Source organism: Tyto alba, unplaced genomic scaffold (assembly GCF_018691265.1).
Source record: "Tyto alba isolate M040663 unplaced genomic scaffold, T.alba_DEE_v4.0 Super-Scaffold_41, whole genome shotgun sequence".
Taxonomy (NCBI): domain Eukaryota; kingdom Metazoa; phylum Chordata; class Aves; order Strigiformes; family Tytonidae; genus Tyto; species Tyto alba.
In genome coordinates this window covers 915,443-1,198,592 of record NW_024881317.1, presented here as the reverse complement: position 1 = coordinate 1,198,592, position 283,150 = coordinate 915,443, and the positions used below count along the sequence as shown (strand labels likewise).

Sequence of the window (283,150 nt, the reverse complement as noted above, 5' to 3'; positions counted from 1 at the left end):
CTGCTCCCAAGGATGTGTGTGAGAAATCTAGTTTGAAAAAGCAAAATGTCTTCCACGTCCAAGGAGGACTGCACGGTTTGTTGCCTATACCCTTTTCCATTGCTAAAAGTTGGCAATGTCATTGAAAACCAGTGGCATTTGCAAGAAAAAACAAAACAAAACAAAACAAAACAAACAAAAAAACCCCCCAAAAAAATAAAAAAAAAAAAAAAAAAAAACAAAACAAAAAAAACCAAAACAAAACCAATAGGCAGAATATCTTAGTCAAGCTTTAACACAACTAAGGCAGACTGACACATATTTTATGGTGATATTACATAAAAAACCTGTGATCACAAAGTCCCCAGTCCCCAGGTGAAGGTTGTGCTGTGCAGGTGAAGCAAGCGCCGGCCGCGGAGGTGCCGGGGAGCACGCCGCCAGCCTCGCCTTTCAGACAGAGCTGTATCTCAGCATGATTTCATCCTTTTCGAGAAGCTGTTGTAACCCCCCCCAACTCCCCCCCACCCCCCCCCCCATCAAAGAGGTGATCTCCAGCAGGGCCACAAGGAACACAACATCTACACGGGGGTGGCTCTCATTGATCTCTTCTTAACTAGAATTATTTTATTTTTTTTACCAATGGTCCTTAGAGCACGCTGAGGTCTCGCCCATCTCAAGGGGCACGGGTACCACCAGCGCGCCGGGGCTGCGGAGCTGGGAGAGACCCGGGACCGTGGGGACCCTCCGTGACCAGAGCTGATGCCACAGAGGGAGGGGTTTTCCATAGGGAAATTCCCCAACAGCTCCGGATTCAGCCGGACATGGCTGCTCGGCAGCGAGCCTTGGAGGAGAAGACAACTTCCAAGCCTGGAGCGGCTCTCGAGCAATCGCAAACCACCGCCGGCGGCGTGCGGAGGCAAAGCGAAGGGGGTTTGTTGTTTTTTTTTATTTTTTTTTTTCCTCTAAACACACTCCAGGAAACAGATATATTATTTCAGCTGGAGTTCCCCCCGCCTCCCGCTCCAAAACTCTAATAATTTCAGCCCAAGGCGAACGCTCAGCCTGCACCATCCGATTTTGGCGCAGCAATAATAAACCAAAAGCGGGGTCCGCCGTTAACCCCTGCATTGCCTGAGAGCTCGGGGAGCCCCGGTCCTTGGGGTAACAGGTACCGTGGGGTGTGTGTGGGGGGGGGGTTTTGCCACGAGAGCGGCGATGCTTGGGGTCTGCATCCAGCAAAGCAGGATAGCGGGCGCGCTGGAGGTGGGGGAAGGAGCTGCCAGCCCTGTGCTCCTCTCCGGAGCGATGCTCACCCCAGGGTGGAGAAACGCATTTGCATTTCCCTCTATTAATGCAGGCATCCAACTGGAAGATGTAGATGTCTTTTTAATGCACCTACGTTTGAAGCCTGAATACATAATCTCTCTATTACATGTATACTTTACACGCATAGAGTCATACAGAAACAGTGATTTATGCAGCCATATTATATATGCGGAGGCTTGGGATCCCGTTGCACAGTGGGCAACGATTTTGGTTTTCCATAGCTATTTATTTGCGTAGCAGCGACTGCAGATGATTAATAGAGAGCGCTGCGGTCAGGGCGAGCCCACTGCTGAAATACAGCCCCACTTCCAGAAGCCACGGCGGCATTAATTATTAACTCTGTACAGGAGATTTGCCACTCTCCCAGCACCAGACACTAAAATAGTTTCCTACATAAAAGAGCACTAAGTGAAAGCTTGGATAAAGCCGATCGCTCGGCAAAGTGACGTCCCGCTTTCAAGACCTATTGCTCGGCAGGAAAATTTACAATCCTTTAATTCCATTTACAAGGCGGCAACACAAAAGGGAGCTGGAGACCGAGGCTGGAAGCTGAGAGACCGAAGGGGAAGAATAAAATAAACAGGAGTCCGAGGCAGCCAGGATCAGGCCCCCCCTCTGAAATTCAGCCGCTCATTAAATTCCAGCCAGGATTAGAGGCAGGAAAGCGCCGGGTAGAGATTTCGCTATGGTACAATGGGAGGTATATTAAGTTATATAGGTTCCATCTTGTCCCTATTCATGACTAACTGTTGTATATATCCGAGCAGCTAAGCGTAATTTGCTTATAAATAATTGACTTCTTGGCGATTAAAATCTCTTGAGGGTCTCTCGGTTTATTCACAACAAGCCGCCTCGGCCTGCCGTGCAAATTAGGCCTTTCAAACCTGTCTCATCTCCAACAGAAATGTTATGAAGAGTGATTTTTTTATCCCCTGTAATAACCTTCAACTAACCTTTAAACTGAAGTGAATAATTTAAATCTTATTTTCATATCAATGGGGGAGTCAAGCCAAGCAATTATCTTTTATCTGTATACTCTGTCGTCAGAGCAAGGCATAATAAAGTTTTCCCAAGTGGGCAGAGCGGAGCAGCAAGAGGAGGAGAGAGCGGGAGCGCGATGGGATCTGAAGACATTAATGCAACGATGAATTATTCAGTAATGAGTACAAGATCTGCCATAAAAGATCCGCCAGCGCCCGGTGCATGCCACAAATTGCCGGATGGTCGGTGCAATTAGTGCCGGCGCGGGTGCAGCCCTGCCCGGTGGGTGGCCGGCACCTCCCTGCCCGGGGGGAGGCTGGACCGCGCACCCCCACGGGGGTGATGGGGAAAAAAAACTGGGAGGAAAGGGGGAAAAAAAAAAAAACCAACCTCCCCAGCAAAGCCGCTGGGGGAAAGTTGGGGCTGAAATTCCCCACCGTGCTCATTAAAATTCTGCCGTGCGCGTTTCTCCCCGAGTCCCATCGGACCGTCCATGATCTTTTCTTTTTTTTCATTAATTCATAAAATATCGCACCCATGATTGAGGCCGCTGATTACAAGGGCAGACAAACACGAGGGCTGGTGAAATATTGCATGTTTCCTACCCAGCCTCTGCGAGTGAGAACACGGCCGTCGCATGAAATATTAATCCCTTCCCTTGGCCGGGGGCAGAGAGGAGCGGGACAGACGGACAGCGTCAGCAGAGCAGGGCTGGCGAGTGGGGAGAAGCCAGGGAAAAAAGAAAATCATTATTAAACTATTGCATTGACTGTCCTTGCTGAATCGCCCGAAGACATATTCCTCTTTTCAGGCTTAAAGGTGGTTTTAAGCTGCAGGCGCAGCTGCAGCCGCAATTACCCATTTCTGCCCCTAAAGCTTAATGTCTCCGAATTCCCCTGACAGCGTCCGTAAAAAAAAGATGCCGGCGCCCATCTCCAGCTGCGCCGCTGCCTCCCAGGGGAACCGGCTTCATGCCACAAAATCCAGTGGTGGAAACACAGATGCTCCGGGGTGGGGACCCTCCCGTCCCAGCCGGGCGAGCTGCACCCAGCACAGCATCCCTGGTTCCCCGCCGCCGTCGGCGGCAGCCTGGGTGGGTTTTTCTCTCTGCTTTTGCCACCCACCGCGGGCGGAGGGCTGGGAAACGCCAGCCAACTCGGGAAAATCCCGGCGGGTGGGAGCCTGGGTGCTGGCTGCACAAAACAAGGACCCAGGGCAAGAAAAAGCGATATAAGGGAGCGTTGGATTAGATGTCAGGGCAGCTCTGGCACTAAGCGTTAAATATCTTCATGTAATCTTTCCACTTAAACCAATGATTAAACAGATTTAGCAGATGATTAAACAAATAAAGATTAATGAAACAAGCAAAGTAATCAAATCTTTATGGGGGAATAAATGCATGATTCAAAACAATATTAGGACAAATTGTCTAAAACTAATAGTGAATGTGTTGCTTTTGTCTAAACAGCATTTGTTATGTTCTCACTTAGTTGCAATCAAAATATTTGCTCAAACCAGGATGGATCTGAAAAGCGAAAACTCTATTGAGGATAGGAGAAAAAAAAAAAAAAAAAAATGTTTTGTTGCAGGATCCCGTGTCCTCCCCTGCCCACCCCCGGGGGTGCCCGGGGGGCTGCGGGACCCGACCCTGGGCACGTCCCGCCGGAGCAGCTCGGGGTGGCCCTGGGGACAACGAGGGATGGGACAGCCAGGGCAGGGCCACAGGGACCCTGGCACGGGCCCCAGCCCAGCAGCCGCCGGTGCCAGTCCCCCTTCACTACTTTGATGGGAAGTCAAGGCTTTGCTTTCGTACATAAGCAGCAGCGGTGGGTTTTAGAGCTGTAAGTCTTTTTCTTTCATCAATTTTGCATACAGGAAGATTGTGTTTGCTCTAAATACTTTTGTTTCTAAAGCTTCTTAAATTTTTGAAATGAAAATAACAAGGGGAGGGAGTTTAAAAAAAAAAAAAAAAAAGACTTTGCCAGACAAACTGTCAGAAAGCTGCAGCTGCCAAACAGACATAAACAGAGCTCCACCAGCAGAGCAGTTAATTAAGGGGGGAAGGAAACAAGGTGCCTAACGGAGGGATAATTGTGCATGTTCCTCGGGCCGCAGCACGTGCGTATCTGCATGCGTGCGCATGTATGTACCATGCACACATGTATGTACCGTGCACATGGGCCGTCCCGGCGTGGATGGCCTTGCCATTCGGATGATGCTCTCAGACAAAATAATCCCACTCGGTATCACAGGATAGAGCCGAATCCTTTAATTGATGCTCCCAAACCTTGGCTAGCTTGGAGAGAAACGGGGCAGCGCCACTTAGCACCAGTTCAAGCCCCCGTTTCCAAAAATGACGTAAGGATGCTCTGGGGAGGGACGTGGGGAATTCATCCCATCCCGGTGCGGGGTCGGATCCCTCCCTCGGGGCCAGACCTGCCGTGAAGCGCAGAAGCAGCTTCAGGTCAGGGCCCTTTGGCCTCGCGAGATGGAGGTGCCCACCCCCGCTTTTGGGGTGCCCCCCAGCCTGCCCGCCCCACCGCCCTGCCCTCAGCACCGCGGCGAAGGGCTGAAGTGGAAGGCACCCCCCGAAACCCTCCCTGGCCTCCGGTGGGGTGCTTGGCTCTGCTCCCCCAAATCTGCCACCTCTGGGCTGCCCCTCTCCTTCGCGTCAACCGCTGGATCTTCGCCACGGGCGCACGGTGTGAACAGGGAGCACAAACTCCCCCGGTGGCAGTTTCTCAGGTTTCTGCTCTAGGATGAGCTTCTGCCTCCTCCGCCACCCCCTCAAGCACCCCGAGGTGCAGGGATGGCAGCTGGGGAGCTGAGGCTGGAGCCGCAGCACCCGAGCATCTTCCCCTCCTGCCCCAGCCACCCCACGCACGCTCATCGGGAAGGGAGGCATTTTCTGCTGCAAAAAGCCCAGGACTATCGCGGCCGTCGCACGCGCTCTTGGGACAGCGCTGGAAACGCTGCTGCGATAACAGAGTTTATTATTGCCGTTAACCCGGAAAATTAACATCTCGCGCTCCTCGCCGCGTTTCCCTCCTGGCACCTGGCATTCATGGCAAGAGCAAAACCACCCCGCTATGAATTCAGCCCCTGGTGCGAGGGCGCAGGGCACAGCAATGGGGCCGTTCCTCTCTTTGGGGTGCTTTTAGCACCCAAGGGGATGCAGCTGAGCAGAGCCAAGAAGGGATGCGACTCTTCCAAACCGCAGGCGAGCCGGCTGCCCCACCACGCCTAGGGCTCGTGCTGCCAGGCCAACAGCCCCCCAGGGGCTTCGGGCCACCCCCCAGGACTCCCAGACAAGCCCGGAGGTGCAAGCCACGCTCCACATCAGCCGGTGCCACGCTCCTGTCCCTGCCCATCACCACTGGCTGCCTCCCACGGCGCAGCGAGCATCACCACCGCGCTCCGCGGGAGTGGCTGCCGAAGAGCCCCCCGAGCCCCCCGAGCTCCTCGGGGCCGTCCTCCTCTTCTCTTCCCAGCAGGAGCAAAGCGGCCGAAGGATGAGTTTCTCTTTTCTCCTGTCTCCAGCTGAAGGAGCCCCACGGAGCGGAGAGCTCTTGCTCCGCAGACACCTCTTCTCCATCACACCCTGCCCCGCCTCCGTGGCTGAGCCGGCGCGGGGGGTGCCAGGGACCCCCGAGCGCGGATGGTGGCCGTGCCATTCAGCTGCTACAGGTGGAGTAAACCCCCTCCTCAGTCAGCTGTAAATCTACACTCGAACTACAACCCCCCCACACACACACAACAGGGCCCTCTTGCAGAAGACGCCAGCGCAGGCGGCTGGACTTCACGCCCTCGGACCCTGCCAGCGGCCTTGACCTTGCCAAACCGGGAACGAAGAGCTGGAGAGCCGACGGGGAGGGCGAGGCGGCAGGGCGAGGGCACGGCCGGGTGCTGGATGGGGCAGCGGGGGGGAGGAAATAACGAGTTCAGCATCTGTGCTGCTCCCCGCAGCCCCTCCTCGGCCGAGCCCCCACCTCCGTCCCCGTGGGCGTCCCCACAGCCCCCCGTGCGCCCGGCGTCGGTTCCAACCTGGCATCGACCTTTCCCTTTGGCCGATTCCGTCGCTCTGCCTCGGCAGCAAGGGGAGATTTACATTCAGCAGCTGCAGCAAGAGAATCCGGCGAGTCCATGACATGAATTACAAGTCTCCCTCCCCCAAGGAAAGGCTGGAGCCAGCTCAGCATCCCTCCTCTCTTCCCCCCCCCCCCCCCCTTTTTTTTTTTTTTTTGGAGACTCATTACTATATTGTGGATATTCTCCACTAAAGGGCATCTCTTTGAATGCATTTGCTTTTTTATTAATGTGTGCTAAGACAAGTCAAGCCTGATTATCATGAAGACAATTGCTGAATTCCCTCCTGGAGAAATCTCATCTAGACTGTGTAGGCGTTTTAATTTCAGAGACCCATTAATTGGCACAATTGCTTAAGCAGCTGCTTTCCGTGTCATTTTAGGACCACTTTATGAAAAACAGAGCTAAGGAAAAAAAAAAAAAAAAAAAAAAAAAAGTATATGACAGGCCAGAGCTTTCTGCATGGTAACATAATTAATGCAAGGAGCTTCCTTTGAGCAGCAAAGCAACAAAAAGCCATCCTGCTACCAAAATACGGGCGCTCTGCTCTGGCTGCATGCAGGGAGCGCTCGGCTCCGGCGCACCCTTGCTGAGCACCCATGGCCCTGTGGAAATCGGGCCGGGTGAGGTGCTCAGCACCTTGCTGGTACCTCCACAAGCACCTCGGTGTCTCGGTGCTTTCCGGAAAATGAAAGAATAAGTAAAAGGGAAAGGGAAATCTCACCTGGCAGGAAGCAGCCCAACGCATCTCCTGCCGTGGGCTGCAAACTGTGGACACCCGGGGAGGCAGAGGGGGGTCGGGGGTCCCTCCCTGTGCTGGTGGCTTTGTCTGCACCTGGGGGGGGCGGGGGTGTGATGGGGAGGGGTTGGGGTGGGGGAGAGCACCCTCAGCACGCGGGAGGGGAAGGCGAGGGGTCCGGAGGGCTCAGCTAGCCCAGAGCCCACTCGGCGAGCAAACTGGGATGCTCGCGACGATGCATCAGCCCACCCTGGCTAATCCACCCGCCCTCAGCCTCGGGGGCTGCCCAGCAGCCCCCCGACTGCCCCGGGGGGCCGGGGTGGCACGGGGGCTGGTGGCCAGGCCTGGGGGGGGGGGGCTGGTTCTCCAGCACAATCACCGGCGTCGCAGCCGGCACACACACACACTTTCCAGGGCAGAGCTGAGTTCCCAGAATTAGGTTAATTATTGAATTAATAAATTCTTCGCTCCGGGAGAAGTGGCCAGACAGAGTTCTGTGCCAGTCTTTGCTACAGGCGAAAATATACATTCCCATTTATTAATAAATAAAGCCATATCAATGCCCTAAATTATCGGCGGAATATATTTGCTAACCCGAAGCAATAGTAGGAACAATTACTTATTAATAAAGCAATAGCTAAATCTAATTACATCCCCATCAGATCCTGCAAGTAATAAAACCACAGTTGCCTTCCAGAGCCAAGGGACCTCCTGACCTCAAATCAAAGTTTAAACCATCCATCAGCTTCCAATACATTCACAGCACATCCAGCAATTACCATCACCTCCGCTCCGCTCCCCGGCAGGGGCAGGGGTCACCCCATGCACTGCATGGCTGTAAGCTAGAACAGAGCCTTAGAAATCTCATTATCCTGTTAACCATACATTTATCTGACAAGATAAAAGAGACTAGGTGACCAAGCTATCATTAAAGATTAATAGAAAGTATAAAAAATTCAGCTGCAACCAGCATTACTGTTTAGTGCCTGTGATAGGCCTGACAGGATTATTAATCAGGCAGCCAAAAAGATTTAGGTCTTTGCTCTTGGTTTTTCGTTTTAAGTCTTTAGTTCCTCCCCCCCCCCCCCCCCCCCCCCCCGCCCCAGAAAGCCCAGGTCAGGGAGGACACTGGCTAATTGGTTCTGCGGGGTTTGGACAGTAACGACTCAGCGCAATTATAAAATCACCGGGCGTCGAGGTGACAACAACGCGAGGGACCCGCGGCAGCCGGGCTGCTCGGGCGCGGGCTCAGGCTGTTTATCGCGGCGGCTCCTCTCCCCGCGCCGGGCTATTAATAAATTGTACAGATCAATGCCTGGATTAATTTTAATAGAGGGCTACAAGGATCACGCGAGTCCCCGGGTGATTTTCCCCTCATTCTTAATTCCATTTAAGTTTAACATGAAAGATTCCCAGGTAACACCTACACAGCAAGAAACGAGATTTTCCCTGTTTTTAAGTCTTAAGGATTCTTTTTATTCTGCTTTGCTTTTTCCCTTTTGATCATAAATCAATGTCCTTCCGCCGCTTTCCCGGGAAGCCGGGCTGGCAGGCAGGCTGCACGGCGCTGCCCTCCATTTCTCCACCTGCGAGGAAGAAAAACCAATAAATTAGGAAAGGCGCTTTCCAAAATGCTGTGTGGAGAGGGGCAGCCCAGGCGGCTCGGGGGGTCCCGGGCACCCCCGCCGCCGGCGACTCTGCGGGCTCTCCTCATCCCTCTCCTGCAGGGACCCACAGCCTGCTTTGGTTTTCCTCCAAACGCACATTTTAAAAGAAGAAATATTCCTGAAAACATTATCAGCCTTTGTCGGTGCGGATCCTTTTGAAAACAACTTTTATTTTCTCGCATGAAAATATTCCACCATGAGCTCGGGATGGCTCAGACCAGCGCAAGAGCGCCCATCCTTTTCCAGAAAAATGGAACAAACCAGTGAACTGCACCGCGAACATCAGCCTCCCATGAGAACCATTTGCCTTAAAAACAATCCAAAAAATATTTTTTCCTTGAAAAAAGCACAAGGTGACCCGCAGAGGCCCTGGCTGGGGCATTGCCCCATCCCCTCTGTTCGTGGCTCCTCATCTCTGAGCAGTGCCGGGGGCAGCCCCCCCCCCCCCCGACGGTCCCCCCAGAGCTCAGCACCCCGGGGAAGGGTCCAAGCAAGAGGCAAATGCAGCAGGTAAACACGGAGGTGCCTGAGACACAGCCCAGAGCCTGGCTGGGAAACCCATCTGCATAACCACCGTGTTTTACATCCCGAGTATCACATGTAATCCTTTACAAGGAGCATTATCTGCTGCAAAATCACATTTAAAGGCATTCCCCCCCCCCCGCCCCCCCCTGCTGAATTACCATGCTTTCAATCAATTCAGTCCATTGTTTGAGATCCTGCAGTTGGGCAATTAATCATCAAACATAATTGGAATTATGCAAAGAACAAACTGGTCTCGTAGAGGTGCTCAGGGAGGTTTGCTGATGAGGAAGGGGGGTGACAGTGACCGGGAGGTACCGGAGGGACCTTCCACCCGCACGGCACGGGATGCGACACATGCCAGCTCCTCCGGCTGAGCACCCCCTCCCCAGCACCCGCTGCAGCACCAGAGTGAGCTCCCACTTTCCTGGTGAAGCAGAAACTCTGCAAATCTTCTTCTAATAAAGCACTGGGAAGGGAGCGAGGCTTCAGCTCCTGGTGAACTGGCGCGGCTGGCTTGCAAAGCTGCTGGCGATGCTCCCCAGCAAATGGAGATTTAGCAAAAGAAAAAAAAAAAAAAAAACCAACAAAAACCCTTTCTCCGTGCTCTTGCATCCTCCAGAGAAAGTGAAGGAAATCCCTGGCCAGGGGAGAGCCGGGTGTTGCCCCACGGAAGCTCCCCCCGCCAGCTCCATCCTGCCTCCCGGGGTGGGTGCCCGTCGGGGGCTGCCCCGGGTCAGCGATCCGGCGGAGGACAGCACGGAGCAGGGGAGCTGTACCCCGCGTCTTACAGCCCTTCTCGCTATCCCCGCGGGTAACCCCACCTTCGGCCCGCTCCACGCCGCCGGGCGCCCCGTTCGAAACCGCACACGGGGACAAAAATCACCCAGGGGAAAGCCAAGCGGCGCGTCCCGCCGGGCTGCGCTAACGCCAGCAGCCCCGCGTCCCGGTTCGCGCCGTTTGAACGAAAGGCAATAGGTGCTTCGGACACTTTGCTGCTGCTGTTCCGGGGCCGGCGTTTGGAGCCGACGCTCCGTCTGTTAACTTGACAGATCAGGCTGGCCGTCCAAGCAACACGAGCGTCGTCACCTTTCTCTTGCTTCCTCTTGCTTCTCTGCAACAGGACAACTGTCACCGTGCCGTTGCCTGCAGCATCTCCCCCCCCCCCCCCCCTCCAAGCACTCCCACCCTCTGAGCTGGCTCCCTCTGACCGATGCCAGGGGGGGCTTCTTGCCCCCGCCCCAGGCACAACCAACCTCCTCGGGGCGGGAGGCGGCTCGCCCAGCGAGAGGCTGGTGGGACCACTTGGGTAAGGCAGATAACCTGCATCTCCTTCCCCACGCAGCCCGGGTCCCACCGCCCGCGCCGCAGCACGGCTCCTTTGAGCAGCCTTGGTCGCGCACCCGCGCCGGAACCGCGCCGGGGCTGGCACGGGCTGATTTTCCAGAGTTTTCAGGAGGAACGGCTCCTGCAAACTTTCATGCCGCTTCCTGCCCTCAAGAACAGGCCACGCAAGCAAATGGGGAAGAGGGCTTTGATTTGCATAAACTTTTGCAATCAAAAGCCGAAGCTGGTGGCGTCAGCCTTCGAGCCAGGATGCTAAAAAGCCTCTGAGAAACCTGGTTTTGCATCCGTCCAGGAACTGCTGTGTAGCTGCTGCTGAAACCAAAGTAAATCAATTCCAGTTCTGCAGGACGAGTACGGAAAGCACGAGCTGGTTAATCCCCATCTGCAGGAAGGTAGAACTTGGCTTCACGGCGTCTTTGAAGCTCACAAGAGTGACATAAAAGAGAAATGCTAAAGCTTTGCAAAACCGAGCAGAAGGGGGATGGCGGGGAAGGCGGCCACGCAGCCAAGCCGGCACTTTGCCGGCTTCGTCGTACGGCAGAGCTCACATCTTCTCTGCCTCTGACAAGCCTGGGATGAAAGGCAAACCTCCAGCACCGCGCACGTCCCCTGTGCTTCAGCAAGCACAAAACAAGAGTTTCTCCTGACTCTGAGGTCACATGTCGATGCAATCAGGTTTGCTCAACAGTTTGGGGCAAAAAAACGGCGCGTCTTTGAAATAACGTTTCAGCTTTGTAACGTAGCGTGCAGCCAGGAAAGACTCGCACGAGTCTGAAGGGTTCGGCAGAGGAACTTCGTCTCACAGCAGAAGAAAAGCAAATCCAGATTGATAGAAAGCTCAATTCATCTCAGAGGGGTCCAAACCACAAGGAAACGGATCTAAATTTCAAACATTCCCAGGGTTTTGTGGTATCCCTACCCCAAGGGCTGGGCAGACCCACTATGCAGATGAAAACCAGGTGCAAAAATCTGTCATGAGGTGGGCTTGGGCTTGTGGGTTTTCAGATGGAAGGGTTTCGTTTCGGGGACATCTTATTCTAAGTAAATACGCGTGACTCTCGCTTAAAATATTCCCCCGCGCCCCGTGGAGCCAGCTTTGCCGGTCTGGATAGGAGACCAACGTCGTGGCTGCCACTAACACGTCTCCATTTACCACACGAGCTCCCCCGGCCTCGCCGCGGCGTTCCGTCGATGCTGCCGCTCTCCTCAGAGGCTCGATGCATCTGGCAGAAGCTCCTCGTACGGCGGCGACTCGAAACATTCAGAGGCAAAATCCATCCCTTTTCTGGTCAGGAGATGTCCAAAGTAGAGAGAAGATAAAGTCAGATTAATTATTTACTTACATTAGCTCATGGAAAGCTTCCCTGGGAGCCCGCCGAGACCAGCGGGCTCTGATCTTTTATCTGTTTAGCAGGCTAAGATGGGAGAAGAGGGTGGGGAGAGGGGAGAAAAGAGCTTAATGACGGTGTCTGTTGATCATCAACGCGAGAAAAATGAATTGCTTCCCTGAACCTGAAAAATATCAAACTGCATAAATAAATCTATTTAAATTATTAATAAACGAATTTACATTTGAAGCCTGAGCATGAGAATTAATTTCATTTCTCATGCTAAACTGGCCAGTACGGCTGATGACTCAAGAATTAAAAGATGCAGAAACGAAGGAAAAATGAAGGTGGGGTGGTTTTGTAAGGAAAAGGATGCAAAGTGGAAATTCGTGGGCCTAAACAAAGCCAGCTTCCAGCAGCTGTAAAGTAAAAGCAACAGGAACAAAAAGGGTCTTTGAGCCTGAAGGTGTTTTGGGAACGAGGGTCCCTCGCCATTCCCGCTGCCGGTGCGCGCCCAGCACATCTGCGACGGCGGCAGCTCCCAGGAGGACGCCCGGGCCAGGACGTTCAGCCACAGCTAATGCACGGTCATCATTATTAAAAAACCAAACCTAAGCAAAACTTCAGACTGAAACATCCTTCCCAGAAAACCCCGGCCATGCCCCCAACCCTCTGCCCTGGGGCTGCCGGTTGCTGCTGGCACCAAAGGGCCCCCGGCCGCGTCCCAGCGCCTGCTCATGTGCACCCCCAGCACATCACCTGGCTGCTCCCGGGGAAATTACTTAGAAAGTGTTGGTTTTAGGTAAAATATTGAGCTATTGAGCGGAGGCAGGGCGGAAATCCTCGTTATTTTTTGCCCTTTGCGAGTCCTCGCACCAGAAGCCACGTCAAGAAGCGGGCAGCGCCCTGGTGGCTGCCACACATGGGAAACTTTGGGCAGGCACGCGAGGGTTTTGGTGCACTCCCCCACCGTGCCAGTGCTCGTCAGACCGGCGGTGCTTCGAGAGAGGAGCCCCAGCCCCTCCACCAAACACCGTCCCCCCGTGTCGTCAGGGGACACGGGGACACGGGGACGCGGGGACGTGGCCACAGGTTCTGCTCCCTTCCAGCAGCACCGCTGCAAACACACATCCCAGATAGCACAGCCCTTTTTTTGTTGTTTATCCTGTTCTGCTGGGAACTGGCATTTGTGATAGATTGCATATAAAAACCTACTTATAAAGCAATCTTTTCCTCAGCTGCCCTTTCACTGGAGCCTGTCTGTAGTCTCTTCGCTGGGATGCATTGTTATTTCATGTGATGAGACATTCCAGAAAATGAAATAAAATAAAAATAGACATTTGGAGGGGCTTTTGTTTTGCTTTTTCACAGCTCCCCCCTGGTTTGACTCCTGTGAACACACTTGTCGAGTTGATTTGCTCACTCTGCCTCCTAAGCATGTCCTTGCACCGGAGACACTGCTCTTTTAAATTCAGCTTCTCAGAATTAGAAGAAAAACTTGGCAAAGCAACAATAGGGGGGGGAAAAAAAAATATGAATAATCTCAGAACAGAAGTTGCATTATGTGATGTGGTTGCCATGTGGTTAAGTCTGAGAGAGGATCATGCAAGCGCATTGTGGGAAAAATGATAACAGGCGAAACAATCCGGAGAAACGTTGAGGGTTTTGCAATAAGAGGTTATAATGCAAACCCAGCAATACCGTGCCACGGCCCGATGCCAAGTGATCTGAGAGAATCCATAATAGCTGGGTGGGTGAGTCGGGCTGGGGACGAAGGGGGTTGTCATTGTCCCCTGCGCTGGGCAGACTCTGTTCGGGTACCTTTGGCCACGTGGCTTCACAATGTGGGGGTTTGGGCTGGGGGATGCCACGCTGCTGGCAGTGCGTTCGCTTTGGGTACCGGTCCCAAACCTCACCGAGGGGAAAACCAGCACACAAGGACATGGCTTAAAATACAACAGAGCCACAGCAAAACCTCGAACTGCCAGAGGCCTTGATGGCTCCGGCACATCCAAGGCAGCAGCCAGGAGAAATCTGCTCATTCCTGCTGAGTGCAGCAGTGCTTTCCCTGAAAAGCCTGAATGTACCCCAAAACATCACTTTACATCATCAGACAGGTTTCCCTTCCACAGGTCACCCGCCAGAGCCGCAGCTGCGTGAGACGTTTTGAGTGCACACCAAAACAGCAGCCACCGGCGAAAGCCACCATCACAAGGAGATTCACCACCATCACAAGGAGATTCACCACCATCACATGGAGATTCACCACCATCACATGGAGATTCACCACCATCACAAGGAGATTCACCACCATCATGAGAAGATTCACCACTATCACAAGAAGATTCACCACCATCACAAGGAGATTCACCACCATCATGAGAAGATTCACCACCATCACAAGGAGATTCACCACCATCACAAGGAGATTCACCACCATCACAAGGAGATTCACCACCATCACATGGAGATTCACCACCATCACAAGGAGATTCACCACCATCATGAGAAGATTCACCACCATCACAAGAAGATTCACCACCATCATGAGAAGATTCACCACCATCACAAGAAGATTCACCACCATCACAAGGAGATTCACCACCATCATGAATAGATTCACCACCATCACAAGGAGATTCACCACCATCACAAGGAGATTCACCACCATCATGAATAGATTCACCACCATCACAAGGAGATTCACCACCATCACAAGGAGATTCACCACCATCACAAGGAGATTCACCACCATCACATGGAGATTCACCACCATCACATGGAGATTCACCACCATCACAAGGAGATTCACCACCATCATGAGAAGATTCACCACTATCACAAGGAGATTCACCACCATCACAAGGAGATTCACCACCATCATGAGAAGATTCACCACCATCACAAGGAGATTCACCACCATCACAAGGAGATTCACCACCATCACAAGGAGATTCACCACCATCACATGGAGATTCACCACCATCACAAGGAGATTCACCACCATCATGAGAAGATTCACCACCATCACAAGAAGATTCACCACCATCATGAGAAGATTCACCACCATCACAAGAAGATTCACCACCATCACAAGGAGATTCACCACCATCATGAATAGATTCACCACCATCACAAGGAGATTCACCACCATCACAAGGAGATTCACCACCATCATGAATAGATTCACCACCATCACAAGAAGATTCACCACCATCATGAGAAGATTCACCACCATCACAAGAAGATTCACCACCATCACAAGGAGATTCACCACCATCATGAATAGATTCACCACCATCACAAGGAGATTCACCACCATCACATGGAGATTCACCACCATCACAAGAAGATTCACCACCATCATGAGAAGATTCACCACCATCACAAGAAGATTCACCACCATCACAAGGAGATTCACCACCATCATGAATAGATTCACCACCATCACAAGGAGATTCACCACCATCACAAGGAGATTCACCACCATCATGAATAGATTCACCACCATCACAAGGAGATTCACCACCATCACAAGGAGATTCACCACCATCACAAGAAGATTCACCACCATCAAATGGAGATTCACCACCATCACAAGGAGATTCACCACCATCATGAATAGATTCACCACCATCAAATGGAGATTCACCACCATCACAAGGAGATTCACCACCATCACATGGAGATTCACCACCATCATGAGAAGATTCACCACCATCATGAGAAGATTCACCACCATCACAAGAAGATTCACCACCATCATGAGAAGATTCACCACCATCACAAGAAGATTCACCACCATCACAAGGAGATTCACCACCATCATGAATAGATTCACCACCATCACAAGGAGATTCACCACCATCACAAGGAGATTCACCACCATCACAAGGAGATTCACCACCATCATGAATAGATTCACCACCATCACAAGGAGATTCACCACCATCACATGGAGATTCACCACCATCACAAGAAGATTCACCACCATCATGAGAAGATTCACCACCATCACAAGAAGATTCACCACCATCACAAGGAGATTCACCACCATCATGAATAGATTCACCACCATCACAAGGAGATTCACCACCATCACAAGGAGATTCACCACCATCACAAGAAGATTCACCACCATCAAATGGAGATTCACCACCATCACAAGGAGATTCACCACCATCATGAATAGATTCACCACCATCAAATGGAGATTCACCACCATCACAAGGAGATTCACCACCATCACATGGAGATTCACCACCATCATGAGAAGATTCACCACCATCACAAGAAGATTCACCACCATCACAAGATTCACCACCATCACAAGGAGATTCACCACCATCACAAGGAGATTCTCCATCACCATCACAACGCTGCTGGCCATCACAGTTCTATGATCGAGCTACAGGAGTTGTCTCCAAAGCACCACCTCGGGGGGGCTGGCTGTAGAGAAAAGCCACGTTTCATATAAACTGAGATTCAGATGGTTTGGGGGAAGGACTTCGGATCTATAAAAACCCCGTATTTTGTTCCCCAAGCTGCATAAGCTGCACTGGGGAACCGTTATTGAGGCAAAACCGACCCATCCTCCTCTCACTTGTGTTGTCTTGGTATGAACGTGTGAGTGGGAGGAAAGTCAGCGCAGTCAGCTGAGCTACAGGAAATTCAGAAAGCGTGGGGAAATACATGCATAAAAAAAAAAAAAAAAAAAAAAAAGTAAAACCAGGGTAAATTCTGTGAAATTATATCAGCAATGTGAATTCTGCTCTTTTATTGCAACGGAATTACGCAGCTCGTGTTTAGCCCGGACGGTGTAACACTGGTCGGTGCAGCACAACGCAGAACGTGCCCTTCGGGGTGACAAGTCACCGTGTCACTGCGATTCAGGCAGGTGTCACCCAGTCGTGGCCCTGCCCGCAGGAATATTTGAGCAAAAGCGGAGCGAGGGGCAAGGGGAGGAGGCGGACAGTGCCGTGACTTCCCCGGGTGCTTTCTCCCCAGGGCCGGGGAGGTTTGGGGGTTCCCACTCCCAGCTAACGGCTGGCAGCTCCAGCCCTCGCGGGGCCCCCCCGTGGGGCAGCTCCGGGGTGCGGAGGGCAGGAGGGTGCTGCCGTCCCCCCCCCCAAACTGCTGAGCAGCACCCTCCCAAATCTGGAAGGCAAGGTTACTCTGCGGTAAATTAAACACGCCGTGAAGAATTGGCAAAGCAGCCCGCGCGCTGGCGCCGTGCTTTGTCTCGGAGTAATTTAGCGGGCTTTAATGAGAATTCATTCGCATTATATTGTGAATCGCTGCTTTTATGGGAGACAAGAGGTGATGAACTAGTCGGAGCGGAGACGACTGGCACAGATGCCACCATGCGTCACCGCTCCCCGCTCCCCCCCCTCGTGCCAGGGCTGCCGCAGAGGCGCCCGAGGAAGACGGCGGTGATGGAGCAGAGGTGGAGCAGGGCTCCGCTTCGGCGGGGACAAACCCAACCTCGCGACCCCCGCTCAGGGTCGGAGGGAAGGCAACGGGGTTGTTGGGGGCCGCCGGCGACCCTGGCACTGCCACGATGCTCCGGGGATGGGGGACCAGCCCTGGGACCACCCCTTCCCCCCCCCCCCCCTTTGCCTGAGGAAGGGACGAGCTCGTAGCAGCGAGAAGGATCGAAAGTGTCATTGTCACCGGAGCCGCGGGGTCCCGGCGTGGGGGATACTGGTGGCACCGTGCCCGCGGCTCTCCACCCGGCGAGGACAGAACCCCGGGACGGCTCTGCTCCCGGAGCGACTGGGTTCATACGGTTAGAGATCGATGCGAGGCGGCGGGATTCAAAACCCCTAATTTGGCCCGATTAAAGCTTAACGATTCCAGCTTAACGATTAAAGAAATGCCCCAATTTCCTCGTTCCAAACAGCCCTTGCTGCCAAAACTCAGGTGGAGCGGACACGCATGGGGCTGCAGCTTGTAGAGACGACACGGGGGGAAAAGAAAAAAAAAAAAAAAAAAAAAAATCAGGATTTCAATGGCTTGGGCACAGAGAGAAGGACTCATGCAAACAGATGAGCCGGTTAGCTAACGAAAGGGAGAAATTAAAGTGTTTTAATGAGGATTTCAGGATGAATAACAACCTGGCGGACTCTCAAGCAGAAGAGAACTGCTGTGAGCAATAATTTGAAGGGCAGCAAAGCCCAAGCTGGTGAGGGGGGGCTGCAGCCACCCCCCGCCCCGCGGCCCCCAGCCAGGGTCGCCAGCTGAGCATGGCGGGGCGGGGGGGCAGATGTGCGAGGGGGCCACACAACGCAGGAAAAAAAAACGCTCCGGCTCTTTCCAAAAAGCACTTGAGCGTCGCGCGAGGCGGCCTCCCCGGAGAAGCCCAGGCAGAAAATAAAACTACCCATCTGCGCGCGAGCTCTGGACCCCATTAAACCGGCGATCGGCGGGGGGAGAGGGGGCGGCCTCAATTCACACAAGGTGCTCTCTTCATGAAAGCATCTTTTGATTATGTTATTGCAGCTATCAAAATATTGCAGAGTTCAGAGCATTCCTCAGGGATCCCCGAGCTCTTCAAAGACCAGAGGACCGCGGCTGGGGAAAAAGAAGCCTTTAATTATGTCGGCTTCCATGCTTGTTTCTGCGGTGGAGTTCCTTAAAAAAAAAATTGGTTTTAATGAGAAGAAACACATATGGCTTCATTGTTCAAACACGGAAAAATAAAGCCGATTTTTTTTTTTTTTTTAATAGATGTGCAAGTTTCTTTTAGGCCCTACGGTATCACCCAGGACTGCATACCGAGGGGCTCTGGGGCACGGAGACTGCGCGCTGTGTAAATCAAAGCCGGGCTGCAGAGCTGCCCTCCCGCCTCCCTTCTGGGCAGAGGCTTTTCCTCTAAACCCCAGCCCAGACCCGGCCCACGCTCCCGCCAGTCCCCAGCGCTTGCGCATATTTCAGCAGCATTTTCCTCCTTCCCAGCTACTTCAGACTAGGCGAAACCCCACGGCAGGGTGGTAACATTTCAGTGGGGTAATCTGCCACGAACCCAGTCATTTTGTTCAGATGTTCATTTGAATTTAAATGTAAAGGCTCGTTTTTATCCCCAAACATAAATAGCAAATAGCAGGGCCGTGTATTACACAGCAGAAAGCATGGGCCAACCCTACATTTTAAAGAACATATTGAGTATATTCTTCTAATAAATTATCCTATCTAGCAAATTTAATTAATGGGCCAGCGTGTGGTGCAGCCTGCTGAATAAAGTATCTCTATCAGATCTGCAATGCTTTTGGAAGCTTTGAGCACTAATAAAGAGTGTTTTGTTCAGGAACTCACAGGGAACAATTACAAATAATTACCAAGAAGGGTGTGTGCCTCATTTAAGTGACTAAATATTAAAAATTACGAAGCAGAATTTTAAAAAAAAAAAAAAATCGTAATTGTTAACCACAGCAAGAGTGACTAGCTTTGACACAGCGGTTCCTGCCCTTCCCCACCCCGCTCCCCGCTCCCAGCGTTTTGCAGGATGAGCAGCCCGGATTCTCACGGGGCTGCTGAGGAGCGAGGAAGTTTCTGTCGCGATAAATCACAGCCAGGGCCTGGGATATAAATCCGGACGTCCCGACGCGCGGCCGCCCCAACGTCCACCCTGAACCCAGCCCCCCAGCCCACGCACCTGCATTTATTTGCGGGGAAAGAGCAAACGGGTGACGCTTAGGGCTGCGGTCGCACTAACGAGAGCTTGCTCGTTAACGCACCAGCCCCACCCACCCCCCCCCCCCCGTTACGTTTCACAGCCCGCGGGCAGGTGAAGAAGGGAAGGGGACCCCCTTGCCCCCCACCTCGTTCTCCAGCCCAGCAGTTTTAAACCCGCCGACTCGCTGCCTGGACGCGCACCCCGGAGCGGGGGGTCCCGGCACGGCACCGTGGGGGTTCAGGCTGTGCAGCCCCAGAGCAGAAGCGACCGTGGTTGAGGGGGTCACGGGCAGCAGCAGGAGGAAAAAGAGCCCCGGGGTTCTATAAACCATCTTAAAGCTTGGCCTAGAGCTTAACGGCAGCGCCGGCGGCCGTCCGTGCGTTCCGGAAAAAACTGGGATTGCAGGTGGATCCTTCCAGCTCGTGCCACGCGCCAGCTCGAGCGTTGATCGGGCTGGAGAGGTCGGGGGTGTGGGAGGTGCACCCCGTTCCCTCTCGGGGGGGCTGGGGGGGGCAGAGCTGAGCCTCCCCGTGCCGGCACCACGGCCACCGGCGCTGCGCCCGGGTCCCCAGCCCTCCCGCCCAGGCTTTGCCGCGCAGACCCCGCTGCGACCCGCTTTCCCAACCCGTAAGACAGCAGCGGGCAGAAAACTTATTGCTGGTGGAAAAAAACGAAGCCACAAACCAAGAAAACTCCAAGAAAAGTCACTCACTGTAAATAAAAGATTTTCTGGGAATGTTTCCCCGTCCTTCCTCCCTTGAAGCTACAAAGTAGAGTGGGATATTTCCACCCTATTCCTGAAAATCAGGATCTCTGTGCAGAGGTTGAGCTTCACGGGAGACCACATTCGTTACCAAAACATTTCATCCATGCAAACAATCACACTTGGGGGGAAAAAAAAAAAAAAGGCTTTTCCCAGAAAGCATTAAAATCTACCTGAACCCCGAGTTTTAGGCTTTCCCTATCCACATCATCAAAAAAACCCTCAAACCCCAGCGCTTTCCAGATCGTGCAGTTTTTCAGCCGGAGCTGCAAACAGAGCAAAAACGGGCAGCAGTTTGTGTATTTCTTTTGCAGCGCTCGATATTAATATATACCCTTTGGTAACCTGCCAGTGCCTGTCTTGGTCCTTTCAAACAGTAAGTACGATATCAAGTCAAGTAAAAGCAAAATCTCCTTTAAAATGACTTCTCATAGTAGAAGGACTTACAAAGAGCAACTTATTGAAAGGTTATAGCTGTGGCTATATAAATATATATAAAATGCAGGCATTTTAGCTGCCAATTTCTTTACATTCCTTGCTTTACATGACAATAGGGGAAAAAATCTTAAACACACAGCAATCCCCTTCCCCAGCCAGCAGGACACTGGCACGATAATGCACAAATTAAAGCTCTGGCAGTAATGAGCAGCGGAGATCAGAGACGTAGCCACTTATGCCAAAAAAGGCACATTTAAAACCACCATAAAGACGTAATTTTTCTGTGTGTTCACATGCAAATAATAAGCCAGGAGAGCAGCATCTCTGGCACAGAGAGCAAAGCAGGGTTGAAAACGTGCTGAGCCAAGTGCGTGGTTGATAAAGTTTAGTTTGAGAAAAGCTCAGGCTTAGCACGTACACCGTCGCGCTCCGGGCCTGGAGCTGAGCCCCCGCTGCCCGGGGCTGACCCCCCCCGACCCGAGCACCCCCTCCGCCTGCTCCCCCAGCACCCAGAGATCACCCGGGCCTGGGGACCGAGGGGTTTGTCCCTGAACCAGGGAGCACGGCTCCGGCTAAACCCCAGAGCTGCAACACCTCGTGGGTCAGGAGATGCTTCCAGCTGGCCTCTTCGGGGTCCAGCCCCGCTCTCCCCCCCCGAGCAGGCCAGAGCTGACCCCTGCAACGATGCAGGGGCTTGTGAATCCAAAATGAAAGGCCAGTTGTAACTGCAGCTCACCTACCCGCCAAGGCCAGGGCAGGCCACGGGGTGCAGGGGGGTTTAATGCCGTCTGCTGAAGGCAGCCCCACGCTCGCAGCCCACGCACGCTCCCCAGCCGGGGCCGACGGTGCGCTTCCACGGCAGCTTGTATGGCTGCAGGAGCAGCCCGCACGGGTGCAGGAGCAGCCTGCACGGACACGGGAACAACCTGCACAGATGCAGGAGCAGCCCACATGGCTGCAGGAGCAGCCCACACGGGTGCAGGAGCAGCCAACATGGATGCAGGAACAACCTGCACAGATGCAGGAGCAGCCCACATGGATGGAAGAGTAGCTCGCATGGATGCAGGAGCAGCTCGCATGGATGCAGGAGCAGCTCACACGGATGCAGGAACAATCTGCATGGATGCAGAAGCAGCTCGCATGGATGCAAGAGCAGCCAACATGGTTGCAGGAGTAGCTTGCATGGATGCAGAAGCAGCCCGCACGGATGCAGGGGCAGCTCACATGGCTGCAGGAGCAGCTCACACAGATGCGGGAGCAGCCCACACGGACACAGGAACAACCTGCACAGATGCAGAAGCAGCCCACATGGATGCAGGAGCAGCTAACATGGCTGCAGGAGCAGCCCACACGGGTGCAGGAGCAGCCCACACGGACACGGGAACAACCTGCACGGATGCAGGAGCAGCCCGCACGGATGCAGGAGCAGCTCGCACAGATGCAGGAACAACCTGCACGGATGCAGAAGCAGCCAACATGGATGCAGGAGCAGCCCACACGGACACGGGAACAACCTGCACAGATGCAGGAGCAGTTCACACGGACACGGGAACAACCTGCACAGATGCAGAAGCAGCCCACATGGATACAGGAGCAGCTTGCACGGATGCAAGAGCAGCCAACATGGATGCAGGAGTAGCTTGCATGGATGCAGAAGCAGCCCGCACGGATGCAGGAGCAGCTCACACGGATGCAGGAGCAGCTCGCACGGATGCAGGAGCAGCTCGCACGGATGCAGGAACAACCTGCACGGATGCCAGAGCAGCCCGCACATGCTCACCGCAGGGCCCTTGCTTTTTCAGAAGGAACCACTTCAAACCTGCCAGAGCTTTGTGTTACCTACCGCAGAACGCTTACCGACTCCTGCACCGGAGAAAAAAGCTCAAATTGGTGTCGTGGCAAGAGCCGAGGTGGCCCCCGCACCCCACCTGTGCAGGAGATGCTCCCGGCCGGCGCGTGGAACCACACAGGGATGCAGCGGCGGGTCCTGCGTGGCCGGGAGGAGGATTTACCCGAGTGGGCTGTGGTACCCTGGGACCAAAAGCAAAGTGCAGGCAGAGGCACGCAGTGCCACGGCCCGTTACTGCCTCTGCAATACGCGCGCGGGGTTTCGGCTACAAACATCTTGTCTTGATTTCATCGGGCAGGAATGTTGTGAACTTCGGTTTAAAGAACAATTTATTTCTTGCAATTTCTTCTCCTGGTAGAAGCGGCTCATTTTTCCTAGACTTGATTTTTTCCAAAATAAAATAAGAAGTTAACCATTGAAATGAAGTAACCCGCTGCCACATTTGTTTCCCCATTGCTGCGTCTCAGAACTTAGATTAAAAATGGAAAGGGGCACCTTTAAAACTTTAATACCATTTAAATGTTCCAGTCTCACTACTGCACCAGATCGTTCAGTAAAGTAGCTAATTAAAAAATGGCTGCTGTGATGACAGACTAGATTAATAGTTTTTGAAGAGCAGCCAGTGCACCAACTGCTCCTGTAGCCATGATGAAAGCTAATAATGTAGAAAATTCTGCCAATTCTTTTAATTCATGAATATTTAAGCCTGTGAAAAATCTGTCAGATTATAGCACTTTTCTGGTGATTTTCTGCTTAAGTACATTTATGGGCAAATGCCAGTTGCTCAAGAAACTTCAGTGGAATGTGGAGACTTTTTATTGTTTGCATCACCAGAGCCCTTTTCTCTCTCCTTTCGGCTGCTTTAACCCCTGCCAAGGGGGAGGCTGTGGGCAGGGGGGCACCCATCCGGCCACGGCCCTGTCACCCCCACGGGTGCCCCCTCACCCACCCCGTCCCCCGCGCCAGGGAATGGGATGAAGTTTTCCAGTTACACGTCAAGGATGGGAAGAAACCCACAGACGATTCCGTCGAGGGACGTCTTTGCTGCAAGAAGGAAAGAAAAACTACATTTCATTTTCTAGGAGCACGAGTTTCCTGGTGTCTCCTGGGCCAGGCTCTCCCCGAAGCGCGGGGGGGTTTTTGTGCTCTCCCCATTAGCCCCGTGTAATTAGCCAAAACCGGGGCTGGCGGCGGGCGCGGCGGGTCCCGGCGAGGGGGTCGGTGCTGGCACCGGCCGCGGGCTCGCCTCCCAGCTGGCTCCAGCGAGCCCCAAAATAAGAGACTGTCTGAGGCCACGAGTGGTTTATTGGCAGCAGATTCCCTGGCAGCTCCGCGGCACTCTCCTTGCTGGTGGGCTGCGTTCCGCTCCGGTGCCAGTGACTCATTTTACAGCTATTTAAAAAATAAAAATAAATACGCCCGGTGGAAACGTAACCAGCTTCTCTGCTCCTCGAAGTGCCGGAGGCTGACGCTTCCCGCGAGCGCGTGGCACAGTGGGCACAGGGTTATCCTCGAGACCGCCGCAGAAGGGATGCTCTTTTCCATCACTGCCAGCGGTTTTCCCACCAAACCTGCCCAGTTCTCGGTGCTGAACCGCAGACTTTTGCTCTGCCAGCTGGAACTGGAGCAGAATAAAGTCCAGCAGCCAAGCAACAGCGACGGGCCCATCTCCCCTTCTCCTTTCCCACCAGGGAAGTCCACCCGGGACGTGGTGGGATGTGAGCAGGGCCAGCGGCATGGCAGCGTGCCAGCGGGATGCGGCCACGGTTTGCTCCTTCGCTCTCCAGCCTGGATGCTCCCACGGGATAGATGGGTGGGCAGCAGACAGGAGGGCAGGGTTGGGGGGGACAGGCAGCAAAAAAGGGGTGGGAAAAAAAAAAAGGGATGCCCAGCAAGACTGAAGTGCCGGATGACCTCATTTCAGAATATTTCAGAATGTGAAACACAGAGCGACTTTGAAACAAGAATGAGGAAACGCCACCAAAATTCGGAACGTGTTGCCTAAAGCTGAAAATACGGTTTGTCCTCCCAACCTGGCTGGCAAAAGGAAAACCCACCACGGTGCGGCACGCCGGGGTAAATTCATTTCTCTGCTTCCTTCTTTCCCATCAATCCCATTTTAGGTCAAAATACTTGGCTCCAGACCAGAGATCCTGAGTTCAGCAGAAACGCCGTGTTCTTGAACGCAAAGGTAATACTGAAGACCTGTTGGTAGAAATTTTCATTCCGAGCAGTCACTAGACAAATCCTCTGAAGGCCAAATTACCCTAAACCCCAAGTTATTCAGGGATACGAGAAGCCCTGATGGGTTTCAGGTTGCACTGACAAAATCTAAAATAATTCGAAGAGTCGGAAAGGGGATGAGCCTGCCACGGGTTAAGGCTCCCGCTTCCAGACGTCGACTCCGCATCTCCTCCGTGCTGCCAGGCTACCTGAGCCCTTTTAAAAGCTCCATAAACATCGCTGTGTAATTAAGTGCTTCCAGGATCTGCGGTTGGGCGGCGGGGCCCGGCTCCTCTGAAGCTCCCCGGGTTGCCCCAAAGGTCCTCACCTCCAGGGAGAAACCCCTGTCGTGGTTTGCAGCCGGCTGGCAGCTCAAGCCCACGCAGCCGCTCGCCCACCCTCCCCGCCTGGGGAATGGGGGGAGGGAATCGGAGGGTGAAGGGAGACTCGCAGGTTGAGATAAAAACAGTTAAATAACGGGAAGAAAATAAAAGAATAATAGAAAGTATAAACGGGCAACGCGCAGCGCGACTGCTCACCGCCCGCGGAGCGATGCCCGGCCCGTTCCCGGCCAGCGGTCCCGAAATACCGAGACCCCACAGTCACAATCCTGGCAGTGAGAGAGAACCCCCCCCCCTTCCCGGCCACCCCTCCTCTCTACGCTGAGCAGGACGTTACACGCTATGGAATATTCCCCTGCCCAGTTCGGGTGCTCTGCCCGCGCTCTCCCCCAGCTCCGTGTGCACCCACCCACGGGCAGGACACGGGGAGGAGGCGGAGAGCCCCTGAAATCTCCGCAACCACCGAAACCATCAGCGGGTTATCGGCCTTCTCCTCCTACCACATCCCCTCCCGACCCCCAAACAGCGCTATCCCAGCTACCGGGAGGAAACGCCAACTCTTCCAGCCCAAAGCAGGGCGATGGCCAGCCTGGAGGGTGCGAGCCTGCCGCTGCTCGGGCACCTCTTGCTCCTGGCTCCCCGTCCCGCCGTGGCCAAAAACACGGCGCTTGCCGCAGCACCCATGGGTGCCACAGTCAAAATGGGGTTCACAGGCTCGGGGGGGGGGGGGGGGGGAGCATGACTTTCAAGCTCCACCGAGGGCCGGGGGTTCCGCTCGGCTGCCGCGGGGACGTGCAGAGCCGCAGCGGGACGGAGACGAACCCGGGGCACAGCAGAAAAGCCGAGACACCCCCCCCCCCCCTTCCTCTCCTCGTCACAGACCTTCAGCCACTTACAATGTCACTTCAGCTGAGTAATAAGCAATTATGATTTAATTACTCCAACGCTCTTCAGCAGAATTTTTCTGAATAATAATAACAGTCACTTTTATGGCTCCTCATTTATCCTCCCTCCTCTTCCTCTGGCTTTACCCTGCCCCACGGAGCCTCTCCCCTCGCCTCCCGGCCCCCCCGCGCCTTTGCTCTCCCCACCACCCCACCATTTGCCGCGGCACGACGGCGACGGCGGCTTCGCAGCCACACACACCCGTCCGGGAAACTCGCGGCTCAGAGAGAACGCGACAAGTGCTGCTAATTCATAAATATTTAACACCCAAATCTGCTGCCTCCTGATAGCTTTTTCCAGAGTTTCTATTCTAATACATATTCCACCCCCATCCCCTCCCCACCGGCCCTCCTCGTTTTGTTTTTTTGGGTTTTTTTTTTTGTTTTGTTTTGTTTTTTTTTTTTTCCTTCCTCTTTGCCGGGCACTAATCCAAGTGCTGAGATGACTGTTTCACTTCCCTGCTGTCATCAGTTGTTTTTATCTTATCTTGACCGTGGATGCCAGTCAGCAACCCGCTGCGGTCTTTCCAGTTGAGTCCTGACCTCCGCAATCAGCCTCAAGATGTCCTGTAACAAGCAGATACAGTTACTCAACTTGTCCATCAGCACTTCTGGAGGGGGAGGGATTAAAAAAAAAAAAAAAAAAAAAAAAAAAAAAAAAAAAAGAGAGAGAGAGAGAAAAGAAAGAGAATTTCCCCGCAGAAGCCGGAGTTGACAGCTCGGGGTGGGGAGCTGCCGGGAGCACGGCTGCTCGGGGAGGCTGGGCTGGGAGTTTTGTGCTGGATGGGGTTAATGGTGGTGCTGGTGCTGTGCAAGCCGGGGGGATGTGGGGGTCCCCATGGGTGGGGGTGTTGGCCCCACTCCAGGACCCCTCGTTAGCCCAGCACAGCACCTCCAAACCGGGGTGAGGGGGCACTGCAGGACAAACTTCCGAGTCTCCGGGGGGGGGGGGGGGGGGGGACTGGGAGCGGGTGGGAGGATTCTCTGCTGGGGGCTGGGGGGGTCCCTGCCGCTCCCCACCCTGCCCGAGCCGCCTCTGGCACGTCTGCTCCGTGGTGTTCATGCTCGGCCAGACCCCCCCAGCCCGCCTGGGCCTGGGGGTTATCAACTCCCCCACGGTGCCCCACTGTCAAGCAAATCCCCCTTTTTTCCTCCCAAAGCGCTGCTTCATCCCTCCTTCGCTGTGCTTCGTGGGGAGGGCCACCCACGTACGGTCTGGCTGCCAGGGGAGGGGAGGGAAATTCCTCTGGGAAAACAGGAGGACAGGGCTTTTTCCCAACCTCCAAGATGCTGGTGCAGCCGGATCGAGGGGATACCGGGCAGAGCCCAGCCCGCCCAGCAGGCAGCTCGGGGTGCCCAGGCTGGAGCCCGGCCGGGCGTGCGGGTGGACCTGGAGCGCGGCCAACGCTCGGCAGCTCCCAGCAGCAAAGGAGCATCGTGCAAAGGGCCCCAGAGAGCCACAGGCACCACCTCCCCGCCCTGGGACACCCTGCCTCCGCCGGACACTTCAAACGCTCGGAGGCAGGCTGAGGTTTCGTCCTTCGGAGCAGCAGCTTAGATCTGGGGGGCTAAAAGATTTGTTTTCGGGAGCTACCCCGCCCGAACCCGCGGGCACATTCAACGTGTCCTTCTCTCTTGTCGAGACCCCCGGGACCGAGGCGACTCTTTGAGCCCCACGGAGTGAGCCCCCCTCCCTCTCCCCCCCCGCCCCACTTTCTCCCATCTCCCACGGCAGCGGAGGGAGCGCCGGACGATGCTCCCTTGCTCCCCGCCCAGCCCCACCAGCGCCTGCAGCCAGACCATCGTCCTTCCCAGCTGCCTCGTCCCCTTCCCGACTCGTCGCCGGCAGCTCGCAGCACCCGTTTCCACAGCTAATTTATCAGTTTTAAAACGGCATCATCAAGAGGAGCGAAGCCAGGCTAGCGCTGAGACAGCGCAACTTTATATACATATCACCCAGAGTAAAAATGTCATGTAAGATTTACTCAACATGCATTTTATCAAAGTGCTCAAGCGCTGAAGTAAAAGGGCTTTTAGTTACAGCAGATTGAAGGGGGTGGCATGTGGGGAAGGAGGAGAGAACGGATGGATTTTAGCTCTGCCAGAAGCTCTTGTTGCTTTTGCATCAACATCTTTATTTTCTAAGAGAGGATTTAAGACCTTGTTGTGTATAAACAACCGAGACTAGAGTAACTCAAACGGTGAGTAACTGTGAAAGGTTATACTGAAAAATGCTATTAGTCTGCATGAAATAAGATTCTTCCTGGAAACATGACACTGAACATTTAAGGAGGGGGAGGAATAGCTGTAAAACGGCTATAGAAAAGGGGTTACAAATTAAATATAATAAAAAGAATCCTTTTGAATGAGATCTTAATTTAACCTCAACATCATGACCATATATTTCAGGAAATTAATCCCTCGGCCTCCAATAAATCCAAAGTATAACACAACCACTTACGGTTCAGCAATGAGCCATTAGTATGGGCTACAGATCCTGCAAAACCACCAGACCCATTATTTAGGAATGTGCGGCATTACCCGGGACTAGCACAGCTCATCAGCCATCCGGGCTGCCGGCAGCGCGGGCCACGCCGAGTACCTGCACCCCGGTCCCAGGGCTCTGCCGGCTTCTTTCTCTGCCCCATCCCAGCCCCACCACCCCCCCCCCCCCGCCCCCCAACCCCCGGACTTGGTTCCTGAGCCGTCACCGCGCTCCTGGTGTGCAGGAACAGCCCGGGAGAGGTGCCGGGGAGGGGGATCAGCCTCTGCCGGCGGCGGATCCCCGGGGGAAAGGCGCGGGGGGGGGTCGGTGGGTGCCGGCTGGGACTCCCAGCCTCCGCTAACCCGCCGATTCGTGCCGGGCTGGGCCCCTGCTGCTTTCAAAACAAAATAACGGGGGACAGAAGTGCAAGTGCAAACTTCCCGCGGAGCCTTTCCGAGCCCTCTCCGCTCCGCCGCGCGCCTTGCCAGCTTGGCACCACGTCCCTCTGCATATGCCCCAAAACGAGGAGCGGAACTTCTAATGAGTCAAGAGTGTAACCCTGCTCTGAGAGCGAACATATGCCCCCGCAGCTCCCTTGGCAAAGGCGCTTGGAGCCGGTTGCTGGCGTTTCAGCGAGAGCTCTTCCCATCCAGGCTGCAGACACTTTGGGGCTCTTGAGGAGGAATGCGTAGGCCAGGTGAAGAGCACTGAGGCTCTGCAGGCTTCCGAGGACCCGCTGGCAGAGCCTGCTGCGTCCCTGCCTCGTGTCGGAAGCAGCCGGCCGCGCGAGCCGCCGGGCTCCTCCGAGGGAAACGTCCCGGCAGAGCCTTGGGGATGTTGCGGAGCGAGCGGCGATTTGGGTGGTAAAAGGCATCGCTACAAACACCAGCCTGCCCGTGCGTTTATGGTACAGTCGAGAGGGGGCACGGACTGCTGCAAAGATTCAGCGTGGTGCTGGATCTTGAGAGCTTGAACCTTCTTCGTTTCCAGGCAGAAGGCAGCAGAAGGAAGGGGGAACATGTCCGTCCCGACGGGCAGCCCTGTGCGGGGCTGGCCCAGGGTAGTTCAAGCCGGAAAAAGCCTTTCTGAAGGGACAAAAAAAAAAAAAAAAAAAAAATTTCCCTACCTGAAAGGTTTTTGTCAAAAGCGTAAGTGTCGGGCAAAAACCAAAAGCCCAACCATCAGTGCAAAAGCATCACAGGAAGCCCTGCCATGGAAAAAAAAAAAAAAAAATAGTGCAATTTTTGATGGGGAATCACAAAGAGATGGTCAGGATCTTCCACCGTCACCTCTCCACACCCCAACAAACCCCTTTCGCCCGGTGCAACCCACCCCTGGGCCGGCTGACCCGCCGTGGGGCCGACGGGAGCCACTCCAACCACCTTCAAGCAGAAAGATTCCGACAATTTATACGGCGGGATCTCCTAAGCGTGGCCACACGAGGGGTTTCCCACCTGCAAAAGTTGCACGCAGTTGGAGAAGGCGCGAGGTGGGAACGAGGGGTGCTTTGCTTTCTCATCAACCACCAAAGTTCTCATTTATTGCACAGCCCTGTTCCCAAATCGCTCGCGTGGTTCTCGCTGAAGCGGATGCTGTGGTTTTCTCGTCTGAAGTAAAATTGCGCAACAAGCTCAGCCCGGCGTTTGAGAAGCATTAGCTAAAGCAGAGCAGCTCTAATAGTGCTGGTCCTGTACGTCCCGCTGGGAGACTTTCAATTGATGGAGTTACAAGAGATGAAATATTCAGTAGGATTAAGAATTTGGAGGAGGTGGAAACCAAAGTGGAAAAGAAAACAAGTGAAAACAGCTTAACCTAGCCCTTCTAGCACTAATTGTCGCTGGGATTCGGGCTAAAGCAAACACAACAACACGAGCTGCTGATTTGAAAGGGGAAGGAAGAGGGCGAAGACGATTCCCATCGCATCGAAAGCGACCTTCTTATCTCCGCGCCGCCGCAGCCGGGGACCACCCCGTCCCCCCCGCGGTCCCCGTGGGCAGCCTGCCCCGGCCACGGGAGCTCGGGCAGCGAGGCCCTTTAGCAGGGGTGCTGCCAGAAAATGTGCCCACACCCCCCCCCCTCCCCGGGGCTCCGCAGCCCCCTCTCACCCGCGCAGGAGCAGCAGAGCCCAGCGCGTTGCCCTGGAGCTGCCGGGGCTGAGTCGCAGGAGAGGCAGATTATCTTACAGCCGAAGCTGAGTTATCCAACACTGCAATTTAAGTTGACAATTACATGGTAACCGACTTGCACACAAAGAGAAGCTCTGGAAGTATTCCCAGAATACAGAAGTCTGACAGTATCCACCCAATTTGTTGCAACAACAAAGAATACTGGAATATGTCCTTTCATTTGGCAGAGGAGTATTTTATTTTTTAAGGCTAGGTGGAGAAATTTAGCCTGCTATTTAAGGAGCATGTTGTGCCTTGAGAGTGACAAGCCAAGAGTTTCACTAGAAAGCCAAACTCAAACACAAATTGCATCCTGCCACCCAAGAAACTGAATTGCACCAAGGAAAGAAATCAGCGGGGCCGCGTCTGCTGTTAGGGCCTGCGTTTTGGGGAGATAAAGGTGGGGGCCTTTTAGAGCTCCCCTAAACGTTCCCCTTCTCTGCACTAGCGCCGGCAAAAACATCTCAGCAAGCACTTGATTTTTAAACGCTCCCTTCGCAGCAAAGCCGGATCATTTGCAGGCGTCGGTGCCGCCGCAGCCGAGGGAACCGGCCCGCTTTGCCCTCCGGGGGTGCTCGGCACCCCCCCGGGGCCCCCAGCCGACGGGTTTCCAGGTTCCAGCTCAGGAACTGGGAGAGCCACGACTATTGACTATTTGCTCTGCAAGAGCCAAGAAACCACCGCGTCCAGCAGCACGGCGAGCCAGGGCTGACGGCACAGCAGCGACCGCGGTGAGGCAGGAGGAACCGCTCATTAACTTTCGCGTGTTTTCCTGGTAATTTTCTATCAGGTTCTTCTATTAAAGAGAAAACCACAAAAAAAAAAAAAAAACAAAAAACCAACAAACTCCCAAAACTCTGACAAGGGAGATTCCGCGTGCTAGAAGGTCAGGCTGCTGGGCTAGAAAATAAAGCACGTCAGAAAATCGACTTTGGAAAGTAAGACCGGTGGCCTCTGCACGCTGCGTCACGGAGCCAAGGGGTGAGGGTTGGGGTGCGCCCGGGCTCAGCTCTTTGGTGGGGGGAGGATTCACAGGGCCCCTGCGTTTTCCCCAGCAGGACCGGGGCCACGGGCAGCACGGGCTGGCTGGGGAAGAGGCGCTCGAGCACCCCGTTTATGCTCTGATAGAAGACAAACAAGGAGGAACAAAGACTTTATACCCCCAGCACGGCCGTCCCTAAGGAGACATCTCCACGTCACCCAGCGCCGGTGCTGGCTGCGTGGGGTGAAGCAGAGGTGCTGATGGCCCCGGGGCTCAGCCCCAGACACCCCCACATCACCAAGCCCCTTGGCCTCTGTCACAGCTGTGTCAAAAGGTTAGTGGCACCGGCGTTTCTTGGGATGTGTTGGTTTGGGGTTGTTTTTTTTTTTTTTTTTTCTCGCTTGTGGCCTTGCTTCTGGTGGAAATTAGTCAGCTTTCCAGAGCAGAAACCTCAAGCCATAGCCACATTTCTGAACCGGCTCATCACTGCCACCATTCCACAAACCACTTCCTTCCAGGTTACTGGCAGCCGGTCCCGGCGCGCGATTAGAGGGCAGGAGCACGGCAGCTCGAGGCAAAGGGGGGGGGGTTTCGCAAGACGTGGGTGCAAGGTGTGAGAGAGGAGGTGGTGGGGAGAGGTGCGAGGTCACAGCTCCACGGGGCACTGCGGGCAGAGATGGAGAAGCCCCAACCCAAACCCACAGGACTTGGATAACCAAGAGCTCGGCCACACCAAGCCCGGCCCAGCACCGGGGTCAGCCCCCACACCTGCTCTGTTAGCAGCCCGGGCAGAACCAGCTCACGCTTGGTCACAGCCCCACGTTGAGGAGGGACCTTTCTGGGGGGGGAAACGGGCTTTTATGGCTCTGCAGATCCGCCTGGGAAGCCTGGAGGAGCTCAGGGACAGCTGAGCCACCGAGGTGTCTGAGAGCAGCCCTGCCCCCTTCCCCTCCATCTCCCGGGGCTGGAGATGCTGATCCCCGGCACGGGGCCGGGCGCTGGCCGTGGGGCACGCTGCGGAGACCTTTCAGCAGCAAGCTCCAAGCCAGAGCTGCTGACACTAACCCCACACCGCTGTGCTCGCCCTCCTCACCTTCCCCGGCAGAAACAAACCCTCAGCTCGCACAAACGGGATTTGGGGTGCAGGAGGTGTGGGTGAGTCCAAGGGACGGCCCGGCGCTGTCAGAGGAGACACAGCCAGACGCTTGTGCTCAAAATCAGTGTTTTGCTGTGGACAGGAGAGTGCAGCACCTTGCTGGATCTGCCAGCGGGTGGTTTCGCAAACTGTCACCCCGCGGCTGCTCTCCTCTCTTCCCCTTCTTCCCCTGCCCCACTCCCTGCCTGCAAAACTTTTCCACCCGGAGAGGCAAAGCCCAAATCCCCGCCGCTCTGCCACGGGCACTTTGCAAAATCCAGGGTTGGGAAAATTCAATGCAGAGAAAGGGTAAAGGTGAAGAACTTGAGGGATGCTCGGAGGAAACGGAGAGCACAGAAACCCCGCGGGTTTGTGGAGCTCGCTGCTGTAGAAATGACACCCGGCTGAGGATGTGACCTGCCCACGCCGAGCACATCCCCGGAGCCGAGGTGAAAGCCCCGGGAGCCAGGAGCGGGGCCGCAGCACCGCGGTGCTGGCAAAGCCCTCCTCTCGCTTTCACGGGCACCGGGGGAGGCAGACACGGGCCCAGCGCTCCCGGGCTGATGCGACGGTGCAGCAAAACCCTGCGCAGAAGGGTGGGAGTGGAGTGAGAGAATTTCACCGTGTTAAACAACCACCTTTCCCCTCCAACCCCCGCACCGCAGGGACACGGGCAGAGCCTGCAGCCACCAGCCATCCCGCAGAGGCATCACCAGCAGCTCCAGCCCGGGAGCCAGCCCTGGGTGGGACACACGGGGCAGGATTTATCCGTGTCACCCACGAGCGGCAGGAGCGCAGACCCGGGCGGGTTGCTGGGCGTTTCAGCGCCCAGATGAGTTTCTCAAATTCCGCAACAGAAACCAGCTTTACCCCGGGGGTCCTGGGGGAGCGGAGCACCCTGTCCCCGTCCCCGGGTCCCTGAGCTGGGCACCTGGGGGCTGGCAGCAGAGGGGAGAAGCGGGACCTGCTGCGGCATCGATGCGGACCCCTTGCAGCCCACCTGCAGCCAGGGAGCGGGCAGCAGCGAGAGCATCGCCGGGGCCACCGCCAGCTGCCCGCCCGCAGAGATTTGTTTTCTTTAGAGAGGATCGCAGCTTGAAGGGGGGGGGAGAAAAAAAAAAAGAAAAAATAAAAGAAGAAAAAGAAAGACCCTCAAAAAAAAAAAAAAAAAAAGAAAAAGAAACCACGGCCACATCCTGCCTTAAACTGTCGCTCGTGATGTGTTATTTGCCGGTGAGGATGCACGGGGAGCGGCGCTGGGGGCGGGAGCTCTCCGCCACTTGCCAAGTAACACTTCAGCTATGAGTCAATCGGCTGAAGCCGCAAATCCATTTGCTTACGAGCACGAAACCACAGCAACCCACGCTGCTTCTCAGCACCACGTGTGCCTCCACCTGCCCGCCGCTTCGCCCCGCTGCGGGGCTGCTCCCTGCCCGGGGGGACACGCCGGGAGCTGCCCCTGATGCTCCCCCGGGGCCGGGACCTGCGCCCCATCCTGAGCTGGCTCCGATGGGTGCTGAGCCCTCCCCGCCCCCAGCTACAGGGAGGGGGTTCATTGCAATGCTGCAAGCAAGCCGGGAGGGGAAAGCAGTGCTGGGTGCCATCCCCCCTTCCCGGGATGTTTTGCGGGGGGGGGATGTCTCCCCGTGAAGCGATGTCTCTGAGGAGCATCAGCTGCGCCCTGGCCCTGGCAGGGACTCGGGGAGCCCACCTGCACCACGGAGCACCCCCACACCCCCCGCAGCCCCCCACCCCGCGCCCATCAGCAGGGAGGTGCTGCCACCCTCGCAGGGCAGATTTGGACCCTTTACCCGTCGGTGTGGGGCTGGGTGGGGTGGAGGCCGGGACCGGGTAAGTCTCCTGGTATGCAGCGTTTTGAAAGCCCGGTGCTTTTCCCTTGTGGGTTAATAAACACTCGACGTGGGTGGCTTGTGACTCACAAGCTCCGTTGCAGAGCACTACAGGTGCTGCTAGCGCGGAGAAAGCCGGCAATTAAGCGCTGGAAGAGGGGAAGAAAATCCCGAGCAATTAAGAGGCTGCAACTGTGGGGTGGCCGGGACCCCGCGGGAGGTGCCGAGTGCCGTGGGAAGGGCGCTGGGGCTTCCCCCCCACCCCACCCCCAGCTTCCTCCGTGAAACGCGCGTGGGACGGCGAAGAGCCACGGCACCACACACGCGCACCCCAGGGTCACCCCTCGTCACCCACGGGGCGATGCCGAGGGGCGCGGGGGGTGCCGGGGATCTGCAGGACGGATCCCCCCGGGGCTGCTCCCGGCGGGAACGCGGCGGTGGGAGCGCCACAGCCAAATCACCCCGGCTGCAAAGAGCCCTGCGCCGCAGCGGGGCTCGCTGGCTTGGCCCCGGGACATCGCCCGGCAGCCAAACAGAGCGGGGCAGCCCCAGAGGGGGTCTGGGTGACTTTGGGTATCACAGACACCCCCCCCCCCCACCCCGGGTCCAAGCACCAGCACGGCAAAGCATCCCCTAACGAACACGCGGGATTTGGGGGAAAGGCTCAGAGGCCACAGGTGCACCGCGCGCCCTCCCTCCAGGCTGCGCGAGGAGGGAAAATTAACCGAGTGCCAAGTGCCCCCCCGCTCACCCCCCCGGGCACGTGCCCGCTCCCCACCGTCAGCCAGGATGGTGCAACCTCCCCAAAACCAGGCCCCGGGTTCCCAGGACGCAGCATCTCCTCCCCGTGAGCCGGGGTTACGCTCTGCAGCGCAATTAGGAGGAGAAAAAACACAATTACGCGGTAGAAAAAAAAAAAAAAAAATGTGAGAGAAACAGCAAAGCGTGTTTATGGCGGGAGATGCTGTCTGTGAAGCAAAATTGTACTCTCAGGAGCTTTGACAGGTTTTGAATGTTTTACTGTGGCACTCCATCACCCGGAGGAAACCCACGCTGCCAGGCAAAGCCACGTCGCTGCCAGCAGAAACGCCGCTTCTCCCCACCGCCCGCTGTAAAACCAGAGCTGCTGGGCACGCTCAGCGCCTGCCCCATCCCCTGCTCCCCCCCCCCAGCCCCATCTCCCGGGACAAAACGAGGTTCAGCAGTTGCAGGTTGCTGGTGGGGAGAGAGGATTTCGAGAATCACCGGGGGAACACCTGCACCTGCCGGTGTTACCGTCCAAACTCTGAAGCTGTTGCCCCTGGTCGCTCCAGTCGCTCAGCCCTGCCCGCTCGAGCAAAGGCAAAGGCCTTGGCTTGGCCGTGTCAATTCCTCGTTAGGGCTCTTTCCCTAACGAGTGCTTGTGAGTGCCAGGGGTACCCGACCGGCGCTCACGAGGCTCGGCAGGACCCGGCACCGAGCAGGGGTTTGGGGAGAGCGCTGGGAACTCCCCGCGCGCCAGCATCCCCCAAAGCCGGGGCTGCGAGCGGCACCCCCCCGGGGCTCCTGAGCCAAGCGGGCGCGTGGTCAGCCAGGCCCGGGCTACCAAACGGGCTACAAACAGCAGGAGCAGCCCAGCTCGCCGGGGCCGGGGTGCTCGCTGACCGCCCCCCACCTTAAACCGAGGCTGGTGGGCTCAGGGGTCGGCTCCGGCCCCGCTGCAATCGGCGGGCGCAATGCAGGCACCCACCGCAGAGCCCAGCGGGACGCTCGCAGCACGGCTGGCTGCTCCCCCCCCCCCCCCCCCCCCCGGCCTTTTCCCACCCAAAAACCTCCAGGCAGCAGCAGCAGCAGCAGCAGCAGCGGCAGCCGAGGTCTCTCCGCGTAGACCAGCAGCAAACCAACCCATTTCAAACAGGCCACCAACACCTCCAGGGCAGGAATACTCACCACCCATTGCTTTTCTTTTATTTTTTATTTTTTTTTATTAAAGCAGCACTGCACGGAGGTTCTGGGAACAGCCACGTGCACGTTATCCCTGCTAAGGATTTCGCTCTTGGCCTGCAGGTAATAACCTGTGCCCGGAGTTGGCTCAGCAGGAGCAGCACCCGCTTCAAAACCGAGGCTGCGCTGGCATTCATCAACAGCACTGCCCCGAGGAGGAACCCGGGAGCCTCTCCCCTCCCTTTCTCTGTGTTAACCTTTTTGGCTCCTTTATTAAAGCAACTGAACAGTTTAGACTTTTTTTTTTTTTTTTTTTTTTTTTTCATTCCTCCTTCTCCTGTGTGGTTCTCGCTGTAATCTGCCTTGAATATTTGATGTGGAATCCCTTGCGAGAGCGAGAAGTGTTTTTATGGGCGCTGGAGGAAAACTCTTGCGAAGAAGTGGTAATGAGTACCCCTGAGTACCCTCTCGGTTTCACAACCGCCTGTGTTTAAAAATGAGCAGAAATTGGGCAAGTGGTTCTCATCTGGGAGTGGAGCAGCCTCTCGCTCCCAGCAACACTCTGCCTTCCAGTAGCTCGGTAGAGTTGAGCAACACTTGTTTATTCCAATTGAAGCTGACACCAGCAGCAGTCCAGACCAACCAGATGAGCTCATGTGTGTCCTGCTTTATTTCCAACTCAGATTAACAGCATCTCTTTAATTTCTAATGGCCCATTCTGGGATTTGCAGGCAGTGTTCAAACAACATTACGGGCTGTGTCTCTGCATGCCGCTCCGCTCGCGTACCCCCTCTGTGACCAACGTCATGATTTTGCACAATGCAAGAGCTCTCATCCCAATTACATGGGATGAACTCGCAGGAAGCTTTTCATCACACGCACGCACATTTTTTTTTTTTTTTTTTTTTTTTTTCATATCCAGGTCTCTGAATTTAACACAGCAGACACGATCCCTCTCCTTTTCAAAGGCAAAATATTCCCTTTCATTTCCAGGCCCCTGTACATCATAACCCAGAGCAAACTCCGTGCAGAGCTGCGCAGCGATGCTGTGGCTCCGTGTCAGAATAAATAGCTTTGAGAAGGCCTAGAGGAATCTCTGCTCATCTCAAAAGGCGGTTGCCCCCCCCAAACACACAGGCGGGGGGGCCCGGCCAGGCTGGCAGCGGGATGGGGAGCAGCTCCACACGCAGCCAGCCGAGAGCGGGGCTTCGGCAGCGCGGCCGGGGCGAAGCCTCGGGGCAGGGGAAGCTCCCGAGGTCCCCAGGACCCCCCCCCTGCACCCCGGGAGAGCCGGGACAGCGGGATCCATCAGCAAACAGGCGCTCGGATCCTCCGGGAGCGGCGGGGTCCCGCTTCAGCGGGCAGCCCGGTGAAACGGGCCGAGCAGCGGCTGCTTTTCGAGGGGCCGTGGCTGCTCGTTCGCAGGGACAGTTGCAAACCAGCCGCAAAGCGGAAGGCGAGGCAAATCCGTGGGACGAGCGAGGCCTCGCTGGTGCCGTGCCAAAGCCACGCAGGAAGAGCTGGAGCCAGGGCTCGCCGCTCGCAAGGCTGAGGCTTTGCAGGCAGCGCCGGCACGCACGGCCGAGCCCAGCACCGAGCTCTGCAAGGACTAAGGCTCCCTTTTGGAGACAGAGGGTTTGATTATTTTAGCGAGGCTTTAACAAGTTGATTAGTGCAGCTTGGGCAGGGTTGGGGGGGGGGGGAGGCTCTCCCGCAGCGTCTTGGGCTTTGTGTCCGAGTCCCCCAGGCAGCTTCTCCTTCCTGTGCCTCTGGGGGGGGGGGGGGGGCCCATACACAACCCCTCACCCATGCAAGACCCACAGCCCCATCCCGGCGGTGGGAAGAGCTGTGCAGGGGCTGGCTGCAGGCGGCTGGCGGGCAGGAGGGAGCGCCCACAGAGCCCCGGCAGCTCCCCACGGCCCCGCAGCTCCTGCAGAGATGCCGCGGGGTGCAAGGGTCAGGATTCGGCCCGAGGAGGCTGCAGCGTCTCTTGTGCAAGAGCCCCTGAGCCGTATCCCACGTCCAGCACGGAGGCAGCACCCTCTCTGTCCCCCGCTCGCTCCGTGAACCAAACCCGGGCAGCTGGAAGGAGCAAAGCTGAGGATCGCCCAGGCCCCGCGACGAACCGGCGATTTGTAGCACATGGGGAAACGGATTTGGTTTCCCCCTGGGCCTGCTCCCATCCCCGCGCCGCTGTGCTGCAGCAGGATCAGAGAACATTATTAAAATAGTGTCATGTTACCTATCAATAATAAATGACCAGAATAAATTCTCTGCTCTCTGCTTAATAACCCTACTGGATTTCCATTTAAATATCTGCAAAGAAATGGGGCCCCGTTCAATGAGCCTTTCAGAGGAATGCAAGTGCTGCATTTGCAGAGGCAGCCCAGGAGAACCCAGCCCAACTTTTAATGGGAAAACGCTTTTCTCCTGCTGCAGGACCAAGCTGCAGCAAAGGGAGGAAGGGAAGCTTGGGACAGGTGAAATAAATTCAATATTTATGTGCTCCTTTCTAGATGCAGCCTGAGCACCTCCACCCTCAAGTCCCCATCATCTCTTTGCAGCTGATAAGCGCTACTGCTGCTGATCCCAGGCTCCCTGGGCCAGCAGCACTAGCAGGGTTTCGTGCCCAGGGACAGGACCCAGGGCCATGGCCCACAGCGATGTGGCAGAACGACAGCGAAGCAGAAGCCAAAGGATGAAATTAAGCCACCAAACCCCACCTGACCCGCCCGGTGCAAGGAGCAGCAACGCTGGGAGAGCGTGGTCCATCCTGCTGCGCGCCAGCCCCCAGAAAACCTCAGTGATTCCCAAACCGCCCCGTCCCTGGGGATGCTCTGCTCTTTCCCGGGCATGTTTTTTGCTCAGATGGCTCTTGGCCTCTGTATTAAAGTTGCCACGGGCCCCAGGTGGCTGCGTTTCAGGTGGTGGCTCCTGGAGGGGGATGGAGCGTGGTACCCGGGATGAGAGGTGCGCCTCAGCTGCAGGATCCGGCCTTACAAGCTAAGAAACCCCCACGTTTCCATCGCTGCAAAGTGGGGCAAAACAGCGGGCGAGCACCGGACAGCCCCGCTGCCGGGAACAGCAGGGCGCTGCCGTTCTGCTGGGGGAGCCTCCGACAGCACAGCCCCCCCCCCCACCCCTGCTGCGCCCTGCTCTGTGCACGGGGACCCGCGGGTCCCGGGGATGCCCAGAAACACCTTGGCACCTCTGCACCAAAACCAGCGCCCTGAGCAGGAGTGGCAGGCTGGAGCTGCCCACGGGACACGCGTCTGTGTGTGTGTGTCCCCCCCCCCCCACCCCGGGACACCCCACAAAGGGCTGCGCTTTGGTCCTTCCTGCACGGGTCAGCACGGTTCCTTTTGTTCCAGCGCTCACATAAAAGCAAATCCGAAAGGGAGAACAAAAGGCAGAGGGGATCTGGGGCTACGAGGAGCTCACCCAAGGAGCCGAGGAAACGGCGCTGGTGCTTTGAACCTCAGCATCACCCACACACCCACCCCAGTGCACGCCTGAACTGGCGGCTCAGAGGTGCAAGGGGTGCAGCACGTGAGCGTGCCAGGAGGCTCATTACCCCCGGGGGCTCCGCTTGCCAGACCCGTCTGGCTGCCGGAGAGGGGGGGGGGGGGGGGGAGAGGCTCCCCGCAGGCACCCAGCGCCTGACCCACACCCCGCAGGAAACGGGGCGCACCAGGCCGAGAGTCACCCCAACCAAGCAAGCGGGTTGGTTATTTGCGGCCGCTCGCTTCTGCCCGATGGAAACCCGGGTTGGGGGAGCAACTTTCTCTCCTTGCCGCCTGCCCGGGTAATACAAGAGCATCTCGCTTTCCTCTAGGAGCCCTGGGGTGGGGATGGAGAAAGAGCTGACTCCCCGAGTTGACGCCCCGAGCATCCCACCTCCCGCCTCTCTGCTTCCCACTGGCTTTGCTCCCTTCCCCGCAGCCCGGGCACCGGCGCAGGGAGCGCGGAGGGTGGCTGTGAGAGGAGGGGGGGCTGTGCAAAGCCCCGCTGCCTCGCCAGCCCCCGCCAGCAGCGGGGCGAGCCCAGCTCAGCCCCTCCGCCCTGCGCCGGCACCGAGAGCAGCAAGGAGGCACGTCCCAGCTGCGGGGGGCACCGAGCTCCCCCCCCCCCCCCCCGGCCCACCAAACCCCAGCCCAGAGCTCGCGGCAGCTCGGAGCCAGCCTTGCCGCACCGTCCGTGCGGACCCGCGTGTCAGCGGCGCTGTTGCGTGCGTCTTATTTTGCCTTTCAAACATGTCAAAGCAGACTGGTTTCCCTCCCATTGCTCTCAGATGTGGTTGGATTGTTTTCGCCAAAACTTCCCAAATACAAAGTTTCAACCTAAAGCAGACATGGCCCACAGAAAGTTTTCCCCCCCGAGCTAACTGCAAAGTTATAAGCAAATAAAACTGGATTTAATAATGGGAAATATTCATCATTCTTGTGCGTACGCCTCTGAAGTAAAACCACCCTCGTAGAAGACATCCTTCTCCAGTAAAGCAGAGTTTGCGCTGGATGCTCGCTGCCTTTTGGACCAAAGCACATGGAAGACCGGGTTTATTTTCCCTTCATGTGGGCACAGTCTCACGGCAGTATTCAAATCTCCTTTCCTCATAGCCTTCACAATTATCGAGGGGCTGCTTTGTTGCAGCCTTTTTTGAAGAGGTCCCCAAGCCGGCCGCCCCCCCAAAAGCCTCCCAGCCCAGCGAGGTCCTCGGGTCTGCCAACATTTAACATCCCAGCGGTCGCTTCACGGGCACGGAGGGATCCTAGTCTATTTTTCAGGCCAAACCAGCAAGGAGAGGTGCATCGCGCCGCTCGGCAGCTGCGGGGGGCGGCGGGGAGCCCCCCGCCGTGGGCGAGGGGCAGTTTCGGAGCCTGAGAACCCACGTTGCCTCCGCGCGGCGCCGTCCTGCACCCGCTCTCACCGCCCCTCCGCGAGACGAGATTAGCGTGGAAATATCCACAGCGGCACGGGCGGCGAGCAGCCCTGGCACCTCTAAGTTTGCCATCTCCCCATCGTTGCTTCCGCAGCCAGCGAAGTTTTGATTTTGATGTGGCCCTCAGCCCCTCAGAGCTCTTTGTTCTTCAAATCTAGAAAACTAATTAAACCTGACCGAGGAAGGTTTTCAGATTCTGTGTCTTTTTTTTTTTTTTTTTTTTATTGGAAATCATGAGAGAGTTACCGTTGAGCGTAAAAATACAATACAGTCTCAACAGCAATGTAAACACGGCAAGGAAAGCTTCTCACGACATGGAGTCGTCAGCCCTTTACTTAATGCTCATAATGAAATTGCTTTGAATTACACGGCCTCCTTAATGCAGAGCTCCCACGAGAGCGGGGCGCAGCGCCGGAGCCCCGGCAGGCAGGATCAGGCAGCAACATGTGTTTGGAACAGGAGACTCCCGGGTTGGGATTTTGGATCTGCAGGAATTTATTATGGGACATTGCGCAAGCTACATCGGGCGTGGTTTGTTTGGGGTTTTTTTGTTGGGGTTTTTTGCCTTTTTTCCTAATTTTTTTTTTTTTTTTTTTCCAGAGGGGACATAAAGCAGCCCCCGTTGCTGGCGCTGTGGGAAGGGCAGCCCGAGGTGTGTAGAGCCCCGCAGAGCTGCCCTGCCTGCACCAACACCCGCCCGGCCCCGTGCCCCTCCACGCCACCCAGGCACAGAGACTGGGGTTTATTCAGGGTTTCACAGCGGGAGGTTTTCACCACTGTGTGAGGCTTACCGAGGGGTTTGGAAACTGGAAAAATAAGCAGGAAGATGTAAGTCCACTTCAATCAAGCGTGGTGTACAGACAGATCTCTCCCAGGACATGAGAAGGGAGGAAAACCAACAATGCTCCGGGTTATTTTTCTCTCCCAGGGATCTGGAGCAACAGGGAGGACCACAGCAAGCCGAGACAGCGTTACACACACCAGGTTCATTCCAAATTTGGCACTGAAACAGCAGTTTGCCTCGTCCACATCCAACCTCCACCTCTTCTCCCCGCACCCTCGGGCCACGGAGCAGGGAGACTGGGGTGAGCCGTTGCCTGATCTGCTGGAGGTGACGCCGGGTGCAGGTCCTCACCCCCCCCCTCGGCCCAGTCCCGGTTGGGGAGGGGACATCGCGAGGCTCAGCCCTGCTGGCACGTCCCCACTGATTGTCCCAAACAGGCAGCACTTGCCCCGAGCCATTTGAAGACCCCCAGGTAAGTAACAACCCCAGGCTCCTTTGGCCCAACAACACCACAAGAGGCGAGAAGTCCTCAGCCTGACCCGGGGACAGTCTCACGCTGCTCCAGCCGAGAGGCCACACGTGCCCAGGAGCACGCACACACACGCGTGCCCAGGAGGGCACGCACCCCGGCTCTGGCGAGGAGGAGGAGAAGGCTGAGAAAGGACAGAAAACGCGGCAAGTTCTGGCTCTCGGGCACAGTTCGTCTCATTCTTTCACAATCGCACCCGCCACGCGCTCGTGCTCTGCCATTTCGGGGACGGGCGCCTGCGGGAAGGTCGCGCTCTCTGACCTGACATCAAGGTACCTCCCCAGCCGGGGAATTTCTTATCCTCACTGATAAGCTGTGATCCCTTAAAGACGCTTCCCTGTATCCTTCCATCTTACACAGCTCTTCTCTGCCAGCCTGGGAGGTGCTTTGAGATGCTGCCTCTAGTTTAAATGGAGGATCACACAGAGCGGGTGAAAACGCAGCTATTTGGAAGCGACAAATCTCCCGTTTCCCCAGGAGCATCTGCAAAGCACGAGCCTCCAAGCAAAGCTCCTCTTCCCAGAAAAGGAAGAGAAGGAAAAGCGCAGTGCTTCAAAAAATCAGAGCTCCCTTTACAGGCGCTGAAAAGGAAAAAGACGCAAAACATCCCATAAATTCCCATCTCCCCGAGGCAGAGCTGCAGAGGCGAGAGCGTGCAGTCGTCTGACGAGGGCAGCACGGTACGGCACAGTCCTCCCCGACCGCAACGCCTTCTCCCCGGAGGTTCGAGATCAATTCCTCTCCGTCCCGGAGCCGGGGGTTGTTTGTCAGCTTCGAGAGGGCCCAGGGCGTCCCGCCGCCGGCGAAGGCGGACAGCCTCGTTCAGAAAAGCAAGCAGCCCTTCGGGTTTGGCGGAATCACCCGCCACGTCCCCCGCGCTCAGCCCGGCAGCGATGGGGGTGCTGAGCCCCAGGGGGGGGGCACATCCAGCACCCGGAGCCCCGGGTTACACCGCTCCTGCTGAGCTCCAGGGGATGCTGCGGCCTCTGGTCCCGCCGTACGCCAAGGGATGGGTCAGGCAGGGACAAGTGTCCTCCTGGCACTGCCAGAAACTGCCCCCGCGGTTCTGGCGCCGGGGCCGGGGGAGGTAGGAGCGGGGATTTGCTCCTGATGAACCCCCCGTGCTAAACGACGCGCTGCAAAACAAAACCCAAGCCACGGAACGCGGCAGCCCACGGGAACGGGCCTCCCCGCAGCGAAGTTCTTCACCTGGAGGACAGGGCGAATGCACACAGAGAAAGAAAATGTTTGTAGAAGTCAAGGAAACAAGCCTGTGAATAACGTGTCAATCAACAGCCTCTTCTTTTGGACTCGACAAGTGCTATTCAAAGCGCTCGGAAAAAAAAGTGATTCACCTCTGATATTATTGTTAAAATCCATGCCGATTTGTTTTTGATACGTATCAATTGCTCTGATGAAGAGCATCAGGAATAAAGTCTTGAAAAAATCAGTATTCCTTTCTAAGCTGATTTATTACACTTTAATCCTAAAAAAAAAAAAAAAAAAAAAAAAAGAGCAAGCTTTCTGCCTCTCTGCCAAAGCAGCTCACGGGGCGGCGGCGGCTCGGAGCCGGGGTCCCCACGCCAGGACGCCGGGCTGGGCTGGCAGCTCTGCGGGATGGATCAGCCCCGGGGACCACGCAGGGACCTGCAGGGTGAAAGCACGGCGGAGGCGGCGGGCACGGAGAACTCAATTAACCATCCGTACGCACCCTGAGCGTCCGTGGCTGGTGTTTAATTTAATTGCAGAGAGAGCAATAAACCTTCCTGACCTCGTAACGCATGCATTCAGTTCTCATCACAGTCAGCCTCGCCTGCCCGACCGCTGCCCGGGTGAAAAACAAGAAGGGAAAATCAGTGAAAAGCAGAGGTGGGGATCAGGACTGCTGCTCGCTGGGGGGCACCTCTAAGGAGCGGGCAGGTGTCTCGCTGGCCGCTCCCGCCAGCCCCCAGCACCCTCCCAGTCCGAGCTGGAGCTTCCCGTTTCTGGGGAGCAGGGGGTGTAAGGAGTGAGAGGGAGAAAGACGCCGGTTTGTGGTGGCCACGAGCCCCCAGTGCCGCTCGCCGAGGCCTCGGCTGGGTGCACAGGAGGCTCTGTGGCACAGCTCACCGCTCCGGCCCTCGGCAGGAAGGCGACGGCGAAGGAGGGGGGGAAACCACCCCGGCGTTAGGGCCAGGCTGGCGAGCGAGCGTCAGCGCCCGGGAGAGTTCGCCAGTAAAAGGCCAACTGGTTTGGGAAGAACTGAGGTTAAAGCGGTGCTAAGGTGCCTTATCGAGGATGTCGATGTCCCCGTTAAAGGTCCGACAGCACACCTGGAACAAACACACCCAGCCCTGGGGAAGGAGGCGGGGTGCAGTGATGCTCAGCACCGGGAACAGGTGGGCATTGAGCAGGACCCTCTGCTGCTCGGGATCCCCAGGTGCCCGGGGACAGCAGGGAACGGTCCCTCAGCACTGCACCAGAAGGTGCCACCGCTCGTTCCCCAACACGGCGGGCAGGACTGAAAAACAAGCTGAGCTGTTACTCACTCCTGAGCGAGGCTGAGGGGGCTGAAGGGCTCCCCAGGTCCCGCTCCACCCTTTGCCGCGCTGTTTATCTCAGGCCACTGAATGGGAAACACGGCAATGCCCACGCTGATGAACGCGCTCCGGCTCTTGACCTTTTTTTTTTTGGGAGGGGGGGGGCATCCCTGCCGGGTCCTCCGTGGCGCAGCTGGGGCTCTGCAGTGGGCAGAAGGGATCCGGCTGTGCTGCCCACCCCGGTCCCCCTGCCCAAACGTCCCCCGGAGCCGGCCCGGAGAGCAGCAGGGAGGGGGCTGGCAGGGGCGCGGAGGGCTGCGTCACCCCCGCAAAAACCCACACGAGGCTTAACCCAGCATCTCCTCGCTGGAAAGGGGAGACCCTGACCGCTCCAGCTCCGAGCTGGGGGCTGCCAAGCAGCGAGGAGGGGGGGGGGGGGGGGATGGAGCTCCTGCAAGCCCCGCTGTGGAGGCAGTGGAGGATTGCTCCTGCGAGCGCGCCTCGTGGAAAGGTGCTGAGTGGTGCTGAGCACCGGCCCGGCTCGGCACGGCACGGCCAAGAACGCCCAGAGCCTGGGAGCCGGGCCCTTGAGAACAAGGCGTTGCAGAAAAGCCCTTTATTAACCTCCCCTGTGAGCCTCGGGGCGTCTGCCAGCAGAGCAGCTCGCCCGCCCGCCCGCCTGCGCGGGGACGGGGTGCCAGGGCCCTTTCGGGCAGCGATCTCGAGGGGTGCACTCCTCCCTTCCCCCTCCCCACCCGGGCAGCACCGAACGCTAATGCAGATGCCAAAACCTTGCAAAATGCCGGCTGAATTCTGGGGAATTAGGAAATTTCCATTTCAATTCAAATACAAATTAAACTCGAAGTTGTCATCAAAGAAAAGAAGAAGATGAGGATCAAAGTGATGCAACACTCTGGGAAAGGAAAAGATTAAAGAAAGTAAATTGAACAAGATTTTAAAGAGATATTAAAAGGTGTTAATGCAAGCTAATGCGGCTAATGAAGAGAAAGGGAGGCTATTCAATTAACATTTGCAGCAAGGAGAAGAGAGCTTTCTACACCTCCGCTATAACATCAAAGGGTGGATGCTACCTCTTATTAAAAGGGAACATAGAATATTTAAAAGGCAGAATAGATTAAAATAGATTCCAGATAATTATGTCTACCTCCATAATGGCAACAGTTTATCATTATATTCCAAAAACAAATCTAATAATATGTGCCACATACTGCGGTTAGAAACATTCTTTGAAGTGTTTCAGAAAAGCAGCAATTAAACTAAAGTACAGACGGGTCTGTGGTTTCTCTGGGTAATGGGAAACTGAAAATGCCCGGCTGAAGCTGGGAACTTCACCCTTCGCCCGAGCTCGCCCTCCTGGCCTCCCCAGCCGACACGCCGGGCCGCGGCCGGGCGAAGGGGAGGATGCTCCGCACGGGAGGCGCGAGCCGCGACGCTCCCCACGGCGAGCCCCGCTGCGTTTGTACCACGAGCTGCAGCCAGAGCGAGCTGGGGGGGCCCCTCGAGTGAAATTCCGTGGGCGAGAGCCAAAAGGACCAACCGCTCGGCTCCCACCTTCCACCCGCACATCCCGCCCTCCTCCCAGCGCCGGCGCTCGCCCCGGCACCGCCACAGCAAGGCCACCTCCTCCCCTCAAGCTTCGCCGAGGCGGCGGGGGGGGACGGCGGGGGAAGAGTGGGGAGGAAACACGGGCAGGCGAAGCCGCCTGACAACCCACACGAGCGAAAGGACAAGCCAAAAGCCTCCCCCCTAATCGCCCCTCCAGGGTTTGGGTTGCGCTGGCAGCGAGGACGCACCGCACGTCGGCTCACCGCAGCGCCTGCAGCCGGCTCTGCCGCGGAGCCCGGCGCTTCAGCGCGGTGGGGTTGGACACAGGACGCGCTGCTCGGCGGGTTTTGAGCAATAATTAAAGATAATTTTAGCCTTTGCCAACACCTCAAAACTAAACAATGGAGACCAAGCACAACACCATCTCCCCGCGTCGCGGTGGATGCTAACGCGGCTTGGTGTGTTTTTACCAGCGGGGATTGTTTGCAGAGCTCTGCACCACCGCGGGGATTTTACTGTCACAAAACAAAAACAGGCAAAAGAAAGGGAAAACCTGTGCCTCGGGAAGCGCAGAGGGCTGCGGTGCTCCCACCACACCGGGAAGCACCGAAACGCCCCGGCCCAGCACAAGCAGAGCCAGGGCAGGGCTGGAAAGCACACATGGGAAAGGGTGGTTTTGCTAGCTCCAAACTGCAATCGCCTTTAGAGTGCATTTCTGTGCAGAAAACGGGCCCCGAACAGCCTGGAGTGATGCTCAGGCCGAAGTCCCTTGTCCCCGGGCTGTTTCTCAGGGCCAAATCCATTCTTGCTTTTCAGAGAGCCCCGCGCTTCCCCCGGCAGCCCCTCGCTGCGCAGACCAGCCCGTCCCTCCTGCCTGCTCCCACAGCAGAAGCAAACACCAAAGCTTTTTGAAAGTTATTTTCTCTCTGGTTAAGGGGGAAAAAAAACAGACAGCGCATTAACCCCCGGGCAAGATGTCTGAGAATGAGAATCAGTGTATTTTTAATTTCCTCCCGAGAGGCTCAGCACCATCCCTGGCTCCTGGGGGCCGGCGGGCTGCCTGCCCACATATCCCCAGGTGCGGAGAAGCCAAAACCACCTGAACCAGCCAGGACCGGGGTGTTTCGGGAGACTGGACAAATCTGTCAACTGCTTCTGTGGCTGCTGGAGCCATCGCTCGGCGCCTTCAGAGACTCACGGCATTTTCTCAAATTTGGCCAGAAAGAAAAGCAGGCAGCGGGGAAGGGCCCTCTTTTGCTCTCTTTTGGGGCTGTTTTTTTTTTTTTTGCTTTGTTTGACACACATAACAGGCATATTACAAAAAGGAGGTACCGTGGGCAAACGCCACCCAGAGCTGGTGGCTTAAAGATGCGCTGGCCAGCTCGAATCTTGCTCTCACGCCAGATCTCTGATAACTTTGGGCAGCAGGCTGGGGGCTCAGGCTGGGGGAGCAGCCCCCCCCCGGCAGCACCACAGCTGCAGGAGCACATCGCCCGCACGGAGGCGTTAAACGTAGGGGAGCAAGATCGGGCACCAGAGGCACCTGGTCCCACACCAGACCCCCCTTCCCCGAGAGCGCTTCTCCCCTCTCCTGTCTGTGAGCATTCCACTGATCTTGCCCCTGAGGTGATCTACTTTTTGTCCAAATCTCTTTTAGCTTTTTTGGGTAACGCTCCTGCCCTGCAGTTTCTATCTGACCTTGAGCTGCCTCCGTCCAACAGCGAGGACGGCGAGGTGGGAGTTGGGGACCTGCTCCTCGCAGCAGGGACACCACGGACCAGGCGCCGACCACCACGCTCTCCCCACGCTTCAGGCGGCTCCTGTATCTGCTCCTCCTCTCCATCACCTCTTGCAAGGGACACGGGGAGGTGGCTGAAGGGGAGGACCACGGGCTCTGGCTGGCATGCCAGCGCTGCTGCGCTGGCGGGAGGTGTCACCCATCCCATCCCATCCCATCCCATCCCATCCCATCCCATCCCATCCCATCCCATCCCATCCCATCCCATCCCATCCCATCCCATCCCATCCCATCATCCCCCCTCACCCTTCCCAGGACAGCCCAGGACCTGCTCCCACACGGCTCAGCCACTCGGCCATGGCCCCAGAGCAAGAGCAAATCATGCCCTTGTGCCACAGGAGCACACTGGGATTAGGAAACCTCACCACTAACACAGGTCGGGTGACGCAGGCGAAAAATCCTCTTTGGCATGTTTGATTTTCTGTTCTTTTCTTCCTGGAAATGGCCACAAAGACCAGCTGAAGCCCTGCGGGAGGGGCGTCTCGCTGCCGCACAAGTGGGTGCTTCTGCAGATGGGGCTCTCCAGCAAAGCAAACCTTTACTTTGCAGTAATTGCGCGTTTCCTTCAAACAGAATTAGTGAAACCCACAGGTTTCGGGATGGACCGCTCAGCCTGATGAGCGGAGGAAAGGCAGGATCTCTCCACCTAAGCAAGGGCGTATGAAACACACTGAATTAGCAGAGCTCATTATTTCAAGTGCCAGAGGATTTCGTTGAGATGCAGCAGCTTAATAGCCCGGCATTAGCCCGGTGACCCGCTCACCTCCGCTGAAGGAGCGTTCAATCCACTCCTTCGCCGCTGCTGGAGCAGCCCGAGCGGGTCTGGTTAATGACCCACCCGAGGACGCCCTGCCCGCCCCTCGCCAACCAGCAGATCATCTGCAGGGCCTCTTCAAACGCCCGGCGTGGAAAACCTGCTCAGCCCTGCTTGGAGAAAAACCCGGTTTTGGGGGATTCTTTCACAGGCAAATGTCAGCTCTGATGAAACATTTAAATTTTCCCATGGGAGATGTCTAAACAAAACATTAACATTTTGACTTAAAATGTCATTTCACTCCGGTTCTTCAATTAAAAACAAAATGACATTTCAAGTCAAAACATCAATTCAAAATTGATTTTTTTGTTTTACTTTAGAAACCAAAATTATATTTGAAGTAAGAAAGACAAGAGAAAGGCTTACGCAGGAGCGCTGCTTCCTCCTAGGTTGGCTGAGCAAACTCCCCAGGAAACCCAAATTCTGTGAACAACCAGTTTTAAGAAGGGGGGTTTTTTGCATAAAAATTCTTCTGCCAGGAAGATGCTAGCTCCCGAGCTGATCCATGTCACCCCATGGAGGTGAAGGAACGCTCAGCGGGCCATCCGGGGGGGCCGGGATTGCCCCCGGGGGCGTCTGCCCAAGCCCCCCACGCCCCTGGGTGCCCGGGCTGGGCACAGGGAGCGAGGCATCGCGTGCCCGGAGGGTGCTGCACCCCGCAGCCCCCCACGCTGCCAGATCCCCCAAACACACACCCCGGGGTTCCCCCCCCCGCGCCGCTGGACACCGCGGGCATTTGCTTGGCACTTAACACCGTGATCACAGGCAGATTTTTTCCTCTGGTAGAAACAGTCGCGAACAAAAATTCCCTGAGCAATTTACCGGAGGAATTTAACATCCTTTCCTTGCCTGTTTTGTTCTATATATATAAAATATTATTTTATGCACTACAAAAATACTTTGAAACCGATTTATCCTTAAGCGCTACAAGACCTTTTTCTTCCAGCTGCAAAAACATCTCGGAGCAGGTTCAACTTTTCCCCCGAGAGGGCCGTGGCATTGCTGCACGGTACCTCGTGGCAAATATATAAAGCAAGAGGAAGATTGCAGACTGCGTTACAGCGTCAGAGGGAGTATCCTTTGCTGTAATTTAAATACTGAATAAGCAGTTACCAGAACAAGTAACTATATGTTAGAACCTGGTGAAATGTTCGCGATAAACTTAAAACCATACAAAATTCTCTTGGTTTTAGCCCTCGGTCCAGAGGCCAATCTCAGGTTATATCCGTCCTGGGGTGCGCAGGGGCCGGTTTGTGAGCAAACTCAGCCTGCTGGTTTTATTGTCGGGCGGAGATCGTGAGAAATTGCACTTTGCCGTGTTTTCACATGAAATTCAGTCACTGCAACCAAGTTCGCTTGGGGCTTTGGGCTTGCCAGAAAGCGGCAGGGCTGCCGGTACGATCCCACTGGCAAGCAGCAGCGCGGCCGCCTCGCCGGCCGGGCTCTCCTCTGCTCAGTGAGAACCGGCACCAAAACACAGCTCGGGGTGACCCTAGGGAATGAGGGGGATGGAAGGATGGGCTTTAGGAGCACCCCTGGCTCTTGCTGGGCCATGATTTTGTCCCTCTGGCCCTCGTAGATGATTATTTCACGTAAAAAGCGACCCTGTCAAGCAGGAGGCTGAAGGATGCGACGGCTGAGGAGCACCTAGTCTGTGCATCCCGGGTTGGAGGCAGGCACGAGCTACTCAACACATAGGAGACCCAGATGCGCTGGGAATAAACAGGTAATGGACATCCCGGTGCCTCGGGACCCTGCTGGCAGAAACACACCCAGTGCCACCCAGCCTGAGGCCCTCCGGGGTGAGATCGCACACGCACGAGGACTTAAGCTGCAGATCTGGGTGCTCGCAGGACTAGTAAGGCGGTCGTTAGCTGCCCAAGTCCCTTTGAGATGGAGCGTACGTGGCTCCAAACAAGATCAGAGCTCTACTGTGGATACGCACAGATGCGGTTTTGCTCCAGGGAGATTACTTATAAGGCAAGGCTGGCAAAAGAGTAGAAAAAGTGGCCTAGGGTTGTGGGGAGATCTGCTCGAGGCCACACCAAACCAGTGCCAGAGCAGAGAACAGCATCCAGGTCTCCAGCTCCCACCCCAGGCCCTCGACAACCGAACCACATCCAACGGCTTCCCGAAGATGCAGCCAAACCAAACCACAGGCTCGGGCAGCGCTCGCGTCTCGGTCTGTCTGAAGCGAACAAAAAGGCGGAGAAAGTATAAACCCGTCCTTTCCCCTCGGCCCTCCCCCGGCCTTTCCCGCTGAGGAGACGCGCCGGCAAAGCCGAGCCCAGAGGGAAGGAGCGTGGGCTGGAGCCGGAGCACCCCGCCGTGTTCCCGCGCCCCGGCACGGCGGGCTGCCCCCGGAGCTGGTGCCCCCCCCCCCCAAAACGAGCAGCACCGGCTGACCGCATCGCCCCGCATCTCCTCCACCACCACGGGCGGCTGGCAGCGAGCAGCTTCGCAGATTTCCTGCCGTTACACCGCGTTCCTTCCCCGCGCGCGGCGGAGGAACTGTCACTTCGCTCTAATTAGCCGGCTAGGTCCTCTAATGAGCTGACGTGCTTACTCCGAGGAAGTGATTTCATTTGAGGAAAACCTCCCTCCCCAAGAAAGCCAGCCGGTGGCCGCGGGGCCGGCTCGACGCGTGGAACAAACACCCGTCACCCCCACAGCCCGAGCAGAGCCAGCGCCCGGCCCGCCTGGAACCCACAAAGACAGCTTCCCATCAACAATTTGTTCTTTAGAAAGAGATCAGATAATCTAATCAGCGTGGCTCCATCTGTCAAAAGGACGAGGGGGGGGAAAAAAATAATACTGCTTATTTACATTTTTCCCCTTTCTTGATGTAATTTCTAGATCTAATCAGCACCAAGCTGTGCTTTAATTGGAAATATATAGCAGACGTGCATTTCCCTACAGCTCATTTGTTTCTTCAGCACAAAAAAAATCATCAGTCAAGTGGACAAGGTGGCACTCAGCATCCGCCTGCCTGGCCCGGGACAGGTCCTGCTGCTCCTGACGGGAGCTGGGGCCACCCCAGGGACAGCTGATTCCCACACAGCTCCTTCCCGCGCCCCTCGGGAGCCAGAACCACAGGGTGGTTTGGGGTGGGAAGGGCCCTCAAAGCCCCCCCAGTGCCACCCCCTGCCCCGGGCAGGGCCCCCTTCCCCCAGCCCAGGGGGCTCCCAGCCCCAACCTGGCCTTGAACCCTTCCAGGGAGGGGGCACCCACAGCTGCTCTGGGCAGAATTTCTTCCTTACATCGAATCTCAATCTCCTCTCTTTCAGTTTAAAGCCGTTACCCCCCATCCTGTCCCTACACCCCCTGATGAAGAGCTCCTGCTAATGACACGAGGTGAGATGCTGGAAGGGACTCAGTCAGTTGAATATCTACCGGGCTTGCACCGCTCAGCCCGAGCTCTGGAGGTGATCGCGTTGCCGTGACTTTGAAGCCTCAGACGAGCCCCGCGTTTTGACTTGGCATCTACCTACCCCATGGCAGGCAAAGGAGCCCGAGAGCGCAGCATCCTCCCCAGAACAAGAAAAGCTATTTCTGTGTGACGACGGGAAGAGCTGCTCTCCGCCGAATGTGACTCGACAAGCACAATAACTTCCCCAGCCCTCCAGCAGCTTTAGCTGTAAAAGTCTATGCAGATATCGTGACCTTTTAAGAAGGCACAGATCTGTGAGGTTTAAATAGCACGCCACAAAGACTCCCAGGCAGAGCCTCTGCCAGACAACTCATACACAAAGCACTCGCAGAAACAATTTCCAGGTCAGCAGAGATGAAGGAAGAAGGGTGACCCTCCAACAGAGGCCCAGGGAGTGTGGGGGGAGCAGAGAGCCCCACAGCCTCGGGCGGATGGGACCGGAGGTGTTGCCGCCTGGAAGCAGAATGTGGACCCAGGTTTGTCAGCGCCACACAAATGGGCACAATCTAATTTGCTCCCGCCAGTTTTGAGCTGTAAATTAGCAGCCAAAAGCCGTCAAGTGCTTGAATTCATCCACAGTAATCAGAAAGGGATCAGCGACGGGGGACGAGACACCCAGTCTGCTCCCCAAAGCTTCACATCAAGGCAGACTGATAATGCCTGTACGCAAGTCAGGTCATTAGAGGACATAGATGTTTGCACTCCTCCTTTCCCACAGCCCTGCTGGTGGCTAAGCTTGAAAAATCCCCAAGATGGGCAAATGCTAACACACTAAACTGTGGTTTATGTCACCTAGAGCATTTTGCAAAGTCTCAGCGATCTGCAAATAATTAAAGGAGAAAGCAATCAATCTTGTTGTTCAAAACAGTGATTAGCCTGGGAGAACCCAGCATTGTAATTCCGTAGGCACCCAGGGGGAAGATGCCGCATGCATAATGATAGCTGCTAGTCCTCACAAGTTCAAGGACCACGGGGTGTTCTCTGGTTGTGATGGGAATTTCCTCTGCATCTCCGGGGCTGTGTCATCCGGTGTTTCACAAGCGCTTTGCCGGAGGAACAGAGAAACAGCTCGTCAGGCACAGCCCGGCCCCAGCTGCCAGGAGTACAAGTGCACTGGGATGTGGCTTCTTCCAAGGGCTCAGCCCAGCTGAGATGCAGGGGGTAGGGCAGCCAGAGCATCACCAGGCCTCCAGACAGGCAAGTGCTTAAAAAAAAAAAAGCTGCCCAGGGGTGGAGTGGGAGTGAGCTCTGGGGAGAGGCCGGGAGAAGGCTTCACCTGGACAGGCGTGACTGGTGTGCAGAGGTGGAGAGCCTTCAGCAGACCGCCCTCCCCACCAACTCTGGGCAAAGAAGAGGAAGAAAAACCCCTCCACGCCCAGGAGAGACCAGCATACACACATATGTAGGTCTGCGTAGCACTTCCTACCCACCTTCTGTTGTGCATTTGGATGTCAGACTTCGCATCTGTGGCTAAAGCAACCCACAGTGATTTAGAAGTGATTGCACAGCATTTTGTACGGGGTTAGGTGGAGATTTCTGTTTTGTGTATCGTTACGGCGAGCAACGGCGGTTTCTCAGGCTCGGATCTAGCCTTACCACAAGGCGAAGAGGAAATTGCAATTATTTGCTGATGGTTTTTCAAAGCCCTCATCCAAGCACAGTGCACACGCAGCTCCCCTGAACCCAGCACCAGGCAGCCTACGGGCTTTCCAAAAGCCGTCAGCAGCCCGTTGTCCCTCCTTCACCACGTACCTGCTGCACAAGGAGACACCCCTGCCAAGCCAAGTCCCAGGGCAGCTGTGGGAAGACGGGGCTTGGGGAAAAAAAAAGAGTAATATTTCAAAGCCAAACATAAAGCCAAAAAAAGGGAAAAAGGCAGAAAACCTTTCCCTCAGCCCCTCTGCCCCACCCCAGCACCGCTGTGACAGTCGGGAGGCATCAGCCTGGAGAAAGGACTTCCCAGAGGAGATGAACTTTTCTGTTCCCAAACTCCACGGAAGTCATCAGCAATTTCCACTAGCTTTTCTAGGGCAGACACCAGGCTTTTCATCTGTCCCCAGCACACCAACGCGCTGTCCCAGGCACAGGGCACTAGCTGCTACAGAAATACGCGGATAATTGCATAATTGCGTTGAACTTGGAACCGGGTCTCAGGCTTTCATGTCCCTGGGGGGATTTTCCTCACATACTGCAGCATCTGCTGCTGCCAGGGTCCCTGTTAGGCCAGGAAATACGGGCAAAGCAGGCAGCACAGCACAGGCAGGGCTATTTCTGGCACGCTAGGAGCGTCCCCATGCTGGGCTCCTTCCTTCTGCTGCACAAAGGGACAATAAGCCAGAAGAGATCTTTACCCAGAAGAAATTTTACCTCCTGCAAGTCAAGGCACCAGGCCTGGATCAGTTAAGGGTTTTGGCACGCTGGTGCTCGACCCAGCCCCCTGGAGGAAACGCAACCAGAAGACCCACAAAGCTGACGGCTCAGCGCTAGGCGAACCAGGAGCACGCCAGCTTCGCGGGGCGCGCGGTGCTCGGCGGCTGGGAGCCACCGGCCCACGGCGTGCACCGGGCCCACGGCGTGCACCGGCCCACGGCGTGCACCGGGCCCACGGCGTGCACCAGGCCAAGGCGTGCACCGGGCCCACGGCGTGCACCGGGCCCACGGCGTGCACCGGGCCCACGGCGTGCACCGGCCCACGGCGTGCACCGGCCCCACGGCGTGCACCGGCCCACGGCGTGCACCGGGCCCACAGCGTGCACCGGCCCACGGCGTGCACCGGGCCCACGGCGTGCACCGGGCCCACGGCGTGCACCGGGCCCACGGCGTGCACTGCCCCACGGCGTGCACCAGGCTGCTAACGCCGACCCGCGCAGCCTCCGACCCAGCCAGCGACGCGGGAAGCAGCTCCAAGGCGGCCAAGCTCCCACTTAGCTCCACCACAGCCCCTGGCTGGGTCCGAAGGTTTGGCTGCAGAGGGAGGGTGCCGGCACTGGTTATCCCACCCCCCAGCTGCCTGCGGGGAGCATCTCTAACCCCTCACCGAAGCCAGGCCCCGCTGCACAGGCACTTTGCAAACACTCCCGGCCAGGGCGGGCACCCGCTGCCTTGCGGGAGATGCAAAGGAGGGATTTGCATAGGCGGCTGAAACTTGTGGGAGCGGCGCTGGTATTTCGCACGAGGCGATGAGAGGGGCCGTCCAAGCAAGAAGGGCTCAGTTGCAATTAGGAAGACAATTTTCTGTAATGTTTTTATTGGGAGGGTTTCACATGCCGATGGTCTCCAGAGGCAGAATTCATGCCTGTGAGGTTTTGCTTCTCAGCCCATCCCTTTGTGTGATACTTAGCTTAAGCTGTATCTGAAAGAATCAGTCTCTCTTATTATCAAAGCCACAAGCCATCTGGTTCCACTTTCCTGGGGAAAGGGAATGAGTGGAAATCTGGTTTCACTTGGGTTTTCCTTCCCTGGGTTATGGTTTGCTCTATGTTTAATGTTGTTACTGCAATATGATATTTGGGCAGTGGGTGGCCTGTTTCCCCCATTTGAAACTAATTTACAGCTTTGTCTGGCAAAATTGTTGCTTCCAATCAATTAGCACTGACACAGAAATTAAACCATCCTGGGGTCTTGACACATAAGGAAGCAGGTCCTCATTTGTTGCAAGAAATTCTCTATTCAGTGGGGAATCTGGTGGCTCACCCTTCCTCCCTGCCAGACTGGATTTTTATTTTTAAAGATCCAGACTGCATTTTTTTAAAAGAGATTTAATAGGCAAGACTGGGATCTATCACAGATGCTATTTTTGTTTTACAGCCATGACCTTGTTAAGGAGATGGACAAACAAGCCAAAACCAGAACATTCATAAATAAAGCCCGAATCCATCAAAACATCTACCACCGCCTCAACCATTTTTTCTGGACACACTGGAGAGTTCCCCAGCACCTCCCTCCCCGCTTTCCCAGGGGCCTGCTCAAAGGACCGGCTCCCTTCCCATCAGACACCCCCCACCCCAGCAAAGTCCAGTTTTTATTGTACCTGCAGATGGTACAAGGGGCCTCCCCATCCACCCCTCCCCTGGGACAGCTACCTTCCCTCCTGAGCACTGCGGACTGACAATGAGCTTCAGCCCCAAGCAGGACTCCAAACCTCTGCGCAGGGTCGGAGACTGAGCCCCTGCAAACCTGGGAAGCGCAGCGGTTTGCTCCTCGCTCCCCGGGCAGGGGGATGCAGCCGAGGTCCTGGGTTCGACACGTCGCAGGACAAGGTTGAGATGAGCCTTGGTGAGCCAGGGCAGGCCTGCTTTCTCGTATCACTTCTGTGATTCACAGTGCCGCAACTCTCCCCACTTCACCTCCCTTCCTCATGTTCAGATGGCTCCTTCAACAACCCCATCGCCAGACCAGGCAGGGTGTCACAGACTATCCATCTGGTAACTGTATTTAGAGCCACATCAGGAGCTCACGGCCCAGTCAGGCAGGTCTCTGGTCAAAGCTGAAGCCATCCAAGCAAAGGAAAGCCACCCAGGTCTGCGGCGGAGCCCCGCTCAGCCCAGCCTCTGCTACGGGACAAGGACAGCACGCCAGCAGCCTCGGTGCAGAGGAGCAGCACAAGGAGCTCAGGGGGAACAGGGTCCCTCTGCCCTCACCGTGGAAGGGGCAGGAACGGCTGTGACCACGAGGCCAGCGCTGCCTTTCTGCTGCAGCTAGGAGGGAGCACCACCCGGCCTTTGCTGCAGCCCTTCCCAGTGGCAACGGGCACTGTCGGGAGGAAAACTTGGCCCCAAGTGCTTTGCTGAACGCCAGCCTTGCCCTGAGCCCTTTGCTCTTCCGAACCCTCAGCCTTCCCCACGCCGCTGCTTTGAGATGCTGCCGTAGGGCACTAGCGCTGCACAGACAACTGCTGCAAGAGCTCAGCAGCAGCAGCAGCAGCATCTCCTCTTTCCCCGGCCCCAGCAGCTGCTAAGGACTGGAGCTTCTAAGCCTTCCTTGAGCATTTGGACCCTCAGCAGTGCTGCAGGAGCACAGATTGTTTAGAACAAGCAAGAAAAACAAAAAAAAATGTAACCTCTCTCCCAACAGGAAGAAAAATATTTTTTAAAGTATTGAAGTTTTTACAGCTGGTGAGAGACAGCAACGAGGAAGGCTGGAGGGCAGTCCTGGCCAGCAAATTCTAGCCAAAGTAAGAGCATGGGAGAGTAGTGAACCAGATAGGAAGAAAGGAGTTGAAGCAGCTGAGATAAAAGTGAGATAGCTGACAGTCTGGTGCCCATGGAAAAGGGCACCAGAGCCTCGCAGCTGAAGATGCACCAGCTCTAACTGGGAAAATTCCCTGGCTTTGAAGACCAGGTCTTCCTGGAGACAAACAGCTCTAATCCACACTCCTGAGTAATTCTCTCTTTGGCAGCACATCATACCAGCATCGATTCAAACCTCAGGGCAGCTGTACTGGCTTTAATCTAGGTTTTATTTTTGTAAACTACAGTTTCAAGGAGAATGCTTGCAAAGTGGATCTGGGGATGGGTGGCAGGGAGCAGAGCCAGAATCACTAATGTCTGCAGTGGAAACACTTGAGCTTCTTCAAGTACAGGGACCAAATGTGAAAAGCTTTGATCCTAAAAAGCTAACAGGCCTGTTGAAGAGAAAAGGGGTCAACCTCTTCCACTTTTGCTAGGGCAGCTCCCTCTTTGGTTAACAGCTGGTGAGCAAAGACCGAAGATGCAGGTCAGATCCAGATGGGCTCACAGCAGTATTTCATCAACATGTGGTCATTAGTCTCCTCTGTAAAGTTATCACCTATGAAGAAACCAGTCTCCACAGAAACCAAACTTGAAAAGGAAAATGCCATCCCTGCTACCCCATTCGGCAACCAGCTGGATTGGCCACAGAAAATAAATTACATCCACAGGCCATTGCAAAGCCAGATAAGAGTCAGGCCCCGTCTCTAACGAGCAGCCCTTTCACACATGGCCCACTCCGTGAGGATCCAGCAGAGGAATCGGCATGGTGGACACATACAGCATGGCAGGAGCACGGCCACCAAGCATGTTGTGACTAAGGAAGCCAAGTTCATGGAGGCTGGTTGGGTACTACCCACGGACCAGGTCACCCAGTGCCACAGGCAGCAGCCACTGGGTCCCGGCTTCCTCCAAGGAAGAATTGGGATGCATCTTTCTCTTCTGAAGGAGGTGAAGCTTCCTGCTGTGTCCTCCCAGCTTCCTCCAAGGCCCCGGTCTTGGGGGACACAGCAGGAGGCTTCATCTCCTTCAGAAGAGAAAGATGCATCCCAACTCTGTCCAACCAATGCTTCCCTAAGAGATTGTGCTCAGCTGGGCAGGTCCACCGGTTCCAGTATGAACAGAGGTCTTATGCCAGGCTTGCGCTGGCAGCAGCCATCCTCTGCAGCAGGAGGGACCAGGGATTTCTTTTATTAGAACCTGTAGTTGACCCCCAAATCTTATCAACTACAAGTGCTTTTAACAGGAAAACAAACAGTCAATCTGACACCTCTGGAAATTAAGAGATGAAGTGTTTCAGCCTTGCCGTAGCTACGAACCATAGCAGATATACTGCTGCTCTCCAGACATCCTTGTTTTCTCAATGAAAGAATAATTCAGTAGCCTGACTACCCTTAGGTTTTTTTAAATTGTGTTAAACACACTCAGATTGAGAGATTAATGAAAATGTCTTCAGGGATATTCAGAACCAGGGGGATGCACAGGGCACTTACAGAGCAAACCTTGCTGCTTGCTTTGCATCCATCATCTGCCCCTGCACAGACAGGCTCCAGGACCACTGGTGCTAGAGCAGACACAGTGCAGAAGAATGATGAACCTATAATGAATTTTTTATAAAAAGTAGGAGACCTTTTCCACATCTGAGTGTTGTTTTCAACGCTCCTCCTGCTTCGAGGTAATATTCTCAACCACCTAAAGCAGTTGGGTTTGTAACAGCTTCCCCTGAACTTTGGAACACTCCTTGTACAGATTTCTTCTCAATTTCCACTTACTTCCCAGTATTACCTTCGTATTACCTCTGTGCCACTGAGGCCAGTATTCCCCAAAAGGAGGATTTGGGCAGAAAGCTGTGCAGTAGCAACCAGCTTGCTCTTGTCCACGGCTCTGGCACCATCTGCAGGTTGCAGCCCCATCCACAGCCCTGGGCTCCTGCGCTTCCCCTCCCCACAGGGACAAGCAAAGGGTGCACGGGAAGCAGAAGGATCTTCAACATTGTGTGTTTAACCACAGAAGAACAGCACACAGCTGATAACTCAAAGCCCAGCCTGCACAGAAGAATACTGCAATATGTAGTGTAATCGTCTCTCCTATTAACATGAGAATCACTCGATTGAGTTCATTCAGGGAAGCAGAAGAAAACTAATAAGAGTATATATGAAAAGGGCAGTGCGGTGCTTAGAGATGTCAGCAGAGAGCTCACTCTCAGCAGTAGCCAGTCCCAATTTCTATTACATCCAATGTTTCACAAACCTCTGGTGTGTTTATCCTCCCAAGCCCCTGGAGACACACAGCAGTGCTTTTATCATCAGCACACAGACAGAAAGGCGAAGCCAAGAGAGATTTGGGGACCCAACCAAAACCTGCCTGCAGTGAGTCAAAAAAGCCAGGCCTCTCTCCCAGCTTCTCAGCTTACCACGCAGAAATCCTTTGTGATACAAGAACCAGGACTGCCCATGCAGATCTTTCAGCGTGGGGTAAGTAAACATTTTCAAAGCTTGTGAGCTTAAGATGACTTCTAGGAGGAGCTTTACAGGACCGTAGAGCTGATCCCACGTGCTCTTGGGCACATGCCCAGCTCTCGCCAGGGTTCAGCAGAAGGGCTCGCAGGCCAAAACAAGCCCGTGACAGCATTATTAGTCAGGGCTGAAAGATGCCCCACGAGGCTCAACCAGCACCAGGAAGAACGCACCAACTTAAATAGCCCGAATTCCCCAAATCAACCTCAGTGAGCTCCTCCCGCCCCGCCGCTCCCGGTACCGCTCTGTGTTCTCGTGTCCAAACCGTAAGTGAAGGGGCCAAGCATTCATACACGGCAGGAAGAAAACCTTTTGGGGAATACACCCCCACCATCACCCTCCCCCCGCTTGGACCTGCCACCAGGTGGCCAAGCCTCTGGGCAACGCCTAGACCCCAGCACGGCACCGCAATCCCGGGGCCCCAGGACTGCTCTGTGCCCCCCTTGGCCCTTTACCTGCTCCACAGCAGATGGGGGGGGGGGTTCAGGGGGGTTCAGCCTCTCCCACCACGGGGGGCTGAGCATCCCCACGCTGCCTAGGAGAACACGGCCCTGCCTCCACGAGCTGCCACCTCACTCGCACCGGCGCCTGCCACAGTCCCTGCTGACAAGCCGCTTACCAGCGGTTTATCAGGTTTTGGCTGGAGCTGGGAGAGTTTATTTCTCATTCTTTGGAGAAGGAAACAGCTGTGATAGTTACGGGGAAGGAATTGTGGTGAAAAGCAACCACTGGCACAGGGGTGAAGAATTCAGGAGGTCGGAAGTGCTAGAAACCCTGGTTTGCTCCGGAGCACGGTGCGGCACGGCTGGTCTGATCCAGGGCACTTGGCTCCTCGCCCGCCTTGCACAAGCAGGGAAACAGCCGAAGGATTTCCACCTCCGTTGGGAAGCCCAGCTCCCCAGGCGCCGAGCCAAACCCACTGTGGAAGGCAGATTTTTCACAGCAACTTGAACAGGCGTCGGTTCAAGCTCCCATACCACGCACTTGGGTGGGAGCAGGCGAGGGGAATTCTTCACCTCGCTCTTTGGCACGGCGGAGGCTGGCTTATCTAACAGCTCCATGTCAGTTAACCAGCACCTCCCATAAGGCAAAAACAAACAAGCAGACATGCTTCTGAAGAGCTCTTGGCTCTGATTTTATCGTGGAATGTGCTCAAGATTTAGCATTTCTAGTTCGGCTTTTTCTGAACACCTGTAAGTGTTTCCTCAGGTATCTACTCAGCATAGCTTAGTATCGAGGAAATTCCATATCTGAGACCTGCCCCAAGCCACCCCGGGTCTCCGCCACACGTACTAGCTTTAGCAGCATTTACGTCGTTATTCTGATGCTGGATACCAGCCTTAGAAGAGGCAGAGCCCAAGCATGGAAATGGAAAAAGCCTTCATTCCACAGACTTTATCACCTCAGAGATTTCAAACGTAACATTCCCAGCACAATGAGAAATGCCGCAGGATTGGCATATTTCCTTCCTGAAGATTTTGCAAAATATACTTTTTTTTTTTTCTGCAGCAAAATCAAAGCCAGACTCAGCATCAAATGATTAAAGGTTAACTAAGACTTCAAACAAGTATCATACGATGGGTCGTTCTCCTAAGAATTATGGAACATAAACTAGGCTTCAGTTTTAATATCTGCATTTAATTATGGCCATGTCTGAAGGCGATGAGTAGAAAAATACAAGCTTTGTTACAGATGTGCAATTCGCTCTGGAAATTCTTCGGAAAGAAAAATATTGCTGCACCTGTTAGGTGCAAAACGGTAATGATTTCTCAGCACTACGGGGAAAGTATCCTGAGTTTAATTCCAATTTCATTTCACCCTATTTTAAAATAAGCAGAAGATTCCGCTAAAATACACTGCCTTTTTATGCTATGGGAAACAAGGTCCATTGGCTTCTGATGTGAGAATGCAAACACAAAACAGGCTAGAAGGAAACTTCATAAAGCATGCTGCACGGCAGTTAGGTTTCTCCTCAAGAAACTTGGCCTCTAGAAAACACGAGCAACACACCCCGCACTGGAAACCAGCATCTGCTTCCAGGCACATCCTTTTCACACTTCTCTCCATCCTTCACTGAAGCCTAATCACAGCAGCCTTTTAATTAAAAGAGGTGGCTCAATGTACCTTTTTCCTATTGATCTGGAGTCAACAAGAAACCATAAACCAAGAAATTAAAATAATAATTTATAGCCTTTGGCCTGGCTGCCTGCTAGCTCTGTTTGCCATATTGTACACAATGGTTTCCTGCCTCTGCCAGTATATAAACTTGATACAACGGCTCCAAAAAGGAAAAAAAAAAAAGCCAAACCCCCCACACACAGGCCTATAAGGCTTCCTCTAGAAACCAGCTCTGAGGATGGTTTTCAGCTCACCCTTTGTCTGATCTGGGGCCAATCCTCGGTTCCAATCATAACAGAAAACAGAAAAGATGAAAGGCCAAACTCCGTTTCTTTCCAGCTTGAGCCAGGTGTACAGCTGGCACCAGCAGCCTCCGATGGTAACATGTTCCAGTGAAGACATGTTAAAGCAATAAAAAGAAAATGAGTAACATGTGGCTAAAAATGTCTATTCATTTCACTTATTTTCTATAAATGAATTTTCCCAGGGCAGTGTTTTGGGGTTTCTTTTTAACGGCATTCAGTTCCATAGGCATTACAGGGTTTCCAAGACAGTGTGATCCCTCTGAGAGGTTTGAAATGCCAGCAAGCATGTCTCTTATAAACTAATAGCCTATTATTTACAATTGTGAGTGGCTCAAATAGCTGATTTAAAACCTTCAAATGACAAAAATTCCTCCGAGGCAAGATGCCAAAGTTGAGCAAACAATTTGTACGGTATGTTAAGTGTAGGGGGAAGCCATAGAGCTTGTAATGAAGCCATGTCTTGTGTTTCCAATCAGAGGCAGGCAGGACTAAATGCGTTATGGCAAGCTACTGAGTGAAACAACAAACCACAGAGGGGGTGGGCGGGTGGGAGGAAGAAGGGGGAAGCAAGGTTGGATTAAAATATTATTTTCTGTGGCTTGTTGAACAACATGACGTAGTTATTCCTTGGTATGGAGAGGATGGGTGCTTGCAAAGAGCACGGAGCCATCTGCTGCTCGTCAGATTCCAAAGCAGATTACAGATTCTGGGTGTTTTGATTTTTTTTTTTTTTTTTTTAAATCACTTATTTCTGTTGCCCAGCCTATACAGCAATACCCACAAGTGACAGCATGAGAAGAAGCACTGAGGTCAGCCCCATGTGACACTTCAGAGCAGGTTTCAAAGAATAGTTGATGCAATGGAGATAAAGGGGAGGTGAAGCAGAACCACTCTGGGAGCTTCCCCTCAGCAGGTCAGGTAAGGCAGCCCCAATCCTCCAGACAAAGGACAGGGGCGAGTCTCAGCTGTATTTCCAGAAGGCACCTGATGCCATACTCCAGGGAACTACCTACCTTTGATGGAAAAGGCAGCGTAAAGATCCCCTAAGAGAAGAGACAGCAGGGAGCAGGCACTAAAGTGGCTGCATCAGCGTGTGCCAGGAGCAGTCTGGAGTCCTTTAAAGAGCAGTCTGGGGATCAACAGGAGTTAAGAGAGATCAGGTTGCTGAGAGCATGCACAGGACACTGAGGAGATGAAGCTGAGTCACTGCCAGGGCCCAGGGAGAACAAAGTTTCCCACGTCTGGAAGAGCCTCACCCCCCAAAGAGCATTGGGCCGCTACTCAGAAGCGCAGAGGTAGAGGCAGTGAGCACCGAGACCCCAGAACAGCGTCTGTGCTGAAGGACAACATTGGTGTGAGACCAAAACAGGCACAAACCTGGCCAGGAAACCAGTTCAGTCCAGCAGCGATGAGCTCCAGAGCCACCCAGCAGCAAGGCTCAGTGGACCAACCCCCTCAGGAGAGCGGTTCCCAAAGGCATCCAACCTGCTCCTGCTGCAAGGGAGATCATCGCAAGGCCAGCCGTGCCAAAATCCAAACCCCAGCAGCAGCCTGCACAAGCCACTGGCTCTGGCAGAGGTGCTCGGAGCTGCTCTTGCAAAGTGCCTCTCTCCTAAGCTCTCCCCACTCTGGCTGTTACCCACATGAAACACTCCAACGAAAACTGCACAGGGAGCAGGGTCAGGGAGGCTTAATCAGAGCTTTAAGGACTTTACTGAACAGAATTAGAGCCTTCAGCATCAAGATCCTCCCAGCAGTGTTTCCAGGGTTTGTGGGAGTCCAAATCCCGGTCTCAGGGAACGTGTCAGAGCATGTATAGTTCAACTGCTAAGTACATGCCAAATGTTAAAAACCATGAGTAATCCCAAAGCACAAGGTTTCTCGTAGGCCTGAGCAGTTCTGCTTCTGCCAAGGCAGCGCACAACTACCTCCTCCCTTTCAGTGAAATCTGATCATATCAAGATAGGGCAAACTACATTTAAATTAGAATTAATTGCAATGTCTTCCCCTAAGCTTAAGAATCCAGAAGTCCTTCTTTCCCTAAATTGCGTATATATGGAAATTCTCATTTTGAGATAAGTTTTAGAATTACAGTCTTTTAAATGAAATAAGTATCTCCCACTTACTCTCCATCTCTCTCTCTCTCTCTCCATGCCGTGCAACATTTCCATAGCAAACATGGGAAGCTTTGAAGAAGTGCCCACACAAGCACTCAGAAGAAATGTCTCTCACGACACCTTTTGACCAGCTGTACAGAATATGCCACGCAGCAGGCATTTTTCTTCCTACATAAATGCTTCACTTTCTATTCATTCATCTAGGATGCTGGTAAAAGTCAGGACACCTGACACCTTGTCATTTGTCTGATACTCATATTAGGCAATGCTTACAGCACTTCAAGCACCCGGCTCTTCTCTGAAGCTTATAACCTCAGAAGCCACCTGCACAGCCAGGCCTTCGCTAGGCTGAGCTTCCCGTGACCCGCAATTAAGGAACAGAACCTTTTTTCCTTTCTACTTCCACAAACAGTATTAACATACAATTTTCAGGTTTGTTTGGATGGCCCAGAAGTTTGGGGTACGTATTAGATCAGAGGGTAACAGCCCAGGCTGCAGAAATCTGTCAGTTTGGACATTACCGAACTGCAGCGGGGCCAGAGCCAGGCTCGCCCAGCGAGCCATGCAGGGCATGGTGCTGTGCAGTTCAGTAGCCATCAGTTCCCCAGTACTGAGTCTCAGGGGGTTCCACATTCAGTCACCAGACTACACATCAAACACTGGCCCACCTAAGAACCGAAAGCTCCCCGTCTCACCGTCCAGCTCCAGACTATTTGTAGTGTTTGTTTCTTCTGTCCCCCTACAACATGCTCTCAGGATTTCAGGACAGTTAAGACCGTCACATACATATTTTGTCCTGATGAGGCAAGCCAGCTGACATAGGTAACATACCTTCTGGTAGCCCAAGAAAAGTCCATCTGCAGCATTTTTAACCTCTCCTGGGCACCTCTATTTCAACAGAAATACAAGAGCATCTCATGACTGAGAGAGGAATACACCAGATGAGCACATTCCTAAGTGTTTTGTATCATGGTAGAGCCAGAAGCCTCTCACCAGTGTTCCCACCCCCATAACACTTGTTATACAGTTTATGACTTGCTGTGTCAGTGCAGAGCAAACACTGTCAATTAGGAAAGTCAGTTGGCACAGGAAATCTCGGAGCCACAGGGCAGAACATCATCTCTGCCAGAGCCTACAGGCAGCAGCTCTGTAAGTACATTGCAATTAAAAGCATTTGAAACTAACAGGGGAAAGTATGCATCTCTGAGACAAACCCGATAGGAGCCTTGACATGACAAGTAAAATGCCTTCTCCCCCTCAACAGTCCAGCAGCTGCTTGATGAAATAGCAGTTTTGCTAGTCAGGGTCTACAGCCCCTTCTAGTTCTTTATCTTGCCTAGAAAATTGCCCGGCCTTCCTGCTCTCCCCAGCCTCCTCCTCGTCCCAGGAAGGATGCTGAGAAGCTAGATCTCCGGTAGCGTAAGAAACAGTCATCTGAACAACGGTGTGGCCAAACCCAGACCTACACAGGAGCAAACGTCATCTCCAAATCTCACCCAGCTTCAAGAAGGGAACAGGAAGACGATCAGCTTGCAACATAACAGCCAGAGATGGACTACACTGCAGACCCTATTCTAAGTCCTTTAATCACTTTTCAGGTCTGAGCAGTCTGATACAGACCAAAACATGCCATAAGCATGTAGCCCAGAAATGCTGATCCAGTAGAAACTCCCTGAGCCAGTTCAAACACATTCCAGAAGTGTTGGCACATCAACTTTGTCCTGGCAGGCTCTGTGCCAAATCAGGTAACCTCTGTCCTCAGCCTAGCTTTATCTGATTGCAGAGAAGAGGTTATGCCAGAGCAGGTACCATCTGTTATCCCACAGCTGGCACAAAAACCACAAAGCCAGCATGAGCTCAGGACTGCCTGTTCTAGCTAGTCTGACAAATACGATGACAGGATCACGCTTGAGGTAGACAAATTTGTACTGCCAGGTGATCTGATGGCACACAGGCACGTTGTTAATGATCACTAACTCAGTCAGAAACACCTGGAACACAGCCCATGGTGCAAAGCTATTGCTATAAATTCTGCCTAATCCCAAGAGACATCAATAACAAGCCTGTACATCACTGGATGGTGGACCTCTCTGCTACAGAGCAGGGAGGCTAAAAGGGTGGTTAGATTTAAAAGGTAGGAAGACAAAGAAGAGCAGATCAGGTTGCCCTGACCAGAATGATGCTTCTCCCAAGGGCTTCCTCTCCTTCCAGGCTAGCAAAGAGACAACTGCCAAAAGCAGCTCTGAAGAGACTTTTCCTTGCTCTCTCTTGGCCAATCGCATGGCCACGCCACAGCCACCGGCGCTAGCTGCCACCAGAACTCAGATGCTGGGGTACACCAAAGCCTTTTGCAAGGGCGTAATTGCAGCGTCCTTACCATTGTGGCTGGATGAGCAGGCTGGCATAGATTAAACACAGACATCTAAGCAGACACCCACATCGCTGGGGTGGGGTTTTTGTTCAGTTTTTGCCTTTTTTTTTTTTCATAAGGTCAACTCAATTAGAATGAATAAAAATACCCTTAAAAAACTCAGTGGATAGTCAGTGTTTTCAAAGGCACAAGAGCACTTTAGAAGCAGATTGGTTTATTTGTTCCATGTAATTTACTTTAAAATGTGTCCCTGGATTCCCCATCAATTGCATTTGAGATACTGCAAAGGTGACCTGGGAAGTTTTTAAATCACATGCTCTATCAGATGCCACGAGCAAGTCAAACAGCCTGAGTTTGGTGTGTGGATTAAGGGCATGGGGACTGTGCTGGTGTGTGGTGGGGGTGTTTAAATAAACTCATTTTGGCTTTCTAAGGTCACACTTCTGGCGAGGACAACAGTGAATGCCTGCAGACAGCCTTGACTGAGATTCAGAGGAAGCATCTACAAAGTGGAACAAGACAGACATGCGCAAGCTGAAGCTGGTGATCTGTTGAAGCACCGATAATTTTAAAGCTCTACATCACCCTTCCTTTATCCCCAAAGTTCTTAGCTCTAGAACAGCTCAAGAGAATAAGCAGATTAAATACTCTCTTAATATTTGCAGAGAAATTAATACTCAGCTGAAGTTCTCCCATGCAATGTCACCTCCCTGTCCTCTCCTTTACCCCTCCAGCCTGAGGCACAGTCACATCCCTTGTACAGGGGCTTGGGAGTAGCACACAGCATGAGCCACGGCACCCAGCACCTCCTCTGTCACACAGAAAAGCTGCCACTATTGTCTCAGTGCAGCCCTCTGTCAGCACGGCAAGCTTTGACCAGCCACCGCCAAAGAAGTCTCTTCCCAACAGCACCCCCCATGGCAAAATTAAAAACTCAGATGCTAAGAAACAAGAAGGTGAAAGCTCTTTTGTTCTGCTGCAGACCAAAAGCTCTCTTGGGCATCGAGGCCCTTCTGAGGGTTCATCCCTCCTGCAGTCAGCCTGCTCTTGCCTCTCACGGGCAGGCAATCTGCTCCCGCGCCAGCGAACCAGGGAAGTGGGGTAGGTGTGAGCAGCGAGTCTCCATCCTTTCAGTTGGGGCAAGTCTTTAAACAACACAGCACAGCAAAGAATTCCTCCTTCCTTAAGGACCCTCCTTAGAGGGGTGAGCCGTGGTCTGTCCTTTGTCCCATCAGCAGCCCTCTCCGCGGGGGTACACAGGGGAACAACCAGGGGATCTCAGGAGTCCTCTCGTGTGCACAGGGGAACTGTACCATCCTCCCTCAGCTGCTCTTATACTTTCATTCAGACGAGAGAAAAAAATAGGAGACTGCCAGGATTCTGCCCAAATTAATGTATTTTCGTACTTCCCCCACTCTCCCCAAGGAAATCTGAAACTCCAATAGAACCCTGTTACCTTTTCTCAGACCCTGCTCTCCCTCCACCCTAACCTCCTACGAGGTTTTGCTTTTTACTGAAGAACTCCCTCTTATCACAGTGTGTCACTTCTTAAATGCCCACTGATTTTCTTTACCTTTTAGCAACAGTAGGATGTGAAAGACTTAACCGCCTGAGGCCGGAAGGAGACTGCTGGAACACCCTTACCATATTTCTGCCTCAGACTTCTCATACAAAAATATGCATTAACACCAGAGGTCCCGTGTCTTCCGAGTGCATCACACCCACTCCTTGTGCGTGCAGAAGACATCAACACAGCACCTCCAGAAAAACCTCCAACAGCTTGAGAGTGTCAGACTTAAGAGCTGAGATGCACACATGCACCCTTTTGTTCGGATTTATAGGAATTTGACAACTCTGTTGAGCTTCAGATGAGAGCAAGCTGCCAACCACCCAGGATTCCTAAAAGGAGACAAGGTCATTTTCTTCTAGGCAGAAGACAACACAAATATCACTGCCTGAAAATCCCTACTGCAGTCGATGCTGGGATGCCTAGCTCCTGTAAGATCAGCACTTAAAGGTCTTGCACCTATCACCCACATTTTAAATTTGCACTTCTGCCACCAAACACTTCCCCTTGCACTCCACTGCAAAAGCTTCAAATCTCCCGTCCATCCAGCAGCAAGCAATTGTTGTTCTAGATACCTGGTTTCTGTAGGGGCATACCAGATCAGAAAGCAGCTCCCTCTTTATCAGCACGCCTTTTTCCTGCTCTATTTCAAAGCGTAATCTGCTCTTCAAATTTCTCACCCATGAGAACGCATGATAAATGCACCCCCTGCTGCAAGGAGCGTTGCAGACGTGGGGCAATTTGTGCACTGCAGATCTGCCGTTGGAAAGGGGAGCCCTGCGCCTCACCAGGCAGCGCAGCCAGTCACGAACACGTCTCCAAGTAATTAAGCTCACCAGCTTCGGGCCTCAACCAAGCACACAGCATCACGCAGACTGATTTGTTCTGTAGCTGTTTTCAATACATGTCATATTAGCATTAGAAAAGTACTCATGCAGATATCATTTCAGCATCCTCCTCTGAGCAGAAGCAGATATTCTGGAGTAATTTTCACTTCAGATTTGAAATATAAAAGGCAAAAATGTACGCACTTCCCTGTCTTACTGAAAGAAAATGAAGACTTCAGTATTTCTGCATGTGTTACTGGGCAGAATTCAGCTGAGTACTTCCACGTTTTTCCAGCTTTACCACACTAGTAGCAATGTTGCATTTTCTCACTAGACAAGCCAACACTGTGTCCTTCTCCAAGAGATGCAGGCTGCCAACTTCTTAAGTACAACTTGACAGCTCTCTTGATATCTCCTAACCCAACCGCTACCAACAGGAATCAGCATCTTCACAGGTTCATTTCAGCTGTGATTGCACGGAAACAGTCAGAGGAGGAAAAACCCACTGCCTTTTAATTTATTCTTGAGCTGAAATTAAGACTTTCCAAAATGTGACTTAACTCGCAAGAGTCCACTCGCAGTCAGCACTCTCCTTGTTGTAGCTTTCAAGCCTAGAGGACAATGTTCTCTGAATTTAGGCTGTGCACTGGTAGCTTTAATATCATACCTCACCACCCATTCTGCCATTTCCAGTATATTCCTGGAACAGCTCACCAGCTGGAACATATTCCAGTTCTATAATTTCAAGTCAGGTCCATAAATACTTAATGGGTATTTTGCAACCCATTTCTTTTAAAAATCTGTCCATTACTCTTGCTTGCAGCAAGTACTCCATTTAAGTCCTTGGCCTCCTATACACACAAAACCCCACAGCTTTGGCCCTTTCCCTGAAGCTTGAGCCATCTTCATATTCTGGAAAAGGTTTTTATTCTGGTATCCAATAATTGGCACTTCCCCCCCTCCCCACGTTTCTCTTCCTACTTTTTCCTAGTGAATTTATCATGGACAAGATCATCCACTTTACCGCTCCCATCCTTGCTTCCCTCAAAAAAATCCTTCACTACTACTTGCACAGGAATTTGCAAGTTGGAATGCATCTGCATGGTCAGAAGATCACCCTTTTTCACAGTCACAAAGTTTATAGACAATTTTTTGTTAGACCAAAGGCACAAGTATTTCTACCCATCAAGCTCCAGAGCTGCTTGAAGAGTCACTTGGAGAAGTCTGTCATGACCAACTTAACTGGATCTATACACATTATTTGTAAGTTTGTCAACACCTTGCAAGACCCGAACTCCAGCAAGTAGTATGGCAAGACAAGGCACCAACTAGAAGTGTCTTTGCACCCAAAATAGTTCTTATACTACACCTGGCCCTCAAGATGATAGGAACCTTTAAAAAGATCCTGTCTTGCTTTGAAATACCCCCATTAGATTATAAAACTCTAACTTGATGCCCTGCTGGGAATTTTTAAAGTCTTCTCCACTGTATTCTAAGAGCATATAAGCAAAGAACACAACATTTAATGAAGTGTAAAGCTAATTATTATGAAATAAAACTAGCTGTTCACAAAGTGGAAAAACATCACATTTTCATGTCCTATTTTCCTTTAAAATGTATTCCCTTCCCATCATCCAGCATATTTTGCAAATGTAAAAATAAATATTCTTCACAGCGGAGTGCTGGCTTGAAGGCTACGAGTCCAACAATAAAAAGCTTCACAATTTAATGGCGCTTAAATGCTCAACATCTTTTTCACTTAATGTAAAATCCATCTGATCTAATAGCTGTGACCGAATTACATGTATGTTTTTTCTATTAAAAGTTAATTTTCTGAGTTGGCAGAGCAATACAAGCTTTAGATTAAAAAAGCAGTAATCTCTATAAACTTTTCAGGATTCAAAGATATTTCCAAGTCAGCTACTCAAAACAAAAAAAGGAGTCACATATTCACTCTAAAAAGTGCTATTACATAACAGGAACATTGTGCCAGCAACTAATTATAAACTGCATTACCTTATTAACGTTGCTTTACTGTTTCATGGAACAGGTCACAAAATACCTCTTGTGAAGCACCCCTCAAACCCCTTAGAGGCATTTCATTTACATTTGACATTTTGGTGACCTCCCATTTCTTCCTTTCATTTATGAGCAATGTTTGTCCATGAATGCAAATACTGAAAGCTTCCTTCACTAGGCTGGTGATACCTCATGCTTGATTTTACCAAACACATGGATTATCACTGCCATGGGAACCTCAGTGATATGCAGACACAGCCCAGATTTTACCTTCACCTTCATGAGTCAATTGAGCCAAAAAAAAACCCCAAACTTACATACAGCATTGCCAAGGGACTTGTTCATTCAGTCCGAGCCTAGAGACATCCCCATTTGTACAGTATTTAAACAATCCACACCTATTAAAACTCAAACATTAACCTTACTTTCTTGCATGCTATGATTTTATATATCACCAATACCAAGGTAATAGAAGTCTGAGCTACCATGTATGACATGAAATATTGAAATACAGTGTTCCCAAGGAAAGTCAGACTTAGTTTCTCATTTCTATGGCCTTCTTTATTCTGCATTTATTTCTAAAGTAGGGCTTTCTTCCCAGGTTAAGTACTTGAAAGTCCAGGTAGGATTTTCCTCCCAAGTACAATCCTGCTGTTAAGAACAGTGTTATGTAAAGGACAAAGTAATCGCAATTAAAACTCCACAACCCTCTACTCCTTGCACCTATCACCTACACTTTAAATTTGTACTTCTACCACCAAACACTTCCCCTTGCCTCTTACCAAGCCGGCAGAAAAAAAAAAAAAAAAAAAAAGCAAAGCTGTGGCACCGCTCCTCCAAAAAGAAGCCACTTTCTGATATGCAACTGAAATGTTACTACAGAAGATGAACAGTTAGGCTTGGTGGGTTTCCCTCCATTCCCCAAACCAGTAGCAACTCCTCAATTATCTCCTTTTTACTATCTTATTAACAGGAAACGCAAGAGTATTAAGGAAACATTTTTAACATTTTTAAAAAGAAAACCAACATTTTAACGTTTTTAAAAAGAAAACCAACAGAACTCCCAAACAACTTCCCAACCCAGTTACCAATTCACATTTCATAGAAAAATGGTAATTTTAATTATTACTTAAAAAAAAAAATAAATGTATGTACTGCAATGGATGAAGCCAGTAATTGTGCAATGGATGAAGCCAGTAATTCATGCTTCAAGTAACAGGACATTGGGTTGAAGTTGTAAAAGTGATCTTGAAGTCATTTAACATAATGAGAAACCTCAGATCTATGCCACTTTAATTCAGCTGATGGAACAGCAGTTACAACAATCGAGTCTCAACACAAAAAAAACTTAAAGTGTATGTCAGCATTTCCAGGTATCTGTTCTGGTATGGGTCAAGGATTGGAATAACGGTGAATGTTTTCACCTAGCAGATTACTTTTAAAGATGTTTCAAGCTGGCATTTCAGTGGCATGTTATTACATACACACACCTACCCCCCACCCCCCAAAAAAGAAACGAATATGGCAAAAGTAAAATAATCTAGCAGAAAGAAATTACATTGTCTCCTAAAAAATTAGAGAATGTAAATATAATTGAAAAAGCTGTTTAAATAAATTCACCTCACTCTGCAGAAAAAACACAGTTGAGATCAAAATACCCATACAGCACATCTGAGAATATATAAAGCTATCAGAAAATTATCAGTGAACAGCACTTCATGATACACTGGAGATTAGCTGACTCAGTAAAGTTGACAGAACATATCTACTGGCAGAGGGAAGGTTTAGACAGATCACACCTTGAAACAGTTCTACTTAAGTGCCAGTTCCTCTTCAGAAAAAACTCCAATAAATATATATATACACACACTCATATACTTCCCCCCGCCCAAGGTCAAATTAGAGATATACAGGAACCCTAAAGAGAGCCTCTGCTTACTAACTCGGAATACAAGCAACTCCTTCACAGATCCAAGGAAGAAACCATTGTTCCAGTCATTGCTTAAATATAGCAAAGTTTCACTTACACTGTTGATACCCTAACAGCTTAACCACCTTATTCATTTTCATGTCCCACTGGCTGGACATGATATCCAAATAACCAAAAATTAAATTAAGATAATGGTGCAATTAGAGAGCCCTTCACTTTCAAGTCACACCAAATGACTGGACTTTGGTAGTGCCAAGAAATTACTTTGCAAAGCTTGCTTAGCACAAGATCAGGCAGCAGGGTAAGCTATTCAGTGAATACGCTTTCATCAAAAGCAGTAGTAAAACTTCACTGGTTCACCCCCAAACCTAATGACTGACAGAACAGACAGCTTGCACTGTTTGGTATAGAAGTGGCCAGAGGTGATTTACTCTGAAGGACTAACTAGTAGAAGCTTTGAGTCTCAATGTCACCAAACTTTTAGCAACCATAAATGCTGGAAATAGATATGAAAACCCAATAATCCCAGCAGACATCTAAAAATCAAATGTGTTACCTGGTATTCAAGAGCATTCAAGTGAGTTCAACATCCTTCACTACTCAAACTATTTTGCCAAACTAAATATATTTCTTTACCTTTTACAGAATTGACCACTACAATAAAAAAAAAGAAGAAAACATTTTATTGATAATGTAATATGGGAGAAATTTAGAACAACATACATAGAACTCCCTCAATATGGAAACATACATTATCAAAATATGCCAGAGTTAGTATATCAAAACAAATTCTCTAATAAGTTTCAAATAATGCAATCATAAAATATTTTGGCTAAAAAGTAACATGTATATATTGAGATGTTTTTTGTAATAGTCCTCTAAGAAATTAAAGGAAAGCAGCAGTAGATCTGTTTAACTACAGACACATATTTAAGAAATATATTAAGTGTATTTATATAATAAAAACTGCCCTGCACATCCATCACTATGTCTGTATCCTCCTCTATGCGGCAGTTGTCTCTTCAATTCTACAAGACTCTGCTCAAAAAGGAACAAAAGAGGAAACATAATACTACTAAAAAAATAGGACCTATGCCTGTGAGGTACAGCTTGTTGGGAGACCCAGTTAACACGATGCAGAGAACTCTGCACTCTGACGTAAGTCCTTATTTTTCAGGAAGGCAGAAGTTTGTCTTTTCTGCATCAGGATGCCAGAGTCCTACCTGCTGGTTATAAGCAAATGCTTTCACCCACGTAGACTGAAGTTAACGTGGCTACTGATAGCACTTACACTGTTTGCTCTATTAAAACAGCCACATACGTTATCAGGCTCGTTTTTCAATTACTTCCTTTTAATACCCCCAAATTTCATGTTCTCTTTCATAAAACTTACTTATGGGAACATCGTCCTTCACTTAAAAATAAAGCCCTGCCTTAATAGGTAGATTCCAAGCAAATAAAGATTCTCATTTCGTTAATCCTTACTATTTGCATCTTTCCCCATAAATAAGATTATAGTACATAATTTACAGTTAAGATGAAAATACCTTAAACTTCCATGAAATAGTGTTTGAAAATCCAATACCTGAATTATCTACTGTGCAGCCCATTGGGCTGCTCAGTCTACACCCATATTAGGCCTAATGATGAATAAAAGTATACAGAAGTAGGACTATCACATTTAGATCAAACTGCAGTTCTGCAAACCGTGACACTCCAGTCCCACTATTTTAGCCTGCAGTAATCAGTATTACAAAGCATTCATGAACACTCTTGGGGGAGGGGAGGCAAACATAAAGGTTAGTGTTTTGATGGAAAACCTGATTTTTAAATCTTGCAAAAAGCAAAAGGCACTACATCTTAAGCTTCTATTTAAATAGTCTGTAACTTGGCCAGCCAAGTTACAACATATATCTAAATACCTTTCATTTACCTTTGTAGCTGACTTCCGAAGCATGTTGTGGTATGTCTTGATCTGCTTAAGTGACAAAACAGCCACTTTCTCTTAATTGCTAAAGGAGATACTCAGTTACAATATTTAGCCGAGCTCATTTGAACGTAGTTTATTTTTAACCATACCACAAGAGTTCAAGTTCTAGGATAAACTGTAGTTTCTGGTTATAGGCCTTGCTTTAGTAAGTGGTCAATCAGACATTAAAAGAATTTAACTACTATGTCATCATTTTGACAGTCAGCTTGTATACCAGTTCTAAAAGACGTTCTACATCTTTTATTAATCTAAAGAAAGAAGTGTCAGATCTGAAACTTAGTAGCCCTATTTTACCATTTTACAAGAAGAAAATATTTCAGCTTTAAGTTGTTTCGTATTTGGAGGTTCTAATTGCAGCTGCATTATAATTATATAAATCGCACGAAGGTTATCACTACCGTAATCACAGCACTCCTATAAGATGCAGCAGCCGTCAAGGGCAATGGCACTAACCACGTCAGCAAACAAGTCCCTGTCTCATTCGAATGATCTGTAGCAAAGCAGCTTGGACATCTTCATCCATGTGACCCTAGAGCAAGCAAACAGTTAAAAAAAAAAAATTAAAATCCCATAAGCAGCCAACTATCCATCACTAACATCGGGAGATTCTTCAAAATTGCCCAAAAGTCTTAACTCACTGCTGTATTTTCACCACACTGTGGGAAAATCTGAAATACTTAAGCAATCCTGTCATGACGATGTGATGCAGGAGAAAATTACTGTTCCTATCCTCTGGGCTCCACAGCCTGCCACTGTAGTAACGGGCCCTCTTTTGCCTGCTTAAGTACCTGAAGTCATAAAACTTGAATTAGTCAATCAGCTCTTTGTTCAGTGAGAGCCACTGGGTAAGTCTGCATTCAGTTTCCAACTTTACCTGACTTCTCTCCAGCGTTACCTGGGACGATGATGAATTAATAACATGCTCACATCACCAGACACCATCGCCCTTCAAAAAAGGTGGTTGTTATATATAATTACATGTACACAAATAGTAAGAAGATGGTACAGTAAGACTACGGCTCTGGTGTGCCTTTGCTTTTTTGTTGGATCTGCCCATTCCAAATTAAAACTCTCAACATGAAAGCAGGTACTTTGTGCTAGTTTCCAGTTTGAGGTCTTCCAGTATGGCAGTTAGAAACACATCTCAATGTAGAGATTCTTGAGATGACAGTAAAACAATTTGAACTTGGGACTACCATACCTGTACAGCGCTAAGAAGATGTGTCCGATAAACTGAAACTACCTCTTGGTGTTGCCTTTTAGCATCCTATAAAAAGAAGACAGGAAGAAGAGTTGAAGTCATTGTATTTTTAGTATCTACTCTTGCCTATTTCCAATTTTGTGGACTTGGTTTTGTGCACTTATGGGCTAGCCAAAGCAGAATTTCAAGGTTACAGTTAGCTAAATCCCCTCCATTAATCAAGAAAAAAGTCACTGCTTCTCTTTTTTTATTGCTTACTTGTAGGAAAGCAATTTTGCTGAAAGGCTATTGGAGACAGGCTGATCTAGTGAGTCAGCCCAGGTGCTAAGAATAAAAACTTGCTTCACCAACAGCATTAGCTATTTGCTTAAAACCACCCAATTTAAGAACACTTTGTCTTGTAAGGGTCAATCTTGCAAATACTATTAGAGATGTATCCTACTTATGTACAGATTTACAAATAACTAACTTTGCTCACACACGTAGCTTTAATTATGAGCTTTATTGAAGCCACAGTGGCCACAAATGTGGTTGTGCACAAAATCACAGCACTTATCATAAAGTGTTCCCCCTTACTGCTAGTACTTAATGATAAGCAATACATTTCACAATGTTTGCAGACAAGGGAACAAAGTCAAATCCATTAAGAAAGGACCACCTCACTTTCAAAGTGAGAAAATACAAGGCTGGTATTTCTCAAGAAAATATTAACGTGGAACTTGCATACAGAAATGGTCTTGGCATGAACTATAACAGAAAATGTTGTAAGCACAGATTCTCTCTAAATTGCATCTTTTTCATCTGGAAGGGTTCCCAAATGTTGCAACTCTGATGTGCAGAAGGAAGCATACAAATTTACAGAGAAGCAAGCAGTAGTCAGGAAAATAATAATTCATGAATATTCTACTTTTGAAGAAGTCTAAGACTACAGTCAACTCCAGTGGCCACATACATACTTCCTTGTTTAGACAAGAAACTGTAAGCAATGCTACTGCATTTCACACAATACCTTGCATGACTACTTACAGCTAGCTGCTGTTGCAGTGTTTTCACTTGGTTCTGGAGCACATCAACCTGCTGGTTTTGTCGCTTTGAAGGAATCCCAGTGGTATAAGTAAGTTGAGACAAGCCATTGAGAGCTTGTTTTAACCGTTCTACATCATTAAGCAGCTCTGTTATCTTAAAAAAAAAAAAAAAACAACACACACACAAAAGCCTCATTTAAGGATGTCTCACCAAAAACTAATATTCTTTGACATTCTTTGAAGACTGATGAAGACCAGCAAGCATTGAAGGGTCTTTGTCCCAGCTTGCCATGACATTGGCTTAGAGGTTTCACAAAAGACAGAGGGCTTCATTTTCATGACCTGCTATCACTGGTTCATGTTCTGCTTTCTAGCACTGAAACCTGTAAGGTTCGGACCCTGGAGGTCAGCCAGTGACATAAGTGACTTATGCTCTAAAGATATTCTAGGCCTAACTTCCGAAAAGAACAATGAACCATCAGAAGGCAAGCCAGAGATGCTAAACAAATGCAGCTCCAATAGAAGAATGAGCTTATACCCCAAAAGTCTAAAACCCAGCCTGGAAGTTTTAAGAGAGTTTAGATACAGCATATGATGTCTAAAACACACAAGGAATTAGAAAAACTTAGTACAACGCTAACAAAACCAGGACTTCATCTTCACAGATCTGGGTGCTCAGTACACGGAGTCATGCTTGAATACTTAAGTGCTGATATTTGAAGTTAGTTAATGCTCCTGACATTCTCAGTTTAGCAGTAAGGAACTCTGACATCCTACCTTGTTATCCTTGGCTTCCACCTGCTTTGCAGATTCCTGTATTCTCTTCTGCAAGTCAATAATTGTTGTCAATGATTTATCACACCTTTCTTTCTGGTCTTTAATTTCTTGCTCAATACTGCAACTCCGTAACTGGAGCAACTCCTTTTCATCCTTTAAAGAAAGCTCACTCTTTTTAGCTTGCAAAGCCTCCTCACATGCTTCCTCGTACTTCTTATTCATATTGGACAGATTTTCAGCTATGCTATTAATCTGGGCCTCCAGAGTACTTTTCATGGATTTGTATTCCGATATGTCAACCACTTCTTTGCTCTCCAGGTCTGTTAAAGCTTGCTGAGTAAGCTGAATCTCAGACTGCAACTTCAAGATTTCCTCATTTTTAACTTGGTTTTCTTCTTCCTTCTCTTTCAAGCTGTTTTTGATCGCTACAATTTCTTGTTCTAGCATTTCCTTCATTTGTGTATATTCTACCAAAGGTATTGAAGACTTTTTTAGACCTGACAATTCCTGCTGTAGTTCTCCTACTTTTAGTGTTTCTTTGTCGTAACATTCCTTCTTACTGCTGAGGGCTTCCTTCAGATCCTCTATAGTGTGACTAAGAGCCTCCTTCAAGGCTTCAATCTGCTCTACCGAAAGATGCTGAGCCTGCATGGTTGTGTACTTGGTACTCTCTTGCAGCTCATCTTTCTCCTCTTTTTCGCCCGTGTATTTCTGCAGCAATTCTCTCAATTGCTTATTCAACTCCTCCATTTTGCTTGCAAACATTTTTTCCATTTCATGGGATTTCTCAGCAAGGATATAGTTCTGCTGCAAGTCATTCTGGATGGACAAAATGCCATTTTTGAGCTTTTCATTCTCCTGTTTGCACTTCTTGCTTTCCTCCTCACTTTCTCTGCGCTTTTGCACCTGTTCCTGCAATTGCGCTTTTAATTCTTTCACTGTGGCTTCAAAGCTTTGCTCTCGGTCTTCAAAGGAGGCAACCGGGGCATATTTCGACTTAATGCATTCTTGAATTGTGTCAAGCTCCTTCTTTTGGGCTTCAATTTCTGCATGCAACTGTAAAATTTCTTCTTGACCCCTCTTATATTCAGCCATAATCGCAACATTGTTCTCCTGAAGTTCTTGCGTGCTTTTATTTAAAGTAGTCACTGTAGTTTCATGATCTTTTAAACTTATGTACTCAGTTTGTAATTGATTCTGTAAGAGTTTCACCTTATTTTTCAAAGTTCCATTTTCTTCATTTACCCTCATGAATTCCTGCTTTATCTCTTCAGTTTTTCCCTTCAGATCTGACAGTTCCCTATTGGTCTTTTCTAGTGTGTTATTCAAGACTGTTTTAATCTCTTCGTGTGTTGTAGCCAATACATACTGATCCCTGAGAGTTTCTCTTATGACTGTGTTTTCAGAGACTAGTTTGCACACTTTTGCTTGTTCATCATTATATTTTTTCTGAAGCTCAGCAAGCTGCTTTTCAAGTTCAATACCATTAGATTTTAAAGCTTCCACTTCTTTTTTGTGCTGCTCTGGAGAGAGGTACACAGCTTGGAAGCGGCCAATATTCTCACTTAGATTGTTGTTCTCTGCCAGCAACTTTTCAGCTTCTGCTTTGCTTTCATTGTACTTCTTGGTTATTTCAAAAAGCTTTTTGGTCAGGTCGCCAACAGTCAGATCATTTGTTTTCTTCAATTCTTCGTGAATTTTTAAAGGCACGTTCTGGCTTTTAATTTCAGTTTTTAGCATTTGGATTTGCTGTTTAAGCATCTTGTTATCAACCTGCAATCTTTCAAGTTCCTTCTGCAGAGTCTGATTCTTCTGTGATAATTCAGAAATTGCCTTCCCAAGTTCCTCATTTTTTCGCTCAAACCCACTCCTCATTTGTTCGTGGTCTTCTAGCTTTACATGCTGAGCAAGTTTAGCTTTCTGATTGTCAGATTCCCTCTTTAAGAGCAAAATCTCTGCCTGCAGTTTTTCATGCTCTCCCTCCATCTCTGCTAACTTCCTTGCTTTCTCATTCACTTCGTTTGATAACAAGCTCTTCATGTTTTCAAATCTTTCTGAAGTTACAGAGCGGGCTAACTTTGCTGCTGTTTCTTTGAGCTGCCCTTCTAACTCCACAACATTTCTTCCCCTTTTATCTCGCTCCATCTCCAACTTAACAAGTTCCTTCTGCAACCTTTTATTTTCCTCCACTAGCCTTCCTTCATCTCTCTTAAATTCTGCCACCAGCAATTCATTCTGCTTAATCTGGTTCCTTAGTTTTCCCACTTCAGCAGACGCTCCTTCATACTTCGTTTTCATTTCTTTCAACTGATCCTTCAGCTCCTCTGTTAGCTTACTGTTTCCTGAAGCAGCTTCATTAGTCAGGTGATCTTTCAGAGCAAGAAAGTGGGTCTGCATTTGCTTAACTTTGCCTTCAGAGTCAAACATTCTTTTCTGTACATCTTTTAAAGCATCTTCCAGTTGTTTTATCTGTCCATCAGATTCCGCCTTGGTTCTTTCACATTCTGATGCCAAAGCTTTACATTCAGATACCTTGTGAGACAGTTCTCTCTGCAATTTGCTAATTTCTTCTTTTGCTGCACCATAGCAGGTCCTCATGTTGTCAAGTTCTTTCTTTAAGGTTTCCTTCTCTGAACTGGATGACTGGTTAGGCAGAGAGAGCTCCAGGGGTCTCAGCATAGACCTAGACTAAAAATATATTGGCACAAAAATGGATACACATTTCCAAGTTTGACAAGTCATACACATGTGAATTGTCATATACATAACTGTCTTAAGCCTACATTCAGATGAGCATAGAATCTGTCCCAGAGATTTAAATTTCTTAAGAACACACTATTCTTGCCCATATTACAGAGCACATGTATTTCAGCTTTTAACAGTAAAAATTTTGACTATAGCTCTACATTACTGTTTCCCAGTCAGTCAGACCCTACTGATGTTGAAGTGCAGGTATATTACATTCAAATCCTGTTATTAATATTTAATCACTCATCTGCCAAAAGAAATGTAATTTAAGAGACTTTCCCCACCCCTCAAGCACGTGAAAACAATTTTAAAAGGAATCAGAAGAGTATGTTGTGATTAAAAGAACATTCTCTGAAGACCAAGGAAAATAGTAATTTACTGTCCAGTACAGGATATCAGAAAAATACTTTTGCCCTCTCACCATGTGGTCTTCACTACCAGCCATGACTGCTATTACACAGCCCAGCCTTGCTCCAGTGACCTCATTCATGTTCTAAGGACCAGAGAGCAGTAAGCAGCTTCCAGACATGACCAGCTTAAAGCCACTTAATTCCTGCTTGGGACATGGTTTGGGGTTTTTGTGGTTGGTTGGCTTTGTGTGCCCAGCCCTCCTACTTTTTTTTTTTTTTTTTAAGAATTGCACATCAACTCATTTTAAACTTCAACTAAGAATTAAAAAAACTAAGACCACTGGGATAACCTTATGTAAAACATAGCACAAGAGACTGGATTTTTCTGCATTATTAGCAGAACATACAACATACATGTATCAATGAAATCTGGCAAGAAAGCATAGGACATATAGATTTATTTCTAGCCATCACTCCCTTGTAGAGGCATTACAGGTGAATTACTCAAGCGTAAGAGCAGCTTGTCAATTAGACCAATCCCTGTCATATATCTGACTCACTAAGGAGTCTCACTGATGGATCTTGGTTATGACTGAACTGTTGCTTTAAAAGGCAGCTAACTATCAGCAAACAAAACTGGCAGGAAATTGTTGTATAGCTGCCAGGAAAATATAGTCTTCAGGATTTTAGCTGAACTTAAAGTAGAAAAAAATTACGGAGATGAAAAACCAATTGCACTTTTCACTATGACTGTTGATCCAGTAGTCTGTTGACTCAGAAGGCTCATTACAGACCAACAGCATCCAACAACTACACAGCATTTAAAGCTATGCCACATATGTAACTCTAGAGGGCACCAGCAGTTAAACATAGCAAAGCAAGTATTACTGAACATGTATTCGGAAGCTATGTTTAATATGTATATTTATAGGTATATTTAGCTTTCCCAAGCATAACTATCTTAGAACTATCTAAAGTGGCAAAATATTTATTACCTGTGATTCCATAGCAAACACTTGGCCTTGTTTCCGTAATAAATCTTCTTTTCCTAGATTTGCGAAGCAAACAGCATTTAGTCTCTGTTTAAAAACAGTAACATGTAATCACAAGAACTATGATTTTCCTTCCCAATATTGTGTTCAATGGGACTGCACTAGGCTGCAGATTGGTGTTTAAGTACTTGGTATTAAAACAAGTCCTCCTTAATTAAGTCACATAGGAAGTCTAGACAAACTCCCCCTAAGGAAAAATACCCCTGCTGTGCCAGGCTAGGTAAATTGTTCCACAAAACGGTCACAAAAGCCACCTTGAGCTAGCTGCATGTCTGCACATGAGCACACCAGGGAAAACCATCCCCTCACACTCCAAAGAAATGATGATCGCTCCTGAGAGCCAGCCAAACAGCTCAACAGCTCATGACAGATTAAGTAATATTTTAAGTTGCACAAGTGCAAGACAGGCTTGTAACCAAGTTGGATGCAAGAGACTTCAGTTTCTGGAAATGGCATAATTTCTAATAGAAGTGTAAACTGAGGTTCTGTGTTTAAAGTCGCTTTCAAACCTGCCTACGCTCAAGGTTTCACGATAACCATAGTTTTCCTGTCATGAGCTAGACATGAGTGCTGTCTAAGGTGTGAGGAACGGAAAGGGGAAGAGTCAATTTGGAGCACAGATCTTGCTTCGCCTGTTTTTCATGTTATTAGAAGATGCAACAGTTACAATGCTCGTTTCACAAGACCAGTCACACACAAGCAAGACTGATCAATAGTGCCCTAACAGGTACAAACACAACAGCGCCCAGCTGGCTGCGTTCTGAGGTTTGAAGTGTGGACACACACTTTATGCTTGGCTATAGTTAAAACCAGCAAAAGGGGGTGACAGAAGAAACCCAGCCTTTGCGTCGGCATTCTAACACTGCATCATGCACGGCAAGGTTTAAGAATTAAATGTACTTACTATTACCAAGGGTACCTCCAGATCCCACAAAGTCAACCTAGAAGCAAAGAGCAAGAAGCACAAAAATAAAGCTGAAAATTAATTTCAAATTTTTTTACTATAAGTTAAGCTAGGAATTAAAGGGCAGGGAAAGCTTTTACAATGAAACAACAGTTTAAGGCTTTCATCAATTTAAAATTGCTTAAGGAGTTACTACTGTAAATATCAGTTGCTATATTACATTGCAAATCAATTAACGTACTTCATAATATTTGAGTTTAGCTTTGAGAGCTTCAATAGTTCTTAAGCTTTCTTCCTGCTGTTTTTCCTTGGTAGTTAGGATTTTCTTCAACTCATCTTTCTGAAAGAGAGAGAGTGCCAAGTAGCCAAAGCCACAAGAATGGCCAGATCTACAAGATGTCAAGCAACTTTTTGGAAAGTTTTGGGTGAACTTCAACCAAGATCAGCACTGAAAGAATCCCTAAACTCTTGAGTCTGAAGTTCTTTCATAACACTGCTCCTCTACAAGAGGAATCCTGAAGAATGAGCCAAGGGAATATGCACCAACATAATCTGCTATTAATTTATTCACATTTATTAGTCTGGTATTACTGAAAGTCACTAAAGATACTTAAAATATTAAGTCTGCTTTAAAGGTGCCATAGGGATTACATATGATTTGTAGTAACAGAAACGCTGTGCAGCTGCATAAACTGAGTACATATCAGGAGGTATTTTGTTAAGCATTTACAGGTAGCTTTTCTTTCACCTATAGTTTTAAATACCATTACCTAAATGCGATAGTCACTTCCCCTATTTCATAGTTCTATTACACGTTAAGGTGATATATCATACCTCATTTTCAAGATCATCTGCAAACATTTGCTCCTGCAAAAATAACAAAATAATTCCCCCACAAATCATTTTTTCAATAATAATGTTTAAGGGGCTTATACACAGTTCATTAGTTAACAAGTCTACCCCAGTTTCTAGTGCTACATGCTTCTGAGTGTTCTCCCTCCATTTATTTCTCTTGCCAGACAAACAGAAGTCAAGGATGTCTGACAGAGCAATGCCTCTTGACAGGCATACTAGGAAACTGGAATGTTTCCACTTGTCTAGATCATACATTACTGAGACAGAAGAGTATAGTTTTTCTGGTAGAAGTTTGCTCATTTTGTAAAGTGAGTATTAAGGAGATAGTTTGTGGGGTTTGTTTGTTTTATACAGGCAATACTTAAGAAAAGTTCATAGAAGCCAATGATTCAGAGAAGAAATATTCTCTTTGTCCACGTGCTACATTCATTCAGGGGACAGCATATACTTCTTAAAACGTATCTACAAAAATACAGTAAGGGAACAAATGCAAGCCTCCACTAAACAAAATTTAAAAAAAAATCCTGTTTTTATTTTCTTCCTCAATTGTACTGGTCATATTTAGAACTCTAAGAGAAGGGAACTTTTTTAAAAGCAGCGTTTCAAATTTAGGCAAAATATTCCCTATCGAAAACCTTTGTTTCTGCCAATTGAAGATTTGGGTTTTTTCATATGTTTCCACTTATAGTAACAGCTGAAAAATAAGTAGTAGTTATGATAAAGTAATAATACACAACACCTATATTTAATCGTGCAGATGAAGTTTACCCTCCAAATTACAACAGAACACCTCATGGTTCATGTTACATTGCAAGGTATAGCCGTGTTACTGCTCAAATTTATGAGTATCAGTGAATGACGTCGTAAAAGGTCTCCTCCTCACATTCTGATTATTATTACAAAACCAAAGGCTTTTGCAGCAGAGACACATAGAAGTAATTCACAGGAAAGCAATGAAGACTGCATCGCAATTACACATGCTTTCCTTTCTCCTTCTACCAGCCTTCACTGTCAGTGTCAGGGGGTTATTACAGCTTTCAAGTCAGGTTATTCCAGTCTTAGGTTTACCTCATTCAACTGGAGTTGTAGCCCACTGATTCTATCCAGCAGCATCCTTTGCTCTTCTTGCACTTCCCTCATTCGATCTTTCAAATCTTGGTTTTCTAATTCCAATTCCTTAAAAAGTAAGATAAAAAATAAAATTAAAAAATATACAACACTACACACATTTGTAAAACTAAAGGATCTGAACCAATGATTTTAAAAGCCATTAAGGACACCAGGCCTTTTCTAACAAGTCCCCTAATGATTTTGTGGCCTTACTCCAGGTCTGGTTCATTCTGAAGATTTACATAAGCACAAGCTCCACAGTCTTCAAGCTTTTTGGCTCTAGATAGCTCATTCTGATATAAGTGTACATAGAGGTTTTGAAAGTAAGAGCTGAGTAAGATTACATTCAATGCTGACAGCACTCAAAAGGCTGCTTGTCTGCTGCCTGTTAACAAAGGAAAATAACAGATGCTAAAACCCAATCACTACAGCCAACGGTGTAATGAAAAAGCCTCACCAGTGCAAAGCATAGCAACCTTTGAATGTGCTAACTGTTCAGCTGCCACAAGAACCACTCTAGTAACTTACAATAAATCCAACACATGAAAGTGACAGGTCTTTGTGCCATCAATCCAGTGCTCACATGCAAACAATAAAGCATGTTTAACTCTTGCCTAATAATCATTGCCTCAACTGTGGTAACTATTTAGCTCAAACCAGAGAAGTTGCATTTAGAGATCTTTATCATTTTTATTACAAAGTGTTTCAGAACAAAGGTCTTGATTTTTCAGTGGTTTGTTCCCCAGAGCTTAAAATATTGTTCACCTTTTTGAAAACTGTAATGACACAGTAATAAAATAAGAAAATTAATACTAGTTAGTAGAACAGTTATGATAAAGGTTGTTTTTAGTAAGACACTTAAAACTGTCGAGAACGTTAAAAAAAATAATCTTCCTAGTTTGCAACCCTATGATTTTACTGCAGGCAAAAGTAGTCAACAAAAGGTTAAGAGCTGGGCAGGGTTAAGACATGAGAAGACTTGCAAATATTTGTTATACAAACAAGTGTTTTTTTCCTGAAAAAGTTTACAGCTTATCTGCATAATTGCCACATTACAGTCATGCAATTAAGTTTTAAGTAAACAGCAATATATATATGACTTTTAATGGAATTGTTAATGCTTATTTTACAAGCACATCTTGTCTTTAGTAAGCCTGGTTCATTATCCATATGGGAATATGCAAGTCAGAAATCCTTCTCACTTACCTGAGCGTTATGTTCCTTCTGATACAGCTTGACATTCATCTCCTCCTGCACACGCAGCCGATTCCACTTCTGTGACATATTAGTAATCTGTTATTGCAACAGGAAAGCATTCATTTCTATCCCTGTTGTGCCCAGACAGACAGACATTTCTGGGGACAGTGGGCTGCTCTGACTCCATTTCAGCTTCCACTGGGGGGGCAACACTACTAACATCCACATTTTGACAGATTGCTTCTCAGTAAGACATCACTCGATCTCATCCAGACAGCAAATGGGATGCTTTTCAAAACTCTAATCCTGTCTGTGTACATCATCAAATATTTTTCTAATAGAAATAGCCATACCATCTGACTACAGAGGGAATCTTCTCAGCTACATGTGAAATTAAGAATTCAAAAAAATACTGAACTAGTTTTACATCGTAGCACAATCTAATCACCCTCTCAATATCAGCGGCACATTGCCTTAGGAGACACGTAGTATAAGCGACCTTACCTTTTGTTCAGGCTGCCCTCTCCTCAGGGTATCTCTTGCTAAAAAAGCACCACAAAAACAGGAAGTTAAAAAATGCATTTCATTCAGACTCATGCAGCACATTCAGCTAATTCTATCTATTTTCAATCTTTGGAGAATGTTTCAAGAAATATATTCACCACCCCTCCAGTTAATCAAATATGGAAACATTCACAAGTACAGTTTTTCTACAAATAAGGCTAAATAACTCCTATGATCAATACTGTAATGCCAGGTTCAGTGATGTTCATACTTCGAGGCATCAGAGCCTGCATTTACCTTAAAAGCTTTACTAAAAGAAAACAGAAACCAAAAGCCCTCTTTCCCCTCCCAAACAGGCAGTTTATCACTTTTTTGTTCAAAGGACTACACCTGCCCTCCAAAAAACAATTCCTGAAGACATAGCAGTAGGCGGATACACAATTCAAATAAAAGAATAACAGCAAGCTTATAGCCATGTTCTTCATACCTTTGCTGGAATCCTCAACGGCAGCTTTTATTAAAGCCAAAATGTCAATATTGTCACCAATTCTGGCATAGTAAGCACAGTCATGACCAAGGCCATCAGTCAAACTAACATCCACACCATTTTTGAGCAAAACTTCTACCGCATCCTTGCAGCCGTATTCACAGCCTAACATTAAGGCAGTCCTGAGGATGGGGAGAAAGACTGCATTCAGAGACTCAGGGACCTCATGCTTTTAATGGAGCAATCACTTACAGAAATAATCCTTCATACACTTATGTCTAATCATGGAAACTCGAGTCAAGGGAGTCAACTCTATCAAGACAGGAAGCAAAGCTTTAAAAAGTCATCTAGTCAATGTTTAAATATTTGTTAAAAGGCAAAAACACTAATAGCAGTATTTTCATGAAACCCAACATAAACCTACTGCCTTTGAGAGCGCTACCCAGTGTTTTGAAAACTCCTATGACTTTGGCTTCCTCTCTATTTAGATAGAAATCTCAGACACAGCAATCACAAGGCAAGAAGTTCTGACAAAGTTCAAGGGGGCAAGTGCTTGGGAGCCCTGGCAATGCCTTCCAAACACTTGCCAGCTTCAGAGCAAACAGTGCAAGTAGCCATGCTTTGTCCCACAGCAGCCTCACATCCATTGGCCACCAGGCAACCACCCTCCAAGAAATAGCTGGCAGAAGTAGCAGCTACAAATAGAAAACCCTTCTCCTGGCCCCCTTCCATGAACAAAGCAGCAAATATTTCAAGGCCTTTAGGTCCCTTCAGAGCTCCAACAGGACTCATACTTCTTGACAGAATACCACTTTCGTCATGACCCATCTTGCATATTGATCCCAAAGGGTGCAAGATGCAGCTTTGGACAGACAAACCCCTACAACAACCAACTGCAGTTCCTCTGCTAGCAATAACAAGACCGTATGTATTTTGTATACAAGAACAAGCAATAAAAAAGGCCACGCTTATCTGCATTATTGAATTGGCACGTCCACTTCTGAACTAAATCCCAGGTTCTTTTCCACAAAATTTAGCACATTTATTCTGTAGCCTGAAAGCCAAGGGACAGCTTTCTACCCTTTAAATGTCAGCAGGCATTCTGACAACCTTCTGCATGCATTACCTGTTTTGTTTGTCCCTGGCATTAACATCTGCTCCTCTGTCTATCAGAAGCTGACAAACTGTGGGACGACACATCTGAGTGGCCAGCACTAGTGGTGTCCTCCCGTCCTGAAGAAAGAAAGAAAGAAATAAGGAAAGGGAGAGAAAGCAGAGAAAGCACAAGAATTCCAATAGGGTTTGTGCAGGAGAATGCTGTAAGCAGCAACTTACTCCGTCTTTTGAATTCACTGAGGCCCCATGATCGCACAGGAGTTGTATGCTAGAGGAACAGTCTGACATAGCTTTCAAGAGAAAAAGAAAGAGCAAGTTATACTGCTGAAAACAGTCTTCGTGGAACCCCTTGGGTGTGTGTTTCACAAAAATTCACGCAACTAAGTTAAAGCATGACAAGGCTCCGTGACTTAGTTCTCACACAACCATCTCAAAAGGACATAAAATGCAATGCTATAAGGAGGATGCAGACAATCCAGAGTAAAAGCATTTTAAACCTACTAACATCACGGGCATGAGAAGAGATTTTCAGACCTACAACCTCTGTAACAAGTTTGTCATGACATTTGTCCTCAATAACAACATAAAACATTTTCTCCTACTACAGTCACCAAAATTAAAAGAAGAATTTGGCCCATCTGAAAATTAATCCATTAATTAAGTCTAGGTTTCATACTACAGTTACCAGAAAAGCAAAACCTATTACCTGCATCATGAAGAGCAGTTCTTCCTTGAAGATCCACATTCTCCGTTGGACAGTTGTACTGTTAAAGTAAGTAACCCCCATTATCAATTAGGATTCAGATTGCACTTACAAAGCATTAAATGTTTTGAGGTTTGATTTAAAGCAGTAAAAAGTGATTTAAGGAAAGAAATGTAAGTCTGTAGCTTACAAATATAATGACATACATGAAACAAAAAGCCACAGGTACATACACTCTAGTGCTCTAAACACACTGACCAAGACTTGTAGAAGTAAATTAAGACTGTGCAAAGAAAATGCGCAGTTCAGACTTTTCAGACACTTTCAAATGTTTGTTCACTATGGCTAAGATTCTCTGCTACTTGTCATTACACCTTCACTACTAGTCCTGGCACCCCACAGAAAATGTGCCACTTATATCCGCATGGATACATGCAAACAAACAAACAGAACATGAAAAGAACCCATTAAAAGTTAAAAACAATTCTAATAAGCAAACACTGACCAGAAATAAATGAATTAAAAATAAGTATCACATAAACCTAGGACAATCCCCCAATAACATTTTCCTAATGAAAGATTACGGATATAAATGCCCATCTTTTGAAGAAAACACTATTCTTGAACAGATCTTTCAATATTACTGTTCCTTTTCTGACTACATTTGCATTTAGGAACACACCTTTAAAAGACACTCAGCTCCACTTTAAGAGGTAGAAACTAACTCTTCACATAGACAATCAAATCAAGAGACATAAAAATGTTTACTTTCTTTATTTTGGTACTCTTTCAGTCACAACCCGTTACTTTAATATGAAAAAGTCTTTTCCATATGACTGCATCGTTTTAAAAAGAATGTAATAGTTCAAAAAAAAAAGTGGTATATACCAATTTTGAATGAGTATGTTTAAGACCATCTTTTTTCCCCCCTCAAGAATAAAAGCTATTAACAGACAAGTTGTATTTCTCAGTACCTGCAACAGCTTCTGCAAGCATAAAGCATGTCCATATTTTGCAGCTAGGTGCAATGCGTTTCTACCTAAAAAGAGATTGGCGTCAATTTAGGATCTATTTTGAACACACATTTAGAAATACCACACACAAATTCAACACGCCTATGTTGCTTCTCAGCAAGTCCATTACTAATCATATAACGCTAATTTGTAAGAAGTTATTTTGTACTGCACTAAAGCATTAGCATAGTTTATTTCCTCTGAAGAAAAAAATCTGTCACCATCCTCCTCCATAATTCTATATGCTTCATTACTGCTCATCATGTGCTAGATGTATGAATCAAGATACTTGTGTCATTAGACTGCTAGACTGATTTCAGAGCAAGAGACAGTTCAGATCAACATTCACATCATTTTAGATCCCTGCCCCCCCCAATTCTGTCAGTGCTATAACGTAAGTCACCCCTCTTGCATATACTTCACTATTTGTTACACAGTCTTCTTATTTTAGAGAAGCTGCAACCATTCAAGTTCATTAATGAAATTAATCTTGAAATACTGCAAATGACTGCACATAAGCGTTTTAAAAAATCTGTCACATGAAAGGAGGAGGTTAGGTTATTTCTGTAATTAAGTTGAAAACAAGAAAATATTTAACTATGTTAAATTGAGGTAAATATGAAGCAAAATTAGCACCTGCTTTTAACTACCAGTTGCATAAGAACTTCACACAAACTGATATCGCACGTGCAAATCAAGAAGGCAGCACAGACACACTCTGAATTTAAGGGCTCAGCATGGGTACACGAACACCTACTGCATCATTTTATTCAAATCCTCATTGCATACAGTACAATTCTCAGTGAAATACACTTAGTACTTAAAAGAACACAAGTGAATTTAAAACCATTCTTACACTCTTACTCGCAACCAGAAATGGTGATCTCCGAGTCTAGAGCAGACTACATATACAGTTATAACAGCACGAAACCAAAGTTATTGAGTTCTGCCACATTCAAGAGCTTACATGGCAGGACACGACCAGTTCCCTCAAATTTCAGCAACAATTCACCCAAATAATCAATTATTTTGCCAACTACAGGAAATTACAGAAAGGAAGAAGATTTATCCTGTAGTTCTGCTTAATTCTACTCCAAGACAAAAACCAAGCTGAGAACTTTTGCTAGTTGCACATGGGCATTTGAGGAAGCCTACCTGCAGCATCAGTGGCTGTGATATCAACTCCATGAATAAGGATGGTGTTCAAGCAATCCAGGTTTCCCTTTGATGCTACAACATGGAATCTAAAAATAGAAAATACCTTAAGCACAACAGTTTTATACACAAAAATGGTAATATTAACCAGGAAGGTCAAAACAAACAGCTGTATACTTAAAGCATCATACAGTACAAATCCAGCTTTGGACAGCATCCAAATACAGTTAAGTTTTGCAGATATTACCTTAAGGAACAAGAAAACTTTCTTGAGAAATAATTATTTACCTTGAATCAGTAAACCAGGCAAAAAAACTAATATGCTTTCCATTTTCCTTTAATATTTAAATCTAGCAAGAACAAGTATTTAAATACTGATCTTCACTTTGAAGTGAAGATTGTTTGAGAATTTCACATTCTAACTACCTGGTATTTTAGATTCTAGCCTCATCTAAACTAACATGATGTATTATATAAGCTTGTGTATCAAGAAAGAGTTTTCAGAGCAACAGCAAGATTTAGAAATTAAGTAATTTGCAGTAGCTTCCCAACATCATTACTGGAATACTGGAAGTTACTTACGCAGATCTCCCTTCCACATCCAGTTTAGTAGGACTGACTCCTTTCTTGGCAAGGATTGATGAAACCTTTTCCACATCGCCCCTTTCAGCTGCTTTCATTAACCTGTCATCATATTTGTTCCAGTCTGTGTTCAGCTGTGCAAGAGAATTAGAAAAGCAAGTGAGTTTATGGTACACTATTGATCTAAAAAGCTGAATCATATGCAATTGAGGGGATACAATAAAAAAATACCCTGATTTGCAACTAGAGTTGTATCTGTTGTTTAGATTTATTCACGTCTAACATCACTGTAGTGTTTCAATTAGGCTGTGCACACTGGATGTACAGTCCTCCCAGACAGGCTGGTTAAGTCACTTTACTCCTGAAGGAGACCTTTAGGATCAAACCTCTTTGGTTTTCCTCGTTCTGTCTAATAAGACTAAAACTAAAGACACACAGAGGAGTACCCTACCCTCAGTCTCAAATAAAGTTTTCAGGTAGTTTATCATAGCATGTTGTCTTTAGACATCTCCTTCTAGCCCCTTTAGCTGGCACATGAAGCTACCAGGACAGCTATCTTTTCACTGCCTCTTTACTTTCTCTTCTCTCATCATGGATGCTTCCATCCCAACCAAAAAAATACATCTCTCCACACACACACAGTGGTTGATTAGCAAACAAAACACTGCTACATAGGGCTGTGATAAACAAAGGACTTCACACAACGGAAGGGCTAACGTACTTGCACACATACACACTTTAGAGAAGAACAACTTGTAATATCTCAAAAACATTGCAATATGTCTAGAAGGGACATCAAAAGTCACAGACAGGGAACCCCACACAAGATCAGCTATCCCTCTGTGTTGTTGTCCTGGTACTCATCTGACTCTCAACTCCTTCCTTCAGTGAAGCCTTTGAGTGTCCAAGGAAACCTGCAGTTCAGTTCTTTATTAATCATACCAGAGAATATTTCCTAATGCCTAGTTACATCACACTTTAATCTCTCTACTATGCACATTAAGAACTCCCCCACCTCCTTTCCTCTGAAGCACATACAGATCTGAAAAGTGCTCTCCTCAGTCTCATGCTCTTTAGGGAAGGCACATCAACTGCTCTCTCACATCAGCAAGTTAATTAACTCCATTAATTATATGAAAACTGGAGGTTTTCCTCATCTTTTGTCAGTCATTTGAACTGTAATAGTCTAAAGACAATCAAGTGTTTTATTTCTCTATATATCTGTCCATGTCTCAACTTAAAAATTAATAAACAAGCTGCAACACAAAGGGACAGAAATGAAGAATTGCAAGTAGCAGAGCCCAAAATAGTACTGCTAACAACTTCCAATCTAAATAGTCATCTCCAGTGTAAGCTTCTCAGCACTCATTAAAAATTGTTTTATAAGGAAGTGGGTAGATAAGACACAGCTGCTAGTATTTCCCCTCTATCAACACTTATATAGTAAAGGTACCAGAGAACTCAACAGGTGAGGCTAAGCTTTGAGATATCTGAACAGGACAACTAGGAGATGTGATCAACAGCAAACTTTTGTTTTCATCAATTCAGCAACACATGAAATATGTACTAAATCTAGCCCTCTCTAAGCCAAGTTCACAGCTATCAACAACAGCTGAGCTTCCCAGCTTTACTGAAAGTTACACTGTTTTTCATGTTCAATGCCTAACTAAAATTGATAAGAACATCAAAAAAGCAAGCAGCAGAGACCTTACTTTGACCTTATGAACTCATACAATTTGCTTTTCCTCAAAACATTCCTTCGTCCACTCACAGGGGTGCAGAGTCTGTCTCTGCCTCCACCCCACATCACCGCAGGCCACTGCCAAGAGCAGCATCCCTCCCCGGCCCTCCCTCTGCCTGGTTTGCCTGGGGCCAGGGCCGCACACTCACCCTGCAGCTGCCCAGCGAGTGATCCCGACAGAAACACCCGGCGAGAACCGCCACCGAACCCGCTCGCTGACGGGAGCCGCCTGCAGCCAGGTGACGAGGAAGGCAAGGCACCGGCGCGCAGCGGGGACAGCAGCCGATCGGGCACGACACCAGGCTGTACCCCAGCCCCGCACAGTACGAAACGGAATGCCGAAATGCTGCGAGCCAGCCTAGGCACCCGCATGCCATCCGTATGGAAACGTACTCCCTGATTCCACTCATGGAATGTGGCCATTCATAAAAATAGATCTGAACCAGCTCCATCACGTCCCAAGCCATTCTCAGATTTTAACATCAAAGGGGTGCACTAGAAATGTGCAGCAGGACACTGTTTCCTGACTGTACAAATGGTCAAAATTTAGCTAAATGTGATATTCAAGAGATGAATCTGTTAAGCTGTAGAAAGAATTCCAAAGGTTATAGCTTTCAGTTGTCTGCAATTACTAAAGCAATGTAGAGTGCAAAGAAAGTACAAGTCAGTTATAAATAGACCGCCTTGCATTCAGTCTCAGACATTCGTCACCCCCCACTTTTTCCTTGTTTACTTCAAATTTAGAATTTCAGCCCATTGGCCAAGCATCCCACCCCAAAATGCAGAGCTTGTGCTCTTTGTTGCCAAAGCATCCTTTCTGAATTGCTTTACACTTTTCAGGAAGTTCTGTTCTGTGACAGAAACCTTGTGGCCAAGATGAACACTGATGGTTTGATATTCAAGAACCTATTCATGAAGAAAAAGGCTTATAACAGAATATTATATTCAAAACTAACACCACACAGCAAACTAATTTACTGATAACAAGACCTATGTAGCCTGTAGGTTCATGAAGTTACTTACTGTGGATCATAAGTTCCACACTTCACCAAATAAAAAACGTTAATACTGGTAAACTGAATTTCCAAAATAGAGCAGCCAAACACTAGCTGAAAACATTTTTGTTTAAGTGAGGAAGCAGCCTATCAATCCCATATCCTTCATGCTGGGTTCATCACAATACACTCCTCTGCCTCCTTAAAGCACCAAACCCACTCTACAGAAGCCTTAGCAGTCTTCACGTGAAAGCAAGAACAACAAGAATAGATAAAACCCAAAAGCTATGTACAATCTTCACGTTAAAGTACAGCTGCATTCTATCAAGGCAGAACTACCTTCTCCTTAAGATCTGTCTTACTAGCAAAGACAAAAATTTTTCAAGACTGAACATAATAAAGCCTGGAAGATGCACAATGGAGAGCACCAATAGCAATGAGCTCTCAAGGCGGTCAGAGCCCGGAGCTGCAGCAAGGTCTCGCCTTGCACCAGAGTTTGCTGGGTGAAAGAGAAAATATGAAAAAGAACAAAGCCAAAACCTCACTGCCACCACTCCGCATCTGTAGAATGATTTGTATAATGGAGATGTAGCCACGATGATCTTTATTCCCCATTCTTACTATAAACAAGATTACTGTAATCATGAAGTCTTAGCAATAGCTTATTAGAACAGTACCTGCTAAAAGTGACATGAAGTAATAAAAGCAGACGACTAATGGAATTACAACCACTAGTGTTGTCCAGCCAAAGTGCAGTACCAATTTGTCAATCAATTAAAACACCCATTATCTTAAAAGCCAAGCCAGCCTGGTTGGCATAATGAAGTCATTGCATTGGTGGCATTACTGTTCATGGCAAAAGCTGTATGCATTGCCAGGAGGAAAGACAGTACTCCTCTGCAGCTCAAAGTCTCCTCCACTAAGCTACCTTACTATGCAAGTTTTGTGGGTTTTTTAAATACCTTAAAAACTGCACATCAAACTCTGTTCTAAATTCTTTTGCATACGACATTTCACATCCTTAGAGGAAAGCAACCATATCTCACATGTTTGCCAGTGCATTTAGGTTGCCGAGTTTCATATTTGCAGCTCATACCTGCTAGCACAAAGTCACTCAAATCTATAGAAAACCCTTCACCAGCCATTCCTTGCTTCCATTTCATAAGTCTTCTGATTAGCAAGAGAATTAATTTAAAAAATGCATCATCTTAGTATTTTTTTCCCCTTTGGTCCTAACACTGAAGTAAACGGTATCCAATTCCTATGATACACTAAATCAAATACTGTCACTCAAGCGTTTCACATTCAAGTAAAATTCCTCACAGAGAGAGTTAAGGATGGATACAATACACATTAATTAAAAAGAAACAGTTACATTTTTAAAATTCAAGCTTTTGCATTTTTGCAGTTGTAGATTTCATATCAATGGCAGTAGTTTAAGATACCTACCATGTCTTTAGCCGCACAAGAAAACCAGCAAGTCATCATAGAACTTGCAGCGTCTCGCTGCCAGAAGCGATCAGTTTCTCGCATCAAGTTACAAACCACTGCAGCTCACAAAGCGCCAAGCCAGAGTTCAAACAGGCTGCTTCAAGAAATGTATTCTCTCCACCACCCTGAATTCATTTTGTTCCATCCTTCACTTAGCTTGGATCCCCAAGTATATTTTCCCCATCTTCAGGATCATCCTCAGAATTCATAACTCTTAATAAAAATCTGGGCTACCCCGGCCGGTGAAGCCCTCTGCGGGTCTGGCTGCCCTCTCCAGCACTCGCCAAGAAAACCTTCCCTGAGCTTTTGTTTCTGTGTTGCAACAGACTGCCAGAGTGACTCAGACTCACAAGTAAATATTGCTGAGATCTGAAATATCTTGTAAACAATACGTAGACAGTCTCATCAGCCCAGATCTATTTTCTGATAATCCAGTACTTGATAGCCAAGCAATAGCTATTAATACATTCTCTGCATGCTCATGCCCTGAGTAACACATTTTAGGTTTAATGTTAACAAGACAAGCATGCATGAAACTTTACTATGGTGTTGTTATGTTCTGCAGACATGCAAACACTCACTTTAAAATAACAAACACGTTAGTCAAATTAACTGTCCACTGACATTAATGAAGGTCATACTTATCACCACTAATAACACAGAAGGACTGAAATACTCTCAGGAGTAATTTTTTCCCATTCCACCACACCAAAGCCAAAACCAGACTCACGATCAGACTTCAGACAGTTACAACTGCAGAGCAGATGGAATGCATGATCCTATTTTGACAGAAATGTAACCGATTTTAAATTAGAAAACACACATGCCTCTGCTTTAAAAAAAAATTCTCCTTTTACAGTGATGAAACCCATTCTGAATAGAACCTGGTTTCAGCTTACTGCTGCTGCCAGTCTGTCTCCCAACATGTTAAAGGAGAGGAGTCACAAAGGCTGTGAAAACATTAAATTGACAACATAATGATTAACAGTAGGGAAGATGTAGAGTCCCCTTTCACAAGTTTTAAATTTAAATGGAGATCTCCTGAGTGCTGTATTTAGAGGACTAGGTCAACCTCACAAGCAATGCACTGTTTTGTCTGCAGAAGAAAAACACAGAGCATAGCCAGAAAAGCCACATACGCACACAAGAGACTGCAAATAACCTAATAAATGATCTTCTCGGTAAAGAGATTTTTAAAATCACTCATTCATATTTGCACAAATTCACCCTTTTCCAGCAACTTCTAAAACTATCCCACATCACTTGCTAGGAACACCAGGCCTTCACCTCGCAGCACTAACGTGTCCCAAAGAAACATTCCAAGACCTCTCTGCAATTAGTGTCCACATGACAAAGCCACTCCAAAGTGCAATGACTCTGTCATCTCAAGTTATCTTCTGACCAGAAGTCTGGCATTTTTAGTCATTTTTAGCATTTTGGGGGGGAAAAAAATATGCTTCACAAGTGACAGCAACAGCATAAAAAACCCCACTTAACTGAAATCAGTTTGGTGAGAAACCATGAAGGTAAGACTATGCCTTCCAGCTGAACAGTCTACTCCAGTTTATCCCAAAGGTTTCACTTGTCTCTATTTTTATCTGCTTGCAGACATGCCTCATGACTCGTGAGCTGCATTCATCCTGCAGCCTCTTTATGCTGAAGATCCTCCCAAGACAGTCTTGACCACAAAATTTAGGATTGCTAAACTGCATTCTTCAGTCCTGCCCAGCTCAGACTAAGCACAGACAACAGTTCTCAGGAAACACAGCTTTCACAGCTCCATCAGCACCCAGCAGCTTCAGCAACCAAGCCCCACTACAAACTCACCCTGATTAAACTGCTCTCCAAGGCAGCTGAACCTCTGAGAGATGAAAGGGTAGAAACTAATGAAACTTGCTTGTTTTGCATTCTTTCAGTGTAACCGAAGTTTGGAACCTAGTTCAGATTTGTTTTTTCATAACAAAGACCATCAGATACAGCAGCAGTGCAGATCTTTGGAGGTGCTGAATTGCCAGACATACCAGAGATGCCTAGCTAAAGCCAGTACTGCCCATTTGCTGCTAACACAGAGCACCTGTTTTACTTAAACTCAGCCTGCCAGGAACTCTTCCCAACTCTAAGTCTCCAAAGATAAGGGGGTATCCCATCTCCACATCTGGCTAAGATCAAATGGAGTACTTGTTCCTATCACCTTGTACCTGGTGTGCTCTCAGTATATTGTGCAGGTACATTGGGTGTCTGTACATGCTCGGTACATCCAGCTGGTATTATAACACCTGCAGGGGTAGTGCAGAGACAGAAGTGCAAACCAGCATGCTCAGGAAAAGAACAAACCGAATACACACTGAATACTTTTCCAAAAAGCTCTCCTAGCTTTCAAGCAATGACTTAAACTTCCTGGACTAGATGGATTCTACCCACATGTTTAATAATTCTGAATTAACTGCTCTATTACCTTACCCCGTTTTTCTTCCAGTCCAGGTAAGCTTTTAGCATCCTCAACACCCTTCGGTGAGGGACTGTACAACTTAATTGTTCATACAACATGTAGTTATCTAATTATTCTCTCTGAACCCAAACCCCCTTATCTTACCAGATATTTAGCAGATCAGAAGTCAAGCTACTTGACCTATCTACAATACTCATCTTGTAGATATCTTTGAACCATCATATTGCATTACTACACCCTCCCATGATCTATGCCGCAATATCTTCAGCCAGCAGATAAAGAATATCACCACTATCGGCTGTCTCCCGAGAAGGGCATACAGCAGAGTTCAGAGTCAACGTTTACAATAGACTCTAAAACTGCAGCCTCTGAAAGCAAGCCGGCTCTTCCTCTGTCATTACAATTAAGTATTCAAAGATGAGAGAAGCAATAGCATTAACGACTGTCACCAGAGGTATCGACATGCAGGGCATATTTGGTACCAAGACTAATTACTCTCACTTTTCTGAGCAAAGCTAGACAGGATGTTCTAGTGTTACCAAGAGCAGTGGAAAGGACACGCCAGTGCTGGCAATGAGAACCATGGAGTGCTATCAGCAAGGATAGTTCTGATAGGCTAAATATCTATATACACACTGCTGACAACCAGAAGCAATTATCAAAGTTAACAGTAATAAACTTTACACCTTATAGAACATATATTTACCAATAAACATAGGACCATAATGAAACCATACACAGTATTACTGCACACCCTGCCACCAGAGTGTCCCCACTGAGGAACTCTGAGCAAAGTGTTTTATTAGTGATGCCAAGACACAAGAGGAGGGAAGAATACTGGGGCTATGAGGGCCCAAACAGGACAGACAAATGAAGGACTTTGGAAAGCAATCCCTCTGAGATTTTTTTTCAACCTAAATATTCTCCAGAGTGAATTGCCAGCAGCTAGAAGGGAACTCACAAGACTTTTCATGCTAGCAAGAGGAAATTTCTGGTCAGTCTGAGCACAATCAATGAGGTCCAATTTATCTGAGAATGCACTGACCTTTTTTAAAAGACAATACAGGGCCAGGGACACAAGAAATATCGGTCCTAATGTTGCTGTGAAAAAAATTGACAAGTTAACTCATAGCTAAAATAATATTGATCAGGGAACTTCCACCTAAACTGGGAATTGCTCATCCAGAGTCTCAAAACACTTTTGCCTACACATAGCTGCAGAGAACCAACTACATAAATACACAGTTTATTTAAATAAAGCATGGACAATCTTTAGCCATCATCTCACTTCAGAAATACCAGTTGTAATTCAAAGCAGTTCTTAAACCCTTCAGCCTGAAAGCTGACATAAACCTGTAAAAGCGAACACAGCTCCTCACCACTCCTGGGCTAGGCAGATAATCCTATTAACAAAAAAAACAAATGGGACATCCTCCTCTAATGCCATTAGCATGTGACAAGCACATAAAACAGAGAGCGAAGAGCTCTGCTAAAACACTGCCATCACCACTAACAGCAAATGCTCACAAGTACATGAATAGTCCTAAAAATTATCTAAACAAAAACACTTATATTTTTATGGAAACAGTTATAAAACTGCAGTTTCTGAAGTGGGTGGAAGCCATGGGATAGAATAATTCTTTTCAAAAAAGAGACTGAGAATTATTAATTTTAGGCCCATCTTCATCACAAGATATTAATTTGTCCAGTTTAGGTCTCGTGCAGTCTTCCTGCAGAGAAAGACAGGCACTTACTGACAAAGGAGAGTTACTTGAAAAACATACATGCGTCACAAACCGAGTACAGATGAGAAGGGCAGGCTCCACACATCTATCAGCCTGCACATTTAATTTTCCTGCTTGTTCTACAGAGGTCAGAGTACATTTGTGGTCAAAACTAATGTCTGAACAGACACACCCCGCAATTTTATGACACAAAATGACAACTGCTTTTGAAGTAGCTGGATTTATTTAAAAACTGCCCAGACTGACAAAATGAAAGGGTAAGTTAGACTACTGAAACTAATTTTTAAAGATATTCACCAGGTGTAGCTTCCCCCTACAGTGCAGATGCACATCAGCCAATACTCATCTATCTTGGCAGACTTTGACTTATCTACACTTGCTTAGAAAAATATTGCCCATACCAGGTTTGGGAAAGGGTTAGGTCAAGGCAGGAATGGCATTTTATATTTTATAAGCATAGCTTGCTTATTAGGATATGTCTGTATTCACATACAAATGTTTTGGCATTTTGAACTGCAGGAGTAAGATGTGCTGTTTAGTCTACATAAGGGAAAAATAGACACAGCTTGAACACAAGGTTCTTATCCCACCCAGCAGGGTCCCACACTCAACATGTTATGTTATCACCTCATTTACTGCAATTTCTCCATCTACGGAAACATCATTGAATGCTACAAAGTGGACAACACTTAGTCTAAACAGTGTTCAAAAATAACAGCCTTCCTAGAACTGCTCTGGTTTTGCGCTGCTCACAAAATGCTTGTGTCAAGAATTTGTACTAACAGTTGTGCTGTTGCATGGCTTAATTACAGGATGCAGTTACAGTTAAACAACAAGGGCAATAGTCTCCTAACAAACAGGTTAAAGCAAAACAAACAGTAACCATCTAAAACCCATCATAAACATTCCTGATTTTACCCTATTCTTAAGGCATTTTCCTTCCTACTGCAAGTCAGCATATCCCATCAAGATCAAATTATTATCAAGAAAATATTCAGTAGTCCTCAAAACCATCATAAGGACTCTAAATCTGTCTCAAATAGTACATTTCTAGCTACAAGGAGTAACATACTTAATAGCATAGCCCGTTTCTCTTTCCCACATGGTTGGGGTAGGGGGAAAAACCACCAGCATCAACTACAACAGCACACAAGCTACAGTGGAAGTGTCAAAGAACTGCATACAACTCCTGAAGGATGCAAAGGCTGCTAAAATCCAAAAAAAAAAAAAAAAAAATCAAATATTTGCAATTTTGTTTTTAACCACAACTTCCTCATGTTTCATTGCCAACATACAACTCAAGTGCACTGTACTGCTAAAACATCCTCAAATTCTCAGCCCTGAGATACAGACCATTAGTGTCCACTAATAAAAGTGATCAGAACTACTTATGCGCTCTGAAAACAAAACCATGGGTTTGCAGCTGCATTTTAAAACAGTCTTAAGTACATGGTATAGTAACTGGGGCCAGACTTACACACATTAACGAACATTACACCTTCTTACAGCAACAAGAGCATCACAGCTTTCACCACAAAAATAACAGGGAGCCCTGGAAGGCTCAGTCCCACTGCAGCCCAGCTTTGCCCCGACAAGTGCCCAGGAGAAAGTATTTCCCTTTTAAGTGGGAAGAAAACAGCAGCAAGGTCAGAGTCCAGCTGCCTTTGCCTGCCATTAAAAGCAGCATATGACACTGCCTTCCTCGGGAGGCAAACCATTAGCTTGAAATGACAAGCTCTCATACAAAGACGGATTGATTTGTGTGCTTCCACTTATTAATAACGAAGCTTCAGCAAACATTAGGGGGTGAGGAAATGCAACATGACTATTACATTCATCATGTGGGGAAGCAGCCTCAAGCAGGTATGCATGGAGAAGGGAATACCACGTTACAGTCTGACTCGATCCTGTTCGGTCACCACATTAAGTAATGAAAATATGGAGACAATATCAGTCTCTCAGATGCTATAAGCATTTGCTTGCTAATAAATATTAATATTTAAATACTGACAAAGTACTACACAAATTGCATCTGAGCAAAAGGTCAGATGAACTTAAAACAGATAATTATGCAGATAAGGCTGTTTGGTTATGTTTGCAAATCAGCTAAGGATATTTAACTTGCACACAGGCACTCACTGTACCTCCAATTTTTAAAATATTTTGTAATTACTACATTCCAAAATGATAAAGCATTGATAAATACTCCTTTTTAAGGAGTCTGAAAATTACAATGCACCTGTAAACAGGCTGCACCACAAAGCTTTTGCTGAACCACAAATTGCTTGACTAACCTCATGTCTCTTCAACATCAACCACAAACATCACACAAACAAGCACCTAATTCTATTTAACTAAATGCAAATGAATCACAAAGTTTTCTCCAAGAAACACACACATTAGCACAAGCCTTCATAAAGCTTCCTGGAACCCAAATATACTCTAAAAAAAAAAACCAACCACAGTCAGTCTAGGATTTGACATTTGAATGTTAGTGTCTTTGACTCTTGGCCATGTGGCCTTAAGATGGCATTGTAAAGTCACTTTAGATTGCCCACAAGAGACACAAGGGAGGTAGGGGAGAGGGAAAAGTAACTTTGCTCCAGCCAACAGCAGCAACACTGGAAAAATTCTGCTGATAGGTCATAGCATTGTGATCAGCACAGCTGACAAACTGTTTTGTCTTTGCACAGAGCAGAGTCATGACAAAATGACTTGTAGCAAAGTGTTATAACAAAATGTCTAGTTAGTTTACAAACCCATGCGCGCCACCAGCAGCACAAGTTTTTTCTTTCAAGAAGTTCAACACAGAAGCTTGAATCTTTGATTAAAACTAGGTTACCAAACATCTATTTCTTACTTTTTTCCTTCAGTTAATGTGCATTCTCCAGCATGCTGGTGCTACAAATAATTTTTAACAAAGTTATTCTGCTGTACATACAAAAATACAGTGTTGCGAATTAGCAAATTCAGACAACAAACAGTATTCTTCCCTTCCCCTAATAAAAGCGGTCAGATTAGAGTAAGAGGTGGTACCTCCCCTCTCTGCTGCTGACAGGGCCACAGCAGTTTAATTGTGCATTGGGACACCCCACAAAGTTCCACTCCTTACACAGAAGAAAAGTCATCCGTTTAACAGAACTGGGCAGTCTCCACAGGAAAAAGTGCTGAAAAAACATGTTAAAAACTTAAATAAGTTCAGCTGTCACTAACTACAGAACTCATTCAGGTATCAAATTAATAATCACAGATCATCATACCAGGGGCAAAAGCTCAGATGTCTACCTTTGCTTCTTGCACAATGGTTTCTGCTAATTATATGTGATGTTCAGTTTCTCTTAAGTAAAAAAAAAAAAAAACAACATCACTTTTCCAAGAGGAGAAAGGATTGATAGAAGCTTCCGAATCTGCTCATTCTCACTGAGTGCAGGTGCTCCAGGCAGTGCTGCTCATTTCCAAAGCAGGTGAGCATCTCACACCAGCTCTATCTTTGATGTCGTATCTTAGGTCACAGCCAGCTCCAAGGAGCTGCCAACCTGCCACTGCTCAGTGATGCAGCTTCAGCTGTGCTCAAAGCACTTACCAAGGAGCCCATGTTTCACAGTAAGTAGCCATCCTCCAACAAGCATCCCAAAAGCCAGCTTCCCTGATATTCCAGACCTCATCACAAAGGACAGAAAGGTTAAAAACCCCACATTAATAAGATAATGCACCTCAAATTTAACAGAACACTTCCACATCTTTTCCCAAGTGTTAAATAAATAAGTAGGCAACCTTTCCCCCCTGCGCTCAGAGGCCAACAGTTAGAATCTCACCAGTGAAAGTCATCAAAGGTCTGAAACAAAAATAACTCTGTAGAACACCAAACCCATCTTTCCACAACCATCTTCAAGAAAAACCAACCCGTGAGCACTTCCTATTTGTTTCTTGTACACACAGCTACAGATAGAATTTCTGACTTTACTGGAAGAACACATTTCCTAAACACAAACTAGATCACAAACATATACTTACTGTATCAGCCTGTATTTTGGAATCTCAGAAATACGAGCACTGCATGCTGCTGTGGTCACCCCAACAGGATTGTCTACATTAATTAATGTAAATGTCTGTGAATGAGGCATATCTCTGACTGAAAGCGAGGACCCTGTCCTGAAGGCTTCGTGCCCCACAGAAGCTGGTGTTAAAAGTTTCCAGCCTACACTACTACAAATGACAAGCATTTGTCTCACTATTCAGAGCACTGAAGTTACTGAACAGGCTGATCAGATTATTTTCCAAGCACCATCAGCCAGCTGGAGTTGGCAAAACCAGATAATTCTGTTTTCAGACACAACATTCTGGATAATTGTGGAATTGATAACAACTATCATTTTTACTTTCTGCTGCTTTTCATGGCTTCCCTCCATTGCCAGACACATAATAAATCCATTTCCAAAAGATCACCATCAGAAGACAGAGAGCACGTAACTATTACCTTAACCTGGAGGAAAATTTTCAGAAGCATGAAGGGATTAAGTTTCCCTCCACCCCCCAGGAAATAGCACTGGATGGGAGACAGGAGAGGGATGAAGTTTCTCAAACAGGCAACTCTTTTACACTTGTTTCAGTCGGGATCTACAAAGCTCGCGCTGGCAGGATTCCCACCCACTTCCTCTCCTTCCCCAGCAGTCAGAAACAGAGACCCAGCTTTACCCAGTCATCCTCCCCTTCAGCCTCACTATTAACACTCACCCATGTGGTTGAATTATTTTTCCCCACACAGGTTATAAATTGCTGCTTGATTAGCCAGTGGAGTGATCATGTAACCAAAATATGTAATAAACACAAGAAGTACGCCATGGGTACAAACCCCAGTTTTTGAAGGATCTCACTGCAAGTAATTTTCCTTCATATATTTTAGAATAGCTTCAGCTCTTAATACTCCTAAGACTGCTTAAACCTACTTTGAAAGGAAGGCTTGTTGAGCCTTCACCTATGGAAGTGAAAAATTTCCATGTCTATTCAAAACCAAATATGGATGCTGTAAGTGTTTGTTGAAATTTAATTATTGTAGGCTTATTTTGATAACAAACAGTTCTAAAGTATAGGATGACTAATGAATAACATAAAGCAGTGCCAGCCTACACATTACAAATTATCATAACAGACTTCTGAATCACTCCCTTGCACAGTGAAATGTTCAGCACAATGAGGCACTTCCACACGGAGCTGTCATTCTGTCAGATGAGTTCGGTCAGCAGTTTACAAGCCTGAATATCTACATATCTTTCAAATGAGCTATTATTTTCAAGTAATAGCTTCAGACCTAAGACAAATGTGCAGGAGTATTTTAAAGATAGCTAATACCTTAAAAGACGACTGATAAAAGCCAGTGTATCATATTAACCTGCCCTTTTCCGCTACTCCACGTAGCCAGCAGCAAGTTTAACAAATCAGCACAGGAAGACAGCAATAAGCTTAGGAGAGCAACTGCCACAGCAGACTCCCATGGAAGCATTTACCGAACAGTCAGAATTAAAGATGATTTACCACACAAAGTAATTTCCGAATATAGCTTTCTTCAGTTACAAAGACCTCTCTCATGAAGTCATCTGCAGAAATGAATGAAATAAAAGTGAAAACCAATAAAGCCATTTAAAGACAGTTAACAGTAGCCTAAATTTTGGAAGCCACGGAAAACAGGACACAGATAATTACACCATCATAAAGGTACCTCATTTCCAGAGGTTGCAACTCCCTCAGGCCCAACATTTCCAGACTCACAACTGCATAAAGTCACTAGCCACTTTGAAAGCTTTTTGTCCACTTTCTAAGCAAATCCTCCTTCGGTGTATTGGGATAAGCACTTCAATTTTACCACAGAAATTATTAATGTTAAACCAGCTACTGACAATGCCAAGCAGACGTATCTCAGCAAGCCCCAGGGCAGGCTGCCAGTCAGAGCTCAGCACTGGCTCCTAAGGCTCTTACAGGGGGATAAAAAAAGGTGTTAATTTCTGCTGGGAGCAGAAAGCAAAGCTGAAAGCAGAGGTAACATGCGTTCGCATGCCTGTTTTCCAACCTGCAGGTCACCCAGGGCAGCCTGAAGATGCTGGGTGCCAGGCATAGTGCGTATTCTCACCCCGCTTTTCCCCACGCCCACGCTCCGGGGTCCCCTCTCTGCGGCGCCTCCTCCCCACGCACAGCCCACGCGGGGGCTCGCTCGGCTGCCCCCCGCGCCCAAACCCCATGGGACCGCCACCCCTCCAGCAGATCCCCGGCTCCCCCGAGAGCTCCCACCCCACAGATCCCAGAGACTCTCCTCCCCTCCCCTCAAGTTCCACCCCCAGCTCTTCCACGCGGCTACCTGCGACGCCTCAGCTCCCCAGGGAGCCGGGACTCCCCGTGCTCTGCCCCCCCCAAGCAACGCCCGGTTCCTCCTACACCCCTCACCCCAGCTCCCAGGCACCCCCTAGACCCCCCCAGACCTCACCTCTCCGCTCCCCAGGCTTAACCCCCCCCATACCTCGGAGCTCCCTCACCCCCCCCAAAGCACCAGAGCCCCGCCACCCCGCCTGCCCTCACCGGACCTCCCGGGCCCTCACCCCTCTGCGAGGCGGGGGCGGCCTCTCTCTCCCCTCCCTCCCTCCCTCCCTCCCGGCTCAGCCCTGCAAGCACCCACCGCGCTGCCTCCGATGACCGCTTCGTGCTTCTTCAGGCGGGACTTGAGGCTCTTCATGGCGCGGCCCCGGGGCGGGCGGCTGCGGTACCGGCGTCGTCGTCCCCCGCCTCCACGACGCTCACCCGCCGCCGCCACGGCCGGGACGGGCCGGCCCCCGCCCGCCGCGGCACCTCTAGCCCGCCGCCCCGCCCACACAGCACTCGCGGCCAATCACCGCCCGCCCCCTCGAGCGCTGCAACCAATCGCCAGGCGGAACGGGGGGCGGGACTTCCTCGGTTTAAAGGCTGCCTGAGGGGGGGGTTACCTCAGGCGGAGCCGCCCGCCCGCCAGGGGGCGCGCTGCAGCGCGGGGCGCAGAGGCATGTGGCGGGCGGTGCGCCGCTCTGGCACCAGGGCAGCCCCTCAGGGACACCACAGAGAGGGCGGACATTGCTGTGCTGGGGGAGCGGGGAGCCGGCTGGGGCTGCCCCGCCGTCCCTGCCTGCCCTCCTGGGAAGACACCGCCGCCATCCCTCCGGGCTTGCCTCTTTGGGGAGGGAGGGTAGAGCTCCCAGGCTTGGGGACTGGAGGGGGAGGGTAGGCCCGTGGTTGCCAGGAGCAGAAAACGCAAACTGATTGCTGTCCTTGCAAACGTCTTCCCTCTTCATAAAGGAGGCGCTTATTCACAAGAGATCTTGCAAGCTGAGTAGAGGCAGCGTTTAAAACAATGTAATTAACTCCCTGCTTCTGCGTAAGGAATGTCTGAGGGTGGCAGTTTGCTTGTTTGGCCACAGCTTTGTTCAGCCTGAAGTCTATTTAACATCTCCTTTTCATCCCATTACTCATAGCCCTGTCACACACAATGGCACAGCACTGGGAAGTTTAAGGTCATGCACAGTTTTGAGACTATTTAATTACAACCCACGGATTGTGTTTAAAACCTTGCTTATTACAGCAGGATTAGAGCTATTCAATCAATATATCTCTCTCATATAAGCAGAGCTTGGGGTAAATGCCACTGCTTTTTAATCAATTCAGGCAAACCATGTGTTCAAACACAGGTTTCTCTGCAAGCAGCCTGTTTAGAGGGAAAGATACCTGGTGGCTTTAAATATATGCTGTCATTTTGTGCCCACCAGTGTCGCTGGGAAGTGCCAGCGTGCTCTGAAATGAAAACCTTCTCCAGAGCAGTCTAACTCCCAGACCAGCCTCATCTAGAAGAGATGAAATCCGGATTTGAACTCTTTGGAGAAACGATGTTCGTGCTCTGAATGCCACGGAATGGTTTTGGGGTTCTCCTCCCTAAAGAGCCATGACCTCCCTCCTTTCAGGAGCCACCTCCTCTCCCCCCGGGGGTCCCTCCACGCTTCCGAGGCACTGACGGAAACTCCAAGACCAGCATCTCCTCAGAGCAGAAGCCGACACCTCTTCACACCTCTGTCGTTCAGCCAGCCAGCACCACACCAGCCCTCAAAGATCTGTAAATCCGCTTTGAACACTGGTATTGCCACCCTGTCACCGCTGGCACGGGCTACCTGACCCTGCCTGGCACAAATCAAGGTGATGTGGTGGGTAAAACAACAGCAGCAGCTGGAACCTGGTGAGATCAGGATTCCCCGGTTATTTTCTACCCATGGCAATACAAGCAGTGGTATCCTTTAGCTGAAGGTACGGAATTGAAAAAGCAAATTCCTAGAGTGCACCCAGGCCACAGCATCTCAAAAGGCTGCTTGTGTAAGGATCTGCACAAACGTGAGCCAGCAGCGTTCATGTCCACTCGCGAATCCAAGGGCAAAGCTAAGCCCCAGCGCCAGTCTAACCTGGGGCAGATGAACTGGTTTGAGTTGCTCAAATCAGAACCACTGTCTGCCAAGTTGTCGCACAAAATAGTTGGTTCATTAAAAAGAAGGTTTTATTGCCAAAGGTTGCAGCTTTACAAAATATTATCTGACTTTCAGGATCAAGCTAACGGCAGTAGCTTTCTCCTCCTTCCACCAAATTTATGTTGTCTAAAGGAAGCTCCTTCTGAGTCACTCCAGTATGAGGGAAAGCAGAATTTTAAAAATAACTCCTTGCTATCATGTCAGTGCTGAGAAGCTGCACACAGCAGTTCCAAGTGCTCAACCAATTCCAGAGCCGTCCCCTGTCCCCAGATAATCACACGCATACGTGCGTTTGCACCGACCAGCTGGGTCTCTGCTCTTCCGAAGGCTCAGCAGCCACCGCAGCAAGAGGGTGGCATCTGCGTTGTGAACCACTTCCCGCTGCTGGAGTCGATTGTGGGTGAAGCTTGTCCCAGTCACACCGTGTTTCTCACTAGCCCGCTCTGTGCAGGGTAGAGCAATCAGCCAGATCAGCCCGAGCAGAGCCTTTCCCTTTTTTTCACTCCTGTCAAAGCAGAAAGTTCCCTATCTGAACACCATCTTTCAGCCCTAGCGCTGCATGTGTCAGCAGAAGAACAAGATGTTTCATGTTAAATTACTAGGGACTGACTTGCACATTTGACTGGCATCCAGGCCATACCGATTCAGGAGGGAACCCAGCTAATCTTACTGCCTGGGCAGCACATACACCTTAGACTCACCAGTCCAAGCCGGGCCACAGCAGTGCAGCCTGGACAGATGTCCATGCTCTGGCCCTTCCTCTGACCACGGTGCCAGAACTATTTCCTGATTCTGGACACATCTACTACAGTCTCCAGACTTCTCACTTTGCTCTCCAAATTAATTCAAGCTGCTGCCGCTAAGATTCTTGGCATGCAGTTCCCACTACATCACCCCTCTCCACATCCCATCCCCTTTCTGCCTATTAGCTAGATATATCCTCGTTTGTTCTGCAGTACGCTCTCACCATCACTCTATTACCGGTTCTTGGCTTCTATCGCCTCATTCCCTACTTGTCTGGCTAGACTTTTTCCCAGCTCTCTTGTAAGCGAGATGAGCCAATACAAGCCAATCTGCTATGGCTTGTATTTGCTTTGCGTGGGCACAAGCAGTAGAGCACAACCTGAGGGTGGTTAGATAAGGTCACTCCACTGCTGACAGAGACCAAATGGAAATCTGCAGCCCTTGCTGGAGGTTTGTCCCACCGTCTCCCCAACTCCACGTATTTCGTTCTCTGTGACTTTATCCTTCAAGCCACGGGGGTTTTTTGGGGAGCAATGACTGACGCTGTACGTCTCCTTGTCCACTGACGTCGGGTTTGGTGGATGCCCGCTGGGCGCTCATCCATCAGCCACGCTGCGTGCGCGGTGGCCGCTGCCTCGGGCACTGTCGAAGCGCGGCTGAGCGCGGCAGGGCTGCACGCGCTAATGCACACTTAGTGCCGTTTCGGTAACCGTGGCTCAAATCTGATCTAAGCGAGCAGCTTATGCAGCTCAGAAACTATCACACTCTGTATCTGCTCAAATGTTTCATTTTTGTGACAACCTTCACTTAGAGTAGTACAACAAAGGGTATATTTATTCCAACAATGTTTGTATGATAAGTACTGAGTTAATGGCACACAAAATTTGCTGGCTGGTCCTCTAACAGGCCTGGGATCTAATTAATCTCTGGCAAGTTCCCCTGAAATAGAAGCAGTATTGGCCTTCACGTCTAGCTGTCGAGACAAACTAATTGGTGCCAAGCTGTACAGTGAGATAGGAGGAAGAAATAGCTTCACCACGGTGGAAGTTTTTTCAGAGTTACAGTGCCAAAGCCTGTGTTTCTGCTCGATTAGAATAGCACCGTTTGTGCAATTCTCTTACCCACGGCCAGAGTTCAGGAGGTGCTTGAACCAGAGTCACAAACTAGCACAAAGCCGGGTGGTCGCGCACTCCCCAGAGCGAGGTGCTAGTGACTTCCAGAGCTTGTGAGCAGCAGCGACGACTGAGCAGCGGGTTTCTGTACAGACTGCGACCCCGGGACCTCCACCTGTGCTCAGTGACATCTTCCCTGCAGCCACCCAGGGAGCTGGCTGGGGAGAACCCTCTAAAACCACTGCACGGCAACACCTGTCTCCAGTAAGGCTCTCAAGAAGCTTTGGTTCTCAGCTATTTTATACGACAGAAAAGCAGATCAGTCTGAATATATTACACTTTTCCAGGTTTTTGACTTACTGATTGGTTTGTAGCAGGACATGAAAATCAAACCCCAACTTGACTGAAAGGGAAACGTGCTCCTCGCTTTCTATTTCTACCTGTGTCATTAAATCACCCAGTCACTTCCTGCATCACTTGCTGCCTTAATCATCTGGATAAACGAATCTCCACGCCAGGCACACGCATGGAGGAGGATATCATTTTATCTCCCTTTGCTCTTGAACCCATGACAAGTCGCAGTCTTCACTGCAAGGAAACAGCAAGGCCTTGTTCTCTTAGGGCTCCCTACAGCCCGTGGCATGCCCGGGCTCACGGCTGGATGCGCCTGCCCCTGGCAGAGGCACGCTTCTCCGGCCGGTGCCTTTCCAAGCCGGGTCTCGTGCCCACGCCAGGCACCTCCCGGGAGCAGCCTGCGGCGATGGCCACGCAGAGCCGGAGCACGCACGCAGTCACTGGCAGGTCCCGGAGCCCGGCTGCTCTGCCCGCTGCCTGAGTCCCACCTTCCCCCACGGCCGCTTCTCCCCGGCCCCCAGAAGTGCCAGCCGTGCCTGCACAAACCTGCCCGCACGTCTCGCTGCCACTGTGCCGGGGCTGGGGAGGAGACGTGGCCGCAGGTATGAACAAGCAAGCAGTGGGAAGCCTTTAACAGCGCATAGCCGAAGCAATCCGGTGTCCAAGGTTTCATTTTACTCCTTTCACCCCCATTTTGTTCTGGGTTCCAAGAAAGGGAGAAGGGAGGAAACATGTTTAGACGGAAACCTTCGTGCAGCCAGTGTTTACACACTGTGCTTCTGAACCAGTCTGGCAGGGTGCCGAGCTTAGGAAAAAACAAAGCGTGTGCCAGCCTCTTAGGAGCCGAATTTGACAAAAGCTCGGCTGCCAACTTGGCTGCTCCCGCTTATTACTAGCGGCAATTTCAGAACAGTGCCTGACAGTCAGAGGAAACACTCAGCCCTGCGCACGAAGCGCAGTGTCCAGACCGAGCGCGGGGCCGTGCCTGTCATGCAGAACTGCCTGTGCGTAACCAACGGGGCAGCAGTGGGAACGGGAACAGGTGGGATACGGCTTTCCAAAGCTGTACGTCAGGTCAGAAGTGGGTGTAGAAACTAGGGCTGCTGCCTCCTGTCAAGACAGCCACCAGAACAGGCTGTCCTACGTATTCATTACTGATTAAAACACACCCCAGGAGAAGATAACACCCCAAAGGAAGGGAATCTGTGTTGGCAGCAAGAATGGGTAAAGCTCAGGTTGTGGATGAAGACCGAGACAGAACAGCTGCTCAGTTTTTCGCCCCCCCCCCCCCCCCCCCCCCCCGCCACGTTTTCAGGAAAGTGGCTAATTTAATTTTCATGTCTGCGTGGGACTCTAGTTCCAGCTGTAAGGGGAAGATTTTGACATATCGCTAGGGAAGATGTACACGGAAAGACATCTTATTCTGGTTCCCCAAGCCTTGCCGAGCACCTCTGCTGCTGAGAGAAAGCAAATCTGTTTCCCGAGACGTGAAAGCGTTTTGATGAGGCAACAGCACTGGGAGTAAACCTGTGTTTTTAGCACTGTGGTCCACAGCATCTGTGTGAGAAATGATATTAATTAAGCAGCACATTCCAACAAATGTAAGGTAGGTGAATTTCCAAGTGAAGCTGAAGGCAGCGTGTCACATCCAGGCTGCAGTGTTCGCCCCAGAAATCTGTGATTGAAATCTGTAGTGTGCACTGTGGTCCTACCCAAGGACACGAACGCCGTGTAGACAGAATTAGAAACAGAAGTGGGTGCAAGAGACGTACCAAAAACTTCTCACATTCACAGATCAGGAGTTGTCGCCATGAGATTCTGGTTCTCCACACCGCAAACAAACGTGGGGTTTTCTGCTGCCTCTGTTTATCAGCAATAGCAGGCAGGAGCTTCAGTCAGCTAATGCAACTCCTAAGCACAGGAGCTCCTGTCCGGGGGCCTCCCAGGATGCGGCGGTGCCCTGGGCAAATCTGCAGAGTGGACCAGCAACCACTGTGCAAACTGAGAGCCCGGTGTAGCCCTGCAAGGCCCAGTGGACTAGCAAAGCAGTTCAGGAGTGGCTGCGGAGGCAGAAAATATGAAACAGGCATGTGGAAATGTGGAGATCCTGAACTCATCCTGCAAGCACTCCCCGAGAAGCAACTCATCCGTGGGCTGCCTTACGGCAGCGAGCTGAAGGGGAACCGCCGGCGCTGTTTCATTCTGACAGGCTCTTAAACTGCCCGGCTGCCCAGCAGCCACGTCTGCCCCCGCTCAGAGCAGAGGCCGAGGGAGCACCAGTGACCTCCGTGCCTGGACCACTGCTTCTGGGGCTGTACCAAGTGAAACAGCAATGGCAGGACAAAGCCCCACCACCCGTCCACTGATTTGGTCCCAGAGATAAAGCCTTCGCATAAACACGGTAAATGGGAGGACAGACAAGTAGAAGGGATAAAGAGAAGTGATAAGGAGCCTTAAGGAATGTAAGATCAAAATGAGCTTAACCAGACTTGAATGCCTTCCTGGTCCTGATAGAACAGACTAGCCAGGGAGTTCCCGTGCTCTGGTTTAAGGACCGATTCCTTTGCAGTGAAAGAGAGAGAGAAGAATGTGTCTCTGTGGGAACGTATAGTGTGCAGATCCATCTGAACTCTAGCAGATGTGCAGACAGGTCTTCAGAGAGATGATGCTCTGTCTATGGGGAGCCAGCCCGGTTCAGAGGAAAACATCTCAATTAGCTGTTTGTCATTAGCACGTCTTTCTCCGTCCTCACTGGATCGATTTTGCTGGCTGGCTACGCTGGAAACCAGAGCTCCCAGGCAACACTGGCTGCAGTTTCCAAAACTTGAGTGGTGGAGTCAGTAGCAAAGGGAAAACTCCTCCTAAGCTTCTTATCCTTGTGTGTGTGATGTCTGGGCTTGGACCATCAACAACTCGGAGCCTTGTTTGAGCTCAAACAGATAAACAGTGAAACCGGAGCCCCTCGACCTTCAGTAGCTCCCTCACACCGTGTCTCCTCTTGGGAACTCCTGTCAGCACAGGGGAGATCCTTGATTCATTTTGAGGTTGACGAGGAGCAAAGCAAGCAGGGTCCCAGGTTAGCAACCATCCCGGCATGGATTTGCAATGTAATAATAGCAACCACAGCGCCTCCCACAATAATCCTAAACAGCAGCGGCTTCTGAAGCCAGAGAAACACCACACAGCTCTTCAAGCCTCACAAAATAGCTTCATTATCTCTGCCATGCTTTGCTCTCCATCTGGTCAGATCAGCAGGAAACCAGCGGGGTTTGAAATCCTGCCTTCTGCTGAGAGCAGCTGAACCGGCAGCAGCAAAACCAGGGGCAGGCTGGGGTTCACGGGAGGAGCGAGAGCGGAGCTGCGGCAGAGGAGAAGCGGGAGGCGGCTGGGGGGGCACAGCCCCCGGGGTGACACGGGGAGAGCAGGGGCGCCCGAGGTGACCCGCGAGGCTGGCCGGCGCTGCCCAGCTCCCGCGCCCGCCGAGTTCACGATACTCCTGCAAAATCAATCTTCCTCCTGCATTTACTGCTCCCTCTTGGATGCTGGCCGGTGGTAAACAGGGTGTGAATTTCCTGTGAATGGGATTCAGCCCTGGAAAGGAGCTTTGGCTCACGCTAGGCAGCAATCTGTACACAAACCCGGGAGGTGATCTAGCTGTAGAGCAGAGGCCTCTGCCCTTGGAGCAGTCCTGCAAGAAGGCAGCAGGCACGCTGTGTCCTAATTCCTGTGCCTCACCGCAGCACGCTGGGCAAAGCCACCAGGCAGCGAGAGGCTGCCTGAAATACCTGCCCGTTCGGTTCAGCAGCCACGTAACGTGAGCCTGCTCTTTGCTCTGCAGTGCTGCGAGAGCTATTCAAGGATGGATTTTCTCAGAGTCTTGTCATTTCAAGAGAGGAGGAAGAAAAAAATACCCGTGGGTCAAAGCGTCCAAACAGCCTGAGAACTACTCTGAAAAGAGGCCTTTCCTCTGCCTCTTTCACGTGCTTTTGCATGTGCCAAGTGCCAGGGTGCACTCAAAGCAGACACCAGCCACTGTCTCGACAGTCAGGAGCTCCTCGGGCACGGAGAGCACGCACGCCTCCACGCACCCCACGCCGGCTGCTCACCGGCTCTGGAAGAGCTCGCTCCCCCGGCTGCAGGAGCAACTTCTGCTCCCGGACCTGGTGCCTAAATTCAGAGCTTATCGTAGCTGGTGAGACTCCAGCCCTGCTAAACAGCGTCAATCTTCATCTCTCCTGGATTTTGTTATTTGAACACGCTTGTTTGCTCAGTTACTGGAGTGAGCAATCCGCGTTGTAACTCCATTGATAAAATAACTTCTGCCCTGCTAACGGGGCGGCTTCCCCTTTCAGATTCCTCCTCGAGCACAACCTGGGAGGCATTCAAGAGCCGCCTCTGCAGCGGGGGCCTCTTAAACAATAAGGTGTACAGCAAGGACAGCCCTGTGCGCGATGGCACGGGCACCGCTGCGCTCCCCCTCCCCTGCGGGGCCCAGGCGTGGAAGCACAGGTACAGCCATTTCACTTCCAGGTTTGCTGGAGTGGGGTGAACTCTGCCGTGAGGATTTCCCCCCCGCGTCATGCTCCACTCCACAGCAGGCAGCTCCCTGGCCACAGCCTCCCAGCGCTTCCAGCTTGAATGAAAACGTGAGGAGCCTGAGTGACTGCAGAAATATTAACTACAAAGGCTTGGTAAACAAAGGTCAGGGTAAAGCAAGCAGTGGAGAGCACTGAAACTAGGGCCTGAACTGTCTAATACAAAATAATATTAAGGGTTTAAAAACTGAAAGCTCGGGAGAGCACGTTCAGGCGCAAAGCCTTCCCTCCTGCAAACGTCGCCCAGCAAGGCAACCCCTCCAGCGCAGCGTGTTTCTCAGGGAAGCCGGCAGGTCCGTACAGATGGGCTGCACTCGCACGAATCTTTCTAAAATTTGTGTCCTGGCTTGCACATCCGGGCCTGGAGAAGAAGCGAGTGCACTTCTGAGTGCCGTTAGCCATCCGGGCTGCCCGTGTCTGACGCAGGCCCAGCCAGCCGCCGGCCTCGCCGTCACACAGGACTCTGGCACGCTGAATCCGCTGCTCAGACGCACCAGGGGTGTTTCTACCACTAATAAACTGCTGCTTTAATGTGTCCTCAGCAGAGTGTTCCGGGCTGTCGGCACACATCACTGCGCTGATTTACAGCTCCTGTGTATTTTGACGGTTTTGCCCTTCGTACTGAGGAGGGAAAGAAAACTGCTTGTATTTTAAATAAAAGCTTAAATCCTGGAGCACAAGACCCAAACATCAGGGTAAAGAGCCTGTTGCCAAGCCACCCCAATCCAAGCACTTTCCTCCTCTGTATTTAGCATTCCTGTTAATGGAATTTGGACTATAACTAATGCTGATTAACATTTCCATGTCGGTTATTTCACATAATCTTTTCTCCAGCGGTGGCAGAAACCAGAAACACGCCGTTTATACTTGTTCAGTCACTGATTAAGCCAGTCAAAGCCACTGAGAATGAAAGGCTACTATGTTTAACCGACCCTAATATGGATCAATTCCTAAACGCAGGAATGGTGTTCTTTCCCTATAAACCTCCGCCCGGATAACAAGCTTTTGATTGCAGGCTAATCCTGGGGTGGGAAAACAGCGGCAGGCGATTGGTATGAAGCATGGGAGGCAAAAGTGCGGGCACGAATGAGCCCTGCGCTTTTTAGTGATGGAGCACTGGTAACCGCCAGCCCATAAATAATACATCTAATTTTACACCTGCACTCATTCTTCCGTGCTGGGAGTTCAGCGCAGATATACCGCAGCCTAAAATTAGAGCAGGTTACAGACATGATCTTTAACATGTTAAAAGTAGAAACATGCCAACGGATGCGATGTCCTCGCCCCGGCGCTCCGGCCTGTTTCCACTCGGGGTGGGCAGGAACATACCAGACACGGCTCAGGGCACCTACGGCGTTTGGTTCCAAGGCTGGGGCAGCGCGGCAGGGACACGGCACCCGGCGGCACGGCGCAGCCCGCCACGCCACGCGGGGCTGGGGGCTGGGGGCTGGGGGCTGGGGGCTGGGGGCTGGGGGCAGCCCCCCCGCCGCTGCTCAGGGGGGGGCGGGGAGGCGGTGGGGGGTCTGCAGGTTCACCACCGAAACTTCCAGTCAGCCCCGCCGAACGCCGGCTCTGCCGGGGGAACCCGCCGGGCTCCCCCCTCAGCCCGTCGCTCCCGCGGCCTTCGCCGCTGCAGCACCGGGAGCTGCTGGGAGCTGCGTGTGGCCGGGCAGAGGCGGGAGGGGCGCCGAGCCCCCCGCCAGCAGCTCCCCGTGGCCGCAGAGCACAGCTGCCAGACGGGAGGTCTCTGTCCCACTGCCCGTTCCGCTTCCAGCACCGGCCTGCTCGACCTCCTCCTACCTTGGTTTCCCCTGCTCCTGTGGCAGGAGGACTGATTTCATCTCCTCAGATGCTCAGAGGACTGGCTCAGGCACCAGCTTGGGATTTTTCTGGGGTAGATGGGTTTTCCCTCCTTTAAAAAAAAAAAAAAAAATGCTTTGTGACATACCAGTTCTTGATCAAAATTAATTTTTATGTATCATTACTTCTCCCAGGAGGGAAAAAAAATAACACTAGCGTGTGTAACTGCATCTGTTTGCAAGGTATTATTCAGGCACTAGAGGTAACTGCTGTATGAAGATAAGAAGAGTGATTTCTGGAAAGCAGAGGGTCCCTCAGGAGCAGCAGGGAAGAGACGCACCTCGAGCTCTGTGGACCCTTACACCCACCGCGGACGCTGGCTCTACGGCAGGACCAGCGTTTTATTCGTCTTGACCCGTGGGCAGGTGAGGTTACGGCTGCTGCCCAGGTTCAGCTGGGGCAAAGAGACACGTCAGAGCAAATTACGGGGAAGCGCTTCTGATGCGAAACTCCCGTGAGAAAGGATGAACAGGAGGAACGACTCCCCAGCCGCTCCCAAGGGCTAATTGCTGAGAGCGCTGGGCCGGGAAGCACGCGAGGAAGGCCCAAGCAAGTAATTATCCCGCCTCGGCGGAGCGTCGCCTTCGTCTGCAGCCGGCTCCAAGCAGAAGGCTTGGAGGTTCTCGCGGGTCGGGGCTCCCCGGCGGCTGCCCCGTCGTGCTGGTTTGGGCGCGGCGGCGATCCCAGCCCAGGGCTGGGCTGGCGGCAGGACCAGGGCGGCAGCAGGCAGGGGCGCAGCGAGCCCCGGGGTCCCACGCCGTCGCTCACGTGCTTAAGGCAATCCAGGGAGTAAGCAGGGAAAAGTGGAAATACCTTGAAAATCGGCACAGCCCAGCCTCCTGTTCCGTCCGGGCGTGGGAGCAGCGACGCCGAGAGCGCCGGGATCCAGCCCTGCAGCTTTACAGGACCCGTGAGCGAAGGGCAGACCCGTCCCTTCAGCACTGAGCACCTTCGCGGCGTGAGGGGCAAACCACAGAGCCCCTGCTCCCACCTGGGGAAACCTGCCCTTCCCGGCGGCTTAAATGGGGATGAGAAAGGGAGGAAGGAAGGAAAAAGAGACAGGAGATGCACGTGCCCTCTGTCCAGAGGAGAAGGGAACGCCGATTCCTCTTGTCCCCAGGGACGCTCCACGGGGAAGCAGCGCTCCACCCCTCCGGTTATTGGTTGTTGGAACCTCAATAAATCATGGAGCGGGGTTCTTCCGCAAGCTGTAACCGCGCAGGCGGGAACCCAAGAGCCCCCTTCTGCCCCCTCCAGAGGTATTTTGAAATAACGTTCTTAAAAGGTAAACCAAGACCGACCGACAGCACATTTTTCTCGAGCTGTCTGCGGGGAAGGAAATGAGATGGAAATCACTAATCACCTTCCTCCGATTAAGGCTGAGCGCTGCCAGCCAGGCCTGCGCGACCGCTGCCCCGTGGCACCCCGTGGGACCCGCGCTGGGCTCGGGCCAGGCCGGCAGCAGCACCCACGGGAACCCTGAGCCGTTTCGGTGCCAACTCAGAGACCACCCTCGGGCACATCTGGCAAAGCCGGCGTCGCCGGGGACGATGCTCAGCCCGTTCCCACGGAGAGCTCCGCACCGAAAATCCAAAGAGATGAGAGCGGGGTGGGAGCTTCACCAGTCCAATTCGGGGAGCCGGGCCCCTGGGTAATAAATCCCTCCCGTTTGCACAGAAAGGGGACGCCGGGTTTCCACTCTCCGCCCAATCGAAAAACCAAAAGCAGCGCTCGCAGCAGCGGGAGCGTCCGGCTGCCAACGTGCCGCAGCTCTGCCACGTCTCCTCCCATCCAGCCGAGCAGGAGCCACCGTCACCAGCGCGCTGCAGCCCGAGAGGCCGCAGCCCCAACAGCAGCCACGTCCAGCTAAACCCAACAACAAATGCAACAGCAGCAGCCGGCAGATTCGCCAGGCACCGTCCCATCAGGGACCAGTTGGGTTTTGTCCTCCCAGAGCAGGGTCTGGCAGCGCCCCCGGTCCCCCCTGTGCCCCGTGTGGCACCGGTGACCCTCACCCCCCGCGCCCCGGCTGCCCTTCCCCGTCCCACGGGAGCTCCGGGCCTGCTGGTGCGTTCACCCGGCGGCACAAACCATCCGGGACGCTGCGGAGAGATTTTTCAGCCAGGAGCAGCCTTCCCCCCACCCCGCCGGAGCTTCTCCAGCCTCAGCTCCCCATCCCCGATCCGCCGGGGACTCGGAGGTGGGGGCCAGGCAGCCACGGGCTCTCAGGGTAACCCCAGCCCCTGGTTTTACGCCAGCATCTCGGCCAGCCCCGGGGGAGGCCCGTAAGGCACCTGCCTCCCCCCTGCCCGCTGCCCCCCAGCCCTCCCAGACACGTTTCCAGGCAGGAGCGGAACAAGGTGGAGAGGGAAGGAACCAAGGCTGCGGTCGCCCCAGGCATCGCTCGCGGCAAACCCTGCGCTGGCTGCCAGGAGGGGCCTGTCCTGCACGGCCTCTGGGCAGGGATGTGCCATTGCCCTGTAGCCCCCCTGGCAGCCCCTTTCCCAGCCCTCCCGGGGCAGCCCCAGCCCCACGGGGACACATCCGGGCACTGGCTGAGCAGCTTCTCCCCTTCCCCTGGCTGGTGGCCCCGCGGGAGGCTCGGAGGGGGCCGGCTGGGCACACTGTGCCATCATCCCCCGCCGGGGCGAGGGGGGAACCGCGGGCTGAGGAACCAGGTCAATACCAAAACAGCCCAGGGACCAAAGTGAGAAGCTGATGCTGTTCTGAGGGCACAACGGCAGCTTGGGGGTTTTTCTGTCTTTTAAGCACCATCTCATCTTGCTACTGAGGAACTCGGGACTTCCTCAGCTGGATCTGCGTTCACCAACTGCAGCTCCAAAATCCTCCGGGGCAGAGGGAAGGCAGCCCCTTCCCCACGCTCTGCCTTCCCACAGGGAAGCGGCCCCCACTCCTGCCCCGCTCCCCCCGCGCACACCAGCTCCCTCCTTCCCAGGGCCGGCAGCCGAAGCCGGCGCCCAAAATCCAGGTGGGAAATGGTCCGTGTCAAAGCGTGGAGGGCAGGCGGCAGGACAGGGCTGCGAGGCTCAGAGCGCGGGGCGCCTGGCCCGGCCCGGCTCCCTGCCCCCACAAAAGCTCCAGGCAGCATCACAAGGCAAAGAGCCTTTCACGAGAGGAACGTGCAGGCATGTCTGGGCACCCCGGTGCCGGTGCAAGCCGTGCTTGGCCGCTGAAAGCCTCTGGGGAGCACCTGGGAGCTCCTGGGCTCTGCAGTTAAAAGAAGGACGAGCTTTTACTTCCCCGAGGACCAGAGGTTATTCATTCCACCGTCCCAGGCCGTCGCTGGGAGGGTGAGGAGCTTCTGGTGTGCGGCAACTGGGGGGAGTCACTCGGAGGCAGCAGAGGTCTGGGAGCGGTCAGAAACCCCGTTCTGGCGTGGCAGGTGGCCACACGTGAGCATTTTGAAAAGGAACAATAGAGGAGTAAAACTTTTTTTTTTTTTTTTGGGGTGGGGGGCACTGTTCTCCAAATTAAAAAAAAAACAAAACAAAGAAACCCCCAAACTTCCTAAAATGTTGGTGCCCCCCTGCTCCTTGAGGACACACTTTGCTGCAGCCAGGCCCTGTGTCCCTGGGGACATGTGGTAAAGGAGCAGTAGGGCAGAGGAAAAAAAAAAAAAAACAAACCAAAAAACAAAGAGAGCAAGTAAAAAGAAAACCAATAAAGAACCAAAAATTGCACAACCCTGCATTTCATTCGTGGAATCTGTTCAGAAACACAATTTGCCCACAGCCTTCCACAAAATTTCTCGCCCTTCTCTGCAGAATCCCAAGCAGCCCTGGGAATGAACGCGGTTTCTCAGCAAGCCTGCTGTCGTGTCAGCCAGCTCCGGGTCGTGTCCCGGGCCGGCCAGGGACCCCCCACCCCGCGCAGGAGCCTTTGCTGCGTGTCCCCGGAGGGAAGCGCCGGGGGCAAAGCGGGCTGGGCTCGGGCCACGACGCGCTGGCACCCGGGCTTTGATCTCTGCTGGCTTGGGGATGCAAAGGAAGGAGGGTGCGCTCGGGTTTGTTTTCTTCCAGCTCCATTAGCTGACCTAACGAAGTAATGACATCCCTCTGCAACCCCGGGGGGGAGAAGGAAGCCTTTCCAGGATGATTTACTTGCTCCTGAAAGGCTGCTTTAAAGAATAAACTAATTAGCAAGCAGCCTTTGTTTCTGGATTTAGCAAACCTCTCAGTGCAAATTAAAGGTGATGAGCAGTGTCTGAGCCGAGCGCTGCACGCGAACCCCGCCGCACCGGGTGCTCCTCATCCTGCTGCCCGTGGGGTTGTGGGGCTCCCGTGGGGCTCCCACCCTCCACTCGCGGCTCCTGCCCAGCCCAGGGCTCCCAGAGCCACCGAGCAGCTGGGGGGACTCGGGGGGGGGCTGCGGAGCCGTTTGAGAACCGAGGCAGGGGCAGCGTGGCTGTTCCGTGCCTGTGGGGCATCCCCCTCCCAGACGAGCAGGCGCAGCCAAAGGCCGACGCGGGCAGGGGGGCGTTTTTAAGAGCACTAAATATTGCAGGCCACGTCCACGCACCATCACCCCCGGCTTCCCAAGCTCCCAGGGCGAAGACCGAGAAGAAACGCCGTGATTTTGGCACAGCAGCAAGCAGCTCCGGCCAGGAGCGCAGCACCGCGCCGCGTCCCGCCTCTCCCCGGGAAAAGCTCCTTCTCCTGCAGCCCCCGAGGTGGGGGATGGAGGCAGAGCCCCTCACCCTGCTCGGAGCTTTCATTCAGCATTAGCTGGAGGTGGTAGAGAAAACCACGGGGGCCATTTCTCTGCTGTGCTTCAGGTTCCTCCTTCGCTCGCTGTAAAACTCTCTTTAAAGTCGCCAACCTTGGCCAATGGGCTGGGGTTTCCTCTGTGGCTTCTGGGGGGGGGGCCCCCAGGGCCCCCTCCCTTCCCCAGCTGCGGGTGAGCCCCCGCAAACCCCTGGGCCTTAATTCCCATCTTTTCCTCTCCCTCCTTTGCACAGATATTTAACAGCAACGGGGAGGTCTGGGCGACGCTTCGCAAACCCTTTTGGAGAGGAGCAGCGGCCCGTTGCTGCAGCTTCCACCATAGGTGGGCTCCAGAGTTACTGAGCAGGGAGGAAATCCAGGCTTCTCCAGAGGGACCCAGTGTTCTCTGGAGTATCTGCTCCCCAGATACGCCGCGTCGCCAGGTCCTCTGAGCTGGTGTAAGATGCCAAGGAGGAAAAAAAAAAAAAAAAAAAAAAAAAAAAAAAAAAAAAATGAGGATGCCATGGGAATCAAAACCTAACTGTGCCACCCAGCAGCAGCTGCTGGAGACCCCTCGAGGAGGGACGCTGTTCCTGGCAGAGCCAGGCACCCCCTGCTCCTTCCCGGCCCCAGAGCAGCTGCAGAAATCGGATTTACTCGGAAAGAAGCTGATTACGGTTTCCTGACACCCAGGAGGGCGGCGCAGGCAGCAGAGCCCGCGCTGGGGCTGGGAGGCTCCGGAGCCCTGGTCACTGGGAGGAACTGGGGGGGGGTCCTCTGGGGCAATGGGCTCTGCGGGTGCTCCCCCACTCTCTGCATTTCTCCACCTTTACTCGCCGATTCCACTCGGGGTTGCTCATGAACAGGAGGAGCGAGCAGGGCAAGGCTTTGGCATAACCCCCGTGTGGCCTTAGCGCGAGCAAAGCCCGGCGAGCGCCCGCACGCCAAGGCCGATTGCAGTTAACAGGGAGCCGCCCGTGGACTCACCGACCTTTGGCTTGAGCCCCGCGGGAGGGCCCACTCCCCCTTTACACCCCGGTGTAAGCTGCTCCTCTCTCCCGTGGAGGTGATGGAGGCAGCTCCCTCCCCCACGGCGGGGCCGAGCCCCCCGCACGATGCCGCAGCCCCACATTTGAGTGGGGCAGCTCCGCACCCACCGCAGCACAGCCCCCTCCCCAGGGGCACCCACAACCCCCCCCAGGGGCACCCACAACCCCCCCCAGAGGCACCCACAGCCCCCTCCCTGAGGGCACCCACAGCCCCCCCAGGGGCACCCACAGCCCCCTCCCCAGGGGCACCCACAGCCCCCCCAGGGGCACCCACAGCCCCCTCCCTGAGGGCACCCACAACCCCCCCCAGAGGCACCCACAGCCCCCTCCCTGAGGGCACCCACAGCCCCCCCAGGGGCACCCACAGCCCCCTCCCCAGGGGCACCCACAGCCCCCCCAGGGGCACCCACAGCCCCCTCCCTGAGGGCACCCACAGCCCCCTCCCCAGAGGCACCCACAGCCCCTCCAGGGGCACCCACAGCCCCCCCCCCCAGGGGCACCCACAACCCCCTCAGGGGCACCCACAGCCCCCCAGGGACACCCACAGCCCCCCCAGGGGCACCCACAGCCCCCCCCCCCAGGGGCACCCATAGCCCACTCCCCAGTGGCACCCACAGCCCCCTCCCCAGGGGCACCCACAGCCCCCCCCCCCCAGGGGCACCCACAACCCCCTCAGGGGCACCCACAGCCCCCCCAGGGACACCCACAGCCCCCCCAGGGGCACCCACATCCCCCCCCCCCCCCCCCCAGGGGCACCCACAGCCCCTTCCCCAGGGGCACCCACAGCCCCCCTGGCACAGCCCAAAGCACCACAGACACCGCGCACGCAGGCCGTGGCCGGAGAGGGCACCGGGGAGGTGTTTCGGGGGGATGTGCTCACCTGTAAGGGTGCCACGGCTGAGCTTGGGCCAAGTCACGGGGAGAATTCTGCTCCCTCCTCTCTGTCCCGTGGGGTCGGAGCCCGAGGATGCAGAAGCTGCAGGATCTCACTTGACACGACCGCCGCTGCGCCGGGCAGGCTCTGAAGGGCAGCAGGAAAACAAGGCGAGGATGCACCCAGCCCTCCGCGCCCCACGGTGCAGGAAATCACCCTCAGATTGGAGCAAAGGGAGGAAAAAGGGGAAACAACGCGTGGGGCAGGATACACAGCTGAACCACGGCCGCCACGCGGCACCGCCTTCCAGCCACAGAGCCGGGGGCGCCCCGAGAGGCCCAGTGAATAACCACCGCTCATCGACAACCTCCTAAAGAAAAGAATTTCCCATGTGTAAAAGCACCTTCTTGCAGGAGGGAGCTTGGCCAGTTGAGCTCCCCCAGGCCCAGTCACGCTGGGTGCCAGGAGGGAGGTGGGGGCTTCTCCCAGCCTGCCCAGCAAGGGGCTTGTGGTGCCCCACTTCCCGCATCCTCCCTCCCAGGCCACCCCGCCTGGGCTCCCACGCTCACAAACTCTTCGTTTCTTTCCCCGCAAACGCTGCCTCAGTGTCCTGGGTTGAGTGAGTGGTGGAGTTTTTTGGTGGCAGGGGAGGGGGCTATCGGGGCGGCCCCCCGTGAGAAGCTTCTCAAAGCTCCCCCAGCTCCACGTCAGCTCCACTTCTGTTTGGGAAATTGAGCCAATCGGCTGCGCCTCTGCGATAACGTATTTAAGAAGGGACGTGGTGACGGGCAGGGGGACTGGTGAGGAGGATTTGGGGCAGCTGCATGAACACCAAGGTCAGTGGAGGAACGGAGGAAGAAAGGAGGGGGGAGGTGTGCCAGAGCAGAGACCCCCCTGTATCCTGTGGGGAGACGGCAGGGCGGCCCCCCCCCGCCACCCATGAAGACCTACGGTGGAGCAGACACTGATTTATGGCCAGTGGCTTCTGCTTGTATGATCAAGGTGTTGTGCCCGAAGAAGGCCGGGGTCTCATGGGAAAAGGCAGCCCCGCTGCTGTAATTCAGTGCTGGGAGGATTGCAGCATGTGGGGGTGTCCCACGCTGGAGCAGCTCGGGAAGGGCTGCAGCCGTGGGAGAGAATCCAGTCAGAGAAAGTTAGTGACCCATGACGGAGCAGTGTGGGGAACACTGCGACCCATGGGAGGAATTCAAGTCAGAGAAAGTTTGTGGAGGACTGTCTGCTGTGAGAGGGGGACCACGATGGAGCAGGAGGAACAAGTTTTGGACACTCCCCTCACCGAAGATGAAGGAAGTGGCAGCACTGACTGCACCCCCCATTCCCTGCCCCTGCGCCCCTGGGGGAGGAGTTAGAGATATTGGGAGCAGAGCTGAGCCCGGGAAGAAGGGAGGGGTGGGGGAAGGTGTTCTCAAGATGTGGCAATGCTTCTCACTGTCCTACTCTGTTATGTGTTGTTAGTGTCTGTAATAAATGTATGGTTTTTTTTTTTCTTCCCCTAACGAGTCTGCCTTTTGCTCGTGATCATAAAGGGGGATTTTTCCCCATCCCAGTCCTATCTCGAACCCCAAGCCTGGCTCTGTGTCCCTTCTCATTGCCGGAGGGGAAGGGAGAGAGAGCTGCTGCATTGTGGTTGGCTGCCAACCAGGCCCAAACCACGACACTCAGCTTCTCCTGTGGGTAAAACAAACGAAGCTCCGAGCCCCGAGCACACGCAGCCTCCGCGGGGTCTGCACAGGCCAGGGGCTCCCGGGCCCCCATCTGCCTCTCCAGATACATGAACCAGATGGACAGACGGACACCGGCGCGGCTCCAATCCCTGTGGAGCTCTAAAGGGGCTCGGCTAAGGAGGGAGGTGAGTCCCCACCGGCGGGAGGTCACTGTGCCTTGGGACAGGCCGCACGAGTCCCACCGGGCACTTTTATGTGAGCGGGTACAAGGCACAGGTTGTAACCCTTCGCCTTGAGAGGGGCAGCCCGTGCCTCAGCAGGGCCTTAACTCCGAGCTCAGCGTGAAATCTGGAAGCAGCTAACGAATTGCTTCAGGCCAGGAAGAGTTCCCCCTTCCCAGGAAGAGCTGTAAGGAGCAGAGGCTGCCCAGCACCGCACCAGGCGCATCCATCCTCTCCCTGGGGAGGCCGAGCACGGCGGGAGCAAAGCCCTGGGCACCTTCCACCGCCGCAGCCAAAACGTCCTCGACCTGCGACGCCCTGGGCCGGGGCGGCAGCGCTCGCCGAGCCTCTCTGCCTGCTCACCTCGCTTCCCCGCACAGCGGCTCGGCACACCGCCTGCGAACGCAGCCGGGGGGAAAAAAAAAAAAAAAAATAATAAAAAAAAATAGCAGGTGATCGCTCCCGAGTGGAGCAGGGAAGCAGCAGAGGACGGCGCAGCAGCCGCCGGGGTACAGGCCCTGCCCCAGGGGGCTGCGGGCTGCCACCACCTCCCGCTCCCTCCTGGTTTTCCAGCAGGCTACCCGGGGATCTACCCAAGCAACCAGCACGGGATCACCAAGAAGATCTGTACAGCTCCCAGGGACGACGGGAGTGCGCTGACAGCAAAAGGTTGTTTTCACTCTCGGGGCAGTTTGGCAAAGGATAAACCCATTGTTCAGACGCAGAACAGAGTCTTGGCTCTTTGTCTGGGTAATGGCCACGGTAAATCAAGAGCAGTGGCTAATTAGCCGCGTGACGCCGCCTGTTAAACACCGAGAAGAGCACAGGGGGATTGGAAAAATACCGGGCAGCAAGCGGGGCGCGCATCTCCTGGCTCCCACTCGTGTTTCCCACGCAGCTCCAGGGCTGCTTCTCCTGGCTCCCACTCGTGTTTCCCACGCAGCTCCAGGGCTGCTTCTCCCAGCTCCCCGCGCTCCTCGGGGCTGGAAACGCACCTCCCAAGCGCTGCAGCTGCCCCGGCACTGCCTCCATTTCCACGGCAACTTCCCCTCGCCTCACTGCTCCGTGTCTTCGTTTCCATTTAGCCAGGGAGCCCTGCTGCTTCCGTGGATCGTTCAGCACCATTTGTGCTCCAGCAGACCCCCCCTCAGCCAGCGCCGCCCTGTACAAAACAGAAGCAACGTCGTCAGCGGCCGCGCTTCGGCCCCGGGGGGCAGGTGGAAGAGGCTGGGACGGGACCCAGCTGGAGCCTTGTCCAGGCACCCACCAAGAACCTGAGCCTGCCTCCACCCTCCCGGGGCCCCGGCTAGCCCAGCCCCACCTTCACACCCATGGAGCTGCTCTGGGGAGGGTGCACCCCACGCGTGGGTGCGGGACCCTCGGGGGCAGCAGCAGGACGGGAGCTGGAAGGGCACGGCTCGCCCCCCAGCAGCACCGGGCCAGCCCGCGGGCGGAGGTGCTCAGAGCCCCACATCCTGGGGCTTCCTGTAATAACATCTGTGATTAAAACCCGGTGGTTTAGCCTAGAAATGGCTGTCATCAAAGCAGCTGCTAAGGCACGTAATGCTTTTAATGGATGTGACGGAAAAAAACCTCATTCGTCAGCACAGCACTGCCCTCCTGGCAAAAGGGGTGCCACGAGATCAGAGCGGTTGGAAGGAACCTCAAATCCCCCCCCAGTGGCACCCCCCGCCCCGGGCAGGGCCCCCTTCCCCCAGCCCAGGGGGCTCCCAGCCCCGTCCAACCTGGCCTTGAACCCTTCCAGGGAGGGGGCAGCCACAGCTGCTCTGGGCACCCTGGGCCAGCGCCTCACCATCCTCATCTTCCCTATAGCTTATCTAAACCTACACTCAGTTCAAAACTATTGTCCCTTGTCCTATAGACCTCGATCATAAGTCTTTCTCCATCTTATAAGCCCCCTATATATGGAAAGACCACAACAAAGTCTCCCTTCTCTTCTCCAGGCTGAACCCCCCCAACTCTCTCAGCCCGGCCTCCCAGGGGAGCTGCTCCAGCCCCCCCAGCATCTCCGTGGCCTCCTCTGGCCCCGCTCGAGCAGCTCCGTGTCCTTCTGCTGTTGGGGGCCCCCGAGCTGGCCCCAGCACTGCAGGGGGGTCTCCCCAGAGCGGAGCAGAGGGGGAGAATCCCCTCCCTGGCCCCGCTGCCCCCCCTGCTCTGGCTGCAGCCCAGGGCACGGGGGGGTTCTGGGCTCACGGGCACTTTTCCAGCCACTCATCCCCCCCAGCCCCTCTCCTCGGGGCTGCTCTCCAGCCGCCCCTCGCCCAGCCGGGGCTTGTGCTGGGGATTGCCCCGACCCCCGGGCAGGCCCTTGCCCTTGCCCTTGTTGACCCCCCCCCTCCAGCCTGTCCCCGTCCCTCGGGATGCCATCCCTGCCCTCAGCATGTCCCCAGGGAACTCGCTGAGGGTGCGTCCATCCCACTGTCCATGTCCCAACAAAGACGTTAAACAGCGCCGGGCCCAACCCGACCCCCCAGGGGTGTCACTTGTCACCTCTCTCCCCTTGGACACGGAGCCCCTGACCACAGCACTCAGTGCCACCATCCAGCCCATTCCCTACCCCCAGAGAGCCCCATCCTTCAAACCCAGGTCTCTCCAGTGTAGAGACAAGGCTGTTGTGCAGAGATGGAGTTTAATGCTTTGCTATCCACAGAGGAAGGCACTTACAGGGGACCTCCAGATCCTGTCCCACAGACACAGAATCAAGGGAAGAAAGCACTTGCCACACAAAGCGATGTACTGAACTCGGCCTAGCTGACTTCCCTTCTTACTGGGTTGGGGAATTAGCTTTTAAGTGATGAAGTGTGCAGGCACAGTTTACAAACAGAAAGGAGTTACTATAAAACTGACCTACATGAGCTGTTACAGAAGAGTTTCTTAACAGGCCTAAGGGCAGGAGATGTAGACAGAAGACCTGAGGAGGAGATGGCTCCCAAACAGAATTTGGCTGAGAGGGCTGGAATAACAAGTTCATAACTTCACGATGCCTGAGCACAGACAAGCTGCCTTGGGGAATACACAGGGAAGTAAGGAAAAGGAACAAGAGCCAGACAGGACTGACTTACACAATAGTGCAGGCCACGTACCATGCAGCTCAGAGCTAATTCCATTAGTGACCTTCCCAGAAAAAGTGCGTAAGCTCACAGGGAACTTGCAACATCAAGAAGAGAGATAAGCTTCACACGCCTGATACTGAGCAGGCAAAGCCAAGTACAACACGAATCTGCCCAGGAAAACAATACACACAAGACACCGTGCAGTGTCAGACATTCTTTCCCGGCAGCATTTGTTCATATTTCTTTTACTACCACTTCTTTACCACTTATTTCAGCATTTGCTCCAGCTCTTCTTGCAGCGATACTGAGACAAGAATCAGGAGCACAAGGAATTCCAACAGCTTCCAGGAAGCCACTGAAAACAGCAACCTGAGCGGTGCAATTCACAACACACCTCACCTGCCCTCCCAGTTTACCAGCCGAGGTGCTACAATACATATAAAATGGAATTAGAGTAGAAAAGTGATTGGCAGAAGCCAGGCAAAGTGTGCTCAGGGTTGAGGCTTTTAAGAACAAGCCTTGTAACAATTCTGCAACAAACGTAGTGAAACTGCATGATCGCTACCTACTGACCATGTAATGATCCTGGAGAAGAATCATCAGCTTCCCCCCCTGGAATTGGATGCACGAGCTTTAACTACTAGTCCTTAAAATTAACAAGAAATACAACATCTCCAAGTTAATATTGCAGAACTTTATACTGTAGTCAATACACTCAGATCATACTTGACAGGACACTGTCATAAGGCAGTGACTGATACAAATACACATATTAGAAACAACATCTGAAATTAAAAAAGTTTATTTGAAGATTTGTAAAACAGCTCTGTGAAAGACCAACATTTCCAAGACACTACGATATGATAATGCATTTTCCTATTGTTAGAATATAAAAAAGTCACAGTCCTTCAACTATCTAAATAAAAGCATACGTTTATGGACCAAACATTTTACTTCCAACACCGAGAAAGTAAATGGGTTTGAAAGTCAGACTAATCCATAGCACCAACACTACGTAATCACAACCCTCATGGGTCTGAGTCTGCGTTTGTCATTACTATGCAATAAAGCAGATTAGAGAAGCAAATCTTAATGTCAAAACAGACCCACGGGCACTGAAGAGTTCATACAATGAAGTATCATAATGTATTCTTTTTACATTCCATTAATGCAAACAACAGTAGCAAGCCAGAAACACCACAGAGTTCCCATTAAACTCCAAGCTTCCGTTTCGGGACACAAAATCTTCAGAACTTACAAATGCCAGTTCCATTTTAAACACACAACTTTATTCACTTTATGTGTACATAATTTGTGCAAGAGAGACATGTGCAATAGAGACGTGAAGAACAAGATGTAGAAGTGGACAGTACTACAAGGATCCAACTACCACTTCACTGTAAAGCAGCACAGTATTATACTGCTTTCCGGTGATACTCAGGAGGGGCTACTTCATAGTCACTGGCACTAAACAATGCGGAGGAATTCTTTGCTAAATACCTATGAAAAATAGCAAAAAGATTAAAATTACCTTCTTGCCTAAAGTCGCCATTGTTCAGCATCACATGGAGTGATCTGTTAGGTGTTTACTGAGACCATAAAACATCTTGTCAAAACATGATGTCAGGAGTAGAAAATCAACATGTATCTACTTAAAAAAAAAAAGCAGCTGTGTAAAGCAATTAAAGATATGACAGCTCATGCCAAAAAAATGAATCCCAAACAAGTTGTCAAGCAACTCTGGCTCCAAGCGAGCACAGGGAGGCTAACAGGAAGAAGCAGTTTACATTTGAGGTTCAGGCAGCTGCTGTACCAAAAAATCAGTTTACTACTATCATACTGAAAGGGGTAGGGACAAGGAGTAGGACACCCTGAAATTCTGTCTGCACAAATATGGAACTTCAATGGCTAAATTAATGATGGCTAGAGCAAAACAAGCAATGGTCAACTAAGTGCAACAGCAGAAGATAAGCATTCTATTATTATTACCTTACTATTACAGCTGGACTTGATCTTAAAAGTCTTTTCCAACCTAAACGATTCTATGATTATATGCCTTTACTTCTCATGGAATGGATTCAGGGATTTCTGGTCTTCACATGTCTATCTTTACAGCCAAAACATTTTTAGAAACATTTTGCATTGAAGTATGATGTTATTTAGGATAGGGTTTTCATTCTAAATATAACATGCCTGCAGCACACGGCAGTGCACTGAAGCTACCATGACAGCTTGTCCCAGAAATAACACTAGTAAGGTTCCGCAGTTAACATTTGCTCAATTGTTCTTGAGTAACTGTTGTGTAATTTAATAGTCTGCTGTAATTATCTGCTTTTTATAGCAACTACAAATAAACGCCTCGACATTTATTTTGAAACAAGTAGCAGACTTGGACAGTTTCAAGTGCAGACTAATAGATACATAAACACATGTCTAACTAGCAATAGCCTCAGTATAACTGGAGAGGAGTTAAAACCAGTCTTACTGATGTTACTGTACAGCTGAGTTTGAGAAGCTTCACTGCAATCTTCAGTGAAGATCCCACACACAGGCCCAAGACAACGCGTTACATAACAATTGTTCACTGAAAATAGGCCACATTACAGCAGCCTGTGCTCACTGAACTTTTTCTTTCTTGCCGAGACATTTAAAAAGCACTTACTTTAAGAAGTCATGCAAATAGTTTAACAGCAAAGCCAGGCTCTTCTCGTCAAGAGGAGTGTAAGCAAGCATGGCTCCAATTCGTACTGTTTCAAAAGAAGTAGCACTTCTTAGTTGTAAACAACAACAACTTTAACAAGTATTTAAGTACAGTCTAAAACCTTACAGTAGCATATCAAAGCAGCCCAGGAACCTATTCCAATATACACAAGCTCACCTAGAATAACTAGACTGTTGACAATCCATTTCCATTCCAAATCCCTGAATGGCTCTGAACATTTTATGTACATGGAGTAAGGAAAGAATGAAACCACGTTTTGTAGTTGCTTGTCAAATTTCTGTCATTCACACCCACTGAGACTCAAGAGAGGAAGAGGAAGCATTTGAATGCTTCTAACTGCTGCCCTTCAGTCTCTGGAGGCCATACTCACCAAATAACCGCAGTAGGTGTGGGGCACCATAGACTTGAGACATCGGAGCATCTGGGTGATCTGCTAAGATTTCAGCATATTGGGGCCTCTCAAACTTGTACAGTAGTTGAGTTCCCAGCATGACATTGAAGTACTCTTTAATTCCAGCCACAACTTCATTGACTGCATACTCCCTGATAAACAGAGAAAACACTTTAAGTCTTGTTCTAGTAACTGGATGGTCACAAAATGACAGTTGGTTTGGTGAGTGTCAAAATTGTAAAGGTCTTTTACAGAACTTCAGATTTCTCAAGGAAATTTGTCTGGAGACCTTAAAATGTACTGCCACAGGGAACAATGCATTTCCAGACCTCCTTTAAAAATGGACCGGTTTGAATTCAGTAAGAATTGCAGCAAACCAAGAAAAGCCTTCCTTTTAGTCATGCACTCAGAAATTAACTCTTCAGAGAGGTCCTTTCAAAGCAACAGTTCAGTATTTATAACAACACTTACCATCTCTTCTGTTTTCAACCAAAGTTAAGCCCAACTCACACCAGTGTTACAGTACAATACTATAAGTTACCAGACTTAACTTCTGCTTAACAGAAAGGGACAGACACCCAGTATTTCAGGCCACTGACCCTTTCTAACTAGCCCTCTCAGTGCCACACTCCTGCAGGCCTCCAACTTCACAACTAATTGAAGAATAACTGAATTGGAACTGGCAGTGACACTGCACATCTGAGAAGTACAACCCTCACTCCACCCTGTAAACAAATTTAGAACAGACATTAGGACAGTTACATAAAAGAACGTTAAAACACCCTGACAAGTCAATAATATGCTGCTTCTTGAATGGAAGAAAATAACTTCACATTTCTAGTTTCTCCCCCTTTAAAACAGGAAAGCTTTGTTCCAAGAATAAACACACCTTGTTTGTTGTCAGGGCTGGACTGCTGGGGTAATTACAAATAAGATCTTCAAAGCTATCACTTCAAAGTAATTAGCTTTGCCCATCTGATTCTTTTTAAAAGTCATCATCTACCTCCCTGTCCCCCACCCCTCTACCTCCACAAGAGTCCACCCATACAGTAACGCTGTGCTCATCTGCCAGGTAGCTTTCTTGATAGTTTGTTCAGCTCCTACTGAGCAAGTGCCACTGAACTTACTCGCCCAATGTAGAAAGCCTGAGCTAGAATGACGAGGTGGAGAACTATTCACCTGGTTGTATCAACCTCCTTTAGCAGAAGGCTTGCAGAAAGTGAGGGAAGCAGAAATAATATACAGAAAGCAGAACTGCGCTCTTGGATTACCTCCTCTAAGTTTTCTAAACTCCTCTATTACCACGGTCTTGGAGCATAAGGCCGGACACAGGGCTGGGACATGTTTAGCAACCTTATAAATTTTCCATGAGATACAAGTCCAACAACAGCAAAAGAAATATTTAAAGTTTGAAATGGCTGCTACTTACTTGTTATCAGTATTTCCTCGTGATTTTTTGTAGTTTGCATAATCCTCTAAAATGGAGTCAACATTTTTCTTGGCAGGAAGATAGAAGAGCTACACAAGAAGCAAAACCGAACAAATATAAGTTGCCTGCATAAATTAGACATTGTATCTCCATGCCAAATTTAAATTAACATACATAAGGACATTTCTAGAATAAGATTAACAGGTTAAGGTGTTAAGTATTACTAAAGGAACACTCAACTGGTTTGGTTGTGCATACCAAAAAAAAACAAATCCTGTAACAGTGACTATATCCATGTTTCCATTTAACACTTGTACTGCTCAACAGCAACCCGACAAAGAACTGCTGAAGTCACCCCAAGAGTCAAAGGGTACAGAGCAAAGCACACACGGGCCCCTACAGACCTGCCCACGCCGGGCCACACAGCAGCTACAAAAGCAACGGTGACTTTTTTCGCCTCTTCTTCCATCTGCTGCTCTTCCTGCACCCCAGTTCAGCACCCGGCACCACTACTGCTGCAACGCAAATAAGCCAGCCAGGCACCTCCCGGGAAGCTTGACTGCCTGCACAGTCTGAGCAGCGTTAGAGTTACATCAGAGCTTACAGATTTGAAGACAAATATTGCCAGCTGTGATTCACCAAGGGTTAACTTCCATCTTTAATACCACACACACATCGCCCGTACCCACAGACACTAGTTCAGCTGGATACAGCAAGGTTCAGCAGTACAACAAATTCATATACTTGGGTTTATTTTTTTTTGAGGCAGGGGACTCGGTTCACTTATCTATTTCCTTTCACAAGAGCACTACAGTCTGAAGACATTCAGGGGAAAAAAAAAAAAAAAAAAAAAAAACAAAACAACTAGTTCTCCAGAATTGGTGTCAGTGTGACACAGCAGTGCTTAAGCACCTTTACTGCTGATGCAAGTTTAAAATTTGTATTCACCAAGAAAAGTCAGCCTCATCCACGGCAGACTTGACCAAGATTTTTATGTGTCTGGTATTGCAAGGACAGAGACAGTACCTCAGAGCAGGAGTAAGTTAGAGTATGCAGTTGCAGCCTATCAAATACTGTTGAAAACTTATTTTCTATCCTTCTTGCCAATTTTCATAGCAATTTCATACAAGAAACAAGTCATGATTCATTAATACATTTTAAGTTCACGAAAGCGTTTTATAATGGGAAGCAAAGCTTAATTTACTGTATCGGGAAGCTTTATGTGGATCCAGCCTGGCAGAAGTTAAGATTCGCTATCTTTAGTGACCACTTTCTGTCACTAAAGAGCTGTACAACAACTCAGAGTACTTGCAGAACTTGGCAGTGAGCAGCACGTAAACAAGGCAGGAAGGAGCTAAGGTAAAAATCAGCATCACATGCTGTGTTCCTACAGACTAATTCTCTACCAACTAAGTAAACCATTCAAAACATACCAGCAGGCCCAGGATTTGTAAAGTTTGAATTATTTGCCTTTCTAGCTTATGTTTGACTAGACCAAGTCTATCCTACAAATTTACATGCAACTCTGCTGAGCCAGTGTCCTACTCACAGATGACATTTGGTTAAAAATCCAGTAAGAGCAAGAACTGCCAAGTAAACCATCAGGCTGCTGTCAAACTGCAGGAGATGTCACTACACTGAACTTGAAGAGGATATGAAACTCTAATTTTAGTGTCCTTGCCTATACGTGGGCAGATTGTTATTTTGACATATTACCTGCTTTTGCCTAGTGATCAAGTCCCAGTCATCTACCAACCACGGTTTCAGCTCTTCTGGGATCTTCACCTTTACTTCAACTCTGTTCATAAATGTTTCTTCCTGAAAAAAGCAAAGCCACACTAATTACTTTCAGGTAACTGTCCAAGCTAAGAATCACCCACAATTCCTTGTTTTCACAACTGAAAAATACAGCACTGAACTGAGTAATTATTACAGTACACAGGGAACAAGGAAATGGTTGATTTTTCAAGGCTACTCGGGAACCTTAGTTTTGCATGTTGTAACATTTCACACTGCCATAGTGCAGGAGAAAGTATTGCTGTCTCTATTTCTGAGCAAAGCAACCTTCCTGGTTCCTATCAAAAATCCTCTGAGAGAATCAGAAATACATACACTTTCAACCGTTGGATCTACTCGAGCCCTCTTCTTCCTAGGAGGCTGAGGAGTCTCACTGGTACTGCTCCCTTCTCCAATTCCTGGAGCTTTACAGAAGACAAACATTACACTGCTTAAGAAATCTGGTAAGTCAGTAAGAAATACCAGTAAAGAAAGATTTTGAAGGATTTGATAGTAAGACTCACATTTCTCTCAGGTCACTTTTTCACTTTTTTTTTTGGTTTTGTTTTAAATACTGTATTCTGAAATCTCACATATTTGTGACAGTTTAAACCGCTATATTTACACTTATCTGAATATGGAGGTTTCTGCAGTAAAACACTCCCAATATGTCAGTATCTGCAATGTTCTTTGGAAGATTTTTTGGAACCGGCAGCTCAGCTTTCCAGATACATCACATCTCCATCTCAATAAGAAAACGTAAGTTTGATTTACGAAGTTATTTCAACAGCTCCATGGAAATATCACTTTGCTTTTAGCTTGCAACAGGTCAAAACCTTGACAGACTGAAACAAGTAGCTTGTGTACAAACCAGAAAAGTATGCATTCCTCCTGACCAGGAGGAAGAGACGTCTGAAGTCCAAGAGGAACAACACAAGGTGATACTAAGTAAACTTAGCTGAAGGCAGATTTAAGGTCTTACTCCAGCTAAGAATCCGTCACTAAACACATCCGCTTAGATATAAAATAAAGACATACTTACTTTTCTGTTTGTTCTTTTTTGTTTTCCTGCAAGAAGAACACAAATTATTGCAAATATAAACATAGCAGTACTTAAAGAATTGAAATTAGAAAGCCAGAAAGATTGTCCACCAAGTTCAGAACAATGAGCAAATACTCTGCGGCCCGTGGAGTATATAGATAAGAGCACATGAAAGAAACGTCTGATCTGACTTATCACAGTTACATGTCACCATTTTGGGGGGGAATCACTAAACTTAAACCTACAAAACCCCAGAAGGCACGCCAAGAAAACATGAGTATTTAAAAGCAGTACTGACTGACACTCACGCAAATAGCATCTACAGATGTTTCATGCTTTCCAAGTGCTCTTGGAAAACAACACTAGATTTGTATATTTATTTCGGGAATCAGAGACAGCATATGGGACAAGGAAACTGAAGTGCTGTGAGTTATCAGATAAATTTCAGTCAACGAAATTAACTTCAAGTATTGAAAAAAACCCCACAGTTTTACTACTAAAGAAATAGAGGGAAGTTTAAATAGCACTACCAGAATTATATGCATCAAGCCGCATGGACTGCCTACACCCCATCATTAACTTTTAGGGGAGACTGCAATTACACTTGCCACTTATTAGAAACATTTGGAACAGTACTAAATAGCTTTGTCCCTAATATTTATCTTCTTACAAATGCTTCTCTCAACAGTTAGTTTCTAATTTACACACTTCTCTAAAGTCTCCATCTTTAGCCCTTATTTTTATTCCAAATGAAGAGCTGTATTTCCAAAAATTTTAGACACCTGAAATAGAATGCACGCGACATGTAAATATTTGGACATGTCAAGAGTATCAATGACAAAATTAAACTGTCCTAACTGGTACTTTTGTAATAACCTGAACTTTGTATATTTACTAACCATTTCCAGAAAATTTTAATTAAGAGTGCTACTAGTCATGCTTCAATTTCCACACTATTAATAGAAGTCCAGTCAAACCTCTCAAAAAATGGCAGATCATGTGGATAAAACTCTTTACCGGTACAAGATTATTTCCTTGGAAATTCACCACTATCTCAAGTGACTCTTGTATTCAGGCTTTGAACTCGGTTTATCTGGGTCAGGAAGTAGGCAGAGTTTCTAGGAAGGTCTGAAGACAGAGTAAGGCTTTTTTCAAGCTTCAAGTCAAACAAGCATTAGGCTCAAACTGTGGGCAGAATAAAGATCATCTCTCCCCAGGAAGAAGGAACAATTGCCAAGTTAAGTCACTGATAATGGATTTGTGTACTGAAGAAAAAGTCTTTTCTTCTAAACCTAGAGTAAACAAGGAGGAACAGGGAGTTCTTTCCAGAACTAAAATCACGAGATAAAAAATAATGTTAAGCATTGGTCTAGAGGCAGAGTCTTAAAACACTGGAACAGAAAAGCAATGTAAAATACTTCAACTACTGCAATTAAGACAGCAAACCACATCTGCTACTGAAGCACAAAGTCTGGCATAAACCATATTAGGCAGTTGCTTGCGCTCTCCCACCTCATTCCTTATATTTCAAGTCACATGCCTCTGCTTCAAGTCAAATCAGCCATCTGTTTGCAAAGTCTAAAAGACAAATCTGAGTTAGGGAACAAACAGAAAGAGCTAAGGTTAGAGACAAAACATGAGCATTCGGCAGACTTTCGATAGCCTGTGCAGCAGATTGTCTGGAATGATGCTCTTCACTAGGTAAAGGCAGGTGTGCAAGGTGAAGTGCTGCTGTTGTGTACAGCAGCTGCAGCATGCAGTGCACTTGATATCCAGGAGGAAGATGCAGCATCTGTATCAGAGGTCAGCCCTAATGACAGAAGTTGTAGCCTGAGATGAGCAGCACATAACTAGATTCCATTAATCAAACCAAGCAGACTCATTTTGAGACATACAGCTGGAGAACACCACGCGTGTTCCTCGTGATAGTAGATAATGCCTTCTTGCAAAGACAAATGGAATGCAAGTCCTAAAGTGACACAAAAAGATGAAACATATCTAGGATAGGTTAAAACACACTCTTTTGTGCCACTTAACTACATTGTGAACAGCAAGCCCTATACGGCTGTATCGAAGCAGTATAAAAACTTTCCCTGACTTCTCTTTATACAGCAAGTACAGCCCAGCTGCTATTCTTCATTCACATGTTTCTCCATCGACTGGCATTTTTCACTGAAAACCAACAGCAAAACTAAAAAGCAGCATGGAAGTTTCAAGGAAGCTTCTGTGAAAAGAGTTTTAATTAAAAGACTGATCAGAGGTGCAAGGTGCTAAAGATCTCACAGTTCAGACTTAAAGGATGCATCCCACTGTAGTCAGACATTACCTCCTCACAGCAGCAGGGCCAGCCATCAGTTCTGGTAAGAAGCTAACCCAGCCCTCACTGCAGGGTTTTATTTTAGCAGAACAAGAACATGCAGCTATAACAAGAATAGTCAAGTATTAGGGATCAAAATGTGAGCCTGAATCAGAAAGCCAAAAATAAACCAACTACTGATATAACCATCTGAAGTTGTGTAGAAACAAGATAATCAGTAGAAAACGAACAGTATTATGGCTTACAGAACAGCTCACAGCAACAAAATGCTATATATTGAAAGTGATACTCAGAAGGAAAATAAGCAGTCCATGCCACAAAAGCATAATACTGAAATTCTAATCTCAGCATCCAAAACAAGACTGTGCTCACAATCAAGTGGTAAGAGTAAAGAGGATGCCATAGAAGACAACATACTGAAAGACTGCACTTCACCTTTCCAGACATTCATCAGAAGAAAGATAATCAAGTATCGGTCATAGAGCCTTGGGTACCACGTGAAGCAGCCATCAATCTTTGCACAAAAGAGTTGATGTTAATGCTCAGAGCTCTAACCTGGAGTGTCTTCTGGGACATGTCTAGAGAACTGTCAGTAGAAAATAAAAATAACTTAGAAAATAGAATTCAACACAGACAAGTGACATCAGGAAAAAACCAAGACTTTGGAAGGTTTATTCGTAACAGTTAGGAGTCCATGACCAGGTAGATAAAACTGTTGTGGACAGTAACAAGTATTTTCCTTTCTCAAAATCCATGTGCCTTTTAAAGGGACTTAGAGGTCTGTTAGAATCTCCCTACAATAGGTGGTTAAGATATGAGCATAGAATGAAGGCAGCTACCGCTTGATCTCAGGCATTTGAGTTCAATACATTCGTGAATGCCAGAAAAAGGAGAGTAGGCACCAGTTCACTGATAAAACAACAGTTTTAACTAAGCTATATGAAATCATTAAGTCCCTCCTAACACAAGGTGTATAGTAATAAAAAAGCAAATTCAAAGATTCAAGTGTGAAAAATAAGTATGTTGGAAAAAAGCGTGAAATCAGCCACTATTTTTCAAGCAGCTTGGTCACTAACTTATCTGTGAGAAGAAGCATTCCTATGAAGAGTCAATTAGACCATCAAACATTATTAGCAAAAGGATAAAAACCAAAGTCAGGATTACATACATATGTCTCCTGTGTCTGGTGAGGCAACCTAACCTTAGAAGGAACACAGTAAAACTAGAAGAGGTAAAGAGAACAAAGAATAGTTGGTAGTGTACAACAGCTTCTATACCAGGAGTAACCTGGCAGACAGGGGCTTTCTCAAGTTGACAGCGAGGCAGGAAGAAAGGGAATGTGGTAGAGGTATCACTAGCAGTAAAAGATAAAGCTTGAAGAACTAATCAATCTTTCCCCAAGATGGGTGAAAGAAAAAAAAAAAAACAAAGCAGCAGACATTAGAAAGACAGGAGTCACCATCTTCCTTCCTCCCCTCTTCAACACAGCACTGAATTAAAATGAGAACACGCTGCCACAGGATGATGGGGATGCCAGAAGTCATCACATAGAAACAGTCCTACAGCGGGTTCTTAAGCCCATCACATGGAGACAGCCTCCAGCTCCCAAGTCCCTTAATTACAGACTGCTAGAAGCAAAAAGGGTATTTCAGGGAGAGCAACATTCTAGACTTGGCCCACTTGATTATCCCTAAGCACATGTTACCAGTGACCATTAGAGAGCAGAAGAGGTTAGGAAAATCTCCGGCTTGAGCCGGTGTAGCCATCCCACTGTTGCTGCAGCCCTAGACAACTGGCATGTAGGCAGCATTCATATGCCGCCTGACATTTAGAGGACTTCAAGTAGATTGTGAGAGCTACTAGCTGTGCCAAAGATAGCAGAGGATGCCATAGAGAGACATGCAGCAGGAGCATATGCTTTTGAGTAATATATTCAGATTAAGAACAAGACTTCTATTAGAAGAAAAAGCAGTAACTCTCAAGTTGAGATACTGTTCTGAGAGCATCTCTGATGAGACTACTTGCATATATATAATTTAAAACCAGATGCTATTGTCAAAGTTGTTACTCTGTGCCGTATCTTCCCTCCAGAATGCTCTCAGTTACCCTTCTTATTTCCCAAGCACCCGTTAACTCTGATTGTTTACTGATTTTTTGCAAGTTAATCGTATTAGGCCCATGAAAGGTAGCTCTGCTGGAACCCAGCAGCACTACATATAAAGCAGTCTGGAGAAGCCAGCATCTGTAGTGTTGTATTTCATCTCTGGCAACCTGCTATAACCACACAAAGTTTTCCATGACAGCTTCCAGTTATCATAAGGTGAGTAATTATTTTAAGAACAGATGAATACAACCTGCATTTCATGCATATTTCCATTTGATCAAATATCACTTACAAATACTCTCAAAAGCTTTTTGAACCAGTTGCTGCAGTTTACAGAAACAGTTATTCTGAACAGACTGAAGCCAAAAATAAGAATATAGCACATTACGGAGCAAGTTCAAACCTCACATTTCTGACACCGTCTATCATAGCAGCCTTGCTCGAGTCTTACTGAAGACAGTGCTATTTGTTACCAATTTCCATGGAAGCAGAACTCTAGGCTGCAGTAAGCATGCAGACCAACCATAACCTTCTAGAACTATCCAGTTTCAAAAACCTGAAGCCAGTTGTCCTCTGCTTTTTAAACAGTTGACACACTGAATGCATTTGACTACTCATATTATACCCTGTCCCAACTATAAAGGTATACATTTCAGAGAAACTAGAAAACCTGGTAATCCATACCGCCTTTAAACAACATTATATACTGCAGTACTCATAATCGTTAACTAAACTGCTACCAAAGCTTATATTATTACAACTGAGGACTTTAAGAGTCTCTAAAAGAAATCTATGAAAGCAAGGAGATTTGGATCTCAGGATGAAAATCCTGGTTTGACAATCCATCCTTAACTCACCGCGTCGATATTGTAGGGGTCTCCAAACAGCAAACAGTATGCGCTCCATCTCGTCTGAAAAATCTAGGCACAATGGGGGTTGAGTTAAGGAAAGAATGTCAGACCTAGTGTTTAGCCTTAAAGAGAATCTATTTAAGATTCAAAAATTTACCTTTTTAGCAGCATATTAGTCTTACTGAACATTCCTGGAGGATAAGTTGTGCTTAGATTGGTATTTCCTTTCCATTAACGTTTGGCTATCTGAAGAGTAAGTTTCAAAACTTAAGTTACCTTTCCCTTTGTTCGATCCTCCAAGAATGCTACAAAAGGTAAATTTTGAGGCCCAAATAGGTTGACAGCGTTACCCTTTTAGAATAGTTGTTTCTCCCCCTCCCCACAATCAGTACTTTACGTATCTACAAGGACCTTAGATTTACAACAAGAGAACAGTCTGGAAGTTTTGTTTTGGAACGGTATTTTCAGATTTTTCAGAAGACATCTTGCCTTTAGCTGTAAGCAGGATATGAAAAGCAGTAGTTTGGTCAGCAATACATCAGTATCACAGCCTGCATCACTGCTAGGGTAAGTCAGTGAATTTCCTCTCCCTCAGACTCCAAATAGGGAAGAAAACCAGGGAGACTTTGTTGAAAGAAGCACAGGTCTAATTTAGAAGGATGCATTGGATGCTGGTAATGGCTAGAGACTAGGAGCAAGATCAGTGCAACAAGCATATGGGACCCTGTTATAAATAACTTTCACAATGCAAGACTGCTGTTCTAATGATAATACTTTTCCTTCTTCCCCTTTACAACTCTGAAAATCCACCGTCAAGAAATTAATTTTTCCCAACTGACACAAAACAATTTCAAAGAATTAGCTTACTGTCTGTTTTGCTATGCTGGAAACCATCCCCCATGCTTAGGATAGCAATGACAGCAAAAAGCAAAGCCACTCCCTTTTCCTAACTGGTTCCAACCAGAGAGTAAGGACAGACCTGGTAACATGCTTTCAAGTTTTAGACTTATACAGAGGCTTAAGATGAAGTAATTCTTGCTGTGTGGGTCTCCCTTGGATGCAACATTATTGGGTGTTGTTGAGAGGATTAAACCAACTTTCATTTCAAACAGAGGTTAACATTTAGCATTTACTCAGCCAGAGAGAACAACTCATCCCGCTGCAGTCTGAGCTACCAAGATGACTAAAGCTGACAATATGGGGAACCTAATCCTGAAGGGACTACTGGGATGGTCTCTAACACAAACGATAGACATTTACAATTGAGTCATCACTACCTGTGTCAAAGTCACACATGAAATCAAGTCTACTCCCACCGACTAAAATGCAAGATTCGGGTGCAACAACCACACAGAAGAGCAGCAAAATTAGTAATGGTCATAATTTAGATCTGCGTTAATTAGATTTTAATGACATTCATTAGGAACTGTCTAAATAGACATTTGGGTTGTTTGTTTTTTTTTTTCACCCCCAAATAAAGACCATCAGGTGACTAGGTCCCTGTCAGATGCCCACCCTGAGCTGACGGAGCACCGGTGGAGCTAAAGCACCTCAGAACCTACAGCAACCAAGCACTCAGGAGCATGCATGCAGCATTATGGCCAGGTCCATTGGACTCCCCAGTCCAGAGACCAAGAGCCAGTTTACAGCCTTGGCTAGCCCTTGACTAATCCCAAAGTAAAATCTGCGTTCAGGATCTAGTGCAAAAAAAAAAAATAAAATAAACGTAACTGCACCCGCTACCGCTGCACTTCTCAAATCAATGATACATATTTCATAACAAAGTGGCCCATAAATGAGACATGAAATCTGAGGCTGCTGTCAAATGCTCTTCTTAGGAATTGATGTCATTTCAGCAGCCTCCTCATGAAGACTAGAATCATAAATGAAGTTAGGAGTTCAAAACATCACATTAGTAATGACCATCTTCATAGTTAAGTGAAGTACTACCCCACACAGAAGAGTTTCATGGCACATGAGCAAAGCAGTAGAGCTGTACTGATTGTGCAAGGATCTAAACATAACACCATACAAGCCTATTCTGAAAAACAAAAAGGATGGAATGAAAGAAATCTGACAGTTACATACTGAAATTATTTTTTCTAATAAACGTCTGAGCTTGCTTCTGGTCTCTTAAGATGCAAAACCGTTTTTAATAGCATATGAATTTAGTTTTGTCAAAAACAGCAAAACAAAGACTCTTTAAATACAGTTTTAACAACTGTACAGTAAGAAGGCAAGGCGTTTTAAGGATTTTATTCAAAAGTGCTAACACAGCTTGGAAAAACTACAGAACTCTAAACAGAAACTGATTTCACCGAGATACATGAGTCTTACGAGGACTCACCACTTTGAGTGTCAGTTCACTAACTTAAGAGGAATAGAGTGCAAAAAAAGTAGTGTTAGTGTTGACTCAGTACCTCGATTCAATATTAAACACTGCACAATCTAAGGCAGTTTTAACGAAATATGTCAAAGGCCTTTTTGGTACCACAAAAGCAAAACACAACTTTTGCCTCGGTTGTGTCAGAAGTAACACAGTTTAGCCTGCAGAACCATTCTAAGAAAAATACTATATAAAGATCAGTAGTAAAACTAACAAGCAAAAGTTTGAGAGGGTTTTTGGAGGTGGGTTGTTTTGTTTGTTTGGGTTTGTTGTGGTTTTGTTTTGTTTATTCGTTTTTTTTTTGTTGTTGTTGTTGTTGTTTTGTTTTTTGTTTTTAAATAAAAAGCTTCTTACACTTCAACATTTTTCTGCTGCAGACCAGAAGTCTTCTTGCCCGGAGCAGCACCTCTCATCTTCCCCTCTGCATATTGTTCCCTTTAAAAAGAGTAAATTCATAAATAAGACTTCAATGGAAAAAGCAGCTTGTTTTCCCTCAAAGGAGACCAAGTTATGCAAAACATTTAGGAAATGTCTAGTAAATGGCTTTGTGAATCAGTGTGCACCATGAGCAGGAACAAATTCAATTCATTATCAAGAAGATTTAGGCTTCTTCATATAATACTTAGCAATATGAATACCCATTTCCCTCCCCCTCCTACCATTCTTGCTCTGAAGCAGCACACTGCTTCTAGGAAATACAACAGAAAATGCTCAAAAGCATTTCTATTAAAGAAATACAAGATTAGAATCCATACAAATCGAAGTATTTGTAGGCATCCTGAAACTGTCTGAGAAGATCCTTACCACTTCAGTATATTTTAAGGATATTGCACAAGGGTCGTTTTTAGTCGCCTAATTTCCACATTACAGGACGTACTTGCAGTTAATCAGGCTGCCTCTGTTTCATCAACCTGTCCTTCCTTAAAGCTTCAAGTCACCATTTTAAAATTAAACTGCTGTTTGCTCTTTCTGAACTGCCGAAGGACAAAGATCAGAACACCTCTGTAAGCCAAAGCATCTTGAGATTAAATGAACACATGACCATCTCCTGAAGGCTTTTTTTTTTTTTTAAACTCACTAACTTCCTTTTATATATAGTTCTTGGATTGAAGTTCTACTAAAAAATATTTACTGACAAGGACTTCTAACAGAAATACTTACTGATTGGCCTTTTGAAGTTCTTTTTGTTTCTGCAAATTGGTATCCACGTATTTGAGCACTCTGCTTTCTGGAACCCATTCATCCCAGCTGAAAAAAAAAATAAAACAATCATTCAAAAACATTACATAATTGCATTCTACAGGCAACAGTCAAAAGCTTCACAGAATTTGAGACTGAACTCTGCTTTTGTATCAAGCCATGGACTGGAACAACTGAAGGTGTAAATTACTGAATGCATTCCCCACTGACTGAAGCTGTAACGATATTTCTAAGGAAGTGTAACCCTCAGTCATTTCCAAAAAGTTTCCCAAACTTGAAGGGCAGTCAATTTAGGAGGGAGGGAACTGTCTTAAATTTAAAAGGAGCATCTCAGGAAAATAAAACTTCTCTGCACTTACTAAATTATGGGACACCTGCAGCCATAACTATATTATGAAGCAAGTTTCCTTTATCTATTTCAACATTTTATAGGTTAACAAATTCAGCAATAAGATCTTACTGTAAGAAGAAGAGCTCTGATTTCTGTCTGTGAAGGAAACCAAGATGGCATGAATATTTGAAGAATCTGAAGTGAACGATTTAAGAGAACAGGTGTTGGGGAAATTGCCATTATGAGCAAGAATTCCACTTTGACAAAGAGTGGATTATCTGAGCAATCTGACAATTTATTTCAAATAAAACACATTAAAAGTGGCCAAGTTATTCTAAAATATGCAAGTTAAAGCTCTTTATATGTAGAGTTCTGTGTCATTTTAATTTCACATCAAGAGCTGCCTGTCTTGGAACATCAAGGTGGCAAAACCAATACTACTGCAGGAGTACAAGGTCTTCGAGAGTGTTAAGACAAGGCAAGCTTAGCATCCAAAAGTTACAGAGAAACACATGTCCAGCTGTACACATTCTAAGACTGCTTTTAGGGTAGTGCTTTGGTCAGATACTTAAGCCACTTATCTTACTCCTGCCTGTACAGCCACAGGAGACCTTCAAAAGAAGTGCTGTATTAACTGTGCGGCACATTATCCTGTATGACGAAGAAACTTTTTTGGTATCCTAACTGTTGATATTTGCAAAAAAAAAAAAAAAAAAAAAGAAGTTGAGCAATTAACAAGTAACAAAAGACCATAAATACAGAAACCAAAAATAAGGCATTGTATTGCCCCAGTTGTCTAGATCTTGCAGCAACGCCACTTTTAATGTAGTTAATGGGAAGCTTGAAGGCAAAAAACTCAAACAGCACAAGCAAGAAAAGCAGGAGTCATGACATCACTTATGGCATCCTTCAGAGATAAACAACAAGAGGAAGTATCAAATTTATGCTGCCTCATTAATATATAGCAGCCACCATAAGAACCAATTATGCTCCCTGTAACTGTTGGTGTTTACAATAAAACATTTATCTGTCCATCTGGCAGGGAGGGTGTGTGGATGCATTTAAAAAGTTATGTATTAAAACATGAAGTTCAGCTTTTAGTCACATCAGTGAGATACTAGTGACTAAGTCTTCACTCTAGAGTCTGCAGCACCGAAATCAAACCATTCAGGTAAGTGCTCTCTGAAAGACTTCCGGAGTCTGAAGAGCTGAAGCTTTTAATCGCCAAGTAAAAACTCCATTTTTCCTCTATTCAAAACCTAGTGGCAGACCAGAACTCAAATGAAATTAAAGAAGACAACTACATAAAAGCAACAATCTTATGAAAGTATTCACCCTCAGTGGGCTCAGTATTTATGTCATGGGGACACCTTTATTCTTCATCAATCTCTCACCTAGAATCCTACCATTTTTGCAGAAGGCAAAAGTATCTCTAAAGTTTACCTTAGCATGAGAGGCAAGAACTGAAACACAGGCTAAACCTGCTCCTGTGAAGGACCAAAATAGACAGCCTTCCCCATTCTGAACACAGCCTTCAGTGAGGCACGTTCCTCTAAATCTTTGCTACCAAACTGCTGCCAAAAGTGGTAGAAAAAGTAAAGTATACTACGGATTTGAGTAGAGGGTTTTGGTCCACCTCAGTAGGGGTTGCCTCTACTACCAACACGTAACAAGGAAGTTTTTGTACTAGATATTTCTGCCGGGGAAGAATTACAGTAGCTGTTTTCAAACTTGAACAAACAGAATGCTATAAAGCACTCCCACTAATCTACTGACACCCTAAGCTAGTTTGTCTGTACAACCAAAGCTCTGAAGAAAATGGTTAGTTAGGCAATGTTTTCTTGGTGTTACTATAAATCATTGGCTTACATATCAAAATTATTTAGGTCAATTCCAGAAAGAGTCTCTTGACACAGACATGATAGTGCTAGTCTGTGAAGCTCACATTCAAACTGACAAAGCTTGCATTTACCCATAAAGGAAAATGAAATACTGCTTGCATTTTATGCAATACTTACTTTTTATTCCAACCACTGTAATGGATAAAGTATTTCACTTGCTTGTCCTTTATGGCAACCTTTACACACTGGAACAGAGAAGAAAGTTCAGTCAGTGCCAACGAGAACAAAGAGATCTGAATGCATTTTGCTTTTTTAGCCTTCAGACTTTAAGCATGCAGAGATTTCCATGCAAGCAACTGAAATACCAGCAGCTACTTCACAGCAGAAAGTTCTCTAACCCAAGTTACTGCCTATTTATGGATTTGGAAGGGCTAGGCAAACAAGCAACTCTGTTCAGCTATCCAAAGGGACACCTTCAGTCAAGAGAAGGATCAGAAACCCCTGAGGATGACCAGAAGAGTAAACAAGCAGTCACTTCACTACCCCCAGGTTAGCCAAAAGCCATTCACTAGAGAGCTTGTTCACATGCAGGCCCCTACCTCACAGACAGGTAAGCTGGCTGAAGTAGAGGAGTCTTCAAAAGTAAAATAAATAACATGGATCTCTACAGCCACACAGAGAGCATTATATTCAGTAGAAAGTGCAGTAAGGGCTTTTTCTAGGTTAAGAATGTATACGTGAAATAAATAAAAGCAGTTATTTCCATCAGAAGACTGGCCTATGAATACAGTAACTTCCTCATATACTGTTATTAAGGCAAGACCATTAAAAGAAGAAACACATACATAGCAAGGTTGCTTCAACCACTCCACAATATCACTCACATATGGAAGTGTCCCTCATTCTTCTGCCTTATAGTTTAGCACAGCCCTACTCACAGCCTGCAAGACCCTGCCTCACCTCAGAGGAACATGTTCAGGTGAGCTGGAACAACCACACACACTGCCCAGTAGCAATACAACTTCCTCTTAGCCCTGCAGTATGGCATGTAAGAGCTCAAGTTACCACATTTGTATCTCTCTTCCAAGGAAAACAAAACAAAACAACAAAAAACAGCCCACAGCAGAAACTACACAACCATGGTTAGTTTAATTATGTGCCCACCACACATCCCTGAACTTCCTGGCTGTATCAAATTATATCCATCAACTTCAGCATCTCATCCAGAAAGTTATCAAGTCTTGTTCTGGAGGTGCTGAGATACAGATCCCACCGTACCACTTTGACAGTGAAATAATGAGGATGTTGTAAAACATGAACAGTCACCCTCTTTGGCTCTTGCTTTTAGTCCTTTTTTAAGGATTTTTTTTCCACTGAAGTAAAAAATTACTCACAGAAATCATAACTGCTATCTTCTTGCCATGCTAATTGAGTCACCTCTAAGTATTTGACAGGGCAGAGTCTTCTGCTATACAACATTTTCTCAGGACCACTGTGGTGACCTTGCTGTAATATACCCTCTTCAGTTAATTGCCAACATAGAGGAACACCATGCTTCAGTACTAATCTCCAAAATGCCACATATGGAACTTAAACTCAGTCTCACCTAGACTTGCAACTAGGAGTAAGGATACTCTAATCCTGTTTGACGTACTGCTGCACCAGTGGCTCATTTGGACAGTTCTGAAGTTAAAGCCAGCCAAATACAGACTAGATGCTTAAGAAGTATCTACTTGTTTTAAAAAAATGTAAGAACTGAGCATGAAGTAAAAGATTCAAATATATTTCTGTACCAAAATATTTTCCTTCCTGATGGAGGTGTCTTAAGTAAATCTCATTTAATTCTGCACTGCACAGAGATGGACAGTTACCATTTGCCTTAATTTTTCATACTACTCTAACACAAACAAGTGCTGCTCTGATCATCTTGCTATGGCAAGCCAAGGGTACAGTCATCAGGAACAAAATAACTTATGTATTCAGAATCACAGAAGAAAAACAGATGAAAAGAATGGGAGGAAAACTAAGGTTATTATTCATTACTATTTAGAAAGTACATTTGTAGAACTAAACCCAGTTTCTTCTGCCATTTCAGGAGCCCAGACTCGCAATATAAATAGCCAGCCAAAAGCTGTCTTGCCAACTGGGAAATCCCTTCTAGCACCAAGCTGGCAGAGCCAGTTCCTGTAACACTCTTTCCACCCTTGCGTGAAGAAGAGGGACACAGCACAGCACGGAGAAGCACATCGCTGTAGCAGCTCTGAGCTGTTTAATTGACCAAGAAGTTAAGATTGCTGCTAACAAAAGTTTGTTTCCACAAAACCAGAAGCCTTGATTACTCTCCTCTCTGTACTAGCACCCAGGCAGGCACTGGCAGAAGACAACACTGATCAAACATTCACAACGAACTTGTCCTCCAGTTCTAAAGCAAGGGAGAGAACAGAGTAGAATCACTAAAGAGAAAATGTTTTAGACAAACACGTCCCCTGTCAATGCTCTGGGTATTATTTTAACATTATAATGAGTATTTCCTGAGAGCATGAAAATGCTATCATAGCACGAGATGTCAAGTATTTCTAGCTGACTCCCTACTACCACCTCTTTGAAGTTGTCCCATCAGTTAACATGTACTGATGCTAAAACCTAATGGATTTAAACCTCTGTTTAAGGTGCCCCGGGAATTTCTGCAAGTCTTCTAACTCACATAGCTACAAAAGCCCTTTTTTTTCTTCCAATTTCAGAGGAAGCAGAAACAGGCAGTCAAATTAGGAGCTATACCTTCGGTAAAACAGATGGCACAGGAGTGACATCTGCTTAAGGCCCACAAGAAAAGCACGTCATTGAAAGTGTTGCAGCAGAGGCCCGCAACTGAAGCAAGCAGGGATACTCCTCCAAGTCACAAATTTGCAATGCATGGTTTCTGCAGTTAAAAAGCCAGAACTGAGAACGCCGCTTCCTTTGTCACTTTAATCCAGCATTATCTTCTGGATTGTACTCAGCCACCCACATCCCTGAGGAAGCTCAGACTGCAGCTGTCTTAGTAGCTCATGCATTAGTACCAGCACCAAGTCTTACAGGCACAAATGCTTTCCAGTGTTCTGGGAATGCAGGTGTCTCAGATATTCAACAAGTAAGATGACCCCACCTTTAGTAGTTTACCAGAACAGCTGCATAGTACCACTGGGTTTTCTGATTATTTTTTTTTCTGTAATATAGAGCTCCAGGATTTAAAACCTATTTGATACATTATCAGGTTTTCACTCATTTTAGTTTCAGTCCTTAATCCCATCTAGTGAGGCACAGCAGGTAAATGAACACAATTCCTTACTTTTTCAGGGAACAATCGGAACAGTCTGCAGCAATAAGCAAACACACATACCTTTGCTTCATAAAGGAGAGGTCCATGAAAACAAAGCACTCGTTCACCTGGAAAAAAGTTGCAGATAAACATCTTAGAACACGACCAATGTGCAATTTCTGTAAAAATTGTCATCAAGTACAAGATAGAATGAATCCAGTGCCAACCTTGAAAGAAATGAAAAGGCAGATACTGACATGGTTGGTTGAGAAGCAAATGCACTCTCGTACAAAAGAGCCCCGATTATTCAGGCCCTGAAGCAAACTTCCCAAGGACCTCCCTGAAGAACACTCATGCAGGGACAGCTGCATGCAAACCACATCCAAGCCTGCCCAGAGCTCTGCAGAATAATGACTGGTGACTTCAGCAAACAACCAGCACCAAAACTTACATTCCTGCCCGTACTGCCAGTCACCGCCAATTCAAGTTATAGACACCCTGGCATCCTGTTGCAAGGCCAGCACAGAGAATTCCTTCAAAGCCTTGAATTTCAGATGCAGATGCCAAAACACACCGGCTCGATACAAATGGACTGCTTCAGCCTAAGTACTCAAGCAGTAAGCAGGTAAAACTGTCTTACTGTAAGGGATTCTTCAGTCCCCATGACATTGCATTTTGATTCACAGCAGAATATTGGCTCTCGTAAGAGATGCCACCTCTTCATCTCAAGCTTCTGACACAAATGAAAGCAAGCATTATTAGTACTCCTTTTCCTGCAGGAAGTACACCACCTGGTATTTCTAGTTCAATGAAGTCAGGAAGAGACCCCGACACCATTTCCCCACCCGACTTCTGGGACAGGAGAATGCCAGGTTTGTGCAACTGCAAGAAAAACTGTTCACTTTGTGGTTTTTAAGTAGGAAGAGCTTGTTCTTCAGTCTTTTTTTTTTTTCCCCCCCTCAAAGGCAAGGTCTTATTGTGCTGTTACATTATGGGAATTCAAACGTACTTAACACAGGATATCTGAGTACAGATGTTTCCTTCTTGAAAGCTCAGTACCTTGTATTTTCAGAGACAAGCTGCATAATATGTTCCAGGGTATAACGACAAGAACTGGATGCTATTTCCAGGACAGCAGAGAGCTGTCACAGTCACTGCGTGCAGGCTGTGCAGAACACAGACACAGGTATTTGTTAGTCAGTCCCCAGACTGGGCTGGGAAGGTGTGCGGAAGCGGGCTGCCTCACCAGTAACAGAACCCTGGATCCCTTCTTTCTTGGGAGCAGCTCAGGAATGATGTGAGGGGGAAGAACCAGTTCATGGGCTGTAGGTTTAAAAGTGCCCTCCACTGTACATTTTACTCTACTCTTCAAAACCACTTTCTGCATATTCAAGTGATAAATACAGTCAGAGGCACATCATACCATGAACTTTGACTCTCCTGAGCCCTGTTCAAGTCTGGCTTTATTTGCCTCTTTACCCCACAGACACGTAACACAGCACTGACAAAACTTTTAACCAGATGGGCTCTAAACAGACACTCTGCAAACAGAAATTGAATGTCCCCACATGTCCTTTTTTTTTTTTTTTTTTGGTGTGAAGGCAGAGCAGCTCTTGCACTCGTTCCCAAAACACACTGCTGGCAGGGTCAGGGCAGTTACACAGTTTATCAGGTGGCTGATGAAAAACCACCTGGTTTTGTCAGATGCAGATGAGAGAGGATTCAGACACACCATTTCACCAGCAAGACTGGGAGGTAAGCAGATACAGCAACAGCCTCTTGAACCAGCTACAGCTATCACATTTCATCTAACACATCCAGGCTCTGATTGAACAAGATGCAACTATAAGTTTACTACTTCAATCCTACGTCGACTAGAAAAAAGTGCTCATGTTCCAAGATTTCATTATTATCCAATCTGCAGGATCCCATGCTCTCCATAAAGCTGAAACAAGTATTCATAGTAAAGTAACACCACAAAACTAGGTCAGAAATGTACTGTAAAATGCTTCTATGTATCAAGAAAGAAAAAGATTTAGAAAGATTCTCACAGAAGTGCCCACCTTGATACATTCAGTAGTTTTATTTAAAAAAAAGGAAAATGTCTCCATAATCAGGGCTACCAATCAGAAGTTACATTATTATCCTCACGCATCATAGTGATCACTCGTTCTACTGGAAAACACATCTCTTAACTACTATGCAAGGTCTTTCTAGATCTTCACAGTTACCAAGAATTATTTATTTTTTAAGAAGACAACGTGAATCTCAGTTTTGCAGAAAGGGTTCTTGTTTTCATGATAACCTAACAGGCTCTTGCTCCCTCACAGCTGACTGCAGACACACACAAGTCCTCACCTCTGAATCTACAGACTATTCTCTCCTAGACACTGCTGCAGGCAAACACCCACACTGATTCCTTACCCCAAAGACAGGGTTTGTAGAACAGCTCTTTAGCTGAAACAGCTGGTAGAAAACATCAGAACATGCTCTGTTAACACCCCTGAATGCCAGGCTACACCAGGTGTTTCTGTTGCATACGAATGGCTGCCATGCTAGCACCTGGCCAGCACACATTTATTTATTTATAGAATTTATAAATAAAGTATTTATAGAAATAAGAGGTTCTCAATCTGTGGATCAAGGATCCAACTACCAATGAAGTCTTCCCATCGATGTCAGAGCAGCAGGCTAACTAGTGTCTTCAGAGCAGACCAGAAAACACAAAGTCTCCTCTGCATCAGCAAAAGAAAAAAAAAAAAAACAAAACCACACTCCCTTAAGTAACTCACAAGTTGAATCTGACATCTGAGACCCTTTTGTATTTGCTTTAAAAAAATAATCAGTGTCAAGATGCACAACACCTGGAGTACCAACAACCCTTAATTCAGTTACCCCAGTGCTGATCTCACTTCCAGTGCCTGCATAAATACACTAGTCTCTCTGTTTTAAGAGGTATCCATATCCCTAGCTTGACATATAGGTTTTCCTAGCCCTCACAGGTTTTTACAGTAAATTCAGCCTCTTCCCCATCCTTTGCTTTGTGAAAAGCACCAATACGGATAACTATGTCTACATATGACTCTTCAATATACATTTAGCTTGAAAATCTACAAGTAAAATAAATTTCAATTGTCATGCTGTGAAAGGCCACAATAAAGCATTTAAGTTTTAGTCCTGTAGGAAGATTTATTCACAGCACTTTTCTCCCTGTTAATGTTACAGTAGAGACCACAAACATATTCACATTGTGGGAAAAAAGCCTAAAAATTTTAATTTCTGTGCTACATGTACGTTGCTCATATTCTTACAGCTGTGAACAGAATTTCAGCCTGGAATCCTACTTACATTTTAGTTTCTGCAGTTCACTTAATTTCACATTAATTATTGTATTAGGAATCATACATTACATCTTGATTATTTCTGCAGATTACTAATACCATTGGTATTAACACATGGCATGGAATGCTGATGCACGACTGAACATGTCGTCTGACACAAGCAGCCATGAAGCAAATACAATTACACTGTTGTTTAAGCTGCCCAGAATGGCTGGCTTCCAGTCATTCCTCTGCAAGCTGCTCTTTTAAAGATAAAACACAACCATGTAGAAAGTCTTGCTTAGACACCAGAGTGAGGAGCAGGTAGAGAGGAAACGGTGAAGTAAGCTTTCATTTACCATTGTCTAGCGTTTTCATTTACCTGTATTGGTATCAACCACCACCATTATCTAAAAATCAAACTGTATGTGAAATAGGTCTCAGAAAAAGCATAATCCTAATTCTTATTCAACTAAAAAAAAAATCTGGTGTTTTGCTGTAAATATGGATTCCACTACATCTGCCAGCTTTAGGCCAAATACTGTCCCCATAAATCCTCCTGCATGAGGATCCCTAACTGAACCCCATTTCTAGGAAGACTAAATAATAACCATGTTTCAAAGTCAAGAAAATAAAATTCCTAACAACCGTAGGTGATTTCAACAGTTTTAATGCCAATGAACATCCATGCCTGCAACAAAACAAAGCATATTTAGAATAACGGGGGATTGGAAGGCCTTGCATCTTATTGGTAGGAAAGATGAGGAACAGAAAGAGAGACAAAGACCACAGGAATTCATTTTTTCCCCCCATACCCTCACATTGTAATGGTTGAGCGGCGAAAGCTGAAAACCAAATCATCCTCCGTGCTGAGGAGCCATGAACACCGGGGTTCAGAGCTGGCCTAACTGAAGGCCTGACGGAAAGCTTGCCTCAGAGCCACAAGCACTGCAAGATGGAGCGCTGTAATTACCCTCTGCTTTATTACCAGGGAGAGCCGTGGCCGAGGGTGACTCCAGCAAGGGCTGGCCCCACCTGAGCCCCGGTGCAAACGGGACAGGTGGTGCCTTGTCGGGAGCCGCCCCGGGCCCATCTCCTCACAGCCCCGTCACACCTCGGCCTGCGACTCCTCACAAAAAAAGCAGCGGGTTTTCCTCTCTCCGCCTCCCCCCCCCGCCTTCAAACCGCTTCCTTTGTTTCGTTCTGGCCCACCCAGCACCACAAAGCGAAAACGAACGGCAGCAGCGGGGTGAAAGCCAGGATTTGCGGGGTGGGGGACGGAAGGTTGGGGGCGGCGGGCCCCCACCCCCGACCAGGCCTCTCTCCTCACCCCCCCCCCCGCCCCCAGCCTTTACCCCACCTCAGTACACCCCCTTTCCCCCCACCTTCCCCACACCGCATCCCCCCCCACCCGCACTCACCCTCCTGGAATTTGGGCTTGGGGTCCTGCTTGGGCGCCATTTATAAGTGACTCTCCCTCCTCCCGCCCCCTCCCCGCGGGGGCCTCACCACCTCCGCCGCATTCTGCGCGGCCGGCCCCAGCCCCCTCCGCGCCGCGCAGGCGCACTGCGTCCCCCCCCCCCCGCGGCATGCTGGGATTTGTAGTCTGCGGGGAGGGGGGGATCCACTGCACACCCAGGGCCCGCACACACACGCTCCGGGGGGCGGGGAGGGGGATAAAGTATAAATTTTGCTGTTCGTTGTTGACTGCAAGGGCCGTGAGGAGTGCGAGGAAGAGGAGGAAAATAAAGTAGTAAAAAAGTTTGAAGAGGCACAAAATACCATGCGCCCAACGTGGGGCTCGAACCCACGACCCTGGGATTAAGAGTCCCATGCTCTACCGACTGAGCTAGCCGGGCACCACACACCGCCGTCTTCCTCCGCCTGACTCGATATCGCCCCGCCCGCCAGGGCTCGCTGCCCTCAGCTCATTTGCATGTTTAATATTATCATTTAATTAATTAACCCCACCCCCTGCGGAGGCTGGCGGCAGCGGAGCTGCAGAAGTGAAACTGAGGAAACTGCGGGGCTGTCGGTGCCGTCCGGACCACCAGCAGCCCCCCCCCCACGCTGCGTGCAAGGGACCAGGAACTACGTTTAATTTGATTTTCTCCGTTTACTCTACGTTTCTACGTTTATTCCGCTCCCCCTGCCCGGGGGGGGCGCGAAGATCTCGAGGAGCCCCCCCGGAGTGTGGCCACAGGACACCCCGCTTCTAGGACCCCACCTCATTTTGTCGTGCTGTACTTACCGCCGGTATAAAGTGTATTTCGTGGTGTGTTAGGGCTGAATTCCGCTCGAAAATGCGGATTTCGAAGCGTGACCTGAACATTCAGAAAGCTCCGGCGCTCCAGGCCGGGCTGGAAGCCGCACGGGCTCTGCCGGACCTCGCTCACCCTTAGAATGGGCTTAGCGGAAAACGCAGCGCTGGTTTTGCCGTTTTTGAGGGATTTCGGGGTGTTGGACGGAGCGAGGCGGCGAGACGCCGAGGGCGGGGGATGCAGCAGCACCCGGGCGCGTTTCGGGAGGATTCCCCGATTTCCCTGTCCTGCCCAGGAGTTATTTAAGTGGCAGCGAATGAAGCCAAGTTTTCGTATTTCCCGCTTATTATTCCCTGAAAATAAAATTTTAAAACAAACAAACAAACAAACAAAAAAACAAACAACACCCTCAGCCTCGCTGCTGTGCCTAGGGCTTTGCCGGCCTCAGGACAGCACCGTTTTTTCCCCCGGTTTTCCCCCAAATTCGCGCAGCCCCGCGGCGGGAAAAAGCGGCAAGTGCGGGAGGCGCCGCCACCGCCGCCAGGGGGCGCCGCCGCGCCGCCGCGCTCGCGCCCTCCGCAGGCGCGGAGCCCCGCCCGCCCTCCCCCCCGGTACACCGCCCCCCCGGTACGCCCCCCCCCCCCCCCCCGCCCCGGTATGCCGCCCCGCCGCGCTGAGCCGCCCGCCGCGCTGAGCCGCCCGCCGCCATGGCGCTCCCGGCCGGGCTCCTGCGCCTGGCCGCCGCGCTGGCGCTGGCCGCGGGCGCGCAGGCGGGCGGAGGGACCGCGCGGGCAGGTCCGCGGAGGGGAGCGGGGCGGGGGGGGGGATGTCCTCGGTGGGGCGCGGGGAGCGTGGCAGTCGCCGGAGCCGGGCAGCCCGACCGCCCTCCGCCCCCGGAGGCGGCTTCCCAACTGGGATTTACAAGGGTTTGGGGTTTTTTTTGCTTTTTTTTTTTTTTTTTGGTGGGGGGGGGGGGGTGTGTGTTTGGATTTTGGGGGGTTCTTGGTTTTTTTTTTTTTTGGTTTTGTTTTGTTTTTCCCGGCAGCTGTAATGAACGTGGGCATGGGGAAGCGGGGACCAGCCCCGGCTCCGGAGCTGCGCGGCCCCCCCCCCCCCCCCCCCCCCCCAAGCCCTCTCCATCCCACCCCACCCCTGACCCCCCTCTCCCAGGGAAAACCCCAGCCCTGACCCCCCCGGAGGGGCAGCGGGGGGCCCCCTGCGCCCCACGGCCGCGGGGTTCCTGCCCTTCCCTGCTCCCTGCCGGACACCGGTCGCCGGATCCAACTGGTATTTGGGTACCCGACCCCGCTGGGCTGCCTTGGGAGCTCAGCACCCAGCGGAAGGGGCAGGAGAGGAAAGGTGATGAACCCGAAAGCTAAGCGCTGCCCCCCCTGCCTTCCCAGAGCCCGCTCCGCCGTGCTCCCCCAGCGACATCGTTCATCCCGTCAAGGTGGACGAGAGCGGATCGTTCCTCTCCTACGATTTGTCCCACCGGGCGCTCCACCGAAGGTCCCCTTCCTCCAGGAGCAAGTTCCTCGCCTTCTACGAACTGCGTTACCGGGGGGAACCCCTGAAATTCAACCTGAGCCTTAACAACGACCTCCTGGCGCCCGGGTTCGTCAGCGAGAGGCGATCCGGGGGGATCGCGAACGCCAAGATCCGCTCTCACGCGTACGACCCCTGCTATATGATCGGGGAGGTCCGGAGCCGGGCGCTGACGGGAGGGCTGGCCGCGCTCAGCACGTGTGACGGGCTGGTAAGTACGGGCACCTTTAATCGGTAAGGGAAGAGCAGAAGCTGTGTGAAATCCTTTGGTTGGTTTGTTTGGGTTTTTTTCCCTTTTTTTCTGCTGAGAGCGATAGCAAAATTCCTTCCGGCAGCAGCAAAGTCAGGATCGCATCGCGTAGGTTTGATGCGTCCGCAGGTGAGCTGACTGTGAAGTTCCCATGGATTCCAGGGGTTTGGGAACTCCCCGGGACTGTGTTTACTTGTTAGTATGAAAATTCCCAAAGAGAGCAATTCTCACGTCGCCTCCGCCGTCTAGTAGACAAGCATGGGATTATGCGAAACACATCTGAAAACACGGTGTTCGAAGCCTGGAGGTATTTATGGTAACGCAGCTCATGTATACTTAAACTGCTTCACGTTTCGTAGAGCACCTCCGCTGCTTTATTCCACCGCAAATATTTCCGAAGGCGGTAGTGACCTGCGCGAGTGTAAGTTTTGCTGAAAGGTGAAGTGACTTTCACAAAGGAGACTGTTGTGTCAGATCTCAGCGAGGAGAGTTCAGGGCTGCAGCGTAAATGCCCGTCTCTACGTGAGCTCGCAGCCGCCTGGCTCAGGCCCCCCCGGTCCCTGCAGGGTTTAAAACATCTTAGGGGTTTGCAGAAGTGTTACTGTATAATTTGGTAGCTCCCATGATGCGCAGACCCCCCCCCCCCCCCGCTCCTGAGCAGGGGCAGGGGGTTGACAGAGGTGCTGGGGCTCCCCAAAGATAGTGAGTGGATGGGGGGGGGGGGTTCTCCTTTGGGAGGGAGCACCCGCACTCCCCGTGCCCGGCGTCCCTGGGTTTGGGGGGGCCAATAACTCCACATCCCTGTGCTTAATCGGGGGGTGCAAGGTTTCGGGGAGAGCAGGGCTGATGGCGGGGAGCAGCGCTGCTGCCTCTCCCTCACCAGAAGCTGCAAGAAGAGAGCTCGGACTTTCCCTGCCCGTGGCTGCTGGCGGGGCAGGACAGGAGCTGGGCACAGCTTGGAAGGTGTCGGTTGCTCTTTTCTGCTAAATTTAACAGCAGCTGAGGGGGTTTGGTACCCTGCGCTTCACGCAGCGCCCCTATCTCCAGCGGGGTGAAGGCTGCAGAAAATCATCAGGCTCATCATTCGCGTAAAAAATAGACTGGTGCACCTAGGAGGAACCTACAAACCTTTTGGTTCGTTTTTCCGTGAATGCTTGCGTGAGAAAAACGCTCGTGGCTGCAGCGTACACAGAAGTAGAAAGTGTCACGAGCGGTGCCGTGAATGTCTGTTTGCACGTGGGCAGCCCCAGTACTGGATGGTGGTTCTGGGAATGTTCGCGTGGCCTCCTCCTGCCAGCGAGCTGCAAAGCTGCCATCAGACTTAGAAACCCGGTCTTGCAGTGTGGGTCGGGCAAAACTAAGCTGCTAATAGTGAATGGACCAAAGCGTGTTCATCCAGGTCGTTTGAAATATATTCAGGTGGAGAGAATTAAACTTCTCTTTGTGAATTAAGCACAGGCAGGAGTTACTCGTTAAATAATTTGCCATCCACACGTGTCACCTGAAAACACTCATTTCATAGGGATGTTTGGCAAAATATATATTCACCTGAATATATTGAAATATATTCAGGTGGAGAGAATTAAACTTCTCTTTGTGAATTAAGCACAGGCAGGAGTTACTCGTTAAATAATTTGCCATCCACATGTGTCACCTGAAAACACTCATTTCATAGGGATGTTTGGCAAACCCCATCAAGGTATGTAAAGTGGGTTGAAAATGAGTGGTACCATGTGAATGTTATGGATTAATATTATTTTTTAAGAAGCAGAAAAAATTGTTAGCTCACAAAAGGCGTTAGCACAAGGTTGCGAGAGGGTCTGCAGCCCATAAACCACGAGTGGGGAGCAAAACTCAGCCTGAAGTTGCTTTAAACCTTCTCTCCTCAGTCTTATACCCATGGCTTTTTGTCGGACAGATGCTAAGCCATGGAAAACTGCACTTAGCAATGTGCTGCGTGTCTCATAATTATTACGGAAAGTAAAGTGTGTTCTGAGCTACCGCTTCATTACAGGGAATTACTCACATGCTACTTGAAGGCAGGGTCAGTATTACAGGGTGTAAACAAGGACCGTACTACTGGGGTGAGAAAGCACAGAGCTATATACACTGCATTTATACATGTAGTGTGCTGGTGGTACCGTGTATTTCAAGCCCAGCGTTGCCGCGCTGAAAGCTCTCTGCCGTTTCCAGTTGTAAAGCAGGGATGGGCTGTCCCAAAATTCCAGCTCGTGGCAGCCTCACATGTCAAACCAAATCACATCAGCTCCTTGAAGGGCCGCGTTCCCAGTAACCATCACTGGTGCAGCCCCTGCTCCAGCCTTACTTACTGGCGTAATGCACAGTGGCTGTACCTTAACACCCTTGGCCAGCCTCTGCAAGCCCTGTTCCCACGACCAGACTTCACCGTGCTTACAACACTGCTGTAAGACTTTCAAAGCCTCCTGTCAATGGTTTTAAAATAAAATGCAGTCATAGGAGCTGGGTTCTGCTCTCGCTTGGGTAGTTTTGCCAGTGCACCTTCTCCAGGGCAATTTCTTACTCTCGTTACAGACCGTGATGAGCGAGCGTGAGGGAGGCAGGGGTTAGGGATGCTGGCACTGCTTACTGGGATGGACTGGGACATGCAAGGTGCAGAAAATTTAACCAGGTGTGTTTTAAACAGGGAGAACCCGACCTTCTCACGGGCAGCAAATGCCACTTAGTGCTACCGCACAACCAACCGGTGACGAAACGCGGCCCCTGGGCAGGTTTCAGCTGGGGCAGTGACCTCTGTTCCTGTCCTGGCTCAGAATAACCTGCACCAAAAAATGGAGAAGGAACCGTATCTGTGGCCTCCTTCCCTTCCTTCCCCATCCCCGTGGTGTTTCCTCCTTGTTATTTGACATTTTCAAGGAGTTCATTAGGGAGGAAGCTGCTTTCCCCGGCACCACATGAGTGGTGAGAAAGCATCGCTGGTAGGCTCAGTCCCGTCGTAGCTTGGAAATGTTGGAAAGAGTTGTAGAGGCATGTTTTGATCATCTTTGTCCCTGCCCTGTCCTGGCGTGTGAAACTAATACACGTTTCGGAGCAACAGCCTGGTAAGCAAAGCTGAGCATGAAGGGGCTCCTGAGTAAGCGTAGGACACCCCAGCCCGCTCCAGACACCCTTGTTCTTATGGCAGAAAATACATTTACAAAAGGCTCCTCGCAGCAGCACCCTGGTGCGCCGAGTGACGCTGCGGGGTCCCGCAGGAGCTCCCCTCCTTGGGGTGAAGCTGCTCGTGCAGCAATTTGTTCCTGAGCTGCAGCGTGGAGGCTGGGGCATCCTGGGGGGGGGTCGGTAATGATGTGCTGCAGCTGGGCCAGGTCAGAGGGGCCGTCATCCAGCAAAGAAAGTTTTAGGGTGCCACTTCCCGCTGAAGGGGAGACGCCGTTGTTGCGTGGAGGGGCCGTGCTCCTTGTCCTGGGACTGACATCCCTTGATTGGAGCTCCTGCCGTGATCAAGTGCTCCTGCAGGTTCCTCTCCCCTGGAGCTTTTCTGGTCTTTGCCCGGGGAGGTCTGTGGCCCGATGGCTCACGGCGGTGGTGCTTAGGCAGTGCAAGGGGCCAGAAGCATTTGGCTGGGTCTTACGAGGATGTCCTTAGGAAAACGCCTCTGTCTGGGCAACGCTTCCTCCAAAAACTGGTGCTGCACCACGAGCAGAGCTGCCCTTCGCCCGCCCGGACTCCCCAGAGCCCCTCCAGGCAGGTTGGAGGGAGGTGGTGTGAGCACACTCCGAGGTGGGATGTGCGCCTGTTCCTGGTGTGCCCTGGCTCTCTGGAGAAGGCGTCTCTCTGGCTCAGCACCCCTGCAGCCCCTGAGCCCCTCACTGTCAGACACCCGTTGGGTTCACCACCCGTCTGCACTTTGTGAGGGGATCTCTTTGGCTTTTTGCTTTCTTAATGATCGCTCCATGCTGGCAGTTTAGAGCTCAAAGTATCCATAAGCCCAGTTTCTTTAGAGAAGACCTGTTTCTTCCTGGAAAATCTTGCAAACCCTCTCCCGTTCCCAGGTTCTTCAGCGTGAGCCTGTGCTAGATGCAGATGGCTCCACGGTGACAACTTTGTCTCTCCCTGCCAGAAAGGCGTGTTTCAGCTCATGAACGAGGACTATTTCATCGAACCAGTATCCACCAGCTCTCGGGAGGATGGAGCGGCGCAGCCCCACAGGATATACAAGCGCCAGGCACCCGAGCACGGGGCAGAGCAAGGCGGGAGGCCACCAGCTCCACGAGAAACCTGTGGTGTGCAAGGTATTGTCCCCTTTTGTGTTCTTGCAATGAGCTGGGAGCAGCTGGGTCCCGTGATTCGTACGAAGCGTATTGTAGAGAGATAAAAGCAGCAGGTCCAAGCCTTGGCCCCCTGCATTGCCTCTGCAGACTCGTTAAACTCGTTAAGTCTTAAACCCTGGTGTTTGCTCCCATCTCAAGCTCCCAGCATCCAGCAGCAGCAGCGATTGCTCCTAGTCTGAGTTTTGCAAGTTGGGCTGGAGGTCCCTCTTGCCGCCTAGGCTGGCGAGAAAGAAAACCCTCGGACCAAAAAACCTGAGGGAGGGGGACGGACGGGGGGCTGTGCAGTGTCCTGCTGCAGGGTGGGTTTTGGGGTTGGGGGGGGGGGGGTGCGATGCCTGGAGCCGCTCACTGGGCCACAGCAGCCGATTCCCACGAGGGGTTTTATCGCAGGAAGGCTCGTTCCAATTGCAAGGCAGGATTGCTCGCTGGCGGAGCGCCCGCCGGCAGGTTTGTGGCGTTAATGCCTGAAGCCCACGAGTCACGGGAATCACTGCAGAGCACAGGGTTGGTTTTTTGTTTTTTGTTTTTTGTTTTTTTAATCCTGCCAATTTTCCTCTAGTTGCTTATGTTTCTCACATACGCAACTCGATGCGTGTTGAACCTCAGGCCTCTCGCTCTCATCTTTTCCTCCCGGCCCTGCTGCAAGCCTCTCGTGATGTGGAGACTGAGTATTTATTTTCATTTCCTTGCAAACATCAGTTTCTGGCCTGCCAGGGCATTGGACTTTTCGGAGCGAAACCCGGTCGCTGCCCCAGGAGTCTCTGTGCTGCAGGGCAGAGAGTACATGCCGGTTCCTTCTCCTCTGTCTAGAGCAGATGGGTTGGATAAACTTCCAAACCCCAGATTTCAAGTAATGAGGAATTCAGGGCATCCCCAGCAGTTCACAGGCACTTTACTCCTCGTCTGCATCGGTGAAGCTGCATCTTCCAGGCAGTGCATCATGTTTTGAATATTTCCCGGAGCTCTCTGCTTTTGGAAACTGTTGTGTTTTGTTGGCTTTGGTTTTTTGTTTTTTTTTTTTTTTTTCCTATAATCAGGTTATCTTCAGGCATTCTTCTGTTAATCTAACTTATTTAATCTATGGTAATACTCCTAATGGCTCCTTCTAAACTTTGAAGTCGATTCACTGTGAATTAATTCCACTGGGTGTGGCATGGCCCGTGGGTAAGGCACGTGGATCTCCGCTGCAGTCTGGGCTAGCAGAGTGGCTGTGATGCCTGTGCCCTGGCGAGGAAACCAAAAGCCCGTGGGATTTTGGTTCCTGCAAGCCTTTCATTCTGTGCTGACGCACTGCCCGTTTTCTTTGTGAGACGCCATGCAGCCAGATGGGGTTAGGCTGTTTGGTGTTCTTTAGCTTCTGGCAGTGCATGGTACAGCCTGTGTGTACAGCTGGGCGAGTGCTTGGGAGGGATCTCAGGGGGAAAATGCCGCGCGAGCCCGCCCTGGGGTCCCGGGAGCCCCCTGCACCCCTCCTCTCGGCAGTACCCTCACATCCCCGCTGGGAGCTTAGCAGCAAAGGGCACAATGGAAATAAGCTCCAAGGAAGCTATTGCGATTAAACTGTCACTGTGGTATTAGCAATTCGTCAAATTATCCAGATAGTTGGGATTTTTCAGGCTGGGGGATAAAACGCTCTTTCACAGCTAACGTACAGTATAGTCCATAAAATGTAAAAGTCCATTGTTAAGAAAGTAAGGCTGAGCCTTTAGAAACTGGTCATAAAAGCAATTCCCACTGTGTGGGATGTGGTTTGTAAAGCCTTTCCCCAGCTTGGGGCTGACCCTGACCTTGATCTTGGAGCAGCGTCACAGGAAAAGTCTCCGCATGAGAATTCCCAGTTGCTGGTGTGCATGAGGAGCATCCGAGCTCTCCTCCGCCTCCTGTCTCGCTTCAGCCCGATGAATGTTCCCGTTGTTTCTCCTGGGAAGGAGCAGAGTTCAGTCTCCATGTGCCCGAGGAAATCTCTGTGCAGTCCTGCAACGGCTCCATCTTGCCCAGGATGCTGATGAACTTCGGGATTTGGCTCAAGACATCAGTCCAGCTTTGGGGGAGCAGAGTCTGTGGTGTTGGGGAACTGCCTCTCCCTGCAAAATACAGATCTGTGATGATGATAAGCAGAAATGTTGAGCCACCGGGGTTATTTCTCAGTGGTACGTGTTCAAGCATCTCTGCAGGGTTGCCTATAAATTCAGATGTCAATACAAACCCTAAGCGCTCTGCTCTGGGAGGCTCTGTGTTCCTGGGGGAATGTTGCAAACCCTGTTCCAGTCAAAGAAATGACTTCAAATGCTTTATTTATTTTTTTTTTTTTCCTATCATGCTAATGCCACTGTGCAACAGACTGAGGTCAGAGTCTTCAACCCCCAGTGATTTTTTGGAACATACAGCACAGCAAAATACACATAGGTTATGAGTCTAAGAGTGGACCTTCCTCAACACCAAAATAGAAAACCAACTAAGTCTTGATGATATTTTACCAAAGTTGCAGACATTTTACGAAAATAATAAAAGTCTTTTTTTCCCCTCTTTAATCCTTCAGAATCTCAGGGTAGCCTGGAGAGGTCTGAGAAGCGGCGGGAAAGATGGGAACAGAAGCAGCACAGGAAGCGGAGAATAAAGCAGCGCTCCATCAGCAAGGAGAAGTGGGTGGAAACGCTGGTGGTGGCAGACACCAAGATGATAGAATACCACGGGAGCGAGAACATCGAGAAGTACGTGCTGACCGTGATGAACATGGTGAGTCCTGGTCCTCCCAACGGCAGAGCTGCCGGGTCCCTGGGGCCGTGGCGTTGGGACGTAAAGCCCACCGGGCTTCCCCGGACCCGTCCCTGGTGGGACCTCAGCAACCCTCTCCCCAGACAGGCTGTTCCCACCCGCCCGCTGGCGTTTCTGCATTGCTCCGTGCTCTGTCTGCCGTGGGAGGACGGGTCGGTGTCAGCAAGCCCGAGCCCAAAACCTCCGTGCAGGCGGGAGCAGCTCAGCCTGCAGCGGTTTCACCTTCCCCCGTGGGGCTCGGGGGCTGTTCCCTCCTCCTTCCCTCCGTGGGGATGGATAACGTGGCCTCCCAGGGAGGTGCCCCACGGGCAGAGGTGCTCCAGGGAAGGGGGGTGGTGGGTGCTGCCCAGGGCTCTCCCCGGGCAGGCGTGCGGGCAGCTTGGGGACGCGGCCGAAGCTGAAAACCCACCCCCCCCCAAAACCTGCACGAGGGCCACCCACCGCCCTCGGCGTGATCGGGAAACCTCCTCGCAGGAGGATTGATCCGCAGGGACCTGGGAGCTTTGGGCGCAGGCTCCCTTGAGCCTGGGGCTGGCCGTGCTCGCAGAGGGAGCGCGCCGGGGCAGCTGCCGTCGGAGCCAGTGCTGGGACCTGGTTGGCAGGAGAGACCTGAAGGGCTTTTCCTGGGAAAGTGCCGCTGGGGACAGTTAAGGGAAGGAGCACCAGCCTGTGGCAGTCTCCACTGGGAATCTGGGTGGGGTTTGCTGGTGCCATAAACCAAGCAGATAAGTCAGCGTGGGTTGGCTCGGTCTGTTCTCTCTTCTGCTGCTGTGGAAGCACCTATTTGCGTTTCAGAAGAGGGCTTTGGTCGATGGCCAGAAGAGAAGGTGGGGTTGGGCAGAGGACCTCGCAGTAACATCCCTGGGTTTCTGGGGGCGGGTGAAGGCACCCAGAGAGCGCAGGCTTCCTTGGGATGTTAAACACATCTACCAGGAGTGAAAGCAAAGGTGTTCCCCCCGGGCTTTTCTGGTTGAGTTTCATGTGCTACAGGGATGATATCAATTTTAAATGGATATCATCGCCCGCCGAACGCTTTAGTCCAGGTCTGCATCTGGTCTTGTCTCTCATTTTGGGGAATTCCCCGAGATGTTGTCAACAACGTTCAGTAGCTTCCCCTGGGGCTGATGTTCCCCTGCAGATGTACTTTACCAGCACCGGTGTCCCAGGGCAAGGCCTTTCCGTCGGGCTTTATTTCCTTGGCTTTTGCGTGTTGCAGGTGGCGGGTCTGTTCCACCACGCCAGCATTGGGAACCCCATCAACATTGCGATAGTGCGACTCATCCTGCTGGAAAAAGAAGAGGTAAAAAGAAAACACAGTGACTCACTCCCGGGTTCTGGCAGCCAGGCTGGGGGGTACGCCGGGCGCTGGCCTTGAAAGCCCTGAGCTCCCTTGTGCTGTCTTCATGGCCTGGATGAATTTGCGTCAGATAAACGCAGGCGCCCGTGCCTTGGGTCCTTGTCTCCTGCACGGGCTGCCTGGCCAGGGGACGGCACGGCCAGAGGAGCTGCGGGGCCCGAATCCTGTAATAACTGATGATAACTCAGCATTGCTGCTGGTAGCGGCGGGCTGCGAGCCGGCCGGGGGTTGTTTGTGCTCCCAGCTGCAGCGGTGCCTCTCGGGGAGCCTGACGCCGCTCAGACGGGCTCCCCAGCTGTGTCCACCCCCATCAGCCAGGGCGGGATATTTTCCCGCAGTGTTTCTTAACCCTCACTACTGGATGATTTAATGTTTTGGTTGAATCACGGATGAAAAGAAAGCAGAAAAGAACTGTATTCCCACCCAGCCTACAACCTATAAATATGGAGCGATTCCATCTGGATGGCAGTTATTCCCAATTCCACTCTGATGCGTCTGAGATCAGACCCCTCCCCACTGCATCCCCAAAACCAAACAGATGCAGCAGCAATACGATAGCAGACTTTTAATTATGTTGGCAGGAGGATCTGAAAATCTCCCACCACGCAGACAACACCTTGAAAAGCTTTTGCAAGTGGCAGAAGAGCATCAACGTTAAAGGAGATTCCCATCCCCTGCATCACGACGTTGCAGTCCTGCTCACAAGGTATTGTGCTCACGTGCTGATTTTATGCTGTAGATGCTACGCTGGCAGCTAGAAACACGTCTGCTGGCTGCAGGCAGGGGGGCAGCCGGAGGAATATCTCGGGGAGAGCTCTTGAAATCTCCCTCTCCATGCCCGAGCCCTGCCTGGACACCTGCCCATAAGATATGTAACATGAAATCTGAAGATAACCTGGCCCCCATGGCTGGAACTGGTCTCAGATCTCAGGTTTAGACCTGGAGATAGCTCCCAGTTGACTAGCTGAGGCTTCCAAACCAGGTTTTCCCCATGGCCCTATTGCCAAGCTCCAGAATGGCTGGATCCTCCCAGGAGATGTACACAGGGCTTAACTCTCCTTTTTCCCTCGGAGGCTAATGCTGGGATTGGCAGAGGAGCCTCTGAGAAGGCCCCTGACCTCCCATGAAGCTGCCAGGAATTCATGCCTCTGGCCAAGTTTATATACCTTGCAGTTTGATGATTTCAGGCTGCAGTGATTTGGCTGTGTCGTGCTGGTTTGTGTGATGATTCACAACCCACAACAGTTTTATCTTCTTTAGGAAGTTTGCTTTGTAGCAGAAATAAGGCACTTAAGGCCATGTACTTCAATGGAGTTGCTCTTCCTGGGTGGCTGGAGCTCCTCTGCCCTGGACCACAGCATCCCTGGGCTGTGCTTCCCCAAGCAGTGTAGTAATTGCTTAATTATTCCCAGCATCAGCTTTATTTATACAATGGAATAAACATAGCCAGGCTGGCTAGCAGTTCCCATTAATCAGGCTTAATAATAAGCTGGGGATATTGGGAGAGTAAAGGGGAAAGGAAAGGTTGTAAATCTTTCCGTTGCGGAAAGACGTTGGACGTCTCCTTTCTCACTTCTGTTTGGCCAGTGTCTGCGTGTCTTCCTCCGCGGGCTGGGACACGTCCCGTGCTCCTTCCCGCGCCTCGCGGCGGGTCCTGCCGCTTTCAAACCCCTCTCTTTGCTCTGTCTGTGTGTTCGTTGTCTCCGTCGCCCAAGGAAGGACATCTGCGCGGCGATGAACAGACCCTGCGAGACCCTGGGTCTGTCCCACGTGGCGGGGATGTGCCAGCCCCACAGGAGCTGCAACATCAACGAGGACACGGGGCTGCCCCTGGCCTTCACCGTGGCCCACGAGCTCGGACACAGGTACCACCGGCTTCTTCCTCCTCTCCTCTGACCTCTGTGCTCCGCGCTGCTCGGTCAGGGCTTGAGAAGGCACGGGTGGAAGTTGGGAGAAGATCGCTGAGCGGCTCCTCACTGGTGCCAACCTTCCTCTGCCCCCGCGAGGACTTACCCTTGGGAATTGCATCTCAGCGTTAAGTTTTTGGTTGTCCCAGGTTCAGTGAAAACCACATTAATCCCACTCAGCCTGGACAAACTGCCTTTGTACGTTACCCTGTGTTGCTGATGCCGAAGGTTTTGGAGGAGAGGGTTGCCCATTAAGAAGTTTTAAAATAGGGTTCGCATACAGAATCGGCGACATAATTTTGCTTGCCCAAACTTCAATTAAATTTTGACAAGGTTGCCTGAACATTATAGCTCATAAGAGATATCCCTGTACGGTAAAAACGCTTACCCAGTAAATTTAATTAACTCGATGTTGTTCGATAGTCTCGTTATTTTTTTCTTGGGTGAGTTTTTCAGTAAGAAATCTGAGACAGAAGCGTGGGACAAAGTTCGGGGCAGTGTCCCTGCTGTCACTAAAGTGTCCCCCCCAGGCAGCTCCCCCGGCGCCTGTTAATGACGGCGGCCCCGCGGAGCTGGGACCGTCTGCGGTGTCTGGCGTGGCGTGGTGGTGTTCTGGGGAAGCAGAGAGGCTGCGCGGTTGTGGCGGCGTGCGGCTCACCTCTCCTTTGTGGGGCTGTGCTCTTACACAGTTTTGGGATTCAGCATGATGGAAGCAGCAATGACTGTGAGCCAGTTGGGAAAAGACCTTTCATCATGTCTCCACAGCTCCTGTATGACACGTCCCCACTCACCTGGTCCCGCTGCAGCCGCGAGTACATCACACGATTCCTCGAGTAAGTCCTCCCTTCCTCTTCCTCCTCGCTCACGGGGTGCTGGGGGGTGGCTGGGGGGCTTGGGTCTGCAGCCGGGGTCTGGCCCAGCCGGTCGCACTCAGAAATCAGCCCCGGGGCACGGGGGGATGCTTTTATCTCACACACACACCCCCCGTTGCCTCAGTCCTTGCTGTGAAGGACGGGGGGTTTGAACGCAGCAGCAGCACGAGCGTTGGGGCGCTGGCACAGGGGCTGGTGGCTTCCACCCGTGAAGCCGGAGTGGTTTTCCTGCGATGCTCCGCGCAGTTTTCGTCGGCGCTCTGCACGGGGCAGATGGAGTTTGCCTGCAGGCTGGAGGCGTCACGTGAGGGAGCGAGACCGAGCCAAATTCTTCCGTGGGTTTATTTATTTTTAGCGCCCTGTGGCTGATTTTTCAGCCTGTTGTTATTAAGTTCCTAGGAACACAGCCCAGAGATTTACGCTTGTCAGCCAGTGGCTTGCACTGGAGGAATGTTTTCCTTCCTTGCTACGGGAAGGTTAGAAAACAGCGAGAGCATCGATAAGGAGCGGCGACGGGGAGAAGGGGGCAAGGGACCGGCGGTTACATGGTGGGGAGGCTGCCTGGGGCTGAGCTCCTGCTCCCAAATCCCAGCCGGGAACGCGTGGGCTTGGCCCCCACGCAGGGTGAATTATTGTGGATTTACGGCTTTTGGTGGAACGGAGCTTCTTCATATCTGCAGTGTTCTTGGCCCTTTGCTTTTAACCTTCACTTTGGGATTAAGAATTTCCTGCTTGCAATGACCTTGGGCTGCTGTGAGCTGGGACGGGGAAGAAACAGGGCAGCTGGATGTTTCTCCAGTTGGGTGTTGGTCTCTCTGCTCCCCCCAGAAGGGGCAGCTCTTCCTTCAGAGCGGAGCAGAGCCCGGCAGGCGACTTTCACCGGCTGCGACATCCCCCCAGTGAGGGAGGGACCTGTTGCCAGCACAGACACGAGTGCGTTGTAAAATGATGTTGGCAGGAGAACGGGAAGGAGCGAGCCAGAAAATGAGACCCTGCTGACCTGAGGTTGCTGGATGTGCTTGGAACAGACCTTGCCTTTGGAGAAAAAAAAAAAAAAACAAAAAAAACCAAAAACCAAAACAAAACCAAAGCACTCTCAGATGACAATTATTATTTTACGAAAGATTATTATTTTACGAAAGATTATTATTTTACAAGCACTGCCGAATGTTTAAGTGCCTGAAAATTATTCCTGTCATCGACAGCAGCACCGCCCCGGTGCTGCAGGTCAGTCCCTGGGGGGCTGCCGGGGCTGGGTGACCCCCTTGGCCAGGCTGCAGGTCGGGGTCTGCTCGGCCACCCAGGGGTGATGGCAGGGGTCCCCTCCCTGCTGTGGCGGTGGTGGTGTCCCCCCAGGAATGAGCATCCCTCGTTCAGGCTAATGAGGGGGGCTGGTGCCAGGCGGGCAGGGATGCTCCTGCGGCGGAGGGACCGCTCTGGAGCCGGGCGCCTCGTCAGCCCCCGGCCAGGCCAGCGCTTCCCAGTTGGGCATTTTCCCCTCTGCCCCTCGGAAGAGCTGGAAGATGCTGTTAAGGCCCTTTGCTCCCCACCCCTCGCCGTGACGTGAGCTCTTTCCCAGCCCAGCTGGTGCAATACCCTTGTAAAACAGGGGCCGGTATCACCCACGAGCACGCCACGGCAGGGAGCAGCCTCCCTTCGTCCCTGCAGAGCTCCAGGTTGTCTCGTCTCCTCTTTTCTCTCGGTCAGGGCAACCAGTTTTCCAGCCTCTTTGCGCAGTGATAGAAGTCTTCTGCCATCCTCCCACGGGCTCCTTCCAGCTCTGCTCTTCCCCTGCCACCTCGCTCCTCTGCTAGTTCTGCCTGATCCCCTCTTTGTGCAGCTGATTCTTCCCAAGCTCCAAGCTTTGCTTTTGTTTGTATTGAATTCCATCCTGGATTTTTTGGGATCCTTCTTCCAGTTCTCCAAGAGCTTTTGGAATTTTAATCCTGCTCTCGGATGTGTCTGCGGATCCTCCCAGCCTGCTCACATAGGGGGTTTTAATCATCATACCATCTACTCCATCATCCAGCTCGTTAACGAACAGCCTGAACTAAGCAGAGGCAGCGCAGACCCCTGTGCATTTTTACTGCGGCATGTGGTTTATTGCATATCCCTGCAAAGCCAGAGGGAAACTCGTGCCAATTTTTGCTGGCTCGGTAATGTGTGTTGGCCAATTGAAGAGACGATTGTAAAATATTTGGATGACTGTGAAATATTTGGACGATTGTAAAACATTTAATGAAGAAATAGATTTTGAACATAACACTGGAAAGCTGACAGCAAATCTAAATCACCCGCAGGACTGGGACAGGGACCTCTCCCCTAAGCTGGGGCAAGACAAAGTGCCTCGAGCAGATCAGAGGGCAGGGAGGGTTGGGGGGTGGTTTTGGGGTGACGTGTGGGGTCCCATGTGCTGGTACCTGAATAGGCAATTGGTGAGCTAGTCCAGAAGAGCACCAGTATCATGCATGTAGCTTATGCAGGAGCCCAGTGCTTAAGCCTGGACTTTCCCCAGTAAAGATATCATTCTTCTTATTTTCAGAGAAAATACTCTTTTTAAGTGTTTTCCACCAGCAGGTAAAGAAAATACCTCTGGAGGTGCAGTGCAATGACCTCTCTGTGCCTGAAAGAGGCTGCCCCATCATACTGTGTCCAGCTGCCTAATCCAAGCTTACTTGAGCCCAGCTCAGCCCTGCGTTGCCCGCAGCGATCCTTCCCTCCCCGCCGGGCTGGGAGAGGTGAGATGCTCCTGCTGGGCTGGGGAACAGAGAGCTTCGAGCCCCTGGGCTGCTGAAAGCAGCCAGCTTACTGATTTTTCCAATAGGGAAGCTGCTTCTAAGAATATAGATAGATGGTATTTTAAGGGGCTGTCTCCAGCCAAGCGAGCCGTTTGCGGGTGGCCGGTGTGGACCTCACTGGGGTGGGATGGGAGCGGGAGGAGGGGGTGCCCCACGGCACTGCCAGCACCCCAAAGCAGGAGCTCTCCCGTGCTGCTGGCCCTTGTTTCTGCGTTGCTGGTTTGGGTTAAAAAGGAATCTTGTTTCAAGTTAATTTAGACCCGTTCCCAATCACAACAAGCCGAAGTAATCTAATCTGCTGAGAAACCCTCGCCGGAGACTTTGCCTTGCTGGAAACAAGTTTGTTTAAATCAACGCTGAAAGCTAAACTAGTGACAATTTCTCGTGTGTGTGTGTGAAGCATCGTAGCGAAAGCGCTCGGAGCAGAGCGAGGCGGCCAGGAAGGGCCCTCGTGGCTCCCTCAGCCTGGCTGCCCCCCACCGCCCTCCTGCACGGCTGGCTTTTACTATCCCTTTTCTAAAGATGTCCCATCCAGCACAGTTTGAGCCCCGTTTGTAGCGGCAAACACGAGGGTGAGTGCGTTTTGCTGCTGACAGCCGACTTCATTTCTATTAGCAAGGCACTGACACACGGGTTGCGGCGTCCACGGGGATGTTTCTGGGGTCAGCGTGGTGTACAAGCGCGGGGACAGCATCTGTTTCTTGGCAATGAAATGTTTGTCTTGAATGGCGAAAGCGGGGTGCTGGCTGAGGACTGAGCTGATGGCCCGTTCACAAAGCAAAAACCCAGGGGGTTATTCCCAGGGAAAATGGCATTTCTGGCTTTCTGTCGGGGGGGGACGGGGGCATCTCAGGGGGAAAAGGGGAGCGTGCAAGGCACTGGCCCCACAGCTGCGCGGAGAAGCTGCTGCCGCCTTTGCCCCTTTGCCTTCCTGATAACCCACCGTGCCCAGGGGCCGTGGGGCGATCGGTCTGGGAGCAGGCACGCACCCCAAAAAGCAGGTACCCCCACGTGCCCGTCCACGTGCTGGAGCGGCTCCAGGTTTCCTCGGAGAGCCAGGGCCGTATCAGCTAGGAATGCGCGTTGCTTCTCATCGTGGTGGGCCACGGATGAGCTGTTCAGTTCTTTTGGAGCGTTGTACAGGTGTGCCGGGCTGATGGTGATGCTGCTCTGACCTCTCTCTTTCAGCCGGGGTTGGGGGCTGTGCCTGGATGACCCCCCTGCCCGGGAGGTGCTGGACTACCCCTTGGTACCCCCGGGCGTCCTCTACGACGTGGGCCACCAGTGCCGGCTGCAGTACGGCGCCTACTCCACCTTCTGCGACGACATGGATGTAAGCCCGGGTGTCACACCCGCCCCCCCAAACATAACACGGGCTGGTGCGGCTCTGAGGGGCTCTCTGGGGGCGGGGGGCTCTGCACGGGGCGATGCTCTCCCTGCGAGTTTAACCCGTGCCGATGGGTCGGCCGGTGCAGTAACCGTGTCCTGCGCAACCGTGTTTTTCTGCAGAGCGTCTGCAACACGCTGTGGTGCACGGTGGGGAACACGTGCCACTCCAAGCTGGACGCCGCCGTCGACGGCACGGCGTGCGGGGAGAACAAGGTAATGGGGAGCCGACCCCTCCGCGGCTGCAGAGACCCCCTTGTCCTGCCTGCAGAGGAATTTTGGAGCCTCGGGCACACGGGCCCACCTCCCTGCCCTGGCTCTGCCCAAAGCCCCGCTGCTGCCGGGGAGGGACTGCCTCCTGCAAAGCTGAAAATGCCTTAAGAAGGTGAAACCCGCAGTTTATCAGGAGAGCACAAGGCTTGTCCTGCTCTCCAGCTGCTGCAGTGGTGGGTGCTTGGCTCTGGGAGCTCTGAGGTACTGGGAGGGGGGGGTGTCTGGCAGCACCCACAGCAGCATGGGTTGTGGAGGGGACCAGCTCTCCCACAGCCAGCTCCGATCACCCTTGCGTGGGTGACACTGGCTCCCGTACCGTGGGACAGAGCTGTCACACATTGCTGGGTTTTCCTGCCCGACGTAGCATAAAACTGTAGTTATAAAAAGTAGATGTCTCTCCTCGTTAGGTTGAGTGCCCCCTCCCAAAGCCCTGGCCCCAGAGCACCGGGGATGACCTTGTGCTTAGCCGTTGCTCCCTGCGAAACCTCCTGCCGTGCCTTTGGCCGTGGCCGTGGCGCGCTGGCTCTTCCCTCTGGGCTGAGAGCAGGCTATGGATCCCCTCGCTGAGGGGTCTCTGTGGAGGTTTGGCTATGTTGCCTCAGACAAATCCTCAAACAGCCCGACGTCTCTGAATTTCCCATTGCTTAGAGGTGTGCTGGGCTCTGGCAGAGCCCAGCGAGCCCCCCAGGCACCTCCGTGCGAGCAAAGCCGGAGCTTTCACGGGGTGCTGGGCTTCAGTGCTCCCCGCCGCCGAGCTCTCTGACTCGACACCCACTCCTGCATCCTTAAACCTTGTTTTCTCTTCTTCTGGCCCGTCCCTTTGCAGTGGTGCTTCAACGGCGAGTGTGTGCCCGTGGGCTACCGTCCCGACGCCATCGACGGGGGCTGGGGCTCCTGGAGCTCGTGGGCCTCCTGCTCGCGCAGCTGCGGCGCGGGCGTGCAGAGCGCGGAGAGGCAGTGCAGCAGCCCCACGTAAGCCAGCGCTCGCTCCCCCCCCCGGAGCTTGATCCCATTTAGGAGAGGAGCCCAACGCTCCCTTATCACCCCGTGAAGCCAGGGAGCATCGTCCGGCCAGCGCGGTCCTGTCCCTCTCCGCATTGCGCGGCAGAACCGCGCCGTTACGCAGTGGCCGGTCTGAACAACGTGCTTCTGAAGCACCCGGGGGGGATTCGTTTCCCCGGGGTTATCCAGCCAGCCAGGCAGCAGGAGCCTCTAGAGTTTGCTCTGTCTCCTTCCACAGATCAATCTCTCCCACTCGGTGCAGGCAGAGCGGTTGCAATACGGCTCAAACACAGAGCAAAGCCCCCACGCTCGTAGATGTAAAGCGCGTTTGCTGTCCTTTAATGATAGAAAAGAAAAGCAGGTCACCTTTGAGCCCGATGCAGAGTCCTTTTGAAAAATCCAGCTGATCACCCCATCGCTTTCCATGAGCAGTTTCTGGCCTGTGCCCGGCTGGAGGCTGCCTCCTCTCGCCTGGAAGGGTCCGGGCACTGACGGAGGAGCAGCATTGTCCATCCTGTGATTTCGGGACCGAGCCATCTGCTCCCCAGATGTCCCCTTTGTCACCCGGTCGCTGTTGTATTGGATTCAGGCAGAGCCTCGGGTCGCCCAGGTGTCAGCACACCCTGGAACGAGGAGAGAAAAGGGCTTTGTGAGCCCTGTCCCAGTGGCAGTCGGTTTTCAATGGCTTGAGGAGCTCTGAAAGCTGTGGGAGCAGGCTGGCTAATGAGCCCAGGTGTGGTTTCTGCCCAGCCTTTTCCTTGGGCACGTTGTTTTTAGCACATGCTGTTGAGCTGTTTAAAGAAGCGCTGTGTAATCTCCGTCCCAGGTCAAGAGCTGGGTTTGTGTTTGACATGAGTTTTGTGGCAGAAGTGCAATTGTAGTTTATGGAGTGTTTTAAACACAGCTGCGGGCAGGCAGGAGAGCAAACACTGGAAAAGCAGCAGAATTTCCCCGGGCAGCTGTTTGCTTTGGCCACTGTAGGTAAATCTTCAGCTTTGCCTTTTGGATGGAGTGAACAAATGTGAGTGCTGGGCAGTCCTCCTCCCGCAGGCATTTCCTCAGGGAAGGGTATGTAAACACAACCCTAAAATAATAATTAACTTTACTCTCTTCAGCAAAGTGTGCCCAGACTTAACTAATCAGGGGAAAAGTAATTTTCATGAGGTCATGGGGACGTGGTCCATGAGGAGTGCTGTGACCAAAGGAAAAGGCGAGCGTCAGGAGACAGTAGCAACGTTCTGAGAGTCTGTCAGCATCTGAGAAAAAGCTGTCGTTGCTTTTAGAGTCCCTTCTTACCTTAGAAAGTCCAGCAGCAGCTTTGCTGTTCCCTCGGGCGGTAGAGGAAGCGCATCCCGGGTGGAATGGAGAGCAGCTCCTCCCCAGCAGCCGCGGGACGGGCCCCGGGCTGAGCTGGCCCATGGGACCACTGGCACCCTGGCACCCAGCCTGGTGATGGGGATGTTTTACCCCCTGGGGAAAGGTGCCCGGCTGCAGGAGAAGGGGGACTTTGGACATGAACCGGTGCCGGTGTTACCTGACTTTGATAGCTGCTTTTATAGCATTGTACACTAGACCTATAAAATTGGCCGTATTTCCAACATTTAGGGGAAGCTGTCAAGAGGGACAAGACCCAAGATGTAGCTGATCTGGCTTGGGAGCCGTCACTCAGCAAAAGCTGCCTTTGGTCCACGGTCTCGCCCTGTAGCACAGCCCGGCAGCAGCGGCAGGGGGCTGGCTCGGGAGGGACTTGTCGAAGAAGGATGTGGGCTGCAGTTTCCCCGCGTTGCAAAAGCTTGCTCTGCGGAGCGGGGATCCTTCTGGGGTGGATGTTGGGTTCACAGCCAGCTTCCTTCCACGAGCACGGCAGCAGAGCGATGTGTGGGTTAGAACTGGGAGAGCTCCCTGTTGACTTCAGGTGGGTTCAGGCTTGACCCAACCTCGTGAGATTCAAACCTCCGCGGCAGGTACAAAACCCCCCTCCCTTAGCTGGGAATAAAAAGGGAGTTTCCCCTTGTGTGTGGTAGGTCCTTATTTGATAGGACAGGGGTAATGGTTTAAAACTGAGAGAGGGGAGATTTAGGTGAGATCTAAGGCAGAAATTGTTCCCTGTGCGGGGGGGGAGGCGCTGGCCCAGGGTGCCCAGAGCAGCTGTGGGTGCCCCCTCCCTGGAAGGGTTCAAGGCCAGGTTGGACGGGGCTGGGAGCCCCCTGGGCTGGGGGAAGGGGGCCCTGCCCGGGGCAGGGGGTGCCACTGGGGGGGCTTTGAGGTCCCTTCCCACCCCAAACCCTTCCACGGTTCTCTGATTTTCCCTTTTCCCTCCCGCGGACAGGCCGAAGTACGGGGGCAGGTACTGCCTGGGGGAGCGGAAGCGGTTCCGGATTTGCAACGTGAGGCCATGTCCCCCCGACAAGCCCTCCTTCCGCCAGGTCCAGTGCAGCCAGTTCAACCCCATGCTCTACAAAGGGAAACTCTACAGGTGGACACCGGTGCCCAACAACAGTGAGTCGAGGGCAAAGCCCGCTGCTGGGTTACTGCCTGAATAAAAAACCCGAAACGCAGTCTTGCCAACGGCTTGATTTTGCTGTTCTTGTCTGTGAGATTTGCCTTGCAGCGTGTTTATGCCCTATTTTAAATTCTGGCTGGGCTTGCAGGGTTAATTTATGTTTTCGGAGATGGTTACGTGGCCCCCCAGCTGCTCGGGTTTAGTTTCTGCCTGTTGGGTTCCCCAGTTAACCCCTGCGAGCTGCACTGCCGGCCGGAGGACGAATACTTTGCAGAAAAGCTGCGGGACGCCGTCATCGACGGGACGCCGTGCTACGAGATGAACGCCAGCCGCGACATGTGCATCAACGGCATCTGCAAGGTGGGTCCGGCGCCGGGCCCCCCTGGGGAGGGAGCCCCAGGACCCCCCCCGTGCTCCGGGACACGCAGGCGGGCGCCGTGACCCCCAGCCCTAAGGTGAACAGCGTCCCCGCTCGCGCAGGCGCCGACCGGCTGAGCTTACTCGTTTTGCCCGTCGCCACCCAGAAAGCTTTCATTATTTCTGTGAGGTGTCTGGCCTGGGCTGGCCTTGGGGAAATAGAGCACAAACCCAAGGAAAAGAAGGAGGTAAAAGTTTCACTCAAAAACAAGGTCAGGGATAGGAAAGGGGGTGTAGAGAGGGTGCCCAGCCCAGCCCTGCACCCCGAGTGCAGCCGGTGCTGGCGGCCACGGGTCCGACCTGCGGCGATGGAGGTGCCTCCCCTGTCTTGGCAGCCTCTCCCAGCATTGGGATTTGTCCTTCCTTCTGGGATGTTATTTTTCTTCCTTGGAAGCTCCCTTCAAACGTGTTGCGATGTGCAGCAGCGTCGCTCTGGCTGCCGGCCGGGCAGGGCATCTCCCAGTGTGGGAGGCACAGGAATGTGGTGAGGAAGGCACGGGAATGTGGTGAGGAAGGCACGGGAATGTGGTGAGGAAGGCACGAGAATCTGATGAGGAAGGCACGAGAATCTGGTGAGGAAGGCACGAGAATCTGGTGAGGAAGGCACGAGAATGTGGTGAGGAAGGCACGAGAATCTGGTGAGGAAGGCACGGGAATGTGGTGAGGAAGGCACGAGAATCTGGTGAGGAAGGCACGGGAATGTGGTGAGGAAGGCACGAGAATCTGGTGAGGAAGGCACGGGAATCTGGTGAGGAAGGCACGGGAATGTGGTGAGGAAGGCACGGGAATGTGGTGAGGAAGGCACGAGAATGTGGTGAGGAAGGCACGGGAATCTGGTGAGGAAGGCACGGGAATCTGGTGAGGAAGGCACAGGAATGTGGTGAGGAAGGCACGGGAATGTGGTGAGGAAGGCACGGGAATGTGGTGAGGAAGGCACGGGAATGTGGTGAGGAAGGCACGGGAATGTGGTGAGGAAGGCACGGGAATGTGGTGAGGAAGGCACAGCTGTGAATCATCTGGGAGATGCTGGTGTGACTGGGAGGCTTTGCCCTGGGTCCGCCAGCTGCCTTTGCTCATGCCACGATGGTCCTTTCGTTCACAGCTTCCCTTTCCCTAGGGAAGCAGCCCTGAGGTTTAGAAATAAACACACATGTAGGACACTGAATTTCTGTTAAGTTAGGGAATGGGGGGCAATCTGAGCTGCCATGGTGCTGGCAGGGCAGATTCCCACCCCGGGACGTATCGAAGCCGCGCTGCTGCAAAGCTCACGGCTGTGTGTCACCAGGGACTGACACGCAGAGGGGGGATACGGTCAGGTTGCTGTACTGTTAGTTAAAGATGGTCTCTGAAAGGCTTTTTAGAAAAATAAGCCTCTGCAGGAGATGTAGAGAGTTTCTACAGAGTTCTAGAGAGTTTCAGCAGAATGTAAAAAAAAACGTTTTCAGGAAGTGTTTTGAAGCAGGACTAGCAGGGCCAAGGACCAAGGGGCTTTCCCAGCTTGGTTCAGCACATAACATGTGCCAACAGGCTCTGCTGCGGGGGGACTTGGGTAGGAAAAGGTCCAAATGAGATGTGGATCATGATCCTCACTGTGTATGCAGGACAGCAGGGCCGTGAGGATATGTTAGAGAAACTCATACTGCAGCCAACGTGGTTGTATCGCTGCCCATCCTGCAAAAAGACTCGCCCCTCTCTCCCACCCACGTTCCTCATTTCCCACCATTTAGGACCAAGGCCAAGGGGCTTTGGCTGCGGTCTGCTGCTTGTAGTGCCCGGGAGCCCGTGTCCTGGCTGGACTGGTGTTGCTTCCTTCCAGCCATCCATCCATCCATCCCTCCATCCCTCCCTCCCTCCATCCCTCCCTCTGTCCATCCCTCCCTCCATCCATCCCTCCCTCCATCCATCCCTCCCTCCCTCCATCCATCCATCCCTCCCTCCATCCATCCATCCATCCCTCCCTCCATCCATCCATCCATCCATCCCTCCATCCATCCCTCCACCCACCCATCCATCCCTCCATCCATCCCTCCCTCTGTCCATCCCTCCCTCTGTCCATCCCTCCCTCCATCCATCCCTCCCTCCATCCATCCGTCCCTCCATCCAACCATCCCTCCCTCCATCCATCCCTCCCTCCATCCATCCGTCCCTCCATCCCTCCATCCATCCCTCCATCCATCCCTCCCTACATCCCTCCACCCATCCCTCCATCCATCTCTCCATCCATCCATCCCTCCATCCATCCCTCCATCCATCCCTCCACCCACCCATCCATCCCTCCATCCATCCCCCCATCCATCCCCAGGCATCCCCACTTTGCAGCGACATATTCAGGGTCGTTTCCCAGCCCAGTTAAGCTCCGTAGGTCTCATCACACACGTGTCGGACTGACACTGGGTATCCAGCTCTGCTTTTCCTACCGGGTACCCTGGGAGCACTGGTGCCGCTGGGCTCCGTGAGGGCATCGGTGCCTCAGCAGAAGTCAGCTCTCGACTTGCAGTTCCAGTGCTGGTTTCCTGGGTTTTTTTCCCCTGTTTTTGGTGGCTCAAGCTTACCTCAGCGCTCCTGACGCCCGGCGGTTGGGTTGGGTTTTGCTTTGGCCGATGGCACAGTGTGGGGTCGCGGGTGGCTGACGGGGCTGCCTTGCAGAATGTGGGCTGCGACTACGAGATCGACTCCAACGCGGTGGAGGACCGGTGCGGCGTCTGCCATGGGGATGGCTCTACCTGCCACACCGTCAAGAAGACCTTCGAGGACAGCGAGGGGCTGGGTAAGGGTGCTCAGCTCCGTCCCCAAATCACCAGGTGCCTGTTCCGCCCGGAGCCGGGCTCGCTGCTGCCGCTCGTTTGCAGTGTGGTTTTTAATCCAGACTCAGGCATTTTCATGGGGTAAGACCCGAGCGGCAGCACAGGGAGATGTGGCGTTGCCTTTCCCCTTCTCGCTCCTCGGAAAAAAAAATACCTGCTTCCTGCTCTTTGTGTCTAAAGGCCTGCAGACAAATCTGGGCACGCTGGAGCCAGTTTGGAGAGGTTTAAGGGGATTTTGTGGGTTGACAAGGGCATGTTGAAAGTGCGGTAAACGCCTTGCCAGCGCCGGTGTGGGAAATGTCTCGCTCTGCCACGGGCTCTCCCAGCTGGGAACGCAGCTGGGCTCGGTGCAAGGTGGGCTTTGGTGCCCACTGGTGCCTTGCAGAGGGGTAAGGATCGGCATGCTGGCACCCGAGGGACGCTAGCACCCACCCTAGGGACTCTAGCACCCACCCAAGGGTGCAGATCATCTCTCCCACACCTTTGACTCCCCCAAGACCAATGCTCGGTTCCATTCCCAGGTTACGTCGATATTGGGATTATCCCCGTGGGAGCCCGGGAGATCCGGATTGAAGAAGTCGCAGAAGCTGGGAATTTTCTGGCGCTGCGGAGCGAGGACCCGGAGAAGTATTTCCTGAACGGCGGCTGGACCATCCAGTGGAACGGGGACTACAGGGTGGCGGGGACCACCTTCACCTACAAGAGGACGGGGAACTGGGAGAACCTCACCTCCCCAGGGCCCACTGTGGAGCCGGTGTGGATCCAGGTACAGTCTGGGATCTGCTGGTGGTGGGGGGGTGTATGGCGGGGGGGAGGTGGGGGGTGAGGGGGGACAGAGCCACTGGATCCTGCCTCCCCGTGCGGGGCTGAGCTGCCGGGTTCTGTCACAGCACTCCACAGCTGTGCGAGGGACGGGGTCACGTTTTTCTGGGAGCCAACGCCGGGAGCAGCCGAGCACGCACTGCTGGCCCGAGGAGCGTGTTTCCAGCCCACGCCGCTTCCAGCTGAGCCACATCCCCTTTGCAGCATTCCTCAAAATATTTACACAGCAGAGAGAGCGCGAGGAGAAGGAGCCCGTTTCCTGAGGCCTTTCCCATATCTTATCGGGAGGAGGGGAAGAGCCCGCGGTGCTTCTGGCGGGGCTGGAGCAGCCGGGGAGCCGTCGCGGTGGCAGAGGGGGGCCCACCGGCACCCCTCGGCAGTGCCACGCTCCCGCCGGCGCCGTGGCGAGGAGCTCGGCCCGTGGGGTCCTGCTCTGTGGTCCCAACCCGGGTGATGCTGCCCAGGTCAGGCCCCGCTTCCTCGCAAAAGCCCTTGAGGTAGGAGGTAAAAATCCAAAAGGATCATTTGCAATCCTTTTCCAAACAGCTAGACATTTCAAGTTTTACTTTTTTTTTTTTTTTTTTTTTGCATGCGGGAATTTCCATAAAACTACTTCCCTTCCCAGCATAAGTGGTTATTGTTCATCAGCCCCCCCAAGGCTTTGAGGAGGTGAGCCCTGTCGGGGAGTGATGCTGCCTGGTGTCAGGCACAGCTCCCAGGGCAGGGGAGGGCACCCAGGACCCGCCACTCTGCCCGCCTGGGTCTGGGCAGGAGACGTTACAATTAACCACATGGTCCAAAACCAAAACAAAATTAAAAAGAAAACTGCACTGCAGCAGTGTATTTCCAGGATAGCAGAGTCGTGAGCAGGAGGAGACCGTGTGCCCGTCTCCTGCTCCCGACAGGCATTGCCTCCAGCAGACAGCTCGTGCAGAGCGGGCAGTGGGGCGCCAGACTTACACCTGGCAGATAATGAACTTCAGGGGTGATTTATTTCCACGTGCCCTGCTCACCCTGATGCTCCTTTTACCTCCGGGTCGGCAGGAGAGTCTCCGTCTTTGCCCCAACAAGGGGAGCACAGAGCTGCTTCCCCGAGCTCGCGTGGCTGCCCAGGGACCGCTCCTGCCCCGAGCCCCCGGCCGCCGCCCCCGCTCCCCAGGAACCCCCTTCTCAAATTCACACATCCTGCAAACACTTCTGATACGAGCCCAACCTGACCGTCGCTAATCCCCTCCTCCGCTGCAGCTCTCGCGCTTATCTGGAAGTTGCCTTATTTTGCAAACCGATCCCACTCTTTGTTACTTTTCACCTTGTTTCCACGGAAAAGGCTTTGCCCGGGGCGGGGGGTGACTTGTCGGCGTGGCTTTGCGTTTCGGTGAGCTTTGTGCAGCTTTGCAGGGGTTAGAACGGGCGGTGGGATGGCAGCGTGGTGTGGGGGGCTCGGGGGTCATCCCCGCCGGGCAGGGGTCTCTCAGGGGGGCTGCTCGCTGCTGCGGCTGTCCCTGTCTCTGCAATTCTCACCCCCCCCCCCCCCCCGGGAACGGCCACCAGGATGGTCAGGAGTGGGGGGATCCCCCAGTTAACGCGGGGTCCGTGAAGCCAAGCTTTCCCGCGGAGAAGCCGGTGGGAATCGTCCCACAGCCGGCACCGGGCTGAAATTCCTCGTGGTGCAAAGTGTGTCGCAGAGGTGGTGACCGCCACGGAGGTACATCAGCCCCCCCAGCCCCAGCAAACACAGCTCAGCCCAGTGCACGCTTCCCGAGCATCGGCCCCCGGCGCGGAGGCTCGCCCTGGAGCAGCCAAAGGCTTCGCCTTTTGCGTTTCTTTCAGCAGGGGCTCGGGGTGAAACGTGAGCGGGGTCCCGGGCTCATCTGCCACCAAGTGCTGCTGTTAACGGGAACGCTGGCCTGCTCAGCACCCCCAAGTCATTTGCTGGGATTCGTAACCTGATTAAAACCTTTTGACAAAAACGTTTCAATATTCACGAAGAGGTTTTGGAAAGACGCCTTTGCTCCTGCCAGAGCTCCAAGAACAACAAAGCTTTGGCAATAATGGGATCACTTAGGCTAAGAAAAACAAGGTTAAACTCCCAGCCTTTGCCGAGCGCTGGCGCTTTGGGCAGGATTTGTGTCAACGTCAGGCGCCGCTTCGTGCGCGTTGAGAGCCGCGGGAGCCCGTTTCAAGCGGGGAGCACTTGGGGAATTTCCTTCAGGCCATCAGCCACCGCCGGCGTTTGCTGCCGGGCAGCTCCCTCCCGTTTGGCACAGCCCCTCCGAGCGGGGTGTCCCACGGGGTGGGAGCCCCCCCAAGCTGTGGGGCACGGGGCTGGGCAGGCTGCAGCCCCGAGGCGGTCGAGCCCCTCGCTTGGTGCCACCCGGGGCACGTCGGCGACCAGTTGGAGGTGCAAACAGGGACCAGCACCGGCATCTGGAGCTGAGATGTGCTGCCGTGCTTTGCCAAGGTGGTTGCCGGAGCACGACGCTCCCTGCGACACGTGGAAGGGGGATTTGGGTCCTCGTGCTGCCGTCTGCTTCCCTTCCTTCTGCCACCAGCCCAAAGGACAGGTTGCTGTGACTGCTGTTCCCCTGAGTGTCCTTCCAGCCGGGCCAGCCACCCTCAGCCCAGCAGACGGGGCTGGCAGCAGTCAGAGCCCCCTCCTCCAGCTGTAAAAATCCCTCGCTGAGCATTCCGGAGCGATGGAGGGAGGCAGAGGTTGCTCAGTGTGCTCCCCACGGGCTGCAGACCCCGGGCTGGGCTGGTGACAGGGGTGGCACATGTGAAACCTCCTGCCCCAGCTCCGACTGCAGGGAAGGGGACGGAGAAGGGGAAATCTGGCCATCCTGGGCGTTTCATGGTGCTGAACCTCAAGAAGCTCCTCGGATGGGGCTGCGCGCAGCGGTGGGACTGAGCAGGACTAACAGGGGAAGCCTTCTTTCCAGGCTTTTATGTCACCAGGGGAGACATAAACCCAAAGTTCTGGTGGTTCTCAACCTCCTCGCTGTTGTTTTTTATTATTACCTGGCGTTTCCACAAGCGCAGCGCTCCGAGCAGGGGCAGCCCCTCTGCTCCTGCGCTGCTTTGGCCACCGCTAACCCCGTTTCTGAAACGGCCGTGTGCTACTGCGGGGGTAGAGCAGCAGGAGCCATCGCTGCCCTCCCCGCCAACAGGCAGCACGAGGGGACAAACTCAGCCCGTGGTGCAGAGCTGGGTGTGGAATGATGTCTTTGTGGCCGTGCTAGGCAGGTTGTTCCCTCCTGAAAAGCCCCCGGGGTGCAGCGGCCAACAACAAAACAACCTGGGGTGCGCTGGCTGTCCCCCCGCCCCGACTGCCTGTTGTCTCCCCACAGCTGCTGTTTCAGGAGACCAACCCCGGCGTGCGGTACCAGTACACCATCCAGCGCCCGGCCAACAGCGAGAACGAGCTCGAGCAGGCTGAGTTCCTCTGGCGCTTCGGCTCCTGGACCACGTGCACCGCCACGTGTGGGACCGGTGAGTCCAGCATCCGCGGGACCCCGGGGCTCGGCAGGCAGGGGCATCCCGGCACCGTGGGGGTGCCTCAGAAATTCCTGGGTCTTGGGTTTCCAGAGGGTTTGAGGGGAAAAAAAAAAAAAAAAAAAAAAAAAAGAAACAACAAAAAACAAGTGACATCTGCCGAGGTCACCACTCTCCAGTGCTCCTTGCTCGGTGTCCTGTTACCGCGCCGGGTGTTCCTCGGCGTCGGGGTGATGGAGACAAAAGAGCTTTGGAGAAATCCAGGGGGTGTGGAAGGGCCCGTCTCCCGCCAGGCTGGGCCTCTCCAGTGTCCCAGGGTTTTGTGGAGAGCACATGGGAGGGTGCCCGGTGTGGGCTGCGCTGCCGGGGGGTGTCAGACACTTGTTTCCCCCCCCTTTCCACCCCACTGCACCCCCGGCTGGGCGTCCCAGGGCCCCCGCGGCAGCTTTTGGGGTGACTATTGGGAGGGGATGGTGGGGGTAGGCTGTGACCAGTGAGTGCTTCCTCCAGAGTGGCTGCCGCTGGAAAAAAAAAGGGAATTCAGGGATATTCATCCTTTCTAGGTGGCACAGAGTGCCAGGAGGTGTTTCCTGCCTGCTCTGGAGATTGGTGTGGATTCCTGCTTGGAGCGGGGGGGTCTTGGTGTGGCAGGAGCTGGTGCAGCATTTTACATACGCTGAGAGCTCTTCGCTGTGGGTCTGCATGGGCCCCGCAGTGCGGGGAGTCGAGCAGGACAGGCAGGCACTTGCTTTTGTTTAAAGCCAGCTTTCCTCCACGAGGTTGGAGTGCTTGGCCTCCAGAACAGAAGGGAAACCCAGGAGCAAATCAGGCAGGAGTCAGGTGAGGATGCTCGCCCCGTCCGGCTGCAGGCAGGTGGCTGGATGATGGTGCAAGCTGAGCCGCGGATTTGGGAACACTCAGGCTGAGCCTCTTCTGCAGGACCCAGCCCCAGGGCCCCGTAAGCTCCGGAGCGCTTGAGCCAGGGCACACCTCAGCAGCTTCAGCGGGGTCGTATCGATCTCAGCTGATGGCAGCGGTTAATATTTACAGCTCGCCCAAGTCACGGGTCAAGTATGTGTTGCAAAAAGGAGGACAAAAGCAGGCAGCGAGGCAGCGTGTTGAGGGTGAAGTCATCCTGAAAGATAATCGTCCCTTGAGCGGTGCAGACGGGGGGCAGGAGGCTTCGGCGGGTGATTTATCCGTGAGCTGTGGCTGGGGCAGAAGGCTGCCAAAAAAAGAGCTGTGCTGCTGCCAGCTGGCTCCGCTTCGGAAGCCTCTGTGTGTGTGTGTGCGTGTGTGTGCGTGCGTGCACATACGTGCACACCCGTGCTCGGATGGCTGGATGTGGCTCTGCACGGGGGTGCCAGGACGATGCTCCCCCACGGGCTGCGCCATTGCTACCGTTGGCCGTCCGGCCCCACACAGGATCCTCCACGGGGCTCTGGCAGCCCCAAACACACGATGCATCCTGCTCCACGGCTGCAGAGGCTTTTGGCAAGGGGAGAGCTGGGGAAAGGCTTTTCCCCCTGGCCAAGGGGTCCCTCCGGTGTTTTCTGCAAAGCCTCCACCAGCTGCATCACTTCAAATCCCACTGGGCATCTTGTGGAAGGGCGTTCTTCCAGATCTCTTTCATCTCACTGCTGGCTATAAAGGCTGTAGGATACTAAAGGTTTTACTCCAGAGATTTCTGCTCAGCAGCTCGCCCAGCGATGCCCCTTGCATTGCCTGTGACCAAAGGATGCAGCTGGAGGCCACCAGGACCGAGCTGGGTCATTGCAGGAATCTAAGAGTCGAGCCAGCAGAAAGGTGGTGACGTTCCTGCTTTTCACCCCTCTTGTCCCTTTGAACTGCTCGGGACAGAGACCAAGCACCGGGAGGGCGAGCAGAGATGTCCCATGGAGTTCGCGAGGTTGAAGCAAGCCACCTCTCTGACTTTGGGGTCTCCTGACAGTTCTGGACATGGTTGTCCTCACCTTGCCTTCTGTGGAAACTCTTGCCATTCCATATGTGCTTCCTAAGCCCTGAAAAACAGGAATAATATGGCAGCTTTTTTCTAAGGGAGAACAAGATTTGCTAACTCTTTCTGTGATCTGTTTTTCGCTTTCTGGGTGAGCAGCCCTGGACTCGGTCTCAGGGCAGGAGCCAAGGTTTGCTTTGTGCTGGACAGACAGACGCCGTGTCCCACCAGCCCCAGGGAGGGGCTTTGGCTGCGGTCTGCTGCTTGTAGTGCCCGGGAGCCCGTGTCCTGGCTGGACTGGTGTTGCTTCCTTCCATCCATCCCTCCATCCCTCCACCCATCCGTCTGTCCATCCCTCCATCCCTCCACCCATCCAACCATCCATCCATCCATCCGTCCGTCTGTCCATCCCTCCATCCATCCCTCCATCCCTCCATCCATCCGTCTGTCCATCCCTCCATCCCTCCACCCATCCAACCATCCATCCATCCATCCGTCCATCTGTCCATCCCTCCATCCATCCCTCCATCCATCCCTCCATCCCTCCATCCCTCCATCCATCCGTCTGTCCATCCCTCCATCCCTCCACCCATCCAACCATCCATCCCTCCATCCATCCGTCTGTCCATCCCTCCATCCCTCCACCCATCCACCCACCCATCCACCCATCCCTCCCTCCATCCATCCATCCATCCATCCATCCATCCATCCATCCATCCATCCATCCATCCATCCATCCATCCATCCATCCATCCATCCATCCATCCATCCATCCCTCCCTCCCTCCCTCCATCCATCCATCCCTCCATCCATCCATCCCTCCGTCCATCCCTCCACCCATCCATCCCCCCATCCATCCCCAGGCATCCCCACTTTGCAGCGACATATTCAGGGTCGTTTCCCAGCCCAGTTAAGCTCCGTAGGTCTCATCACACACGTGTCGGACTGACACTGGGTATCCAGCTCTGCTTTTCCTACCGGGTACCCTGGGAGCACTGGTGCCGCTGGGCTCCGTGAGGGCATCGGTGCCTCAGCAGAAGTCAGCTCTCGACTTGCGGTTCCAGTGCTGGTTTCCTGGGTTTTTTTCCCCTGTTTTTGGTGGCTCAAGCTTACCTCAGGGCTCCTGACGCCCGGTGGTTGGGTTCCATTTCCACCCCGAGCCAGGCCCTTGCGTGTGTCCGCAGGGGTGCAGCGGCAGGTCGTGCACTGCGTGGAGAAGCTGGCCGGCATCGTGGAGGAGCGGTACTGCGACGCGCTCACCCGCCCTGACGACCAGCAAAGGACGTGCAGCGAGGAGCCCTGCCCGGCCAGGTCTGCTGGCGTTCCCCTCGCTCCTCCCCAGCCAAATTTTAATGCCCAAACCGCCCTAGGGGGGGGTGACCGGGGTCGGGGGAACCGTGCCCGGATCGCACCGGGGCACGTGCAGCTGCTTGCACCCCTCCTTCGTGCTTGAGAACGGGTCCCAGACCCCGCGGCGGTCCATGGGAGCAAATCCCAGCGGTTGCCTGAGCGCCGCAGTGTGTTGCTCGTCTGCAGACCACGCGCTGCAGGGCCAAGGCTCCCCCCTCAGCCCCTGCAAACGGCCCTCCCCGGCACAGCCTGGGGACCGACCCATCCCCGCCCCTGGGCTGAAACGCAAGCCGCAGTTGGGACCCGAATTCCGCCCCCCCGGGCCCCGCCGCTCGTCATGGGCTGCTGAAGCCCACGTGTGGGTCTCCTGGCCCCAAACGCCTCTCGGCCGGTGGCTAAAACCCACCGCCCCACAGCGGGGCACGGGATGGAGCCCACCTGGTGGCCCCACACTCCGGCTGAGACCTTTCCCCTTTCCCGTCTCCCCAGGTGGTGGGTCGGCGAGTGGCAGAGGTGCTCGGCCACCTGCGGCCGGTCGGGGCTGATGAAGAGGACGGTGCTCTGCATCCAGAGCGTGGGGCTGGACGAGCAGAGGGCCTTGCAGCAAGCAGACTGCCAGCATCTCTCCAAGCCAGACGCCACCGCACCCTGTCACCGGGAGGTCCCCTGTCCCTCCCAGTGGGCCGTGGGGAACTGGTCCGAGGTGAGAAGGAGCATCGGGGAGGTCCTGGTGCCTTGCAAAGCTGGGGGGGGGGGGTGGGCTGGGGACAAGGTGCCCCCCAGACATCCTCAGCCTGCCCGAGGGTGGTGGGTGTGCTACTGCTTACAGGGAAAAGTCTTGGACGTGTTTCTGGTGGCTCACATCGTAACATCAGCTCCCACGGGCGGGAATTCCGTTGCACGGGGAGGTCTCGGGGTGAGGAGGGAGCACCGGGCTGTTTGGCTCTGCCCCGTCTCCCCTGAACCTTGCCGCTCCCTCGGCCAGGGCGATGGCCGCGCTCCGTGCTCGAGGCAAGGAGGGCAGGAACAAGAGGCTTTCAACCCTTCAGCGTGTTTTCCAGCACCGCATGTCTTCCCCTTTGTTTTGGCAGAAGCCTTAAAAATATATCTTGCAAGGTTTTAGGGGAAATCCAGGCTCTGGGTGCTCTGGGCACGGGTGCGCCGGCCAGTGGGCATCTGCTCCCCGGCAGCGTGACCTGGCGCTGGGGTGGGCAGAGACAGAGACCCCCCAGTGATGTCCCCAGGGAATGGAGGGGCCATCACAGGATTTTCAACAATTTTTTTAAAAAGAGAGGGAGAGACCAAGAAACCCCCCACGTATAAAGTGCCATGATCTGCAGACACCCTGTGCAGCCTTTATTTATTTTTGTATTTCTGTGGATCAGCTTAACCGCAGGTTGAGGGTTTTAACCAGAAGATTATAACTCCTAATTTAAGCAGTGGTTTCAAAAAGTGTTCAGCTTGAGGACAAATATCGGGAGAGAAATGGGAGAGCCTGGGAACTGAGCTTGTTGCTAAGAAACAAACGGAATAAAAATGCGAACAGAAAATTTAAAGGCTAAATGAGAGCTATTTAGAAATATTTTTCTAGGGGCCCACAGAAGCCACAATTGCAGGGCTGAGCGAGATGGCTGCAACAGTTTAAAGGGAAAGTCATGAATTGCCCACGGGTCTGTGCACCGAGCCAGCCCAGGCCATCACAGTCATCCTCTGTGGTGTTGACATCAACTGATCTGTGAGCCCAGGAAAAATGTGCTCGAGATTTTGAGATGTCTGTAATTTTTCCATCCTCCTTTCATTTAAAGCGAGAGCCCTCCTTCTCCTCCATTTCCACCAGCAAGTAGAGAAATTTGAGGGGCTTGGAAGCTTCCCAGAAACGTGGTCCTTCTGTCCAGCGATAATAACAGGGGGCTGTTGGTTTTGTTGTGCCCGCAGACCCTCGGGCAGGGCAGCCCGCCGGGTTCTGGCAGCGCCCCGCCAGCCCCCCAAAGCCAGAGGGGTCATCTGCAGTTTGGGCAGCCCAACAGAGTGCTCAAACACCGGGACTTTGTGCCTTCAGAAGGACCCTAAAGCAGTGCGCATCCAGCTTGAAGGACTTTCCAAAAGGAGTTAGCAGTGCAGTCAGAACTGTTATTTGCCGTCCGTTAATCCACGGGTGGGAGCACGTCCCGCCTGCTGTGAGGGCTCCTGCAGCGTGTGCTTGCTGCTGAACCCTCCTGCGAGCCCCGGGAGGCTCCTGACAGCCATCGCTTCTTATCTGCACCCCAGCAGCCTTCCTGACAACCCAGCCGTGGCAAATACGCCCTTTCTTTCCCCCTGCAAGAGCCGCGGTACCTGGAATTTATCTCCTGGATAGAGCTGAAGGCATTTGCCGAGCCATTTTAGCCGGAGGCGCACGCTGTGGGTGTTGGCCTCTAGTTTCCCCAATTTGGCAGTGCCATCCCAGCAGGGAGAGGCAGCCTGCTTGCCCCGCTCCCACCTGCAGTCGTGTGCAGTGATGTTTTATTTCATCAACATCGCGTCGCTGGTGGGAATGCCGGGCGGCAGCCACGCCGTGCTGCGGTCTGTCCCTCCCGCCCGGCGCAGTCCTCGGGGCCGTTTCTGCTCCCACCCGGAATTGCCCAGGGGACACGGAGCTGGGGAAGGCCCCGGCTGCTGAGTCAGCATCTCCTCCGGCCAGCCCCTGCCTGGGCGGAGGCGTCCTGTGGGGTGGGCACCCACCCAGGACCCCACCCCACGGGCGCAGGGAGCAGGACAGGTCCCGACCAGGCACCTGGCCCTCGTGAGGACTGAGCAAAGATGAGAAACACTCCCGTATTTCGAGCCTATCTTGTCTGAGGAGCACATCTCCCGGCCAGCCCACCCCAGCAGCTCTGCCTGGCCACCTTAATCTCTTAATTTCCACGTGCTGGCGGCTGCGCATCAGACCCTCGCCTCAGCCCATCTGTTTTCATCCAAATAGCAGGGATTTCAGGCAGAAATCCCCTCCTTTGGGTTTGTTTGCCTTCTTGACTGTTTGTTCTCCTTGGCCGGCTTGCACCAGGCGCTTTGATGTACGTGACTAATGCTCTGTGCATCTGTCACTGCAGACTGCAGCGGGCGGTGGCTTGCGAAGCCCCTGTGTGATGTTAGGAGCGCTGTGATTTACTTACCCAGCAGAAAATTTTGCCGTCCGCCTTTCCAGCTTGTGGGTTTCTTTTATACTGAACAATCTCAAAGAGGCCACTGTGGTGGAGGAGGGGGTGTCCTCAACAAAGCTGCTTATTGACTCTTGCTTTTTCCCTACTAGGACAACACCCATGTTATTATCCCCTGCTTCAAAAAATCCTCTTCTAGAAGAAGAGATGTAATTCATGGCAATAGGTCAGAGAAAAGACCTATTAGATCATCCTACCCAATGCCCTTCACAATGCCCCTCTCCCGGGAAAATTGTTTCTGGCTGGAGTGCAGGTCAAGGATCGCCCTGAGCAAAGTACCCTGCCACGCCAGCCCTGCCCTGGGACGCTCTCTGACGGGGAGACAGCCCCGGGGGGAGGTTTAACCAGTAATAACGCTGCTTACTGGTGTGACCAGTACCCCCTCCTCCTGACTCCTGGTACACCGGGGACCCCCTGGCCCAGCTGGGACTGGCACGGGAGATGTCCCGGGACCCAGGTGGGCGGTGGGAGCGTGGCGGAGCGACGGGGAGCCCCTTCTCCCCGTGCCGTAAGCATCGTGGCGATACCGCTGCGGTATCTCGGAGGGGAGCACCAGCCCCTTCCCCGCTCCTCCTGCCGCCCCCGGCATCGCCCGCGCCCCCATCCCTGACGTTTGCCCCTCTTCTTCCTCCCCCAGTGCTCCGCGACGTGTGGGAACGGGACGCAGAGGCGCCCGGTTCACTGCAGCAACAGCACCGGGGCCGCCTGTGACCCCGCAGAAAGACCCAGCTCGGAGACTGTTTGCTCCTTGCCACAGTGCCAGAAGAAATCAGACAACGCCAACACGGACTGGTCTGGCAGCGGGTCCTCCAGCAGAGAGATATTTAATGAAATCCATTACATCCCCAGCAACCACATCGCTAAATTTAACCCCTTAATCCCAAATATTCCGGAGTCCAATGACGTCAATATCATCACTGAGGAGGACTTCTCAGCCAAGAAGGGAAATGTCTTTGTTGATGATTTTTACTACGACTATAATTTTATCAACTTCCACGAGGATCTGTCTTACTATCCCTTCACGGAGAAGGAGACCAAAGGCGAGGGGCATAAGCCAGAGCTGAGCACCAACGATGTGGAGGGGACCCGTGAGATGCCTCCTGATGTCCTGCACACCGTCAAGCCGGGAGGAGAAGCAAGTGAGGACCATCTGGTGACCAGCGAAGCAAACGCTTCTGCTCCCGTGCACGGCGAAGGAGAGACGGAGCCTGGGGGTTTAGCCACGAATGGCCTCCTGAGCGTGGTCCCCGAGGGTGCGGGGACAGCCGCTCCCAAACACGCCATCCCTGACTTCACGGGCGAGGAGGAGGATGCAACGCTCGTGCCCCGCTCCGAGGAGCACCCGCCCACCCAAAGCACCACGAGCCAGGACCCTGGACACAGCCACGAGCACCCGCACCCGGATGAACCCCGGGGAGCCGTGCCGACGGGGACTGGGACTGGGCAGGGCGCTCCAGCCCACGGCCTCGCTCCCCAGGCTCCTTACCCGGCCGATCCCTCCCCACCCCTGCCCGCTGGCAGGGGCAGCACCACTGCAGATGTGTCCGACCGTCTGGGAGAGCTGGGGAGCCGTGGTGAGGGGCGTGCGAGCACGGGGGGGCCCGGTAACGCCGGCAGCGAGGAGCGCGAAGTGGCCGGCTCTGTGGGGAGAGACCATGAAAACTCAAGGGAAATGGGGCTTGTCCTCACTGGTGATGCTCGCGGTGCTGCCCCCCAGGCTGAGGAGCAGGAAGGGTGGGCAGAAATACCGGCGCCGGAGGGGACGGCGGGCACGCACGCAGCGCCGGCGGGTGATGAACAAGCCCGTGGGACAGAGAGGGCAGGTCTTTCCTTCGCCACCCCACGGGGACCGGGGTGGGAGATGGGAAGGAGGGCTGGTGGCACCCATCCTCCTGCGAGTGTCTATCCCACGGGTGCTGACGGGGGCCCTGTGGGGCGGGCAGGGCACCAGCCGGAGCTCCGCACCCCCACATCCCTGAGCTCAGCCCCCCGGGTGGCCACCACAGCCTTTCCACCAGCGGTGTCCTTGTCCCCCGCTGTGCCCGGGCCACCCACCCAGCTCACCTCCACCGGCCTCACCCCACGAGATGCCCTGGCACCCGCCGTGCCCACAGCCCCAGCCCACAGCCCTCCCGTGCGCCCAGTGGGAGCATCACCCTCCGAATTCCCCCCGGCGTGGTGGACCCTGGGGGTGTCCCACCCCCGGGGGCTGGCGTCGCCCCGCGCACGGCAGACCTCCCTGCTCAGCAGCACCGTGCCAGGGGAACACTGGCCGTGGGCAACCCCGGGGACATTTGCTTTTAATGATGGGGGGCACGAGTTATCCCAGCCCACCCCTGCCCCACCACCGCTCTGGGAGATGGAAGAGATGGAGAAGGAGGAGGCTTCGCTTCCGCCGTCGACCACCGTGGCAGCCGCCGCGATGCCCAGCTGGGAGGTCGGGAACTGGAGTGAGGTAGGTGCTGAGTCTCATTTAAAAGCGTGATGTGGCCAGTACGGAGGTGGGAGACCTGTCCCTCTCCTGCCCGCTCTGCCCTTCCCACGTGCGTGGCTCACGCGGGCGTTTTCGCATTTTAACCAAATACCGAAAGGCTCATCGAGGCTGCAGATTAGCAAAGGTCTGGGGGGGGGGGGGCTGTGTTGAATGCGGTGAGAGGGGGGATTATCAGCGATTATCAGCTATCGGTTTACTGCCTCGCTGTCCTGGGGCTGCTCTGCGTAGTGTTTGCAGTGACAGGCAAGTGGCTGCTGCAATTCACGGGAACGGGGTTTTATCAGAAAGCACAAAAATAACAAGCCTTCGGTGTCGTGGGGCACTGGAGACTGAGCAGAGGGGGTTGGGCGCTTTTAAGAAGCACTAACAGTCAGGACAACACTTAATATCAGCAAAACCACGGTCCCACGTGTGGGTTTTATAAAAGGGCTTTGAACGTTGCTTGAGCCGGGGCGTTGGAGGAGCTCTGCTGCGGGGATGGGGCTGGTGGCTGCGCTGTGACATGGGGGGCACACGGGTGTGTGTTGAAAGCCCTGCAAAGGCTTTTAAGGTGGAAAAGCTGCTACAAAATAAATCGGATCCCTCTGGACAGCGAGGGGGTGAATCCAAAAGAGGAGGCAGAGGCAATGCCGTTCGTGTGGAAAGAAATCTTTACTGGAGCTTTTAACACCAAAAGAGCAGGGGGCAGGCAGTGCTTGTGAAAGAAGATCACGAAACAGAGTTTTATGAGACAGCAATCAAAGGGTTGAAGCTATTAGTGCTAATTAAGGGCCCTAGCAACAACAAAAAAAAAAAAACAGCCACAGAGGTCCCCAGTGCTGCCCCATTTCCCACCGGGACGCTGGTGCGGGGCGATGGCCATCGCTGCTGGGGTCCGGCGTCGCAGCGTGACAACCCCCCTGGGAGCTGAACAGGGAGAGAAAAGACAGTCCCAGCCAGACCAGTAAGGACTGGAATGGGTTATGGAGAGGGGATTTCCTCCTCCTCCATCCCCCCAGGCCCAGGGCTGCCTGTGGAGAGGAGCCTCATAGCGGGGTGCTCTGTGGGGCTGGGTCAGCCTCCGGGGAAGCTCCTCTATCCGCATCATCCCACAGCCCTGCCGCCGCCGCACGCCCCAGTTTTACTTGCCCCCCCCTCCCCGATGTCCACGGAGGAGGTGATGCGCTGAGTCCCCAGGGACCTTCCTGCTGGGGCCACCGGGCTCTGTGCTTGGCCAGAGCCAGCCACGGTGGCACGAGGGACGTCGGGGACAGCGGGGGCCGGCGGGAGCGGGGGGGAGCAGGATCCTCCTCCTGTGTTGCAGTGCTCGGCTACCTGCGGCGTGGGCGCGATCTGGAGGACCGTGCGCTGCAGCTCCGGCAGCGACGACGGCTGCGCCGCCGCCAACAAGCCCGTCCCCGCTCGGAGGTGTTCCCTGAGACCCTGCTCGTCGTGGCGCGTGGGGAACTGGAGTAAGGTACGGGGGGCGTGCAGCCGGTGGGGAGGGCCCCGAGAGACCCGCGGGAGAGTGAAGGCGGGTGGCGGCTGCCCTGCGGCTGCAGCAGTGCGTGCTCTTGCCCCGTGGCTCACGAAGGCGGAGGGTAAAGGTTGGCGCTTGCCGCAGAGCCGAAACGCGACAATCTTTTCATATCCCCTGCTCCTGGGCTGGTTAAAAAGCCAGGAATTTGCAAAAGCTAAACAAAGAGCCGTTTGAAAGTCTCTGGGAAACGTTCTGGCCACTCTGCGTTACGAGGAGGTGTTTGCAGTTGGGTTGGGTGAATCTAGAAGGTTTGGTGGTGGGGAACAACCCTCCTTGCTCTGGGTGGCCGCCGTTTCATGGGATCATCCGTTGTCTAATGCTTAAAGACTTTGTTGCCGTTACAACTGGAAACCGATTGCTTTCAGAGGGACGGTAGTGACCGATTCAGAGCTGCACGGACTTTTCTCTAGCTTGGACTAGAGAAAGAGGTGAAAAGAGGTTGGGTATCAGCTCGATCCAAGCCAAGGCAGAGCGCGTCTCTGCCGGAGGGATCCCCCCTGGCCGCCCTTCCCTGGCGTGATGCTCGTGTCCTTTCCCAGTGCTCCAGGAGCTGCGGCGGGGGGGTGAAGGTTCGGGACGTGCATTGCGTCGACACCAGAGACCAGAGGCTCCTACGGCCCTTCCACTGCCAGGCTGTGCTCTACAAACCGCTGGCGCAGCTCCCCTGCCAGAGCACGCCGTGCCTGGACTGGTACACGTCCTCCTGGAGAGAGGTGGGGGCTACTGGGGGGGCGGATTGAGCTGGGGGGGGGGGGGGGGGGCAGCACTCGACCCCCGAGCATCGCAGCAGGGCTTCATCCCTGGCTGAGCACACGCAGCGCGAGCACCCGTGCCAGGGTGTTTCACACCCACAGTTATTTTTCTTCTCCCTCCCTGGAAGCACGTTTGTGCAGCACTCGGTTTTTGCTTGCGCAGAGGGAATGCTCGGTGGGGGGGGGGGGGGGGGAGGCTGAGCTGCCTGCAGTGACCTGCTTTGCCGGAGCCCCCCACCCTGATCGTTGCAGCGGGCTCAGCCTGCCCGGTCACACACCTGCAAAATTTAAGCGGCTACTTCCAGTGAGTCTGCTGGATCCTCCTGCCTCTGGGAACCCCCCAGCCGGTTTCAAGCACCGAGAAGGAGACGACCCACTAATAGCGGGGGTAGCTGCGGAGCGGGCATTTTGTGGGTGCTTCAGGATTGGTAGGGTGGGTTTGCGGTGTATTTCCCTGAGACACCGGTGCATGGAGCGTGTCTGCCTTTCTGTTGTGCTGCTGGCTTCCCCCCTCGGACGGCTGCAGTGCTCGGAGGCGTGCGGCGGCGGGGAGCAGGAGAGGCTGGTGACGTGCCCGGAGCTGGGACGCTGCGAGGAAACATCCCGGCCCAACACCACCCGGCCCTGCAACACGCACCCCTGCACCACCTGGGTGGTGGGTTCCTGGGGAGAGGTGAGCGGGCGCGGGCTTTTGCACGAAAACGCAGGGAACGGCGGGGAAAACCCAACCCCCCCCCCTCCAAAACCAACCCGGGGGCTAACTGCAATAAAAACCTCCCCGGGGTCTGATGCTGCCGGCACAGCGCAGGGTTGGGGGGGAGGCTCGGTGGGGTGTGGGGATGGGTGGCCCCCACCCCGGGGCTGACGGGGCTGCCCCCCCCCCTTGCTCCCCAGTGCACGGCTCCCTGCGGCGGGGGCATCCAGCGGCGCCAGGTCAAGTGCATCAACACCAAGACGGGGCTGGCCGAGGAGGACAGCAGCCTCTGCGACCACGAGCCCTGGCCCGAGAGCACCCAGAAGTGCAACCCGCAGGACTGCGAGAGCTCCGAGCCGGGTAAGCCAGCTGCGCCCTTCTGCCCGGCCTGAAAGCCGAATTGTTTTGTCTTTAACTGTGGTTGTGCTCCCCAAGGGGTCTGGGTGCGCCGCCCGGGATAGACGCTGCGTTTTGAGGACGTGGTGATAATTGTGGGGATGGGTGTGAAAACCACCCGTTTCCGCTCAGATAGGGAACGTGATCTGCAGAGCAGGCGGCTCCCCCGTCATGGGTTGTGTGGAGGAGCAGCGCAGCATCCTCCACCACCGTCCTGGGCTGTGGCTGGAGACATTTTTCCACCACCGGTGAGGGCTGAGGCAGGGAAAACTCGGTTTTTACAGCGGTTGTGGGTGGTGCAGCGAGGTGACGGGGCAGCGGGCAGCGTCCCTCGGCGTGCTGGGCGCGAGGGGGGTTTAGATGGCTCCGTGTTGGTGGGCATCGGGTGGGCGTGCTGCAGGGTCTGCTCCCCCGCTTCGAAGCCACGCCGTGAAATGCAGCGAGGGCCGCGTAAAAACACGACCCGTTTCTGGGTCTGGTAACTGGAGATGTTTTTTTCCAGCCAAGTTTAGACTCATTCTTTATTTTTCTTCTCCCCACCTTTCACTTTTCGGTCCCCCCGGACAGTCTGGAGGAGGACGCCAGCAATAACTGGCTGTGCTGAAAGATGAGCTGCGCTCAATTAATTTTTCCAGGGCAGGTCGTGCCCCGCGCTCTCCCGGCCGGCCGGCAGCACGATGCTGTCCTGCTCCCGGGAAGGGACCCCAGGAAGGGACGGGCTGGGCGCCGGGGGGACCGGGTGCAGGGGAGGGCAATGGGCGCACGGGGCTCGGGGTGCTGCCAAACGGGGAAGCGGTGCTGGCTGCAGCGAGGAGAGTGATGGCGGGCGAAGGAAAAACCAGTCAGCCCACTAAAAAGCAACGTGTCTGTGGGAAGATGGAGGGGGTGTTTTAGACATGAATTGTGTAAGGCTCGCTTGGCTAATCGATAATTAAGTGGGAATGTTATAACCATCTATAAATGTCCGGAGCATTTGGCTCTCAAGGGGCTGAGCGTGGTTTTTTTACTGGCGGGAATGTGAGCTGGGATGTGCCTGTCCCAGCAAAGGGACCACGCCGGGGGGTGGCGCGGGGCGATGGGACCTGGTTCAGGAGCAACGGGTAATTCAGACAAAGGAAGCCAGAAGGAAATATCAAGCAATTAAGCTCTCTGGCCACCAGAAAGCGGTTCAGTGATAAAGTCCCAGAGCACAAAACTTTTGAAAGAAGCCTGAGCTCACCACTAGAAAGTCAGACAAAAGGCCAGTTCTCCAGCGTCTTTGGATATGTCTGAGCAGATGCTTTCATGAGTCAGTCCCATTTTAACCTGAGCTGTGCAGACCGTCCGCCCGCTCCATCTGCCTGCTCCGGCCGCAGCCGCCGTGCTCGGCCGTGCCACGGGCTTCTCCTCTCCCCTTCGCTTGGAGAAATACATCCCACGGCACCAAGCAGCTTCCTACAAGCCAGAAACCTGTGGGCTGCAAGGGTTAACAGCACTTAAAAGCAATATAATGAGGGGATTAGATGTCATTGATATTAGCGTGTTAATCATTAATCAACTTTATCTTTTTAATGTGTCTGTTAAAAAAAAAAAAAAAAAAAAACAAAACCAAAAAACAAAGAGCTTTATGACTGCCCAGAAAGAAACATTAGACCCTCAGGAGGTTAATTGAACACAGAGAGGGCTGAGAGATGGAGCAGGGCAGGAGGGCAGCGGGCGCCCCGGGTGCAGGAGCCAGCCCCCCCCTCTGCAGCCCGGGACACCCGTTCTCATCCTTTCGGCTCTTTGTATTTGTCCTGCATCCAGCCGTGTTCCTCCAAACCCCTGTTTGGGGAGGGCAGAAGCTCTGGCTTTGGTTAGCTGGGATGTGGAGGCTGCGGCCGCTGGCCGTCGGGATGCTTTTTGCCATTCAACTGCTTCTTCCCGGCGGCTGCGCGACCCTCCTGCATTTGAAAGCCTGTCGGGCAGTTCAACATTTAGGAAATAATTAGTCAGACTTTCTCAAGAAATGATGTGCGGTTCCAGCTATTTTTGTCAAGGGAAAATTTCCGTGCTGGGCTTGGTGATGAGAGCTGTGGAGCCACACAACGTAGCCAAGGTTGTACCAGAATAACCGCTTAGATGTGTAGGAAACACACAAATAAATGTTAAAATCCTGGATTCAAAATGACATAAATGCTCTGGCTGTAGCCCAGGGCAGGAAACGCCTCTTGGAAATACAAACATTTCCTGCCAAACCATGAAGAGGAACAAAACTTTCACATGGCAGGAAATCACAGATGTGTAAATCCACAGGCAGAGGCTCCCAGAACAGGCATGAACGTTAACTCCAGCTCTTTCCTGTGTTTTAAAGGAGCTTTACTGCACAAGATTAGTGCAGGCTGGAGTGATGCATGTCTTTTTGTTAGAAGCACAAGGAGCCTCTATCTCCTCTACATGAAGTGAACTGATACCAGCAAACTCCTGTATTTGTCTTTGTGAGGAATCGTGTTCTCGCTGGACACAAAAATGCAAGTAACCCCAGTAGAGTTTAAATGTTAAAACCATTATCAGATGAATTTTTAACAGAGATGGAACAGATCAAACATAAACAAACATCTCACCAGCAATCAGCTCCCTTCGATTAAAGGAGGTCGGAATTAATTAGAACCAGAATCCTGTTCTGTTGCCAGGTTATAAATTAATTGATGATTGCACAGAGGTTATTTTTAAATGCGCCTGTCATTTTGCAGCTGCATCCAGCTGTGAGTGGAGAAGATAAGGTTGGCCATGTCCTTGGATGGCTCCTGGGGAGCATCGGAGCCCATCGGGCACCCAGATGCCTCCGTGCGATGCCCCAGCGAGGCCGGGGACGTTTATCTTACTCCATGCTAAGAGGAGGAACTCAAATGCAACTCCAGCGCAGGAAAATCCGCACGGGGGGGGAGAGCCATTGCTCTTGGACACGGTAGCAGCAGCCGGGAAAGCCGTGCGGCTCCTCGCTGGCGGCCGGGAGGGACAAGGACATCGGTGTCCTCCTGCCAGCCCGGGCTGGGCGAGGGGAGATCAGAGCAGCCAGGAAAGCCCCGGGGCTGGCTGAGCTCCCCCCTCCCCGTGCCTAGCTCCCAGCCCGAGCAGTGCTCACACCCACCTCGGCCACTCCTGTTACCCGATCATTTCTTGTAACTCAGAAAGCTGGGAAAAAAAAACCAAAAACCAAAAAAAAAAAAAAAAAAACCAAACCAAAAAAACCCCACAACCTCACAGCATGTTTATTTCTCTGATTAAATATTACACTTTGTTTTCTGGCCGTCTTGGAAAGGAGCTGAGCAGCAGGTCCCACATGAAAGCCAGGAGAAACCGGTGCTGGTTTATCCAGCAGGTCAAACAGTTTTAAAACTCAGAAGCAGCAATTGCTTTGTACTGGAGGAGGGTGCTGGTGGGTGAATCGAGCTGCAGTCGCCCCGCTGCTGCGAGGGTGGTGGCTGTGCCTGCACGATGGTTTTTGGCCACCCCCCACCAGTGATGGGTGAAACAAACCCTGTCCAGGACCGAACACGGGCAGCCCATGGGGTGCTCATCATGGCAAACGCCGTAAAATTGATAATTTTCCTCGTGCCTGTTTCTCTGGATCTGACAGTGGGTGGGATGGGGTTCAGCCTTGTGTCCCAGGAGCAGCCAGCACCGGGGACCGTGTTTGGTGGGGCTGTGAGAGGGGCGATGCCTCGGGGGGGGCACCGAGGGGCGAAGACACCCCCCCATCCCCTTCTCACACCAGGAACGTGCTGGGCGAATCCCAGACGCCCGTCGCCCTCTTCAACCGCCGCCGTTTGGGATGCTCCGGGCTCGTTATCCAGGGTCCGGTTGTATTTCTAGTTGCCTCAAGATTAATTGGCAATTAAACGTTTTATTCCTGCTTGCTTTGAGTAGGGAAATGAAATTATTCATGGTTCTGCACGTAGCTGAGTTTGTCGGCAAGGGATACCTATTAGAAATAATCACAGCAAATTCCAATTTTCTCTGTCATTTGAGCAAGTAAGTCTGTATCCAAGCAGCAAGGCAGGGAGGTGTTGCTGAGTGAGTCATTAAGAGCCCTTTATTTACTGCTAATTAACGACAGCCGCCAATGAAAAAATGGGTGCTGGGGAAAGGGCTCCCTGTTTTTATTAAATGTAGGAGAAATGAACGTTACACATTTCAGCCTTACGGAGAAAAAGGGGTTTTGGGGGGCAGGAGCTGGCAGAGGCTGCTCGGGCGTCCCCGGATGGGCCGGTCCCCCTGAGGGGGCTGATGCTGAGGCCAGGGCTGGGCAGGCCCCACGCTGTGCCCCCAAAACCCGGGCTGTGGGAGAAAAAAACCCAAACCACCGTCAGGCAGGTGGAGCAGGGACGGCACGTTTCCTCGCCCCGAGGAGAACAGGGGGGTATTGCAGTGCTGCACACTCTTTAGTGAAGCGACCTTGGTGTGGCCAGCGGCGGTGGGAGATGGTGCTTCTCCTCCCTCCTTCTTGGCAACTGCTGAGCAGGTTTAAGTTTTGGAAAGCATAAATTGTGGTGGAGCTCAGCGGCCAGTGCAAGCAATTGGGGGAGTGCACCCCAGCCTCCCATAAAAGCCTAATCCCAACAACAAAAGATTAACCCTTACTTAACTTTTTGGAAAACTCTCCAGAATATATCAAAGGCTTATTTTTCCCTGCAGAAGAAAGGCCATCAGCAGAGAGGTTATTTGCCTTGGCCTTGAAGTGCTAAAAACAGTGAAAGCAAGGACAGAAGTGAAGAAATGGTGCTTTGCCCGTGGCGGGGGAGGGGGAGAACGGTGCTCAGCCCCGGCAGCCACGCTCCGGGGGTCCTGCCCGGATTTGGCTTCCCTCAGTCTTGAAACAGAGGAGGTGCTGCTGCCGAGCGCCCTTACCCTGCCGAATCTTGCTGTTAAAAAAAAAAAAAAGACAAAAGAAGCAAAGACTCGGTAGATGTGACACGGCTGGCTGCTCCGGCCCGATTGCTCCTTGCAGGGTTGGGTGTGGGAAGCTCTGGACACGGTGTGTTTAAAGTGGTTTTGGATTTTGGAGGGGAGGGCAGGGTCATGGTCAGCAGCTCCTTTTGGCAGAGCGGGCTTTTTCTCCCCCTCGTGCACTCATGAGAAGGAAGGGGAAGGCAACACAGAGTGCAGGGAGGGTCCTGGCTCTGCCGCAGCTCTTCGGAAATGAGACTTTCTCTCTGTCAGATCCAGGAACTCTAAAAAATGGATAATCCCTCTGGGAGATCTCCCTCTTGGAGAGCACCAGCGTTTTGCTGCCCCCGGTCTGCAGTCCCCAGGCTGGATGCTCAGGGCTGTCGGCGCGAGCTCCGTCGCGGTGCTGAGCGAGGCGTGCCGGGAGCAGCGGGGCTGACCCCTGCAAGCCGGCGGGGTTTGGGGGGCTGTCCTCCCCAATTTTCCCAAGCGAGCAGTTTTTTCTGTGCAGGCAGCCCCGGCGCTGCCTGCGGGGCCACGTGCTGCCTCCGCCGGCGCTCGGCCCCGCGGCAGGAGCCTGGGATCATACTTGTTAAATTCGGCACTGGCTCCGAGAGCATCCCGAAGGCCAGAGGTCAGCAGCTTAATTCTCTGGTTTTGCTAGCTCAGCTCTAAGCTCAACCTTTCCTTGTTTTTACAAAACCTGTTCCAGGAAGTTTGTTTTTTCCCGAGCATAAAAGTAAATGCTTAGGTCTGTAGAGCAGAAGCTTAAATGAAATTTAAAGCGACTTCCACGCCAACTTAAAAAAACAATCGAAATAAAGGTGGGGGTTTTCAGTTTCTAGTGTGCTGACCTAGCCTGGATTTTAAAAGCCCTGCTTTAAGCTATTTCTTTAGACTAAAATTTGGCACAGACTTGAACGCTGGAGCATATGTTCAAATGAAGCGTTGGGATTATATATATAAAAAAAAATGTTAATAGAAAAAAATAACAGTGGAAGGATTAAATGAAAATTGGGTCAATTCTGTAAGGACCCTCTCTGAAGAGCTGACATATTAAGTGCTTATTACAGCTTCCTTTGCCAAAGACCAAATTCCAGGGAGAAATGGCGAGCTCAGCCAAGATTTTCAGACCTGAGCGTGACCCCGCACACATCCCCGCCGCGACGCTACGGAGCACGGCCCGAGCTGGGAAGAGGACGAGCTGCCCAGCAACTGCCCTTGACTTGGTTTTGTTAAAACGCTTCGGAAACCCGGGGTCCCGCTGCGGGGTCTCAGGGAAGGTGGGCAGAGTGGGGGGGGGGGGGGGGGCAGCGATGCCTCCAGGCGACGGAGGTGGCTCTTCACCCCCTGCTAAGCCCGTCCCCGCTGTTGCTGCTCGGACCTGTGCAGATAACGCGATGTCCCGGGGGAAATAACGCCTGGCAGGAGACCGAGGGACTCATTTACGCCCGGGGACGGCTCTGGCTGGTGCAGGTTTGGGAATTTCCTACCAGCGCCGCGGGGGTTGACCCGTTGGAAAGGGATCAGAAAAGAGCTAAACCGTCACCTCTGGTCCTGGAAAGCGACCTTCCAGGGAGAGGCTCCAGAAGCCGAGCCGCCCGCAGCTCTGTCAAGGGAAGGCAGGAGGCAACTTGGTGGCGATCCATAAATATCTTTCTAGGAAGACCGTTGCAATAAGCGGAGGGCTCGTGAGCAGAAACGAGCCCCGCAAGGCACAGCGGCAGCGCGCTAAAAATACCGAGGCGCTCGGCGGGGGTCAGCCTCGGCACGGCATCGCCCCGGGGCCCTCTGAAACGCCGGTGACATTCCCATCCATCCCTGCAGTATTTTTAACTGAGTTCTTCTAAACGCCGCGGAGTTCCTACTGCTGTTACGCTTGCTCTGTGCAATGCAGTGAATAATTAAACACCCCCCCCCCCTTGGAGCACGCCAGCCCCCGTCCGTGCCTGCCGGGAGCCGTCGCTGTGTTCTCCAGCTCTCCTACTCAAAATCGGTTCCAAACCCGGTGACTTGGACCACCACGGGTTTATAAATCCCGCGGGAAGCACAGGTGGGGGTTACCCGGCGGTCGTGCCCCGGTGAAGAGTAAATGATTACCAAATCCTGCACAAGGGGAGAGGTGGCTGAGATCAGTGTGCTAAACCGGCGCTGGGCAGCAGAGCGTTTTAAGGTGCAGCTCAGCTGGTGCACCCCGGTATTGCCGTCGCCGGCTGTAGGGAGCAGGAGGTGTGGGGGGGGTTCTCCAGGCTGACATGCCCTCAGGCTTTTTTTCTCACATCGGACACCCCAGAGGTGTTTTGGGAGACATCCCTGTCCTGCAGCACATGCCAACGGGCATGCACGTGTTTGTGTGCCCGAATGTCCCCGTGCGAAAGGGCCCCGGGGGTGCAGGGGACGGTGTGCGGAGCGGCAGGGGTGCTCCCGGGGGGGGACACCATCCCTGAGGCCCCCAGGCAGCATCGCACGAGCAAACGCTTCCCTTTGCCCGACCGGCTCTGGTGCTCTTGCACGGCGGGGCTGCTCTCACAGCAGGTCTGGGGACGTGCGCCGCGCCGGCCCGGCCCTCTCAGCAATTCCTCGTCTGCTTTGCTCAACCACAAGGAAAAAATCCGCGTTATCCCCCAGCACCTCGGGGGTCAAACCGAACCCCCAGCACCTCGGGGGTCAAACCGAACCCCCAGCACCTCGGGGGTCAAACCGAACCCCCAGCCTGGGAGTGTGATGCGGAGCCAGGGTCCGGCGCTCGGTCCCGGTCTGTCGGCAGCTGTTGAACCAGGCAGCCGCTTCTGTGTGAAATGGTTTCTTCAGGGCACAGAGACACTATTGCTGGGCAGAAAGAGCTGTTGCTCAAGAGGAAGAGAGGAAAAAACCTCTACTGAAATAGAAAATTAATTTTAGATCGGTATTGTGACCTTGCTGATGGGCTGGGGGCAGGGGTGAGGGCTGTGATTGAAATCCCAAACGGGGGGAAAAGTCTCTGCTCGGCATCTGCTGCGTCCTTTGCATTAACCGCTGCGGGTCGGCTCGTCCCCGTGGGAATCGGGGCAGCAGCCTTTCCCTGAGCAAAGCCTTTTGTTCACAGAGGGGAGATGGCGAAGGGCAGTGGTCAGCGAGAGCTCCCCGGCTTGGTCCCGGTGCTTCCCCAGCAGAAAAGTGTCCTGAGAAAGAGAAAAGCCCGTTTTCTTGCCTCATTTCTGGATCTGCTTGGCGTAGTCGTGGCCGGAGGGAGCCCAGGGTGAGGCAGTGCAGGAGGACTGGGGGGTGCCGGCCCCAGCGAGCACCAGTTCTGCCCTTTTTCAGAGAAAAGCTGTCATTTGTCTTAATCGCTTGTACGGGAGATAAAATTAGACAGAGCTGATGCAATTTAAACAAGTCTTACACAACTGGGTGAGATGCTGGAGGCTTGATGAGGAGCACGCTTCTTTTGATATAAAGTAGAAAAGGAGGAAATTAAAAATTAAAGCAAACCAACTATATGTTCTTATAAACAGTGCGTGTTGGGTGGTGGGTCTTTGCCGCTGTAACTAAGCCGAGCTGCAGCCTGGCTAGCGATGGAGCTGGGAGCTGCTGGGGCTGGTTTTGGCGTCCTGTGCCAGCGGCGCAGGGGAGGGCTGTCCCCTCCTCGCCACGTCCCACGTTTGCGTGAGGGGGTTCCGGGGCGCCGGGATGTTCCTCCCCATCGCACCCCGAGGACGAGGTGGCTCCCCCCACCCCCGAGCTGGGAACCTGAGCGCTGGACCAAACGCCCCGACGTGGCGCTCCCGGCCCCCCCGGGGAGGGATTTGTGATTTCCAGACTGTTTGCAGAGAGGAAACAGTTTCTGCAAACAGTTTGCTCAGCCTGGGAGTGACTCAGCCGGGGCGGCCGGGCTGCGACCCGTGGCCACCACGGCCGCTGCCGCAGCTGGCCTGGGTGCTGCCCCCCCAAACGAGGCTGGGTGCTGCCCCCCCAAACGGGGCCGGGTGCTGCCCCCAAAAACATGGCTGGGTGCTGCCCACCCTCAAACGGGGTTGGGTGCTGCCCCCCCAAATGGGGCCGGGTGCTGCCCCCCCAAACGGGGCTGGGTGCTGCCCCCCCAAACGGGGCCGGGTGCTGCCCCCAAAAACGGGGCTGGGTGCTGCCTCCAAAAACGTGGCTGGGTGCTGCCCGCCCAAACGGGGTCGGATGCTGCCCCCCCAAATGGGGCCGGGTGCTGCCCCCCCAAAACAGGGCCGGGTGCTGGCGCTGGAGCCACGCTTCCCAAAACAAAACCCATCCTCGAGGCGGCGCCGATTGTTGTTTTGAGGTTCGCGAGGCACCTGCAGGAAGCGACCCGGATGATGCGGGTTCTCGAAATAATCTCAAGACAATGCAAAGGAAAATGAATTACCGCCTTTCTTGCCGCCTTCTGCTGGCCTCGCGGGGAAGATTTGGGGGGGGGGCTGGGGGGAGATGTTGTGGGGTGGTTTGTCACCTCTCGCGAGCCCTCGGTGCAGACCCCCCACCCCGGGGAGGGAGCCCCAAGCTCAGCCCCGCTCCCCCCATATGGTTCCTCCACCCTGGGGAGATGCTGCGGAACTGGAGACGGCGGCAGAAGGGTTATTTCTGCTGGTGATGAGGAATGAGGAGGATGCTGGGCACCCAGGTGAGGGTGGGCTCCGCATTGCCCGAGCTCTTGCCTTTGCCTCCGCCAAGCTCGTGCCCGTTTCCGCGTGGAACGCCGGGGAAGCCGGCACTAACGCTGTCCTCGCCCTCTCGCCTCCCCCTCCAGGCTTCGTCTGCGAGCGCGACCGCTTGACGTTCGGCTTCTGCCAGACCCTGCGGGTCCTGGGAAGGTGCCACCTCCCGACGGTCCATCTCCAGTGCTGCCGAAGCTGCCGCCACCACGGGCACCGCGCGGCGCCCGACCGGGACCGCGGCGACGAGCGGGCGTCCAGGAGGTGACAGGACTGTCCCCAAGGGCAAGAAGTGCCAGGCCCCGCGGTGGCTCCCGCGGCAGCGCGGCGGAGGAGGGAGCTGGGTCCCAACCAGGACTTGCGGCTTTGCCTCGACCCGCGGCAGCGCCGGACGTCTTACAAAACACGGGGAAAGCTTGATTTCTTTTAGTTGTGCTACACTATAACGGTGCTCAAACCATCGGTCTGAAAAAAGGAGGTCTGGCGTGGGGCTGGGTGCGCGGGTCCCGCCGGGACCCTCCGGCGGGGTCACGCTGCTGCTGGGCGCCCGGCGGGGAAATGTTTTGGGGAAGGGAAACCAAAAGCAGCAATAATTCGGGGGGAGACCTCTCAGAAATGCTTATGGTGCTATCGTTTGACATTTTCAGCCTCTTAATGGTGTTGGCAGGCCAGCACAAAACTCTTGACTTTTATTATTATTTTTATATATATGAAGTGAGCATCTAGCATTCCATCCGTACAGCCGACCGTTTGGGTTAGGTTTTTCTTTTTTCCTTAAGGGACTTGAAGCTGGCAACCCATTTCTGTAATTTTCATTAAAATGTTTATGCACTGAAGCTAAACGGTAATTTAAGAAATGGAGACAGGGCAGAGGAATAAATACCAGCTTCAGTTACCCCCACGAGTCCAGGGCTGGCGGTGCGTGCGAAGGCTCCGTACCCTCCTCTCCCCACTGCCGGCTTCCTCTGCCGAAGCCGCTGCCCGTACCGCTGGAGCAGAGGGGATGGTCAGGGACACAAGTGAAGTGGCACATTGGTTTTGGAGCCCAACAGTCTTTCCCTTGCGTGTGTTTGTGAAGGAGGGGGAAAGCTGCTCTGGCCCCGGCGGTGAGCAGCGCGTCCCCTTCGCCGCATCCTTCCTCGAGAGCAGCAAACTCCCCCCACACCTGGATTTCTGTATGTAGTTACGGCGTAGCAGTTTAAGGGTTGGTTAAGGTGTTTTTCTGTGTTCTTACAAGCTAAAACCTTTCTTCCTGCTTATATAGAATCACCCCTGTTAAGGTTAGCTCATTCTTTTAACTAGAATATCCAGTATTGTACGAGGAGCGGCACTCGGCCGGCACAGCCCTTACCGCCCGGCCCAGGAGTGTCCTGTGTTAATCCCTCCCTGGTTTAGGGCGGGTTTGCTGTTAGATTTGCCTCCTGGAGGAGGGTCAGGAGTATTTAGGTAGGAATTCCTTTCTATATTACTCTTCAGGCTATGGAGGATGCCCAAAAACTGGGAGACCATGAAGGCAATCCTGCATGTATTGAACAGAGAAATGCTCGGGCGCATCAGCCGTGCCAAGCGTTTCTTCTTCACCTGGGCTGTCGGGAACAACATTCAAACCCTCAACAGGGGAAATTCCTGCGTGTAGTTTGTCCTGTGTAAAACACAAGCCATGACTTCATCATTTGTGTTTTATTCCTTTCCAACGTGGTGTAAATTTTTATGTTTCAAGAGCCTGTGTTCAGTCCTGTTTTCCTTCGCACCGGCACCATCTGTCCCTTGCTTCCGTCGTGCTCCCAGGTTTTGCCAAGGGACAGCCACTAAATACGGTGGGGTTTAATGGCTATAGCTCCTCAGTATGTTAAATTAAACAGTTACTGAAGGAAATGGTAGGGTTTCACATTTTCTATTCCCCTCGGGGAATTTGGGGGGGATTTTTCACTGAAAATGCAGTTGAGTGGAGGTGGTTTAGGTCCTGGCAACAGCAGGGGGGTGATTACTCTTAGCTGCAGCAGAAAGGCGTAATCAGTTTGTATCTGAAAATCATTTAAGGCTGCCGTTGGCAACTGGGGTTTGTGTGACGAGGCTGCGAGCTGGGGTGAACGCTGGCAGCCCGCTGGGGGCTCGCAGACCCAGCAGCTGCAGCCTCCGCGTTCTGTTGATGCCCGCTCCGGCTTTGCAAACCAACTCGTTTCGGTGGTAACCCGGCCCGGCGAGCCTCTCCTGGGGCACCTGCCCACGTGCGGGGTCACGTCCGCCGCCGGGACGAGGCCACGGGGTAACCCCTCCCGTGGGACACCCACCCTGGAGCGGGGCCGCTCCCCGAGCATCCCCAGCCGGCACAGCCACGGCTCCAGTTCACGGCCAGAGCGCGATGCCCACCAGCACCTTGGTGCCCCCCCCCAGCCCCAACCAGGCTGGGGCTCTGCGGCAGAAGAAACCCCTTCTGTTCCAACCCAGAAACCTTTCTGTTCCAACCCAGAAACCGTTCTGATTCAAAAAGGGCCAACCCTGACGCATGCGAAGCCTCGGGGTTTGCAGAGCAGAGGTGGGTGCCCCCGGCTCCGCGATGCCACAGCTTCGGGCCAGTGTCCTGCTGGGAAGGGCTGAGCAGAGCCGGTTCCCAAGTGCTGGGACTGGGAGCAGCAGGAGTTAGTGTAAACCAAAAGCGTGGCCGGCCCCTGAGCCCAGCAGCTCCCAAACTGCAGAGGTCTCTGGTGGGCGCGGAGGCGGGAGAGGTTTTCATCGCAGTGTGGGAATCCCTGCTAGAAGGGCATTTCACCTGCTTTTTAGCCACACGATAAGTCAGACCTCCTGCAAGCCCACAAGTTGAATTATAATTAATAATCACACACACCTTGCCCTACATACCTGCAATATCTTCTTTCAATGAGACACCTACGGCTGCAACTGTAGGTGATAAGACTCCCCAGAACCGAAGCGGTTCTGACCCCCCGAGCTGTGATGTGTCCGACGGCAGAATCTGCTTTACGCCGCGGGGTCGCCGGCGCACGTGCGTGCGGAGCTCCTCGCCTCCCCTCGCCGCGAAGCCAGGCCTTTCCCAGGAGCAGATCTGGCTCTTTACTTGCTCAGCTTTGCTAGTATCCGTGTTTTCACTTGCTCCTTGTAACCAAGGAATTAACTAGAAATGCCTTTTCTTCTTCTTTTAAAGACGCTTTTATTAATGTGTCAACACAAGAAGGATGTTATTCAGAAATAACTGCTTCAGTGGTGTGCAGAGGAAAGCAGGAAAGTAATTAGGAATCAAAAGATGTTTGAAATAGAAATATGCTTTTCCCTGGGGTGTCTAAGGATGGTTTGCCAGGAAAGCAAGCTGATCCTTCTTGCTAGGGTAATCAGAGCAGAGTATGAAAGAGAAAAGCAGGGATGTGTCAGCCCCCCACCACAGAGGTCCCTGAGCTCCACGGCCGGTGTCCCTCAGCCAGGCCCCGGCAGAGCAGAAGGAGCCCGTCCACCGCCAGCTCCCCTGCAGTGGTCACGCCAAGAACACGCGTGTGTTTGACCAGAGTCCCCGGCAGCCCCTTCCCCTCCCAGCCTCCCAAAGAGCCCTGGCCGTGAGCAGCGCAGACAGAAGAAAAGCCCTAAATCATGCTTTTCATTGGGGATACAGGATGCGCGGTGACCAGGATGCATTCACTTTGTCATTCTAAGATACTTTTGGTTCATTACTTCAGAAAGACCCCATTGAAGACCAGCGCTGCAGAACTCGCATGCTTCATTTGGCACACAGTAAAGGGGGGGATTCCCACTCATTGTGAACCGTAGCGATGGGGGGGGTGAAGTCTCCCCGACCTTTGGCCGCTCAGTTTTACTTGGCCTGTTTGAAAAACATTCGGTTTCTCTGCTAAACCATCAGAGGCTACAGGGAACTTTGTTCTTGCAGCCTGGTTGCCTCCCAGCACCAGCTGGATGTCTGCACTGGGTTAAATGGAGCTGAGGGCTGGCTTTTTAAGGCAGGAATGTACATTTATACAAATTAAGGCAAGCTTAACTACAACAGCAACGGATACCAGAGCTGTGTCTCCTCTTTTAAATTAGATGTTAAAATTCAGTGCCGTTAGACTTGGTTTGGGTGTGCAGCACAGGCTGTGCCTTCCTCAGCTGGCAGCTCAGGCTGATGGAGACCTGCTGGCCCCTGCCTCTGCATATACAGGTCTATAGATACATATTATACCTATATATACACATATACAGGTATATATTCAGCAAGGCTCCTCGCTGTCACCACTGCTAGGATGGGGAGTTGGGAAGCCCACGTGTGGTGTTTCACAAGGTGAGCGTGCAGAGGGTCCCTGGGCTCCACGTGCCACAGCACTGGAGGGGTGACCAGGGGCTGCAGCCAAAAAAAAAAGCAGAAATCACTGAGCCGTTGAGGATGGAGGAAGAAACGGGCTGCTTTGGGCAACGTCGTGGACGTAACTGCCGTTCGTCCCACACTCAGGGGTTCACTAACCCCAGTCTGCCTGGGAGTCGTCGAGATGGTTTGTCAGTAAGAATATTTCCTTTTATTTGATAAAAGACAGGGATATTTTTATGCTTAAGAACATATCCAAGAAAGTAAGTGGCTGGACCAGCTCCCTGTGAGCCAAACCTTTGGTAAGTGTCTGACTGCACTGGAGTTTGAAAATGATGGTCCCTGCCCATTCAAATGGCTTCATCCCCATCCCCTTTGGAAGGGAGAGGTAGGAGGGAGCCGGACGGATCTTGCTCCCCCCCAGCAGACATGGGCTTTTTTGGCCAAAGGTTGTGAAGCTCTATCTTAAAATGGTTCCCAGGGCACTGGCAAATCTTGGGTGTCGATGCTACAGGGGCAAAAGGGCCCTGTCAGTGCTCGAGGAAGATCCGAGCGCATCCCTCCACGGGGATCTCCAGGCTGGCTGTTGATCCCAGGGCAGCCGCCTCCTGTGCTGCTGCAAAAACCAAAACCCAAATGTTCCAGCAGCTCATGAAGGAGGGAAATGCTGAGGGGAAGGGGAAGGCAAAATTCTGAGCCATGGAAAAAGATAAAACCCAACACCACCCAAATACAGAAAGGTAAAAACAGAAAAGTTCGTATTTTTGGCAGATAAAGCTTCACAATGACTGGAACTGTGTTTCCAAAACTTTTCTAAGAGGTTGCACTCAGCTTCTAGATTTCAGATTTAGCGACTCCACCTGTCCCCAAAGCAATCCAACGCCCGGGCTGCCTTGGAAGCCGGGCTGACTTGCTTTAGTAAATAATCGCAGCCGTGGTCCGTCCGAGCCGCCTCCGCCGGCTCCTTTCCCCGCACCCCCGGGCTCCCCGTACGCCCAGCACCCAGCTCTGACACACACTCCTAAGTAGTTTTTTCCTATATTTTCCACAGAGGAAACAGAAGAAACAATATGTTTTTAAAAGAGGATTTCAGCTAAGTTTCCTGAAATCTATTGTAATATCCAGCTGGCAATTACCAAACAGGGAAAGAATTGCTCAGAGGTTTTTTGGACTAACAGATGATAAATCCACAGAAGATAGATTTGGAACAAAGGAAAACCCTCACGTTGTAGGCTTCATTCTTGAGAAGTTGCTGATGAAGTTAATTTTAAAAATAATTTGGCTCTGGAGCCAATGAACCCTAAAGTGCAGGTTTTAAATCTGCTCAGGTGTGGTTTGGTAGCCGGAGGCTGTTTGAGCAGCTCTGGATGCTCAGGGGCTGTGCAGGCGGCTCGGAGCAAACCAGAAGACGTTTTAAATTTAGTGCAAACACAGGGTGAACTAATCCCCTTGCCCAGGCCACTTGCTCCTTCAGAGTAATGTTTAAAGCTGGTCAGCTGGCTGTTTTAATTGCAGAAACACTGACTTAAGTGAAAGACCTTTCCTCCCAGATTTTGCTGTTCTCCCATCCAGCCTGCAGCTGCGCCTTCCGTTCAAGGCATCCTGACATCCACGAAACTGAACTTCCAAATGACTTTGCCTGGTTGTTTTCAGGACCAATTTTAAATATAAAACCTCCTTGAAATATTTTCTGTTTCTCTGTAGGCTTTCAGTTTGTGCTTTTATTTATAAACACACAGTTTTGCTACAGGTCAGCTGTGCAAACCATTGACATCAAGACACCATAGAGGCTGGCCATGCTCAGGGTCCCCAACTCTTCTCCTACCTCCATCCAGAGTCTTTTTCATAGCCTCTCCTCACCCCCATCCTTATCGGAGGTAGGATTAAATCGGCTGGCTCCGCACCACGTCTGTTGGGGGAGCTGGATCCAGCTCAGTTTGTGGAGACAGATGGCAGACGCGGTTTGAGGAAAAAAATCTTGCAAGATACGAGAGCTCCCTTTTAGTGGGCAACAAACAGTGTGGGAAAGATCTGGGCTAGGATCCAGAGGGAAATTTGTGAGAAAAGGCTTGCGGCTATAAAAGGAGGCTTCAGCCTGGGCGTCGGGGAGAGGCTGGGGGGCCACGGCGGGCGCTCGGCAGTGGCATCGGCGTTGCCGGTGATGGGAAGGGGTGTTGGGTGCTCCCCAGCCCCACAGCCACTGCCGGGCTGCGACTGCCCCGGGATTGGGTAGGGCTGTCCTGAAGGGCTTCTTTTTTCCAGGGGAAAGGAAGGAATGGGAGTATTTTAAACAGCCACCTCGGCTGGGCAGCTGGGAGACGGGTGACCGCGAGGTGGGTGACCGGCAGCGGCGTCCCAGCAAGCAGCAGCAGGATGGTGCTCAACAAACACTTTGGGACTCCCCCCGAGCGCAGGAGAACCTGCACGAGGCAGGCCTGGGGGCAGTAACCTGTAGCTCATGTTTTGCTGCCGCTTCTATTTATTCATTGGGATCACCTGAAAGCCTCTCTGAGAGGAGCCAAAGGCTTTTGGCTGCGGATTAGAAATGAGACCTTGTGCCTCCCCGGGTCACCTCCAGACGTTTCCAGAGCTGGAGACAGGAAGGAACTGAGAGCTCGTTAATTGGGAAGCAGCAGGCATTTTACGGAGGAGGTTGTTTGTGTCTCTTATTAACAATAACACTTAAAACGCTTCCGCATCTCAAAAAGCAGCTGGATCACCCTGTCAGAGCACCTGTGTTTCGCAGGCTCTCAGACCTTATGCAGGTGCTTCTGCCTGGACCAGATGATCTCAGCTGGAGTATTTTAATCCCCAAAGAGCCAGAGGGGTCATCAGTCCTCCAGCCCAGCACCAGCTGTAATGACCAGTGAGAGATGTGGTCTTGCCAGCGACCTGAGCACACGAGGAGGCAGCGGAGTCCAGACGGACCAGGAATAGTCTGCAACATCCATCCGTCCCTCTTCAGCTAAGAGATGTTTTTATTTTCTCTTCTTCTTAAAACCTCTAGCCGTTGGGCTACACAGAAAGGTTTCACAAGCACAGCCTTGAGGGTCAGAAAAGCAAAGGCAGGATAGTAAGAAAGGGATTTGAAGAATTTACTTTTATCTTTTTTTGGCTCAGCGTGGGGAGCAGCCGTTGTCCAACTGCTTTGGGGTGCTGAACCCCAGCAAGTGCTTCAGAAGGTCACGGCCACCCTGGGGCTGCCCACTGCAGGCAGCGGGGGGGCAGAGGGATGTTTGCAGTGGGAAGTACAGCAGCAGAAGGCAGGAGGAGGAAAGCAAGTGGAGAGAAATAAGCAGCTTCCTTCCTTGGCCGCATAGCTGGTACCAAGGCATGACGTGCTTTGCTCACCCAGAGCAACCGTTTTTGTTGAGAAATTAAATAAAGCTGTTTCACAGACATGTCGAAGGAGAGGAGAAAGAGAGGGAGGACCTGCACAGCCCACGTCCGAGCTCACCTCCCCGAGACCCTCAGTTGCTGATCTGCATTTGTGCTTTAAGCAAAGCTCGGCATGACTGGACGTAAATATTTAGAAATATCTATATGCTAAAAGTAGTTCTAGCTCTATATGCAACTGGTCCGTTGCCATCTGTAGCGACTGATAGTTACACCCCATGTCAGGTCTTGGCAAACAAGCCACGTGATCCATTTTTACAGCCCTGCTGCCATCAAGGCAGGGGCAAGACCTCCCAGGTGTAAGCAGTAAGAGAGGAGTCCCTTCACTTCACAGCTTACCCCTCGCTTGCAAGGGCTTGCAGCCTGGTGATCTGGGATTGGAGACAGGATTTCTCGCCTCTTCTGTCCTGCCTGGAAAAACAGAAGCTGCTATAAGCCCCTTGGCATGCAACAGGAGCCCAGCGAAAGGGCAAATGGATGATGCTGGCTTTTTCTGGAGGAATTGGAAATGGGGAATGACCCACGCAGGGTGGGGGGGCTGCTGTGCTCTCTGCTTCCTTTCACACCCCTGCAGACTTTTTCTGGATTCCCGCTGAGCCTCTGGCAGAGGTGTAACCCCAAGTGCCCCCCCTCCTGCCACGAAACGTGGCTCCCCTGCGAAGGGCACGAGCAGAGAGCGCCGAAACCCTCCGGAAACCATCGCAGCTCGGATCAGACGCTGCCACCGCCGGCGCCTCCGCTTCCCAGCTCGGCCACAGCTTCTCCAGCAAACCGGCCCAGGGCTCTCCAGCCCCGTGAGTCACTAGCCCCGGGGCCAGGGCGCTGCCCGGGCTCTGCTGCCAGTCCTGCTGCTGGCACAGTGTGGGGACCCAGACAGGGATGCTCCTCACCCAGCAGACAGCAATTACTGGTTCTAACATCGCTCGGCGGCTTGCTGGTGCCCTCTGCAGTTGTTCCTCTTTACTGTAAATGCAAAATATTAATAATATGAAGGGTCAGTTCTGTTACTTGGTGACAGCAAGTCAGGACAGGTGACACGTGCCTGCCTTCGCAGGTTTGGAGCAACATCGTGTGGTCCTCAGGCACCGATCCGCCCCTGCACTTGCACACAGGCGCCGTCACCTGCTCGCTGGCGGTTTCTCTGGTGCCACACGGTCCGGCTTCACCGGCACGGTGACCCCGAAACCCCACGGCTGTGGTGGGAGCACCACGAAGCCTCTGCCCGCCCCGGTCCGCGGGGCAGCAGCAACGGGGACGGACAGAGCTCCCAAACCCCGGGTTAACTGGAAATGCCGAAAAGTGCTGCAGCTCTGGAGCTGCCTCCTGAGCTGCTGGAGCCCAGCCCTGGGGAGCCACCTCCCAGTGCCCCCCATTCCCCGAGGGACTGGGACTATTCCCGGTTTCAGAGACCCGCTTTTGAGGTCAGGTCCGTTCTCCTGAATTGCCGCTCTGAAGAACGTTTGCCTCCGTGCTCCAGCACAAAGCCGTCAGCGCTAACAATTGCAAGGAACTGCAGAAACAGGGAAAGTCCTCCCCTGGTCATCAGAGCATCCTATTCCCGGCTCACCAAGGGCAAAGCTTTTGTTGGAGGTGGGAACACCTCCCCCGGGGTGTTTTGCGGGAGGCTCATCTGCTCCAACTTAACTCTGTGTCACTGTTGCTCTCAGTGAAGCCGCACAAAGAAGGTGTCGAAGGCAGACTCAGGCTATTTCAGCAAAGAACAACGAACACGTTATTTTGCAAAGAGTTTGTTTTCTAGATTTTTTTTTTTAAACCTCAAATCTAGAATAGAAGCTGCCTTTAGGGTTTTGGAGTTTTAAGTAGGCATCTCAAAAGAACAACTGGGTACAGCCCCCCCCCTCCGCCCCGAATCCCGATAACCTTTCGGTGGTGCAACCTGAGGCTGCACACAGGCACCCAGCACATTCCCAGGCAACTCGTCTGGGAAGAGGAGCTGCGTATCTCACGGGCGCAGCATTTCACAAAAGCTCATTGCTCCCAGCAGATATCCTCGTTCTGAAAAGAAAATATCAACTCCCTCACTGGAAAACAAAAAAAAAACAAAAAACAAACAAACAAAAAAAAAAAAAGCAAGTTCCAGGAAAACAGCTGGCAGATAATGCCAGTTCACACTCAGAGGTTCATTTAATTATCTGTCTGTCGTAACCCCTTCTAAACAGTCAGGTTAGAACGCAGGACGTGTGGCCCCGCTGTGCCGACACAGCGACGCTCTCTTGTTCCTTCCCGCAGATTTCAGAAAGTCAGACAAGCTGCCTGGGCAGTAAAGTACACTCTGTGCAGGGATGCTTTTCTTCTGTGAGAGAGGGAGGCGGAAGAAGGTGCCTTAAGTCTAGTTCCAAGTTGAAAAAAAAAAAAAAAACAAACAAACTTGCTTTTCTTGAATTGCTTTTTTTTTTTTTTTTTGGCCTTCCCCGGCAGTTTTCCAGGTCTGATAGGCGCAGAGGCAAGCCCTGCCCGGGTCCTCTCCAATTCTCTCTATAGGGGGTTTTCTCACTTGTCGTCCACTGCAGGTTAATTACTGAAGCAATTGTTTCCAAGGCCTTGGTTAGAATAGCTCCTCGCTGCAGCGTGTGCCAGCACCAGGTCTTGCTCGCAGACCTTGCTTAAGACAGCCTGGTGCCTCCGGGCAGCTGCCTGACACCTGGGCGCTTTCAGTCACCCCAATCTGTGCTGGGGAGCACTGAAACCCCGTGGGCATACCAAAAATGACATGATAGCTTTGAAATTATGTTTTGCCACAGCTACGTTTGCTGGCCTGGTGAGACCTCAGCTGTATGGCATTGCTGGAAAATTGCATCTCTTGGATGAGCTGTCAAGCTAAACATAATCTGGAAAAATCCATTTTAGTTGTTTTACTAATTTGAAATAGACCCACACCTCTCAAGAAGCTGAAGAAGCTGCAGACACCTCCCTTTTCACTTGATCTGGGTGTCACTAACACCAGCCACCTCTCTTGCGTAACGCTGCGAAAACAACTGGCTCTTCAGCGCTGAAGCCCTCCTCCAGGCAGCAGTTTTGTCCAACTCCGAAACTAAAGCTGTTTTTAAAAAATCAGCTCTCAAGCTCCGCCAAGCACTGTGCCTAAGCGGGAGTTAGCAATTGCAACTGAAACACAAGCTAGATCCCACTTCTGTGCAAAACTCTGGGAAAATAAAATCCTTCCCCCAGGGAAGCCGAGAGCCTTTGCTGGACTGGTCTGGAGGTAAAATAACCGGTGGGGCCAGCAGCTTCGGGGGTGTCCAAAGCAGCTGAAACCAACACTGCTGCTGGAGAAGTAACGCTTTGAAGTTCCATACTGGCATTTTAAAATATTTGAGCCCTTTCTGGCCCAAAACCATTAGCTACAGGTGGGTTCCAAGTGCCCATGTGCAGAGAGATACAGAACAGCAAAGTCACCTGCTGCCCTCAGCCTTTTATGTGCAAATCTCACACTCACTTATCTTATTACAATCCAGAAGCTGTTTATTTCAATTAAAGCTTATTTGAAACGAGTTGAGACTCTGAAAGCATGACTGGGAGCATTTTTGTGTTGGATCAGGAAATGGAATAAGATAATCCTTTTGGGATTACATTTCTAGAGAAATAAAGCGAATCATTGCCATTTCCCTCCCCTAGAAAAGCCTTTCCCTTTTCCCAGGGTATTTCTCCTGGTGTTTTGAAGGATACACTTACACTGAAATTGGAACAGAGCTAGTGTAATTTGAGCAGAAATTACCTTCCCAAAGCCGCCTGAATTTTGTGGGAGGCTTTGCTCGTGGTCAATGGGCTTTAAGCACAGAACGGGCCCCAGTAATTCTGCAACACAAGCTGCGTGGGTAGGAGCAGAGCCCCCCCTCCTGCACACGGACTCGCATCCCTTGAAAACTAGTTTAGCAGAAGCTTCCTCTGGGACATACCACTCACACGAAAACCGATCTATCAAGCAGCTGTGTCTGCACTGGGCAAAATTGAGCAGGGAATGGGAAAATTCGTTGCACGGGGATGGGGATGGGATGAGGACGGGGCTGGGGGTGGGATCGGGGTGGGGGTGTGGGGCTGGGCTCATTCCTGACCAGACAATAAGCTCCCAGGGCGCGTTTCGAGGAGCCGAGGGACGCTGCCCAGCCACGCAGACACACCGGGTGATGCAGAAGCAGCTGCTGCACGATTCAGCACCGTTGGGGAAGTGTGAAACCTCTCTTCACCCCCCCCCCCCACTCTATAAAACCATTACTTTGGAGGTATTTCCCTCCTGCAACTGTTTTCGGGGGCAGTAGGGGAAGCAGAGAGCCCCAGGTGCATCGAGATGAAAGCTCTGTGTTCATTTCCGTGTAAAGGGGCTGAAAGGGTTGCCCGTTTCCTTCCTTCCACGAATCCTGACAAGCAGAGTCTCTCCTTGCACAGCAACAGCACGAGGACATACTTGCCTGACACAAGGCACATTTAATCAAAACAAGATTCCGCAATTTTTTTTCTTGATGCTTTCTATGTGGGACTAGATCCATTAGAAAGAAGCTGCAACAGCTCATGGAAATGCCATGAAAATGCTGTATTTTGCTATAACAATATGAACTTTCTTGCTCTAAAAAAAAAAAAAAAAACAAAAAACCCCCCCAAAAAACAGTTGTTATCAAGTGGAAAAGAAATTCCATTCAGTTTATAGCCCTACTACAGCAGGACATTATTTGACTATTCAGTCAATTTTCAATGGCATCTTCATACGATGCTTAAGGAAATATTTTCATGAAAATCCACCCAGGACATGAAATGCTCTCATCTAATAAACAGCAACCGAAGCAAACAGTTCTGTTTACATTTCTTGTCCTAATAACATTTTAAAATAATGCTTTAAAATATCAGAAAGAGTAAAAAAGGCTTGGTTAGCATCACTCATCCCGGTTTGCCTTGTCAATCACCAGCACTTTGATGGAAGTAGCTTTGCCACAGAGATTTCATCAAAGCCACCCAAGAGCAGTGGTAGGAGAGCCTGCCCACCCAACAGCTCCCAGCAGCAGAGCCATTCCACTTTTACACTTAAAATGGACTTTTGGATTACAATTTATCCCTGCAGCACGCGGAACCAGACAGAACCACTCTAAAATGCGGATGATACAAATCCAGATCTACCTTCCAATTTAGTATTTGTGAATGTGTCTCCTACTCCAAACATATAAGTGGGTTTAGGGTTTTTCTTCTTTGCTTGAGTCTCGCACTTCAAAACTGACCTCTCCCAGCTGGTTCCCAGAGCAGTGGCATGAAAGATGAAACCTGGCAGTTTTGGTATGGCAGGAGACAAAGAGAAAGAAAGGCTGTTCTGGGATGTCTGGTGTGAACAAGTAAGTTTTTTCAAGGGACGGAAGTTTTCTGAGAAAGTTTCTGCTTAAATGCAAAAAATGTAAAATGTGGGATTAGAAGATAAAGTGACGGCTGCGAGGGACAACTCCCCAGTCTCTAATAACAGCTTTAAACCAGTTGTAACCTGGAATTCTGATAAAGAAAATTATCTTGGCCCCCATATATTTACATCTGGGCCCATTATTAAACAGCCCACAAAAAGCAAAGACCAACAGCACATACTGACAGGCTGGGAGCTGTGGCTGCCCTCCCCCTGGCCAGCAGCCTGTGTGCTCACAGCCATCCCCTGCGCCAGGAGCCGGCTACAGCCCTGGCTCTGGCTGCTGGTGGGTGCGCTGGGCTCCGCTTTGAGGGGAGAAGCACTGATTGCAGGGAACGAAAAAGGGGAAAAAAAAAAAAAGAAGGAACACGAGCACGTGTTTTTTTGAAAGCTCCTGAACGCACAGAGCGAGTCCAGAGGAGGCCGTGAAAACCATCCAAGAGCTGGAACACCTCTCCCAGGGAGAGAGGCTGGGCTGGGGGGGTTCAGCCTGGAGGAGAGAAGAGAAGGACCTTCGAGCGGCCTCCCAGGGCTTAAAGGGGGGGACAGGAGAGGGGGGGGGGACTCTGGGTCAGGGGGTGGGGGTAGGACAAGAGGGAACGGATTTAAACTGAAAGAGGGGAGATTTAGAGTAGATGTAAGGACAAAATTCTTTACAGTGTGGCTGCCCCCTCCCTGGAAGGGTTCAAGGCCAGGTTGGACGGGGCTGGGAGCCCCCTGGGCTGGGGGAAGGGGGCCCTGCCCGGGGCAGGGGGGGGCACTGGGGGGGCTTTGAGGGCCCTCCCACCCCAAACCACCCTGTGATTCTGTGACCTTTTCTCAGTGCTCCCCCTCGTGGGAAAACACTTCCAGCTCTGCTCATTTCCTCCTCCCCAGAAAACATTAATCGTTTAAAAATCCTTTGCTTTTGGGTTTTTTTTTTTTTGTTTTTTTTTTTTTCCTTTTGAAAATGGAAAAAAAAAAAAAAAAAGGTTGCTTCTACGTAGTGGGAACAAAGTCAGTTTAGATTTAATTTTAAAATGGAAATAGAGACGCTTCTACATGAAGTATTATTCTCTTTTACACTGAGTTTGGGCAGACTCACAGACTTTGCCTTGAAGCCATGCTGGCTACGATGTGTGACAGCAAGCCTTACGGAGCAATAACTGAAAATAGAAGTGGCAAGGAAGAGCACAAACATCGCAGTACAGCATGGTTCAGCAATTCAAAACTTTCTGGGAGAAGAGTTGTATTAGAAGTGCTGGGCTGATGATGACAAGCAACTACACAGAACAAATCTTTTAGATTGAACTGAACTGCTAATCGCATTTGCTGGAACTACAATTTGCAATGGTTACCATCTAACTAGTTTATTAAAGAGTAAACAGTGGGGAAGAAAAACACTGCTCTTGTTCTATACTTCTGTTTTAATGGCATGGCACAGCAAAACATCTCCACCTTCTTTTCACAGAAATTATTTTAAAGAAGGAGTTACCATTTAATTAGTCTTCCCAGCTGAAAAGACCAAAACAAAACAAACCTAACCAAAGAAACACAAAAACCCCAACAGAAAACCTTGCAAAATGCATCTTTATAATATTTCATGGTAGCTTATTCCAGCAGGAGTCTAAATACACAGATTTTAGGTTTTGCCCAAAGTAGGGTTTTAAAAACAATTAGTCCATGGGGGTTTATTTGGGGAACAGTACCAAGTTCTTAGCTTCTCTTGCAAACATCAAGTAGTTAATTCCCTTCACAGTCTACTGAACACCCGAGGCAGTGGACATAGCAGAGTCCCACACTGAAGTTTACATCTAATTACACTTTACAGAAGCATCTGCGGAAAGCGCTGCTTAAGGGCACAGGAGCTTCCCCCAAGGTAAACCTCAGGGTGAGCAACGAGGGTAGGAAGGCTTTTGAAATTTAAGTAAGATTTAATGGAAGCTGAGTAACTGAGGTTAAGAGAAGTTGTTTTCCACACATACACTTGAACTGACAGCTCTGCAGATGTGCAGTAACCTATGGAAAAAGGGGACTCTTCTCAACCCCACCCTCCCTCTTCCCCCTTTTTTTTTTTTTAAAAAAAAAATGTTGGCACTGAAAGTAGGGAGATTACAAGCTCTCGTTGGCACAGCTGTGATGTGTCACTATACAGAGGGAAAAGATTCCCCCCGCTGTTTATAACGCGTAGCCCACTCAATCATTCCGTGCCTTCAGGAAAGCTTCAGGTGGCTCGTTACTAAAATGGTTACAAATCCCTGAAATCTCAACAGAAGTTTGCACTGAACTCCAAGGATTTCTTCAAAGTTTAACCAAATACAAGCCCGCCTCGGCCATCGCCGTTTCACGGAGGGACGGCTCCCCGCGCCCCTCCCGAGCCCCCGCGGGGGGTACCAGCCAGCGTGGAGCCGGTAACGCAGCCCCCCAACAGCCTGTCAGTGCCCCCCCCCGGGGCAGGGGGGGCTGCAGCCCCTCGCCCTGCACGCACACACTTACCACGGCGGCCCCGCCGCGGCTGCGTGGCAGGGGCCCAGCATCACTTCCACGGGGAGGGCAGCCGCGCGAGGAATAGCGGATTCCCCGGGGGAAAAAGGTAAATCCGTGGCCAAACCCGCAGCTGCAGCGCGAGCTAAGCCCAGGGAACTTCTCCGGCGAGGAAGAGCGGGGTGGCGGCCGACATCAGGGATGGCCCAGAGGAGACGAGCGAGGGAGCAGCGGAAAAAAAAAAATCAACAGGACAGTGGGAACCGGAGGAACAAAGGGCTGTGGGGTTCTCCCACCTCCCAACTGCAGGCGAGTTGTCATAACAAGAATGACCAAACTGGCAAGATCCTGTCCATAGGAAAACCCTACCCTCAGGGTAATTAGAAAGCAAAGCCTCCAGAATCAGAAACCACGTACTTAACAGGGGAAAAAGCACCACTATTTAGCAGGAATGGTGTCTCCGTAAAAATCTACCTTGTTCTAGTCCAGTCCTTTGGTTCTGAATTATTTTTCTGAACTAATTTCAGCTTGAACGTGTTTACGGACGACGAGAAAGTTGAATGAACCATTTCTTTCTCTAACAGAAATCTAAACCTAAGCTTAAAGGGGAAAAAAAAAAAAAAAAGAAAATTTCTGAACTCAGAAGGCAGCATTTCAGTACAAGAATTTGTTTTATTTTTACAGTGCAGTGATTGAAACAATGTAGAAATTTAACTTGCAAAACTGAATTTATATCACAACGTCTATCAGAAGGCAATATGTACGTGTTGTTTTGTTTTTAATCATAAAATATTTATCTGGACACCAGAAATTACAAACTCTTAACACTATACACTTCACTTTATTTTAGAGACTAATTAATCATAATTTAATTCTATCTTATAAACAATTTCCTTTAAAAAACATGTGGAAGATAAAAAGAACTCAAGTATTAAACTCAAGGCCTTGATTATTATTATTTTCTTTTTTTTTAAACAAAGATATTTTAAGAAATGTATCAAAATGATAACTCTGTGGGTATTATAGCTACTAGTCAGGCTCTGTAACACACTGCTCCACAATTTCACGCAAGTTTGGATTCTCCATCGCAGCTGCTACTCTCTCTTTGTCATTGATCTGCTTGTTGACTGCAAAGCATCACAGGAAAAGTGAAGTCAGAAGCAGCTTTCAGGGGTACTTGACACATATTGCATCAGCAATGGGACAAACACAAGATATCAGTGCAGTGAAGATTTTCCAAACCTAGCGCATGGCCAGCTCAAAGACTGAGAAAATGTACAGTAACAGCACACTGTGTCAACTTCCTTTTCAGTTTTCTCTTTAGGAGGAAGATATTATTTGCATAATATCCAAAACTGACATTTGTACAACAGCTGATAAAGCACTGTACAGGCAGATGGTTAAGTCGCATGGCCTAGAATGAGAAGGTTGTGACAGATACAATAGAAGGACGACAAGACAAGAAGAATATGAGGGTGCTCAAGAGCCAACAGTCAAAAGGCAGAAGATTGACAGGAAATTGAGAACAAAGCAATTGAAAGCTCAGTCACAAAAAAAAACAACCATCAGAAACCAAACATATTTGTTACTTTTCCAGTTTAGGAAAAGAATGCAAGATGCTCTAACAACATGTCTGAAAAGCTTTGTGACAAATTAGTAGACCAAGTTCTCCAGGTTCAACTTCTAGTCATTCAATCAAAATAACTGATTTTCGCCATACAAAGACATCTGATGCTTAAGAAAAAAAAGCCTGGGACATTGCCTGGACAAAGGCTTTAACAGCTGTTTAAGACAGTGACTGGCTACAGCTCTGAAAGAATGTTGATATTCTGTAAGTTTTATTTTAAACACTGAGAAACATATATTTTTGTTATGATAATAAGATAGGAGATCAACCAGCAATGAAGTTCCTAATGCTATTTATTCAGCAACACAGTAGCAACTTCTTTGTTACAAACACAATTTAACACCTGCAAGAACTGTGGGGTTGTTTTGTTGTTTAAAAAACCAAACCAACAACAAGCAGCATATGTTCGCAGAACCAATACAGCTTTTGGAACAGCCTCAACTACATGTTTCATTTTAAAGCCTTAACAGTGTATTCATTTCTGAAAAGGAGAGTAAGGCAGGGGAAGAAAAGGACTTTGAGAAGAACACAAACCCACAGTCTAAAACAGCACTCATTCATTAGCTGTACTTACTGTCTTCTTCAGTGGAATGTGTACCTTCAGATATGTAGATTTCCAGCTAGAGGAGAGATCATTAATGTTAGATGCGTACATCAGCAGCTGAATATATTCATTACTGAAAGAAAAACATTGTACAGTACATATACAGCATGTGTAATTCATAGTCCTAAAAATGTTCACAGACAATGAAAGGAGATCGATGACAAGAGCTCATCTTAAGACTTCACTGCAACACAATCACAAGACAATCTCCTCCTCCACTTCAGAGAGGCCCCAATAATCTTTCTTCAACACCGTGGAGGCATTCATTCCTCACTAATATCAACTCTTCTTGCGAAAAAAGTAGTTGCAGTTAGGCGGCTGGAGAATCGGCACTACTTTCTCAACAAGTTCTCTGCAGGCCACAATTCAGGAATAACTTTTTTAAAAGCCATCAGAATTGCAAGTGGCTCTTTCACAAGCTAAGCACTCTTGAAAAGACATGCTTGGCAAGGGGTTCCTGGTAGGATATTCCTGAAAAGTTTTTGCTCAACGATGAGAATCACAGATATTCTATTTGAAAATGGTGGCGTAACGCTGTATCTAATTCCTGCATGGGAACAGGCTGTAAGACTAGAACCTAAACAGACCTAAATCACCTTCAGCCATTTAACAGGCCTGGGAAAAAACAACAACAAACTCCTCACACATGCTGAACTGCAAGGAGATCTCATAAAACTGATGTACCAAAGCAACACCAAGTAAACAAATCCTACGCCTCTTACCTTATCTCACTGAAGCTAAACCTATTTGTTACCATGTGTCCAGCACAACAAATCACTGTCTACCTAATTTTCTAGAAGCCCAAGTCTCACTTTACACTGTTTAACTGGAAAGATGAAGCTAGTAACTATAAAAACAAAACAGCAAACAAAATCAACACCAGAAATCCTCAGTTAATTCATTTATACTTTAAATTATTTCAGGCAAGTTTCTAAAGGTCTATAAAAGACTGTGTTTGTCATTAAAGGTCTGCCCTTAGTTCCTTGTAAGACCCACAAAGCTTTCTTTAAGGATATATTCACCCTGTTTCCCATCTAGTTTCTTACACTGCAGCAGCACAGCCAGGGCTGGTCCCTGGTAGGGACAGCATGTTGACCAGGGTCAGGCCCGTGTGCCAGCTGTACAAGAGCTCTTAAGACACAGGTCATAAAAAGATTTCCTCAGTGCAGTTCCAGTTTTGATAAACTCTAATGAATCTCTTCTGAAGCTTTTACTTCCTAGATGATGCCTATATGAAGTAGTGGAACCCTCCTTCAGCAGTTTCTAACTGAGAAGAGAGCAGTGCTCTTGCTTGCAGGGCTGCTCGCTCACAGTGTTGCCCCATTGGAGACAACTCTCAGATATTCCAAATGGTACAGGAGATTCAGTAACTACTAATATTTTATATCTATGTTGCTTAGATGTATTGAAATATTGGCGAAGGCCAAATTCATTTTCCCTAAGGCAAGGGTATGACTTTGATTCGTTGTAACATGAGATTTGAAAACACCCTCTTTTCTACCAAGCAAGAACCCAAATGACGGCTGGTGAGGAGATCCCTTGAAACACAGTGTATTTTGGAAGTGCCCTAATAAATGGTCTTTTGGAAAGGAAAGGAAGAAGCACAGGTACTCACAGATCCCTTTGGGTGCTACGCTGTACTGCAACATTCACCCCCTTCATAGGCAAAGCTTTAAAAAACCCCCATCCTCAATCACAGTTGCAAGTGACTTGATCCTGCAGCACAGGCTCGTTTAAAGAGAACGTGGCATACATTCATGTAGTTTAAAGCAAGTTCCAAAACAGATACTTTACCTTATGTCTAAATGGCAAACATCTCTGAAGCTTTATTCTTAAACAAAGGCCTGTTTAGACAAAACAGATAAGAGAATTTGTTGTAAAACTCAAGGTTTGAGGTACACGAGAGAATCCATATTTAACAATCAAAAAACCACTACTACAGTTGACAACCTTCTCCATATTTAACAATCAAAAAAACACTACTATAGTTGACAACCTTCTCCTTTTGTATTCTGAGCAGCATAAATCACAAAGGAGACTAAATAATTTGTGGTTTGATCCTTTGGGTGTAGCTTCTCACTGAAGCTCATACTTGCCTTGCAAGCTTAGGAGGTCTCTGGTCTCTAAGCACTTCCTAGGAACACTAAATACAAATTCCTCAGTTTGCAGCTTTCTTCTATATTTTGGATAGTTTTCCAGCTGTTACTGTGGCTCCATCCGTACTGAGAAGAATGCTTTTTTTGTTTTCTAACGTTTGTTAATAAAGTCCAACATAAATCGCTTGAAGAACACAAGCCTGCAATGACCTGGGGGCAATTCAAGCTCATAACTTCACTATTTAATGTCTAACATACAGACCGGACAGGGGAGTGTTGTGGTTCATCTTTGGGAGTGAGATCCCAGTTTGGGGACACCCCCACCATTAGCCCATTTCCCCACAAGGCCTGGCTCTGTGATGGGATGTGCACAGACAAAGCCATACTGCAGCCCCAGTTTGCCCTCAGGCTGAGCCCGTGGTAATAGAAAGAGCTGGCAATAGAAAACAGTCCCCAAAAGATCTACCAGCTTAGAGTACTCTGTACAGACAACAACGTTTGGAAAAAAAAACAACCTGTTTACTCCCTGCATTCTTACATATACTACCCAACTATTTAAGAGTTACCATAACTGCTTCCTGCAACAGCATGAGGAACTGTGCTTCAGAGGTCACCCAATACGGATAACGACCACACAGTCAGGTATCAAAGACCTGGCTGACATTTAAGTGCTGAGATCATGATTAGCACAAAGTTCGAGATTTGATGTGTACATCGTTGGTCCTGAGGTCTGAGCCTTAACCCACTGATGCTCCCAGCAGGGTCAAACTATAAATAAATTATTGCTGTTTGGAATGCTAATGCTTTACTGTCTATACTTTACTTTCTACATAAAGATGCAAAGGTTTATTTGGGCATAAATACAGGTACTACTTCATTAAATTAAATTAAGGACTTATTTTCCCTTTAATCTTTAAAACAGACTGAGAAATAGTAGCATTGATACATAATGATAAGAGTTGCTAACCTTGGTATATTTAAATAAATCATTTCAGAGATCTCAGATGTGATTTTTCAGATGCAATCTCACCACAAAGAATGAAAAAAAAAAAAAGGCAAAATAAGCCAGTGTAGATTCTCATTCAACTTAATTGTTTTCATACTCCTAATAGTTCAGAACTTTCTTTGATATTCTTGGATTGCACATGGGATTTTTTTGTACATGTGTTGGAATGGAGAATAGCCCATAAGATAAAGGAAAGATAAGGGAGATAATCATAAAGTTTTAACATTTTTTTCAAATTTAAAACCTGACAAATTTTCAATTCAACATTACTAAAATAAGTTGGAGAGTATAAAGAAGGAATTCTGTACTGCTTCCCAGTAGATTTTTGAGAGGTTCTCTTTGAAGAGTTTCCCTAACTTGATAAAAACAGATGGATGTCCCCACACTTCTGCCTTTTGTTTGTTTTCATTGCTAGAAGGATTCTCAAGATAAAATTCCTGGTCAAACTGCTGGTAAAGCAATACTGAATTTTAACTAAGAATGATGTTATTCAGACAACCTAAAATTAACTTTATGATCACTGTTATGGATTTAATGAAACTGAAATCTTACCAATGAGAGTAGCCAAAGAGCAATGAGGTACTGTTGGTGTAAACCTGATGATAACCAGATATTCATCTTCACCTATCTCTTGCACTTCAACACAGCTTTCCGTTACCACTTCCAGTTCTTCTAAAGTATTAGGTTTCTCTGGGTCCCGGATAGTACGGATTATATCTAAAGCAGAAGACAAGTGACCAACAATGAAGTAGGTTTCCTGAATTTAATAAAAGGTACATTTATTAGAAGCCATCTTCCCAGCATTGTTTATTTTGCTCATCTTCAGAAAAGACCAAGCTGTAAGTATCAGTGATACATTATCTCACAAGTTGCTTCAGAACCCAGCAAATCGAGGCATTTGTTGTTCACTCTGCACATATTTTTCACAATCCGGTTCTAAACTTGCTATTATTTCTACAATCCGATTATAATAAATATAAATCAAAACATGCCTATGAAAGGCTATGTACTACCTGCAGAACTACAGGTCACATAATACTAGCCTGTTCAAAAGTTATACATAGATGTAGTATTTCAGATAGGTTTGCTTGCCCTTCAGGTATTTCAAAATCTAATTTATTAGCAAGAGAAGCCAAATTTCCTTCTCATCTTATTCTCTCCACTTCCCAGCCTGAGCCTCACAGATAAGATTCTGAAGGTATCTCAAGGAAAACCAATATAAAAATAATGCACTAATCCATATTTATCTGTATCAATGGTCACCTCCTTATCTTGTAAAATGTGGGGATCAACTAGGTTTAATATACCTGTATAGAAAATGATAAGCAGCATTGCCTTTTCTAGAAGCAATGTGTTCTGGATTAGCTTAAGGAGCTTTCATCATACAATGAAACAGAATTACATTTTTTGTTGCTTTTCCAAAGAGCAAAAGGTTTCAAAGTAATATTCAAAAGCTACAATATTTGATTATAGGACACTGACAAATAATACACAAGAGAGATATGAATTCAGTAAATTTCCTAAGAACCTGAACAAAGTAAGTCTCTGCATTTCAGCGTGTTTGCTGAGTAATGTAGCATAGATGGAAAGGCAATGAGGCAAATGAGGGGGGCGAGGCGCTGGCCCCGGGTGCCCAGAGCAGCTGTGGCTGCCCCCTCCCTGGAAGGGTTCAAGGCCAGGTTGGACGGGGCTGGGAGCCCCCTGGGCTGGGGGAAGGGGGCCCTGCCCGGGGCAGGGGGTGCCACTGGGGGGGCTTTGAGGGCCCTCCCACCCCAAACTGGTCTGTGATTCTCTGCAATGAGATCTCTAGCCTGTTCACATCGGTGCCATGCAGCCAGCATAACTTGAAGAAACGCTAATTTTGACAGGGAAGGCCAAACTTAGGAAGTGCCCAGCTGTCACCGCACACTCACTTCTGCACTGTATGCCGTTGTTTGCCCCCTAGAAATGCAAGTACAAGCATTTCTGGCATAAATTATGTAACTAATGGGATACAGGTTAAGATTGGTTTTAAAAAAAAAACCAAAAAGCAGGTTAAAAAAAAGAACGGATAGGTTATTTTTAGCTAGCTATAGCAATTTTATTTTTAGCGTAGCCCTACTACAATAGCTAACTGTATTGCTCAAGCAAATGTGACATCAGCCTTCACCATGGCAAATTACTTCAGTCTATCCTCAGGTATGGACAGACCCACCCAGCTCTTGAGAGCTGCAGAGCTGCTTCCAGTGCATTCCTGCTCCCAAGCTGAGGGGCCTGGCCTCCCGGCAGGGATCACGGGCACGGTACAACATGGCACTAACATTGCCATATTACTTCCAGGCGGGAAGGAAGCAGGAAGCCAGCGGGCAGGAACAGCAGTTCATGTCTGTCTGGACTCCATCTGTCTGAGAATGGTATGCTTGAAATCACAGACACACCCTAAAGTCACTGACCTGTCAGCAAGGAAAAGACTTATATTTGTGCAGTTTTATGAGCTGGTACTCACCTCACCTTCTTCGATCCTCTCACCCTCCTGCATGGGCTACTCAAATTGCTCTCTAGACCCAAGTAATCCTTTCAGCAGGGCTGGGAAGCACTTGCTTTCCAAAGCCAGTTGTCATCACTCATACCATAAAACAAAACTTGGGAGGAATGAAAGAACTGAGCCCCGTTCCCCAGCATCCAGGGAAGCAGACTATTGCTTGCATCATTCCGAAGCCCCCAGCCTCTGATTTTGTGTCTACATCATAAGGATGTGATGCTGCTGAATTACAAACCTACAAGACACAGTAGATGTCACAAGGCTATTTGTTCTGCTTTCCCAAAGAACTGAAAACTGTCTCCTCAATTACATTAAGGATAATGATTGGTAACAAGCAAACGAACTGTCTAGCTTTACTGGAATGTTCACCAGCAAACAGATTGTCTCATTTGTCAGACCAGTAGAAAGTATTTTCACCTTTTTTCCATTTTTCTGGCCCTGGTATCCCTTCTGCCTAAGGTCTTAGCCAACTACTGAAGTCTAGCCAAACAAGAAATTTCTTCACATATACATACAACATAAGTATCTTCATATACACATTTCCTTGTAGTTTCTGATACATTTCTTCATCTATTTTTAAATTTTATCCCCTTTCTATGTGAAAAGGCCCAAGAGGAAATCAATTACTTCACCAAGCAGCAAGACGAACACTGAAATTTATTTAGTTCAGCAGTACTTCATGGATGCCTCTGGTCTTTTAAATCTAAATTTCATACACAGATGCTTTAGTTCTGCAAAGATCATGCACAAGCATAACTCTATGGATGAACAGAAATCAGCAGGATTACTTACATACTTAAGATTCATAACCTAAGTTATTACTTGGAACCACCAACGTTTTACAGTACCTATATTTAAACATCACTCAAGTTTTAAAATTGAGTTTGTTTGACATTGTTTCCTTTTATTCTTTTTAGCTAAAACTGTGTGCAGTCCTGCATAAAATCCTCACGCTACTCCTCACTGCCTACAAAATAACAATGCCTTGAAGCCTGACAATGTTTTTGGAATCCTCTAAGATCCTACATGCACCATTTGCAGAGGTGAAATCTCTCCCTATTTTACAAAAATCTCAGTCACTCAGTAACAGAAATCTCCATTTCTCTGGAGTAACTGGCTGACCTTTCTGGAATTACTTGCCTTTCCAGGTGTGTCCAGCTCCTCTTCTGTCTAAGGTGATGAAACACCGAGGCAACTCCCCCCAGGGCAGGGGCTGAGCAAGCCCAGCAGCACTCCAGCCCCGTTCCCACACTGGAGCTGGGAAGCAGCAGCATCACCCACCAGCCAAGCGGTGCATTAAGACAGCTCCCTCAGCACTTGCTCAGGATCCCGACTAACAGTGACCACGGCACACCCGGCACCCCAAGGTCACAGCACCCACCCCATCTCCAGCCACAGCCCGGGGCTGGCAGGGCGGTTGGGGAAAGCCAGCAGGCCCCCAAGACAGGCCCTCCCCCTTCCCTCCACACTCGCTGGACTCTCCAGCACCCCGTGGGCAAACCCTCCCCACCTCACGTCCCCGCCAGCGACTCCGCTCCTCAAGCAAATCAAACAGATTTCCTTCCCGCCCCACACCAAGAGCAGCCACCTTCACCCCGGCCCCCCCGGGGACCCCGCTGGGGTGCCCCCACTCTCTCAACCCCACACACGGCTCTCGGCCCCCCCCGCAAGCGCTGGGCAGGGCCCGGCTTCCTCCACCTCACCCCTCTGAAGGGCACAGCACCAACGGCCCCCAGGGACCCTCACAGACCCCCCCCCCCCGCTCCCTCACAACCCGGCCCCGCAGCCCCGTCAGCCCCAGGCCTCCCCGAGGGGCGACCCTTGAACCCCCCCCGACAGTCACCGTAAACCTCGAGCGCCTTGTCCTGCTCCATGGCCTGGCTCCGGGGGGCATGGCAGCCCCTACGCAGCCCGGAGTACCACAGCACCCTGTTCAGCGTGTGCGACAGCAGCCCCAACACCAACGACATCCTCCCGCTCCGCCATGGGAGAGCGCGGACCGGACCCTCGCGGCCACCGTCCGCCGCCGCCAGCGGGAAGTTCCTGGCGGGGCGGGGGCGGAGCCGAGGACGCCGAGTCCCCGCCCACGGGCGGGGATATCTTGTTGGCAACCTATGGGCGAAGCTGTGCCGCGGATTCCCCGCCCAGGGGGGCGGTGAGAGGGCGTGGTTAGCCGTTCTCTCAGCGTTGGCGGGATTTTGTGGCTGTTGTCCCGGGGGTCTGAGCCCCTCCCCGGGCTACCTGTTACCTGCGGTAACATGCTTTACCTCCCGAGCTAGAGCGGCAAGATTTAACAGGAAAAGACACGGGCGGGATGAGGAGGATTAGGGGTTGTTACGACCCGGACTGGGAGCCCAGGGAGTCGTAAAGGTTCTGTGATCCCCTCGGGTGAAACGACGCTGAACGACCGGTTAAAATGTTTTACTTGCGGTAGAAAAAACTTAAACTTGGAAAAGGGTAGTAAGCAATGGGGTCTCTTATTTATAAATGTATAGGAAAGAAAAGAAAAAAGTCCGGTCACCATCCCTCGTTCCAGCGTTGTCTCGGTTCCGGAAATCTTGGGGGGCGGGGTGCACACCTAGTAATTTTTCTGTCGCCTTTTTACGCTCATCCTTATCAGCTGATAAGCGTAGCAGACAAAGAGAGGCAGGCGTGCCACGGACGAACTCATTTTCCTGAGAGACGAGGAAGGGGAAGAGCGTGGGGTCCACACATGCATTGAGGGGGAGCGGGGTGCACCAACCCCCTTATCAGTCAGTTCGGTGGTCGTGTTCGCCCCCCCCCCCCCTTACTTTTTAGGTCCAGAATGCTGGTTATTTATCTCTTATCGGTCCTTTACGGTCTCACTCAGTCCGCGTTTCCCTTCTTTGAGGCTTATCTGAGTTTGCCGATACAACCGCGAGGGAGTAAAGCCGTGCGCCCTTCGATACACTCCGCTCCCTTGGGCCGCGTTCCTTAGGCCGATTACAGAGGCCACGGCTTGTCAAAACTTTCTGTGTCGATGGGCGTTTTAGGCACTAATTCCTTCGGTTCCTTTACAGCGGTTGGTTTGCTGTAGGCTTCGACCTTCTTCAGACAGCTCGGCTGGTAAGCAAAACAGTGTCCCCGGGTGCCGCGGTGAAGATAAGTGTCCCCGGAGCCGGTCGCAGGGAAGGGAGGTGGCGGCAACTCGGCCCGCCCCACCCGCCGCCGCTGGCGGAGACTACAGCTCCCAGCGGGCATTGCGTTCCCGCCCGCCGGCTCTGGGCTGCGGTGCCTGCTGGGAGTTGTAGTCGCGCCACGGCACTGGTCAGCGCTGTCAGCTGACCGGAAGGAAGGGTTTCCCGTCCAAGATGGCGGCGGGCTGGGGCACCTGCTAGGCCGGGGGCGGTGGCTCTCGCTGAGGAGGATGGAGGGGGCGAAGCGGGAGCTGCGCGTATTGCTGGCGTCCCTCTCGGGGGAGGCGCGGAATTCCCTGCGGGACGCAGCCTGTGTCCGGCTAAGCAGGGGCCAGGACGCTCTGGGCAGCCTCCTGGTCCCTGGTGGGATCTACCTGGAGTCCCTGGTGCCGGGCGGAGGCGGCCGGGCCAGGGGCACCGTCCTCCCAGGAGCCTGGGCTGAGTAAGTGGCGGGGGGCGAGCGGGGGAAGGGGAGGTTGGGAGGAACCCCCCCGGCGTCGCTCTGGTTTGGTGAGAGGCGCCGGCTGGGCCCCAGGGGCTGGGGGGCCTCCCCTAAAGGGAGCGGCCCCGCAGAGCCCCGAAAGCTGCAGGAGACTGAGGGGGGACTTCCAAACCCTGCCTTGGGATTGGAGGCTCTCCACTTAAAATCCCATTGCTGGAGGGGATGGTGATTTGTATCTACTTATTTGTGTAGTCGTGGGTGTATTCATTATAGCAGATCAAAAACAAGCCAAAAAAAACCCCAAAATCACCTGGTTTGTTTTGTTCCTGGCTTAAAATTCTGGCTTAAAATTTCATAGCGCCCTGACTGCTTGACTACCTTGTCTCCTGGTCAGGGGCAAGCTCTCGTACGTGACAGTCAGCGACCACAAGGTGTTTTTAATCTGCTTTAGTAGCTTTGAATGCTGAGTCAAAACCACAATCTCATTGCAATTTTAAACATCTGCAGTGTCAAGCAATGCTGGCACGGTGCTCTAGCCTCATGTTTCACTGCACCATCCAAAGGGGCCTTTTGCTGTTTCCTCTCTGCCCGCTCCCCTCTCCATACGAGAGCGTGTGTGGAGTCACACACCTGAAGAGTTTCTCAGCCCAAGCAGCGGGAAGGCAAAACGTGTGGAAATGGGCAATATGCTCTGCTTCTTCCTAGCTGGCTGTGCTGATGTTCCTCCTCCTAGAAGAAGTCCTGAAGCAGAGCATCGCTCACGTGGCAGGGATGACTAATGGCAAGAAACACACAAGGGTAGAAAATCCCGTCATTCTTGAGAGAAGTGGCGGATTCCTCCAGCGCTGTCTTGCGTTGCAGTCTCTGTTAGGGATGAAATGTGTTCTAGTATTGGGGAGGGATGGGGCAGCAGCAGAATCTTTACTGCAAAAGATTAAATTATACTGACCATCATTAGTACACTTCCAGAACTGTTCAGTGTATGAAATGTGGAAAGAGAATAAGGTCAATAAACATACTGGATGTTGTATCTTCAGCTTCATGTGGGAGAATACAGAAGATGATGATCTGCAAGCAGACAAGACAAAAATACTGGCTCTCACTAAGAGTCATGAACTGTTTGTCTATGAATTCACTATAGAAGATGGAAAATACAACCCGATTTCCCTGCACAGTTGTAAGGAAGATACATTTAAAAAGCTCGTTGAAGTTAAAAACATTAGTGAGTAAATTTCAATGTGTATTCCATATGTGAAATTATTATAGGTCTATTTCTGCTTCACCTGGCAAAACAAATCAAGGCAGTAGGATTGAACACTAGGGATGTGTCTAATACTTTCGCACTGATTTAAAGTGATCAGTAGCAGTATTAATGAACCTGAAAAATAATAGTGACATTTCTGTATTCAAAGATAACATTAAACTGTTGTTGGGTAAGGTGTTTGGATGATACAAAATTAAAAATAAACTTCAATAAAACATACACATATAACCCTGCAATCTCAGACGTTCCCTTTAATATTGGAACTGATGGGAAGAAAACATCCTCCCTAATCCTGCAAGGGCTAACTTTGCATTTAGTCTTATGTTCTGTGATTATCAAATTTCGGGTACAGTTAGAATGCACAGCCTTTGCAGGACCTACACCTTTGATGTTTTACATGCTCTTAAGCAGTATCCCTTGCTAAAGTATTTTTATTTCCAAGGATTGTAACTCTTCAGTGCTGGCTGAAATACTATTTGGTGAAGATTTTTCACGTTCTTCATAGTATTGTCTAAATATAAAAAGCCTGCACTGTTTTAGGAAACTGTTCCAAAATTAGTGCTCCTGACACCAAAAGTGAGATTTAAAACAAAACAAGCCCACCCCTTGCCAATCCCATCTTCTATTAAGATGGTAGCAGAGGCAATGAATTTGAGCTGTGATTTCCTGAGATATCTTTACACATCAGAAGTACCAGATTGTTATAATCCTAAAATATCTTTAAATTTACAGGTCTGTCTTCAATTTTCTCTTTGAGAATACTGTCTTTCGAAAACAACAAATGCATACTTCTGCTCAATAAGTTTATTGTTGTGCATCTTACCTTTCCTGGGAAAGACTCATCGTTAGAGACGTGTGACTGCTTTACCCTTGATTTGCCTCCACAAGTTCTGGAAAGAATAACAGACACTCAGTTCTGCAGGGGGATCCTGTTTCTGTTAGATAGTTCTGGCTGGATTTGTATCCTTTGCAGTAGAGACAAGCTCTCAGTGTAAATGATCTGGAAGAACAAAGTCATTTTCTGTCAGGGTTAACCAGAAATTTCTTGACAGACATCACGTGTCTGTTTTGAAGATGTTTTCAATAAAGGGGTTGTGTAGCAAAGTGCTGATTAATGTAGTGAAAAATGCCATAGTCTTGCATCAAGTGTAGGTTCTCAGCATGCCACTGGAAATCTGTTTCACACGGAAGTAATGGCTTTCAGCGGTTTTGATATGTGGATCTGTGTATAACAGGCTTAAGTCTACTGTCATTAGTCTTTCTTTTCTTAATTAGATCCTCTAGAAATTATGTACAGATACGCAGGGAATCACAGCCTGGAAGCCAGATAGCTGTCTCCTCTGTTGTGATTGATCAGGAGCTCAGACCCGGCAGACTGTTCCATAAGGTGCTCAACTTTAACCTATTCTTTGTCAGTTTTTTCCTGACATGTATGTAAAAGAATGCAATAAATTCAGGCTGCTTTTTACTCCTAGTTTATAACTGCTGATATATACTTGTCCCAGTTTGCTTCTAGGTATAAATTAACTCTTTTGAGATGGCACAAGTTGTGTTTTTGTGCAGCACCTGGCACAATTTGCCTCTGATCCTCACCGAGCTTCGAATGCGCTTGTAGAACAAACAATTCTAAATGTTTTGTTGTGCAGAGATTGACTTGGACCACAAAATTAACAGAAATTTACCGTATTTCCCTTCTTGTTTGTTGGATAATCTGAGGCTTGGTGTTTTCTTTGACGCTGTTTAAAGACGTATTTGACTCTTTTGATGGTGCAAACCTAGCAAACGTCAACGTAGCGCTCTGCCAGGGAGGCGCGCAGGACGAGGGCAGGAGCCCAGCCATCGCTTCGCCACTCACGGCGGTCAAAGTGTCGCACGACCTCAGTCTCGCTGTGATCACCAGTTCTTCCAACTGTGCCACCTCTGTGGATCTAAACAGGTACTTCAGGTATGTTTGCAGCAGAATTCCTCAGTGAAAGTTTGGAGTACCACTAACATTAAAAGGTGCCTAATCTCGGTCCTATAATAGTTGAGATGCCATCAGCTTTTTATTTTGAGTTCTGGCTCTGTGGTAGAGCAGAAATTTCATATTTCTTTAACAATTGCCCATTATTATTTGCTCCACTATATGCTCTGTTGTTTTAACAAATACAAAACCTTTGTATTGGACTTTATACTTTTTTTTCTAGGAAGATTAGGATGCGTGTTGTCAATTAGTGCCAGTGGTGGCTGGTAGCACCTTTTAGAAATACTGGAGGGTGTAGGATTGTTAAACTATTGTGATACAGATTTATTGATTTTGCTTGATAAATTGGGACTAGGTTGTAATTTAGAGGTGGTGTCCACCTCAAAGGAAGAAGCATTGGGTTTTGATGGCTTATCTGGATACATTTTTGTCAGTGCTCTTAATCTAATAGACAACTGCTTTGCTGATAGCTCCTGGACAAGTTAACCATGAAGGGAAAAAAAAAAAAATCTTAAATAATCTGAGAGAGGTGAAATTTAATTATTTCTTCACAGGCAGTTCCCTGAGCATTTGCTCTGCAAGAGAGATTCTGAAAATCTTCCAGTGAAGCCTCCTGAAGGACTCGATGAGGATGACCTCGCCAGTTCTGACTATAGCATGGAGCTTTTGTCATTGCCTTTCCGCACAGACAGGTACATAATGAAAATACTTTTTAAAACAGGCTGAGTTTTGCCTCTAGATCATTGATTAATAAACTGCTGATTTCTTTTTTTTTTTTTTTTCAATTGTAGTTGTGGCAGGTAAAATCAGCTCATTCTGCTTTAAATCTTTTGAATGTTAGGATGATGTTAGGAAGTGGGCCGAGACAACTTTACATGTTATTGAACAGCTTCCAAATAGTAATTGCTGTTTAGGGTGCTGCCTTTGGTTTGAACCAGTACTGACAGATTTTTGTATTCCAAGTATTTTACAGTTTCTTGTGTGTTTAGCACACATGAGTACATGTGGACTTGAAAATATTTTGTGTTCAGGTAAGACATTTTAACTGTGGTGTGACCCGTAGTGTTAGAGGTATTAATATGAATAAAATAGGCTAGTTATAACTTGATGTAAGTGCAATAAATACTCAATTCTGGAATTTTTTTTTTTTTTAATTGATGGAATTTTAAGTAAGGAAAGGAAAATTTTCTACTAAGAATGCTCAGCTTCATGGATGTCAGCTAGTGCAGCTGTGATCATTCGGCTACAGTGTTTAAACAGGAATGAACAGGACATGTTAAGGTTGAAATGCAAGATGCTGTATGGAATCTGTAAGCTTAAAATGCATATTATTTAACTGAAGAAACTTTAAAAATTTATTTATCTGCATTGTTCTTGGAGTGATGCCTGGTATTACAGGTAACTTCTTTCTTCATCCCAGGTCCTGGAGGGCACATTTATCCTCACTATGTGATAGAGTAAGGAGAAGACGACCAGGTTCTCCAGATTTGGTGAATGACTTGAATTTACCTTGGTATCAGTTTTTTACCCATCTTGAAGATCATGATCCTGAGATCTATGAAAATTCTGAGAAGATGGTGGCTTTTGTTCCACGAGCTGTTAAGTGGGCCCCTTCCAAACCAGTACAAAGTGCTGGTACAAACCTCAGCAATGCAAGACAGCGATGGAAACAGATCCCCATAGAAGCACCACAAGAAGTGGTGAAACTGGAGTGTAAATTGGTAACTGGAGTTAAAGCCCTGTTTGTTGTATTAACAAATGACAAAGGAGTGACCCTTGCTCTCTGGGATTTTGAGTCGCAAGATGTGACGTATTACTACTTTGGCAAAAACAGTGTTTACGTGGATTGCAGTGAAGAGGTGCCGTTATGTCTGCTTCTGACAGGTGAGGGGATTTTTCATATAATTGTTCTGATATAGCCTTCAGAGAAAAACTTTGTTTTTCTAGTGCTTTTCTTTCCTGTCTGCCTGGCTGCTGTTGGGTAGTTTCCAAAGCGTTCTTGCTGAGGTGAAATCCAGAGCCACGGCAGCTTTGAGTCATTAATTTGGGTAAGGGGCAGTGGGTAGAAATGTTGTTTTGTTGCAACTTGCTTATATATTTTTAATTGTGGTTTGATTCTTTTGTTTAGAGCATGGTCTCTCCTTAGTTCTGTTTGGTTTAACTCAAGAAGAGTTTTTGAATAGATTGATGATATATGGCAGCGCTGGAGTTGTAGATTCTGTTTGTCATCTCAATGGATGGGAACGATGTTCGATTCCAATACATGCGCTAGAGGTAAAGAAATTTATTTCATGTCTTACAGATAACAAAAATACTTATTTAAAGCAATGAATGCAGTTTATCATGTTAATGATGTTCTTAGACACAATTAAGAGTATGCCTCGGTAACCTAGCAGCAAAAAGTAGTGGTTGAGCTATTAAATAAACAATTAAAAAAAATTAATAACCCAGATGAGTAACCCAAAAGATGAAATACAACAACAAAGTTAACTCACATTAAAAAAATAATAATTTTTTTAAACTAAGCAATGCTCAAAACTCCCTCTTAATTGGATCCAAAAGCATTTTTGCTGATTTCAGCAGCTGGTTTTGCCCTCTTGCAAAATGTCAAATATTAAAATAAATCCTTGGAACTAGATTTTTATTTTTATCATACCACTCTTGTAAAGGCAAGAGGATAACTTAAAGCCACCAAAGCTTGGTATCCCTTAACAATAGGTGACAAAATGTTCTAAATGTACCAGACCACAAAACACATTTCCCTGTGTCTCTGTGGTTTTCCAGTGCTCTAGTTCTAATTTTAGATGACAGAGATCCTTGTTTAGAAAAAAATATTGTTTCAGGAGTCTGGAACTCTGTAACAGTCTGTCCACATGATCATTCAGTACGTTCTCAGTTTGTGCTGAACAATGTGGCTGTGTTTGGAAGGAGGGAGCTTAGATGAAGACATTTGGTAGGGTTCTTTTGGTTTTATTTGAAGAGTGTGATGGAAAGTGAATTGTTGGGAGGATCACAGCAATATTCAGTTGCTGTAAGCTTATTCAAAGTCCTAATTCTCACCGTACTTACGTTATATCCCAAATCAAACTATATAATTAATTGCTGAATTGGCATTTTGTCTCTGAAGATTCTGTGAAGCCTGGTAAAGGATCATGGCAGGTACTGGTCACCTTGTTATTTCAGGCTACAGGTGTTGCATATATTGTTTACATTTCTTCTTTTTTTCTGCATGTATGCTTTGTCACTGAGTATGAGGTAAAAATATTATCAGTAAGCATACAATATATATTTTTAGAATATATGAGTAATTGTTCTACTGCATGTTTGTCTAGGCAGGCTTGGAAAATCGTCAGCTAGACACGGTAGACTTATTTTTAAAAAGCAAAGAAAGTCTTTTCAATCTGTCTGCACCCAGCTCTGGGCCTCAACAGTCTACTGATAGTACATCCCAGTCTTATCTGAAAAGTAAGTAAATACTTTCAGCTATGCAGAGGTTTGCATTTAATTTCCCTTCTATTTATGGCTATGTGTTTGTAAAAACAGACTGATTTGCCTGTGCTCTTGTATGTTTGGATGATACTATATTGTAACTTCTCAACTTTTGGAAAATAAGAGAGAAATGGTGCATACTGGGGAGGGTTTGTTGTATTCTGATATTGACATTATAAGCATTTTGATATGAAGGCAAAGAATGTTACATATATTGTTTGACACATTTTGGAAGATTTTTGTAGCATACCTTTATGATTTTTAACTTAAATTTTAAATTTACATGATCAGTCATATGGTAGAATGCAGATATTTTAACTTTTTATGTAAATATTGCAGATTTGGAAGAGCTGAGGCCAGCTTTAAACTTGCTTTGCTCAGCGATCAAAGAAAGTGATATGGAGCCTCACAGTAAACACTTTTCTGAGCAGCTGCTAAACCTCACGTTGACTTTCCTTAGCAAGCAACTCGAAGAAATTTTCGTGCACACAGAGGGTAAGATTACTCATTTTGAATCATAGGTAGTAATGTAATGTGTCATTGTTTATGTAAGTAAGAACAACTAATTTTTTTTAATTAAAAACCTCAATTTGCATAGAAGTAACAAAAAAAAATATGCTAGAGTTAAGTGAATGAAAAATGTCATTTAAAGGGAAACACGAGAAATTAATCTGACTATAGTATCTGTGTTAGCACAAACAACTGTGGTCAGGCTGCCAGATCGGACAGGATCCTGTCAGCAGGATCAGCTGGGGATGCAGAGGAGCGGCAGAATGAGACTTTCAGGCTGTTGCTGGAGACTTGGATGGTAATGCTGTTAAATGGCTTGAGCTGAGCCCTCAGCTGCTTGCTCTTTTCTCAGTGCCACCACTTGAAATATTCTGGCACAAATATTTGTGTGGCTGTGGAATGGAATAGACTAGTTTAAGAAACTGATACGGCTGAAAAAAATAGCCTACCAGGTTATTTTTTTATTTGGAGCACTTCCCAGTCCAATTTACTGTATGGCAACACAGTCACACGTCCCAGTATAACCCAAGGGCTGGCACAGCAGCCAGAAGTAGTGTCTGATGGGGGTTGCAGACTGGATGTGGGAGTGCATGCCTGCTTCTGCTGGCACAGTTCCTGAAATGCTGCTCTTTGATCTACAGCCTAGAAGGTACAAGAATAGAATAAGAACTGGTATACTAGCGGAGTATTAAAATGACAGAATTCCATATTAAAATGATACGTCCTAACGTACAGTGTGCTGTGCTGTTGCATGGGTCTGAATTGCTGTCTCAGTGATGCTTTTTAGTCTTTGGACCAATAGGCTATACATATTAAAGCAGAACTGATTTCTTCTGATAGTAAAAGGTGCAGACCATTAAGTGTTATTATTAATCTTTTTTCCTACATGATTTTTAGTAGTCTTTGTTTCTTCCTACATGAACGTTATGGTTAAAAGTCCCTGCATTTTAAATGGGACTTATTTGACTAATTATTGGTGGGATTAATAAAAAAATTCAGTTCTCGTTTACTTGTCCCTGAAGGGGAGAAGACATCAGTGGGGATGGGGGACCTCTGTGGAGCCCTGGTAGGATTGTGCCTGTATCCTGACAGTTGGCTGCTGGTGGTGGAGGTACCAGTACCCGTACAGGTGCAGTTGCAGTACAGAGCTGATGTGCCCTTTCCTCTGAGATGTGTTCTGTTTATTCGTCAGGGGAGTGCATTCAACACTGCTGAGCAGTAAAAGTGCTGCATTGTTAATTTGTGTTTAACTGATACCTTGGATGCTCTTGACAGAACCTGATGAATTCATGCAGAAGAGTGCAGATATTTTAACTGATTACATTATTAAACTTAGAAAATTTCTGAGAAAATATCCTCGACCACAAACAAATACAGTACACACAGGAGGTGATCTTGATGAAGACCTGCCTGAATTAGAAGAAAGCCACATGTGGGAAAAACTGACACCAGAGGTAAAAATGAGTAACCCTTTTCTTACTATTCTTACTAAATATATTTAAGGAAATTATTAATATGGAAATGTCTTTAAACTATTGGGGGGAAAAAATCAATGTAGGGATTATAAAGATAGTAACACTGAAGATTAATGACATCAGTTGATTTAATTTTTTCCCCCCTTCTAGGAAGTCATTGCTGAGGCCATCTTAAGCAACAAAATGCCAGAGGCTCAGGCCTTCTTCCGAATGCATCAGCATCCTGCTCAAAGTCTTCAAGAATTTATTCAGACAGGTTTGAGTCTGGTCTATGACCGTCTCCTGAAGGACAATACAGGAGAGGCCTCAGAACTTTTAAGAAATATGGTGAGAGGTGTTCAGTAAGCATGCTGATAGCTCTTAACACTTCTTTATGACTAACGAAATAAATGAATGGTGAGAGTATGGGGAGCATGTAGGTGTCATATGGAGGTATTGATTCTACCACATACATGTATTACAGTGAAAATTAACTTGTTTTAAAGAGCTACTTTGGTCACTAATGCCTTCAGAATGCTGAGGGAGCCTGTTTATGAATGTGTATTGACTGATGTCATGATCAGCAAAGTGTAAAGGGGGTTCTGGCAAGTCAGGTATTAGAGGGTGCACATTTTCTATCCAGACACGCTGGAAGCATCACACAGATCAGTGGGTTATTATGGCATCTCTAGTATCTGGGGAATATCACGAGCATGCTTGTAAAAGGTTGTGTGCTTTGGGAAGAAGGCTGGTGCATTTATTCTGTCAATGTACAGCTGCATTTGTACAGTTTACGTACAATGAGTAACCTCTTTTTCGTTAGGGCTTTGATGTGAAGGAGGAACTGCATAAGATATGCTTCTACACAGTTGATAAACATGTACGAGATTTGTTGGTAAGTGTAGAAAAGTTTTTTTGTCTCACAGATGTTTCAGGTCTGAAGTCTGATGTGTACTTACGCTGAGAGAAAGCATTGTATTGAACACGCTTTCAGAATGGGAACAGACAGGTTTTGTCCCTGCATCCTTGCAGTGCAGTTGCTGAAATATGTCACTGACACGCCTGTGTTCTTCTGTATTTGCAGTTAAAGTAAAAATGGGTTAAAATATCGTTTCTTTGTCCTGGCTCAGATCTAGTTCTCATCTGTTTGCACACAGTATGAAGTCCTGGCCCTTTTGTAATTTAAGTGTATTGACCTCAATGCTTCCATCATTTTTTCTACAGTTGGTTAACTCTTTACGCTTGCAGGATCATTTACAACTTTAATGTATTATAAGTAGAGTAAAAAAATGTAATTGGAGGTAATACTTTAATTTGAATTAAAGGTGAAAGTTTTACGAGAAGAAAATTATTTTTCTGAAAAAGAGAAGAAAATGATAGACTTTGTGCATCAGGTTGAAAGCTTTTACTCGGAATCCTTCCAAGAAAATAAAGAGATTCAATCTCTTTCCAGGTAATGTGGGTTATCAGTTTTAATTATTAATTTATAATGTTAATAGGATTTAAAATATGATAGCTTCTACATTCCATATGATTTGCTGCACTAACAAATATAGTCTCCTGTAATTTCATTAATTTCACACTGGTCTTCAGTTGCAGAAATAAGAGGCAGTGTGGGAACTGATTACTTTTCTCGTTAATGTAACAATTGCTGTCGTGTTCTTTCCAGACTAAGTCATGACGTACTATCATCAGTGTAACAGAGGTCTTCTGTTCATGTCATCATCACCATAAATGAAGTACTTTTAATAACAAATTATCTTATTACGTTTATTAATCAAATGAAACACGTTCAGGTGGAATGTTTGCTCTATTTTTGAATTATAATATTAATAATATAGCAAACTTAAGTAACCTAGAAAAATAATTTTGCAGTTAAGTAATTGTAAAAATGTTAGAATACTTTTCACTTGCTGTCAATTTCATAAAAATGAGATAATTCCTTGCTCATTGCTCTCACGTGCACTCTCAGACTTTTAGCTGAAGTAAGTCCCTTTACCACTTCCAGAACTCTCTTCAGAATGGACTAGCAAAATTTATTGAGCCTTTCATCATCTTCTATTTATTACATTGTGGACTGTTTTTTAAAAGAGAACTAGAAAACATCCTAATTCAATACTCCATTGCAGTTTCAAGAACTGGAGAAAGGAACAAGACTTTTCCAGACACGCAGCTGTTCTCGACTCGTTGCTGAATTGTGATAGACATCAGGCTCACAACAGGAGAGTCAGGGTGATGTTTAACTGGGCTCAGTGGTGGGATGAGCTTACTCAGGAAATGGTTCTTCTCCCCAGAAAACCACGCCAAGGCAAGTATTCTGGTAATGAGGATGTAAATGAAATTGTGAATTAAAAATCTGTCCTTTATATAGTATATTGCAGTTGTGTAGGAGCGGCACTGATACAACTGAAGTTGTGTGCTGCCACAGTAGGTCACTTACTCTTTGTCGGTGAAAATGGGTAAATGATGTGTTTTCATCCTGTTGTGTTCTCGCAGGGAGCTGTGGTTTTCCTGGAGAGAAAAGTTTGGAACTAGCTCAAAGGGACTTGTCTAATGCATGGCCACTTGATGTAAATGTCGTACTCTGCTACAGTCTGTAAAGCTTATTACACTGTAGTATTACATTTAGCTTTTCCATCATAAAGCTCTAAGAAGCTGTAACACTATACTTAATCTCAGCATCATATTTGCAACCGTTCATTGAAAATATGTACATGTATAAAGAAATGACAGTATTTCCCTAAGGAGTGTGTGTTTGTGCTGGTTTCATCACTTTGCCTTTTTGAAACGCAGAACTCAAGACGTGTAATCCTGAGGTTCTTTGGATGCACTTGACAGCCCAGCATGATTGGCTTAATATTTGTTCATGGATTGAAGAATTTGAGCCCAACCAGACTTTGTGTGGACAAGCTAACTGGCCCCCTCTTACTCCAGACATTATTGACCGGAACATGTTATGTAGTAGCTATATGAGAAATGATATATTAAACAAGCTGGCTAGGTATGTGCCCCTCATGCATTATACTAACTTTCTATCATATGTGAAGCCAAAAATCAGATAGTTATAGAAGTACATGTTAAGAAAATCTTTGATACGTATTAATTTTTATATTGCAGTTAGCACCCTTTTTTGAAACAGCACAAATCCATTAATAAATTTAATTATAGTCTTGTCCTTGCACTTCCTATTATCTGAAGATAGTTAGAAACATGAAAGCAATAGAAATCCTCTGTCAGCCCTTCAATCTTTCATGGTGATATATTCCTGATGCCCATTTTAAAGCAAGGGAGAAAATGCTAAGCACACAGCATTTCACTCTTCATGCCTCATTCTCTGCAGTGAACTGTAGTAACTACGATATTGTTTGAGCACTATCGAATGTATTTGGGCGTGTTGTGTTTGCCTCAATAGTGAAGTAGTCCCCTAGAAAGGAAGGTTTGCTTTATAATTTTAAACTGAAAACACCCTTCAGAACTTGGTAAAAAGATAACTGTCTAATCAGTGCTTGTGCTTTTTCTCTTCTATTCTCTGATAGAAATGGAATTTTTGTCCATTCTGAGTTGGAAGATTTCGAACTGCTGCTCCAAAGACTGTCTTACCTTGGGGGAGTACTGCAAAATCCTCACCCTGTTCCAAAATACAGTGCTGCAAACGGTTTGGACTTCCATGCTCGTTTTGTCCTTCACTGTTTAGAACATAATTTGCAGTATCTGTTATACACTTACTTAGACTATTACAGGTATGGATACTTTTCATCCCTTAAATCTCATGCAGATTTAAATAATGAAACACAGTTTTAACAGTTGGCAGTAAGAGTTTTGCTTGACCCTTCCTGTTTGGTGAGAAAGACTACTTGGATCACAACACTCATTTAATGAAAAACTGTGGGATGGTGTGTTAGGTGTCATGATGTATTTTGAAGCTTTATTGAGCTTGTCTTGTCGATATTAATTTGTGTGTCAGTCATCAGATGATGACGGACAAAGGAAACAAATTATACTTGTAATTAGTATAATGCTATAAGCAATACAGTCTTAAATGAGCCAAGACAACTTTTCTTCAGAAACTCTCTCACTTGAGCACAAGTATGAGTTAATTCTTGGTACATTCACAAATAAAAAAATTGCTGGTTTCCATCTACGCTAGGATTACTTGGGATTCGAAGGAGATACCTTGAGATTTTTAGGTATTGGAACTATATGAATACTTTCCACTTAATCAATACTTTGCAGATGAAATTTCTCCACTCCAGTCTAACAGTGTAATTATTAATAAGGTAAAAGTGGGCCAGAAAAAAAAATCGATAAATCGTTTGTTTGTATAACCAGTTTTAGTTTACATAAAATATTTAGTCTATGCAGAATAGTATATGTGCATCAAGTCTCTTCGTTGGGAAGTGTTTGGGGTTGTCAGGTGTGGAACTATTACTTTGATTTACGGAAGCAAGCAAGCACAGAAACATCATCTTTAAGAAGGGAACTGTCAGCAATGCCCTGTCAGCTAAAGCTGTATGTCTTGTGGACAAGGGTGATGTGATCTGACTCCTTCATAAGAATGGATGAAATAAGTCACTGTAACACCAAGTCAAATGCTCTTAATTTTTAATGCAGTGTTATACTGGGGAAGAGGATGATTCCAAATACGGTATTTTCACTGTGCTGCTACTCATCTTATTTACAGTTTAACTCCTTCGAATTGCCCTATTTTGGATAACAAGGAATTGCATGAAGCGCATCCCTGGTTTGAATTCCTTGTGCAGTGTCGAGGGGTTGCCAGTAATCCACGAGGTAGGAGCCTGGCCTCGCTCGAGAGGTGGTGCCACGTTCATTCTGCTAGCTGAGTATTTGGCACAGCTGGGTTTAATTCTCTGCTCCGCTGCAAACTTTTTTTTGGACCCTTGCAAATCTCGTACATGTGCATCAGTTCCTTATCTCTAAAATGTGGATTATAATTCTTATTTACACTGTACATAAAGATTTGGAGGCTACAGATATGTCAGAAGTATTTTGTGTATGATCATCATTACCTCCAACTTGATTATATTTCCAACAGCTTGAACAGAGGGAGCACTTCTAAGAAAATTCATATACTATTAGAATTAAAGCTTCCTCTAGTTCTTGTGGTCCATTTTGACTTCTCTCCCCCCTGGATTATGTGTTTTCTCTTTTTTTTTTCATAATCATAATTGAAAATCAGTAGAATTTGTGCCCTTAACTCATTTCACTTCTTCTTAAAACATTTCATCTTTTGTAGAGTTACACACTAACAAATGATAAAAATAAGCCCAACTGAAGCTTTTTGAAAAGTGTAATCAGTATAGGTTAAAAAATTGAACCAATACAATGCTAAACTGTGGGACTCGATCCAAATCTGCGTAGGTGAAGCTGTGGTATGGAATCAGGGAAAGCTTAGTAAAATTTAGAACAGCTTGCCTGTATTTATAGGTAAATTGAGAAAAATCACTATTAACAAGAAAAAATAGAAAATTAATTTTTCGTAGGCATAGAACAGTTTCAGTGCATGATTTAATGATTTCATATTGGTTTTGCGTGAAATTAAATCTCACTTTTTTTCTTTTAAGATCCAAAGATGATTTTTCAGGCTAGTCTAGCAAATGCTCAGATCTTGATTCCTAGTAATCAAGCCAGTGTGAGTAGCATGCTACTGGAAGGACGTACACTACTAGCACTTGCTACAACAATGTATGCACCTGGAGGTATTGATCAGGTACTGTGTGCAATAAATTACTGATAAGCTTTTGGAGAAGGTCTCACGTGGTGTTGAAAACTCAAAGAATTACTTTAATAAAAATAAATATACTAATGCCATCATACAGTTTCTTCTCAGATGAAAATCTCTTTTCAGAGTTCCGTGTTTCAGCGTTAGTTGACCAAATGAAGCGCGTAGAGGGGTTTGGGGTGACGTGGTTTAGAAACAGCAGGGCACAGTGGCTCTGAGTTGGAGTGTGCTACTCCTTCCTAACAGTTACAGCTGAGAGTGTTTATAGGCACTTGTGTTCCTCAGATAGTTTTAGTCTGGAAAAATGTTTTCAATAAACTTTTAACATGGTGTGCCTCTATTTGTTAGACAACTGTCCCCGTTCTGTAGTCATTTGTGGGTTTTAAGTAAATGAAGCAATGAGTAACTGGACTGCCCTTCTGCTTGGATTTTTATTTTTAAAAGTCTGGACATGTATGAAAAACCTCAGCTTACTGGTTGCATTGTGTTAACCAGTTGCATTGTGCTATGGAGATCAAAAAGCACGTTATAAATGATTGTACTTTTAAAAGAAAAATGCTTGGTGTACCACATGAAGGAACGGAATTTTTTTTGATACATAGCACAATAACCTAAAACATCAGGTACAGTTGAAGATATGTCTAATATAACTTAGGAATCTACAGGAAAAAAATGATACTTTCTGTGTTGTTACCATATGTCAAATTCCCCCGAGGCATTGGCGCATTCAAAGACTGGTTTACCATTATCTCAATGCAGTTCCTTCTTCTTAATGAAATAATTTTGCTTCCTTGCAATGTAGGTTCTTCAGAATGAAGATACGGAAAAACCTCTGAAGAAAGTTGATCCACAGCTCTTAAAAATGGCGTTGACTCCTTACCCCAAGCTCAAGGCTGCTCTCTTTCCCCCGTGTACTTCGCATGGAATTTTGCCACCAGACATCTCTCTTTACCATCTTGTTCAGGTGCACAAAATGCTTCTTGGTAGTGCTTTTTGGAAGAACAAAAGTAAACTAAGAGAAGCTTGCTTTCAGCTGAAGCCTGGGGGGTGGGGCCCGTATGTTGTTGCCTTGGAACCCTTAAGTTGGAGCTAAAGTTTATAGCTTAATTCTAAACATTTTTTTTTTAAATGGTATCTAAATACTGTGAGTCTGGCTTCCCCCTGCTCCCCCAGACATGTAAAGACATCTGCAGTGCTTAACTTCAGCAGTCCTGGAATGGCAGAGAAGTGATATTCTTTCAGTGTTCAGTGGGCAGGCTGTTTAGTATTACAAAAATGGAAGTGTTGTCGAAGGGAAACTGAAATTTATGATTAAAGGATTGTGTCTCATGGAATGTCAGGACACATTTCTGGGCAAATGCCTTTTACTTCAGGTCTATGGTATGAGATAAACTGAAAGTTGGAAGAAATGCTATGAATTAATTCATTATTAGGAAAGTGTTTACTGAGATCACAGTTTAGCAAAATACTTCTGTCCTTTCCCTATTTCCTTAGAGCAATTCTAAGGCTGTCCGTGCACAGGTTTGCATTCTGGTCCTACGGAGTAGATGAATATGTACCTTTGAGAGAGAACTGTGCAAGATACATCACTGCTTGATAGCACAGGCCATTCCTGATTGTCTGCTGCTATAGCTCCCTAAAATATTCAGTAGTCTGGTCCAATGTGAAAATCTTAAGCTATCTCAATACATTTTTTTCCTAATCTTTCAGTCATTAGTGCCCTTTGATCCCACTAAATTATTTGGCTGGCAGTCAACGAATACTCTTGCTGTATCAGGTATGTTACTTTTCAAGTTTTATATGCGTTTCTAGCCTGAGTAGCTAGGATAAAATACCTTCCAGTGGAATGATTTGACAGGTAAACTTACTGAAAAGGCCATTTCTTTTACAAAAAAAATAGTGTAATTTACTAAAATTTTGTTTTGAAATTAAATCCTAGATAGGCTGCCTTTTTCCATTAAGCTCTTCACAGACAGATTTTTTTTCCTAAATATGTTATGAGATAGAAAAGCAGTATTTTCTTTCAAAAGCAAGTTGAAGGCCTAAGAAGTGATCGAGAGTTCAGATTTTACAATGAAAGTTGGAATTTCGGTGGGGCCTGGCTGTGCTGAATTTTGAATTAGAACAATTTTGAATTAGAACAAGTTGAATTAGAACAAGAGGAGAAGTATTTGATTGATTGTCAGCTCATGATTTGTTGCTGAAATCCATTTTCTATGTTTAATTCCACTGTTTACCAGCCCATAATAATGATGATATTCTTTCTAGATGCATCAAGTGACTTTCCCCATTTTTCATCCCCTGAACTGGTGAACAAATACGCTATAATGGAACGACTGGATTTTTTGTATTATTTGCACCATGGACGTCCGTCATTTGCTTTTGGTACATTTTTGGTCCAGCAGTTAGTAAAGAGCAAATCCCCCAAACAGTTGTAAGTCTTCTCGGAAATAATGGTCGGATGGTTCTTTTAAAGTTACAGTCTAGCACATGAAGTAACATTAATCCTCCCCATCAGCAAACAAGAGGTGTGCATTGCATCACTTGAAATTTTAGGTGTCCTCGGAATTTACTCAGTCTGTCATCAAGCAGGATAGGAATCAAATAGCACCTAAAAGAATGTGAGCTTTATTTTGAATTACCTAGCTAAAATCTCACAATGAAAGCAAGGAATGAAAAATGTTCCAGACATGCCAAACACAGGTAGGCTTTTCTTCTGGGGACCTGAGACTCTAGATCACCTTGTAGAAAAAAGATGCCCCTTTTCTTTGACATTTCCTAAGGATGACACTTCTTTAGTTAAATTAATAAGATGAATAATGTACTGGAGATTGAAGGCATTAAATTTGCTGGCTAGAGCTTCAAAAGGATGTGTTCAAAAATGTCAAATTAGACATCTTGATTGAATATATTAAAATACTAAGTATATTCAAAATTAGTAGGTGTTACATCAGAACAAGTTACTTTGTTTCTAGAATGTCTTGTTTGTGTATTAGTCACTATTTGTTTCTTTTCACTGTTTCCACACAAATCAGTTTCTCTCCTGTAAACAGCTAAGATGTGGGCAAAGAAGAAAACATACGTCAGTGCACTAAAATTGCTGACAAGTGTTTTCTGTTAATGATATAATCAAATGCCTTGGCTTTAGTTTTTGTTAAAGTTTATTAAATTGCAACCTCTGTGCTTATCACAGGCTTTATTCTCATACATTTGTTTTTTCATAAATATGAAACTTCTGGTTTGTAAATGTCTTTCAGGCTATTAAAGTCTGTGAGTTCAGTAAACCGTGTAGGTACTTGTTTACACGGGGAATATTTGTGTTTGAAAATTGGTTAAAAATCACGTTAACTGGTTTTCTTTTTGTTTCAGGATTCAACAAGCAGGAAATGAAGCCTATATTTTAGCTCTTTCTTTCTTCAGTGTACCTTCAGTAGGAGCAGCCTGTGTGTGTTTTCTAGAATTGCTTGGTCTCGACAGCCTCAAACTCAGGGTCGATATTAAAGTTGCAAACATAATTTTCAGTTACAGAATTAGAAAGGAAGAATCTCAGCACAATCAAATAAGAGAATCTTTGGGTAAGGGTGTCTTTTTTTTTTTTTTAAATAAGGTACTATCTATTTCTTGGGAAGAGAAGCAGAGATGGATTGAGAGATGGTGTCTTAACTTCTCAGGAATGCAGTGAAAGCATCCTGTCCTTTGAAGAGCTAAGAATTTTGTTCATCTTTTATTCCTGCTTCTTCCTAATTTTGAAAGTGCATTTTGAACCTGGCATACCAAATAAGACGGGAAGACTGTAATGTGACATGCAGCCAGAATTGCAGGAGTGTTTAACAGACACTGTCGAACAGCTGCCTAAGGCTCAGTGTAGTATTTAGTAAGACTCAACCTATTATTGTAATAAGCTAGCTAGTGGATTAAACAAAGGGACATTACCAAATCTCTTTTTTATTTTGCACTTTAAAACCATTTTACAGCTGCAATGAAATCAGATGTTCCAAGCTCTCAGGAAATTAAGTTTATCCCAGGAATAACTTCAGAAAGTTGAATTTCTAACTATAGGTCCACGGGTGTCTTTTTGTCTCAACTAGGTAGCTAGTTCATTTATATTTTACTGATCATTCTAAAAATATATATGTCACTTCAAACTACAGGTAGACCTTATTTGGAAAAAAAAAATGGTTATGTGATTTGAATGTTGAAATTCTTTTTCAAAAATCATGTAGCCACTTTGGTGCCAGACTTGGCATAGTTACTGAAACATTTACATTCGTAGGATTTGTTCTGCTTGTTGATTCTGGTACTTTTGAAAATATTACCCATACTCTAATCCTAAACAGCATCTCAGTAATACATTCTTTTAAACAGTTGAAAAGTTAACAAAATTGGCTGATGGTGAAAAAGCAGCAGCAGCAGAACTTCTTATCTCCTTAGAAGAAGCCTTTTGGGATGCAGTTGAGCATCAAGGAATAAAGAAGTGAGTAAAACATGATTTAAAGGACTATACTGGCAAGTTGAGATTAAGCACTGATTTTTGCCATTTTTGTATTCAGATAAAGGGATGTCTGTGTTTATTATCACAGTAAACAGAGCAACAAAATTTGAACTTAGAATATAGTCTTGCTATTTCAAATAATAGAGGCAGTAGGTGTCTACTGGCAAGAAGAAGGAGGTGCAGTCAACAGGTTAGACTCACGGTTCCACGGAGCTCTTGCAGCACGCTTAGGAGTGAAGATTGTTGACTTCTTTTCAAAGCCTACACTGTCAAGACAGGACAAGGTGTGGTGTGGAAATGCTGGTGTTGCAGGCAGTGGATCTCAGGCCGCATGATGAGTTTATACTTTGTTGACATCTGGTATAAATACCAGTTTATTACAGCTGAAGCTCTTAAATTCCATGCAGGACATCTAGTGACTCTAGAAGGCAGTGGTCTTTGGTAATGCAGTTCTGTAAACTCCATGATATCAGACTGAGTACATCTTACCTAAAGGAATGTGCCAGATCCAACGACTGGCTGCAGTTCATCATCCAAACCCAGCTGTACAGCTACCAGCCAGATGAGGTAAGCTATCTGTGTTTGATTTTAAATGAAGATACGAGTTTATCAGGAATGTTCTTTGTCTGTGATGTTCAAAAAAAGGAAGGAAATAATAGATCCTTTTAACAAGAGACTTACCACATTGTGGAGACAACATAAAATTGAAGCCTCGTTACTTTCCAGGAAGTTAGAAGTTGTCTCAGGATGCTCAGTATCCTCTGATTATGATAGCCTTTCTCTTGCAGCCAGATTTGCCAACTTTTCTACTTTTCTTTCCCTCTTGGTATGTGCAAAGCTAATACAAGACACAGGAAATTGACTCCAGAAGGAGCAGATATAATAATATGCTTCTAAGAGCACGAAAGCTAGCTATCAAAGGAGAAGATTAGGAAAAAAATTCCCTGTTTGAAAAAAGCTTATGTGATGTTATTTATCAATAGTGGAGAAAACAGTTTTCAGAGAGGAGTGACTTGAGTGTCACTTTGAAGTGAAGTGGACATTAAAGTGTTTGCCACGAAGGGACTTAAGTTACATTTTAAATTTAGTTAAAATTGTGACATGCTCAGACTGTTTCTAAGTGTAATTTGTTTTTCAAGATAATTTTTTTTCACTGGAGAGTTAACACATGTTGGATGTAATAAAGCCACTCATCTTTCCTTTCAAAACTTACATTGATTTTTGTGTAAAGATACTTACGCTTTTGAGAATCTGTCTCCAGTTTTTTGTTTTGAATATTTAAAAATTAATAAAATACTACCAATATGTAAAAATTAAAAGCAATTTGGGAAAAGTAACGTGAGGAAGCTAACTGGAAAATTCCAGGTAAGATGATACTTAGCAGGCCTAGGCTTTTAAGCTGGATTTCTTTGTTGTTGTCTTTAAAAGAAAAAGATATGTAATTACACAACAGCAACTAACTAGTCACTTTCCATGACATGCTGTTAGCAGTATGAGAGAGAATGCCAAAAATGAGTGTCTCTAAGAGGCATTTTACCTTCATGTAAAAAGATGAGCATCAGTATTTTATGAGAATATTTCACACCTATAGAACACTTTTTCCTCTCTAGATCTCCAAAAAATGTTCTAAAAAATCAAATTTGAAGAATGTTTTGTTTGTCTCCTCTGTGCATTTAATGCTTCAGTCCTTCTTCCCCGTCATTCTCTTTAAACCTCACTCTGTATAGATGCTTTTGGTTCTGTTTTCCTAGGTCATTTCTATCCTTCAGGATTTCACTCCCATTTTACAAGATCACTTGATGCTGGCATTGGAGAAGTTGCCGTGTTTGTGTCCTGATGCAGGGAGTCCTGGGAACAGTGCTGCCAGTGTGTTTAAGAGCAAATATGCAGATAGTCTCTTCCAAATCCTTCTTCAGTGTCAGGGGCACTCAAACCCTTCGTGTTACCTTTTGACTGAAGGATTGAGAGAGCACGCTCCCATTCTGAGTGTTTTAGCAGCGTGCTTCCAGGTGAGTATTGCTGAAGTTATTTATCTTTTAGAGGAATAAGTAATAAAAAAGTGATGGTTGTGCTTAATTATGTTAAATGGCAGATATGTAGGGGTTTTTCTCAGTTTTTGTAGCAATTGTGAATAGTATGACATGTTTTGCCAAGTGATAGATAATGAGGTGATGTTTGGTTATTATAAAGCCATCGTTTTTGTCATTTGGCAGGATGCAAACATTATTCATTGTCTCTGTGTTTGGATAATTACTACTGGGGATGATGCTACCAGAGCTGAAGCAACAAGCCACATTCAGAGCTCAGCAGAAAACCACAAATGGGATCTTCATGACCTATCAGTTATCTGGAAAGTCTTTTTAAGAAAGCAAAAAAGTAAAACACTTCTAAACGGCTTCCAGCTCTTCTTAAAGGTAAGGAAATGTCTTTTTAGTGGTATACTTGAGCGTATCTCAAATCATCTTGGAGAGGAGATGGCCTACACATTCCCCCTCTGTCTTGCTATTGTGACCTAGATAACCCGGTGTAATCCACTGAAAATCCCAGTCAAGTATGAAAATGTTGGAAAGGAAGTTCTTCCAATTATTACAGATTTGCAGGTCATATATTAACCTTGCATGTAATTTTAATAAATTAGAACTTTATTCTGGTACTGAGGAAGACAAATTCTACATTTATCAAGGTACTTTTAGGAAAGAATTATAACCTATTTTTGTGTCTTAAAGGATTCCCCTTTACTGTATATACTGGAGATGTATGAACTATGCATGAACTGTAAAAAATACAGTGAAGCTAAAACCAAACTGGACGAATTTCAGGAAAGTCTCACAAAAGTAAGCAAATTCATTTTCTCTAAATGTGATTGCCTAGTTCTTCCCTTCTTAGAACGTAGCAGGCATCTGATGTCATATATGAAAATAATGAAAAAGGATGTGCTTAGAATTATTGAGGAGCCGACTTGTGAAGCAGTAGGTTTCAGCAGATTCTTTTTATTGCTGTCAGTCAATGGAAGAATGTTTTTGACAATTCAAAACCCGCATTGCGTTTTTCTAAATCATTTTGGTTTAAGTTGATATGGGCAGATTGAAATACAATGTCATCCTCCTTGCACGAGCAGTTTACTGTTTGAAGGTTGGCACTGACTCAAGGAAGGCCACTGTTGGTAAATTGAATTATTTGGGGAGAGTAAGTGTTGGATATTCTCTATATTGACCAGAGCAAGTCAATACTGAGCTCATAAGCCAGTGACTTACAGGTAATATCTATGTAAGAAAGACAACTTTTTTGAATATGTTTCAAGGTTTCTGAAAAAGTTTGTGGTATTGCTTTAGTTTTAGTAGTTGCGTAGACTTGTCTTTGAAGATGACTCAGTGGACTGAATTACGTGTTTTGATTAAAACACTGACTTAGCAGTTGGTTTGAAGAGGACCAAAGTGTTCTCATGCAGCATTCCTTCTTGGTCACAAACAGATGTTTTCACAAATTATTTGGGTTCTTTCCTTTCCATCACCATTTTCTAGTTCCCTGAAGATCTTGGTAACTAACGTTCCATGTCATTAGCGGTTTTCCTTCCTGCAATTCAAGCTAAGGCTAGATCAGCTTCCTTTCCCTGTGCACCATGCACGTAGCGGGTATGTTTATAATGCCAGGAGCTATTCGTCTAGCAGTTTATCCATTTCCGATCTTTCTTGCATCTTTTCTCTCCTCTGTGATTATCAGGAGTAATTGGTGGTCACCCTGCCATGAAGTTCACTACTCTCAGATCCAGGTCAGACATACATCAGTAATGGATCAGTGCTTGGATCCCCTGGGAATGGCAGTTGATTGTTTTGTAAAGATGGAGGTGGTTCTGGTACACCTTCCATTTCCAGTGCGATTCCCACTAAAATGCAGAATGTATTTGCAAAAAAAACCCTAACACTTAAAAATCTTTATCTACACAGCTTAAAACTGAAGATGAACCAGCAGCTTCAGAATTACCTGTGCAGTGGTTGGAATCACAAGCACTGTTTCTTCTTGAATTGATGATGCAGCAGTGTAGAACGGAGTATGAATTAGGAAAGCTCTTACAGCTGTATGCTGCAGCAGAGAATCTTCTACTCGATGGTAAATACAGCTTCCTCTGTTAGATGATATTACTGCTTTAATCTAAAAACCACATACAGTGTTTTGGGGGTGACTGAAAATACTTACTTTAAGTGTAATCATACTGCTTTATTTCTGTATAAGAATTTATATAACCAGACCTGGTCCTTATGGTGAGTTGCAGTGGTGAAAATGTAACTGTGTGTAAGTCTGTTTGGGAGAACGATTATGTTCAAGTGTTGATGAGGAGTGCACAGATTATCTGCAGAAGTATTTTATCTACGGATTTAGAGCTTATTTTCAGCCCCATAAAAGCTTTAGAGTGTAAAATCTGTGCTCTTCTGGCAGGTTTGCATGCTGAAATAAGCAGCAGAATTTCCTCAGGTTTAAAAACCATCTGCCTTCAGTTATTTGCACTCTTTTAAAATAGGTCCTTACGTGAAGAAACTCTGTGCGCTCAGTGAGACTCTGAAGGATTCCTCCATATCAATTAATCGCTCCATCCTAACCAGTTACACTATGGAGACATTTCAGAGCGAGTGCAGATCCATTCTGGAGCAGCTACAAGAGAAAGGAATGTTCTCACTGGCCCGGGAGGTCGCAGCACTAGCTGAATTGCCTGTGGACAATGTAGTGACGCGAGAGGTACGGTACAGTTAGATAACGGTACTCACCTCTTAATACTCCTATTACTGGCAGGATTGAGAATGTTACTCCCCAGCCTTCCCGAAACACACATTTTTCTTCAAATTACTTTTTATTTTAAATGCAAGTACACCAAACATGTTGGCTGTAAGTGCTGAGCTGAAAAGCACGGTATAGATTTTTCTTATTCTCTTATTATTTTTGCTTGCTATGCAGTCAGTTTTATTTGGTGAGAAACATAGGTGGATTTGTTGCAAATTGAGACGCTTAATCTAAATTCAGTTTTTCAGTGTGCTGGCCATCCAGTGTGATTTTTCTTTTTTGGAAAGATGGTTGTTTAAAACCTCTTTGAATTTTGCAGGTTCTGAGAGATCTACACTGTTTAAGAGACACTGGACAGTGGCAACAAATCCAGACAAGAACTGAATTCTGGAAAAAATGTAATGACAACTTCTTGAAAAATTCAATCTCCAGCAAAGCTGCGTCTGATTTTTTTTTTGATCAGGCAAACACAGTATTTGAATCTTTAGCTCATGAGAAGATAAACAGCGTTATGGAGAGACATTTGTTGCTTACCCTAGCTGGCCACTGGCTAGCCAAGGATGACTCGGTGTCACTGCCCGAATTAGAAGAAATAGAGAAGCAGATCTGGATTTGTCGCATCACACAACGAACGTTATCTGCAGATGAGGGGTCAGGCAAGTCGAGATTTTCCTCCCATGCTGTAGTGAACAGGGATCTTACCTTTGATAACCTGGCTAAGGAGTTTTCTTTTTCAAAGCTACCTGCTCTGAACACACCAAAGTATTTAAAACTAGAGGGTCTTGCATTCAGAGAGTCTCAACAGACCTTGACCAGCGAAGAGGAGGAATCGCTCAGGTTCCTGATCGGATGCCTTCTTGATGAAGGAAGTGTGCATGAAGCCGGCCGTGTTTGTCAGTATTTCCATTTCTACAACAGAGATGTTTCACTGGTATTGCATTGCAGAGCTCTGGCCTCGGGGGAGACTGAGCTAGACAAATTACCCGCGGATATTCAGACTCTCCTTGTGGCAGGAGAGAAGACCTCTGAAAGCAGCGCATCTCAGCAAAGCAGAGTCCCGAGCAGTAAGTAGCACAACCAGTTCAGCCACTTGACACGTAGCGCCATTGCTGGGCTTCCACTGGATTTTTCCTCCTTTGTTACAGTGTTAATTTCCCCCAAAATCTCTGCAGTAAAGGTTTTCATGACAGTGGGTTATCTCCTTGGCTCATAAATCCTCTAGCACAAGGAGTTTGAAGCCTTCTGATACACGTTGCTTGTGTGTGCTTCAGGCGGGGTGATCTGCATACAGTTTCTGTAGTCTCTTATCAGTTCATTTTTGATAGTTCACACAATTCTGTTCCTGTAAAGTAGCACTGAACTTCGCCTATGTTCCTGCTTTTGGAATACACACTCCAGTAAATCTTGAGTGTGTTCCTGGAGTACAAACAAGGAAATGTTTTAATTAATATATTTCAGTGAATTCTTTGTACGGTATAAAGGGTTTCATGTTTCTTATTAATAGCAAGGCTAAGGCTGATAACGTTTCTATATACAGTACTCTCTGCATATTTATGAAGTCTGAGTGAGAAAGCTGTCAACTGGAACATTACTTTCTAATACTAACATGTATAAAGCTTAATAGAAATAGAAGAGAATAAATGAAGCCTACGCCATCGAAAAGACTGCTGAACCTTCGTGCTCTCTTCTGCTCAAGAATTCTACATCCGAGATATTTATTGGGGATATTTTGGCTCCTTTGTGTTCTGTCATACTGTTTGCACCCTAAAACTTAAGAAAAAAATCACAGGTATCAAGAGTTCAGTTTTCAAAGACTGAGAAAGTAGTATGTATTTGCTATAGATTCCTGGAGTCTTGCTCCAAATAGAAGGCTTGCTGGTGTTACCTGTCTTTATGAGAAAGGAATTTATAGTATTTTTATTTCCAGCATCAAGCGTGGAAGACTGGACACACATTGTGGCTCCGTCGCTAGATGATCAGGTTGTTAGCAGTCTGAAGGCTCTCATAGATGAATGTGTCCATGGGAGAAACTACTGCAGACAGGTTCTCTGTTTGTATGAGCTTTCTAAGGTATGTGTCTGATAACGTTATGGAAGAAACAAATGGTTTGTATCAAGCAGTGCTGTGGAAGCGTGTGGAGGAAAGGATAAGGAGTGGTGAAAGTACTCATCAGGTGCCTGAAACAAGCTTCAGAGGGCGAAATCACCAAGCCTTTGTGTGGAGGAATGGCCAGATGCTTCCTAGGCATGAAGTGCTGAAATGAACTCAGCTCCCAGACTCCCCAGGCCCCTACCCCTGACTCCACTAAGCCAGATTTCAGCCTGTGGCTCTTTGATGTGCTTTTTTTATAATCTTTCAAGCATATGTTGTTCATCTAGCACTTTGCTTTAGGCCTTTGTTGTGGGATGCCTTCATAATCAACACCGACCCAGAAGCAGACACAGAGATAGCAGCTGCTTTAAAAGTTTTAGCACAGAAGTGCTCTGCAGACTCCACACAGTGGCAGCTCTTTGCCCAGAAGCTGCTCGGAGGAGCAGCTAATAGGTTCCAAGTGGTTTGACCCAGTGATGGGAGATGTAGCTGATTGTTGTTTGCTGCCTCTCTGCTCCCTGACCTGTATGATTGCCAGCAGCCCACCTCTGCCTCTTCTCCAGAGAGTGCTGCTGAACACTCCTTTCGGGGTATTTGGTCTGTATTTTTGGAACATAGCATTAGCTTTTTCTGAATAAAAACAGCAACGTGCTGAAAATGTTAGTATCATCTTCATCACAGAGGTTCTTAGATTTTCCTACAGAATTTTTCGTGCCTCAAATATTCAGAGTGAGTGCTTTAAGTTTGAGCTACTAAGAAGTAGTCCTATGACTGGCTTTTATACCATCCGTATCCTTCTTGCCTGAAGCTGGATGTCCATACTTTTGAATTAAGAGTTGATCATTTATGAGGTACATCCTTTGATTAATTTGTAAAGTTGTAATATGTTAACAGCAGAGTATTTACAGAGCCCCACCAACTCCTTTTCCAAATGTAGCACATGTGAGAGCTAGTATATCTTTTTCATTGAGAGTTTGTGGTATGTAGAGCAGAGGAAAACGAAGCTCTTAAGTAAAACTTAGGCAGTAAAACACAGTTCTTCATTTGGGAGGGAATATTCCTGTCTCTCTTCTAGGTATTTTAAGTGTTCAGATTTATATTTGATTAAGGAAAGCATCTCTGTCCATAGTGACAGCTCTGTGAGTATTAAACTTCCAGTGCAAAGTACTTACATACCATCCTGATCTGGAGAACGTTAATACTGGTGTGCGGATGAAGGCACTGTTAACTGACAGAAGGACAGATTATGTTCGCATTTTTTGAAACTGAGTTTTGTCTTCTCCTCCAGCACTCCCCTCTTGCATCAGCTCATCATTAAGAAGATGTACTGCATGTCAGTAGATGTTCTGGACTGGAACTTTTGCTGTGTAGAATCTTCTAAGTGTATGTGTGTTTCTTAGGAACTGAACTGCTCCTACAGTGAAATGTCAGCCCACGACCCTGAAAAAGTGATTCGAGCAATTCTGTCATCCCGTCAGGCGGACAGATGCAGGAAGGCTCAGGCGTTCATCACCACGCAGGGCCTCCAGCCTGCAACCGTGGCAGAGCTGGTGGCTGAAGAAATCACGCAGGAGTTACTGGTGTCTTCAGAAGGGAAGGGTAGTAAAGAGGCTCGATCTTGTGTTTTAGTGGGTGTGGTTTGGAAGTGTGGTGTTTGCGTATCGGAAAAACAGTCCTTGCTCTCCAGATATTTGAGTGGTAATTCGAGTCAGTAATGTTTGGGCAGCTCTTGGATAAGGTTTGTAAACCTTATATACCTTATGTAAGGTTTTATACAAATTATTTAGTTATTTTTGTGTCCAGTGTGGGGTTGCAGTAGTTAAGGTTTTCTTTTTTTAGGGATGTAAATTTAATGTTTTTTTAAAAAAGGGTTGTTTGGGTTTTTTAGTCATGATCTTTGCAGCCCCGCAGCATCTGACTTAGAAATACTCGTGTTCATTTCTTTGTGTAAAGCATGGCCAAAAGATTTCCTTTTTTTTTTTTTTTTTTTTTTTTCACTTTGTGAAACGGGGGATGTTCCTCAAAACAGCAGGAATTTATCTGGGGGTCTTTTCTATTTTGAGTCACTTCTCCTTTGCTGCAACATTAATGACAAAGTTCTCTGAGAAACAGTGATCCACCGGGCAGGGATTCATCAGTCCAGCTGTGCTCTCCTCTGCTCCTGCTCTGCCAGCCCTGGCTCTCACTGCTCCCCTGGTACCAGTTGGCTTGGTTAGCCCAGGTGATTTGGTGCTGCTCCTTCGGAAGGGGCAGCTTACTAACCTAGCAGGAGGCAAATCCAGAACAGGAGAGTTTTCTGCTGAGTTCATGAGTTGAACTGGTTTGTGGAAGAATACAAATCAGAGCCACTGCAGGGGATGGGTTGGAACTGTGCTGTGTATGGAAGAGGAAAATGTTCTTTTTTTGTCAGCAGCAGCCTACTGGATTTGTGAAATTACAGGTGTAATTACAATATCAGTACAGTTGTTCAGTAGGATCTCATTGGATTGAACTGGCAAAGAAATAGTATCTGATTCTTAAATTTAAGAAGTAAGACCAAAAGTGTCTTTAGAATTGTAGGTCCAAGTCCTAAATCAGTCTGGATGAAGTTAGGGTGGTTTGTTTGGGGTTTTTTCTATTAACATAGCTAATCTCCCTTGAACAATTCGCACTTGTGACCTAACTCTCTCTCTCTGCGGACACAGGACAGAAACAGGTTTTGAATGCTGCAGCTGAGAGCCAGGCATTCCTACAGCTCGCTAAGCTCTGCCAGGATCATACACTGGTTGGCACGAAGTTATTGGATAAAATTTCCTCTGTACCACGTGGGGAGCTGTCATGCAGTAAGTAAATGGCAAATAATAGTTAATATAACTAGGGCATTACTGGGCATGGCATTACTTGGCTCAACAGCACATCACAAAGAGTAAAAGCAATGGTGGTGGAAGCATCTCTTAACCGATCTCAAATTTGATATTAAATTAATAGATCTGAGTAGATATACAGTAAATAAACATGTTGCTTAAGTGTTGCATCGGTTTACTTTCCAAACAAAATACAGATGTTTTGTTTTTTGTGCCAGCAGCTGGGAAATGCAGTCAGTGAGTTACCTGAACTTTTGTAGTTGTATGTTACAGAAAGAGGGTGTTGTGACTTTCTTCGTATTAATCACAATTAGAAATTTATTTCTTTATCCATTTGTTAAACTATTGAGGTCTTCTGTTACTAATGTCCATTCTACACTTTGCAGCTTTGTGTACCATGGAGATGTTGTCACTGAGCTTATAAAACGTAGCCAGGGTACTTTGGTGCTCTTTTGCCACCGCTAATCAGCACACTGCTAGTTTAGACTGTTTTTTAAAAAGATTTATTATGGGCAGGTCATCTCTGAGGAAAACGAATGAGAGTAAGAATTTAGTGTGAGTTGTCTCATGGGTATTAGCATGGGCAGAACTTCCAGCGCTGTTTTGTCCAGAGTGGTGAGAAACGAGCATCTTCTAGAAGATGTCTTGCAGCAGCAAAAGCCTGGCTGAAGTTGATATTGAAACTGTTCTGTTAGAATCCAGCTATAATATTGGAAATTTGAGAACTTTTGTGAGAAAAAAAGTAATTAGAAACATCATGTTCCATGTAATCTTTATGTCCCAAACACAATGGTCCTGTTGTCAGATCTTAACTTACCCCTTGTTTCGTCTGGTTAAGTAATATAAGGGTGAGTATTAGTATTTTCATGTAAGGCTGACTAAAGTAAGGGAAAGTCTGAGGAAACAATATTGGGAATTGCCAAATTGTGCAGGAGGACTCTACCTCTCTTTGAATGGAGTCTCTGCTAGAGGAGCTTTTTACAGGTTTGTTTCAAAATAGATTGTAAAGGTCTATGACGTTAACTGTGTTCTTTTAAAAATCTGCATTTTGCAGTATGTTGTGTACTGGTTCATATAACACTACTGCCTTTCTGAAGTGAAGGGCGTGGTGCTGAGAGTAAGGTCTGGGACCCCGCTGTGTCATGATGGCTTTACAGTATTGACCAGGCCTTCCGTGGAAAATGGAATCTGCTAAGATGTGCTGTTCTAACTCGTTTATTTAGTGTGGGATTTATGAATGATTTTTCCAACCCAGGTGCAAAACTCGTGGCCTTCCTTTTTCCAATGCAGAGCTGACTGGTGATAGCGGAGTGCTGATGCACTATTATATATGTTTGTCAATCAGCTTTTGGAGGAGGAGGTTGGAAGTTTTGTGTGTGGAATAAAATAACGTCTCAGAAGATGATCCAGAAAAGCCAGACTTTCCCACAGACTGAGAAGCCAGACTGAATGCATACTGTTACAGCAACTGTCACTTCTTAAAATGGCACAGGACAGAACTGTAGGAGCGCAGCTTTCTAATCCAGCTCTGCTCTTTGGGACTGGAAGGGTTCTGCACCCTCTGCAGAGGTGGCGCTGCTTCTGGGGAGAGGCATAATAACTAACTTCCTCAGCTTATTAACTGAAATAACCCCAGTTCTTCTCTTCTTCAGTTACAGAATTGCTGATTTTGGCCCATAACTGCTTTAGTTTGACTTGCCACATGGAAGGCATCACTAGAGTGCTCCAAGCAGCACGGCTTCTCACCGATGAACATTTGGCACCTAATGAAGAGTACGGGCTCGTGGTAGGTGTCCGTGACGCCGTACGAAGGGTTCCCCCTGCGCCTTGGCAAATAACGGGCGGGGGGGGTGGCTGGTCTTGCCCTGGCGGCCCCTGGAGCTGAAGGTGGGTCTGATGTGGAAGGATGGGGGGGGGAGAGGTAGTGCAGTGGTGAGGTGGCCACCGTGTAGTAGATCGGAGCGGGAGCGTCGGAGGAACGCAGCTCCTGGTGAAATGTGAGGATCTGCAGCGCCGGAGTGGCACAGGGCGCTCGGGCCTGGAGCCTGGGACGTGCCCAGACCGACGGTGGCGTCGCTAAAAGGGTTCGCCGCGTCTTTTGGTTTGGTAAAGTCATGTCCTTTCACCTCACAGTAAACAAAACAAAAAAAAAAAAAGTTGCAGTAGGTTGGTTTAAAAGCGAAAAGCTGCGTGCTCGAAGGGAGCTACTGCGGCGCCGCGCGGCTGTCGGCTGGCGCAGCCTTCTCCCCGCCCCGGCACTGGCTGCTGCAGGGCAGCGGAATTTGCTGCTTCACTTGGAGCTTCCCACTTACGCTGTTATTTCCACAGGTTCGACTTCTCACTGGAATTGGCAGATACAATGAAATGACCTACATATTCGAACTGCTGCACGAGAAACACTACTTTGAAGTGCTCATGAGAAAGAAATTAGACCCGGTAGGTGGAGGGGGATAAAGGGGAGAAAACTTTCAGAGGGCTGTGTGGCTACGTCCGAAGCTGATCCTTACACAAGGTGGAATTATCTGGGGATTTTAATTACTGGAGTGTGGGAAGCGCTAGTCAAGTTTCATAGTAATAAATTAATTCTGTGCTTGATTCTTCTTTAGTTTACTCAGTTTGTTCTAGTTAGTTCAGTGCTGCGATGAGAGCAGTGTTGAAACTTCGAGCTCGGGATTGTCACTTAGAGTTTTCATGTCCTGCTTTAGTTTTACTTCCAGCTGAAGTTCCATGGCTTTTCAAAAATCATAAATAGTTACAGCTTTCTTGCAACATAAAGTCATAAGCAAATGTCAGTTTTGATATTTTTATGTAAATAAATAAATGGTACTGGATTTTCTTACCTGATGTAATGTAGTTCAGCCCAAGTATAATATTGCCATTATGTTTTCAGATAGTTTAGAGAAACCTCAAAGAACGCAACGATCGCTTTTTGGAAAATTGTACCACAACAGATTTGCTTGCTTGTGGGTACCAAAATGCGAATTTACAAAAGGCTCTCCAAATTTTAATCTAATACTCCTTCGTCTGACCAGAGCGGGACGCTGAAGACGGCTCTGCTGGATTACATCAAGCGTTGTCGCCCGGGGGACAGCGAGAAGCACAACATGATAGCCCTCTGCTTCAGCATGTGCCGAGAGATTGGGGAGAACCACGAGGCTGCTGCTTGCATACAGCTTAAACTCATTGAATCTCAGCCCTGGGGTGAGTGGCAACTGCTAAACCCAGAAGGTTTGCTTAAGGAGGAAGACGTGACGGGTCAGGGTAGTTTGGATTGCCTTTGTTGTCCTGGTGACATCCGCTAAACTGCCACTGTCTGGAAGGGGGGTCCTGTTCACCTTCTGCTTCACGGCTTCTCTGGCTGCTCTGGGATTTTGCGGAGAGTTGAGATTTTTGCCTCTTAGGTTCCTGTGGTACCGTGCACGGGGGGGAGGAAGGGACACGGGCGTGTTCTCCTCACTTCAATGGGCTATGTTATAGAGAGTGTATGTCTGAAGTGTTGGGGCCTTTACCCGTGTGCGAGAGAACTTGTTAGCGTTTGAAGGGAGTGGGTTCTGCGCGGCTGGGGGTGCCGGGGAGCACGGGGAGAGCCCCCGCGGGGCCGTTAGCCAGTACCCTCACGGCGGCCGAAACGGCAGCGCCGCCAGCGGGTTGTCTGACTTCACCTGGCCAGTCAGTGCTTGTGTCTGCCACGTATGTCTGACTTGGATTTCTTTTCAGTTCTTCAGCCACTTGACTGGGTTCCAGCAGTGGCTCTGGTCCCTTAACTGAACAGACGTCACTGTTGCTTTGTCCTTGTTGAATAAAAATTTAAGTCTTTTGTTGCTTTCTGAAACACCACTATGGACAGACTTGGTACCCGGAGGTATGTTTGTAACTTCCTTTGTCACCTTTAGAAGTAATTGGTTATTCTTTTTTTTTCTCCATTTCAGAGGAGTCTCTTCAGGATGTTGCAAATTTAAAGAAGCTGCTGGTGAAAGCTCTGACTCTCTTTACTGATGCAGCAGAAAGTTATTCTAAGGTAAAGTGAGGTGGAATTGTGTGACCTCTGTACAGCGTTGGAAGCGGATAAGGGGCGAGCTGCTCTCGGGAGGGTGTGCAGAATCCTGCCCCCGCTGGAAAGGAGCAGAGGAATCTCTTGCTCTGTCAGCTCGGCCGCGTGCCAGCGGCCTGTGGCGCGGCTGTAGCCAAGAGCAGCGCGCTGGTCCCTGCTCAGGCTTCGACAGAATTGGGTTCCCCGGCTTCAGGGGAGCGACCGTGAGCTTAACTAGCAAGAGCAGAACGAGAGGAGGTGCTTCAGCACCGGCATGCTGCTGCTGAAACTCGCGTTTGTGGTTAGTGAAGCTTCGTTCAAAACTAATGGAATGTGATCAGCGTTAAAACTGCGGTGATCTAGAAGGTGAAATACCAGAAAGCTCTGAACTCGTTGCTCTCAGGAATATTGACTCCTCTCCCCTAGAAGCACACTCCAGAAGCTTGCATTTGTCTTTGGTGTATTGACTAGGACTCCTGTGTGCGCCAGTCCTTGCGCTGCAGCCGGCTAACAAAGCTGATAACGCTCCAGCTGCATTTCCTCAACACTGGGCAGAGCACCATGCTGATCAACCTGAACAGACAGAACCTGATGGACGCCCTCCTGTCCTTGCCTAGATTCTATCAGGTAAACTTGGCTTCCTCACCCGCGATTTTTTTTTTTTTTTTTTCCCTGACCGGGATTGTTCGAAGCAGCAGACAGAAGCACCCCGCTCCTGTGAGCGGGAGGCTGAGCGCTCCTCGCGGCCGCCAGGTCGGGTCCCAGCGCTGCAGCACGTGCTGGGACAGGTCAGCGCAGCGCTGGCGGGGGCTGAGCCTCCTGGCAGCCCTCGCTGCCGTCGTAGAGCCAGGGCCTGGGCTGCCCGGGGCTCTCCTGCTGCTCTGGACCGACGCTGGAGCCCTTGCATCTTCATCCCCCTTGGCACCCGTCATTTTGGAAGCAAGAGAAGGGCTTTTTAGAGGGAACAAATGACCATGCTCTGACACCTTGCCGAGGGGTTAAGGGGAATTATTTGCAGTGTTTTGTTACCTTTGTATTTTCTGTCACGCAGCCGCTCTCAAGAACAGCATCGAGATTGGCCAAACAGAAGACCTAGAATATTTTAAGTACTCAAGCATAGGAATGTTTCTGTGCAAAAATAAAACCTCTGCTCAGTAATTCCAGCATCTCTTCTCTCTGCAGGCAGCTATTGTGGCTGAGGCTTACGAGTTTGTTCCAGATTGGGCTGAAGTTCTGTATCAACAAGTGATCACCAAGGGAGACTTCACTTACTTAGAAGAATTTAAACAACAAAGACCACTGAGGCCTGGCATCTTTGAGGAGATCTCTAAGAAGTTAGTAGTTCCGTGGTCAGCTTGGAACTTTCTTTTCCACAGGCTACTTTAGAAGAGCAACTGTGTGTTTAACAGCATGCACGTTTTAGTACTGTTAAAACCTTTTATGTGCTAAAGTGTAGTCTGTAGGGACTCGAGGCCTGTGTTCAGTTTCTTAAGCATATTGTGGAAATAGCCCTGGAGCCACCCTCTTTCTTGAGCTGGCTAAATAGGGTGCCTTAGGGCTGGTCAGATCAAATCTCCTTGAGAATGAATCAGAGCAAAATAACCAAGAGAATCAAATGTACATGTCGAGCACAACCCCTTTTGAGTTCTTGCAGTTCTAATGCAGCATAGTCTTAGAATTGTTGTCCTGCGAAGCCTTTCTCTTTCGCTTAAACATACAATTATTTTTCAGAGCCAAGCACCACCCACCCACTGATGCTGCTCTGAAAAATCTGAAGAAATTGCTCACTTACTGTGAAGACATCTACACGTACTACCGCCTGGCTTACGATAACAAGTTCTACGACGTGGCGAACGCGCTTCTGAAGGACGCGCAGACTGGCTGTTGCCTTAAGGACATGTTGGCACACTAAGGCCGAGCTCCGCCAGGCAGGGGCTGGCTCTGACAAGCGCCGCCGCTTCTTGCACGGTCAGTACTCGCTCCTTAACGGCTGTTCCCATCAGTTACCCGCTTACACCGACAGGCTGCTGCGCGAGCTACTCCAGGAAACCAGTGGTGGTTGTAAATATTTAAAACGCTGCAGCTGTGTTAACCTGAAATTGTGTTTTGTATAATAAATCTTAACTGTTTACAAAATACCTGGTGAGCTGGCACCGCTGAGGAGGAACCGCAGAGGTCCAGCAGCCCTTTATATTAGAGATGTGGATGGTGGATCACCCTAGGAATTGCATCTAAACCAACAAAAGGCTGAAATAGAATGTGCAGAATATCCAGTACATTGACAGTGGAATTACTCATTCTCCTGCTTAACTCCTTTGAAAGTTTCAGCTCTGTGCCAGGATAATCCACTCTTTGATTCCAGCCCGATTAGGCTGGTTTTGTTTTTCTAGCTTAGTGATACAATGACTCTGAGCAGCGTTATCTTCATTTGCAACTGTCCTGGAGTAGAAATAATCAAGGACAAACATACGCTCACAGTTAGTAAATCTTAACTCCTTTCCACGCTTAGTCCTACTGGGCAGCCAGCCGCTAGCAAGGCCCCGTCCCGAGTCAGCAGCCAGAGCCTTCTGCCACTTCCCTGCTTTGGAAAATTTACAAAGTCGGGTCTGATTTAACAGGGGAGGGGGGTAGGAGTTGGCCCCTGCTTCAGGCAGAAGCCCGGTTCAGCTTGGACTCCAAAATAAACTCAGTGGAGCTTCCAACTAACGCAGAGCCGTTCCCTCCTGTCCAAAATCGCAGCGGGGAGGGCCGACAGCCACAGCCAGCTTTTTTGTAGAATTAAGCAACGCTATCCTACTATTTCTAAATATTATTCTAGCAAAAATACACTTGCCCTGGCAACCCAGCTAATCAGCAGATGCTAATTTGGATTTATAGCTTAGTGTCCTTCTGGTTGCTGAACCTCTTCAGGCTAGCAACTGCTGCCTAGGACCAGGCTTCACCAGTATCCAGCTCCAGCCTGCAAGGGCAGCACCTGAAGCTGGACCCAGGTTCACAGTACAAGTCACAGCTCCTTCAAGAAATAAAATGTTTTATGTATGTAGCAAGGCTTGCGCCTGAGCAGAACCTGATTGTGAGTTCTGGTCTGTCTCGTAAGGCCAAATTAGCCTGAGGTGGCTGCAATTAGTCCAAGTTAAATAATGGCTAGCAAGCATTCAGCTTGAACTTGAAAGCTCCTGGCTTGAAAGGAGAACCTTGAGCTCTCCTTGCGAGAGCTACCATCCCCGATCCTGGAAAAATCTGGGCCCACTAACACGGGGAAGGAGGGGGAAGAGCGCCCGTCCCGCCAGCAGCACTGCCTGCTGAGGCAGCTGCCCTCGGCCCGGAGGCACCGCCAAGGTGAGAACAGGCACCGAGCTCAGCGGCTCCAGCAACAGAAAAGATTAAAGTCTCCGGGGAACTGCTTGGGCGGTGGCAGTCCTGCACGTATTTTGTTTAGCACCAGCATCTGGAGGAGTCTTACCCCTAAACAGCCGTTTTCCAGGAATGAAGTGTTGCCCCTGTAACGAACACCAGCGAAGCTGCCGGTCAGAGCAAAGACTCAGCCTAGTGCCACAGGCCCAGCATGCGTCTCAGCTTTGCAGCTCTACCACTTCAGGTATTTTACTGGAAGATGCCAGAAGAACTGGCCCAAAGACAGCCCGAGTGAAGTCCTCAATAGTGATTTTTATTAAATTAGTTGCTTTATAAAACATTGCAGATGTCGTAATTGTTAACATAACAATTTGCCCAACTGTAGTAACTGTTGCAGTTTGCTAAGCAAGTTTTGTTTTTTTTTTTAATGAAAGAAAATGGCTGAGTTGTGCAAGATCTACCACAACCCAGGAGAGACCAAAAGGAAATCTTGGTTTTTTTTCTTTTTACACTTAAACCAGGCAATTAACTGTTAAAGAACACCCAACCCATACAGCTGCATTAGTAGAAATTTAGATGAATGGAAACTAAACTTCATACTCAAGACACAAGTGGGTTTGGTGCGAGGCAGCCCCTCCTCCCCTGTTCTGCCCCAGGCGGAGCCGTCGGGCTGGGGGGCCGCCCCCTCGCCCCGAAGTGAGCAGTTCCCCTTCGCAATACACTGAAAACCTCAAGCTCTAACTTAAGACAAAGCAATTGTACTACTGAGTGCACACCATGCCCTTGCTGCAAACCGCTTTTGTTCATCAGCCACGTCATCCCAGGAGGTACAGTTAAGGCCGTGTCACTGGACTGTGCTGGTAATACTTCTCCTCATTGAAATGCCTTTCCAATTTAGCGGCTGTCACTGTCAAATCAAATAGCAACAGTTACCATCATCAGAATTTGGGGTTTTTAACGGCAATTTACATAGCTTTTAAATACCTTCATTCTAACCCCCGACCACAGACCAGGAAGCCCAGTGCTTTAGCACGGACCCGTCAAGAGTTAAACCACCAGCACAGAGATACTGCAATTTTGATTGTAGCATTTGGCAGAATTTAAAGGAAGAAAAGTTGTGCTACATGTTTAAGGGATTATGGGCAACAGAAAGACAACAGAAGGGGAGATAAATGTCACATGAAGTCTTCAAAGTCTTGTACGTATTCTCCATCGTATCCTCCGTAATCAGCCAGGTCATCTTTCATAGTAGCCTTTAAACCGCCTCCAGGCACAACACCTTTTTTCTTCTTTTTGGCTTTATTCTGCTTAAATAGGAAGAGCACGTTTACTCGAAAATCCCCAGCCCGTTGTCACCCTGCGATTCGAGTACTGCCGCGCACCCCTGCCCTGTTTCATCCCACAATGCAGCCCCGCCCCAGCGAGGCTCCGGCACTTCCCCGTGTCCCCCAGCTCCCGCCCACGTTCCCTCATTCATCCTATTTCAGCTCCACTCCACACAAGCAGAATGAGGAAGTAAATGCAGAGCCTGGTGTTTAGCTTTGTGGAATTACCGATGTAATTAAGGAATGCCATGTTGCTTTGATCACCACAGCGGCTGAGTGTCTTCCTTGCAAAAAAACCCAGAAGTCCTAAACAAACTTTCCAGAACATTGCACAGCGAAGCTTTTCCTCGCTGCACTGTGGCACTTGTAGCTTTCAGTGCTCGCCCAAACTCATTTACAGGAAAAGCCAGGAGAGAAGAGAATGAAAATAGGAAATACACAACCTTTTTCTTTTAAGCCTCGTCTGGCTCGGCGGCAGCTAAGGCTCCTCCCCACAGTGCAGTTCACACTAAAGACGCGGTTCATCCCCTGTGCCCAACTCCCGAGTTAATCCTCAACTCCGGACGCCCCAGCCGCCGCACGTCCTGCCCGGGAGCTCGCCCATGGCACATTCACAGGTTCCTGCTCCCACGGCCAGTGCCCGGCCACCGGTTCCCTCCCGATCCCCCGATCCGATTTAACACGGGCCAAAGGAATCCCCCTGCCAGTCGCGTTCTCCCGCTCGATTTTGTTGCCATCTAACAGTTCAGTCAGCCACCCAACTCCAGCACACCTGGAGTTCTAACAGAGCTGTATGCTGTAAAACACAACGTCTTGCAGCACAGAAGCATCAGTGAAGCCATTACATCACCTTCTAAAACCTATCCTCTTCCTTGCCTATGTATTTACTGCTCCTTTAGTGTGCATGGCAGCATTAAAATCCCAAGCTGTGGCACTGATCTGCATTGCCCCCCCAGACTGTGTTGCCATTTAACTCTTTGGCTTCTGCCCTCAGGACATCCCTGCAAGGCGTTTTAACGCCAGGACAGCATAAAACAGAACAAGGTTAGCACGTAGGGTAACATTTACGTAAATTAATCCAGGTTTTGCCTGCGATCTCTTGATTCAATCAACTCCTGATTACCTCACACAGTAAAGAGGATTTAACACTTAACCAGTATCCAAGATTATCATGTCATCTCCTGCTACCACCTCTAACAAAATCAGCAGTTCAAGTCAGTCTTAAACCTCTTGCCATTTTCCAGATTAGCCTCAGGCAGGTACCGATATTGCTACGGAAGCACACCGAAGCCTTACCTTTTCTTGTTTTTGTTTTTCACTGCATAGTACTGTCAAAGTATTTGTGATCTTTTTCAAATCGTCAATTTCCACTGCATCAGGAGGAAAAAAAAAAAAGAAAAACAGATTCCTCATCAATATTATTCTTAAAAGGCAGCTAAATAATCTAACATCAACATTCTTCATAAAGTAGAAATAAGCATTAGTAATCCGTATGGGCGATTACTTGATTTAAATCAGCAAAATACAGGCTGGGTAATTGTGGTCCCTCTAGTCACAGTTCCCATTTCAGATGGTCCCTAGTGAGCAGCCCCAGGGCTGCGCAAGGGGAAACTCCCAAATTGCTTAGCGAGTGCAGCAGTCCTAATGGCAAGGCATTTAACAGTAAAATACAGATACAGTAAAACGTATCAAAAGGAGGATTAACAATAAATTAACGATCAAGGGTCCCAGAGGTGGCGAGTCCCTCACTTGGGAAGAGGCGGGACCCATCTCGGCGCCACGAGCTCACCACGCACTTCAGCCTACCAGAGCAGCGGGGAGAACTGCCTTTCAGGTAGCCTCCTCTCTGTACAGCTACATGCTGAACTCCAGAATAATTTATTTTGCGGCCCCCCAATTACATGAACTCTTGGTAACAGTTTCTTTCCAACTGAGTTACTCAAGTTACCTGGCTCAGAGATTTTTTTTTTTTTTTAAATTATTATTTTAGAAATAGCTTTAGTAAAACACACAAGATTTAGATCAACATAAAAATTCACACTCCAAAGTGACTGTCTTTAACTGACAGGCAGGAGGAGTAACGCTTGCACAAGCACACCATCTGTAATAACGCTGGTGGGAATGGGATCGGATGCTTGGCAGTGAAACATCAGTACTTCCTCAGTATCAACTGCATAGATCATCTTCATTTATCATTTACCATAACAGCATGTTTTCAACTTGAACTCCATTACAATTTCAGTAGCAGTGTATTCTAGGACGTCTTTCACTTAACTTACATGAAATACATACGTCTCGAACTAATGCTTCCAAAAAACTGGCATAATGTAATGATTTTTCATACTGCGTAATTTTCTCTTTTAGTAGTTTGCCAAATTCCGTAAAGTCATCTTTTGAAGAGGGATTCATGGCATCTATTCCACAAGTGTTATTTACACCTGCACAGGGAGATAGAGGCGTGACAGGAAACATTAGCTGCGATCCCCGCCAGACGCCGCCGGAGGAACAAGTAACCCCACTCAGTTCCTTCACCCCCACCGAGGCTTTACAAAACCAAAGCTGAGGTTTGCTCGCTCCAAGCTAAGAGCCCGCGGTACCAGCCTGGACGGGAAGATGTTCTGCTGCAGAACCTGGTAATCTGAACGGGCTGCTCCTGTTCTCGGGAGCAGCATGCACTGCAGGAAGCCCCTCTGCCCTTCAATAAAGAATTCCTGTCTTGAGCTCCTAAGTGCAAAATTTAGTCGGTTCTTTGCAAGTGTATTCAGTGCACCCCCCACCCCGCCCGAGGCAGCGTACTCTTTCAGAGGACTCACAGAGCAGAACTGTCACTGAGTAATAAGCTGTATAATTCACTATAATCAAGGAAACACGCTTTCATGTTTGAAGAATGCTTCTATGAATCAGTATCTGCTGGTTCTGCCGGGGCACAAACCAGAACGATCTGCTTTAAGTCCACTTTGTCTCCGCCAGGCAACAAGCTCATTCCCCAACCTCCCTGGCTTTCTCAACACCGACCCTATTGCACAGACTGCCCAAAGTGAAGCACACGTCCGTCACGCTGTCTCACACTTGCCCAAAGCCTCATTAAATCCATGCTGCAAAGCACCTCACAACATTAAGAGACGGCACTTTGCCCTTTTTACACACTCCTCCTTCTACCAGAAGCGCCCATACGCTGGAAAATTTACTCAGCTGTCTTTTTCCTATAACCCCCTCCCGTGACGTTAAGAGAAAGCACCTTCTATTCTCAAGATGTTTTTGTGGTTCTTACAATTAGTCCTTAGTACCAGGACGTGCCTCCGGTAGTTTGAACTGAAACCCCTCTCTCTTCCCAGCAGCACAACCCGCATGTGCTCCCACAGACAGACCCTGCTCAGCTCTTGCTGCAGGGCACCCCCACCTAACACCGCTCTATCGGAGGCTACAGCGCCGCTCGGCTGGGCACAGCACACTTACCAAATGTTTCTTTTGCTAACTCAAGGTCTGACTCCTCTTGTAACTTCTTTAGCCGTAGTTTGTCTGCTAACTGTTCTTCTGGTGTAAGTTCTTTATGTTCCTCTGGTGCCTCTAACTGAGTTAAGAAAACGCATACAGGGAGAACGTTTCATTTCGTACCCTTAAGCAGAGGTAGTACAAGAAATCGCTTTTTTCCAGTGTCACCTGAGTAGCTTGCTTCTGCCTCAACTCAGTACACCTCAAGGACGTACAAACCTGAAAACCACCCCAATCAAGTGTAACAATGCCACATTGTTTAAAAAATTGTTCATTTTACCAGAAATGGGAAGAAACAGCTTAAAGTTTCACAACTGCATGTTTTATCATGCGGTGTCTTACAAAAGAAACAGATAAGCATTATTTCAATACCTGGTTAGATTACAGAGAAATTAAAGCTAACATCCCCAGATGTTATTAAGCACAAGACTTGTTTGTTTTATCACACTAGTCAAGATCTTTTCAGGTCTTGTTCAACCTTAAAAAAATCAAACCTGCCCTCTAAATTTTTTGAGGCCCGGAAGAAATAAGGAGTTACCCTTTTTTTAAGCTCCTCTTGCTTCTTCTTCTGTAGCTTTTCTTTTTCTTTTATTTTTTCTGCTATTTTCTTTTTTTCTGAAACTTTTGGTTCTGTAAAACATTGAACAACACAGCTCTTGAGCTCTACAGATTTTTTTTTCCCAGCAACTATAGAAACACTAATCAAAGAGAAAGCCACAGAGCTCAATTACTAGAACCTGAACACAGAGTTAAAAGACATGCTTTGTCAAAAAACCAGAACCAGCCCTATTAAGTGGTTTTGATTCTCCAGATACACTCAAGACAAAACCAGTGTCTGTTCTGATGCTGCATACCTTGTTTTATCTCTGTCTCCTTTACTTCTTCCTCTTCCTCCTCATCATCCCAGTTATCCTACAAAATAAGTTTTAATTAAAAAATAAGTTTTAATTAAGATTCTTTTACAGATACTTTCTACCTGTGTAGGTAACAAGGAACCGCAGCTTACGTGTAACTTCCTTAATGCTCACATATCCATTAACCTCAGATATTGGAGTGAGGGACTGGGGAGGAAGCCGTGAGAGCTGCACAAGGGCACGGCTTTTGGGAGGTGACCCGAGATGATCCAGGACCCGTTCTTACCGTGAAAAAGGCAGGTTTTAGTCAAAGAATCGGAAAGCTCGTGTCCATACAGTTACAAAAGCAACATCACGAGCAGTCAAACCAGCACCCGCAGTAAAACCTGAGTTTATTGTAAGTTTTTGTATCACACGTTACAAGACACCGGACTGCTGGCGGACGCCGGCACGCAGCACAGCCCTGCCGGGAGCCGACACCCTTCGAAACCAGACCACGCTGCCACCCCCTCCCAGGGACCCTCCCAGCCGCCCCCTCCCCAGAGCCGGGCGGCCCGAGCGCAGCCCCCTCCCACGCTGGGCAGAGCGTGGGAGTGGGACCGCGCCACACGGGGGGACGCCGGCCCGATCCGCCGAGGCTGCGCCGCGGAGCGGGGAAAGCGGCGGTGAGCAGGGCGAGGAGAAGGCAGGGAGCCCAACTTCGGGCAGAAACACCAACTTTTAACAGCCGCAAGACCCTGGTTTTGACCAACGACTACTGCTTTTTCTATAAGCAAAGGAGCTCTGAGAGGCCCTTGCCACAAACAAATCGCTCCGACAGCCATCGCGCTCTCGAGCGTATTTTCCAGCGGTCTCAGCCGCGGTGTTCGCAGTAACTCCCCGCCTCCAGGTTTCACCTTCAGCATGTTCAGGATTCCTGGTGGTCCTGAGCCCCCGTGCTGCACGCCTCGCCGTGGGCCATCGCCCCCAGCCCTCCTTCCCCCCAGAGCCACCGTCCTGTACCCAGGGGGATGAGCCGTGGTTCAACCGAGTCCTGAGGAAGCGTCGTTTCCTACAGAAGTGACCTGCTGATGTCACCTCCAGACCTTGCCAGCCCTAATTCCGCACCTTCCTCCCGACGCTTACCTGGGTAAGAGCTATGGGAACACCTTTTCTTGTCCTAACACTGCTCCACATGGAAATCAATGCTCTAAAACTGATCTGAAGTTACACGCCGAGCACCACACGAGGCACACACCAGAAGTTAAAGCCAAGAGACCTCACAGGCATCTAAACTTTAGTTACCTGTTTCAACTCAACTTGCAAGTTTAAGAGACTGCATCTGACCAGACCTAGTTTACACAAAAATCACAATGTCAGTACATCCATACTGTCAGTAAACAGAAAAACTGTAAATCCTGAATGTTTTGACTTCAACCTCACATCAGTGATGCAAGCAGTTCGTTAACTTCTAAGGGTTGCTACGGGTATGGCAAAATAAGACACTGGTGGAAGAACTCAGTATTTCACTGCAATGTGCTGATCCAAGCAAGGAAGACACCTGAGTTCATCTACCAGCTCACTCAAGTTAATTGGCACTTGTAAGGGATTCAGCTTCCCTTCCACATTCCAAGAAGCTGACCTGAATTTGGAGCGGCATCATTTTAGCTCATATCTAATTAAGACTTTGTCACACCCACTTCTTAAATAGTTCTTTCCATTACTGCTGTACAGAGCTTGCTGCCTTATCCCTTGCCCTGTCCTTCAGACTTCAAAATCAAGTGTGTGACGGTGCCCAACCCTAGAGGAAGGGTGCCCTGTCCGTGATGCGAGGGTACGCACGGGACTGAAGGGAACCACGGCACGGCAGCAGTGCGTTTGGGAGGCCGAACAGAAGGGACGAGGGGGGGGGAAGAACTTCCACGTGGTGACTGAGGCGCTCCTTCCCCCCGCAGAGCACGTCCCCGCTCGCCACGCCTGCGCAGCTGCAGCTTCCAGAGCCCGGGGGACCAAGCGACGTCCGAACAGCGTGAGCCCAACCTGCCCCCTAAGATGCCAACTTCCCCCGGCGGGGTGGGCGGCTGGCGGGAGCCTCCCCAGAGCCCCACCAGCAGAGCCGTGGCTGCCGGCGCCGGGGACCGGGAACCGGAGCTCAGCGTGCCGGGAGGAACGCCCCGCGCATCGCCACGCTCCGGCCCGGCGTGCTGAGGTACGCAGGTCGACCAGCTGCGCTGAATACTGTCTCGTTCCAAGCTTGCTTTTTCTTTTAAGCAGCCGCAGAACATGAGTAATATATACTGGGCAGGCATTTTTTTGTTTTGTTTTGTTTTTTTACATTGAGGGTGGGGGGGAGCATCCAAATATACACCTATTTCTGTGTTTTGTAAATTCCTGCGAACTCTCTCAGAGGAAAAGAAAATTGCTTTAGTGATGTTATCTTTCCAGTAATACTAAGTAATTCAAAGAGGACATCTTTATTCCAAAATATATCCACTAAAGTAGCTTAAAACTTTGAAGTATTTCAGCAATACTCATTTACGCATACTTATCTAAAATAAGGTTACTGAAAACATCTTCCATTCCATGTAAACAAGCCCCTGATGAGAGCAGCTCTCTTATGGTTTCATAGGCTCCGCCACAGGTACCTTAAGCGTACGATAATGCCCCTTATCCCCCCCCAAGACCAGCAGACGTGACTGCAAAGTGACAGGTGCCCCAGCATTCAGACTCCCAGCCTCCCCGGAACACTCTCCTTCAAAGGGAAGTGACGGTGCCGGGCCAGAGGCTGTCGCCTGGATGACAACAAGCACGTTTCCCAGCTTCAGCTTCGCTAAGCCCAGAATTGCCCAAGAGTAAACAGATGAAAATTCCTTGGCAGGAGGCCCGTCTTCTGGGAAACTTGTGTTCGGGATAACACTGGAGGGGAGTTTTGTTACTGATGAAGACGCGGATTTTAACCGGGGGAAGTCAAAGTTCCCTAACTTAACGGTTCCTTCAAGTTCATTACCGAAAAATTTCCCCAAATGAACTACAGAATCCGAATATATACAAGACATTCCAAAATGTGAAACACCATCCTTAAAACAAATAATTGCCAGAAAACACTTTGTGCTTCTGTTTGAGACCATGTCATTTCCCATATGCAGGTACTTCCCCAAGGCAGACCCCTGCAAACAAGGAATCTGGGGCCGAAGCAACCACCTCCCAGGCTCAGTTCTGTGACCTTTAGTGTTTCCACAGGAAGAGCAAATCAAAGCAAAACAAAATAGCTTTCTTTGCTGGATCGGTCCTTCTCTCCAGATGCAGCTCCAGTACTAAAACCATATCCCTCAGAAAGAGTCAAGTAGTTGCAGTCTTACTATGTGTGGGGAAAGTGTGCTCCTTTATGAAAACAGCCACAGAAAGCACCCGTGCCTTGGAGAGAATAACACTTGAGAGTCCGGTTCGCTTGGACACACTCTATCATAGCAGGAAAGCGTCTGGCTTTCAAAGGAAGGAGGAAAAGCAAAAAGCCAGCCTCACAGAGACACCGAGTCTGAGATACACATGTATATATACACATATACATACATAAATTATATATATACGTATATAGTTACATGCTAACCACACTCTTTACAAATAACCACAGCTACTGTATACAGAGATACCTTTACTTATTTTGCCTGCTGTAATGTGGCAGCTGTGATAACTACAGGGTGTGGGCGTTATTAAATTTAAGAAGGAAAATGAACAGTCTGTAACTCACAAAAATTTGTTATTTTTTTTTGTTAAGAGAAGATGCACTACTTTTTTTGTACTATTTATAAAAAGAATACCACCCTAAGTTCCAAGGACAACTGCGTTGGTGTTTTTCAGAGATTCTGGTAACACAATCAGTGGCCTAAGTAACAAGCCCAACAAGTCCTCACTCAATAAGCAGCTTCAGAAAGCTTCATACTTGTGACCACACTCCAACAACTGAGCCACCTCATGCGATTTTCTACTACAGTATCTCAGCAGCTTGGTTTGAAACAAAAAGGTCTTTTTCAGTTGACCTATTTCCATTCCTTACCAAGCACACTCTGTGTATGTTCCCTGGCATCATTTTGTTTACTGTCCATATGAACGTGGAGCAAACTGAGGTTTCTGTGGCATCCACCTTTCAGTCCCCTCAGCTTGCTAAGGGCCAGCTGGAACTAAGTAGGAGAAAACCAGCTTTTAAGGAAGGTCTGTTTTCATAACCACCAGAAATGACCATCTGTGCATTCTGTTACAGAGTCCATGTAGACATCTCTCTTTGAAACACAGTAAAAACCCATGACAAATAGTACCTTAAGTAAATGTATTTTTAAGTGATCTGGGCATTACCAAACCTGAAACTGCACAGTGAGGCTGCTGTACTTTCCACCTGTGGCAGTGGGGCCTGCGGAAAGGGGGAGTGTGAAGAAGAAAGGGTGGAAAAGACAACGCATAAGTTTCTGGTCAACAGCAGAAGCACAAATTCAGCACTGCTTTCCTTCAATCCGACCCTAATGCCTCACCCACTCAAAACTACAAATCTGAAAGGCTACAGAAAGCAAGGGGGCAACCAGCCAGCCCCAGGAAAGCACCCGGGAGCCTGGACAAGCAGCTGGGAAGCAGCAGGTGGATTCCCACCCCCAGAGAGCAGGAGACGCCTCGTGGGGCTTGAAAAAACGTGTCTGTCTGTCTCTCTGTCTGTCATCTCCCCTGGAAGACCCAGCACGGCGGGGGCGAACCCCGTGGGGGGGCCCGCTCTGAGCGGGGACGAGGGAGCACGGGGCAGGGACAGGCTCGTTTTCCACTTGGCATTTTGACTTGTCATCTGTAACCGACCGCTGCCCTTCGGCAGCGCCAACACCCGGGAGCCGTTTCCACACGGGCCGAGCCGCCGACACCCGCCCGGGGGGGGGGGGGCCGAGGGCCCAGCCGCGGACACGCGTGTCCGTCCCCCCCCCCCCCCACCCCGGGCCAGGCCTCGCCAGCGGAGCCGCGGGAACCCAGCCGGCCCGACCCACGGGGCAGGTTCCCCACCCGCCGCGGTCCCGCGTGTGTCCGTCCCCCTCCCCACCCCCACCGCACACGCCGTTCCACCCGGCCGCGGCCCGCTCGCCACGCCACGCCGCGAGGGCCGCACCTTCACGTCGTCCTCCTCATCCTCGCCGGCCCAGCGGTCTCCGGCCACTCCCGGCACCAGGCGCTTGGCCACCGGCTCCACCACCTCGAAGCTGTCGGCGTCTGCGGGGGAGAGGAGATGGGGTGAGCGCGGGCGGGCGGCGGGGGAGAGGGGGGAGGGAGGTTTGGGGCGGCCGCCACTCACCCCACGAATCCGCCGCCTCCGCCGCCGCCATCTTCCCCGCCGGCGCTCGCAGGCAGGCACGGTGAGGCAGCGGCGCCAGAGCGGCCCCCAGCCAGCGCCGCGCGCACAGCACGCCGGGACGGCGGCGGACTCAGCCGGCGCCGCGCGCCCCGCGCCGAGCTCCGCCCCCCCAGGGGCGGGGCCGGCTGTGAGGGGACGGCGGGGCCGCCATGTTGGGCAGGGCGGAGGGTCGGAGCGAGAGGTTCGTCGTCTCTCCCGCTCCCCTCAGGCTCCTTTTCCCCGGGTTCTTTTTCCTCAGGCTCTGCGCCGCCATCGCCGAGCGAGCCTCCCCCGCGCCGGCCCGAGGCCCGGCGGGTCCGACACCCCGTCTGCCGAGCGCTCCCGCCCGAGGCCGCGGGCCTGGCAGCGCCCGGTCGCTGAGGGGGCAGGTTGGGTGAATGTGGCCGCGCAAGGGGAATAAAGCAGGGAGTGTTCTGAAGTACAACTGCTGCTGCGGGGACCGCTGTCCTGGCGCACTGTCCTCTGAAGAAGAGGGAATAAGCGGTGTTACGGTGAGAATCTTTATGCGACTACAACCATGCCTATACTCGGCGTGTGCTGCTACAAATCACAAGTAAAGTTAAAGCAGTAATATTTCATACCTGCACAAAGAAACTGGTGGTTTTCAAACACTCTTCACACCAACCACTATTCCACAAAGAGCCTGGGAAGTCAGCCCCAAATCTGAAAACTGCCTTTCCTCATTAAAGGCAAAGCTTGGGCTGGTGGCTCACACCCTTTGCAGGTGGCAGGGCTTCACCATAAATAGGCTTAACACCACAAAACAATAGCATCAACTCTGGGAAACTAGCCTCAGACAGGGTGGACTTTGCCAGCTGACACTTCAGCGACCGACCCCCCGTTCCGTTCTTGGTTGCTTCGGGTTCATCTTCTGATGTTGCAGACAGGCTGCTCTGTGATGGTAAAGGAAACAGGCTCATTCCAAAACTTGATCTCTAGATACTGATTCTTGAAAATATGTAAGAAATGGACACAAAAGTGGAATAGAAAAAGGGAAAATGAAGGGTTTTTGAAAAAGGAGAAAGTCCTACTGGAATATGTATCAGGCAATCCATCTAGGAGTTGCCCTCGTATCTGGTCTGAATTTATTCCCTTTGCTGCCATGTCTCCTTTTTTCCTTAGGGAATTAAAAGCAAGAAGCACACTCTTTTGAAGATCCTTTACCCATTAAAAAATATTAATGCATGATTCAAACAGAGCAAAAAGCAAAGGCTAGGAAAACACCCCAACTGTTGACCATTAAGCTTCCTTAGCTGACTCTCCT

The 283,150-nt window shown here is 49.6% G+C and overlaps 6 protein-coding genes, 2 long non-coding RNA genes and 1 other non-coding gene across 13 annotated transcripts; 3 read left to right on the top strand and 6 right to left on the bottom strand.

Moving 5' to 3' along the window:
- Nucleotides 1-74,791: 74,791 nt before the first annotated feature.
- Nucleotides 74,792-108,128, bottom strand: UACA (uveal autoantigen with coiled-coil domains and ankyrin repeats). Its single transcript, XM_042804220.1, has 19 exons — nucleotides 107,980-108,128; nucleotides 92,895-93,028; nucleotides 92,313-92,401; nucleotides 91,119-91,183; nucleotides 90,148-90,205; nucleotides 89,661-89,731; nucleotides 89,452-89,558; nucleotides 88,326-88,507; nucleotides 87,839-87,876; nucleotides 87,344-87,430; nucleotides 86,096-86,203; nucleotides 85,007-85,039; nucleotides 84,414-84,512; nucleotides 84,173-84,209; nucleotides 83,212-83,264; nucleotides 79,119-81,806; nucleotides 78,343-78,495; nucleotides 77,317-77,382; nucleotides 74,792-76,644 (listed from the first exon to the last, which is right to left on the bottom strand). Exons 1-19 carry the CDS (start codon nucleotides 108,034-108,036, stop codon nucleotides 76,573-76,575), a joined length of 4,197 nt encoding a protein of 1,398 aa, XP_042660154.1. The 5' UTR covers nucleotides 108,037-108,128; the 3' UTR covers nucleotides 74,792-76,572.
- A 14,073-nt stretch (nucleotides 108,129-122,201) lies between these two features.
- On the bottom strand, nucleotides 122,202-125,777 carry LOC122154568. Its single transcript, XR_006166612.1, has 2 exons — nucleotides 125,159-125,777; nucleotides 122,202-123,682 (listed from the first exon to the last, which is right to left on the bottom strand). It is a non-coding gene; the product is annotated as an uncharacterized LOC122154568 (long non-coding RNA).
- Nucleotides 125,778-130,918: 5,141 nt separating this feature from the next.
- On the bottom strand, nucleotides 130,919-156,690 carry MORF4L1 (mortality factor 4 like 1). 2 transcript variants are annotated; one of them, XM_042803996.1, is made up of 13 exons: nucleotides 156,562-156,690; nucleotides 151,902-151,948; nucleotides 148,700-148,767; nucleotides 146,312-146,398; nucleotides 145,505-145,585; nucleotides 142,771-142,833; nucleotides 137,493-137,518; nucleotides 136,787-136,875; nucleotides 136,391-136,492; nucleotides 134,675-134,763; nucleotides 133,225-133,397; nucleotides 132,795-132,879; nucleotides 130,919-131,632 (listed from the first exon to the last, which is right to left on the bottom strand). In XM_042803996.1, exons 1-13 carry the CDS (start codon nucleotides 156,599-156,601, stop codon nucleotides 131,548-131,550), a joined length of 1,035 nt encoding a protein of 344 aa, XP_042659930.1. In that variant the 5' UTR covers nucleotides 156,602-156,690; the 3' UTR covers nucleotides 130,919-131,547. The 2 variants fall into 2 exon arrangements, with proteins under 2 accessions (XP_042659930.1, XP_042659931.1); XM_042803997.1 differs by lacking the exon at nucleotides 142,771-142,833.
- A 236-nt stretch (nucleotides 156,691-156,926) lies between these two features.
- On the bottom strand, nucleotides 156,927-156,999 carry TRNAK-CUU. Its single transcript has one exon. It is a non-coding gene; the product is annotated as a tRNA-Lys (tRNA).
- Nucleotides 157,000-158,108: 1,109 nt separating this feature from the next.
- On the top strand, nucleotides 158,109-209,717 carry ADAMTS7 (ADAM metallopeptidase with thrombospondin type 1 motif 7). The gene is made up of 24 exons (XM_042804294.1): nucleotides 158,109-158,196; nucleotides 158,805-159,157; nucleotides 163,299-163,470; nucleotides 166,049-166,245; nucleotides 167,501-167,584; nucleotides 168,223-168,347; nucleotides 169,357-169,506; nucleotides 170,238-170,381; nucleotides 174,407-174,551; nucleotides 174,728-174,820; nucleotides 175,704-175,849; nucleotides 178,209-178,378; nucleotides 178,609-178,742; nucleotides 181,446-181,566; nucleotides 182,125-182,369; nucleotides 185,773-185,914; nucleotides 189,059-189,185; nucleotides 189,714-189,927; nucleotides 193,059-194,876; nucleotides 196,219-196,371; nucleotides 196,974-197,147; nucleotides 197,713-197,859; nucleotides 198,081-198,240; nucleotides 207,938-209,717. Exons 1-24 carry the CDS (start codon nucleotides 158,109-158,111, stop codon nucleotides 208,108-208,110), a joined length of 5,475 nt encoding a protein of 1,824 aa, XP_042660228.1. The 3' UTR covers nucleotides 208,111-209,717.
- A 14,334-nt stretch (nucleotides 209,718-224,051) lies between these two features.
- On the bottom strand, nucleotides 224,052-233,308 carry CIAO2A (cytosolic iron-sulfur assembly component 2A). The gene is made up of 5 exons (XM_042803795.1): nucleotides 233,097-233,308; nucleotides 229,285-229,449; nucleotides 227,425-227,474; nucleotides 225,601-225,646; nucleotides 224,052-224,526 (listed from the first exon to the last, which is right to left on the bottom strand). Exons 1-5 carry the CDS (start codon nucleotides 233,221-233,223, stop codon nucleotides 224,429-224,431), a joined length of 486 nt encoding a protein of 161 aa, XP_042659729.1. The 5' UTR covers nucleotides 233,224-233,308; the 3' UTR covers nucleotides 224,052-224,428.
- Nucleotides 233,309-234,584: 1,276 nt separating this feature from the next.
- On the top strand, nucleotides 234,585-274,901 carry SPG11 (SPG11 vesicle trafficking associated, spatacsin). 3 transcript variants are annotated; one of them, XR_006166560.1, is made up of 41 exons: nucleotides 234,585-234,853; nucleotides 235,891-236,075; nucleotides 236,850-237,077; nucleotides 237,864-238,062; nucleotides 238,635-238,772; nucleotides 239,501-239,964; nucleotides 240,209-240,354; nucleotides 241,413-241,545; nucleotides 241,909-242,064; nucleotides 243,355-243,533; nucleotides 243,705-243,881; nucleotides 244,357-244,428; nucleotides 244,859-244,986; nucleotides 245,663-245,841; nucleotides 246,327-246,534; nucleotides 247,070-247,273; nucleotides 248,215-248,321; nucleotides 249,116-249,261; nucleotides 250,076-250,237; nucleotides 250,984-251,050; nucleotides 251,542-251,707; nucleotides 252,643-252,848; nucleotides 253,639-253,747; nucleotides 254,173-254,332; nucleotides 255,517-255,774; nucleotides 255,979-256,179; nucleotides 256,492-256,599; nucleotides 257,710-257,872; nucleotides 258,282-258,496; nucleotides 258,858-259,602; nucleotides 260,466-260,608; nucleotides 262,030-262,228; nucleotides 263,314-263,451; nucleotides 265,125-265,258; nucleotides 265,801-265,908; nucleotides 266,505-266,673; nucleotides 267,402-267,490; nucleotides 267,974-268,129; nucleotides 268,685-268,836; nucleotides 269,234-269,470; nucleotides 274,628-274,901. XR_006166560.1 is itself a non-coding variant. In XM_042803790.1 (40 exons), the coding sequence occupies exons 1-40, from the start codon at nucleotides 234,642-234,644 to the stop codon at nucleotides 269,412-269,414; spliced, it is 7,284 nt and encodes a 2,427-aa protein (XP_042659724.1). In that variant the 5' UTR covers nucleotides 234,585-234,641; the 3' UTR covers nucleotides 269,415-269,638. The 3 variants fall into 3 exon arrangements, 2 of the variants coding, with proteins under 2 accessions (XP_042659724.1, XP_042659723.1); XM_042803790.1 differs by lacking the exon at nucleotides 274,628-274,901 and having other exon boundaries at nucleotides 262,030-262,222; nucleotides 269,234-269,638; XM_042803789.1 differs by lacking the exon at nucleotides 274,628-274,901 and having other exon boundaries at nucleotides 269,234-269,638.
- Nucleotides 271,149-281,963, bottom strand: EIF3J (eukaryotic translation initiation factor 3 subunit J). 2 transcript variants are annotated; one of them, XM_042803793.1, is made up of 8 exons: nucleotides 281,827-281,963; nucleotides 281,644-281,744; nucleotides 276,528-276,585; nucleotides 276,212-276,303; nucleotides 275,638-275,752; nucleotides 274,461-274,619; nucleotides 273,478-273,551; nucleotides 271,149-272,163 (listed from the first exon to the last, which is right to left on the bottom strand). In XM_042803793.1, the coding sequence occupies exons 1-8, from the start codon at nucleotides 281,855-281,857 to the stop codon at nucleotides 272,032-272,034; spliced, it is 762 nt and encodes a 253-aa protein (XP_042659727.1). In that variant the 5' UTR covers nucleotides 281,858-281,963; the 3' UTR covers nucleotides 271,149-272,031. The 2 variants fall into 2 exon arrangements, with proteins under 2 accessions (XP_042659727.1, XP_042659728.1); XM_042803794.1 differs by having other exon boundaries at nucleotides 271,149-272,160.
- Nucleotides 276,592-278,814, top strand: LOC116959104. Its single transcript, XR_004405641.2, has 2 exons — nucleotides 276,592-278,378; nucleotides 278,462-278,814. It is a non-coding gene; the product is annotated as an uncharacterized LOC116959104 (long non-coding RNA).
- Nucleotides 281,964-283,150: the final 1,187 nt, after the last annotated feature.

Excerpts from the sequence above, each read along its gene's own strand:
- ADAMTS7 (XM_042804294.1), top strand. The coding sequence starts at position 158,109 with ATGGCGCTCCCGGCCGGGCTCCTGCGCCTGGCCGCCGCGCTGGCGCTG. Across the intron at positions 175,850-178,208 it reads AGGCAGTGCAGCAGCCCCAC|GCCGAAGTACGGGGGCAGGT; the intron begins GTAAGCCAGCGC and ends TCCCGCGGACAG. Across the intron at positions 197,860-198,080 it reads TGGTGGGTTCCTGGGGAGAG|TGCACGGCTCCCTGCGGCGG; the intron begins GTGAGCGGGCGC and ends CTTGCTCCCCAG.
- EIF3J (XM_042803793.1), bottom strand. The coding sequence starts at position 281,857 with ATGGCGGCGGCGGAGGCGGCGGATTCGTGGG. Across the intron at positions 275,753-276,211 it reads AAGAGGAGCTTAAAAAAAGG|TTAGAGGCACCAGAGGAACA; the intron begins GTAACTCCTTAT and ends TTCTTAACTCAG. Across the intron at positions 272,164-273,477 it reads AAAAACAAAAACAAGAAAAG|CAGAATAAAGCCAAAAAGAA; the intron begins GTAAGGCTTCGG and ends TTCCTATTTAAG.
- CIAO2A (XM_042803795.1), bottom strand. The coding sequence starts at position 233,223 with ATGTCGTTGGTGTTGGGGCTGCTGTCGCACACGCTGAACAGGGTGCTG. Across the intron at positions 229,450-233,096 it reads CAAGGCGCTCGAGGTTTACG|ATATAATCCGTACTATCCGG; the intron begins GTGACTGTCGGG and ends CTTCTGCTTTAG. Across the intron at positions 227,475-229,284 it reads CTCTTTGGCTACTCTCATTG|GCCTTTGTTTAAGAATAAAG; the intron begins GTAAGATTTCAG and ends TTGTCTAAACAG.
- UACA (XM_042804220.1), bottom strand. The coding sequence starts at position 108,036 with ATGAAGAGCCTCAAGTCCCGCCTGAAGAAGCACGAAGCGGTCATCGGA. Across the intron at positions 90,206-91,118 it reads GCTTGCAGAAGCTGTTGCAG|TACAACTGTCCAACGGAGAA; the intron begins GTACTGAGAAAT and ends TTACTTTAACAG. Across the intron at positions 89,559-89,660 it reads CAGTGAATTCAAAAGACGGA|GACGGGAGGACACCACTAGT; the intron begins GTAAGTTGCTGC and ends TTCTTTCTTCAG.
- SPG11 (XM_042803789.1), top strand. The coding sequence starts at position 234,642 with ATGGAGGGGGCGAAGCGGGAGCTGCGCGTATTGCTGGCGTCCCTCTCG. Across the intron at positions 246,535-247,069 it reads ATATTAAACAAGCTGGCTAG|AAATGGAATTTTTGTCCATT; the intron begins GTATGTGCCCCT and ends ATTCTCTGATAG. Across the intron at positions 268,130-268,684 it reads CCTTGCCTAGATTCTATCAG|GCAGCTATTGTGGCTGAGGC; the intron begins GTAAACTTGGCT and ends TTCTCTCTGCAG.
- MORF4L1 (XM_042803996.1), bottom strand. The coding sequence starts at position 156,601 with ATGGCGCCCAAGCAGGACCCCAAGCCCAAATTCCAGGAGG. Across the intron at positions 134,764-136,390 it reads TGATCACTAGGCAAAAGCAG|CTCTTCTATCTTCCTGCCAA; the intron begins GTAATATGTCAA and ends CTTCTTGTGTAG. Across the intron at positions 131,633-132,794 it reads TATTTGCATGACTTCTTAAA|GTATTTAGCAAAGAATTCCT; the intron begins GTAAGTGCTTTT and ends TATTTTTCATAG.